This window comes from Lissotriton helveticus, chromosome 1_1, assembly GCF_964261635.1.
Source record: "Lissotriton helveticus chromosome 1_1, aLisHel1.1, whole genome shotgun sequence".
Lineage (NCBI taxonomy): Eukaryota > Metazoa > Chordata > Amphibia > Caudata > Salamandridae > Lissotriton > Lissotriton helveticus.
The window spans coordinates 240531623-240819980 of NC_136057.1; positions in this window are offsets into that span (position 1 = coordinate 240531623).

Sequence of the window (288358 nt, forward strand, 5' to 3'; positions counted from 1 at the left end):
TATGTTTAACTGTATAGAGTAGAAAATGGAAGTGTGATTGATTCTTTACAGGACTGACTAGGTGTGTGAGTAACTCCATGGATGAGTGGCAGAGTGTGAGTGTCTGTATAGGTGTATGAGTGCATATGATTGTGTTGTAAACATGAGTGATTGTATGTATGAATGATTGTATGGGTGAATGAGTGAATGTGTGTGTAGACGTAGGAATCAGTGAGTACGTATGTAGTAACTAGTATTGGTGTGTCAATGGTTTCAAAAATTATACTCTGTTTTTAACACTGGGTGAAACAGAGGTTATATTAAAATGTGAGGAGATGCATTGTATTGTCACATGAATGATATCATCAGTGATGTGATCATTGATGTCAAGTGAGATGTCATCAGTGATGTCATTTGAGATGTCATCAGTGATGTCATCAGTGATGTCACTGACCATGTCATGAATGATGTAATATGTGACATCATCAGCAGTGGATTGCGGGTGCGCAATATATAGTTAGTGCAACTAACTATATATGGAATTTCAATGGTTTTGTGTGAGTAAAATAAGGTTTTTTAAATGCTAATTCCTAACTATATATGGTCTATAACCTATGGTTTTTTCAGTGAATTTTCAAGGTTTTGTAAATGCTAATTCCTAACTATATATGGTCTATAACCTATGGTTTTTTCAGTGAATTTCAATGGTTTTTTAATAGCAAATATCATAAGCTGTCGAATGTCAAGTACGTGGTAAGAATTTTTTTTTTCGTGTTTATGCACACTGATCTGCTTTGATTGCTGCCCCCCACCCCTCATTTCTATTAGGAGTACTCTCTCTTTGCAGATAGTGAAGGGTAGTTAACGCAGCCCTTTCCCCCTTTGTAATCCGTCGTGCCTGCTTCTCTCTCCATTTGATTGATTGTTCTCTTTGGTTCATTCTCTATTTACAAACAAGCACAGAGTCGCAATACTCTGTTTAGTCTTTGCAGATAGCGAAAAATCGTGTAAAAAAACAAAAGGAATCGAGCAAAATCAGTAGGCCACTAATGGGATCTCTTTTGACCTCGCTAAAATAGAAACATTAGGAACAACCTGTTGAAAATAGCAATGCGTATGTATATAAGCGGCGTTCATTTGTGTTCACAGTACCCCTTGTTGATTGTTTCAATCGAGCATTGAATTGTTCGAAGTTAATTCTCTTAACGATCTTCTCTACCTGCAAACGAGGAAGAATAGGAATATTCTATCTCCCTTTGCAGATAGTGAAGGGTAGGTAACGCAAGCCTTTAACACGTCGTACCTATTTCATTCCTCATTGATTGATTGATTGTCCGAACATTGACTGTTTGGGAATTAGTTCTTTTTGGAGGTATTCCCTGTTTGCAAATAAACGTAGGAAAATCTTTGCAAGTAGTGAAAGGGTACGTAATGCGGACCGTTCTCCCCCGTTGTAATCTGTCATGCCTATCTACTCCCCACTGATTGATGCACCTTTTTCACCCGGACCATTTACTAGAGATACGTCATCTGGCCCGACCAGAGAGCACCCCTAGTGAAAAGGACATATGCAATAATAACGAAGTGATCACTGTATCCTGTTAACAGAAACTTTACCATGAAACAACCTAGAAAGAAAAAAATAGGAAAACGAAAATCAGTAGGCCACTGATGAACATGAACTTTTATTAAACAACGAACAAAGAAACGATAACATAACGTAATGATAAAACCTATTAATGTCCTAGAAACAAGAAAACGTTAAAATATGCCAGTGGTGAGAGACCAGAAAAACAGTAAGAGAAACCAAATCACCCCTCGCTGTCCCACCGCCTGCCACGCCAAAAAAATCGATAGACTAGGGAAAATGCAAGTCAGTAGAACATCCACCCCCACTCTGGAAACTTCCAAGGTGGGGCAGGGTTCCGGCTACGCCCAGCCGGGAGCAGCCCATATAAGGCAGGTCCTGCTGCCACGCCTCGGCCAGGAGATCCTAACGTAGGGTGTAGCCGGAGGAGAGGCCGAGACCAGCGGGACCCGGCCAGGGGATTGCCTTTACAACGCTGAACAGTTGCAGGGGGGGGGAATGTCTCCTCGACCCTCCCCTCTCTCTCCCAGTCCGGCCGCGGTGGCCCTTGAGAGTTGCAGGTAGTCCCGCCACATGCTCTTCCGGTCCGACCACCAACGGTCGGGGGGCCGAGGCCGACGGGATCCGGCTGCAGCCGATAAACCAAGAAACCCGTTCATGGGGCCAGAGCCAGGGGCGTCCGGCCGACATCCACCGGAAGCCCGGCCCGAAGACGGACGGGACACTTCTTTCTTTTATAATGGCTGCGACAACACTGGAGGGGGATGTCTTGCACATGCCTCCGACCCCCCCCTCGTCCTCATCGCCTGGTCCGGCCATAACAAATCTCAAGCGAGACGCCGTGGGGTGCACTGGGAGGGAGAGACGGTGCGAACAGGCCTCTCCCGCCTCCCCAGGTGGAGGCTTCCCAGCTGCACCCTCAGCGCTCCAGGCGGTGGCATCCTAACAACTACAGTGCTGCACAGTTTCGGAACGACCTAGATAACGGTTCTTCCACTGTGGCCATGCTGCAACGTCTCGCCCGGCAGGGTGGAGCCCGTCCGCTCATGTGACCCCGCGATCGCCGGTAGCTGCCGAACTCTCAAAATGGCGGTCGACCTGGCAAGAGCGGGCCCAACATAAAGAAATGGCCCGGTCACTGGTTGACTCCACCACCGTAGTCCTCCACGACCTTGAAGATTCTAGAGGAGCCGCGGGAGTCTCCGACCCCCGATGGGGAATGACTGCCATGATCGCCCGTGGAGTGACGAAACTGTATCCGCGGGACGTCGGCGCTCCCATGCTGGCGCCAGCCTCACTTTGAATTACTACAATCCTGCAGACCTTACTTCCGGTGAAAGCACAGTGTGACCCGGTAGGAAAAATTATTGCACCCCCTCCCCTTTTTGACTGATAGTTCAAACCACCGATCCTTTCCTTTGCCCTTTTAACGGAACTTTGGACTGCCTCCCCCTCTTTTACATTTTCTAGAGAAAACAAAACATTAACCACTACATTAGCATAGCAGTTGACACCAGAACTGTTTTCAAATTGAAAACCAACAACATCTTCAACAGAATCCTTTTTGTTTCTGCTGTGACCCTGCTACAGCACAGGCATTGTCCCCAGCAGTAATTCTGCAATGCCGGTAAGAATAGCTGTGGTGCCTACTGGACTCACTCACCCCCGTGGCGCCCCACGCCGTTTTTTGCTGGGCGGCAACTTACTAGACATCACTTTCGTGCCATCTAGATTTCAGCGCGTTCTGCTGCCTTGGAACTATTCGCACAACAGACCGCTACTGACAAGAATATTTCATTATTGGTGCTGTCAATTTCAATAAATCTATTGGATAATTAAAAAGAAATTGCCACGGTCTCTTCGTTGTTTAAATGTTTTTACTGTTTTTGTTTTGTTGTATATATTTATATGTTATTAAAGTTTTATATTCCTACTACTTTGTTGGAGTGCTATATATTTTTAATGTGACACATAATTGTAAAAACTTTGATGTACAAAGAGTCATTCCTGGAATCTTCCGCTTCAGGCTCGGTCCCCTCCCCAATCACAATACAGGATGGTTTTCAGATAGTAGGAACGCGTGTGCTGTGACGGATCACATCGGGTGTGGGCCTTGATCTACTATAACTCCTTTGAAGAGGGGTGATTCTTTACAGCTGGGGCCATAAACTACATCTGCAGGGCTAGCTGATAGCCTAGGACCGGCCTGGACATTCGGACACAGAGGAAGAGGAGTGTCAGAGGGTGCGGTAGTGAATAGGGCGAAAGGGAGGTGTCGGGCGGGCACAGAGTGTGATTCTCAGGGAAGAGCAGCGCAGATGGGGGAAGGTTTATTGCCCATGCATAAGACAGAGAGCGGTGGTGACCAGTGCCTGGGGGAGATGCTTACGAGGGTGAGGAGCCATGCTACGAATCGACAGCGTGCAGAGAGTGGGTCTGGTCAAGACATCTAAAATGGCTGCCGTGCACGACAAAAGTGTGGCATTTCAAAAAAGGCAAGATGGCGCAGACAATGTTTTTCAACACTTCCTCATTTCCTTCGAATCGAACGTTAACAGACGTTGGGGCATATTACCAAAGTTAAGCGATATTTATCGCTAACGATGCTTACCAACCAATTTTTTACCACTAAGCATCGTCAGAAATTATCGAAGATAAACCTTACTATTATCAAGGTTTATCGCAAATGCGATAATAAACGGCCGCAATGCATGAATATCGCTAAAAAGTCAGCGATATTCATGCATTACCGAGCTAATACTCTTAGCCATGTTATCCACCTCCCATTGGATAACATGGCTAAGAACTGCTCAGGGCAGGTGTTACTTTTTGGAGATATTCGCGCTTAGCGCGAATATCTCCAAAAGTTGGTAATAGGAGATAGATATCTTGCATGTTGTAATGCAAGTTATTGTGGTATATGGAACTCATACCATAATCTCTCAGGAAAGCAGAAACTGATCCTTTTGGGACCGCCTAAAAAGGCCTAGGGGGTGAGGAGTACTCTACTTTGCCCCCTTTTCACGTTCCGAACTATTTTATTTTACTCTCTTCTGTAATTACACAAAATACCAGCGATAAGATGCATCGGAGACACACAGTGAGAGAAAGGAGGCCGGAGATGAAGAAGACATGTCAAATACACATTGGAGATAATATAGTGGCAGAAGGGAAGTAAATATGAGTAAACTTACCATGTAACATAAAAATGTTGCACTCTATACTATAAGTCTCATTTTATACTACAATCACTTCGCTACAACCTCATAAATTAAAAATAAAAATAAATAATGTCTCAAACAATTTTTGATTTCTAAATATAAATTTATTCTTCAGAATTTTCTAAATTTGAAACAACTAGTAACATGTCCTCATCAGTAATTTCCTCTTCAATCATCTCATCTGGAATCTCCTCATTAAAAGTCTGCAATGATGATTCTTGTAACTCTATGGTCTCCAAACACTCGATAAATTCGCCATCAAGAGATTGATCAAAAAAATCATTCAAGTCATCTCCTCCTTCTGACAATATTTCATTATTGGTGCTGTCCATTTCAATCAATGTAGTGGAATCATTCAAGTCATCTCCTCGTGACAATATTTCATTATTGGTGCTCTCAATTTCAATCAATGTAGTGGAATCATTCAAGTCATCTCCTCCTTGTGACAATATTTCATTATTGGTGCTGTCCATTTCAATCAATCTAATGGAATCATACAAGCCATCTCCTCCTTGTGACAATATTTCATTATTGGTGCTCTCAATTTCAATCAATGTAGTGGAATCATTCAAGTCATCTCCTTGTGACAATATTTCATTCTTGGTGCTGTCCATTTCAATCAATCTAATGGAATCATACAAGTCATGTCCTCCTTGTGACAATATTTCATTATTGGTGCTCTCAATTTCAATCAATGTAGTGGACAATTCAAAAGAAATTGCCACGGTCTCTTCATTGTGAGCCATTTTATTTTGAAATTGCTTGCTGTAAATTGCAGAAAAAAATAATCACTTTCATTTATCGTTTTTAGTAATACATAATATAAAACTAACTTCATCAAGTATTTAGTATAACAGAAGGACTGCAAATAAATAACAGAAAACATTTTTCAAATTATCTTCAAGTGTACAACATAGTTCCCCTTACAAATTAACAACTCACCTTTTTAAAAGTAGCAGAAGTGTTAGTACTGTGTAAATCAAACACCAGAAATTCACCACCAAAAATTCCTCACAAATGTACCTCAGACAGTAGTATCACAAAATGGCTGTGGTTTCCTCTCATTTGACATATATACATAACCAATTAACTTTCATCACACACAAATACAAAACCAAAGTAACATTTTAATTGGTTCTAAATTTCAACACTTTCAAATGTGTTTTCCCCATGCAATTTTCCATAGGACATTTACATACGTCTACAGCCTGAATGGCTGAACGGAATTACACCAAACTTGGCAAAATGGTACATCAAACCTAAGAGGTCAGGAATGATCTACTATGCCCCCTTATGGTCATTTCCCCCTTCGCTTTGGCCTCCTCTTGTCTCTCAATCCTACCGAGGGACAAGATGGCGGCCGCTACGGACTGTTTGGAATGTTGACAGACGCCGGAGAACCAATCAGCTTCGCAAAGCTCCGTAACGCGAAAAGTACGCGAAGCGGAGCGCTGTTACAGATATATATCTTTTTTTCAACGTTAATTTCTCAAAATCCACTGGAGCACATATATTGAGACCTAGCAAAGGCACATCGGGCTACCAGTCCCTAATATTTTGCCAAGTTTCGTGCAAATCCATTCAGCCGTTCGATTATTATTATTTTGTTTTTTTTTTGCCCTGCGGGGCCCTTTTAAAACCTCCACATCAAACCTAGGGGGTCAGCGAGGATCTACTATGCCCCCTTATAGTTATTTCCCCCTTTGTTTTGACCTCCTCTTGTCTCTTGATCCTACCGAGAGACAAGATGGCGGCCGCTACGGACTGTTTGGAATGTTGACAGACGCCGGAGAACCAATCAGCTTCGCTTCACAAAGCTCCGTTGCGCGAAAAGTCCGCGAACCAGAGCGCTAACCGGTCCGCTGTTACAGATATATATCTTTTTTTAAACGTTAATTTCTCAAAATCCACTGGAGCACATATATTGAGACCTACAAAAGGCACATCGGGCTACCAGTCCCTACAATTTTGCCAAGTTTCGTGCAAATCCATTCAGCCGTTCGGGCTAAAAGTGAGGCCAACCGCCCTATGGAAAACTCAATGTTAAAAACACGTTTTGGGACCCCCCTTTTTTCTCGGCCCCCACTGGACGAACCCCCCCCAAATTTTCAAGGGCTGCTCAGAAACAAAATGTGCCATTTTCCTGAAAATTTCAGCCGATTCCGTCCACAAACGCCAAAGTTATTAGACATAGAATTTTCAAAAAACCCATAGAGAAAAAATCCTAACTATATATACCTACTGGCGACCGCCAGTAGGTAATATATATATCTATATATATATATATATATATATATAGATATATATATATATTCACTGAAAAAAACATGGGTTATAGACCATATATAGTTAGGAATTAGCATTTACAAAACCTTATTTTACTCACACAAAACCATTGAAATTCCATATATAGTTAGTTGCACTAACTATATATCGCGCACCCGCAATCCACTGCTGATCATGTCACATATTACATCATTCATGACATGGTCAGTGACATCACTGATGACATCACTGATGACATCTCAAATGACATCACTGATGACATCATCCAGTGACTGTGTGTTTCTGTAAAGTTTAAATATGTTTTACATATTGAAAAATGAGTAGATGTAGAAGTGTCTAAATAAAAAATTTAGTAGGTGCGTGACTGACTGTATGAGTGAGTGATTAAATGTGTCTCACCGAGGGCATGGGTTAGTGACTAAACTGTCTTAATTTGTGCATCATTATGTCTGTTGTTCTGTAAACTGCTGCATGTGTTGATCAGTAGCTATATGAGAAACTATATGGGTTATTGATTGATTGTCCAAGTATTTGTATGGGAGACTGAGTGTGTGTGTGGCTGGCTGGGAGATGTGTGACTCTGTGCAGATCAATGTGTTCTTGTATCAATGATTGTATAAGAGAGTAAGAATGTGTTAGTATATATTTGAAAATGTAAGGTACTCTATGTTTAACTGTATAGATTAGAAAATGGAAGTGTGATTGATTCTTTACAGGACTGACTAGGTGTGTGAGTAACTCCATGGATGAGTGGCAGAGTGTGAGGGTCTGTATATGTGTATGAGTGCATATGATAGTGTTGTAAAGATGAGTGATTGTATGTATGAATGATTGTATGGGTGAATGTGTGTGTAGACATAGGAATCAGTGAGTGCGTATGTAGTAACTAGTATTGGTGTGTCAATGGTTTAAAAAATTATATTCTGTATTTAACACTGGGTGTAACAGAGGTTATATTAAAGTGTGAGGAGATGCATTGTATTGTCACATGAATGATATCATAAGTGATGTGACCATTGATGTCAAATGAGATGTCATCAGTGATGTCATCAGTGATGTCATTTGAGATGTTATCAGTGATGTCATTTGAGATGTCATCAGTGATGTCATCAGTGATGTCATTTGAGATGTCATCAGTGATGTCATCAGTGTTGTCATTTGAGATGTCATCAGTGATGTCATCAGTGATGTCACTGACCATGTCATGAATGATGTAATATGTGACATGATCAGCAGTGGATTGCGGGTGCGCGATATATAGTTAGTGCAACTAACTATATATGGAATTTCAATGGTTTTGTGTGAGTAAAATAAGGTTTTGTAAATGCTAATTCCTAACTATATATGGTCTATAACCCATGGTTTTTTCAGTGAATTTTCAAGGTTTTGTAAATGCTAATTCCTAACTATATATGGTCTATAACCTATGGTTTTTTCAGTGAATTTCAATGGTTTTTTATTAGCAAATATCAAAAGCTTTAAAATGTCAAGTACGTGGTAGGTAAAAACATTTTCGTGTTTATGCACGCTGATGTGCTTTCAACGCTGCCCCCCCCCTCTTTTCTTTTAGGAGTATTCTCTCTTTGCAGATAGTGAAGGGTAGGTAACGCAGGCCTTTGCCCCCGTTGTAATCCGTCGTGCCTGCTTCCCTCTCCATTTGATTGATTGTTATCCAAGCATTTACTGTTTTGGAATTGGTTCTCTTTGGTTCATTCTCTATTTACAAACAAGCACAGAGTCGCAATACTCTGTTTAGTCTTTGCAGATAGTGAAAAATCATTAGAAAAAAAAAAAGGAATCAAGCAAAATCAGTAGGCCACTAATGGGATCTCTTTTTGACCTCGCTAAAATAGAAACATTAGGAACAACCCCTCATGAGAAATATGAAACTAGTGAGAGGAACCGAGCTCGACGCCATGATGGCTGCAAGACAGGTCGGCTCCGCCGCCCACCCCGCCCAAAATAACGACAAACCCTATGCAAATATTAAAAATATTTACAACACACCAGCAAAGTAACATGGTAAAACGTTTTATTAAATAACTATTTACATGGCAGCCTGCTGCAACATCGATCCAAATGCATGCCGCCTTTCCCGGGATTTCTCCCCGACTACTCTGCGGCCTACGAGATGGAGAGGCCGGGGCGTTGACTAGGCGGGGCCTCCGGCCGCAACCACAGCACCAACGATCGCTGCTGACGGAGGGGAGCCTTGCCGGTGAGACCACTGATCTAAAGAACCGCTGCCTGTGGTGCCTCCATGAGCCGCTTGACGGAGGCCCCCGAGGGGCGGTGTGGTGGCGCGGACTCGGAGGGGGCGCTTGGCTCCTGCCCCCTCCCCAAGTCTTGTTGCCCTGGTGTGGCCTGAGATCGCCCCCGACATAGGCGGCCGGCTCCCGGGGTCCGGCGGAACTTTTAGCCTTTTGGTAACTCTTCCATTCTGGACCTTGTCCCACAATCCGTTTGACCTGAAGACACGTCCTGCGGTGCCCTGGTCCGACCATCACATATACCTGCGCCAGGAGATGGCGTGGGGTGCCCTGGAAGGGAGAGGCGGCGCGAACGAGCCTCCCCCACCTCCCCAGGTGGAGGTTTCTCAGCTGCACCCCAGCGCTTCACTCGACGTAGGCGGCCGGCTCCCGGGGTCCGGTGGAACTTTTAGCCTTTTGGTGACTCTTCCATTCTGGACCTTGTCCCACAATCTGTTTGACCTGAAGACACGTCCTGCGGTGCCCTGGTCCGACTATCACATATACCTGCGCCAGGAGACGGTGTGGGGTGCACTGAAAGGGAGAGGCGGCGCGAACGAGCCTCCCCCACCTCCCCAGGTGGAGGTTTCTCAGCTGCACCCCAGCGCTTCACTCGTCAGCTGAGTTACGCCCACTCTTGCGGCACAGTGCCTCGCTCGGCCAGCTGAGTTGCGCCTGCTCTTGCTATTACAGCGTCTCACCCGCCATCCAGCTGAATTGCACCCACTCTTGCGGTACAGCGACAGGCGGCTGCCACGGAGCTCACGAAATGGCGGTCGCCTCCACAGACTTGGGCCTGGCCTGCAAGGATGGCTCTGGGCAACCCTGGAACTCAGACGCTTGACTGCTAGGGCATGGGCCCCATTCCCAAAAGCGTCCCCTCAGCCTTGAAGATTCTACAAGAGTCACCGGGGCCCCTGACTCCCGCAGACTTCCGGTGGGGAGCGACTGCCATGATTGCTCGTAGAATGGCCACGACGTAGCCACGGGGTGCTCTCATGCTGACGCCAGCTTCAGTCTGAAACATCCAGAAACACTGTAGTATTTCGTTGTCGCGTAATGCGTCATATGACGCGCCGCGTTAGCGCACCCGATGCGCGAAGCGAGGCGCGAAGCGCAGCTTCCCGGAAGCGATCCGGGGCACGGCGCGGAGCGCGTAACTTAAGCATAACAGGTCATGTGACTTGTTAATAAAAATTTTCATTGGTTCATTTCACTTTTGGTTTCCTAATGATGTAAGGCTAAAAATGTGACCTAAAGTGACCTAAAAATGACACTTTTCATTGGTTTAGAACTATTTTTTGTCCCAAATGATGAAAACCCCTCCTTGTTTCCTCACTCTGACTTTCATCTTTGTGAGAGGAAGACCTACAGTGCCTCGCTCGGCCACCTGAGTTACGCCCACTCTTGCGGCACAGTGCCTCGCTCGGCCAGCTGAGTTATGCCCACTCTTGCGGCACAGTGCCCCGCTCGGCCAGCTGAGTTACGCCCGCTCTTGCGGCACAGTGCCTCGCTCGGCCACCTGAGTTACGCCCACTCTTGCGGCACAGCGCCTCGCTTGGCCAGCTGAGTTACGCCCACTCTTGCGGCACAGTGCCTCGCTCGGCCACCTGAGTTACGCCCGCTCTTGCGGCACAGTGCCTCGCTCGGCCAGCTGAGTTACGCCCACTCTTGCGGCACAGTGCCTCGCTCGGCCAGCTGAGTTACGCCCGCTCTTGCGGCACAGTGCCTCACTCGGCCGGTTGAGTTTCGCTTACTCTTGTGGCTACAGCGTCTCACCCGCCATCCAGCTGAATTGCACCCACTCTTGTGGTACAGCGACAGGCGGCTGCCACAGAGCTCACGAAATGGCGGTCGCCTCCACAGACTTGGGCCTGGCCTGCAAGGATGGCTCTGGGCAACCCTGGAACTCGGACGCTTGACTGCTAGGGCATGGGCCCCATTCCCGAAAGCGTCCCCTCAGCCTTGAAGATTCTACAAGAGTCACCCGGGCCCCCGACTCCCGCAGGCTTCCGGTGGGGAGCGACTGCCATGATTGCTCGTGGAATAGCCACGACGTAGCCACGGAATGGTGGTGTTCTCATGCTGACGCCAGCTTCAGTCTGAAACATCCAGAAACACTGTAGACTACCAATTCAATCAGTTCCGGTGGAGCCCCAACGTGACCCGGTAGGGAAGAACTTGCCCTCCCCTCTTTGACTGATGGTTCTTGTTGCCTGTCCCTTCTGTTGTCATTTAACGGAACTTTTTGGACTACTCAAAGGGGTTCTGGTCCGACCGCTGCTTGGTGGAGACATTTTACTATATTCTGGACCTGCCCGGCCTCGCCCAAAATGACCAAACATCCCTCACTTCCAATTACAGCATACACTCCTTTATCAATATCTTCTTTGATGTTCCTCTTGAATATGTAATTTTGTAGAACCTCATACAGACAAACATTCTCGAGGTGACTGCTTCTATTTGGATAATATGTATCCCACATGTTGGCAACTCCTTGATGTGTACTGGTTGCTCAGCCTTGATATCACGAGATATGTATGCAGTTTTGGAGCACATGGCGGGCGGGGACGGGTACTGATTGAACATTTGGACATCCATATTGATATTAAGTTCTGATGTATTATTGATTACTGTACTATTAAAAATTTGAATTAATGTTACTCATGGTACTTGCCCGGAAATGTATATCTAGATAATTTCATTGTAACTGGTCCTGTCGTACTTTGATTATAAAATTAACGTCCACCGATTCCGCAACTGTTAGACACCTTAATTCCTGCAACCTAATGGCCCGCCCGTTACGTTTGTCTACAGTGTAAATGTCCCCTCATCATATACAATTCCAGTTTCCTCCGTGGCCGGCCCACGTGGTTGTAGGCCCGTATTTGTATACTGACATTTTTGCAATAAACAGTTTTCGAAGGAAGTATGGAATCAGCGTCATAACAATCGTCTAGGTTTGTTGGGTTTTTGAATAATGGCTGTTATTGCCAAACAATAGAAAACAGATAATGCAGACCCTTTGCCTGAATTTTGGATTGATTGAAATTTGTATCCATCACACCTGCCCTTTTTCCAGAATTGTTAGAAAATGGTCGACCGTAGCTTAAGGTATCTGCCGAATGTAAGGTGTGGTATTTTTTCCCATAAAATACGACTAATTGAGAAACAAATACACGAAGAGGGAACTCGAATTTAGAGACAAACAAAATGAAAATTTTTTTGCATCATAAGAAGGGGAGGATATGTTACACAGAAAAATAATGCGAAAGGGATAGCCAAGATCTGTTGTATCACACGTTCCTGCAGCTAGTCTGATACATGATAAGTAGAAGCTTTTTCGTGTTTGCGCGCGCTGACATGCTCTGAATGCTGTATCCCCTCCCCTTTCTTTTCTCCTCTGTAGGTTACATCGGAGTTCCGACTGAAGAATGGAGTGGACATGGACCGCACCGTGCTCCATGTAGGGAAAGACATAGACAAGCGCTGTGAGATATTGCATGGAGTGCAGACCATCACTGGGAGCGTGAAAGATTGTATGGTATGAATGTGCGCATGGGCCCTGATTTGTACGATTTGAATGAGTATGTGTGGCGCACGACTGGGTCAATAAAAGAATGCTTTTTGTATGACTGAGGCGGTGATCGAACGGTTAATGGAATGAGAAAAATAAGCCCGAACATGGTATCCGCATGTGAAGGACGAAAAACAATATAGCACTTTCCTTACTTAGGAACGACTCTCTCTGGAGCTAGTGAATGGGAGAGTAGCCTACACCAGAAACTTGAAGGGTTATTTCAGTACGACGAACCCGACCCCAACCGATATCCCAAATGTACACCCAAAATAATGCGCACCAGTAAGTCAATTTATGTGCTGACTAAATAAGAGAAGTTAGCTCGGCTCCGCCCCCCACCCCACCCAAAATAACGACAAACCCTATGCAAATATATTAAACATATACACAACACACCAGCAAAGTAACACAGTAAAACTTTTTATTAAATAACTATTTACATGGCAGCCTGCTGCAACATCGAACCAAATGCATGACGCTGTTCCTGTCGAGGTAGCATAGGTGGCGGCCTAGGGGTGGAGGACCGTTGTGCAAATAGCCCGGGGGCGACACCACGCGCAAAGGCCCGTCCCCGCGGTCAGCTGCAGCAGGGCGAGCCTTAGCGTTTCACTCCCCGGTCAGCTGCACCATGACTGCCATTGCGTTCCACTCGGTTGGATGGCCGGGGACCCGCTCCGGTGGCCGGGGTGAAGAGCGGCTGTTGCTGCGGAACGCTCAAAATGGCGGCCGACTCCCCGGATTTGGGCCTGGTCCACTAGAACGACTCTGGTCTACCCTGGAACTCGAATGGACTGTGGCAGAGCGTCCAAAATCCACAAAAAACACCACTGCCAACTCTTCAATAACTTCCATCACCCACCACCGCATTTCCAAAGGAACAGCATAGCAAGCTTTCGTGGCCTTTAGAGTTTTCGGAAGCAGTTTCCCAAGACCATCACTGCAGCCATTGCAATCCAACAGAGGAACTTTTCCCAGGATCGGCATATTAACAGGGCTGCTGGTGTAATCGGGGCTCTTGCAGCCATTCAACTTAGTTGAAGCTTTCACAATGACAAACCGCCCACTGAACTTCGTGCCATGACATTTACTTATAACATTCTGCTGGGTCTTCGCCGAACTGAAGTCTACAAATGCAAAGCATTTCATTCTGCTTGCCTGCTCGGACATGAGCCCCACTCTTGAAGACGTCCTCTCAGTTTTAAAGGTTCTACGAGAGTCGTTAGCCCTCGACTTCCCGCGGGCTTCCGATGGGGGCAACCGCCACTGTTGCTCGACTATCCCCCATGGATATACCGCTGCCACGGGTGTCCGCCGCCTTATCCACATCTGGTGCCGTGAGGGAGGCTGATTCAGTGCATCGGCGGAGGGATACGCCTGCTGTCCCGCTCTCCAGAAGTGGCCACAACATTGTCACAGGATGGTAGTGCTCTCATGCTGACGCCAGTTTTTGTCCGAATTACTAAGAGACACTGTAGACTGCCAACTTGATCAGCTCCGGTGGGACCTCAGCGTGACCCGGTAGGGAAGATTTTGCCTCCCTCGCCTTTGAGTCATGGTTCATGCTGCCTGTTCTTTCTGTTGGCGCTAACAAACTTTTTGAACTGCCAAAAGGGATTCTGGTCCTGCCGCTACTTATTGGAGACATTGAACTATACTCTGGACCTGCCTGGCCTTGACCAAAATGGCGCCAGTATGGGAGCGACTTGCAACTCCTTATGACGTTCTAGTTACTTAGCCTTGACGTTATGGGGGATGTATGCGGTCTTTCTGCACATGGCGTGCGGGGAAGGGTACTGACTGGGCATACGGACAACCCTATTGATGTCGATTTTTCATTATTGATTATTGTATTATTAAAGCTTCGAAGTAATGTTACCCATGATACTCGCCCATGGTGTGCGTATGGATGATTTTATTGTAACTGATCCTGTTATACTTTCAATTATAAAATCAACCTTCACTGATCCTGCAACCGTTTGTCACGTTTAGTTTTTTCAATTAAATGGCTCGCTTGTTACATACTCCTATACCCCTGGCTTTTGACCCTTTCCTACGCGCAGTCTGTACTACCGCCCTCGAGCGATCTATGTAATGAACAAACTACCATTGCCGAGACACAAGGGAATGCATCTCAGAGAGATAAGTCAAGTACGTGGTAGATAAAAACATTTTCGTGTTTATGCACGCTGATGTGCTTTGAACGCTGCCCCCCCCCCCCTCATCATTTAGATTACCACCGCCCATTGCACAAAAGCGTACCGGACGCTCCCAATGCAAAAAAAACGATTTTTTTTTTTTGTTGCCCCGCGGGGCCCTTTTAAAGCCTCCACATCAAACCTAGAGGGTGAGGGAGGATCTACTATGCCCCCTTATGGTCATTTTCCCCTTTGTTTTGGCCTCCTCTTGTCTCTCGATCCTACCGAGAGACAAGATGGGGGCCGCTCCGGACTGTTTAGAATGTTGACAGACACCGGAGAGCCAATCAGCTTCGCTTCGCGAAGACCGTTACGCGTCAAGTACGCGAACCGGAGCGCTACCCGGAGCTCTGTTACAGATATATATATTTTTTTGAACGTTAATTTATCAAAATCCACTGGAGCACATATATTGAGACCTAGCAAAGGCACATCGGGCTACCAGTCCCTACAATTTTGCCAAGTTTCGTGCAAATCCATTTAGCCGTTCGGGCTAAAAGTGAGGCCAACTGCCCTATGGAAAAATGAATAGGAAAAAGGCGTTTTGGGACCCCCCTTTTTTCTCGGCCCCCCCTTGACAAAACCCCCCCAAATTTTCATGGGCTGCTCAGAAACAAAATGTTCCATTTTCCTGAAAAGTTCAGCCAATTCCGTCAACAAACGCCAAAGTTATTAGACATAGAATTTTCAAAAATCCCATATAGAAATGCCTGAAAGGGTTTTGTTTTGATATATATATATATATATATATATATATATATAGCACCAAATCCAAGTTGCCTTGCATAGAGACGCCTGCACAGTTGGAAACAAAGCCATAGTTTATTGCAGGTAATATGCACAGCGCGTTTCAGAGCCGCACAACCAAAGCGCCAAACATGTTTTGGGCTCCACGCCCTTGTTCACTGGCTGCATGCACAAAGTCCCAGCAGCTGTGTGGACTCATAGCTTTAACCCCGCCCACGGTGGGACTTTCTCAAGCACAGTGGCATTCTGGGGTAAGTAGTCCGTAACTTCACCATAGTGGTTGCTGCCAAGTCTCAGTCCATAAAATTATACAATCCCGTAGTGGGTGTTGTGAGGAGAAACTACAGCAGTGCACATCAGTATCCATCCTGACAATACTGGCATTTCCAGCTCCTCCTGGTGCACTTGGTCATCAAGCACCAAAGGTACCGCTTCCTACGCGGCGGGGCATCTCTGCGGCGAGGCACGCCGCTTTAAACATCACCAAACCCAAGTTGCCTTGCATAGAGACGCCTGCACAGTTGGAAATAAAGCCATAGTTTATTGCAGGTAATATGCACAGCGCGTTTCAGAGCCGCACAACCAAAGCGCCAAACATGTTTCGGGCTCCACGCCCTTGTTCACTGGCTGCATGCACAAAGTCCCAGCAGCTGTGTGGACTCATAGCTTTAACCCCGCCCAAGGTGGGACTTTCTCAAGCACAGTGGCATTCTGGGGTAAGTAGTCCGTAACTTCACCATAGTGGTTGCTGCCAAGTCTCAGTCCATAACATTATACAATCCCGTAGTGGGTGTTGTGAGGAGAAACTACAGCAGTGCACATCAGTATCCATCCTGACAATACTGGCATTTCCAGCTCCTCCTGGTGCACTTGGTCATCAAGCACCAAAGGTACCGCTTCCTACGCGGCGGGGCATCTCTGCGGCGAGGCACGCCGCTTTAAACATCACCAAATCCAAGTTGCCTTGCATAGAGACGCCTGCACAGTTGGAAACAAAGCCATAGTTTATTGCAGGTAATATGCACAGCGCGTTTCAGAGCCGCACAACCAAAGCGCCAAACATGTTTTGGGCTCCACGCCCTTGTTCACTGGCTGCATGCACAAAGTCCCAGCAGCTGTGTGGACTCATAGCTTTAACCCCGCCCACGGTGGGACTTTCTCAAGCACAGTGGCATTCTGGGGTAAGTAGTCCGTAACTTCACCATAGTGGTTGCTGCCAAGTCTCAGTCCATAAAATTATACAATCCCGTAGTGGGTGTTGTGAGGAGAAACTACAGCAGTGCACATCAGTATCCATCCTGACAATACTGGCATTTCCAGCTCCTCCTGGTGCACTTGGTCATCAAGCACCAAAGGTACCGCTTCCTACGCGGCGGGGCATCTCTGCGGCGAGGCACGCCGCTTTAAACATCACCAAACCCAAGTTGCCTTGCATAGAGACGCCTGCACAGTTGGAAATAAAGCCATAGTTTATTGCAGGTAATATGCACAGCGCGTTTCAGAGCCGCACAACCAAAGCGCCAAACATGTTTCGGGCTCCACGCCCTTGTTCACTGGCTGCATGCACAAAGTCCCAGCAGCTGTGTGGACTCATAGCTTTAACCCCGCCCAAGGTGGGACTTTCTCAAGCACAGTGGCATTCTGGGGTAAGTAGTCCGTAACTTCACCATAGTGGTTGCTGCCAAGTCTCAGTCCATAACATTATACAATCCCGTAGTGGGTGTTGTGAGGAGAAACTACAGCAGTGCACATCAGTATCCATCCTGACAATACTGGCATTTCCAGCTCCTCCTGGTGCACTTGGTCATCAAGCACCAAAGGTACCGCTTCCTACGCGGCGGGGCATCTCTGCGGCGAGGCACGCCGCTTTAAACATCACCAAATCCAAGTTGCCTTGCATAGAGACGCCTGCACAGTTGGAAATAAAGCCATCGTTTATTGCAGGTAATATGCACAGCGCGTTTCAGAGCCGCACAACCAAAGCGCCAAACATGTTTCGGGCCCCACGCCCTTGTTCACTGGCTGCATGCACAAAGTCCCAGCAGCTGTGTGGACTCATAGCTTTAACCCCGCCCAAGGTGGGACTTTCTCAAGCACAGTGGCATTCTGGGGTAAGTAGTCCGTAACTTCACCATAGTGGTTGCTGCCAAGTCTCAGTCCATAAAATTATACAATCCCGTAGTGGGTGTTGTGAGGAGAAACTACAGCAGTGCACATCAGTATCCATCCTGACAATACTGGCATTTCCAGCTCCTCCTGGTGCACTTGGTCATCAAGCACCAAAGGTACCGCTTCCTACGCGGCGGGGCATCTCTGCGGCGAGGCACGTCGCTTTAAACATCACCAAATCCAAGTTGCCTTGCATAGAGACGCCTGCACAGTTGGAAATAAAGCCATAGTTTATTGCAGGTAATATGCACAGCGCGTTTCAGAGGCGCACAACCAAAGCGCCAAACATGTTTCGGGCTCCACGCCCTTGTTCACCGGCTGCATGCACAAAGTCCCAGCAGCTGTGTGGACTCATAGCTTTAACCCCGCCCAAGGTGGGACTTTCTCAAGCACAGGAATGACTGAAAGGGATTTGTTTTGATATATATATATATATATATATATATATATATATATATATATATATATATATATATATATATCAAAACAAAGCCCTTTTTGTTTTGTTTTGTTATATATATATATCAAAACAAAACCCTTTCAGGCATAGAGTGGCGCATAAATTATGCAAAAAAGAAGGAGAGAAAACTGGGTAGGTCTCAGTTTAGGTGGAAAGCAGCTCCTGTTAGAGCACTCTCAACACCAGCGACACTCTAGATCTGCTCACCTCAAATGTCTGTTTTTCTATCAAAGTTTTTAAGCATAGGATTAGCACAGTGCTATCCATGCTGAGATAGAAAATGACAAAGTATTTTGCCATTTAAACAGCAAAGTCTTTAAGCATAGGACTAGTACAGTGCAGTCCTTGCCGAGCTGTAAAATAACAAAAGCCATTTATCACTCCAGGCACAATATTACAGCTATGAGTTGGTAAAATACCAACTCAAGCCAACCTGAAATGAGTATAAGCAACCCCTGACACAGTGTTTCGCTCTAATTAGAGCTCTTCAGAGAGGTATAGTTTTGTCCAGACACAAGGGAGCACCCAGTATTAAGTCAAAACAAAACCCTTTCAGGCATAGAGTGACACATAAATTATGTAAAAAAGAAGGAGAGAACTCTGGGTAGGTCTCAGTTTAGGTGGAAAGCAGCTCCTGTTAGAGCACTCTCAACACCAGCGACACTCTAGATCTGCTCACCTCAAATGTCCGTTTTTCTATCAAAGTTTTTAAGCATAGGATGAGCACAGTGCTATCCATGCCGAGATAGAAAATGACAAAGCCTTTTGCCATTTAAACAGCAAAGTCTTTAAGCATAGGACTAGTACAGTGCAGTCCTTGCCGAGCTGTAAAATAACAAAAGCCATTTATCACTGCAGGCACAATATCACAGCTTTAAATTGGTAAATTACCAACTCAAGCCAACCTGAAATGAGCTAATCCTATGCTTAACACCTTCACTGCGGCGGCTATTCTGCCGCAGTGCTAACGAATTTGGGCGGCCGCACGGCGGCCGCATGCTCGTGACGGAGCCGCTCCGTCACGAGCCTCGGTTGAGCTGTGCTCGTGACGGAGCGGTTCCGTCACGGCCCGCCCCGCTCAATAGAACCCTCAGCGCAGGCGCGGAATTCGGGCCGCGCATGAGCGTTCTATCGAGCTGGGCGGGCCATGACGGAACCACTCCGTCACCAGCACAGCTCAACCGACGCTGGTGACGGAGCGGTTCCGTCACCAGCACCGAAGGGGTTAAAAACTTGAACTAAATATAACGGGGGAATTCCAATGGTTTTGTATGAGTGAAATGTCCAGCTAACTATAACATGTGTGAAACCAATGATTTTTTCAGTGAATTTCTAAGGTTTTCTAAACGCTAATTCCTAACTATAACGTGGCTAAAACCTATGGGCCCTCATTTATGAGAAATGACGCATCGCTGCGTGAAAGCAGCGATGCGTCACTGTGCGCTCAGTGCGCACTCCTTGCGAAATACCTGATGCGTCATATTTAATGTATGATGCATCATGTCGCAAGGAGTTACAGATACGTCAGTATTTCTGACGTATCAGTAAGCGCAAAAGTGACGCATTGCTGGAGTGTGTCGCAAAAGTGATGCAACTCCAGCAATGCTTCCTTTCACATGGGGCAAGCCCCATGTGAAAGGGCTTGCGTCAGTCTTACGCCTGCTGTGAGGCAGGCACAAGATTTTGACGCAACGGTGTCCTAGAAGTGACGCAGTGAAATCTCATAAATTTCACTGCGTCACTTCTACGACCCTTTCTTGCATCAATACGCCCCCTTTGCATACATTATACCTGGCGCAGGTATAATGTGGCGCAGGGGTTTACAAAGTGACGCATCTACCTAGATGCGTCACTTTGTAAATATGGCGCAAAAAGGCGCATTGTTTACGCCACTGGTGTGTCACAAAAAGTGACGCACCGGCGGCGTAAAAGTGACGCAAGGGCTCATAAATGAAGCCCATGGTTTTTTCAGTGAATTTCAAAGGATTTTTAAATGATAATTTCTAACTTTAAACTAACTGAAACGTATGATTTTTTCAGTGAATGTCAAAGGTTTGTTAAATGTCAATATCTAACTACAATATCCCTATAACCTATAGTGTTTCCTAAGTAAAATTTAAAAACATGTATATACTTTTTATAGTAAAACAAAACTTAACACTAGTGTACAGTAGTGTTTTTTTTACTTATAATTATACCTCCAGGTATTATGGTATTTATTGTTTGGACATTTCCATCTATATTTATCCATATTTAAAAAAAATATTTGTATTATATTTCGGATTTTGTAAAAAAATTAATCTGAAATTAGTATATTTCCACATTTATTTCACTGATAAATATGCATTCCTGGCTGAAAGACTGAATGTTTTCACTCATGATAAACTATACACAATCTTCATATTAAAATGTGCAACTTTTATTACACAAGGATATATATTGCTCTTTAAGGATATTTTCTAAAAGTTTTTTATTGTTTTGACCCTTTTACTTTTAGAACATACCTATAGCCCTACTACTCATCATTGACACCATTTACAAACGCTTAAAAAATAACCCAATTTCCGTATTCATGCACAGTTTAAAATAAATACAAAGAGGAAAATAAATACTTTTCTGTTTGTATTTGTCTGTAAACATTGAGCATGGGCGTAAAATCCATTCCGTTCGTGGAATTTGCGGATTTTCTGCAATTTCGCGGTCCGCGAATCTCGCGAAATTGCAGAAAAATCCGCGAAATCGCGTTCGGTACGGATTTTCAAAAACTGAAGTACATGAAGCACTTACAGGGTTACAGCAGGTGCTCAAGTTGAAGCTAATTTCTTTATAACCATTTACTAAATGGTTACAAAGAAATTAACTTCAACTTGGTCACCTGCTGTAACCCTGTAGGTGCTTCCTGAGAGGCGCCTCCAGAGTTGTTGCCTACTTGCAGCTATTCTCTGACCCTGCTCTGACCCTCGAAGCAGGGTCAGAGAATAGTTACAAGTATGGCACAATGCCCCAGGCTGTCACAAAAATTAAACCACAACAGGAAGCACTTACAGATAAGGAAGCAGGTGCCGGACTTGAAGCTCAAATTCAGTAACACATTAACCAGACCCTGGTTGAGGCTGGGCAGGTGTGCTTTCTCCCCATAATCTACAGTGGTGAACCAGAGGGTGCTGTGATGAACCAGAAGGTGCAGTTGTGAACCAGAGGGTGGCAGTGGTGAACCAGAGGGTGGCAGTGGTTAACCAGAGGGTGCTGTGATGAACCAGAGGGTGGCAGTTATGAACCAGAGGGTGACAGTGATGAACCAGAGAGTGGCAGTGGTGGTCCAGAGGGTGGCCATGATGAACCAGAGGGTGCTAGTGGTGAACCAGAGGGTGCTGTGATGAACCGGAGGGGGGCAGTGATGTACCTGAGGGTGACAGTGATGAACCAGAGGGTGGCAGTGGTGAACCAGAGGGTGGCAGTGATTAACTAGAGGGTGGCAGTGGTGAACCAGAGGGTGGCAGTGATGAACCAGAGGGTAGCAGTGATGAACCAGAGGATGGCACTGCTAAACTGCCCGAGAGCCCTGTGGGTGTGAGCCCCTGCGCTGCTGAGCTGCCCAGGGGTTGTGAGCCCACACGCTACTGAACTGCCCTGGGCCCAGTGGGTGTGAGCCCCTGTGCTGCTGAACTGCCCCGGAGCCCTCTCAGTGTGAAAATCATTTGTGCTCAATTGCCTGGGAGCCCTCTGGGTGTGAGCACACATTATTTATTTATTTATATATTTAAAGAGTTTTATATAGCGCTGCTGGACCCAGGAGTATCAGAGCGCTTTACATAGTGATGAAACATGAACAGAGCAAGTACATATTGAGTAATATACATAATTAGAAATGAGCAGGAGAAATAAAAAGAAAAGAAAATGTACAAAGTGGTAGGTTAGAGAAAGAGGTCAGTAGAGCAGAGTAGAGGCGGTGCAGGGGGAGTTGAAGATAATGCTAAGGAAGAGGGTGAGGAGGGGGGCGGGTGAGATGAAGGGGGGAAAATGTTGGGAGACAGAGGGAGGGTGATAGAAGGGTGATGAGGGAGTTCAAGATCAATGAGAAAAATTAAGAGCCCCAGTATTTATTGAGGAGAAGAGCTTTGAGTCTCTTTTTGAAGAGAGGATAGGAGGATTTGCATCGAAGGTCTTTGGGTAGTGCATCCCAGATAGTAGGTGCATTACCAGAGAATGGACGAGATTGGGTCTTTTTGTATTTCAGTTTGGGAGGGATAAGGACAAGGGAATTTGTACTTCTCTGTGATCCAGTGCTCCCTGCTTTTTGTAGTTTGCTTGACAGGTAAGAGGGCGTGTCTTGGTGAATAGCTTTATGGGTAATGCATGCAATCTTGTAGGTGGAGCGACATTCGATATGGAGCCAGTTCAGGTTTTTGAGAACATGGGAAATGTGGTTGAACTTGCGACAGTCAGAAATAAGTTGAGCGGCTATGTTGAGGACAGATTTAATGGTGCCAGGTGGATTTTGGGGGTGCCTGCCAGAGTGGCGTTTCCATAGTCAATCTTGGATAGGACAAGGGATTGTACGACGATTTTGAAGTCATCTGCTGGAATGAATGGTTTCACTTTTTTAAGAAGGTGTAGGGTGGAGAGAGCGCTTCTTGCTGTATTTTTGATGTGGGGGATGAGAGTAAGGTTCTGATTAATGCTGATGCCCAGGGATTTGACCGTATTGGAGGTGGAGAGCGCGCAATTAAGGGCTGTGATGTCTTTAGTCCAGAGTTTAATGGGAAGGGAGTTGAGTTTTGGGGTGAAAAGGCTAATTTCGTTTTTTTTAGGGTTGAGTTTGAGATGATTAAGCCGGAACCAGGCTTGGACTTTCAACAGTGGCATTGAGGTGCAGGATGTCATTGTTGGTTTTAATCTTGTAGTATAGTTGGGTATAATCTGCATGAAGGTGGTAGCTGATTTTTGCTTGTTTGAGAATGAGAGTGAGGGGTTCCATGAAGAGGTTGAAAAGGGTTGGAGAGAGGATAGACCCTTGGGGGACTCCAAGAGCAACCGGTTGAGGTTTAGAAAGGCAGTGACTGAGTTTAATTTGTTGGGATCTGTTATGGAGGAAGGAGGTGAACCATTGGAATACAATGTCTTTAAAACCAAAGCAAACTTTTAGTGTGTTCAACAGGGTGGGATGGTGTACCGTATCAAATGCCGCCGAGAGATCCAGGAGGATTAGTAGGGAGGATTTGCCCTTATCAAGAGAGCAATGAATGTCATCAGTAATATTGAGCATGGCTGTTTCTGTGCTGCATCTCTTTCTAAACCCAGATTGGAAGATATCAAGTAGGTTGAAGGAGGAGACATGGCTGTCTAGCTGTGACAGAACACATTTTTCAAGGGCTTTAGAGAGGAAGGGAAGGTTGGAGATAGGACGCAGATTGTTCAGATCATTAGGGTCGGCAGTTGGGTTTTTAAGAATGGGGGAGATTTGACCTAGTTGAAGGGAGGCAGGAACGCAGCCAGAAGAAAGAGAGGAGTTAATGATAGCGGTCCAGATTGGGGCAATGGAGTATCTGAGTTCATGAACTACGTGGGCGGGGAGGGGGTCTTTAGAATGTGAAGACGGTTTAAGTTTGGAGATGATGTTGATGATAGTGGTTTCGGAGGTTGGGTTAAATACACTCCATGAAGCGTTATTTTTAGGAAGGGAAAGGGTAGAGGAGGCATCCTGCAGGGTGAGAGAAGGGAGGGGTTGGATGGGATCAGGGTGCGTGGGGTCGGAGGAAATAAGTGAATAGGGAGAGCCGAGGAATGAGAGTTGGATGGGGGAGGTTGATAGGTGAGATGAAAGAGGGAGGAGGTGAACTGGGTATATTAGGTAAGGTGGGTTGGGTGGAGGGAGGTTGAAGAGAGAGAGGAGGGGAAGAGAAGGATAGTTCAATGGAGTTGACTTTGTTCGAAAAGAAACTGGCAATTTCTTCGCATCTATCGACAGAGGCTGCAAGTTTAGGAGGGCCGGAGGAGGTTTGTTTTTTAACAATGTTAAACAGCTCTCTGGGACTGTTTCTGGCCTGGTCAAGTTGAGACCGGAGGAAGGTGGCTTTTTCATTAAAGATATGTTTTTTGTAAGGTGTTTGATTGGATCTCAGTAGGGCAAGGTTTTCAGAGGAGGGGTGATTCCTCCATGCGCGTTCTGATTGTCTGAGGGTCCGTCTTTCATTATTTAGCTCAGCGTTGAACCAGGACTTTGGAGGGATTTTTTTTGTTTTTTTAATTTAATGGGGGCGTCAAGAATGGAATTGTTATAATGATCAGTGAGATCATTGGTGCTAAGAGAGGGGGGAGTAGGCGAGTTTTAATTGCCGATTCCAATTCATCAGGTGGGATGAGGTGAAGGTTACGAGTCTGTCGGTTTCATGGGAAGAGTGCTGATAGGGGTGAGGGAGTGGGGGGGGCAGTTCAGGGTGAAGAGGATGAGGTGGTGATCAGACCAATCAACAGGTGTTATATTCGAGAGAGAGGCCATATCCTTGTTTGTCAGTATAGCATCTAGGGTGGCACCTTTGATGTGAGTGGGGGCTAGGCAGAGTTGGGTCAGGTTAGTGATGTCAAGAGTTTCATTAAAAAGGCAGAACGAAGGGTCATCTTTTTTTGTTCCAATGGATGTTGTAGTCACCCAGGAAGAGATTTTTGGGGTGAGAGATTGAAGCTTGAATAATAAGATCAGTCATCTCTTCAGTGAAGGGGAGGCAATTTCCTGGGGGGTGGTAGATGGTGTGCACCCGAGTGGTTGGAAAGCCAGGATAAGAGAGGTTGGCGCAGAGGTATTCAAAAGACGAAGGGTCTTGGAGTAGGACATGGGATATTTCGAGTTTCTCCTTAAAGATAAGAGCAAGGCCTCCTCCTGGATGTTTGATTCTGTCCTTCCTGATAATAGAAAATCCTGGAGGGATAAGAAGGTCGAGGATAGGGGTGGAGTGGGTGGTGAGCCAGGTTTCAGTAAGAAAGGCGATGTCAATGTTTTCACTGAGAATGGTTTCGGAAATCTCAGTTGGGTGGCAGGAGGCGGATCTACAGTTTATCAACATGCAGCGAAGGGGAGAGGAGACCGGAGGAGGGGAGGGTCGACAGCGGGCGATAGATCTAAGTAGTTGGGGGGGTCTAGGAGATGTCGGTTGCGGGGGGAGTCTGTTCGTGTTTAAGAGAACAGGTATTGTGGATGAGCAGGAGATGGTAGGCGAGGATGGATAAGGGGAGTCAGGGGAGTTAATAAGAGAGTTGGTTCCCAAGATAAAGTTGCAAGTATCACAATGAGGCGGAGAGGAAGTGTTACAGTTGCTGGGTGGGGTGCTTAAGGGGTAATCGTTATGCTTAGCACAGGTTGTGAATTTACAGGAGAGGAGAGGGGTGTCGGTAAAGGTCAATACAACAGGAGGTCTGTTAGGGGGTGATTTGAGAAGAGTGTCATCTTGTGTCGGGACGGTGTGATTAGACATCATAGAGGTGTGGTCAGAAACAGACGGGTGAGTTTTAAGGAGGAGAGAGATATCAGTTCTGAGTGAGGAGATTTCTAAGACGAGGGAGGAAAGTAAAAGTTTGACTTTAAGGAGTGATTGGGATGGAATTGAGGGGTAAAGTGTATTGGATAAATTAAAGAGATTGGTATAGTATGGGTTATTAGGGTGGGGAAAGCATGGGGCGGAAGGGGGGGAAAGCCTGGAGGGGGGGTGGAATATGGTGGGATGGTCGAGCATTAATAGGGGTAGGGGATGTATCTGAAGTAGGCGTACAGGGGGAGTTCAATTTACTATGGTTCTTAATGGAGGAGGTGGGTATATCGGAGGTCGGCATAAGATGACCAGTTTTTAGATGACCAATAGGTGAGTGAGGTGGAAGGTCAGTAAGGGGTGGAGCACATGGGGAAAGTGGGAAGAAGGGGGTGACAGAGGAGGGTTCATGGTGGGCGTCGATGGAGGAGGAGGTAGGGTAGTGAGGGAGGGCTTTGGGGTGGGGGATAGGAGATGAGGCGCATCAAAGGGTGGGGGAGAGTGGGGGTTAGTTGGAGGGAGGGCGTTAAGGGAGAGTGAAGTATTAGAAAAGGGGGTTGAAAGAGGGTAGTTAGATGAAACTGGAGGAGTAGATGCGGCGTTGGATAAGGTTGAGGATGTGGGGGGAATGGTTGAGAGGAGATCGTCAGGTGGAGCGTGAGTGGATGTGCATAGGAAGTGAGGGGTTTGGGAGAGAGCCTGAGTAGGCGTGGTGGTATTAGTGGATATCGGTAAGCTCGGGGGAGTAAGGGGTCAGTCGGGGGCAGGGGGTAGGGTAGAGGAGAGAGCATTGTTAGGGAAGGGGGGTAAGAGGTTGTCAGTAGGCGACACTGGGGGTGTGATTGAGGTGTTGGAGAGAGAGGAGGTAGCGGGTGTAATAATCGGGAGGATATCGACAAGTGGTGAGTGAATGGCCACGAATTGTAAATTAGAGTTTAGGTAGGAGGTCTGAGAGTGTGTGGAGGAATCAGGAGGTAAAGGTGATTTAGGAGAAGTCAGGGGGTGGAGGGGGGCAGGAGCTGAGGGTGGATAAAGGAGGAAAAGTACATTGGAGGGCTGGGAGACCCTCGAAGATGGTGAGAAAGTTAGGGGTTGGACGACAATCGGGATTGGGAGATGTTAGGGGATAGGAGAACAGGGTTATCATAGAAGTTCGGTGGTGGTTGAGGGATGTCAACATGCCTGGGGGCGGGGGAGAGTGTGCTGGGGGAAGGGATCGAGGTGGGAGGAGAGGTGGGGGATTGTTATTTGAGATATTGATGGGGACGTGGGAGGTCGGGAGTTGTTGGGAGGGATCGATGAGGTTGGGTGTAGGGGAGGGGGATGGCATATCAGGAGTAGGAGAGAGGGGGGAGGGAGTGATGATGGGAGAGGAAGGGGCTGTCAGTTGGGTGGGGATGGGAGATATGGGGGCCGGGACAGATTGTGAGAGGGATTGTGATAGAGAGTTGAAGTAGAGCTCAAAGATGAGTAGGTGTTTTTCAGAGGATTGGATAAGAATGTTTCCGGATTTAAAGATGGAGATATCGATATCGCCCCGAGAGGAAGGTGAGGTAGACGTGGAGAGTTTTACACCGTAGGGGATATTTCGGGAATTGGTGATATGGAGGTGACGGAGAAAGAGGCTTTTCCATTTAGAAGTGTGTTTTGTTGTAGAAGATGTAGTTGGTGATGGTGGAGGAGTTAAGGGTATAATGATGGTCTGCAAATAGGGTTTCAGGGTGAAAACAGAGAAGTTTGTGTTTGAGGGTTTTCTTACCGTGTTTGGAGAGATGAGGGGGGTAGAGGATAGACCAAGAGTGCAGGCCGGTTTTAGAAATGGGTGAGGGTGAAACAGCTTGAGGGGCACGCGAGGAGGCATGATTAGGAGTATAGGTAGAGGAAGTAGGAGCAGATAAGTTTGACCAAATAATTGCTGTTGTGTGGGAGTGGGGGTGAGTGGGGGTTAGATCTAGGCAGATTCAGACAGTAGCAAGAGGTTAGTCCAGAGCAGGATAAAACAGTAAGAGTAGTGGGTACCTGCCGACTGCAGGACACAAGTGTGGAGGGTCACGGAAGACCGAAAAAAATACATGAAAACATAATCAAAGTAAAAATGAGCTACCACACGGGAGCATGATAAAGCTTCATCAGATTAGAAGTCAACCGTGAGAGAAGGGGATAAAGCAGGGCAGCGTATGAGGGAGGTGTGTGCAAAACAGTCGGAGCAGGGAAGACAGTATGGAGTGGAGGGAGGGGCTAGGGTGGGGGGTGGTGGTGGGGGAACCTTGATATAGCAAGAAAAGGGATATAAAGGGATATAAAGGGATATGTAAAATTAAGCATGAAGAAACAGAAAATAATTCTTAAAGATACTAGAATCCATAGTGCAGGATAACATCTTGGCTAAAGTAAAGGATATAAAAGTGGTATGAAGTGCAAAATAACAATTCTAGCAGTAATAATCCGATAAATAAAACTGAATTAAGGTGATTACATGAGGAAATACAAGTTGATCAGATAGCTATAGAAGACAGAGTGTGCAGCATAGTCCAAGGAGGAATACAGTGTGAATACAAAAGTCATATATAATCAATAGCAAAGGTTTCAAAAGGAGCACTCTTTTTGCAAAATAACATCATGGCTGAAGTGAGGGATATGTAAATGGCATGAGGTGCAAATAACAATTCTAGCAGCAGTAATCCAAATAATAACACAGAAATTAAGTGTAACATGAGGAATAACGAGCTAATCAGATAGATATAAGAAACAGAAAGTGCAATATAATCAAAAGAGGAGTACTATAAGAATATACAAGTTATAAAAAGTAGATAGCAACAATTTCGAAGGAGCACTCCTTTCGGAATGACTGGGTAAGCTCACTGGAGGTTTCACTTCAAAGATGGATGCCAAATTTAGTCCTATCTCAATGTCAGTTCCTTAGCAAGGTCGGGGAAAGAGTCCTATCTCTATGACCATTTCAAAGTGAGGCATGAGGAAACAACCAAAACAAAAAACAACAAAATGGAGGCTCTGAGGGCAGTCACCTTGATTAGTGAAGAGCGAGGGGGGTTATGACCTCAGTAGGTGCTATCTTAGGGTCGGGCACCGGAGGGTTTTATGGAAAAAGAAATGATCCAGGCGAAGCAGCTCATTTCTTCCATAACGCTGGTTCAGCCCATATATGAGTGACAAATAAATAAATAAATAAATAACAAGCAGTATCACCCTGGCAAGTACAGCGCAGGTGGGGGGGAGGGCTGAGGCGACAGGCTCAGAAGTGTGTCGTCAATTCGGGATTCCCAGCAGCTTCCATTCCTGTGAACTCACACCGAGCACCGCGCTTCAGGCACCCAATCGGATGAATATACAAATAAATAAAATAAAGAAAGAAAGAGTAGAATCACCCTGGCAAGCCCAGCACAGGGGGGGGTTGGTCCGTGGTAACAGGCTCAGAAGTGCGATCTCGGGACTCCCAGGATACTCACGCCAAGCACCGTGTCCCAGGCATCCCATAGGTTCCGTTCACGGTCGGAACTCCCATGTTCACAGCATAACCCGCCAGATTCAAAAATGTTTCTTCTAATTTATTTCCCTCGGTCTTTAGAACTCTGGATGCTTCCCTTTTCACAGCAGTAGCATATTCATTCCGAGGCAGTGAGAGGTCGTGGGGTGACTCGGTGATGCACCCACTGTCGGCTGAGAACGCGATGTCCAAGCTCCTTTTCACCCGTCTCGCCGTTTCAGCCTGGTGATGTTCCAGCGTGCGGCCAGCGGGGGGCGGGTAGCATAAACCGCGGAGGAGCCGCGGCAGGGCGAGGAAGGCAATCCTGTGGGTATGTCCCCATCTACGTGTCCTATGTTGGCATCTAGAACTGTGCCAGGTAGGAGGTCAAGGAGTTGTGGTCTGGAAGAAGCCGTCCGGAGCGACGACGTCCTGAAGCGCTCGACTGCGGAACGGCAATCGTCGAAGGTCCTGGAGAGGCAGACCTAGGGAGCGGCAATCGACTCTAGCAGGCCGGGATAGTCAGAAACATAGGTCGATACTGAATCCCGAAGAAATCACGAGTGTCCGCAGCTTATCTGGAGGTATTGTGCTAAGTGTACCCCTGCCCCCAGTACATATATACCCATACTGCACAGCACCATTATGCTCTTGCACCATGAAGTCTGGTGCCTGGATGCTCCTGATCCGTGTAGGTGGTACCACCGTCTGGTGCAGTCAAAATGTAAAGTCATAACTTGCTACACAGCACCAATAAACACGTGTCCCCCCTGGCACCGGTATGCGCATGTACCAGGCGTGGAGCACCCGCATGCCACTGCACCCTACTGCCCAGTGCCAGCATATGACTGTACAGGGCAGTTTAGTATCAGATGGGACATTGTCCAGCAGCAGCAGCCGCATGGGCCTGAACCCACTGAGCAGGATCAGAATGGCTTTGTACCAACAAACGCAGCAGATCTATCTTGGACATCTGAAGGATTCTGGGGTCCTGTTCCAAACATATTTTTGCATCCATGAGTTTCCCGAGCGCCATCCCTATGTAGCTCCTGTGACCAGGAGGCTGCTTTCTCCTCATCTGCTGCTCTTCTCGGTCTCTGACCCTTTATAAACAAGATGCATGTGAACTCGCATAGAAGCCCCGCCCGTTTGGCCCCATCCACCACACACTAGCGCTATGAAACGTCTTCCCGCCCATCCCCACTATAATGTCCAGCTCACTCAAGTGACCTCGGCGCCTTTTGGCACGCTGGCAAAGTTACAGGCACACGTGGTCACATATTTGTGCCAATGGCACAAAAGTCCCCGAGATCGCGGGAAAATTGGCGAACTCGCAGACTTTTTTTTGCAATTTCGCACGAATTTGCGTACCGCGAATTAGCAAATTTCGCCTATACTTAGTAAACATCAGTAAAAACATAAATCAAGCAGCCCTACTTATAATTTAAGAATATTTTTAACTTAATTAGCAGTAATTAACATATAAGTGTGGTAAAAGTATGACACAGCACCTATAATACCTGACTTTCAACAACACCGTTCACAGTTCGATTCAATAGTCCATCACCATCTAAGCCCACAACTATCCCACTGTAAGTAATACCTTGCTTAATCTTCCCAATGCCCCAAGCGCCAGCACACCTTTCCGAGGGTAGGTTTATGATTTACAAATGCTAGCATTTTTTAAATTAAGATGCATAATAATAACAATTATTAATCCTTTTTTTCTTCTAATGTTAACAATGTTTTTTTATCTCTTCTACTTAGATGTTTTTAATCATGAAAATGCAAAGAACACAGTTTACCAAGTAACACTTTTTAAACTCTCCAACGTATGTAGATAATAATATCTTATATGTGTTACTATCGAAATCGAAACCTTTACAGCTTCACAGTTTGTAACTTTTCCCAACAAGTACAGAAGTAAAACAGTTAAAACGTGAGCACGTGTAAACTGCAAAAGATGCCATCTAAATAGGCGGAGCCACATCTTCCTTCCGTAGACTACTAAACAACCAAAAACTATATAAACCACACCTACTGTGCAATTAGTTTTGTTTTCGGGAGTTTTTTCTGAGTCGCCAGTCTGTGTTGCAGGTCCCGTTTTCTAGCATCGGGTTCTCTTTTTGCGTCAACAAACATATTCTGGAGGTGTACGTTTTTCAATATGGCATAGTCATAGTACATAGTTATAATTTGTGGCTATTGTCAATATTTAAACATTTATATCTAGAAGAAAATGTTATTGCATGGTTTTCGCTTTTTCTCTGTAACGTCAGCAGCTTTTTTTTAGAAACAGATAGAAACAGATAGATTACAACAAACATTGCTGCTTTTCTGGCTCCTTTCAGCTTATATATTGTGACTTTTTAGGTCTCGCGACCTATCGATGCGCGCATGCGCATCGAGCGGAGCGAGAATTCAAGTGGCGAAAACATCATGAAACCACCAGCTTCATTTGAACCACGTGTTCAAACATGAACGCGCATCAGCCTCCCTCCATTTGCCGCACAGCACATCAAAGGGCTTCGCCCAGCGTGCGCTCTGCGGCTTCTCCTCCCCTAATTAGTCATTTTCGCCGCTCCCCTGCCCGCCGTCTCGCATTTCTCCTCCCCCTCCCCTTCTCTGCCTTCCTTTCCCGGCGCATGCATTTAGCTTGTCTTTAAATAAAAAAAATGAACAACTGGTGGTTTCTCATTTAAAAGCATCACAAAAAGTGCAAAGATTTCCCTCCCTTCTACACTATTTATAGCGTCATGGGAGAGTGTAAATAAATGACAGCATATACGTTGACTGTGCCTGAATTTGTAACATAATACAGCTGTTTGAGATAATCGGCAATTGTTTCCCTTACAAACACTAACGTGACATCACTTTGTCTTTGCTTAGGAATGGACATTGACGCCCCACTGCCCCATCCCCACTTACCATGACATCCTAGTCATATACTGTAACGAGCGTCTCTGCGGATATAACTGCTGCAAGAGGGGACCTCTCCCCCACGTGGGACAGAGAGTGCTCTGCTGAGGGCATCCCTTACACCGCCATGACACCTGGTGGTACCGGCGAGGCGCCTGCCAATCTACTGCCTCTTGCTATGGACAGCAGGGAACGCATCAGCACGTTATACAACTGATAACACATTACTTTAACATACACTAACGTACATGAAAAGGATGCAATATTATGTACATAGGCTTGCTCAAAGCATGAATGCGCTGTTCAGTACACACAGTGCAGTGCAGTAAATAATGGGCACATTATGCAGCGTGTTTCTTCTATATGCAGGATTGTACAGCACAGTCCGGTGTGTGCACCTTGCCATGAGTGTATGCACCTCACGGGACACACGCACACAACGGCGTGGAACAGAAGGCGTGACCAGGCATGGTAAGGGCACACAGCAGAATGTCCAAAAAGCTTGGTTACTCTGCGATATTTCATAAACTATTTTTAATATTGACTTTCCTCAGCATTGGAATTGCTTTCTTTAGTGGGAGACTGTTTCGAACGACACTGCGTTCACTGCGACACAAGGCCACTAATTGCCGCTGCAGTTCCATGCACGTCTTGCGGCTGGCACTGGCAGGCAGAGAACACCGACGCCTTGCTGCTGGTTTAAAGTAGGGTATTTCCCGCCTCCAAAATACTGTTCTATCACTCTCGATATATTAATATATTATATATCTAACTCCATTCGAACGGAACAACAAACATGTATTGAGAGTGGCTTTAAAAAACAAGCATTGGCATAGCCAATAGGTCTCGCTTGTGGGACCTTATAAGTATTTAGTTACAAGGATATTGTGCTGCAAAACAAAATACTTATAAGGTTCCACAAGCGAGACCTATTGGCTATGCCAATGCTTGTTATATTATAATATTGACACTGTACTTCGCTTGAGAGGTGTTGGTGAGCCGTTGACGCAAAACCTAAACATTAACAATCAACGTCACCATCTTCCAGTTATATCGTGTTTTCCCCTAGAGATCATATATTGCTAATATGTATATTATAACATTAACAGGTATGGAGTTCATGATCCGTCGTCACAAAGAGTAACAATATGTAAGCAACGTTACCGGCTTCCAGTTTTCAGTCTGTTTCGCCCTTGTGATCATGTGCTGTGAGAATATATACATACATACATATTAAAATTCTCACTGTCATGATCTCTGAGGAGTTTATGACCCGTCGCCACGAAGAAGTTCAGTAAATAATTACCGCTCGAAAGTATTTCATTATGGATGTTCTCTTAAATAGATGACTTTATTTTCCTTTTCTTTTTACTCTAACAATGGTATCAATCGTTATATTATAATAGATTGTCCTATTGCTACAGAAAAGAAATGGGAGATTTTTCAGCGCCATCTGTAATATAACTTTCAAATATTAAAAAGTACTTGATCAGATATTTTTTTCAAGCAACATATTTTACGAAACTGCTTTTCAAAAAAATATAGCTATCAAGCATACTTTGTTACTTTAAATAATTAATAAACCCTACATTTCTGAATGTTATTTTCTAATTTCTATTCTTATTTGCGGTTCCTATTCACCTTCTACCTAAAGAATATATAGGACCTGTACTGTGTATTATAAGAGTACCATCCTATATATTCTTTAGTGAGTATGTGATTTGTTAGCGGAACAGTCTGCAACCTCTAAGCACTACGAAAGCACGTTCCTGAATTGTACAGAATACAAATTTGAAATATAATAATGCATACATTTCTGTGTAATATGAAGTCACTTGTATTTTCTTGTTCTCTTGATCTCAGATAATGTAGTGCGGAAGTGTTTGTTGTAGCACTTCTATTCTACTTTATCTAAAAGTAACTGATGCCCTCTTACATCATCAAGAATGTGGGGCAACACTTTTACAAACTGGAGCAGAAAAAAGAAGGCTAAAGCTCGCTTAACTGATATTTTTTTAAATTCCATTTTTAATTGTCACCACTTTCATATAAACAGCGACAGTTTCTGAAAACGCTTTTTTGTATTTGCTTAATAAAAACTGTTTCAAACCTAGACTGATTTTTTTGCTGCACAACCACACCTCCCCATCAGGAAAGTAAACACCACATTATAAGTAAATAGTATGCCTAAGAAGTATGTCACCCACAAACTTTATTAAAAAAATTGCGCAAGACACTGTCATTTTTCCGCCGTGATTTATACGCCACACGGCAATTATGTAAATGGCCCTTGAAACATATAAAAACAATTTTTTCCCTCATAATCCCTCTCCACCACCTTATGGGCACTGTACAGAGTTAATAGTGTTCCTAACCTGCCCTCTACTACTTTCTTTTCCCATACTCCTTTGGAAATGCTTCACAATATCACTGACAACAGTGAACCGTTCCCACCCAATAAGGAGCAAACTTGTGCTCGGAACACTTTAGCCAATAAAATGTCCATGTTGTTCCGCACAGGAGGAAGGAATGACTGCCAAAACTTATACTTTTAATACTTCACAGCCAATGAACATTAAGCTTCGTAAAGTCCTGCTTGGAGCACGTTACCCTAATACTCCCCGAACAGGAAGGTATCGTTAACAACACTTTTCCACTGACTTCTTCTACGACTAACGGTTCCTATGAAAAAAAAATTCAATCTTCAGCACAGTAACTATTTCAATTAGCAACATATTGTGGTGAACTTCTAAAGTCTGTGCTCACGCGAGTGTGTTCCATGAACTGTTACTATGGGAACAGGCAGAAGGCTATTTGAGAGTAGCGTTGAAAGGTACTGGTTGTACAAAAACCGTTATATTTACCCTGGATCCTCTACAAGACAGAAAGGAAAGCAAATCTAAAACAAAACATTGTGTTCCACATTTACAACCTCCTTGCGCCACTTGCGCGTCCACGCCCCCCCTACAAAATTAAAAGTGTGTGAACCTCAAACCCCGGGAACAACCACCCCCCGGAGATTTCTGTATTGTGTGACAGGGGCTCGGTGGCCCTCCGCCTGGTACCCTCGAGAGCCCTGGAGACCACCACACCCAGAGCTGGTTCCTGCAGTGTCCCGGGGTGCCTACCCCCGGGATACTGCTGTTTGCTATGATAGGGCGGAAATCTTGCGGCTCCCGCCCTCCCATAGCAAACTTAGTTTGAACTTTGAAAGACACAGCAGTGAAATCTGTTCTCACTTTCAAAATCCAAACAAGATTGCATTTCCACATGCAACTTAGCATCTCCCCATGTGTAAAAGCAATGCCGGCTCCAGAAGGACACGAGGAGTCAACGGGACCGTGGGGGCATTGTACGCTCCGTCTTTTTGATAGATAGGGTCACGTGTGTAGTGACGGATGCGCTGGATGGGTGTGGTGTGGGTGTATACCAGCCATGAGGGACTGTGTGTGCCAATCTGACAACTAGACCTGGAACTAAGAAATCACTACAATGGAAATCTGGGCCATATACTGTTGTTGTGTTTTCCTGATAACGGAAGCACAGTGGGCTGTACCAACGTATTCAGTCTCGATTAATTTACACCTCCCCCCGGGGCTTTTAAATGTTGGGAAGGGGGCCGCGCAGCTCCGGGACACTGCAGAAGCTGGTCTTGGGGCGTGGCAGTCTCCAGGGTCTTCGAGGGCTCTAGACATAGGGTCACGCAGTCTGCCACACACAATACACTAAAAAGAAGAGAAAGTGATGGGACATGATTTCTGACGTGTTTAGGCTTCAGAGCCTGGATAATCATTAAATGGGGTCTTGCAGTGAAGTGCGTACTTATTCTCGTAGAAGCCTTTCGGGGTCTTGAGAAAGCAAGTAATCTTTAATAATTGCCTCTCGCTGCGTGTACATGCAAACATATCTGATTTGCTCGTATGTTAAAAACTGAAACTTTCAACATCTCTTTTTGATTGGTTGTGAAGCATTGTAAGAAGACTATTCACCTGTGAGGATTTCCAGGTGCTGGGGGAGTATGTGGGGGGGATTTGTGCAACGTTCATCATTCGAAAAGGCAAGTGTTATGGCTCTTCCTGAATGCTTTTAGTGAGAGGGTTCATCTCATGCTGAGGGGGAGCTCTTTCCATGTCTTGGCCATGATGTACGGGAAGGGTTTGCCTCTTGTCTGGTTATCTCATTACAGAGGATTTTGGCCAAGGCCTGGTCAGAGGAGTGGGCCCCACTCTGGGCCACCCATTATAAACAAAAACATTCCCCCCAGGATTTGGCCCCCACGAGGGCTAACTAACATTAAAGCGGGCTTCAAGTTTTTTTCTTCTTTCTCACAGCATAAGCGTACCTTACGCGTATACCGCAACTTTAAAAAAAAAAACGTTTTTTGCCTAGGGGGTCCTTGTGGGACCCCCTGAGCGGGCCTACGGGGTCAGGGTGTTTCTACCCTGCCCCTTTGCGTGTTTTTCGTCTTTCTTTTGCTGCTGTCTTGTGCCTCGGTTCTACCGAGGCACAAGATGACTGCCAACACTTCCTGGTTTGGAGTGTTGACAGACAGTTGACAGCCAATTAGCATGCAGCTCGTGCTCGTAATGGTACGCACACTATCCTCGGACAGTACTCGTACAGTACTTCGTCTATAGATATATCTATGATTTTGCTTTAGATTTTCTCATAAACTACTGAATGGATTTACACCATTTAACAAAAAGCGTAATCTGCGTACCAAAACTTAACCTTTTTGGCAAATTTGGTATAATTCCGTTCAGCAGTTCGGGCTGTAGCCTGTCTTAAAGGTCCCTATGGAAAATTGCATGGAGAAAACAGGTTTTGGGACCCCCTTTTTTTCGGCCCCGGCTTCACATATCACCCCGAAACTTTCAAGGAAGGAGCGGAGCAGACCATTGGCAGAACGGGAAATAATTCCCCTTGAATACTGGGGTTCACTGGGGGCCAAGTAGCCCACCAGGAACCTCCAGTATGCGCCAGGGGGCTGCCTTGCAGAGAGGTGTAAAGAGGCCACGCCCCTTTTTGAAAAAAGAAAATAAATGATTGGTTGTTGGACAACATTCTACACAGAAAACTAGAGTGCAATTTTCTGTTTTTTAAAAGCCTGATTTTTATTGGTTAACAAAAAGTGATAGAAAAGAACGTTACATAAGATAAGCTGGTACATTGAAAAGTCAAGCACACTTGCTGTTTTGATTTGCAACATTATCCGATGAACTTTTGACCTGTGTGCTCAGTTAATTGTTCCATGAAGTGTTTCTATGGTAACAGGCAGAAGGCAGAATGTGGGTAGGGTTGAAAGTTTTGTCAGTTGCAAAGGGTTCAAGTGTTCAAGCAATAGAAATGTGTGTTTGCTTTTGAATTATTGTGGGAATACATGTGATTTGTTATTTAAATGTATATGTGTGTAGATTGAGTGTGTAGATTTAGAGGAAAAGTTTTCTATTTGCCATAGGACTTCCTGAACCCCTAGGCCTGCCCTGGGGGTCCCATAAGGGCCCCCAAGGCGAAATGTATTTATTTTTTAAATTGCGGGATGCGCGTACGGTATGCGTATCAAGTGAATAAAAAAAAACGAAGGTCACTTTTGTGGTAATTAGCCCCTGGGGGGCCCAAGTCCTGGGGGCAAAGTGTTTATTGTAGTGGGGGGCCAGAGGGGCCCCCCAGCCCCGGGGACCACCACCCCCTGGGGCTTTCACATTATGTATGCAGGGGGGCTCACGGCCCCACCGCAGCCCCGGGGACCGCCACCTCCCCAGGGCACTACATTTTTAAATTTGGGGGGTCCGTGATGGACCCCCCAGCCCCGGGGACCACCACCCCCTGGGGCTTTTAAATGTTGTGAGGGGGCCGAGTGGCCCCCTTCTGGAGCCTTTTGGTGGCCCTGTGGACCGCCACCCCCCCAGGGCCGGCTCCTGTGGTGTCCCGCAGGTACAAACCCCCAGAACACTGCCGCTTGCAATGACAGGGCGGTAGCCTCGCGGCTCCCACCCTGTCAATGCAAACTGATTTACTATTTGGAAGAGAGAGCAGGTTAACCTGCTATCTCTTCCAAATGGGAAAGCAGATTGCTTTTCCACAGGGGGAGTAGCATGTTAGCTGCTCTCCCTGACGAAAAGAAGTATCGGCTCCCGAAGGACGCAGGGAGCCGGCTGGGACCGTGGGTGCATTGGAGCTCCACCCACGGTCCCCAACGTTTTATATGAACCCCGGGAGATGGGGTCCCCGGGGTTAATACAAATTAGTGATAGGGGTTATTTATTTTTTTACGGTAAAATTAGGGTACGCGTACCAAGTGCGGCTGTACCACATATGCTAAGAGGTTTGTACCTAAGCAAGAAAAAAAAAGAAAAAATAGATATTTTTCTGATATCTATCAAGCTTATCTCATTGTGTCACTTTTTTGATGTTATGTTGGTGCCAATAATGCAGCACATTGCTTATGTATTTGCAAAATGAGTCAGGATTGTATAGTAAAATGCAGCAGTAATATATAGAGAATGTGTTTAGTCACCTTACCGTTTCTAGACTAGTAAATGTTTTTTGGTAAAATGCAAGGTCTAATATGTTTAGTCTAGAATCACAATATGCGTCTGTGTGCTTTTCAGAATTATTCTGAGAGAAGCTTTTTTGTACATTTTGTGTTTGCAGACATATAAGTGCTTAAAAACATATCCTTGTATCAAGTTTTGAACGAATATGAAACCAGTTATTGCTTCTGTATTTACAAAATGACTCATGGTTGTACAACAAAATGCAGTATTTATATTTCTGGAATGTGTGTAGTCATATTAGCCTTTCAAGAGTAATCAATAGTGTTGCTTGTCTAGAATCAGATTTGTGTTTCAAATCTACAATTTACCAGTCAGTATGCATACACTGCTGCATACACTCTGGGGCAGATTGTTGTTCTATTGTGTCACTTTTTTGATGTAATGTTGGTGCCAATAATGCAGCAGATTGCTTATGTGTTTGCAAACTGAGTCAGGATTCTATAGTAAAATGCAGCAGTCATATATATAGAATGTGTTTAGTCAGCTTACCGTTTCTAGACTAGTAAATGTGTTTTTGTAAAATGCAAGGTTTCATACTTTTTTGTCTAGAATCACATTGTGAGTCTGTGTGCATTTAGGAATCATTCTGAGAGAAGCATTTTTGCAATATGCAAGTAGTAGTGTAACCAAATTCACAATTGTGTTTCAGGGCTACATTTCCCCAGTCAGTATCTATGCAGTCCATGTATAAGAAATACTGTTATTCAATAGAATCACAGTGAGTCAGTGTGCATTTGAGAAACTTGAGAGAGAATGTTTTGTTTGGTTGATGTGTTTGCAGAAATATAAGTACATGTACTGTTGCAGTGAGCCAGTCTTTAAGGCGTGCAGTGCTTGAAACTCTTATGCACTATGCAAGTAGTAGTGTAACCATCTTCACATTTTTGTTTCAGGGCTACATTTCCCCAGTCAGTATCTATACACTCCATTTATAAGAAATACTGTTATTTGTCTAGAATCACACTATGAATCAGTGTCCATTTGGGAAAATTGAGAGAGAATGATTTGGTTGGTTGCTGTGTTTGCAGACATATAACTACATGTACTGTTGCAGTGAGCCAGGCTTTAGGGCAGGCAGTGCTTGAAACTGTTATGTACTATGCAAGTAGTAGTTTAATCGCCATCACACTTGTGTTTCAGGCCTACATTTCCCCAGTCCGTATCTATACACTCCATTTATAAGAAATACTGCTATTTGTCTAGAATCACACTGTGAGTCAGTTTTGTTGACCCATTCAGCACAACGTGCTTATCCATTCACTGTACTAGAACTCAAGCACTTATAGATTCAGTCAGGGACTGTGCTTGCAGAACTGTAATCATTCAGTCAGTACCCAAGTACTCATGCAGCAAAGTAGGCATGAACTGCTTCAAACCGCTATGCACAATGCTTGTAGTCTATTATCTACCTGCACACTTGTCTTTTATACCTTGAATTCCCTAGTCTGTATCCTTACATTTCCACCAAGCAGTATATCACTGCTGTTGCAATGTTGTACTGACCCATTCAGCAGGTTGTTCAAACCGTTCACTGCACTAAAGCTTAAGCACTTATAAATGCAGTCAGGCACTGTCCTTTCAGAACTGTTATCATTCAGTCAGTACCCAAGTACTCATACAGTGAAGTAGGCTTTAGGCAATGAACTGCTTCAAACCGCTATGCACTATGATTGTAGTTTTCTATATACCTGCACACTTGTCTTTTATACATCCAATTCCCTAGTCTGTATCCTTACATTTCCACCAAGCCCTCTGTCACTGCTGTTGCACTGTTGTAGTGACCCATTTAGCAGTTTGTTCTAATTCATTCACTACACTAAAATGCAAGCACTTATAAATTCAGTCAGGCACTGTCCTTGCAGAACTGTAATCATTCAGTCAGTACTCAAGTACTCATGCAGCGAAGTAGGCCTTAGGGCATAAACTGCTTCAAAGCGCTATGCACTATGCTTGTAGTCTTGTATCTACCTGCACACTTGTCTTTTATGCCTTTAATTCCCTAGTCTGTATCCTCACACTTCTACCAAGCAGTCTGTCACTGCTGTTGCACTGTTGCAGTGACCCATTCAGCAGTTTGTTCTAATCCATTCACTGCACTAAAACTCAAGCACTTATGAATTCAGTCAGGCACTGTCCTTGCAGAACTGTAATCATTAAGTAGGTACCCAAGTATTCATGCAGCGAAGTAGGGATTAGGGCATGAACTGCTTCAAACCGCTATGCACTATGCTTGTAGTGTTGTATTTACCTGCATACTTGTCTTTCATACTTTCAATTCCCTAGTCTGTATCCTTTCACTTCCACAAAGCAGCCTGTCACTGCTGTTGCACTGTTGTAATGACCCATTCAGCAGCTTGTTCTAATCCATTCACTGCACTAAAACGGAAGGACTTATAAATTCAGTCAGGCACTGTCCTTGCAGAACTGTAATCATTCAGTCAGTACCCAAGTACTCATGCAGCGAAGTAGGCCTTAGGGCATGAACTGCTTCAAACCGATGTGCACTATGCTTGTAGTCTTCGATCTACCTGCACACTTGTCTTTTATACCTTCAATTTCATAGTTTATATCCTTACACTTCCACCAAACAGTCTGTCACTGCTGTTGCACTGTTGTAGTGACCCATTCAGCAGTTTTTTCTAATCCATTCACTGCACTAAAACGGAAGCACTTATAAATTCAGTCAGGCACTGTGCTTGCAGAACTGTAATCATTCAGTCAGTACCCAAGTACTCATGCAGCGAAGTAGGCCTTAGGGCATGAACTGCTTCAAACCGCTATGCACTATGCTTGCAGTCTTCTATCTACCTGCACACGTGTCTATTATAACTTCAATTGGCTAGTCTGTATCCTTACATTTCCACCAAGCAGTCTGTCACTGCTGTTGCACTGTTGGAGTGACCCATTCAGTAGTTTTTTCTAATCCTGTCACTGCACTAAAACATAAGCACTTATACATTCAGTCAGTCACTGTCCTTGCTGGACTGTAATCATTCAGTCAGTACCTAAGTATTCATGCAGCAAAGTAGGCCTTAGGGCATGAACTGCTTCAAACCACTATGCACTATGCTTGTTGTTTTCTATCCACCTGCACACTTGTCTTTTTTACCTTCAATTCCCTAATCTATATCCTTCCACTTCCACCAAGCAGTCTGTCACTGCTGTTGCTCTGTTGTAGTGACCCATTCAGCAGTTTGTTCTAATCCATTCATTGCACTAAAACTCAAGCCCTTATAAATTCAGTCAGGCACTGTCTTTTCAGAACTGTAATCATTCAGTTAGTACCTAGGTAGTCTTGCAGCGAAGTAGCCCTTAGGACATGAACTGTTTCAAAGCGCTATGCACTATGTTTGTAGTTTTCTATCTACCTGCACACTTGTGTTTTATACCTTCAATTCCCTAGTCTGTATTCTAACTCTTCAACCAAGCAGTCTGTCACTGTTGTTGCACTGTTGTGGTGACCCATTCAGCAGTTTGTTGTAATCCATTCATTGCACTAAAACTCAAGCACTTATAAATTCAGTCAGGCACTGTCCTTGCAGAACTGTAATCATTGAGTTAGTACCCAAGTACTCATGCACCAAAGTAGGCCTCAGGGCATGAACTGCTTCAAACCGCTGGGCACTTTGCTTGTAGTCTTCTATCTACCTGCACACTTGTCTTTTATACCTTCAGTTCCCTAGTCTGTATCCTTCGACTTCCACCAAGTAGTCTGTCACTGCTGTTGCACTGTTGTAGTGACCCATTCAGTAGTTTGTTCTAATCCAATCATTGCACTAAAACTCAAGCACTTATAAATTCAGTCAGGCACTGTCCTTGCAGAACTGTAATCATTCAGTCAGTACTCAAGTACTCATGCAGTGAAGTAGACCTTAGGGCATGAACTGCTTCAAACCGCTATGTACTGTGCTTGTAGTCTTCTATCTACCTGCAAACTTGTCTTTTATACCTTCAATTCCCTCGTCTGTATCCTTACACTTCCACCAAGCACTCTGTCACTGCTGTTACACTATTGTAGTGACCCATTCAGCAGTATGTACTAATCTATTTACTGCACTAAAACTCAAGCACTTACATATTCACTTAGACAGTTTCTTTACAGTACTCTGATCGTTCAGTCAGTAACCAAAGACTCATGCAGCGAAGTAGGCCTTAAAGCATGCACTGCTTCAAACCCCAATGCACTATCTGTATCCTTACACTTCCTCCAAAAACTCTGTCATGTCAAGTGTGTTAATACCGTTAACTATTATTTTGTTGGGCTCTTCCATTTTATCGTTGCACAATATTTGGAGTTATATTTCCCTTTATAGACTTTGTAAACATTTAATCTGCCCCTGAGTTGAGAGAGGAGCGCTGCATCCTGGGAGAAAGAACCTATGCGAGTTGCAAGTGCGAGCTGCAAGATGCGAGCCGGAGCCGGTGGAGCCGGAAGAAGGGCAGCAGCGGCTCTGACCGGAGACCAGCAGTGGCGAGAGGCTGTGGGGGCAAAGTGGAGCAAAGTGAGACATCCCTCCCTCCCTCCCACCACCGGCCATCACCGCATGCAGTTCATCAGAATGGGAGTGTCAGCACGGCAGTAAGCGGAAGGAGGGAGTGAAACGGGCCCAGCAGAAGAGACAGTAAACTGAGCTGGTGAACCGACGGAGGTGGAGGCAAGTGGAGCGGACCGGAACAGAGGTGAGCAGGCCAAGAGCATGTGTGTCAACCCAGTCCCGCAGAACTCCCACCCCCCTCCCGCGGGTCCCCCGCAGTGGCGGCAGCACCAGTAGTGGCATTGGTATCGGCTCCCTCCCACGCTGGGATAGACCGCCGGAGGGATACGTAAGAGAGCTGTAAGTAGTGTGTGGTAAGCCCGGATGCTAAATTCCAGCATTACCTCGTCCAAGCTGCCAGCCGCTAGCCACCAGCTGCCAGGCTTCCTCTACCACCGCTACAGCAACGGGCTGAGAGAAAGAGGCTGTATCTAAATGGTAGTATCTCAATAATCAATCAACTAACTACTGGTAACTTAGGTCTGATGTCAGCGGTAATTCTATAATCGCATAAGATACCGCTAGCTTGGGAGGGGGGAACTTGGCGCTAGGTTCGGTGTTGCATGAGCGGCGCACCGGCGTACTGGCGCTTTGGAGCTTAACCTCCCTTGCTGTGTTGACTGGAATTGGACAAGGGTTTATCTCCTCTAACGTTGGACCAAAAGTAGGGAGCAGCAGGGGTCAGCAGATTAAGTGCACGGCTGGCCACGATCCACCAGGTAATACCTCTGTGGCATAAACAGGAGGACTCAAATAACAACTAGGACAATCTCTAAGTGAATCTTCTACACTGTAATGGCCTATAAAAAATTAAGATCAAGAGCCATATTCATGAAAAGAATGGGAACAGAAGAGGCAATTAGAAAGAGCACCAGTAAGACAACAAGAGCCAGAAAGTCTGTAGCAAGCCCTGGAATTAAAAAGTATTTAGCAAAACTAAACCTAGATGATCAGGGGCAACTACAAAAGACCATCAGATAATTCAAAACAAAAAAAGGGAATAATGAGGCTGGAAAGGATTAATCAAGCCATCAATCAAACCCAAATCCAAAAATCAAAGATCACCAGAGGTCGCCCAAAAAAGTATTTTAATAGACCTGGAAGAGTCAATACAGATCTCTTCTGTATTGGAATCAATAACACCGGAATCATCCAAAATACCACAATCTCAAGAATACAACATCACCTGTCCAGATATTAACATCAAAGATCATATATTTCATACGGGACCCCAAAAGGAGACGCAGAATATTCAGAATAGTACCCCACAAAAAGCATTTGATCTAGAGCGATTCCTTGAAAAATCACCGGATCTTTCTCTTCTTAAAAATACAGGACTATCAAATCATTACACCCCAGTATCCAAATCTCTGTTTTCTCTGCAAAGCATCCTGGAATCAGTTCCCACTCATTTAGGGAATATTTTGGACAATTCTGACCAAATACTCGATACCCAACTAGGAATGCTAAAATATCTAGTAGAGAAAAAAAGGAAGAAAGAGCCATTAAAATCTACATCAAAAGTAGGAGTCTGTGGTAAATGTAATTGGGAAAACTCTCCCATTTCAAAAGTGGAAATAATAAAAGCCCAATTCTGGGAATGCCCCCTTAAGCAGTTCAATCACAAATGCCCGCATGTCCTGCCCCTCTTTCCCTTCCTCCACCCCAAGAAGTCTAATATTGTTGCGTCTCTGTCTATTCTCGAACTCTTCGAGTTTCCACATCATATCTGTAGTAGTTTTTTCGTTCTCTGATCTAGTTTCTTGAAGTTTTACCACTGCATCTTCTACTTTGCTTGTTCTCTCCTCTACTTCAGTGACTCGTCCAGCCACTTCAGCGTATAGTTTGTTTACTTTTCTTAATGCCCCTTGTATCTTTTTATTAGCCTGTTTTGCCCTACAGCTCTCAGCTCTAGCTTCACTCTGTATCTGTTTCAAAGTAGTAAAGAGAAGATCGAAATTAGAATTAGAGTTGGAATTAGAGCCAGGACCTAAGCTCACATTAGGAATTACCCCTGCTGCCCCTGTCTCCAATTGCAACAAATCTCCAGCACCCTCATGATATACCTGGGAAGTGGCTGAATAATCCCAGTCCAACTTTTTTACGACTTCCGTCTGCTTGGGGTTCAGAGTAGTCCTGGCTCTACTATGTCTACTTTTCAACTTTGTAACCCGGCGATTCGTTCCTTTCCTCTGAACCGTGCCCAGCTCCAACTCTTCTTCGAAGTCTGATTCCTGACCCTCTCTTGAGGATGAGTTAAGCTCGACTTCCATATCCGTATCCGTGTCCGCATCCGTTTCAGTCTCTCCACTTGACGCCATCTCTGATTCCTCCCCCTCCTCATCCCCCTGCTCACTGTCCTGCTCCTCACCATCATTCCCAGTGAAAAAACATTAGTCACTAGGTGAACAGATAGGTAGCGTGGAAGCTATTGTGAGAACATTATTCTGTGAGGCGGGGGTGGGGGGGGGCTTGTACGAGCCTGGGATGCACATCACACTCACTACTCCCAATAATAATAATATCACTCTGCCCCTCTCAATTGAGTGCTCTAGGAACAGTGCATTCAACTTGCTCTATTAATGCATCAGTAGGGATCAGTGTCTTGTTGCCCCTTATGGTATCACTATCATTAATACTGGTTTGAGGTTGAAATTGTGGTATCTTATCACCATTCTGAGCACCATCTTTGACCACATCCACCTCCCCCGCCTCCATATTAGCAGACTTGCGTATTCCCAGGGGGAGCTCACCCCCTCAGCAGTCTCTTGGGACTTATCGTCGCTTGTCTTAATCAAGTCATAAGTACCCGCTGTCTCTATTCCCTTAAAGACGCTCTGAAGAGAATCTCTAGGTTGCATTTGTGTACAGGAGGCCGCGGCGTCAATCTCTCTTACTGTGCAGGGCTCCCCAACAGCACGCCTCACAGCCTCCGTGCCGGGAGTGTCAGCGCCGCATCCATCGATCTCTTCTACTCCAGTCTGCATCTCTTGCTCTGTGCACCACTCTGGAGCCTGCGCAGCAGCCGCTGGCTGATTACCTGTTCCGTCGCAGCTTTCTCCAATAACCTCAGTAAAAGCGGCCGCCTCTGTAACTTCATTCGGCAGGGAGACTGCGGCTTAGAAGGCAACTCCTGAGTCAGATCCTAAGGTAACGAGTGTTTCCGCATTGACCCGGCAGCCTCATCTCCCCTTAGTACGGCAGGTTTCACAGAAAAGGACTCGAGCACGGTAGGCTGACGGAGAGTTGTTTCTTTTGCACCAACTGCTCGCTCCGTCAGGTCTTTTTTGTAGGACATGTCTTCTTTTTTAGTATGTCTTTTTCCTTTGAGGCTTTTTTAGAAGAGTTCTCTTCTATTCCCTTTTGTGCTCCCTTGCGGGCTATACCTCGATGTCTGTTTTTCCCACTTAAATTAGATGCGGGGATGCCCCCGCTGCTGGAATCATCTTCAGGAAGAGCAGTTTTCTCCCATGGCTCATCCGAGCCCTTAGTTGATTTCTGATTTTTTGGTGGTGCCATTCTCCTCCATGCACTACTCCAGGTCGAAAATCCACAGTTAAGAGTCTTCCAGATAATAGATAATCCGCGTAAGAGATGCGATGGTTTAAGGTGTAAGAATACGCCCAGCATACCAAATACCTAGCTCTCCATATCGAGCCGTTATACCCCTTTTTTTTCTTCTTCCTCTTTATTCAGCCAAGCTGCAAGTTTCTCGCCTTTCAAGGTCTCAAAAGTCTCAAAAGTCCTAATGAGGGTAGTACAACAAGCGGATCAATTCATGTAGAGAGGAGGATGGAGGCGACTGCTCCCTACGACCTCACGGCGGCCATCTTGCCTCCAAAAAAAGTGGGACTGGGGAAATGAAATCCAACGGGCACACAGGTTTCCACTGACGCAGAGGAAAGGAAATGGACCCAATAGCCCACGCGCAATTTTGATCTTTGTGGGGAACTACCTATTAAGAGAAGAGACAATGAGTAAAGCAAAACCCCAAGCAAAGCGCACATATAAGGGAATAACCTTTTTTGCCCGCCCCGACTTCTGCCATGCTACGGTAGAAAGAAGGTGGCGTATGCGCCAATTAATTACCCCTTTTCAAAATGAAGGCTGTGAAGCCTACTTAATGTTTCCCTCTAGGCTGAAGATTGGTCGTAATGGTCAGTTTAGAATCTTCTACTCAGAGATTATGGCTCAGGAGTACCTTGATTCTCTTAGGGGGAATAAAGGAGGAAACAGTCAAGCAGTTTCAATAAGACAGTCAGTAAATAAAAAATAGTTTTGCAACAAGAGCAGGTTTCTTAGGAAACAATAGGTAATGAAGGATGAATGAGAAATAAGGTCTTGGACGAGAGTTACTTAGTAGAGGGGATGATATATTGGGAAAGAGAGGAGGAGGGGGGGCTACCCAAGGACCCTGGCTGTCAGACATAGGTCAGGATTGACCTATTTGCCAGTATGGGGGAGGGCAAATGTGGGTGGGGGGTCAGGGGAGGGGGAGGGAAGGAGGGGGTACAGAGCACTTATTAAATAAAGAGTTTCAGGAAGGAATGGATCAGACAATGAGGAGATTAAATAGAGCAGACAGAAGTTTATGGATAGATAGCAATCCAGATTATGTAGTTAAGAAAAAGATTACAAAACTAGTTTGGGTGTTAAGTTAGTAACATGGAGTGTTTGTGGCCCCAATGACCGGCAAAAAAGACAAAGGATTTCTGTTGTATTAAAACAAATGAATGCAGATTTTATCTTATTACAGGAAACGCATATAATGGCCTCACAAGAATATCTTTTGGAACAGCTAGGATTTCATGTATTAATATGTTCAAAGCAAGGTGCTAAAAATAGAGGGGTCGCTATCCTAGCAAAGAGTAATAACGTGATTACTAGGAAAAAATTGGGGGACCAATGGGGGAGGTGGGCTTTAGTTGAATGTTATCTGGAAGGTGTATGGACCACTATTTGTGTCATATACGGATCTACGGAAGATGATCCGGAAATTTTTGAATTTTTGGACACAGAGCTAGCATCGTGGGCCCCTAATGTGATTATTGCTGGAGATTTTAATATCAATGGATCAGAAGGGCTTGGGGCTGGTTCATTTGGGAAATACAAGGGCAGGAAAAAAAGGGTATATCGGGCATTGCTCAGCTTGGTAATGAATAATGGGCTTACAGATGTGTGGGGGAAAACTAGGTCAAATGAGAAATGATTTACTTATTATTCACACCCACACCGAATATGTGTAAGGCTAGACTACTTCTACATCTCCTCGGCATTATTATCTAGAGCCTCTATTGATAGATTACCACGTATACTTAGTGATCACAACCCGCTTATGTTAACTTTAATATTACCTACTGAGAGAAGGAAAGAAAGGACATGGACTTTCGAAAGGGCATTATTACAAGATGACAAATATATTTCTCATATGAGTAAATGGATTAAAGAATTCTTTGAGATTAATGGAGGTAGCTCGACAGTAGGGATGGTCTGGGACGCTTTTAAGGCGGGGGTACGGGGTGAGACACTAAGCTATAGTAGCTTTAAGTGCAAGCAGGAGCAACTTGGAGGTAGGGAAATGTTCAATGCAATTTTGGAAGCCGAGGAAGAATTACATCAATGCGTGTTGACTGGGGCTGGACTGGAAAATGCACTAAATAAACTTTTAAGAATAAAAATGAAGGCAGAAGAAGATATTGCCGCAAGGGCAGCTAGAATTTTCACTGTTAAAAGAGAAATTTGCTATGAATTCAGTGAAAGAATCGGGCGCACATTGGCCATTCGCACAAGCCAAAAAATGGCTCTGGGAGTAGTAAGGGAAATCAGAGACAATATTGGAACACTGTGTACAGACTCTGAAGAAATACAAGAAGTATTTAGGAATTTTTATGAGGCACTTTATGATGATAGGCAGACTAGTGATGCTGGGGAAATAAACGATTATTTAAATGAAATTATGCTTGACAGTTTGATGGAAAAGGAGGCAGAAAGGTTGGAAGCCCCAGTAGATTTGGAAGAAGTAAAAAAAGCTATTACGTATCTCCCTTCAGGGAAAGCCGCTGGTCCAGATCAATTACCAATGGAATTTTATAAGGCTTTTTGGGATGTGCTGGCAACAGAAATGACTTTAGTTATGAAAACTGCGCAGATGGGTGTATCCATACCTGGTAGCTAGGGGGGTGCCGAAATTGTTATAATATTAAAAAAGGGGAAACCCGCTACTGAACCAGGGTCGTATAGACCAATTACTTTAATGAACGCGAATACGAACATTTACTCAAAAGTCTTGGCTATAAGATTTGCCAAAGTAATAAGAAATTTAGTCTTGGATAATCAACATGGTTTTATACCAGGTAGGGGTACTACCCATCATGTGCGTAAAGTAATTACTTTGTTTGATGCATTAGAGGTTGCAGGGGACCCAATGGCTGTTATGTTATTGGATGCTGAGAAAGCTTTCGATCGGGTCTCCTGGGACTATCTCTGGCAGGTTTTACATAAAACAGGGTTTAGAACAGGATATATAAAAGCAATCCAAACATTATACATTGCCCCAGAAGCTTCTATTAGGGTTAACTCAGGTTCGACCCGTCCCTTTAAGGTTAGGCGAGGAACCAGGCAGGGCTGCCCTTGCTCACCGCTTTTGTTCGCGATGTATATGGACCCCTTGATCCGTAAAATAGACCTGAACTAAAGAATTACTCCAGTATATACACGTATGGGCCAATGTAAGATACTCGCATATGCTGATGATGTGGCAGTAATCACAACGGACCCCACGGAGGCGATAAGGGTGGTAGAGATGGAGGCTGAAAGGTTCGGGAAAATTTCAGGATACGCATTAAACGTCGCTAAGACACAGATAATTAAAAAAAAACAAGTAGAATGTTTCGATGACCGCGTAGTTTCTTCAGGAGTGTATTTGGGTGTGGTTATTACGGCTAATTTGGACATACTAGTGGAAAAAAACATCACACCAATTATAGCTAAAGTAAAGAAAGATCTTGATAGGCTTGATAACCTGCATTTGACAATGGTGGGTTGTACAAATATTATAAAAATGTTGATTTTGCCAAAATTTGTATATATATTTAGAAGTATCTCACTGTTATTTGACGCTAAATGGTTCAAGAGCTGTGAACAAATAATTAATAGGTTCCTATGGGCAAAGGGGAAAACTAGGAGAGCCTTGCGCTATATGACACTTCCTCGAGAAAGGGGAGGATGGTCTGTCCCAGATCTTAAATTTTATTACTGGGCAGCTGCCTTCCAGGATATGGCTGGTCTGCTAGGAGGAGCAGAGGTGGAAGGGCAAGATAAATTAGGGACGTTAGCTATATACGGTTTGGTCATGGGAGCACAAGCACAAAATATTCTTTTGAAGTTTACAGAACCTAGTTATTTTAAAAGGACTAGATTTAAGACATTGCAAGCTGCATATAGGATATGGAAAGCGTTTGCTAAGAGATCAGGACTAGGGAAATATAATTTTTATACAAGAATGAATAATAACCCTACTTTCCCAGCTGAGATATTTAAGCACCCAGTTTTTGATGAATGGGGGAGGAAGGGAATAATTATTATAGGTAATATGTTTGGTCCACAAGGTCTACTACAATTCTCAGAACTACAGGCTAAATATGATTTGGATACGAGACATTTTTTTAAATATTTACAAATTAGAAGTTTTCTCATCATGAAAAGGGGGGGTCCCGTTGGATTTTGTAAGAACCCAATTATGGAAATTATCCAGAGGGGTGTAGACTGCACGATTAAAAGAATATATTTTGAACTTGTAAAATCCAAACAAGATGATATGGAAAAATGGGCAGAGAAGTGGGCAAGTAATATAGAACACGGGGACGAAACATTTTGCCAGTCACTAGAGCTGGGACAACAAACTCTCTGTTCAGCCTCGTTACAGGCACAACATTATAAAACCCTATATCATTTGTATTATACACCTGCAAAATTAGCACAATGGGGGGGGACTGTAGGTACTACATGTTTTAGATGCGGAAGCCCGATGGCAGATCTATCGCACATCTTTGCCTCATGCCCACATCTACAAACAACTAAAACGGACATTGGGAATTTTTTAAGTATTGTTTTAGGAAGAGAGATATTACTAACTCCATCATTAATACTTTTGGGAGTAAGCAACGAAGATGTACAAGCAGACGGTAAAAAGTTTATTTTTGTGGCTATGGCAGTCTGGAGATTAATTATAGCTACGGCATGGTTGGAACCTTTGCCACCAACTTACTCACAATGGCTGGGTAGATTATTATCAATATACAATTTAGAAACTGCAATATACGCTAGAAGGGGGAAAAAGGGAAAAAAACTGGGAAACCAGATTTGGGAACCTATTACACTATGGAAGGATGGAGTTTTTGGTTAGAATATTCGAGAGGTACTGAATGGTTCAGGTCCCTCCTCTTTTATATTTTGGTTTTGTCTGTTTGTCTAATGAAGGTATATGTATTGTATTGGCTTGTAGTAGTTGAGAATGAATTGTTGATTTGTTTACTTGTTTGTATAAAAATAAGTGCTCTGTACATGTAAATATAAGGGAAAATCTCAATAAAAAATATAAAAAAAAAAAAAAGGAAATAATAAAAGCTCTTCCCCATTGAAGAAAGAAACTGCAACCCAAACCGGAAGGAAATTATCTAAGGAATCCAAGGACAAACAGGATTATAACCAGACATATTCACTCTGAAACCTTTCAAGGAGGAAACCAAACCAGAGAAACATCAACGGCCGGTAGCATACTATCCAATCTTTACAAAAAGCAAACCCAAAATGACTTTGAGTAGTCCCGTAATACAACATTTTAAAACAACTGCTGAGTCTGAGCTTTCTAATAAAGCCACACAGGGCCCAGAAAATACAAATAGCAAAAGAAAACAAAAGAAGACTAAACTGAAAAAGAGAAAGGTGTTAGGAAGAATTGAGAAAAAGAAAGCCCGTAAAGCAAGATTCCAAAACAATCCCCCTTCACCAATCGGACTACTAGCTAAAGAGGAAAGTGGAGAAATGACCAAGACCCCGAAGGCAAAAGAGCAGAAGTCGCCAGTGAAAATCTAAAGAGACAATTCTAACCAACCTAACAATCTTAATACAAAAGCAACACATTTCTCAGTAGTAGGTCATGGACCTACGACCCCGGCATTAAGAGAGATCCCAAAAAGAACTTTTACTATCCAGGAAAAGTACCCGCAAATAGAGGAGATCAGGCCTACTCATCTGGAAATCATAGAATTATTCCCTTCAGGTGAAGCTCCACTAAATCGCGACCGAATCATCAGTTTGCTTCAAAAGATTCAGCCGTTGCAATCCTTAGCAAGAAACTAAATACATTTTGTTACGTTCCCGGTAAAAACTAAAACAACAACAGCGATTGTAGAATTCTGGTCTCCAGTGATACCAGGAATTATACTAAAGGAGAGTGAGACTCTTCACAAATATGGCTATGATTTGACTCCAGTATTAAACCATCAAGTCCAAAAGCTACAAATAAAAGAAGATCCTCTTAAAGCGCAGCGATGGAATCAAACCTCTAACACCATGAACAGCCCCCCAGACCAGAACGCAGAAAACATATTTGTTTCCATAAGGAATGACGAAAGAAAAATATGGAGTAAAAATACTACAAACAGGGAAACAACAAAGAGGCATTACTCATGGGCTTGGATCTCCGAGACCCTGAACAGCAACAAACAAATCAAGGATAACAAATCTTCCGTTTAGCATAGGCTTGATGATCTCCTCTTGGAATATGGCAGGGAAAACTCAAGAAAAGATGGCTGAAATAACAAAAAATTGTCCAGCAATAGTGGCCCTGCAAGAAACCTGGTCTACATTAAAGTTCGATCAAGAAAATTACTTTGTATATGATATCCCCGCAGAGCAGGTTGATCGGGGACATGGGAAAGGTGGGATAACGATCTTGCTTAATGAAGATTATAAATGGGCCCAAGAAATAATCCCAACTAACTCAAAGAATCATCAATGTATTAAGATTTAGTTTGGGATAAATACTCTGGAAGCGCTAAAAGATCTACTAATCTATAATGTTTATATCCCCCCTGGAGCAAAAATGGATGTACTTGCTATAGAAATCCTAGAAGACATCGAAAATACAGTAGAAAAACAAGGCTATCCATTGCTTTTTATTATGGGGGACTTCAATGGGAAAATATCAAATGAGATAATTCTAAAATGGGCAAACTGGCACAAAGAAGAGGCTCTGGGATTCTCCATTCCAGTATTTCCTAAAGAAAACAAGAGGACAAAAGAGGAAAAATCCTAGTAGCATCACTCCCAATGTTAAGGAGAATAATATTAAATGGCAATGTAGAAGGAGACATTCCCGCCACAAATACAAGACAAGGAAATTGCAGTTCCTCACTCCTGGACTACATGATCTGTAGCTTTGATTTGTTTGGAACAGTTTTACAACTCAAAACTAATTTTGTTCATGGTAGTGACCATGCCATTCTACAAGCAAATATCGAGTGGAAGACACAACATTCCTCGTCAGGTCACATTATGTATAGTCATAGCACAGTTTTGGTAAATTAGGCTCAAAGACGGATTCATTGGAATTCAGCTACACTCAATAAAATTATCACCATAATCGATTCAACGCAATTATTGCAAGTAATTCACTCCACAAACCCAATAACAAACTTCGAAATGGTAATTAAAAAGTTAATACAAAAACTACAGGAAAAGCTGATTCAATCAAGAACAACAAAGATTAAAAAAAAAAGCCAAAGTTAGATACTAATACAAAACAATTAAATAAATCAATAAGATCACAGTTTCTGGAAAATTCAGTATCTAAACAGCTAGAAATTAAAAAAATTAAAAACCAACGAGAAAAAGAAAAAAATAAGAGAATAACTCAGGATGAAAACTGGGTAGATATGCAGATTGCAGTCAAACAAAATAACCACCGTGCCTATTGGAATATAATTGCAAAAGAAACGGGCACGAAAAAAGCATTACAAGCTATCCCGGTGCCTCCGACTGAATGTGAATTATACCTTAGCAATTTATATAAAGTAAATACTAATTCAGAAATGATTTATAATTTTGCTAGAAATCCAGAAATAAAATTCTCAAATATCGGAGCATTTAGTCATTTGCGAATTGAACTACTTATAAAAAAGGCGAGAACGACAGGAGCAATTGGTCCTTACCAAATCCCGATCAAGGTCCTCTAATGCAACTCCGAAGAATGGAGCAAAATGTGATCTCCCCTTTTTAACCATATTTTTACCACTGGGGAAATCCCCAAATCATGGAATGGGAGCATTGTAATACCTATACACAAAAAGGGTACAAGGCTGCATCCTGGCAACTACAGGCAGATAGCCCTTTTAGATGCAACAGAAAAGATTTTCACAGCTGCAGTATTAGACCATCTTAAGGACTGGGCCTTTTCATTTGGACTAATCCCCCCTATATCAGGCGGGATTCAGACCAAAGCACTCGGTCATCGACAATATCGCTGTGTTGCAAACTATCTTAGATAAATACGTGGCTATAAAATCCCAGGTTGTGTATGCTGCTTTTATCGACTTTACCACCGCATTCGATAGAGTGGGCAGAGGAACACTCTGGAGAAAACTCAGCAAAATGGGCATCCCGGACCAATTACTTCATATATTAACATCACTACATTCCGATACTTGGTGTCAGGTTCAGATGGGGAGGGAAAAGGGTCTAACTAGCCCTATCCTAACTCAAAATGGCCTTAGGCAAGGATGCTTTCTTGCTCTCCTACTGTTTCCCTTTACCTCAGCGATATGCCTGAATGCTTTAAACAGATATGCAACTTTCCACCCAAAATTGCCTTCCACAAAATTCACACCATGATGTATGCAGACGGAGGGCCCGATTCACAGAATGAACTTAAGACTCAATCCTAAACTTACTACTATTTTGGTATTCACAGAATGCACTTACTACTTTTGGCATTCACAGAATGAACTTACTACTTTTGGTATTCACAGAAGTTAGGATTTTGTCTTAAATTTGTCTTAAGACAAACTTAAGACAGACTTAAGACAGACTTGAGACAAAATCCTAACTTCTGTGAATACCAAAAGTAGTAATTTCATTGTGTGAATGCCAAAAGTAGTAAGTGCATTCTGTGAATACAAAAATAGTAGTAAGTTTAGGATTGAGTCTTAAGGTCATTCTGTGAATCGGGCCCGATGTAATTTTTTTTGACCTAACACCATTTGGTCTGCAAAGAAGCCTCCAAGCACTTCACAACTATACGGAGGAAAACTATTTAATACCGAACATCGCGAAAACAAAAATAGTTCTGTTTTCAGGAAGAAAACAGAGTACCAAATTTAACTGGTCTCTAGGGGAAAAATAGTGGAAGTGGTAAATGAATATACCTATTTAGGTTGAATATTCACCAGACGTTACAAAATAGGCTCCATACTCAGAATCTGATCCGTAAATCTGATGTTCATGTGGGGGCACTTTCACGGCTATATGTTGCATCTGGACAAAGACACTTCTCTTCTCTGCTTCAGGTATACAGCGCTAAGATTCCACCAGTGCTGTCATATGCTCTCGAATATATACCAATAAACCAATGGAGCTTTCTAGACCTAAAAGAAGGGAAGATTCTACGGAAACTAACAAAACTATCTCAGGCTGTACCGGTACAAGCTCTCCGCCTCAAGTTCTCTTTAATAAGCTCCGATGCTAGAGGAATCGCCAATATCATCAGGTGGGCATACAACCTCCTCCATGCGGAAGAAGGAACGATTCGATCTCTGCTTAATATAGAAACATTTGAAAATGAATCGTCGAAATATGCATTCTCAAGGAATATTCTAACTGCTTTCAAGTTATGCGATGTTAATATTATTTTGCCACAATCATTGCCACAATCATGGACACCTGCTCAGCTGAAGCTCTTCTTAAAACACTACACTCCTAGACTCAGTTTCGACCTTGACTCCCAGCACTGTACTAAATTGCCTCTATATAAAAATGTTGCAGAATCTATAGTTTTTAAGAAAACACAGCAGTATATTAATTTCAATTTAAAGCATGGGGTAAGGAGATTAATTGTGCGGTTCCGATTTGGGATACTTCCTGTAAAAACAGTTACATATAGGTGGCAGCAAAAAGAAAATCCAAGCACTATCTGTAATCTGTGTAATGGGGAGAGCAGGACTTGGAACATTTGTTGTTCACTTGCCCAAACGAGACTGTGGTAAAGGCAAGAAAAAGGTTTTTACAACCAATTTATATCAAATGTAGAATTAACTCTGTACAGGAATTGATCATACTATGTAAGGCTCCGCCAAACGAGTTTGTCTGCTACAATTTTTACAAATTCTTAAAACCCTTTTTAACTTTGGATTAGAATGAAAAACCTATCTTTTAACAAAACAGTTTTACATTGTATATTATGCATGGAACATTTGTGGCTCTCAGTTGAGTACCAAATCAAAAAAAACTTGAAACTTGAAACTGTCACTGCTGTTGCACTGTTGTAGTGACCCATTCAGCAGTATATGCTAATCCATTCACTGCACTTTAACGCAAGAACTGATAAATTCAGTCAGGCACTGTCTTTGCAGAAGTGTAATCATTGAGTCAGTACCCAAGTACTCATGCACCAACACCAAAGTAGGCCTCAGGGCATGAACTGCTTCAAACCGCTGGGCACTATGCTTGTAGTCTTCTATCTACCTGCACACTTGTCTTTTATACCTTCAGTTCCTTAGTCTGTATCCTTCGACTTCCACCAAGCAGTCGGTCACTGCTGTTGCACTGTTGTAGTGACCCATGCAGCAGTTTGTTCTAATCCAATCATTGCACTAAAACTCAAGCACTTATAAATTCAATCAGGCACTGTCCTTGCAGAATTGAAATCATTCAGTCAGTACTCAAGTACTCATGCAGCGAAGTAGGCCTTAGGGCATGAACTGCTTCAAACCGCTATGTACTATGCTTGTAGTCTTCTATCTACCTACAAACTTGTCTTTGATACCTTCAATTCCCTAGTCTGTATCCTTACACTTCCACCAAGCACTCTGTCACTGCTGTTACACTGTTGTAGTGACCCATTCAGCAGTATGTACTAATCTATTTACTGCACTAAAACTCAAGCACTTACATATTCACTTAGACATTCTCTTTACAGTACTCTGATCATTCAGTCAGTAACCAAATACTCATGCAGCGAAGTAGGCCTTAATGCATGCACTGCTTCAAACCCCTATGCACTATCTGTATCCTTACACTTCCTCCAAAAACTCTGTCACTGCTGTTGCACTATTGACCTGACCTGACTTTGTCAGAGCCGGTCGCTCCACCCGCCGCGTGGCTCCTCCTGAGTGTGCCGGTTCCCCCTGCTGCTGCCGCCTGTTCGCCGCTGCCCCCAGGGCTCAGGCGCACCTTGGTTGTGTTTTTTCTGCTGTTGTGCCTAAGTTTGTTTTAATTGTCTGACCGTTGTGCCCCTGTATCTCTCAGATTTTTGTGCTTCTCTGACTGCCTGTTTCCCGCTGGTTTTCCCCCGCTCACCCGCTCCCTGCCGCTGCTGCCCCGTGGCCTGCCCCCTTTTTTCTTCTGTACCCTCTCCCCCTCCTATTCGCCACCCCGCTCCCGAGTCCACGCGTACGCGCAGTGGTCACACGCAGTGGGCGCGCTGTTTGCACGCCGAAGGCGGGCCAAAGGCAAGCCCGTCTACGCCCGTCCACGCCTGGACCGCGCCCAGTGCCAGAACCCCTGGCCCTCGTTGATGCCAGTGCACCTGACGAACTTACGATGCCGCCACCCTCCACGCACTCAACGCCGGCCAGAACCCCGCCTGCTACCGAGCCACCCCGAAACGCACCCACGGACCCTTCACCTGCCAAGCCTGCCAATTCAACTGCCTCCGAACCTGCACCACACCCGCCACGCCGAGTCCCAGCAACAACCACATCAAGTGCATCCTGCTCAACACCCGCTCTCTCCACAGGCACCTCGTCGAACTCTGGAACCTCCTCGACTCCACATCACCAGACGTCCCCTTACTCACAGAAACATGGATGAACGCCTCCTCAGCCCCCGACATCGCCAAACCCATCCCGGAGGGCACAAGATCACCCAGAGGGACCGCGTCAACCAAACCGTAGGAGGCATCGCCATCGTCCACAGAAACACCATCCGCATCACGACCAACTCCGTCGACACCCTCACCGCCCCCGAGCACCTCCACTTCCAGATACACACCGACCCCAAGACCACCCTCAGAGGCACCCTCATCTACAGACCCCCGGACCACGCACACAATTCAACGAAGCCATCGCTGACTTCGTCAGGCCACACGCCCTCACCTCCACAGACTACATCCTCCTAGGGGACCTCAACTTCCACCTGGAGAACAACAATGACAGCAACACCGCCACCCTGCTGGACAACCTCGCCAACCTCGAACTCAAGCAACTGGTGAACACCTCCACCCACTACGCCGGCCACACGCTCAACTCCATCTTCTCCTCCAGCAAGCACATCTCCTTTAGCCACTCAACCGAACTACACTGGACAGACCACAGATGCGTCCACTTCAGCTTCAGGAGAACCATGACCCACCACCACCCGCAACAGGTTACCCACAGAAGCTGGAGTAAGATCACCGCCGACCAGCTCACCACTGCCCTCAGCCAGAGCCCGCCCACCAACACGATGGACCCCAACGAAGCAGCCTGCAACCTCACACAGTGGCTCACCAACTTCTCCGATGAACTCGCACCACTGAAGAGTCCTCCCAGCAGACCCGGCAGCAGGAAAGCCTCGTGGTTTACTAACGAACTCAAAAACTCCAAAAAAAACTGCCGCGCCCTCGAGAAAGCCTGGCGCCATGACCAGACAGCAGAACACATGACCGCCCTCAAGAACACCACCAGCTGATCCGCACCACCAAGAAGACAACATTCAAAGAACGTCTGGACAACAACACCCACAACAGCAAGGAACTCTTAAGCATCGTTAAAGAGCTCTCCAACCCCAGCGCCTGCAACAACAACATCACACCCTCGCAAGACCTCTGCGACTCACTTACCTCATACTTCCACCGCAAGATCGCCAATATACACAACAGCTTCGACGCACAGACCTCGGACTCAACCACCGAACCAACGCCCCCCACCACCACCCTCCGCACCTGGCCCCGGTCAGCACTGAAGACACCATCAGCATGATGAACACCATCCACTCCGGCTCCTCTACTGACCCTTGCCCACACCACATCTTCAAATAAGCAGACTCCATCAGCGCACCCCAACTCCGGAACATCATCAACAGCTCCTTCGCATCCGCCACCTTCCCGGAGAGTTGGAAACATGCTGAACTGAGCACCCTCCTGAAGAAACCCACCGCGGACCCCACGGACCTCAAAGACTTCCGCCCCATCTCGCTCCTAACCTTCCGGGCCAAAGTCGTCGAGAAGACCATCAACAGACAACTCTCCGCCTTCCTCGAGACCAACGGATCCCTCGACCCCTCACAGTCCAGGTTCCAAGCAAACCACAGCACCGAGACCGCCCTCATCGCAGTCACCGACAACATCAGGTCTCTGCTCGACAATGGAGAAACTGCTGCCCTCATCCTCCTGGACCTCTCAGCAGCCTTCGACACTGTATGCCACTGCATAAGTCGCAATACATACTGCACCCTGATACAGCGCCTCAGCAACACCGGAATCCAAGGAGCAGCCCTGGAGTGGATCACCTCCCCCCTTCCGATCCACGGCCACCGAAGTCATCTGCGGCGTTCCGCAAGGAGCCTCACTCAGCCCCACCCTCTTCAACGTCTACGTGAGCCCTCTCGCAGCCATCGCATGCCAACACAACCTCAACATCATCTCCTACGCAGACGAAACCCAGCTGATCCTCTCCCTCACCAAGGACCCCGCCACTGCCACAGCCAACCTCCACGAAGGAATGAAAGACGTCGCGGAATGGATGAAGCTCAGCCGTCTGAAACTGAACTCAGACAAGACGGAGGTCCTCATCCTCGGACCATCTCCCTCCGCCTGGGACAACTCCTGGTGGCCCCCTGCCCTGGGCACCGCACCGAAGCCAACAGACCACGCACGCAACCTGGGCTTCATCCTGGACTCATCCCTCATGATGACCAAGCAAGTCAACGCCATCTCATTATCCTGCTTCAACACCCTGCGCATGCTCTGAAAGATCTTCCGGTGGATCCCCACCGAAACCAGGAAGACGGTCACCCAGGCCCTCGTCACCAGCCGTCAGGACTACGCCACAGTCACATCTCGGCCCACCTGAAAGACCTGCACTGGCTCCCCGTCAACAAGAGGATCACGTTCAGACTCCTCAGCCACACACACAAGGCTCTCCACGACACAGGCCAGAAGTACCTCAACAGCCGACTCACATTCTACACACCCACCAGCCAGCTCTGTTCCGCCAGCCTCGCCCTCGCCTCTATCCCACGAATCCGCAAATCCACCGTCGTCGGAAGATCCTTCTCCTACCTGGCAGCCAAGACATGGAACTCCCTCCCCACCCACCTTCGGCTGACCCTGGACCATCTCTCCTTCAGGAAACAACTCAAGACCTGGTTGTTCGAGCAGTAGCGACCCCCCCCCCCTCAGCGCCTTGAGACCCTGACGGGTGAGTAGTGCGCTATACAAATTCTATTGATTGATTGATTGATTGACTATTGTAGTGACCCATTCAGCAGTATATGCTAATCGATTCACTGCACTTAAACGCAACAACTGTTAAATTCCGTCAGGCACTGTTCTTGCAGAACTGTAATAATTCAGTCAGTACCCAAGTACTCATGTAGCGAAGTACATCTTAGGGTATGTACTGCTTAAAAAATACTCTGATGCACTATGGGGCATATTATCAAGCTCCTTATTGTCACGTTATCTGCACTTTACTGCCAATAAGGCAGCGAAATTTGCATCAACCTATTATCAAGGCAGCGTTAAGTCAATTAACGTGTCTTAAATTAACGTTAATTGACTTAACATTGCCTTGGTAATAGGGCCCCTTTCACGATAAACTCATTGTGAAAGGGGGCGTGCAGTGGGTGTTGCAGAGGGCGGTCCACCGCAACACCAATTCACTTTGACGCTGCCACCTATTATCAAGAGAGGCGATAATAGGTGGCAGCACCGAATTTAAGAACAGGTAAGACCTGTTCTTAAGGTGGCGAAATGAAGAGAAATGCTTCATTTCTCCTCGTTTTTGCTTTTTCCATGTGTGCTGCCTTTGCTACATTAGAAATTGATGTTGATGCTTATTCACAGTAAGGACATATTTACAATTACATTCCTAAATGTCATACTATTAAATACCATACCCCCTGTCCTACTCAGAGATGACTTATGAATATTTAAATGGAAGATTTCGATCTCTCAAAAAGGATTATCCATACAGGGCAAATTAACAGTTTTCAAACTGTAAGAGCCAGGCCAGACATGGCATGTTATGTTATGTTATATAGTTGCTTGTAAAATTAGGATTTTTCTCAACTTTACTAGTACTAAATTGATAAAAATCCTAATTTTAAGCCTTTCGGTATTCACAGCAGGCATTTAGGAGTGCAGAAGTTAGGAGTCCTAACTTTACTACTACTAAATTGAGAAAAATCCTCATTTTAAGACTTTTGGTATTCACAGAAGGCATTTAGGAATCCTAAAGTTAGGAGTCCTAACTTTACTACTACTAAATTGAGAAAAATCCTCATTTTAAGACTTTCGGTATTCACAGAAGGCATTTAAGAGTCCTAAAGTTAGGACTCCTAACTTCTGTGAATAGCGAAATGAGTAAGTGCCTTCTGTGAATACCAAAATAGTAGTAAGTTTAGGATTTTGTCTTAAGTTAGTTCTGTGAATCGGGCCCACTGTTCCTAGCACTTAGGCCAAAGACTGAAAAGAAAAGTAATAAAATACGGCCTGTTGAAATCAGCACTTTGAGGGAACAGGACCTGTTTGCAGTGTGCCCCCACGTTTTTCTCCCATTTTGACTACTAGATGCTGGTTGTCTGACTCCGATTGAGACCTGGGCTCTGTTAACCAGACACAAGGCCTGTTCTCTGATTAAAAGTACATGGTAATTAGGTAATAATACAATTGATACTGACAGCCTACCTGTAAGTATGTAGTATATGGTAGGGCATGTAGGTCTAGAGACCCAGTAGACTTAATGCACTTAGGTGAGCACTACTGTGGTGCTTGCAGTCCTTTAAAAGGCAGCCCTGCCTTGCAGGCTGCTTTTAAAAGAAAATTATATGCAGATTCAACTTTGGAAATAAAGGTAATTCCAAAGTCTCAAATTAGCTTATTTTCACATATGTCACCCCTAAGGTGTCCCCTAGGTGACCCAGAGATAAGGTGCCTTGTAACTATAAGCAGGAACATTATAAAATAATGATAAGCCCTGGTGAGGAAATACTGGCATTTTTTTTTTTTTGCCAGTGTAGAAAACTAGCTCAATAGGCTAACAGGGAATATTTTACTTAAATATAAATATTGACAGGAGCGAGCTAGAAATGTCTTTTAAAGACTCAAATTGATAGTTATGATATATCCAACAACGTGCCACAGTTAGAGTTAGGGTGCACTATAATTATAAGGTTGGACATATACTTTTAAGTTTTACATGTCCTTGTAGTGACAAATTACTAAGCTTCTAAATTCCCTGTCTCTACTGGATAACATTGGGTTGTATTACTACATGGGCAGGGATTTTTGTTATGTTATGTTTTCACTGCTGCATACATACTTTACTAGGTTGCACTATAATTATAAGGGATCACTGAAACAATATCGATGACACAAATATAGAACTACCAAACTATCTAGTAAAAAATATAGATGCAAAAATATCGAATTCCTATCTCCAAACAGTTAAGAACAAAAATATCGAATCAAAAATGTCATTGTAAAAAATATAGTTAGTCAAAATATCGATTTTTTTTAAATGCTTTAAAGTAATAAAAAATTAATGAAATAATAAATATAATATAACTTAAACATACTTAAAATGCTTAAAGAACCTTAAAATGAATAAATAATTAATGTAAGGTAAAAAAAAATAACATACACATTGGTTTGTTAATACATATATACGTATATGAACGTAATATTAATATCAAAAGGTTCAAAGGTTCAAAATAAGCTTTATTCGATATTTAACAAAGAAATATCATATAAGCGTACATTATTATACAGTGTTTTTAAAAACAAGATGAAAGAAAAAAAAAGGAAACACATAAAATTCCAATGTAAAATTAAAAGGTAGATTGGGAAACAATTAGAAGCAGCATTTAAAAACAACAATTGTTATGACCGATATCAGTCTATAGATTTCCAACACCCGCTGTTATGGTGATTCGATGCTCGGGGACAAGGGTAAAAGTCATACAGGTCCCAGATACGGATGGAGCCATCGCCACGTTTGGGCTGGGTAGATCGCAAGTAGGGGGCAATGTTCCTATGTTTAAACTTAACCAAGATCAAGTCCCCTGGAACATTTTTGGGCAGAAGACCAAGCCACCCCACCCTTCTTACGCTCAGTATCCCACCGTCTAGCGCTGAAGGTAATGGTCTATTATTTTGGAGCCAAAAGATGGCTTTGTTCAGTAGGTCCTGATGCAGTTCGCGTTTTCCTGGTCTGAGTGCGGGGACCCCAGAGAGAACAGTGATGTATGGAGCTGCTTCAGGAGATAAAACAATGCAATGCTTTCTTTTTAGTGCGATCACAGGAGCTCTATGTGGGGGGTGATCGAGATTGAGAGTATCATTGGGACCACTTTGGATAGGTGGTATGACAGGGGAGTCACAAGTTTGCAGTATCGTGGGGGCATTGATCATAGTATTGATGGGAGTAGGGCTTATGTAGTTAACAGGGTTTCCGATTTGTGGGTGTGACCGGACAATAGTTTTCTCGATCCTGCACAGTCTGTCCCCCAAGTCATTTATTTTGACTACCAGTGGTGATAGAGCAGTGTATATCAGTCGCTCGATTTGGGCCAGTAGGGTCGATTGTAGAGGGGATAGAGTCTCAGCCTTATCCGATGGTAATGAGGCAGGGATCAGGCCAGATACAGAGGGGCTACAGTTGTTAAATGGAGAGAGAGTTATGTTGGGGGTTGCCTGGGGATTACAAATAACTTGAGCAGTGTCTCTAGTCACTATTGGAGTGATTGGTGCATCCGGGATATAGTTTGTGCCACAGAGGGCATTCAGCTCTTCCCAGATGGACATTGTAATTTGAAGATAAAGTCCTGGTGGCAGAGGTAGACAACTCCAAGGGATAGGATATGAGATAAAACCTGGCTTTACCTTCTCCAGATGATGATGCCCAGTGTAGTGGCCCGTCCCGTCCTCCTCGTGCCTCGGAGGGCCACAGAGGGCCCGCCCTTTGCCCGGGCTTAGCCCCGGGCGCAGTCCCGCGCGCGGTCCCGCGACGCGGGGGCTCGCGCTGGTCTTATGCGCACCTCCGGGGGCGGGACAGGATGCGCGCCCTCCTTGGCGCAAGTACTGCTGGGGGAGGTAGTCCCGAAACTCCGCCTCGCCGCAATGGCCGGGAGGCGGCAGGCAAACGGAGGCAGCAGGTCAGCAGAAGAGCCCGGTGGACGTCGGGGCCCAAGGAATGCCCTCCCAGACCTCTCAGGTCAGTGGATACAGTAAGTCCCCCGCTCCCCCGGGGCTCGCGCTGGTCTTATGTGCACCTCCGGGGGCGGGACAGGATGCGCGCCTGTGATACAGAATATCACAGCGCCCTCCTTGGCGCAAGTACTGCTGGGGGATGTAGTCCCGAAACTCCGCCTCGCCGCAATGGCCGGGAGGCGGCAGGCAAACGGAGGCAGCAGGTCAGCAGAAGAGCCCGGTGGACGTCGGGGCCCAAGGAATGCCCTCCCAGACCTCTCAGGTCAGTGGATACAGTAAGTAATATTAATATAAAATATACAATATTTTTACCGTAGGATAGCGGAAAGGGTAAAAGTTATTATTCCCACTCGAATGAGTGTAACAGTAGGGAAAGCGTTGGATAGCGGGAGGGTAAAATTACTATTCCCACTCCAGAGAGTGCAACAGTAGGGAAAGCGTTGGATAGCGTAGGGGTAAAAATTACTATTCCCACTCCAGAGAGTGCAACAGTAGGGAAAGCGTTGGATAGCGGGAGGGCACAAAACACTATTCCCACTCCAGAGAAAGCAACAGTAGGGAAAGCGTTGGATAGCGTAGGGGTAAATATTACTATTACCACTCCAGAGAGTGCAACAGTAGGGAAAGTGTTGGATAGCGTAGGGGTAAACATTACTATTCCCATTCCAGAGAGTGCAACAGTAGGGAAAGTGTTGGATAGCGGGAGGATAAAAATTACTATTCCCACTCCAGTGAGTGCAACAGTAGGGAAAGTGTTGGATAGCATAGGGGTAAAAATTACTATACCTACTCCAGAGAGTGCAACAGTAGAGAAAGCGTTGGATAGCGTATGAGTAAAAATTATTATTCCCACTCTAGAGAGTGCAACAGTAGGGAAAGTGTTGGATAGCGTAGGGGTAAAAATGACTATCCCACTCCAGAGAGTGCAACAGTAGGGAAGGCGTTGGATAGTGGGAGGGTAGAAATTACTATTCACACTCCAGTGAGTACAACAGTAGAGAAAGCGTTGGATAGCGTATGGGTAACAATTACTATTCCCTCTCCAGTGAGTGCAACAGTAGGGAAAGCATTGGATAGCGTAGGGGTAAAAATTACCATTCCAACTCCAGAGAGTGTAATAGTAGGGAAAGCGTTGGATAGCATATCGGTAAAAATTACTATTCCCACTCCAGGGAGTGCAACAGTAGAGAAAGAGTTGGATAGCGTAGGGGTAAAAATTACTATTCCCACTCCAGAGAGTGCAACAGTAGGGAAAGCGTTGGATAGCGTAAGGGTAAAAATTACTATCCCCCCCTCCAGAGAGTGCAACAGTAGGGAAAGCGTTGGATAACGTAGGGGTAAAAATGACTATTCTCACTCCAGTGAGTGCAACAGTAGGGAAAGCATTGGATAGCGTAGGGGGTAACAATTACTATTCTCACTCCAGAGAGTGCAACAGTATGGAAAGCGTTGGATAGCATAGAGGTAAAAATTTCTATCCCCTCTCCAGTGAGTGCAACAGTAGGGAAAGCGTTGGATTGCGAAGGGGTAAGGATTACTATTCCCACTCCAGTGAGTGCAACAGTAGGGAACGCATTGGATAGCGTAGGGGTAAAAATTACTATTCCCACTCCAAAGAGTGCAACAGTAGGGAAAACGTTGGATAGCGTAGGGGTAAAAATTACTATTCCCACTCCAAAGAGTGCAACAGTAGGGAAAACGTTGGATAGCGTAGGGGTAAAAAGTTACTATTCCCACTCCAGTGAGTGCAACAATAGGGAAAGTAAATACTTCATATATTAATTAAAAAAATATATATATTAATACCAATTACAAATTAATAAAAAATAGTTACCAATTTAATATAAGATAATCATTAATCAATAAAAAATACAAATACAGATTATTTATTAAAAATCATTACCTATTAATTTAAATTAATTACCAAATTACAATTAATTTATTAGCAATTGAAAAATAATTAAGAATTAATTAAAGATAAATACCAATACATACATTTTAAAACGTAATTAATTACAATTAAATTACTTCCCACCCTATTCCCCTAACCCACAATCCACTACAGTAAATAAATTAATAAAATTAACATAATTATCAATAAATCAATTAATAACAATTATTACCAATTATAATTTAATTAATTACCAATTACAAATTAATTAACAATTAATTCTAGATAAATACCAATAAATAAATTAAAACATTTAATCAATTATAAGTAAATTACTTACCACCCTTTTTGCCTATAAACCCACAACCCGCTACAGAAAATAAATTAATAAAATTAACATAATTATCAATTAATCAATTAATAAAAATTAATTACCAATTATACTTTAATTAATTACCAATTAAAAATTAATTAGCAATTAATTCTAGATAAATACCAATAAATAAATTAAAACATTTAATCAATTATAAGTAAATTACTTCCCACCCTATTCCCCTATAAACCCACAACCCGCTGCAGAAAATAAATTAATAAAATTAAGATGATTATCAATTAATCAATTAATAAAAATTCATTACCAATGATAATTTAATTAATTGCCAATTAAAAGTTAATTAAATATTAATTCAAGATAAATGCCAATAAATATATTTAAACATTTAATCATTTATAATTAAATTACTTCCCAACCTATTCCCCTAAAAACCCACAGCCCACTACAGAATTAAATTACACAAAAATGTAATTACCATAAAATTCCTTGCTTAAAATAAATTATAAAATAAATATACACTTACACTAACATAAAAAACACTTTAAAAAAATTCATATTATTAAAAAATTTATATATTTAACATCTATATTATATACTTCGATATTTTGATTTTCTATATTTATGTAAATCGATATTAACTTACTTACCTCAAATTCAATATTTTTGTTGTCTATATTCTGTCCATTCGATATTTTGTCCATTACATTCGATATTTTTGTTGTTTATATTCTGTCCATTCGATATTTTGTCCATTCTATATTTTTAGTTCGATATTAATGAAATTCTATATTTTTAACTCGATATTTTGACTGTATACCCATAAGGTTGGACATCTACTTTTCAGTTTTACATGTCCTTGTAGTGACAAACTAATAAACTTCTAAATTCCCTGCCCTAACAGGTTAACAATGGGTTGCATTATTACATGGGCATGGATGTTTCTTGTTTGTGTTTTCACTGCTGCATAAATACTTTGCACACTCTCTAAGAAAAGTCTGACTGTTTTTTGAGCCAAGCTACCAAGGGTTGAGCAAAGGTTAATTTAAAAACCTTTTGTGGTTCACCCTGCCATGGATTGTGGCTTTTACTTGACAAGGGCTCACAACCCAGTCAACCAGCAACTCAATTTCTCGCAAGACCCTAGGACCCTCTGAGACTTAGTGCAATGCCGCAGGGTGATTACGACATGCTCGATCGACCATCCATGGCCCATCCAGGTGAACCATTCTCATACAAGGCACATCTAGAAAAGGAGAAAATATTTAAGTACCTGTTTACATAGATTGACGATGTTCTTGGGAACAAGAAATTACAATCAATATTCTCCCTAAATGAAAACGGCATGACACACTATTAAACAGTTCTAGATTTTCTAAATACCAAGAGATCAGACATTGCTCTGGAGCCAGAGACCCACCTAACAGCATATAACGGTGGCAAGCTTAGGGGAGCATGGGTTAGAAAAGTAATCCATGCATGTGCATTACAAAGTGCAACACTTCCCTGACACAACCCATTAAGTCATAGGAAGAAAAGTGATATTGATCTTTATATCCTGACCAGATACAATGATTCGCACCTAATCGGACAACATAGGCAGATATATATTTGCTAAACTGAAAATATAAGACAGACACATCATCATGAGATAAATATATGCACCAGTGAATGACAAAACATACTTTCTCTCAACATTTCTTGACATCTCTCTTCATTTGATAAGATCAAGATCATGATAGATTGAGACTGGTATCTCATAATTGAAGCAACTCTTGGTACTGTTGTATGACGTTGCAACTCACGGCTTCACCATGCAAGCCTTCACCATGCAATCTTTACTACATACATAGCTTTGTCAGGCACATTTTTTCAAAGCATTCCCTTACCATGAACATAGATAGAAATGCCTTAAATGAACCATTGCCACTCATACCATTACCACTCAGACCTTCACCACAGAAACTTTTACAACACAATGAATTTTTTTATTGAATATTTTTTATGCATTAAAAAATGTATACGATGCACATCTCCAAGCATCAAAAGTCACACAACACATCACAAATCAATTCAATTTTTTGCAACCCTACACACATTTTTCAAAATAAATAGTACTATGCAGCACAACACAAAACCCCACAACAGTATGTAAAATTTTGTAAACATCGGTATAAATTAATGCAACGGAGTGCATATGATCTCAAAACTTCAGAAATATTTCCTAAAATAAATATAAATAAAGGTAAAACATCAAAACATGGCACAAACATTTGGTGAAGAAGTCAAACAAAATGTACATTTAAGTAATCCAATTTTATTTCATTTCTTCATAAGCAGTAACACTGTTCCCAACCAAGAGGGCTGACAAATACTGAGAAGAAGGTCAAAAACACATCATATTTTACCATAAAAATAATTATATTTTCAGTTTGCTTAATAAACACAATTGAGCTCTCAACAGTTATTATATTGTAATTTACCCAGGGAAGGTGCAGGACAGAGGCTGATTGACAAATGTATTATTCTAACTCTGTCAAGGACAGTGGCCCGGGGACAAGTTTACAATTTAAATTCCGTCAAGTACTAACCTTAGGGAAGGTGCTGGGCAGTGGCTGGGGGGCAAATTCACTATTCTAAATCCACCAAGTACTTACTTCAGGGAAGGTGGTGTGCAGTGGTTGGGGCAGATTTACTTTACTAACTCCAAGTACGTGGCTCAGGGAAGGTGATGCACAATGGCTTGGGGTGAAGGAGGGTGCTGGACAGCGGCTGGGTAGCAAATATAGTATTCTAACTCCGCCAAGTACTTACCTCAGGGAAGGTGTTGGACATGGGCTGGGGTCCAAAATTACTATTCTAACTCCAACATCTACTTACCACAGGGAAGGTGCTGGGCAGTGCCTGAGGGGCAAATTTTCTATTTTGGCTCCGCTAAGTACTTACCTTAGGAAAGATTCCAGACAGTGACTTGGGGAGAAAAAGTACTATTATAACTCCGCTAAGTGCCTATCTCCAGGAAAGTACCTAACTTTGAAAAGAGTGTATGTTTGACTTTCTTTATTATAATATTAACGCAAACAACAGAACTTATAAGAAAGACTGCAAACAATTATCGAGCAACAATAAAAGAAAATCACCAACACAAAAGTAAGTAATTCAAAAGACAGTAGTAAGCACAGAGACTTCAGAAAGGCATAAAAAGAAGAACATATTTTAAAACGTTCTTCCTAAAATTAGATACACAACAAAGAAACAAAGACCACAGCAGGCCTGAAAACTTCTGACAATCCAAAAATACCATCTAGAAATCCCTGAGTACAAACGAACAAATTTACAGGTAAAGTTCTTAGCCTGAAAAATAAATGTACAATAATAACAACTTTCTTTTAATAGGTCAGAAAAAAATTAATTTCCTCTCTTTCAACATTGTATTTTAACAAGTTTTTCTCAACAGGTTTCATCACTTACACTCGTGATTTTTTTCTTAGTATGACCAATCACAAAGAAGAAAAAAACAATCAACCTAAATACATTAAACTCGTATATTTGTATTTCTGTTTCTTTGCAAATCATCAAAATAATTGGAAAAGACAAGGCAAGCCAGCTACATAAAATTGAAACGTGGAAATGGACTATTAAAGTATGGTGGCTACATTCATTGTAAGAAGAGATTAAATGAAGCCAGGAGTTATTGGAGATGTGTTGAATATTTTTCATCCCATTGCAAAGGCAAAGCGGTTACAGTTGGTGACACAGTGGAGCAAACCACAGGGTATAACTACTATTCCTCTATAATGAAGACTGAAGTTAGGAAAATGATTCAGCAAATAAAGAAACTGTCGGCCACCTTCAATGAACCCTGTGGCTTAGTTTTGAGGAAGGTAGCCTAGAACATCCCCATGCACATTTCCAGTAGTATACCCTCAGTCTCAAATTTAAGAAGAATGGTTCAAAAACAGTTGAGCAATCTCCAAAGAGCATCTCCTCAAACCTGCTCTGACATTAACATGGCCCCTAAAATTACTGATTCTATTATTAATGAACATGTTCTGCTCTATGATAATGAGAACCCTCTAAAATGAATACTTAACTTTAGTACAGTACGTAACTCAGTAACACTGGAGAATAGTGAAATTTGGATGATGGATGCCTCGTGGTGGCCCTCCGAGCTGCCCCCTCTACCCACCCCTTGGTGTTTATGTCAAAAACCTCTAGATCAACCTAGATACCAATCTCACCATGAGTAAACATATCAACACCATCTCTTCGTGCTTCTTCATCCTGCGAATGCTACACAAGATTTTAAAACAGATCCCGAAGAACACAAGATGGTCGGTCACCCAAGCTCTAATCGCAAGCAGACTTGACCACAGAAACCCCCTTTATGCCAGAATCCCTGCCTACATCCTTTTTCGACTGAAAACCACCCAGAACCCTGCTGCAAGACTCATCTTGGACCTCCCATGAAACGCCCATATCTCCCTGCACCTCAACGCCACCACTGACCCCCAGTCCAAGAAAGCCTTATAGGGCAAGAAGGGCGCGAATACTAGAAGGTTTTCACTTCAAACAAGATGTACTAAAACAGCGTGGAATGAAGTAGGATAACGGAACAAGCAACGGGGTGTGCAGAAGATTGTGTAATATTCCTCTGTATAAGATGTGTCATTATCGGCCGGTCACATATTTTACTTGTTTACCCTTGTGCAGTTTTCATCACATCCAAAGTTGCATTGGAGGATATACCTCAAGTGCTAATGTGGCATAAGACGCTGCCGGGTCGCATTCCTGCTGCAGAGTCATGCATTGAAAGTGCGGCTGACGACATCATTAACGCTCAGCACCTTCTAATCTGGGGCCCATCCGGCAATGCAGTGCTTTTGCTTTTCATGCATGAATGTTAATGTGGCCTTCAATGTCCGGGTCCGGACTGAGCACAAATACCAGCCCTGGTAATTCTATCGGAACGGGCTCGAGGAGGGGGTAGGGCGGGGTGCTAATCTGTAGCACTGCTGCTGCTTTCGGTACAGGGGGCGGATATTGCAGCACTGCAGTAAAAAAAACGGCCCCCACCGCTCCAAAACTAGCCCCCAGTGAAAGAGCCGATGCCCGTTACGGTGAGCAAACCTCAGATATCGGCCTCTGACAGACCTTTCATAAGAGGTAACATACGCTCGTGTAATAAATTGTTCTCTCTAATACAGCGTGTGTTTCCTTTTCTTTTCTATTTTTTCATGGATTATGCTCCCTACCTTCTCAAATGTTGGTCTTTGATTTAAATTGTACTTTATTCAAAACATGCAGTAAAAGCCATGACGAGATTATTCAAATAGTATATGCACTTCAAACTGATTCCAGAATTTATCAGATTGCTCAAAACGATTATTGAGAACATAAAATGCATTCGGTGGGTCCTTTAAAAACAAATGTTTAGCCCACAATTTGGAAAATCTTTGTGTTTCCGGCTGCTGACAATTAGGGCAGTCGCCTTTATATTCATTAGAAAACGTCATCATGCGGCTATGGCATTATGGCTCCGTTTAGAAAAAAAATATTGACCATCCGATGTCAGTGCTTGAACTTGGGATACCAAGGGTGAACGCTGAGTTTTCATTTTAGTCTATTACATTCTGGGATTTGCATTGGTGGCTGACAACCTCTGAAACGCATCAATTGGGCATGAGCTTTCGTATGGCAGTGGTATTTTAAAGACACTGCCTGCCCAGAAGTGGATGTCGTCTTTTCTGTTTGTATGATTAAAAAAACTGCTACTCTCACACAGCCTCTGCTCAGCACGAGGGCATCCTATGGGTCTATATACGTGCAGTATCCTTGTCCACAGACGCACTCAGAACACCCAAAAAACACACATGAAGTACCTGCGCACATGTAGGCCACCCCGCCCTTTGCTTATACACGCAGAGCACGCTGTCAATTTATGTGCACATACAACCGCCCACTCTGCGAACTGACACACATTTCAGCTCCTGAAAGGAACACAAAGAACTTGCCACACACATCACGCTAATCGCTCACACATACGCCCCAGCCTCCAAACAAACATACACATAGGCATCACACACCACATATGCACTTGCATACACGATGACCCTAATACAACTTACACGCAGGCATACTCACCCACTGCTAACTAAAAAAAAAGCATCACCCACACAGAACATCGGTACACGGAGGGTCCACAAAGTACAATGCGACCGCACGCACACACAAAACTATACATGCCACATGGAGATAACCCGCACAATACAAACACACAAAGTACCATTCGCACTTAAAATACAAACGCAAAACACTTACTATCGCACTCTATAAAACAAACACATACACCACAGCATCCTCTGAACACACAGAGCTGTGATGTTCTTCGGTGCACACACGCACTGCAAAGATGACACGGCGCTGAGGTGACAGTGTCACTCCGATGTTTTCCGAACCGCCTGCATCGAATGCCAATTATGCTTTTCAAGGTCACATCCGCCATTCCGGTGCTGCGGGGCCGAGAAGGCTGATGTCGCAAGGCCTTTTCATCGCTGAACTTCCCACTTATGAACAATTCCCAACGCGGCATCTCTTTCTCCTTCCCAAATAGATGGAAAACAGTGAGAGACACACCACGCAGGGTCTACGCACCAGCCTTCCTCGCCCCCCCCCCCAACACTGCCCTCTTTATTCATGCACAATGTCACCACTCTTTTTCCACAGGAAGAAAGACTAAATCATAGAGACAAGGAGACTATTGGGTGAACCTCCAGTGTGCGGCGGCAAACTACGCTCCGCCGCCCGATGGCGGAGTTCTGTTAAACCACACATTCCAAGCGGAACTCCGAGCTGCAGAAACTCCGTGAACTCCGCAGGCGGGGCGGAGTATACCGCTCACACTTACAACTAGCACCGGAAGTTGCTTCACCGTCTTAACCTGGACGCTTCCACCCACTGTAGTCTTCATCTAGTATTGTCAAGGAATCATATTCAAGGAACTAATCATATAAGCAGAAATGTTGAGGTCAGTGGTTGAGGTTGATGCGTCGAGCAACCAATGGTGAGGCCTCTAGGCTTTAGGCAACCAATCACCTAACCTGGGGCTTTGCTGGTGCAGCAGAGAGTCGAGTGTCTGCTGACAAACACCCTACGTCCACCGCCCAATCAAAATATAAACATGCTTTCTTTGCGGCAGCAGCACTACTAATGTAACACGTGCAGATATGCATAGCTTTGTCCTGCACTACTGCATGATGTGTACCTGCCTGCACAACCCCTCACCTCCAAAAGGTTCAGCTTTGATCGCTGCAACTTCACATGCAGCCAAGGCCACACTGTACGACACAGGATCTCAGGTGAAACATGGGGCACAGGACACTTCCAAATGAAAGAAAAGGGCACAAATATCCCCCTTTACTTCCTTTCCCAGGAATTAGCATTAGTTCTCTTTCATGGCACTGCTGGTGCATGGCATTGCTTGAAACGTGCGTTTGAGTTCGATTGTTTATAGTCTATTGAAGTCATCAGGGATGCAGTCCCCTGTGTATGGGGAGATGAAATATATCAGTGGAGATTCATATGAACTTGTAAACAGGCACAGGTATTCCTCTGAGGACTGATATCACACTGAGGGATTAATTAGCAGTTGTAAAACAAAGGATGATTTGATAATTCCAATAGCTATTAAGATCTCTTCTAAGGTACATAGGCTTAATTTCACAAAGGCACACACAGACAAACATTTACAAATGCTATAGATTTGACCTTGACCAACTGACTCTCCAAGCCCAAGACATTGGCAAAAACATTTTAGCAAAAGGGCGCCACCCATTTAATCCCCCTGGATTTTTCACATTTGACAACTTCATTTTTTTGACTTATACTGTATCAGTCTTGCTATGCGAGTCTCACTAATGGTAAATAGACTGAGGCAAAAATCAAGATGGGGGCTAATGGACTACTTGTCCTGTGTCACCAAGGTCTTAGTTAATGTGGGAGACCATTGTTGTAAAAAACCCTCATATACGGACACAGGCTGTTAAAGTTTGCAGGGATTTGTTAGCATGAGCTGAAAGCCATTTTGTATTTTGGCAGCCATTTTAGGTTGCCATGTGCTCGCCATGTGCTGTTTCCCTCTTCAGAGCCTTGCACATGCTCAGAGAGGCCTAGCTAGTAGAATGCACCTGCTCCTAGTATGAAACTGTAAGGCTATTTTTGCTGCTGTATGGATAAGTAACTCTCCTCCCACTTTGTTGAGCAAGCAGATCTTGTATGCCCATATTAGTAATTTTGCATGCTTACATGTGCCAGGACCTCCCCTTGGTCTTATGCTGACTATGTAACCCTAAGCATATAAAAGGCCCCTGTTTTCTGTACTCCTTAGACTGCCTCATTCAGTTGCTAAGGCTTCTGTGTGATGTAGTCTCCCTCATTTGAGGTTATTAAAGATGTTACTTTTATATTTCAGCTTCTGTGCCAATTTCTTCTTTGTTGGTTTAAAAGGGCCAAGGTATCAGTGAGACCCCTGAGAAGGTTTCTATTTTCTACAAATGGCGCTCCAACGTGGACCTCATCAGATAAGTGGCTATCTAAGGGAGTGATCTTGTCATGAGACAGAAATCTACTGAGAGGGACAGGGCAGGATTCTACTAAGGAGGTACCCTGTGGACGGAGATTCTGGGGAATCTCTGTCTCTGCAGCCCAGTATATTTCTGATCTTCCTGTATTTGATCCTCCCCCTGTTTACCGCTCCTGACTGAGAACCTTTTTGGCATGAGTGTTCTAAAAACGACCGTTAGGTCATTCAGAACTTGGCAGTTAGAATTTCGACACCAAGTGACTGGTAAGGGTTGTTTTGATGCAACACTTGCTGTTGGTTTTTGATGCCTGGGATTGGTAAGGTAGTTTAGTAACACTAACTGTGGCTTTGGATTTGTATGATTGGCCAATATTTGTATAAATTGCAATTTATGTAGGCAGGTAATGAGGAGACTTTTCCCTGTTTTGAATTGATTTGAACGGCACACAGTACAAGAACTTATCAACTACGCTGATGACACGCAGCTGATTCTGTCCTTGGAGGGAAATGATTCTACCTCCCTGGAGGAATTCCACAACTGCATGCGAGCCACTGTGGAATGCCTGAAAGCCAATTCGCTGCAATTTAAAACAGGGAAGACCGAGGTGTTATACTGCCCTCGTCCCAGGATACAATCTTCTCTACCTAGTAACTTCTGGCCAAGGGACTTTTCTACACTGGTCCAGCCTGTGAAGGTGGTCCGGAACCTGTGTGTAATATTCAGCAGCAATCTCTCCCTGGAGGTGCAGGTCTCAAAGGTGGCAGCTAGCTGTATGACCATCGTCCGCCTCCTGAGAAAAATCTTGCCCCTGTTACCGCCCACTGCTCGGATAGAGGTGGTGCGCTGCACCGTGCTTAGTAGGTTAGACTACTGCAACGCCTTGCTGCTAGAGTCCCCAAGTTACCTTATGGATAGGCTTCAGAGACTCCAGTCTGCAGCTGCTAAACTAGCCTTAGGGTGGTCTACGAGATCCTCCTCCTCAGGGGCTTTGGCTCAGCTGTACTGGCTCCCAGTGAGGCAGAGGGTGATTTTTAAGTCCCTATGTCTGACCTTTAAATTTAAAGCGCGTCACGGTTTCGGCCCGGCATGTCTACAAAGGAAGTTCTCTTGGCATGTGCCAGCCCGTAACCTACGCTCCTCCTCGGCCAGGGTGGCGACCGTACCGAGGTTCAGGAGATCCAGAGCAGGAGGAAGTTCGTTCAGTGTGGCTGCGGCCAAGCTCTGGAACTCTTTGCCCATTGAACTTAGGCAGGTCAACAGCCTTCTTGCCTTTAGAAGGCAGTTAAAAACCTGGCTTTTTCCCCTCCCTCCCTAATCCTCAGCCTGTTAATAGCTCTCCTCCTTTCTTCCTCGAGTCTGCTAGCGCCAGGATGCCTCTCGAGGTGATAGTGTGCTTTATAAGTGAAATCAATAAATAAATAAATAAATAAGAGTACCTTAAGTACTACTTTGGTTATAATACTGGATATTCTGCACTATTTTTGGCATGCCTGTTTCAAGCACACATCGAAGAATTTTTTGCTTTTTGGAGGTACCATAGTGAGATGTGAAGTGAATTAGCCGGCTCCCCTGAGGAAATACCTAAATAGGTTTAGGTATAAAAACATATTTCTTCCTTCGTGATTCTTTATTCCCATGGAATTAAATATGACAATATTACGAACAAGGATCCTTTTCTGCACACTTTTATGAATGAAGATATACAGAGCGATGTTTTGGTGTTCTGCCAGCTAAAGCTAGTGAATTGAGTGTATTTTGGCTACTTGAAAATGAAACAGTCTGTTTGGCTGTTTTGTGCAGTCTTTTGGAATACTATTGAGAAACTCTTCTTGTAAATATGACTTACAACTAGTATTTACAAATGGTTTGGTTTAAGTAGAGTCTGTGAGATGTCCTTTGTTTCCGTCCTAAGTGTTGATCTGTGGGTTAAATGTGTGTTTAAATGTCTATGTGGTTCGTCATTTCACATTAGTGGTACTTCTGTGAGTAAATAGCGATTGCTCTCTTTGTGAAATAATGGCTAGCCTTAAGCGCGCTGTATTATGTTTTCTGAGTGTATGACCCCTCCTGTATATGTCTGGAATGAGCTCAATGTGTTTGTTTGTGTTTTCATGCTGTCATCAGTCTGTTATGCAAAATGTCCTTTAATTAATATTAAATAAAAATAATAAAAATCCTGAAATGAACCATATGATATGCTAAATAACTACATGTTGCTATTAAATTGATAAGAGTAAGCAACTATGCACATGTACAAACTGCTAATGCTTAAAAGATCAAATTAGAATATACATTGAATAGGAATAAAATAGGCCTAAAAAAAACGAAATTGTGTGTTTTGCAATAAATAAACAATTATAAAATGTTACAACATTTTCCTTAGATACAGTGTATTAGATATTAACAGGCAAACACATCATCTGAGTAAATTGGATGTTGCTGAACTAAACACACATTATAGAACTTGAAATGCCTCAGTTTTAAATAGACTGTCACCATGCTTACATTTCAACACTAAAAGAAGCTTTCCAACAGCTGTGTTTTAACTGCCGCTGAAAAAGAGCTGTCGCTTTGATTGTAGGCCACGGAGAGACAGGAATGTTGACTCAGCTAGGATTTTTTCAGTGCAAACATGGTGTAAAACCCTACATTTCAGACTGCTGTTTTAAAATGTTACAAAAATCAGGTACATTATTTTGGATAACAGGAAAACATTTAAAGTACGGATTTCCTTTCTTAAACCCTTTTTACATAAGCACATTTGTGGTTCTGATGTAAAATAATGACTGTTCTTTTAAAAAATGGCGCAGAAAGTTTCATGTTTCAAGTTAGGCTTCTGTGCTTAGGCTTAAGAATGAATATGTTTAAATATGATAGGCAAAGGAATGGAGCTTACTTTTCACATGTGGAGTTATCAAAATGATTGGTTTTATTAATAAAAAATGTATTATTATGGGGAAAAAATATAAAAAAAACAAGTGGTTTTAAAATAGTTTTTTAGTCTTTATAAAACTTAATATTCATACTGGTACCTCCTAGCATCAACATTTAATTTAAGTTGTGTTGTACCACATAATGAGGAAATTTGCATATGAAATATCACTCTGCCCAGGCATAATAAACTCATTTTTATAGGGGTATATATGATATATTTCTAATTTCTCACTCCTGGGCTATCTAGAGAACACGCTGGGGATTCCTATTATGCAAACACATTATAGGATATTTATTTTTAAGTGCCCCAAATATCAAAGTCGAAATTGGGCAAAATTCATTAATTTAAAAAGCAATTCTGCCATTCAGAGCAGATTTTAAACTGCCTTAGGCTTCAGTAAATGCATACATTTAGGTATAATACAAACCGCTGTCTTCTATATTGTTAGACAAGTATACTGCACACTGCTTATAATTGAAAATATGTATAAAACCAGCAGAAGTTATTCTATTAACTCTAAACTGACAAACAGGTAAATGGGGCTGCTTTCTAGCTTTCTGTCTTCAGGGTGATTTTGAATAGGGAAAGCTGCATGGAACATTTGCACACAGAATAGGACAGCTGGGAAGAGTTAAAAGTCAGTTCTATATTTAGACGCTTGGCAGGGCTCCCAGAGCAAGGTCTGCTATGACATTTTGACATCTGAAACTTTTTGAAAGACAAGATGGCAGCGCAGGGAAAGAAGGAGGAGTTGTGCTTATTTTTTGTTGGCAAAAGCAAGTTTTTATGCACTCATATGAATATACCACAATACAATTGTATATGTGAGCTTGGCCATACATACAGCACTAATGCTTTTAGTTTGGTGCTTACTAGGGCTGAGCCAATGGGATTTAGTTTGACTTCATTTGCCCTTATATTACAACTAGTATACTTACTAAAGGGATTTGAGGTTGGGTATTCATGTGTACTATTTACCTCCTATATCTTTGTTTATGCCCAGTTTTGCTTTGCTTGAGGTGGCCCCTTTTGAAACAAGGGTTGCTTCAGAGATCCTAACATCAGGCCTCTGAATCCTGGTCCCAAAGTGAACGCAAGTTTGCTCCTTTGTCTGTTGATCAAGAGATACCTGAGCACACTGGATGCAATGTGTGGCCCCAATAAATAAGCAGTGTGCCAGCAGAGCAATACAGGAGTTAGGGAAGGACTTGAGTTTAGGGTACAGGTGCATTATCTCTGGTGCCTGTTAGATTGAAGTGAAGAAAACTGGTGCACTGCCTGAGAAACTGGACAGGATCACTGAGAGCATTTGCCTTGGTGGGTGACTGCCCTATCCTGAAAGAAGAGACTTTTCCCTCGAAACTGGGCTTTGATTCTTGAGTTGCGAGTTGTGCAACTCTACCGTGGAAACAACAAGAGCCTGCCTGTGAGGCTCAAACGGACACAGGGAGAAGACTCCCCTCTGGTTGATTGTACAGCAGCTTCAATTTCCCCAAGGACTTCTTCTTTTTGTCAATAATATACCCCTTTAGTCATCCCATTTTTGAGGAGGAGCAGCCCTTTGCAGCTCTTAGTCCTATTTCTTATGGCCCTGGTGGTCCTCCTGGTCCCTTGGAGCCAGGATTGTTTTTGTAATAATCTGTTTAGTTGCTTTAATATTTGCATTATTTATATTTATTATGCACGAAAAACATTTTTCTGAGCAATTGAAAAATGTGACTTTGCCCTTTCCTTGACTGTATTAAATTGATGTTCTAGCCCTCATAAAAGGAAAATGGACAAGTAGCCCTGAAAATGTTTTTACTAGACGGTTTTAGGATTTGCTTAGGGTTGTGAAAAATGATAATTCTGTTTGTAATAGTGGTCATTACTCTCTCCTACTGTATGTTAATTATGACGCGATGCTCCGTTCTCTTTGTATTCCTGCTTATAGCTCATGTATACCCGCTAAATGACATGTTTAGAATGGAAAATGCCCACCTAGCAATAAATTAGGATATTGATAAATTTATGAAAATGAATGTGCAAATATTTTCTGTGTTCCTACTGGATCATAGGAATGTCTTCAGCTCATGCTAAAAGGACCATCTGTTAAAGTTTGCAGGGATTTGTTACCATGAGCTGAAAGCCATTTTGTATTTTGGCAGCCATTTTTGCTAGCCATGTGCTCGCCATGTGCTGTTTCCCTCTTCAGAGCCTTGCACATGCTCAGAGAGGCCTGCTAGTAGAATGCACCTGCTCCTAGTATGGAACTGTCAGGCTATTTTTGCTGCTGTATAGAGAAGTAACTCTCCTCCCACTTTGTTGAGCAAGCAGATCTTGTATGCCCATATTAGTCATTTTGCATGATTACATGTGCCAGGACCTCCCCTTGGTCTTATGCTGACTATGTAACCCTAAGCATATAGGCCCCTGTTTTCTGTACTCCTTAGACTGCCTCATTCAGTTGCTAAGGCTTCTGTGTGATATAGTCTCCCTCATTTGATGTTATTAAAGATGCTACTTTTATACTTCAGCTTCTGTGCCAATTTCTTCTTTGTTGGTTTAAAAGGACCAAGGTATCAGTGAGACCCCTGAGAAGGTCTCTATTTTCTACAGGGCGGTATCTCCGCCTTAGTGTACTGTAACAGCATGATCATTGGGTCTTTTCCTTTGTTTAGTAAAGTGAAAGAGAGGGGGGGATATTGTGCTTACCACCCTTGTAGTTTAAGTTCAGAACTATGGTATTTGTACCTCCGATCTTGGTGTATGCTGCTACATCGGGGCACCAGCAAGACGGAAAAACCTGTTACGGTACTCTGTAAGAACAACTTGTTCTGGCTCTGGTTGTGGCTCCCGGGGGTACAGATACCATAGATCTGACCTTAAACTGCAAGGGTCGTGAGTACAATATCCCCCCTCTCTTTCACTGTAAGAGCCACGAAAGAGCTCTTAACCTACTGGTCCTGACGAAAGCCTCTAGAGGTCCCAAGAGGCTGAAACATATTGGGTCTATACACGCACAACTTTGTTTTTAAGTTTCCCACATCATAGATATCAGGAATAAAGTACACAAGACTTGGTGTTAGGAATTTTATTTCACATTTTTTAGCACAAGCATGCCCTCTTTTAATCATGGCCACTACTGTCAATCTAGTTGGTCTTCCTCCATGCAGAGGTCAGCATAATGAACAAAGGAAAAGACTCAATGATCATACTGTTACGTACACTAAGGCGGAGAATCAACATATACCGCCCAACGCCTGTGTCTGTATATGAGGGTTTTTTACAACAATGGTCTCCCACATTAACTAAGACCCTGGTGACACAGGACAAGTGGTCCATTCTCCCCCCAATCTTGATTTTTTGGTCTCGCCTCCACAGCGCGCATGCGCTGAGAGGAAAGAGACCTTCAGCCATCGGTAGAGCTTTCTAGTCAAAAACGTGCACACGTTGCATTGCTTCCAATGGCAACGCGTGCACGTCTGGCTATTCACTTGCGGGAGCGAGCAGCTGGGGCCAAATGTTATCAATTATCGGGGCGCCAGCGCCTTGCTCCCGCAAGGGAATCACAACGGCCCCCTCCTTTCTCCCCCCTGCTGCCATCGAAGGCGGCGCGCGCTTGTTGCAATAGAGTTTGACTTGGTCGAAGTAGAGCTGATGTCCTTCCGTGAAAGTTAGGCGAAAGAAAGGCAGATTGAAATATTCAGAGCCCTTCATTCTGTAAGATTTGAGTATGACAAATGACAATCAAACTTGAATGAAACAGTCACTCGAAACAAGCCCCTTGTAAGCTGAAAGCTTTCAGTGCAAAACTGAACAAAATTATCTTTTGCACTTGAAAGCAAAGAAAACGGAGTTCCCCAGTTCTACAAGGAATATGTCACATTTTTAATTTTGCTGCAAGTCAAGGACTTTATGGAGACTGGCAGGGACCAAAACACCTCAGAGATTGCTGTTTGTTCCGGTTGAGTTTCTATTGTTACTTCACAATCTGCGCACTGCCTAGACTTTCTGACTAAAGTTCTCTCATAATTACCACTACTATTGAGTTGGGTGTCTGTCAATAGAGTCATAAAGGGGAATGGCCTGCTTGTCCAGCTGGCAAATTAACTATGCCAAAACGTGTCACATTGTGTAAGGATTCACTGTCAGTAATAACACGCGTGAGGTGATGCAGGCAAGAGTTACAATATGCAAAGGACATATTTTTATTCTCACTGAAAAGTGGCATTCTAACAAAGATATGAAATCACAATTTTGTCAAGTGTGTTGAATACACATATCCTTCATATATCCTTTTAAAGAACATAGCGCATTTTAATTAAAATCACCTGCACGGATACATACGACTTAAAATAAATCATGATGTGATATTTCTTTGAAATATTCACAAAAAGCCTCAAAATATTTTGCTAAAAAGATATGATCTCCTTGAGGAGTTTGGCCTTGACATAATGCGACGGTCAAGGAAAACGGAGTGCCCCAGCTTTCCAAGGAATACGTTACATTTCATTTTGCTGTGAGTCAAGGACTTTATGGAGATTGGTAGGGACCGAAACACCTCAGAGATTGCTGTTTGTTCCGGTTGAATTGCCATTGTCACTCCAGCTCTCCAAGGAATATGTTACATTTTATTTTGCTGCGAGTCAAGGACTTTATGGAGACTGGTAGGGACCGAAACACCTCAGAGAATGATGTTTGTCCTGATTGAATTGCCATTGTCACTTCACAATCTGCGCGCTGCCTGGACTTTCTGACTAACGTTCTCTCATAATTACCACAACTATTGAGTTGGGTGTCTGTCAATATAGTTGTAAGAACTGGGGGTCTCTAGTTGGCAGAGGTAGGTACCACTGTCCAAATAGGGACCCTTGCTTCTAGTCAGGGTAAGGAGGAAACCCTCTGAGATAACCCCTGCTCACCCTCTAAGTAGCTTGGCACGAGCAGTCAAGGCGAATCAGAAGGCAATGTGTAAAGTATTTGTACCAACACTCACAGTAACACAGTGAAAACACCACAAACTGATTCCACTACAGTTTAGAAAAATAAAGGTATTTAATCTAAACTACGCAAGACCAAAACAACAAAAATCCAACATGGACAGTTCAAGAATGTGGTTTCAAAAGAGTTCTTAAGGTTGCGATAAAATAATCCACAGATGCGTGAAAAGTTCACAGTTGCCTCTTGTTGAGCCAACAGTACCTTTAAATGCGACAAAGTTCCAAAAGAAGAAGCTGGTGCGGTAGAAAACAAGCGATGCGTTGCTCCTGAGACCCTGGGGAAGTGTTTGCGACAGCCCCGCTGCAGCAGCAGCCGGGTTGCGACAAATCTGGTCTGTATGGGGAGGAAGGCCACTTGTATGGATTCTGGTGTGTAGGTTCCATAGGAAGTTTGTTCTCGCAAAGGCACGATGCAACGATCTTTGGAGTTGCGACGATCTACGGGGCGACGATGCGCGGACCAGCGGTGATCTTCTCTCTCGCAGCTCCTCAATGCGATGGCTTTGGCGAAGACACTCGCAGCGACGTGATGCGGTCCACAAGCAGGCGGGGCGGCCATCTCACCCAGCGTCGACAGGCTCTGCGACGACACTCGCAGTGATGTTAGACTTCCCGCACCAATCGGGTGCGTCCCGCAAATGAAGGATGTGACGGCTCTGACAGCGGCAACAGGCGCTGCGCCAATCTCGGCCTTCGTAGCGGCGGGAATTTCCTCGCTCTGTCGGGGATGCGCTCTGCAGCGAGCGATGCGACAACTTTTCTGTAGCAACGTCTTTAAAGCTTAGTTTCCAGCTTCCCAGTACAGGTACAATTCCAGAGGCACCACACATGGGCCACACACTCCAGGAAGGACAGAACTCTTCCAGTAGAGCTCAGGGGAAGCTGGGGGTGAAGTCCTATTGTTCCTGGGACTTCAAAACAGGGAGACAGCTCTTCTCAGGCCCTTGGAGATTCCTTCAAGCAAGGGGACACAGCACAAAGCAAAGTCCTTCCTCTCTCCTTGGCAGCAAAGCAACAGCAGGGCAATCCAGCAGAGCAACAGCTGGACAATCTGCCTTCTTCAATTTCAGCTTTCTCCTTGGCAGAGGTTCCCTCTTGAGTCCAGGATGATCTAATTTTCTGTTGACAGGGGTCCTCTACTTATACCCCTAAAAGTCTTTGTTCTCTTTGTGCAAGTGGGCCCTGAGCCCGGTCTGAACCAGTTCTGGGTGTTTCATGAGCACTTTGTTTACATGGCTTCTCCTTTCCTTTCAGAGTGAGGGGCAGGGTCGTCAGCCGCCCAGCAGGAGGTGGAGCCAGCATTGTGGAAGGCAGGCATAGCCCTATTCAGGCCCAGGTGATATATCGTCCCACCACTCAAATTGCAAATGCAGTCATTCAGCATAGGGCTGACTCAGCCAGCCTACTGGGGAATCCCCAGCCCCGGTCACTCTCAAATCAGACAGTCAATACACAAACAGGCCAAGGCACACAGGAAGGTCAGACAAGAGAACAGCAACTTTCTAAAAGTGCTGTTCTCAAACACTGGATTAAAAAACAACCTTTCCTAAAAGATGTGTTACTAAATTCTGAGTTCATGGATGCTAGACTTTTATGTCCTATCTTGTTCCTATGGGAAGATATGCTGGTAGCCACTGTAGCCAGCATCCCCCATGTTAGCCTATGGAGCAAGATAGCGTTACGATTGTGAAAATCGAAAATGAGTGTAATTCACTACCAGAGCATGTCACCTGCACCAGTACATGCTCTACCTTTCACATACACTGCACCCTGCCCAGGGGGGTACCTTGGGCCTTCCATAGGGGTGACCAATGTGCACAAAAAGGGAAGGGTTAGGCCTGGTCAGTGGGGACCCTGACCAGGAGGACATGGCAGTTCACAGACTGTAAACAGGAACTGCGGTGGCAGACCTCAGACACCATTTTGGGGCTACTCATGTGGGTGGCACAATAAGTGCTGCAGGCCCACTAGTAGCATTTGTCATCACCAGCCCTGGCACGCTCGGTGCACTTTACTAGGGACTTCTTGGTGATACAAATATGCCAATCATGTATATCCAATCATCATAACAATTTACGCAGGGAGCACTTACACTCTGACACTGATCAACAGTGGCAGAGTGTCCAAAGCATCTAAACCAGCAATAAAAAAAATCGGGCATAGCATCAAAAATACAGGAGGTAGAGGCCAAAAAGACAGGGGAAACCACACCAAAGATGCCAGGTCTAACAATAGTCATAAAGGGGAACGTCCATCTTGTCCAGCTGGCAAATTAACTATGCCGAAACATGTCACATTGTGTTAGGATTCACTGTCAGTAATAACGGGGAATACGCATGAATTGATGCAGGCGAGAGTTACAATATGCAAAGCACATATTTTTATTCTCACTGAAAAGTGGCATTCTAACAAAGGTATGAAATCACAATTTTGTCAAGTGTGTTGAATACACATATCCTTCATAACTCCGACTTAAAATTAATCATGATCTGATATTTCTTTGAAATATTCACAAAAAGCCTCAATATATTTTGCTAAAAAGATATGACCTCCTTTGCAGAGTTTGGCCTTGACATATTGCGACGGTCGCATGTCATTCTCTGTTCCCGCTCCCCCCTGGGAGTCAGCGTACTGTGTCAAATGCCAGTTTCTGGTGTGTGGCGACCATGCTCTAATTTTTCTGTTTCACTAGATCAAGTGCTGCCATTTACTGACATTCTTGGAATATTGCCACCTGTATGTCAGATGTAAGCAGCAGTAGCCTCGGCGCAGAGATAATATTACGCTGGAAGCAGGCAGCTCGCCAGACAGGAGATAATTGAGCAGCCCGAGCTGGACTGGATAAAGTAAATGGAAGTATAAGAAAAGGTCACATGTTGCATATTTTGTACAGTTTATTTTTAATCAATATTTAAATAAATGTTTTGCCTTCAGACCATGTGTGCATTAGAATAACATATGCACTGATTTACAAAGCTCCTCAGATGCAACCAAGGCACTGTTTCCTTCACAGAAGGGAAAATGTGGAAATGCAGATGTTCTAACCAAGAATAATCTAATATCTTACAAAATCTATGTGAAATGCTACTCCAATACAACACAGAAAAGCTGTAGTGCCACATTTTAATGTGATGAGATTGACAAAAAAAACAAAGGATGCTTCTAAATCTGTTCACCTTGCGAATATCCTCTTAGGATATTCGGACATCGGACATCGGAGGCTTGGCAGCCATCATCCTCCTAGACCTAAGTGCAGCCATCGATACTGTTAACCATCAACTGCTTATTTCCAGGGCGGGAGAAGCAGGGGTATCGGGGACTGCACTGGACTGGCTGAAGTCCTTTTTAGAGGACCAATCGTTCAGGGTCTATGAGGGCGAAATTATATCGAAAAGCTGGCCATTGAGATGTGGGGTACCACAGGGCTCGTCCCTGAGCCCCACACTCTTCAACATTTATATGAGCCCGCTGGCTAAAATAGTGGAACCCTTTGGAATTCGAATTATCACATACGCAGACGATACCCAATTGATCGTCTCCCTGAACCAACCAGGAAATAGCCCAGACACCCTAGCAAACTGTATGAGAACAATTGCTTCCTGGATGGAAAGCTCCTTTCTACAACTGAACGGAACTAAGACGGAACTGATGTTCCTGGGTAAACCACTCCTGATGGGGGTTTCTACCCTCTGACCAAATTGTCTAGGCAAAGCTCCAACCCCTGAAGACAAAATCAAATCCCTCGGTGTCTGGCTAGACAATAAACTCAGTATGAAAGTCCAAGCATAGAAAGTCGCAGGATGTTGTGTTGGACTAATGAAGATGATGCGAAAAGTCCTCCCACTGCTTTCGTGGGAGTCCAATAAACTAGTAGTCCAGGCCCTGATACTTTCGCGCCTGGATTACGCGAATGTTCTATATGCGGGCTCACCCCAGTCTACAATAAGGAGCCTTCAGGCGGTACAAAATTGTGCAGCTAGGCTTCTTATGGACATACCTCGGAGAGAATCCGCCAGAAATGCCATATCCACCTTACACTGGCTACCAGTGGCAGAGAGGATCCAGTTCAAAACCCTCTGTGTGACCCACAAAATCCTGAACGCAAAATGCTCCCCTATACTTCCAGGTGCCATCCTCCCCTACTTACCTAATAGATCCCTGCGCTCTGAAAAAAAACGCCTAGCAACAATTCCCAAAATCCAGAAAACTAGAAGCGGAGGACAACGATTCTCCTATGTGGCCTCGAAAGGGTGGAATACCCTGCCGGACCATATTAGACTGATAGACGACCATCTGGTCTTCCGCAAGCGTTTAGAAACACTGCTATTTCCATCACGCTAAACAGAGCACTCACAGCAAATAGTCCACAGCGCTGGGAGGCCTCCGGGTAGCCATGCGCTCTACAAATATTTTTTACAATTTACAATTTACAATTACAATTTAGGATAGCAGCTTTTTGTACAACATTATAGCCATTCCTGCCCTATAATGTTTTGAAACATAAATACATTTAATTCTCTGCAGTAATCCCAAAGCTACTCAATGTTCATTTTTTAAGTCTCTCTTCAACCTTAATATGGGTGTTTTGAAACAAATGCTCCTTCAACTTTTTGGAGGAGCCCAAGGATTACGCGCAAAAGGCTTCAACCCCCCCTCCAGAGCCCCCCACCCCCTCTGTCATGTGTAGTAACCCAGGCTTAGACAGCTTCCTGGGCACACACACAGCCGCACCGAGTACTTTCACAGGTCTTTAAAAGATCATTTGGCTGTTAATGAGGCTTTGTTGTTCTTTCACCCCTTCTTACAGTCCCCGCAGCTCTACTCTGCCTTTGCTCCGTAAGAATTTGCCCTCCTCCGTAATTTTTTCTTAGCTAATCCCCCACTGGTTTGGAGTGATCAAAGTATGAATCCATGTCCGTTTTGAAACTCCTTGTGGCCTTAATTTGGAATAGACTTTGCGGATTACTTTTATTTTACCAGTCCCACACTTCTTGCCTGGTGTATGGTGTATTATTGAAAATAGGTCTGATCTTGTGTCTTCCACTGAAGAAATACTTTACCTGTCAAAATCTTCCACAAGCCTTTTTCACCTCAATGCTGAGCCTTTTTTTTGGCTATTTTGGGGGACATTGTGCTTAGGGCTCCATAACTTTTTTTACACAAAAGTAATCAACAAAAAATGTGTACCCTTTTTTCACAAAATCATGGAGATTCTTAAGATACTCAGGGTTTGTTGATTACCTTGATGGGGATTGGGAAAGTAGCCAAAATACATATCAACATTTTTACTTTGCTTGGAAGAATAGTCAAGCGTTTGCAATGCAATTGGTCTCGCATTTGCGGGAGTTTAAGCCTATTGGGATTGTAAATGACAATTCCTTTTATTTATCTGTTTTCAAAACCAACACATAGATAAAAGATTTATCATTTACAATGCCAATAGCTCAAAGTCTTTGCGAGACCTATTGCATTGCAAATGCTTGTTGTACTAGCCATTGGAAGCCGAATGATCACAGCTTCTCTTTCCCCCCTTCATTTATGTTTTCAAATAGACTGAGGTCCAGATGTGTCAAGCCTTTTTGCATTCGCAAATGGGCAGATTCACAGAATCTGTGCGTTTATGAACGCAAAAATTGCTTTTCTGATGTAGCAGACAGAAGTTTGCAATTCAGTAACCTGTTACTAAATTGCAAAATGGGTTTCCGATTCGATATTAGGAAGGGTCGTGTTTAGGGCATTCCTTCCTAATACCGAATTGCATCGGTATGTATGAATGTTTTGTGACCGCATTTGCAGTCTAAAAACATTTGCATTTTACCACCTACTTCGAGTCGGTGGTAACGCATTTGAAAATTGGAAGGGGTCTCCGAGGGACCCCTTCCCCTTTGTGAATGTTTGTAAAACCATTTGAGAGTAGGCAGTGATCCCACGGACCACTGCCTGCTCTTAAAAAATGAAAAGAAAACTTTTCATTTTTCGTTTGGTAAAGCATATCTTTTTCTGTTGAGGCAAATGGGTTTCCTTACAAAAAAAAGATTGCTTTATTTAAAAGCAATCACAGATATCGTGGCCTTCTGATATCAGCAGGCCAACATCCCCATGATTTTTGCAATTCCTAGGGGGTCGCAAATTGCAACCTACCTCAATAATATTCAAGAGTTAGGTCAATTGCGACCCCCTACGAATCGCAAAAGGTGTACTATACACCTTTATACATTGCATTTTGCGATTCCCTAATTTCAAATCCTTCGGAATCGCAATTAGGAAATTGCACAATGCTATCATGATACATCTGGCCCTGAGAGTGCTAACCGCCAGGGTCCACCTATTAAGATAAGGGCACTGTTATGCAGCTAGGGTAATAGGCTTCGAGCTAGTTACATATGAACACATGAGAATACCAATGTGTGCACATGTGTGCTGCACTTGTGAGACTACCATCCTGTGCAGCCCAGTACCAGGTATTTCATATTAAAGGCAAATTTGTCCTGAAGTACAGTTTTTCACTTAAGTCTACTGGGTCCAGTGATGTACTAAAGTAGAGGTAAACATGCACTCTAGAGTTTAAGTCCTAACATCATATAGACAATCATTAGGGTGCTTTAAGAATTGTCATACTTCCATGCACAGATATATAATTAAATTCCAGGCGTGTGCCCCTTTACTGTGCCAAGTTAATTACTCTGCTCTCCAGCATGAGCATCAATGATCTCCGTACACAATTGAACCTTTAGACAGTGCTCAACCCAGGGGAAAAGAAGGGGTGGAGAGGAAATCTTTGCTAATTACCTTGTCAAACCACACCTGGGCTGGGACAACCCAGGTCTACAGAAACAAAGGAGTGGGCTTGCCTTTGAAGTTTTGATGGGAAAGGATCAGACAGCTGTGTCTGGTAGGAGCAGAGCTGAGGCTGGTAGAGAAGCTCTTTCTACAGACAACTTGTATCTGCCATACCGGATTGTTCCACAATGCTGTGCAGGTGGGGTTATATGGCACCCTAGTGCCACATCAACTCAGTGGTGCCTGCCTTTTAGAATCCCTCACTTAAAAACCCCAGGGAAGAGACAGATGAGAAAACACTGTTTTGGAAAGTAGTTTATTGGTAATGATAACTAGAGGCTTACCACGGGTAATAGGGCCACAAACACAATTAAAGGATCACTTAGGGGCTCAACAAATTAGGCCTTTGCTCAACCCCTGGTAGCTGGCAATGAACAGGCAGGTTTAACTTAGGAGACAGGTGTCTAAAGCATTCAAAAACAACAATTTATTACTTAAGTAAGACAAAATACACAATAAAATACAACACTGATTTATAAAAATAGGTAATATTTCTATTAACAAATAGACGCCAGATATAAATTATTTTTTAAACCTAATTATATCAACACCTGTTACACTTACTCCTGAGTCGGTAATCCTGGGGGGTTTTATCACAATGTCCATCACAAGATTATGTATAACCTCTCATTGGATTAGTACTGATGCTCCTACCTTTACCAACTGGAGATCAAGGCAACGTGGTTTATACAATTTAGAACTTTCTGTTTACAAAAGGCGTGGCCTAAAGAAACAAATTTGGGGCAAAAAAATGTGGTCCCAGATCAGTTAATTGGCTAGAAGCGATTGTATCGATTTAGATTTTTATTCTTTAAAACTATGCATTTTTTTCTTTTCCTTTCTGGGATGTATAATCTTCCTTTTTCTTCTTTTTGATTTACATTTCTGATCTGTTTGTTTTTGTTATAGGAGATGTACATAATGTCTAATTTCTGCATGTGCATAAAATTAAATAAACAAAAATAAAAAAGAGACAAATAGACGCCAAATAGACAAAAACCCAAAGCGGAGCACTGGAGAAATGAATTTAAAAAAAAGGAACAAACATTTTCTGGTCCTTAATGACCAATTGCGCCAACTTGGGACATCTGTTTGGTCTTGATTGGGACAAAGTCAAAGTTTGAGGCTGACAGCAATAGAGCCTAGGCCGGATCTACTAGGTGGAAGGCCTTGGATTTTCTCTCAGCGTCAAGCAAGGCTCCTCTTCAGGCCAGGATCAGAGTCCAAGATGGAGGCTTGGCTAAGTGCAAGGCCCAAGTCAAATCCTGGAAGTCTTGTTAATGGCAGGAGTTCAAGACCTTTCAGCGGGATGAATCAGAAATCCAGGCCGGGTCGTGGTAGAAAGTTGGCTTTCGTTGATGGATTGGTCACCAGATTGAGCTTTTTAAAAAATGTTGCTCCAGACTTATGGAACATCTTCCTGAAGTTCCATCTTGTGGGATCAAAGTGTACAAAACACCAATTCAAGGGTCTAGAAGCTCCTAGCTAGTCCTTGGGATGTTGCATCTGTAGGTCCCACAAGGCAGCTGGCCATATCCATAAAGGTCTACTGGACACACTCTGAGATGGTGACTTCTTGGGGAAGAGGATGAAGGTGGGCTCTGTTAACCTGTAGCTTTCAGGGTGTCCAATCCTTAATCCTTCTGAAGACAGGATCAAGCCAGTTGTAGCAGAGTGCAGTCCTTTGGGTGCCGACCAGGGTTCCAGCAGGTCAGCCTTCCTGTCCTTGTTGTTTCAAGCAGTATATCAGAGTTGCTTGGCAACTCTTCCATAATTGTTCAGTGTTCCTGGATGTCAAGCAGGGTGGCACCTCTGACCAATGGGATGCCACACTCAGGTATGACCACATCCTCCAAAGTATTGTCCCAGAAAACACTTTCATTGCAAATCAAAATAGAGAAACTGCCTCCTGGAGGTTTAGATCTGGTTATATCAACCCAGTTGTGTGGCTAAGATTCTCTAACACTCTCTTTCCAGCCCCTTCACTCATATAATGAGAGGGGCTCTTGTCTGGCTGGGGATGCATTATTTGGAGGTGAGCCAGTGTTGTCCTAATGTGTCATTCTCCCTTTGAAGACCAGTCTAGCTACTCCACCACTATCCTGCATTTGGCTTCTGCAGCTGCAGTTCTCCCCCATAAGAAATCCTTTGTCTCCCTAGTAGGCCACTGCACACCTCATTAAGACATTTAGACACCTTGGCTCAGCCTGGCAAAGACTGGCAAATCAGGAGAGGGCAGCTGGAAGGCTAGATTTTGGCTTACTGAAAAGAAAGTTCTGCACATTTATTTTTGTAATAGTTATTACACATCTAAAAATGGCAAGTTGTTTGAGTTATCATAACCAGCATTTGGAGTCTTTGAATGACATTTCTAGCTTGTCCTGACAATATCTATAATATCTATAATTAAATATTCACATGTTAGCCAATGGAGCTATCTCTTCACACATGGCTCAAAGCCTACTTTGGCAACATCCAGTTCACCATGGATCAGAGCAAGACAGACATTTCCTTCCTTGATCTGAAAATAGGATAAGAACATGACAAAATCTGTTTATCACTATATAGAAAACCCAGGGAGAGGAAGACCATATTGCACTACACCAGTAGCCATCCAAGAAATCTGAAGGATCATTTACCATTTGGGCAATTCTTGCATTTTAACAGAAATTATATCAATAGAAATAACTACTTTAAAGAGACAGATATGCAATAGATTGATTGAGAGGGGCAAGCCCAAACAACTGGTCAGGCGAGCCAGGAGGCAAATATGGTACAACCACTGAGAGGATCATTTAGAACCCCAAACTAGGGACAACACCTTACACAGGATGGTCTTTGTCACTACATTGAATCCAGCAAGTACCAAAGTAAAGAAGATTGTGAGAAAACATTGGGGCCTTGTGCAGGAGCACCACACCCAAAAAGAAACACCTTTATTTTCTTTCAAATGGGGTAAGAACCTGAAAGACTAGAGCCATACTTCCCCAACCATCCAGAACCAAACTGAATACCCTTTGGGGACTCCCTGAGGTAGTAGGCCACTTTAAATGTAGCCAATATGTAGTGTGTAAATTCGGTTCTCTGTTGTCCATTGTTTAGTAAAATAAATGTTTCTATTTGTGGATGTTTTCAATAGCAAGCCATGCTAGGCTGACCATATTATCTTAATGTTTAAGCATTGATTAATACTTGTTTTGAAAGCAATTTGTAGACTAGCATATAGTCTTTAGTAAGAAATGCTATTGTATTCATGGAATTTTTTATTGGTTAGGCTGACAATATCATCTTAACGGTTACGTATGCTAACTTAATTGAGCATATATGAGTACTTATTTTGAAAGCAAATCAAAGACTGGTGTTTAGAAATTTTCTTGACTGGAGGACTAATTGCCCCAATCAAGTGGTTTGTGGCAGAAACATACTTTTTCAGTCACTACAATTTAGAGATTAATGCACACTCTAATTGATTATTTAATGGAATTTGCTTGCTTACTTGTAGGTGTCTCCAATAAACTTTTGTGTCCTAATGATAAACCAATTTTAAATAAGCTAAGCACAGGGTCAAGCCGTCACCAAAGATAACATATGTGGACTGTTTTTAAATAAAATGATGGTGGATATCGAAACCCGCTTAGCGGGTGTTGATCTCTAACACTGTATTATCCCTATCAGCCACAAGTATATATTTCTATACATAGCACATATGCACTTTCTGCGCTCATAATCACTTTCACTGCGCACCCTTTCTGGAGCACCTTGTGTTTTTTAGAGCAAATAGAAGTTTTGCTTCACATTGTAATGAATCGAAGGTTCCTTAAACCAGAGAAGTAACACATTAAATAAATATACAACTTTGAGTTATTTGTGTTAGATGTGTTTGTACTCCCTTCTTGACACTTTGCCATGGAATTCAAGGGTTACACTTCCCCCATAGGGACCACCTTTTTGTTATAAATTATCCAGCCTAGATCCCTGGCTTACTGGGTTGCCCCTTCTGCTTCAGAAGCCTTTAAAATGACAGCAGGCAACACCTTAGTGCACACTTAAGTCCATTAAGTCTACTGAACCTCTACACCTGCATGCCCTTTTATATACTAGGTACTTACAGCTAGGTTGTCAGCCACTTACATCCTCGAAAGAAAGAACTAGAACAGTGACAACATAACAAGAATATAAGTCATGAGCAACAACAGAGCTGCCTCTTTTAAATGCAACAAAGCAATGGAGAGAGTTGGAAGATCGAGGTGCAACTTGGACTAGAGAGCGATGAAAAAGGTGGAATTCAGAAGAAGGAAACAAAGAGAAATCCAGGAGACGATCTGTTAGGTTGAGTTATCTGAAAAGAAGAGTGTAAAATTAAAAGGTTGAAAGAACCTTGCATTAAAGATAAAATACTTAATGTAAACATGAACAAAAATCAACGGTATATGAGTGCAAATAGTAAACAACATAAGAATAAATACTCCGTCCAAGGGAGGGACGGGAGGGACGGGAGCGATAATGTTAGCCTCTGTGTCTTTAATAAAATCCAGATTCTCTGGTCATGTTATTAGGAGAATCGCAATTTCCTTACAAGACAGGAGGCTACATTATGCATGTTGATAGCCTTGAAGAACAACATCGGACATGTGTTCAATAGGTTTACAATAGTGACGACCAAAAGTGGAGGCATAATACCAATCATGATAGTTCTATAGCTGAGGCCTTAATCAAATTGTTTAAGAAGGAAGTTAACGATGTCAACAATAGGTGCTTAGAAATGTTTTTCCCATTAAATATGAAACACCTAAGAAGTTCTGTGTGGTTCCTTCAGGACCACGTCGCAAAATTAATTTTAAAATGGATAAGAAACCTCTTAGAAAGGGGCACTCGTAACATCCTTAGATGAATGCTCGAGACCTACTACTGAGGATATAAGCTGCTACAACCCCAATATGGACCCTGAACTCATTAAATTCCTATTCAAACTTGGACATGATCCAAGAAAAGGGATAGAAAAATCCCTGAAAGGGTACCAAGACCATCTTCTCGACGTACTTGGAACATTACCCAGAATCCTAGATTCCGCAGAACACCAATCTCATCGGGATGGAGCCAAAGAGCATTAATTCTACTGGGTAATGCCAAGATTAGCATCAATGCAGAAAGACAAAGAGTCATTTTGACTAAAATAAATCCAAAACTAACTGACAAGGCGGATAAAGAACGTTTGCAAAACCCAAAATGTTTACTCTCTGGAGTAGACCTCATTAAATCCTTGGGGAAAGACGTCTCGACTTTCACCGCCCTGGACCAGGCACAGCAAAATATTCGTAGAGTTTTCAATCTTAACATTTTATGGCGCCCCAGAAGACGGGTCCTCTCTTTTGGCAGCTTCAATCAAAGGCCATTTCCAAGATCCCGTGGTTTTGGAAGAGGGTATCAGCAGTACAACGTGCCTCGATTCTACCCCCAGAGAATTAGAGGCCAACGCATCAGAGGATTTCGATCCTGTGGAACCTTCATCTCAAACAACCCTGCAAGTGATAACTCTCTCCCCTCTCCCTTCTTCTTTCCCCCAAAAAGTGGATGGCAGACTCAAATACATCCTTCACAATTGTAGATTTATCACTAAAGATACTTGGTTCTTAAGCACTGTCAATCGGTTTATGATAGATTTGACTCACATACCTTTACAAAGTTCTTTCCCAAGAGACATGCCTCTCTCTCCAGAGCAACAAAAAATAATAGAGGAGGAGATCTCCTCTATATTTCAGAAAGGAGACATAACAGAGGTCCCATTAGAAACTTTAAGATTCATAGGCACACTCTTTCTTGTAAAAAAGAAAGACAATCGTTGAAGACCTGTCATAAACTTAGGAGAACTAAACCAATATTTGGTTTACAGACACTTCAAGAAGGTGGGCATCAACATCTTTAGGGATTTTCCTCTAAAGGGAGACTGGCTAGTCAAACTAGACCTAAAGTATGCTTACTTCACCATTCCTATGGCTGAATCACACCACCCCGTTCTTCAATTTGTCTGGAAAAATCCTCTTTACCAATTTCAGGCTCTCCCCTTCGGACTCACCTCTGCCCCTTGGCTGGTACGGAGATCAAATCTGTCTGGATCAAGAAGCCAAATCAGAACTAGCCTGGTGGCTCGAGAACCTAGACGCTTGGAACGGAAAAGCAATCTTTGGTTAAAAACTATAGTTTGTTTTAGAATCAGTTGCAAGCCTTCATGGCTGGGGAGCTTGCCTTCTCAATCAGAACACTGGTGGTATCTGGTCACAAGAGGAGTCATCTAACCACATAAATTATTATGAACTAACAGCTGGGCTTTAGGTCCTCATGAGCGCACCAAATCTTCGAACCTCTCGAATCTAGCAAAGACACTTTGGATGTTCTGTCTGGAACATAAGACCACTCTCAAACCGGAATACCTTCTGGGCAAATCGAACATCTCTGCAGACTGGAACTCAAGATCCCTGTTAGATCACAGCAATTGGAAACTGAATGTTTCTGTGTTCAATACCCTAAAAAAGAATTGGGGCTCTCTAGAGATAGACATATTTATGAGCAGACTAACCTTTCAACTGGGGAACATCTTCAGCTGGATGCCCGACCCAGGTGCTCTAGCACTCAACGCCTTACTACAATCTTGGAAATGAGCCAAGGTGTACGCATTCCCTCCCTTTGCCATGATTCAGAGAGTTCTTCAGATAGTGAGACAGGATCAGTGCTTCCTTGTCCTAATAACTCCCTTTTGGCCATCCCCCACCACTCTAGAACAAGCTTGCAACCCCCTTCTTAATTCCTACCCTAGAGAATCTTCTTGCAGACTTAGACGGAGGAGTTCACCCCCTAATTCAGAACAGGAGTTTAACCCTTCTTGCACGGAGACTGTCAGGAGATCCAATGAAATCTCAGGCCTTTCAGTGACAGCTGCTACTCTCCTCAGAGAGTCTTGGGCTCCAGGCACTTACTACAGATATAACAACATATGGAGAATCTGGGTACGTTGGTGCCTGGAAAGGAACCTGGATTTCTTGGAAGCACCTATTGTTGACATTGTTAACTTCCTTATTAAACAATTTGATGAAGGCCTCAGCTATAGAACTATCAATTGCTATAGATAGGCTATTCCTGCTGGTCAAGTCCTTGTCAATGGTAAAACGGTAGGTAAAAATGTCATTGTTTTTAGAGTGATGAAAAACATTCACTTAAGATGATCTCCTAAACCTAAATATGAAAGCCTTTGGGATGTCAAACTAATCCTTGATCTTTTCAATAACTGGCCTGTTAATACTCTTCTCAATAAAACAAACAAAAAAAACCCTTTCCATTAAGCTTGCTACTCCACTATGCCTAATCTCATGCAGAAGGGTCTCTAATGTCAAAGCCCTGGAAATTACGAATAGATCTTTTAACATGTTCGGAGTCAAATTTGAGAATTATAGAAGAACAAAGACTATGACTCAATCTCTTACTCACGTTTTGATTTATGTCCAAAACTTTGAGTTGTGGACTGCATGAGAGAGTATGATCACAGAATGTTTGCTCTTCGGCCTCAGGATGTTAACCAATTAGAAAAATCACAAAATTTCTCAGGCAATGGCCTGAGGAGGGAACAAGAGGCCGTAGGGTACTGGAAGACGGTCAGCCTCCAATCTAATCTAGTAAACACAGTAGAGACCGTTCCAGAGTAAGACCAAATCATAAAAAGTGAGGTGCCCGAGGATGGTTGGGCATCTCACGAAAAGTGATGGACTGGCATCACACTCCACCCGGAGTCATTCTTCATCATCTGCCAGTCCTCGCCCTCCAAAAACCGCGTTTGATGGAGGACGGGCATGCACCTGGAGACAGGGATGCACTTCTAAGTGAGTGGGGGCCCAGGAAAAGAAAATGAATTAAAAAGCCATCACAGTACCCCCATGAATCCTTTATTCAAAAGGGAGACTGTGTGGAATTAAAATCAGAAGTGCAGTGAATAAGGATATTATCTTCCCATCACCACTGTGTTTTGGACAGGCTGGGAGAAAGGGCCGTTCTTCCGGCCGTGGCTTCTACCGGCCCTTCTCATCCTCGAGAGGCAGAGGACCTTCAGGCAGAGGTTTCTACTCTTCCAACCACCAGTTCTACCCACAGAGAGGAAGAGGTTCCCTTAACAGAGGTTTCTTCTCCCATGGATCTTCCAACAGCAACCCTCCAAGTAAGTCTTTCTCTCTCTCCCTCCCCTCCAAAGGTCGGGGGAAGACTCAAACACTTTTACCTTGTCTGGAAATCTTTGACTCAAGACCCGTGGGTTCTCAAAACAGTTCAGGGTTTCAAAATAGATTTCGTAGATCTCCCCTATCAAACGCATACACTCAAGCCTTTGGCTTTTTCTGTGGAACATCAGGAGATTGTCAAGGAGGAAATCTCCTCTATGCTCCAAAAAGGCGCCATTATCGAAGTAACATGGTCCCTGAAGAGGTATGTCAGCACTCTCTTCTTAGTCCAAAAGAAGGGAAAAGGGTGGAGACCAGTTATCAACCTTCGAGAAGTAAACAAATACGTAGTGTACAGACACTTCAATATGGAGGGCATTCACCTCCTCAGAGATCTTCTACCTCAAGGAGACTGGCTGGTCAATTTGGATCTAAAAGTCGCCTATTTTGCCATCCCTATGGCAGAATAACACCAGCCCTTCCTTCAATTCATCTGGGACAATCACCTCTTTCAATTTCAAGCCCTCCCATTCGGGCTCTCGTCCGCCCCCTGGTGTTTCACCAAGATCATGAGATCTATTGTCTCTCTCTTGAGAAAAAGGGGGATTCGTCTAATTATCTATCTAGACGATATCCTCATTATGTCCCAATTTCACTCTCAACTCTTGGACGATCTCAAGACCGCGATGAATTTCATAGAGAGTCTCGGTTTCATAATAAACCGGGTAAAATCCATTCTTACCCCCTCCAAATCTCTAGAGTTCCTCGGGTTCACCGTAGACACCTAAAAAAGTCTCCTTCTTCTTCCAAACAAGAAGATTGTCATGGTTTGGAAAGAGATATGGTTTGTTCCAATATAGCAATCCCTTACTCTTCGAGAATTGGCCAGACTTCTGGGCTTACTCTCTTCCTCCATTTAGGCCATCTTTCCAGAACCCCTCAACTATCATTCCCTTCGAAGAGTGAAAGCCAAAGCCCTCAGATCTGGTCTTTGGTATGGAGACCCTAAATCATCAAGCCAGGTCGGAACTCTCCCGGTGGCTGGACAATTTGGATAAATACCTCCGCTTCGGACCAGACACGACCGGTGTCCTGGTCGAGGAAACGGGCGCCCCAACCGTGAAGGCTGGCCCCTGACTCCAAGATGAAATCCGGGTTCGAACCGAAGATGGCTCTTCCATTCCATGCATCCAAATGTAGCCTCCTGTCTTGTAATGAAATCAAACCTAATTACCATATACTTTTAATCAGAGCACAGGCCCGGTGTCTGGTTAGCAGAGCCCATGGTGCAGTCAGAGTCAGAAAAGCAGCATCTAGAAGTCCAAATGGCGGCAAAAAGGGGAGGGACACTTCAAACAGGACCTTATTCCCCGCACACTGGACCTGGAAATGACAAATGAACAGACCTGATAGCAATGGTGGTGAAAGGATGCCCAGCTGGAAGAAGAATCCACCTGGAGCCTTGCAAGGATAGACTTTGACTATATCTAACCCTCAGGACTAGGATGGGTCTATCAGGGACCAATGGTTCTGCACATCATTATGCCCCTGAGGAACTTCTAGGGAAATTGATCTGCTGGAGGACCCTGGGCATGTGTTGGATCTGCATTGGGCCTCTTTCTCAAGATTACATTTGGCCCGAGGAAACTATACCCTGGGGACCAGTGCAAAAAGGCATCACCTTGAGAGCTCAGATAGCCCCTACCAAACCTGCTTGCAGGAAGACCAGAGTTTCTGGGTACAAGCCTGGATTTGAAGGAGATAATCGATAGCAGCACCGCCCCTCTCACGTCAAATATCCATGGAAGCAGGAGTGTGGACAGTGGGAGATGAAGGAGGTAATTTTTACATTGTACATGTGATGCGCTTGAAAAACAAAAGATAAAAAGACAAAGGCATGCGGGCCAATTTTGGTAAATTAAAGAGAAGATGAAGCTGCTTCGAAGATATGTACCAATTTAGCAAATGAGTGCCAAATAATCCTGTGGGACAGCGACACAGGTCCACATTTTGTGGGATGTGGTGCTCCAAGAAGGGAAATTGCAGCAGACATTTTGTTTAGTGATTATCTGGGGAGGAGACAGGAGAGCAGCAGCCCCTGAGATTCCTTTAAATATTAACCCTATGTATCCCAGTGGATTCAATCCCTGACTCAGGGAGAGGCCTGCCTAATTTTGATACTAATTTTGCTCTTTACCTCTGATGTTGGGGTCCTCTATTGTTTGGTCTTATGAATACAGTAGGAGTCTTGAATAAATAAGAGACTTTATAACACACGGTTTTGAAATATCGTGCTTTGTTACTAATTATGATGGATCTCATACAATTTTGACACACAGTACCTTTTCTATGGACTAATGGTTATATACACATGCATGCAGATCCTTTGTAAAGTAAATACCACACTGAGGGATTTTTTGGAATCAATTTCACGTAGGCACATCATACAGAAAAGCCTTTAAAAATGCTATAGACTTTTACTTTGACCAACCAACTCTCCAAGGCTTGGGTAAAGGGTAAACATCTCTATGATCATTTTCTGGGAGGATGCTGGCTTAGCACATTATATTTGCATACACATTTATTTATGTTTAGTTGCAACATTTCCTTGATTTTATTCATCTGTGAGGGTGTTGTTCATGTTAGAGGGAGAGAGGGTTGGTCAACATGAAGATAGTCAATGACCCCTGAGAGTAATTAAAGTTAATTGTCCTACAAATTAATATGTTAAGCAGCATTCTTCAATGGTTAAGGCAATAATATGAATCTATGTATCCCAAACAGAGTTAATTGTCACAGATACTATATGCACTAGATGTCCTAGGCAAGAATTGTCAAAACATACGTTTAGGAGGTGTGCACATGTCAAATTTGCAGGCTAGGCTCTGAATTGGAAATTCAACTTTGTACAGTGCTCAATCGAAACTGAGCTTTAGCGGCCCCAATCAATAGTCACTTTAATTACTACACATAGTGATCCGCATACCAGCTTTGTTCGCTTCAATCAGTAATAAGCACATAACCCTCCCTTTAATGACCCAACATCAATTGCCTCAAACTGTAATCAACATTCATTTCTCAAGTTAGTAATCAACATTGATGGCTCAGCATAGGAGACAGTTATGATTGACCCCTCAAAGCAATGAGTGCTAATGGTTATTTTCATTAACAAACATTAATGGACCACACAGTATTACTAATTATTAATGGATTCACTGAGTACGGTTTTGTAGCCTGCTCTTAACTGTGGCAGTAAAGTTACAGTCTAAATGCCTAAGTTGTTGTAGAGAGTCAGCTTTTCAGCAAGCATACTCTTCCATTGATAAGTGACCCTGAGAATTCTGGAATGAGGAGGATGACTCAGCCTAGAATACTCATGAATGGGTCTCATGAGTGTTCATACATGGTAGGGGCCCAGACACAGGAATCAAAGGAAAAGAGAATGTCAGTGGAAGAAATTTTCTTAACAGTGGTGTGACAGTATGTGTCCCAGAGAATGAAGAACAATCCACATTATTTTTATTTAAATTTCAGTAGAAGAAAGGAGAGCCCATCCAACAGCCTACAGGGTTCCTGGCTCCAGATGCCCGATCAATAAAATGGCCAGAGATCTAGAACCAGCATTATGGGCTGACCAAGAGGACAAACACACAATACACAAATGCCATGCATAATGTAGGAAACAATTAGTTGAAATCACACAAAATACAACTTTGAGATAGATACAATACCTCCTTCCTTAATAAAATGAAAAAAACTAATTTGTTACAGCGAGCTTAAGGTTGCCTTGGTCAGCCGATGTGCTGGTGGTACCCCAGTGCTTCAGGACCTTCCTACTGCATCTGGCTCACAACGTGCCTTTGGCAGGACATTTGGGGTGGGATACGACCTTTAACAGGCTTGCCACCCACTTCTTTTGAACCGAAATGCAAACATAGTCACACGGATACTGCAGGTCTTCCCAAACTTGCCAGGCAAGTGGTAAGAGTTGGGGGAAGTGTGAGGCTCCTCTCCAACCTTTCCTTGTTTTTGGAATCCCTTTCCAAAGGGTTGGGATGGACATTTTGTGGCCACTGGATCCCGAGACAGCCATGGGCAACAGATACAGCCAGGTCTTGATGGACCATGCCACCCGAAACCCAGAGACAATCCCTCTCAGAACAACAACAGCGCTACTGGTGGGTCAGGCATTGATGGCAATCTTTTCCATGAGCATTTTGCCAGAGAGGTAGCTTCTGAGCATGGGACCAATTTCATATCCAAGTATATGACATCCCTGTGGAAGAAGTATGGTGTAACGGTTCGGTGGAAAGGTTCAACTAAACCTTAAAGGGCACGATCAAGTATCTAACAGAACCCATTGGGGTACAAGTGGGACGTCCTCTTACCATGCCTTCTCTTTGCATACAAGGAGGTACCACAGATGTCCTTAGGGTTCAGTCCCTTTAAGCATCTTCATGGGCACCCTGTGAGAGGAACTCTCAGTTTGGTCAAGGAAGGCTGGGAGACAGCTCCCAGAAAAACTCCCCAGGATGTATTTAGATACATTCTGGCCATCAGGAACAACCAAAACTGCCGGCTTTAGAAAACGTGCTCAGGCTAACCTGTAAGCAAGACAGGAGAAAATAAAACGCTGGTACGACCAGCATACCACTCTGGCAGAGTTTCAGCATAGCCAGAAAGTGTGGGTCATGGCCCAGGTGGAACCTTGTGCCTTGCTGGATGAATTGACTGGGCCATTTGAGGTGTTGGAGTGCAAAAGTGATGTAACCTACCTGCTGAATTTACAGACTCCCAGGAACACTTTGAGTGTTCTCCATGTGAACCGCCTCAAGCCTCATTTTATGAGGGTTCTGAAGTAAGCATGCCATTGGCGACAGATGATAGGGTGGAAGACGAAAGTGAACCTCTCCCTGAACCCCTGTCTACCAAGGAGCATGAGGAGGAAGGTATGATCCTCTCCTCTACACTGACCCCAGAGCAGCAGGTGTTGACTGGACTGGAGGACTTTAGTGCCACCTACCTGGATGACATTGCAATGTTCAGTTCCAGCTGGGAAGAACATTTACAGCACCTCTGAAAAGTGGTAAAGGCTCTGCAGAGGGCAAGCCTCATGGTCAAGACCAATAAGTGCCATATCTGGCAGGGCTCTGTGGTGTACTTGGGTCACCAGATAAGAAGCAGCCAGGTGGCACCCCTACAGCCCAAGATGACACAAATTCTGGCTTGGGAACCCCCCAAGACACAGACAAAGTTGAGAGCCTTTTTAGGTCTCACCAGTTACTACAGGAGATTTGTTACGGGCTATGGCAGCATTGTTACCCCCTTGGCCGAGTTGACTTCCAGGAAGCAGCCCAGGAAGGTGATCTGGACTGAGGCCTGCCAGAAAGCATTTGATGCCCTGAAGGCAGCCATGGGCACGCCGCCCATGCTCAAGGAACCCGACCTTTCCACGGAATTCATAGTGCAGGTTGATGTTTTAGAGCATGGTGTGGGAGTGGTGCTCTCACAAATGAACTATGAGGGCCTAGACCAGCCTGTGGTTTTCCTTAGCAGGAGACTACTCCCAAGGGAACATAGTTGGAGTGCCCTACAGAGAAAAGCTTTTCCTGTGGTCTGGTCACTGAAGAAGCTAAGACCGTACCTGTTTGGACTTATTTTGGAGTTCAGATAGACCACAGGCCCCTCAGATGGTTAATGCTAATGAGGGGTGAGAATCCAAAACTATTGCGGTGGTCCAGCTCCCTACAGGGAATTGACTTTACAGTAGAACACTGCCCTGGAACAGAACACGCCAACAATGATGGCCTTCCAGGTTCTTCCACCTTTGTGAAGATAAAGACATGTGTTAGACCGGGCATCTTTTGGCATGTTTCCCCAGTCTTTTTACTTTCTGCCCTCCCAGGTTTTTACTCTGTTTTTGCTGGTTTAGTGTCTTTGCACACTTTCTCACTGCTGTTCAGTGTTAAAGTGCAAGTGCTCCTTTTGTAAACTGTATTTTGGATTGGTGTTTCCATGATTGGCTTACAAAGTACAGTGCACTGAGAGTGCCAGGGCCTGTAAATGAAATGCTACTAGAGGGCCTGCAGCACTGATTGTGCCACACACAGAAGTAGTCCTATAAAGATATCTCAGACCTGCCACTGCAGAGTCTGTATGTTGTTTGTAACTGCCATGTGAAACTGGCACGTGCACCCACATGCCAGACCCTAACCTACCCTTTTCTTACATGTAAGAGTCCCCTAAGGTAGGCCCAAGGTGCCCCTGTGTGCAGAATGCTGTGTATTTTATAGGTAGGACATGTTCTCGTGTGCATGACATATCCTGGTAGTGAAATACTATGTATTTCGTTGTTCATTTTGGTAAGACTATCTGTCTCTTAGGATAGGACAGGAGTTTGTTTGGAACATCTTATAAACCTAATTTCCCATTAGGACAAGATAGCAAAATGGATTACAGTTTGCCTGGACTCAGAATATAAAGATGTATCTTTTAGTAAGGATGATTTTTATATTCGGGCTTGAAAATACCACTTTAGGAAAATAAGTACTTTCTTGTTTAGCGTAAGGGTAAGGACGGTGCACCAGGCACACAGTCAGAGAGCTTCAAGTATATCCAAAATGTCCTTTATTCCATAAGTTAATTTTTGTAAAATGAACGACAGCCAACGAGTTTCATTCTTTCGAACTTCGTCAGGGCTAGAAGGAACATAAAAATAAGAATAAATAACACTAAATACAAGGACGTGACATACATACTGACATAAATAAACATATTACATTTATAAAGTCATAAATCTTAACAAGAGCCTTCATGGCAATAACAGAAAAACAAAAATATTTATACAAATACGAAAAATATCATTAGCAAGAACAGCCAGCTTGATGGAAATATCACACTTACATATTTGGTCCTAAAAGGAGAAGGCTGGAGAATGCAAGGTGATAGAAAAGGGGAAACAGAATTAACAAAAAGACCCAAACAAAAATTAGAGAAAAAAAGGCCTACAGCTATTCGGTCAATACCTTTAGAGATTGACCAGATTTAAATTGGTCATAAAAATTGTTAAATTATGCATCAGTTCACCAAAAGAAAAGTAACACTAATCACATCGTCAGCCACTAGGCACCACCACATAGTACCAGTTGTGTACCTCAAACAAGCAAAAAACAAATACATCCATATCTCACCTTTATATTAGCGAGACGATCAGATCATGCAGCGGATCCCTGCAGATAAAAGTGTAAAATGGAACAACGTATTAATTCCCAGATCCTGTGAAATGTAGCAATCTACCATGACGGTACAAAAGGGGGTGGTGATGGACGGAGCATCTGAGCCAATCAAACACTCCCACCCAGTCAAAAGATCTGGGTTTTATCCATCACCGTTCTTTAGCCCACTCTTCCACCCCAGTTCAGACATGGCTATATGCAATTTAGTATGACCCTGTGCCTCATGGGAACAGTCCAGCCCGAACTGCCAAGCCATGTCTTCCCTGGACCGGAAACAAGCTTCCGAGGACCGGTTTCTGGCATTCCAGCCGTCTTCAGCCCGGCTTGCTTGAATCCAGTGGCAAAGTGAGCAGGGGACTCACGTCTCAGCATACCCTGCCACACTTATGGCGGCCAAAAGCGGTACAAAAGGGGGTGGTGATGGACGGAGCATCTGAACCAATCAAACACTCACACCCAGTCAAAAGATCTGGGTTTGACCCACCACCGTTCTTTAGCCCACTCTGCCATCCCAGTTCAGACATGGTTATATGCAAATCAGTCTGACCCTGTGCCTCATGGGAAAAGTCCAGCCCGAACTGCCAGCCATGCCTTCCCTGGACCGGAAACAAGCTACTGAGGACCGGTTTCTGGCATTAAAGCCGTCTTCAGCCCGGCTTGCTTGAATCCAGTGGAAAAGTGAGCAAGGGACTCACGTCTGAGCATACCCTGCCACACTTATGGCGGCCAAAGCGGTACAAAAGGGGGTGATGATGGACAGAGCATCTGAGCCAATCAAACACTCCCACCCAGTCAAAAGATCTGGGTTTGATCCATCACCGTTCTTTAGCCCACTCTGCCACCTCAGTACAGACATGGCTATATGCAAATCAGTATGACCCTGTGCCTCATGGGAACAGTCCAGCCCGAACTGCCAAGCCATGTCTTCCCTTGACCGGAAACAAGCTTCCAAGGATCGGTTTCTGGCATTCCAGCCGTCTTCAGCCCGGCTTGCTTGAATCCAGTGGCAAAGTGAGCAAGGGACTCACGTCTGAGCATACCCTGCCACACTTATGGCGGACAAAGCGGTACAAAAGGGGGTTCAGATGCTCCGTCCATCACCACCCCCTTTTGTACCGCTTTTGGCCGCCATAAGTGTGGCAGGGTATGCTCAGACGTGAGTCCCTTGCTCATAAGTGACATCCATAATGACAATTACGTGTTCCGCGCGCTCCCCACCCGCGCCATATTTAAGTGGAATAGTTTACATATATTAAAAGAAGAGGTTGCAACAATATCATAAAGTATAACCACCAGGTACATTATTAAACACCCGGTAAGTTACAAATTTCTTATAACAGTCTCGTATTCAAAATACCAATTTAAATACCAAATAAAAGTCAGCGCTATTTGCTATATATATGAGAACAGTTCGACGTAATACTGCCAATCATGTGTTCCGCAAGCTCCCCATCCGCGCCATGTTTGAGTAGAGTAGCTTGCATTGTTTGATATCTAAGGGGAACAGTATCATTAAGTTAAAGCACCAGAAAAACAGATGAACACCTGATAAATAGCGAGTTCCATATGAAGGTCTCACGTTCAAGAAATACCAGTTTGATTTATAATCAGCGCCTTTTAATATATGTATATAGACTGCTAGTGCGTATTATATCCTGTATTTAAGGACATTTTCATATATTAGGACACCACCGGCCGGGGCCGTGATAATGACATATTTTATAAACAAAAGAAAAACGCTGCATCAGAAATAGTATGTTCTAAATCAAAACGTGATTGCAGGTACGGGTTCACCGTCACTCCTGTGACTCCGATGTTAGAATGTAAAATCTTAAATGGCTATACTGAAAGGTGGGTTAGGATCATGCATTGCATCAGAAACCAACCATGGGTAAAAAGCGGGGAAATATCATAGCCCACAGCAATGTATTCGTGGGGCAAAGAAAAGAAAGAAGTAACAAGGGAAAGAAAAAAGTAATAAGAAGAAGGTAAAGAAAAATGAGACAAGAACAAAAAAAATACATTTGGACATATATATACAACCAACATATATAAGAAATATAAATATAAAGACAAACATATATACAAAGCATCACATTATTTATAACAAAGGAGACCAATTAGATGTTCAAATCACATAGATTCATCTAAACCAATGATCCGATATTCCTGGCAAGCATAACAGAAGTATGAATCCCATATTGGAAAGTATATATTTTGTGCTTTATTCAGAATTAACATTAACAATGAGTCAAATTAATTATCTAGTCATAGAAAGTAGTGCATCTCCCTATCCGTCTTTTGTCCTAGGCTAGTCGCCCTCAGGTGACAAATCCACCTCGAATCATTCTGTCTTAGTAGCAATTCTCTATTGCCACCACTGATTGGCAACAGGACATGATCAATGGTGTGGAACCAGAAAGAAAGATCTTCTGGATGTTCCTTGATATAGTGATTTGCTGTTGGATACCTGTCATTTTTGGTTCGAATGGCTCGTCTATGTTCGTGTATCCTTAGCTTCATGCAACGGATGGTACTGCCAACATATATGTACCACATTTGCAACCCAGAATATATACCAAGTGGGTAGTGTTACAATTCACAAAATAGCCTATTTTATTTCTCTTCGGTGTGTTGTAACTAAATTCCAGGATTTTATTCTTGCCTAGGAGACAGATGTTACATATCCCGCAAGTAAAAAAGCCTTTCAGCTTTGGTGGTAACCAGGTCTGTGTTGCTTTTGGAGTCATCACGTAACTGGGACAAATGGTGTTCCGTAGAGCTACCCCTCTTCTATACGTGATCTGTGGTCTGTTTTCAACTGAGTCCTTCAATCCCGGGACTTCAGTCAACAGGTGCCAGTGTTTACAGAAGATATTAAAAATAGCCCCACTATGTGATGTATACTGGGTTATGAACCTAACTTTCTTACTCTTTGTGTCTCTAGTCGGTTTATCCTGCAGTGTAGCCTCCCTGCTCACATTAATCATCCTGAGTTCCGCTTTTTCCAAAACTTCTTGTCCATATTGTTGTAAAAATATAGTTAGTCAAAATATCCATTTTTTTTAATGACTTAAAAGTAATTAAAAATTATTGAAATAATAAATATAATTAACTGAATCATACTTAAAATACTTAAATAACCTTAAAATTAATAAATAATTAATGTAAGTAAAAAAAATACAATGTGATTTTTTAATACATATATGTATGAACGTAATATTAATAAAAAATATACAATATTTTTACCGTAGGATAGCAGAAAGGGTAAAATTTACTATTACCGCTCCAGATAGTGCAACAGTAGGGATAGCGTTGAATAGCGTAGGGGTAAAAATTACTATTCCAACTCCAGAGAGTGCAACAGTAGGGAAAGCGTTGGATAGTGGGCGGGTATAAATAACTATTCCCACTCCAGGGAGTGCAACAGTAGGGAAAGCGTTGGATAACGTAGGGGTAAAAATTACTATTCCCACCCCAGATAGTGCAACAGTAGGGAAAGCGTTGGATAGCGTAGGGGTAAAAATTACTATTCCCACTCCAGAGAGTGCAACAGTAGGGAAAGCGTTGGATAGCGTAGGGGTAAAAATTACTTTTCCCACTCCAGAGAGTGCAACAGTAGGGAAAGCGTTGGATTAGTGGGAGGGTAAACATTACTATTCCCACTCCAGTGAGTGCAACAGTAGGGAAAGCGTTGGATAGCATAGGGGTAAAAATTACTATTCCCACTCCAGAGAGTGCAACAGTAGGGAAAGCGTTGGATAGCGTAGGGGTACAAGTTACTATTCTCACTCCAGAGAGGGCAACAGTAGGGAAAGCATTGGATAGCGTAGAGGTGAAAGTTACTATTCCCACTCCAGTGAGTGCAACAGTAGAGAAAGCGTTGGATAGCGTAGGGGTAAAAATTACTATTCCCACTCCAGAGACTGCAACAGTAGGGAAAGCGTTGGATAGCGTAGGGGTAAAAATTACTATTCCCACTCCAGAGAGTGCAAAAGTAGGGAAAGTGTTAGATAGCGTAGGGGTAAAAATTACTATTCCAACTCCAATGAGTGCAACAGTAGGGAAAACGTTGGATAGCGTAGGACTAAAAAATACTATTCCCACTCCAGAGAGTGCAACAGTAGGAAAAGCGTTGGATAGCATAGGGACAAAAATTACTATTCCCACTCCAGTGAGTGCAACAGTAGGGAAAGCGTTGGATAGCGCAGGGGTAAAAATTACTATGCTCACTCCAGAGAGTGCAATAGAAGGGAAAGCATTGGATAGCGTAGGGTAAGGTAATCTCGAGCACTGACAACATCCTACCCCACTTGCTGCTAAAATTCAAGTGCACTTTGCACTTTACATTTTAATTTGTTTTAAATCTGCTTTATTGAAATCGTCTGGCTGTGTGTAAATGTTTTAACTGTGGGAATTGAATTTGGAGGGAGGAGAATTGAATTGGTCTTCTTGGAGCTCTAGGACCACTAGCCGCCATTTTACTCACTTCGGCGCGGTCTAGTGGTTGAAGCTGGCCCCTTCAAAACGGGACGCGGCGCGAGCTCCTTAGTTTAAGATAATCTCGAGCAAAAATGAAAATTTTACAAGAGTTAGATCCTTGCAGAGTGAGAGAAAAAACAGGTGTGCAAGGGCATTCACTGGCTTGTCTTTCAAGAAAAGTATGTCAGAGTGTTTTTCACCATTTTAGGATGTTAGCAGTGCATCATAATAAAGTGAGGAAATTAGTGAGAAGGTTGTACTATGCAAAAAGTCCAGCACTTAAACTAAAACAGTTAAACAGCGCTCTTTTGCATGAAACTGAATTAGATGTCAAAAACATTTGTGATGAAATTGAGTTTTGTTACTTTGGTGAAAAAGAGGTTAGTGCAGAAATTGATACAGTAATGGAACGTAATGTAGAAGAGAATGTAGAGATTTTAAGTACTGAAAAATTTGAAAATGAAATTATAAAGTTTAAGGTCAATTCAAGTGAAAGGCCTAATTTTTCTTGTGTTTGTTGTCGACGGACTCATTATAAGCATCAGACTAGATTAGTTGATTTATATGTAAAAAGCGAAAAGATAAATAATAATGAGTGCAAGGATTTTGCAACTTATTTGTTGGTTGAAAATTGTTTTGATTTGGGCTCTGATCAACGTATTTGTACATATTGCTATAATAAATTAAATTAAAAAAAATGCCTGCTAGAGCTGTTCATAATAATCTGGAGTTTGTAGACATTCCTTCTGAATTGATGGATTTAAATACCTATGAGTCTATTCTGATTCAATGTGTGCATCCTTTTCAGGCTATTGTTCGCATGGAGCCTAAGACATGGAAACTGCCTCCTTCAGATTTACAGAGAGGATTAAAGAGAAGAGTTGTTTATTTGCCTCTAGATTTTAAGAAAAATATTGATACCATTGGTGTTGTAAAAGTAGAAGAGGAACCTCTGGTTATTCTAGTTAATGGTGTTCCGACAAAAAGTAAGAAAATCTGGCAAGAATTAGTGGATGTTAGGAAAGTCAAGAAGGCAATGTTGTATCTGGTAAAAAATAATCAGTACTATAAAAATGTGTATGTGGGAGATGAGGAAACAACTGTACAAGACAACACTGATGTTTCTGCTGGACAAATAGAAAAAGTTAATGTCTCTAGAAGTGAAGAAATTTACGAACATTATAGTGTTCATCCATTGCATTCCAAAGAAGTAATGGGGAATGCTATTGACTTGTTTCAGATGAAAAAAGCCGAAAGAAAGTCCCATTAGTGTATGGGAAGAAAGTTTAGAAGCTCGTTGTTTCCCCCAATTGTTTCCCACAGGTCAAGGTGGACGATATGACGACCGACCTGTTCAAATTCCTGCATCTGAATACCGGACTTCAAGATTATATGCAGAAGATCCAAGGTTTCGTCAATGCATTCCATATTTGTTCCATCTACTGTTTGAGAGTGACTTGTCTGGACTTTCCTATGCAGTAAACCATATACTGAAAAGTGGAGCACATCTACAAAATGTTTCGGCAAGGGATTTTATGGATAAAGTGAAACTGCAAGACAGTGTTTTTGAATCTCAGCTAATTAATCTCATGGCATGTCAGCGTGGTACTAACAAGTATTGGTACCGTCGTCATGGGGAATTGAAATGTATGCTAAGAAACTTAGGAACTCCTACATGGTTCCTCACTCTTAGCTGTGCTGAGTATGCTTGGCAAGACTTACTTGAATTTCTACGAGAGGCAAATAAAAACATTGAAAATATTGAATTCAAGACACCTGGAGAACTGTGCTCTTTGGATCCAGTTAATGTATGCAAAAAACAAAAAAAATCCTCTGCTTGGAGAGGTGTTGGATTGCTTTTGGAGAAAGGAGTATCAAGCAAGAAAGCACATGAAAAGCACATTGAAAAGAGTCTAAGCAAGAAATTATACAGTTACAGTCTAAAGATGTTGTCGCATCGAGAAATTGGAGCGTATGAATGTTCTGATCGGTTGTCATCAGCAATTCTATATGCCAAATCTAGAACCATTATTTGGGTGAGTCTAGGTCTTTCTGCAACACGAAACCGAGTTTTCAAATCTGTACAAGAAATTGAGTATTCGGCGGAGAAAGAACCAGAGAGTACAGATATTTTGAAGACAAACATGTTGGATACATACTATCCAAATAGAAGTACTCACCTTGAGAACGCTTGTCTCTATGAAGTTCTGCAAACCTACATTTTTAAATGGAACGTCACAGAAGACATCAATAAAGGTGTATATGCTGTAATTGGATGTGAAGGCTGTTTAGTAAAACAAAGAAAAGGCCATTTGATTAATCATCGAAAATTGAGTAGTGATTCTCCAGACAAAAGAGAATTTTATTACTTAGCACTTTTACAACTCTTTAAACCTTGGAGTAAAAAAGAGGAACTACTTGGAGATTTTCTTACTTATAAAGATTCGTTCAATGCAACCAAAGATACCATAGAATGTCCTGTTTTTTCAAGTTATCTGCAAATGTTGAACGAGGAAATACAGCAAGAAGCTACAATTGCAGCAGAGATTGCTAGAGACAGTTCTCAAGACAGTCAGAGTTCTGCTTCATTGAGTCAGGATCCACCAGGAGGACCAATTATACAAAATGAAGCTGCCAATGCCATGGATGTAGTTGAAAGAGCCATGGAACAAGCTCAGGAGGATGGAGTTGATTTAGAAGATTTGGAAAAAGAACTAAACGTTCAGCAGAGACAAATATATGACCAAGTCACAGAACAAATTGAGCATGGTTTATCACATGAGAAAAAAGAGTGCTCATGTACTTCATTTGTGCCTATCCGACTATATGTCAGTGGAGAAGCAGGAACTGGGAAAAGTTTCCTGATTAAAGTGATTGCAACATATTTGCAGAAAACAACGGAATCATCGCTCTCTTGTGTTGTTACTGCTCCAACTGGGTTGGCAGCACACAACATTAAAGGAATTACTTTACACCGCTTATTGATGCTGTCAGTGGAGCATGATAACAAATTACAATACCACACGCTATCTGGAGAAGCTTGTTGTGAAGTTTCAAGAGTACTGAAGAAAATGAAACTTCTTATCATTGATGAAGTAAGCATGGTATCAAATGTAATGCTTGCTTTTGTGCATTTAAGAATGCAAGAAATTCTTAAAACAGACTATGATGTGTTATTTGGAGGAAAACCCATCATTGTTTTTGGAGATTTACTGCAACTAACTCCAGTGAAAGGACAGCAGTGTTTAAAATGCTTACGCATGAAGATACCAGGAAGTGTTTAGGAAGCATTGGAAATGTTAACATATGGCTACATTTCAAATAGGCACAACTGCTTCAAAATATGCGACAGGCAAAGGATGAAGATTATAAAAAATATTCTACAAGATGTAAGAATTGGAAAACTAACTGAGCATGGCAAAGAAGCGTTACATGCACGATTAATTTCAAATTTGTTTCCAAAGGAAAATATTCTTCCAGAGAATATTTTTAAGAAAATTCCTGTAAACAAGTCTGTCATATGCTTGATGCCAACTCTGCAAGAATGTTCAATCTTCAACACCAAAATGTTAAAGTTGGAAAATCAAGACATTGTGAAACGGGAAGCTATTGATAAAATAGAACATGAAGGAGCCACTATTATTTTGTCAGAAATTGGATTCTTTAGAGAAAACAATATCCAAAACTGTTGGTATGGAAAAGACTCTGTATGCATCTTTAAATTGTCGTATAATTTTACGACGTAATTTACATGTGGAAAGAGGTTTAGTAAATGGAGCAATGGGTCATGTTGTAGATTTTGTGAATTACCAAAATAGAGATGGAATTGAAATTATAAAAATTAAATTTGATGGTATTGAAGAAGTACAACAAATCACTCGTTCTGCTCGCTTTTTGCTAGTGAAAGATTTATATGTCCGCAGAAAACAGTTTCCTGTTTCTTTAGCATATGCAGTAACTATTCATAAATCTCAAGGTTTAAGTGTTGATACTGCTTTAGTGAATATTGCAAATTCTGTGTTCAAGGAGGGCATGGCATATGTTGCTTTATCTCGAATGAGAACTTTATCTGGATTGTACTTGATTGATTTTGATGAGACAAAGATTAATGCAGATCTAAATTGTGTAAAAGAGTATAATAGGTTAAGAAGAGAGTATGCTCCAAATTTACCTCAATATCCTCTGTTTAAAAAGCGTGTGGTAGGCCGAAAAAGAAGAAATGAAAAAAATTGTAGTAAAGTTGTAGCAAAAAGAAAAAAAAAATAGATGAACCAGTAATTGTAAGCAGAAAGGAAATGGATTCAGTTAAAGATGTTGTTGGATTTCAGTTTGAAAATAGTTCTGGTGTCAACTGCTATGCTAATGTAGTGGTTAATGTTGTTTTCTTTCTCCAAACTGTAAAAGAACAGATTGCTGAAAATCGTGATCAAACACTTTGTTGTTAATTAAATTCTGTGTTTGGGAAATGTAGCAGTGATAGAACAAAAATACAAAGTGTTTCTGAAATTCGAAAGGTTTTAGACATATGTTCTGGTCTAAATCAATTTTCACAGAATATTCAGCAAGATTGTCAGGAATTTCAAATGTATATGCTTGTTGTTTTACAAGATGAAGGAGTAAATGTAGAAAATCTTTTTGGCCTTTCTTATAAATGGCAACATGAATGTGACAATTGCTGCTTTTCAAGTAGTACTACAGTAGATACTGAAAGATTTATATATTTGACTTTACCAGACTGCAAATCAGTGTCTTTTAATAATCTAGTTAGAGCAGCAAATCAAAACATGGTGTGTAGTTAATGTAATTCTGAAATGCTATCAACTTTATTTTTAATAAATGTAAATGTAAATGTAAATGTAGTATACTTGTAAAGCGCACAGCTGCCCCAGCAACGGGGCGTCCCGGCGCTGTATAACTCTGGGGAACCCGTCCTGGCTTTCCCTGTGGGATGGTCCCTGCTGGGAGTCCCCAAGGTGGAGCCAGGCATCCCCGGAATTGGTGGGGCCGTTGTGGAGATTAGGCAAGCTAATGCCCAGAGTTGCCGAGTGTGATCCCTGATTAGAGTAAGCACCGGAGCGAGAATTATCGAGTCCGCTGACCAAGGTCCACAACCCTGCCGCGTCGGGAATCGAACCCTGGTCCCGGGCCGACTTCTGCTCTCGGGTCTGCCGCCTCTAACCAGTGAGCCACACTACTCCACTAAGATATGGACAGTATGTTATGTTAATGTTCCAACGATGTAGACCTGATGGGACTAAATTGACTACATTAATTAAAAATGTTGTGGCTTCTCAATTATCAATTTCAGGAAGAACCTTTACAACTGCAGCAATTATTTACCATGATGGTCCTTCAACAACATCAGGACATTACACAGCTTATTTAAAATATCAAAAAGGTTGGCAGCTCTGTAATGATACTCAGTTGACTTTCAAACAACGTTTGCCTTCTGACTTACTAAATTCTTACCTGGTGTTCTTACAACCGAAATTTTAGGGAAGGTAATTGACCTATGAAGATTGCAGCAGTTAATATAACTTAGTTTACTCTTTAAAATTACTTTCTGAATGAGAGTGATGAAGGTAATAAAAAACATGTAGTTCTCATTGAGATAGTATATGTTTATTATATAAAGTGTGCTGTGAGTATTATAGGAATTATTTATTAAATGTAAACTAGAGATGGAAGTAAAACTCTTGTTTCATAACGTGAAAGATGTTGGAGCTTTTCTTTCGGAAAGTCAGGTAAATGAGACATTACGAAAACAGTGGACTAATTTTCATAAAAAAGGACTTTCCATATACTATTTGGCCTCGTGGAAAAGTGGATGGATCAAAAGTGAGTTTAGATATGGTTTTTAAAAAATTACATTATTTAAGTGATTATTTTATGTTTTTTTTAAACACAATCATTTTGATTGTGTTTTTTTTGCCCACTGTTATATGATGAGTACTTTTGAAGTCACTGTTTTAAGTGAAATTCAATATATTCTGAGAACAGCAAAAATAAACCATTTAACATGTTGTTGAAATTATTTTGTATTTTGTATTATTAAATATATAATATGACCCCGTTCTCTTATACTCACTTACCTATTTCCACCCTCTATCACTTCTCTTAACTTACCCTCACTTGCCTTTTTTGACTATCCCTCACCTCCCTTCCTTTATTCCATTTTCCACACTTATTCTCATTAACCACTCCTTCACGGCTCATTACCTCTCTCCATCCACCGATTTCTAGCTGTCAGTCACTCTACTTCACTCCCCTTCCCTTTGTTTCTTTTCTTTATTCCCTCAATAATGTTCCTTCTCTAATTCACCTTATTACACTTCACTCACTTCTTTTCTCACTTCCTATATCCTCTCACATTCTCACTCCCTTTCCATCACATCCTGTAACTTAGCTTCAGTCTCTGGATCCTCTCAATCTATCACTCCTCTTCCGTCATGCTTACTCCCTAAAAATGACCCACACTCCCTTCCTTACCTTGCTTTACTCTCTTACTCAGTTCCTTTGTGTCACTCTTTCCTTTACTAGCTGTATATTCTCACTCCTTTACTACGTTTGTCTCAAGCTCACTTGCTTTTATTCTCTCTTTATTTTTCCTTTTTCATCAACCTTCCTGCATTTCACTCACCCTCACTTACCCTTGTTAATCTCCTACTTTGTCTCTTGTATTGTAAAATATATATTATAAATATTGTAACTTATTTTGTTTTGTCTTTCACAGATATAAATTTAAATGAAAATATCAATCTAAATTGATATTACTTATAAGGTAAGTTTGATGTAGAATATTTATTTTCTCTATACTATTTTCCTTAACCTCACTACTCTTCTCTGATGCTCCCACACCTCTGTTCCCTTATTGCGTTTACCTCACTTATTCTGAATCCCCACGTTTACTCCCCTTTTCCTCACTCCTCTCTCACACTCACCTTCTTTCAGACCTTTTCCTTTACTTTCCTTCCTCTCTCTTCCTTTCCTTCATTCCTTTACTCTTTTCCCTTCCCTTACTCTCCTTACTCCATTTCACTAACTCCTTCTCTTACTCCCTCTGTCCTTTTACTTCTACACTCCCCTTACATCATTCTCTCCCTCTGTTTAGTCTCTCACTCCTCTTCTGTCGAGATCACTCCCTATAACTTAGTTATAGTCACACGCTCTCCTTTTTTGATACATTCTCTTTTACTTACCTTCCTCTCTTTTTCCATCCTTTGCTTTTTCATTCTTTTACTTTCTTTTACTCTTCTTACTCCACTTCAATAACTCCTTTTCTCAAATCCGCTGTCTTCTAATTTATTCACTCCACTTTTCTCAGTCTTTTTCTATTACCCTCAAATAATTTCCAGCAATGCATCCTTTCACATTGGGGCAAGTCTCATGTGAAAGTACCTGCATCAGTCTTACGCCTGCTGTGAGGCAGATGCAAGATTTTGACACAACAGTGTCCTAAAAGTGACGCAGTGAAATCTTATAGATTTCACTGTGTTACTTCTATGAATTTTACTTGCGTCAACTTTGCATACATTACATCTGACGCAGGTATAATGTGGCGCAGGGGTTTACAAAGTGACGTATCTACCTAGATGCGTCACTTTGTAAATATAACTCAACAAGGTGCAATTTTTACACCACTGGTGCGTCACAAAAAGTGACGCACCGGCGGTGTAAAAGTGACATATGGCCTCATAAATGAGGCCCTCAAGCGCACCACAGGGAAAAACAGTGTAAAAATGTTTAGAAAAAAAATAATTTCCAGCAATGCATCCTTTCACATGGGGCAATCTCATGACCTTACCTTATGTAATGTGAGAGATGTTAACATTGTGAGGGTCTACCTTATAAACACACAGCTATGTCAAAGATTGTGTACACAGCTTGTAAATATACACCCAAACAAGAATATGAAATGCCGTGAGAGATCTTATAACTATGAGAGTCTACCTTATAAACACACAGCTATGTCAAAGATTGCTTTGTCTGCCTGCATATTTACAAGCTGCGTGCACAATCTTTGACATAGCTGTGTGTTTATGCATCTCCTCACCATTTCATATGGTTTTCTATCTGCTATTCCTATCCCTCTCCAGACATTCACTCCTTCGACCCATGCTACAGGTTGCACAATGTGCTTAAAAAAATGACCATATTTACAACTCCAATGAAACCATTACACAATTTCTAAACCAGCATTGAATCCAAGCATAAAAAACAATTTATAAAGAAGTCTACCTTATAAATACACAGCTATGTCAAAGATTGCGCACGCAGCTTGTAAATATGTCTCTCTTTTTTTTGTATATTCTATCTCAATTTATGCCATTTAAAAAAATAATTTCCAAAAATGCATCCTATCACATAGGGCAAAACCTAAGTGAAAGGGCCTGCGTCAGTCTTACACCTGCTGTGAGGCAGGTGCAAAATTTTGACAAAAAAGCGTCCTAAAAGTGACGCAGTGAAATCTCATAGATTTTACTGCGTCATTTTACAACCCTTCTTTGCGTCAATATGCCCCCTTTGCATACATTACACCTGATGCACATATAATATGGCACAGGGCTTTACAAAGTGACTGTAACGGATTAGGGAAAAGTACTACGAGGGAATGGTGGAGCCCTTGCCCCGCTGAATGTGCATCTCCACCTTATTCACAGACTAATGAGTGGGAGGACGGACTGAGCGGACCGAACGACGAGGGAGAAGAGAGCGGTTCCTTTAAATGGGCGTTTGCATCAGAGAAGGAAGACCCGGCCCCGAAGGACGTCAGAGGAACCGTATTGGGTAAAAGCCAGGAAGTACTCTACACGGCGTGTGTAATCACCCCGGAGGAGAAGGCGGAAGGAGGTGGAACGGAGACGAGCGAATGAAGCGGAGAAGGAGAAGAAGACGGAGTGTACCCGAAGGAACAACGCGGAGAGGACGGAGGGTCCGAGACCAGAGGAGAACCAGGAGGCCAACGACCCCGTGAACCGCCGTGCCACACTCCCGAGGGAGGAGTGTGGCTGTCACAGGTACGGCGGCGTTGGGCAGCCTGGGTGGGGAGACGAAGTGCTCGAGAGTAGCAGTGTATATGTCCCTGTTTGTCTCTTCCCTCTGTGGTTACCCTACCCTTCCGCTTCCTTTCCCCTCCTCTGTTCCTCACTTCAAAACCCCTATGTTCACGGAGCACTGTATATAGCGTAAGCAAGTGTCACTGGGTACGCCCTCACATTCCCCGGTCCCCCTGGTGCACCTCTCATAGAGGACTTTGACCTAACGGCCTCCCTCTTTGTTGGTCTCTTACATGGTACGGAGTCGGCTGTGTCTGGTGTAAGGATCCCCCAGACCTCAGTGAGAGACAGAAGAAGACCATCGCCACGGACCAAAGCACCTTTGCCCGAGAGAGACTGACCTTAAGAAACAGAAAGACGTTTATGTCAAGACCTCAGAGAACCTTAAAAATAAAACCATCCTTGAATCCCATACCTGGTGTCACGGTCGTACCTACTCCCACGCCCACAGTGACGCATCTACCTAGATGCGTCACTTTGTAAATATAACTCAACAAGGTGCAACTTTTACAGCCTCTCGTGCCAGAGCCCTGACACTCTTCCGGGCATAGTTCTGGGGGTGCCTCCTCTCGACGTGGTGAATCATAGTTGGATTACCAAAATTGTACTTCATTCTGGGGTCTCCTTTACAAAATATAGTATGGCAGATATTGCATTCCATCTTTGGAGCATTACATTTCACTGTATTCTGAAAATAAAAAAAATGGCGGTGATAGTGTACATTAGAGAGAGACGGTGAGAGAAAGAAGGCATGAGATGAAGAAGAGATGTGAAATGCACATTGGAGAAAATATAGTGGGAGAAGGGAAGTAACTGTGAGTAAACCTACTATGTAATACAGAAAAGTTGCACTCTATACTATAAGTCTCACTTTATACCACAATCATTTCACTACTATCTCATAAATTTCAAGTACAATAACAGAAAAATGTCTCAAACAATTTATAATTTATAAATATAAATGTATTCTTCAGAATTTTCATAATTTAGAAGTACTTCTAGCATTATTTGATCAGGAATCTCCTCATCACAACTCTTCATAAATAACTCCTGGAACTCAACATCGTCCAAACATTCCATTAATTGAGCATCCAAAGTCTCATCATTGAAATCCTCCATTCCATCTTCTCTCAAAAGAAGGTCTTTTTCATGGATAGTGTTATCCACAGGATCATTTAAGACCTCAATCAAACTCTCCTCAACAAAGGTTGCAGACATTTCAAAATTATTATTAACGGTGTCCTCATTGATATTCATATTCTTTTCAAATTTCTTGCTGTAAATAGCAGGAAAAAAAAACTTTAATTTATTGTTTTTAGTAATAGATAATATTAAACTAGCTTTATCAAGTATTAAATTCCCCTTACAATTAATAACTCACCTTATAGAAAGGAGTAGAAGAGATAATACTGTGTAAATTTAACACCAGAAATAGAACACCAAATATTCCTCACAAATGTACCTCAAAGAGTACTATCACAAAATGGCTGTGTTTACCTCTCATTAGAGAACCGTTTCCTTAGTAGAAAACCAATAAAACTTCATCACACACAAATTCAAAACCAAAGAAACATTTTAATTGGTTGTAAATTTCAAAAGCTAATTGGCTCTTGGGTGTCTGTAAACATTCTAAATGGTCTGCTTATCCGCCATCTTGTGACTCTGAGGAACAGAGACACAAGAGGTGAAAAATAAACGGGGAAATAATTAAAAAGGGGCAGAATAGACACCCTCTGACCCCCTAGGTTTTCTGAGGGGGGCTTAGAAGGACCCTGAAGGGCAAAAAAACTTGTTTTTTTTGTTGTTGCAATATTCGCGGGGTAAGCGCTGGCTGCGCTCACCGGTGCACTCTCCGGTACGCGCACCCTGAGCGCACCACAGGGAAAAACAGTGTAAAAAAATAGAGTAAAAAAATAATGTAGACTGTTTAGAGGAAAGTGATGCATTGCTGGAATGTGTCACAAAAATGATGCAACTCCAGCGATGCATTCTTTCACATAGGGCCAGTCTTATGTGAAAGGGCCTGCATCAGTCTTACGGCTGCTGTTAAGCAGGCGCAAGATTTGGACGCAAAAGCGTCATAAAAGTGACGCAGTGATATCTCTTAGATGTCACTGTGTCACTACTACGACCTTTCCTTATGAGCAGAACACTTTGTTCCCAATAGCAAAAAAACTTATCGCAATATCTGCATTTAATAACGCCTTTATTAAAAGCAGGCTGGATGTTGGGAATCTGCTCTTGTGATTGCTCCCTCCCTGATGCAGTTTGTCCTCCGGTTGAATTAGAGGCCCCATCACTGGGAGCCTCTCGTGCCAGAGCCCTGACACTTTCCCGGGCAAAATTCTGGGGGTGCCTCCTCTCCACATGGCGAATCATTGTGGAGTTACCAAAAGAATATTTCTTAGTGGGGGGCCCACGTGACAGGACAGTGTGAAAAATCCTGCACTCCACTTTGGGAGCATTTACTTTCTTCTGGTCATCAGGAATAGAAAAAAACTTCCAAATAAAGTGTTCTTTTACTTTCGGCTGAGGAGCCTCTTCATCAAGAAATTCATTGGAGTCATATTCACTGCTGGATGGTCTGGCAGCCATGATAATCCAAGATTTTATTCCCACAAAGATCCGACAGCAAAAAGGCAGGTCTTGCAGTCACAAAAGTGAAAGAAGAAAAGAAGGAAATGGGTAGGGATTTCATTCTTTGTAAAAAAAACTGTTAGCAACCAATGAAAAGAGTTATTTTAAGGTCACATGACTTGAGGCGCTTACGCTGCGCACACCGGAGCGCTTCCGGGGGCACTCAAGCGGCGCGAACGTAGGCGCTTCCGGGGGCGCTTACGCGGCGCGCCTGAGTGACGTTTTGATAGCTTTACGGAAATGCAAAATCATTTTCATTTCGTAAATCAAAAATACTGCTTTTATAATTATGATACTAAATGTCTTCCATTATTATTTTCTTTTCATGCATTTTTTTTTACAAACGCTGAAATAGCGCTCTCGGTGCGCTCTCGGGAGAGCTTACCGGTGCGCGCACCCTGAGCGCACCAGGAATTTTTTTTAACAAAAATATATATACATTGAACAAATATATATTTTTTTTCAATAAATATAATTAATAGTTATAAAAACAGCTGATTAAAAAAAATAGTAGGTTACAAAGTCAATATACAAAGGAATTACTATTAAAAATCTATAAAATTCACTGAAAAAACCATAGGTTTCACAAACATTATAGTTAGGAATTATGTTTTAAAAAACCTTTGAAATTCACAAAAAAAAACATAGGTTTCACAAACATTATAGTTAGGAATTATGTTTAAAAAACCTTTGAAATTCACAAAAAAAACCATATGTTTCACAAACGTTATAGTTAGGAATTAGCATTTAAAAAACCTTTGAAATTCACTGAAAAAACCATAGGTTTGACACTCGTTATAGTTAGGAATTAGCATTTAAAAAACCTTTGAAATTCACTGAAAAAACCATAGGTTTGACACTCGTTATAGTTAGGAATTAGCATTTAAAAAACCTTGGAAATTCACTGAAAAAACCATAGGTTTCACACCAGTTATAGTTAGCTGAACATTTTACTCATACAAAACCATTGAAATTCCCACGTTATAGTTATTTGGACTCACTATAACTCGCGCGCCCGCAATCCACTGCTGATGAGGTCACATATTACATCATTCATGACATGGTCAGTGACATAACTGATGACATCACTGATGACATCTCAAATGACATCACTGATGACATCACTGATGAGATCTCAAATGACATCACTGATGACATCACTGATGACATCTCAAATGAGATGTCATCAGTGATGTCACTAACCAAATCATGAATGATGTAATATGTGATGTCATCAGCAGTGCATTAGCTCAACTAACTATAAGAGCCAAATTTAATCTGGTTTTGTATGAGCAAAATATCAAAATAACTATAACATCCCTGAACCTATGTTTTGTTTTTTGTGAAATTCTAAGGTGTTTTAAATGCTAATTTCTAACTATAGCGTCCCTGAAACCCATGTTTTTTCAGTGAATTTCAAAGTTTTTCTAAAATGCTAATTCATAACTATAGCATCCCTGAAACCTTTGTTTTTTGTCAGTGAATTACATAAATCCATGCATACTTCTGTACTGAAAAAATGACTGTAACAGACTCTTAATTCAGCCATGATTAAAATTTAGTTTGCACTGTTCAAAATATTGAAGCATGGTAGTATTAAATGTTATCTGTGTTTATTTTTTGTATTCTGAACCATAGTTTATTCATATGTCTTGTATGTCTTGTATTCAGAATCATAGCAAGTGTGACACGTTTCAGTCATGAGGATGCAAATGAGACACTTTGGCGGTTAACAGTTTTCAACCTCTACCAATGTGTGCACATGTCAAACAGTTAACACATGTGAGAATGCAAATGAAAAGCTTTAGCGGTTAACAGTTTTCAACCTTTCTCAACATGTGCACGTGTCAAACAGTCAAAACGTGAGCACATGATAATTGAAAAACGTGATATCTAGATGCGTGGGGCAGCACGTTGCTTCCATTGACTAATTAGTAACCAAAGACTATACAAACCCCACACCCGCCCTTTCAGAATCTCTTACTTTAATTTTTGCGACTCATTTACCTTTCTCCAGTCTGCGATACGCTTCCCTTCTCTAGCATTGGATTCTTCTTTTACGACAACAAAAGAGATTACAGACTGTTAAGTTGTTCGATTAAGGTATAGTAGATATGTATGAAACGTGACTATTTATCCAAATGATGAAATTAAACATTGTAATTGCTTCTTGTGCACTAGGACACAAGTAACTAAAAGTATTTCTTGAAAGAATAATTTTTAGAAAAAAGTTTTATTATACCTGGATACCAAGATATCAAAACTTCAGGTATTTGTACACAAGATGCTAAAAAGTTCAATGTGGTTTGATATTCACTTGTTACATTATTTGTTAATTTGCATTTATATCAAACGCCACCAATTCCTGTTCACAATGAGACAAAATTCAGAAGACACAGTTCACTTGCGAAACCCTACATGTCCGAGTCCCTGTGAAGAGAAACTTTGCCGTAATAAGACGTTCGATATAATTTCCTCATTTCTAGTTTTCTCTCTTCTTGTCCCTATTCTCCTGCTCCCCTGGTGTGAAATAGTGTGGCTGTGTATATTATAATATTGTCACCCTGTTGTACTTCAGAGGGGTTGGGGTCTATCGACGCCAGGAATAAATAATCTGGAATACAGGTTACTGGCCCTCATAATATACTGCCTTACAGTTTCTAACAGTCACACTGTATTGCCAAATAGTACTTTAAAAAATGATGTCTGCATACATAGTGCCTCACTGAATGCCTTGAGAAACCCTACATTCCCAAGTGCCTCAGAAGAGAAACATTCACGCAGTAAGACACTTGATGACATTTCATCACTTTTTTTCCTTCTCGTTCCTATTCTACTTCTCCCCTGACATGATATAGTATGGTCGTGTATATTCTACTACTGCCATTCTGTTTTACGTCGAAAGGGTTCGGGGCCTGTCGCCGCCAGGACTGAACAATCTGCAATACAGGTTAGTGGCCATCATAACATACTAAGCAAAACCAAAGGAAATGATGGACGGAGCGTTGACAATACAATCACTCACCCCCAGTCAACTGATCTGGGTTTAATCCATCACCATTCTTTAGCCCACTCTGCCACCCCAGTTCAGACATGGCCATATGCAAATCAGTCTGACCCTGTGCCTCATGGGAACAGTCCAGCCCGAACTGCCAAGCCATGTCTTCCCTGGACCGGAAACAAGCTTCCCAGGACCGGTTTCTGGCATTGCAGCCGTCCTCAGCTGGGCTTGTTTGAATCCAGTGGCAAAGTGAGCAAGGGACTCACGTCTGAGCATACCCTGCCAACTTATGGCGAACAAAGCAAAACCAAAGGCAGCCGTCCTCAGCTGGGCTTGCTTGAATCCACTGGCAAAGTGAGCAAGGGACTGAGCTAAAGAACGGTGATGGATTAAACCCAGATCAGTTGACTGGGGGTGAGTGTTTGTATTGTCAACGCTCCTTCCATCATCACCTTTGGTTCATCATGATTCATAACATACTGCCTCACAGTTTCTATGAGTCACAGTACATTGTCAGAATAATTGGAGAAATACTTCCATTGCACATCACTGAATGGATACGTTCATAGATAGTACTTGAAAAAACTAATCTCTACATACATAGGGGCATATTATCACGGAAATGGCGTTAGCCTTCTTGGCTTAACTCCTCTTTCCGCCACTTCGGAAACGCAAGGCTCCACCATATTAACAAGGATATGGTGCAGCCTTGCATTTTCCCTGTGATGGCTCTAACTTTCACAACTTAGAGCCAATGCTGGCACCCTTGCACCAGAGTGCAAGTGTATCTGCGAGCAGGGAGGTTTGTTTATGTAGAGGAAGGTGTCCTTTCCTGCTGATAAAACAAACCTAAAATGCCAGTTTGTAACTTACGTGTGTGCTTCTTCATGCAGCACACATGTAAGTTACAGAACAGCATTTTGAAAAAAGGTTTGTTTATGTACAGGAAGAGACACCTTCCTGTACATAAACAAACCATGTCATTTTGCATTTACATGGATAAAGCAAAAACGAGGAGAAATAAAGCATTTCTCCTCCTTTCCACAAATTAAGAGCAGGGTTTTTCTGGACTTAATTTTGGCGCTGCCTCCCATTAACACTGCCCTTGTTAATAGGGGCAGGGTCAAAATCAATGGGTGTTGTGGTGAAATGCTAAACACAGCGTGAAAGGGGGCCTTATTAACAAGGCAGCGTTACGCGAAGGTAGAGGCTTAACACTGCCTTGTTAATAAGGCGAAGGCCCTACCGCCAGCTCAACGTCACTGAAAGTGACGTTCTGGTGGTGATAGGGGCTTCTTAATATCTTCCATAGTGCCTCAGTGAATGGTTCAGTGCGAAAGTATTCTCTTGCTCATTCCATAACTGCTAAGTAATCCATGATTGATTTAATTTGTGTGGTAGTAGTGCATACTTGATTCTATGACTGCATCACTAGTGCCTAAGTAACTATATCAGTAAAAAGATAATACCTACCTGTTCACAACACGGCATTGAAACTGCCCGAGTAAAAAGATGATTTCGAGACTAATTTCTGGGTCATTGTGGGAGTGCATAGGTAGTACCTGAGTGAATCGATGAGTGCTTTCATACTGCCACATTGATTAGCAAAAATACAAACGGGAGGATTGGATAATTCTGTTGGAAAGTTCTGATTAATTGATATCGTATAGCACAGCCTCCATTATTAAATAAAACATTACCTTGTTTATACATTTAACTACCTTGAAACTACTTTTATTCATGAATTGGATTCCTTGGTTTTGTATTTTGCTGTAATAATCAATATAAGTACATTTTCGTAACAGAGAACCACACTTTGTTCCATTCAATATTCTTTAGTTTGTACACAAGTTCAATTAAATGGAAATTCGACTTTCCTGCCTTTAATTTATACTGTTTTTTAAACAAACTCCAGTAGCTGCTGTTAATCCCACGCTCAGTGTTCTTTTCAAAAGCAATTATCTTATTCAAAATAACCGCAAGTGCTGTGACCTACAAGGGACACCTTCCTGTAAATAAACAAACTATGGCTTTTTCCATTTTCCATGTGTGCTGCACAAGGCAGCACACATGGAAAATGCAAAAAAAGGAGAAATAAAGCATTTCTCCTCGTATCACCAACTTAAGACCAGGGTTTTCCTGGTCTTAAGTATAGCGTTAGCTCCTATTTATGCTGCCCTTGTGTACAGGGAGCAGCGTAAATATCAATGGGTGTTGCGGTGGAACGCCCAACACAACATCCACTGCACGCCCCTTTCACACTAAACACAGCGTGAAAGGGGGCCTATTCACAAGACAGCGTTAAGACATGCAAGGGTGCCACCTTCGGCGGTACGTTGTGAAACTTAGCACCATCGCAGGGGGAAACGCAAGGCTACACCATATCCTTGTTAATATGGTGCAGTCTTTCGTTTCCCAAGTGGCACAGAGAGGCGTTAAGCCAAGAAGGCTAACGCCTCTCTCCGCCACTTCATAATATTCCCTTGTGTGCAGCTTTTTTATATAGCACAGAAATCGATTATGACTTTCTCTCTGCACGTCGGATGCCCCCAGCAGCCCAGTGATGATAAACGCAATGGGCATCTGTTACCTTCCTTTTACAAACGACAACAGACAAAAACATTGCAGAGAGGGGAGAAAGGGGGGGGCTCAAGGGACGTGTCATTCCCAGTCTCTCTATCTCCCGCCCCTGTGATGTATGCAGGTTCAGCACAAGCACAAAGCTTGACAATACCTTAACTTATATTCACATGTGCTTCACAAGTGTGCACAACCCAATGTACAAAGTGTGCAAACATTTAATTTTTTTCAACTCACTGAAGTTGATGAAGCATGTCCGTGTTAAAGCCCCCCCCCAGTATTTTCCCACAAACTTCAAGCTGCAGAAGGCCCTTTCTTCTACATTACCATGGCGGTTTTGGACCCAAATTCATCACTGAACCTAAGACACAAGACTGTGTAACCCTTGCAACATCACACATCATTTCACAAAAACGCTTAAATATATACGTCTCACTTCAACAGTACCTTCCCAAACACTCATACGAAGTACCATCAACACTAATCCCTTTACCACCATGTATTTCACTTCATCTGTCTTTTCATTCTTCACTACTCAGCAACTACAAACAGTATTGACTCCATCCAAATGTAAAGCAGAAACCCTTTACAAATCACAGTTGAGAGTGTCCCCATATCACTAAAACCATGCATAAATGGAGCTGTATCTTTTTGTAGTAGCACATACTTGAAGGAGACATACACATAGATATATACCACTGCTACTTAATTATGGAATCTTCTGATGCATGAAACATGTAAATATACATATAGAAAGGGACATGTCATTCTTAGCCTCTTGATCTGCTGGCCTTCTAATGTCTCCACATTCTGCACAGCCAGGGACTGTGACAGTTGCCTACACTTATGTACAAATATAGCTCACTAGTGTCAAAAGTTAGAGCACAACATCTGCACGCAACATTTCTTTTTTTTTTATTTCCTTCAAGTTAATTACCCTAACCCTCCCACTATTTTTCGACAAGTAACAACGTGCAAATGTGCAACATTTTCTGCATGTTGCCCAAATCCATTTTGGAAATCAAATTAACCCTGTACCTCACTTTCAAAACCATAGATTCCTTCAAAATTGACAAATCACACTTATTTATCTTCGAAAACTCCTAAATATATATGGGGTACTTCTTCAGCAACTAATCACGCTCTATGCACATTTTGTAACAAATGTGAAACACCACACTTCAATAATACTATGTTTCTTACCAAATAAAAAAAAAACTAACTTAAAATTATTGTCTCAAACAAATAAATGCTACTACACAATATATAACTTCTAACTCTAACACAAATCGCCCCCAATCTTTCACGACAGGAGCTAACCTGAATGAACAATTAGTTTTGAAAATGTCATGAAGATTAGTCAAACGGCTCCAGTTGTTAGCAAAACCAAAAACGCTTTTCCTATGGAAACTAGGTTCTAACAATAACTACCTACTGGCAATCGCCAGTAGGTAACATATATTCAATGAAAAAACCATAGGTTTCAGGGACGTTATAGTTAGAAATTAGCATTTAAAAAACCTTTGAAATTCACAGAAAAAACCATAGGTTTAATGGACCTTATAGTTAGAAATGAGCATTTAAAAAACTTTTGAAATTCACTGAAAAAACCACAGGTTTCTGGGACGTTATAGTTAGAAACTTGAATTTAAAAAACTAAATCATCCGTTCTGACACTTATGCACCGTATCGTTCTTCAATATACCTTGACATATATATATATATATATATATATATATATATATATATATGTCAAGGTATTAACGTGCACTCTTACTCGTGACCATGGAGAAAATAAAAACACACGCTGGAAAGGAGAAAGTGGTTGGACATCGTTTTTCGTTTTACTGGTATCAACGATGGTTTGGATAATTAGGGGCTCGCGACCTCGTCTGAGTCCCCACTAACAAGCGGCTGGGGTTTCTGCACGAAAATGTTGGTGGCAATATATATATATATGATGGTGGCAATATATATATATATATATATATATATATATATATATATATATATATATGGAATTTTTTTTAAGAAGGTGTAGCCCCCCTTCTTTTTTTAATTTTTGGGCCCTGGGGACCCATCCCCCAGGGCCTGCCCCCAATTATTTTTTTTAATAAAAAAACATTGAAAATGGGCCGCGTGGCCTCCCTCCGGAGGTCATAATCTGCACCGGGACCCCATTCCCCGGGGCATTGGCCTTTTTTCAAAAAAAATATTTGGAGGGGGGCTGCCTTGTCCCCCTCCTGTGGCCACTTATCGCCCTGGGGACCCCATCCCCCGGGGCCTGGCCTATTCTACTTAAAATATATATATATAAAAAAACCATCACTCCTGAGGCGGAAAGCCGGGAGGAAGGTCGCCAGAAAGTGTTCTTTTAAGAAAGTGTATTGATTTTAATAATACCTGTTGTTCGATTGTTTAGACCTGTGTCCACCGCTAATTTCCTGACGCTGCCATCAGGGGCGAGGCCGCTAGCCACGCCCACTTGAGGCCACGCCCCCGCCCACAAGCTTTAACAGTGCTGACGGCAATTGCTCGGTAAAATCATCACTCCTGAGGCGGAAAGCCGGGAGGAAGGTCGCCAGAAAGTGTTCTTTTAAGAAAGTGTATTGATTTTAATAATACCTGTTGTTCGATTGTTTAGACCTGTGTCCACCGCTAAATTCCTGACGCCGCCATCAGCGGCAAGGCCGCTAGCCACGCCCACTTGAGGCCACGCCCCCGCCCACAAGCTTTATCAGCGCTGACGGCAAGCGCTCGGTAAAATCATCACTCCTGAGGTGGAAAGCCGGGAGGAAGGTCGCCAGAAAGTGTTCTTTTAAGAAAGTGTATTGATTTTAATAATACCTGTTGTTCGATTGTTTAGACCTGTGTCCACCGCTAATTTCCTGACGCCGCCATCAGCGGCGAGGCCGCTACCCACACCCACGTGAGGCCACGCCCCCCATCTCTTTTCCTTATTTACAACAAGGGGTGGTGATGGACAGAGTCTCTGAATTAAGTAGAGTACTCTCACCCAGTCAAGAGATCAGGGCTAGATCCAACACCGTTTTTTAGCTCATTGCACCATCCCAGTTTCAGAACCTGGCTGTATGCAAATTAGTCTGTCCCTGGCCCAGTGCATCATGGGAACAGGGCAGACCAGACTACAAAAGCCAATTCTTACACTGGGAAGGAAACAAGCTTCCGGGGACCGGTTTCTGGCATTTCAGCCGTCTTCGGCCCGGCTTGCTTGAATCCTGATGGTGCAATGAGCAAGGGACTCACATCTGAGTATACCCTTCCACGCTTAGGGTGGACAAAATTATTTACAACAAGGGGTGGTGATGGACAGAGTCTCTGAATTAAGCAGAGTACTCTCACCCAGTCAAGAGATCAGGGCTAGATCCAACACCGTTTTTTAGCTCATTGCACCATCCCAGTTTCAGAACCTGGCTGTATGCAAATTAGTCTGTCCCTGGCCCAGTGCATCATGGGAACAGGGCAGGGCAGACCAGACTACAAAAGCCAATTCTTACACTGGGAAGGAAACAAGCTTCCGGGGACCGGTTTCTGGCATTTCAGCCGTCTTCGGCCCGGCTTGCTTGAATCCTGATGGTGCAATGAGCAAGGGACTCACATCTGAGTATACCCTTCCACGATTAGGGTGGACAAAATTATTTACAACAAGGGGTGGTGATGGACAGAGTCTCTGAATTAAGCAGAGTACTCTCACCCAGTCAAGAGATCAGGGCTAGATCCAACACCGTTTTTTAGCTCATTGCACCATCCCAGTTTCAGAACCTGGCTGTATGCAAATTAGTCTGTCCCTGGCCCAGTGCATCATGGGAACAGGGCAGACCTGACTACAAAAGCCAATTCTTACACTGGGAAGGAAACAAGCTTCCGGGGACCGGTTTCTGGCATTTCAGCTGTCTTCGGCCCGGCTTGCTTGAATCCTGATGGTGCAATGAGCAAGGGACTCACATCTGAGTATACCCTTCCACGCTTAGGGTGGACAAAATTATTTACAACAAGGGGTGGTGATGGACAGAGTCTCTGAATTAAGCAGAGTACTCTCACCCAGTCAAGAGATCAGGGCTAGATCCAACACCGTTTTTTAGCTCATTGCACCATCCCAGTTTCAGAACCTGGCTGTATGCAAATTAGTCTGTCCCTGGCCCAGTGCATCATGGGAACAGGGCAGACCAGACTACAAAAGCCAATTCTTACACTGGGAAGGAAACAAGCTTCCGGGGACCGGTTTCTGTCCCTCACCACCCCTTGTTGTAAATATTTTTGTCCACCCTAAGCGTGGAAGGGTATACTCAGTCCCTTGCTCATTGCACCATCAGGATTCAAGCAAGCCGGGCCGAAGACGGCTGTAATGCCAGAAACCGGTCCCCGGAAGCCTGTTTCCTTCCCAGTGTAAGAATTGGCTTTTGTAGTTTGGTTTGCCCTGTTCCCATCATGCACTGGGACAGGAACAGACTAATTTGCATACAGCCAGGTTCTGAAACTGGGATGGTGCAATGAGCTAAAAAACGGTGTTGGATCTAGCCCTGATCTTTTGACTGGGTGAGAGTATTCTGCTTAATTCAGAGACTCTGTCCCTCACCACCCCTTGTTGTAAATATTTTTGTCCACCCTAAGCGTGGAAGGGTATACTCAGACATGAGTCCCTTGCTCATTGCACCATCAGGATTCAAGCAAGCCGGGCCGAAGATGGCTGTAATGCCAGAAACCGGTCCCCGGAAGCTTGTTTCCTTCCCAGTGTAAGAATTGGCTGTTGTAGTTTGGTTTGCCCTGTTCCCATCATGCACTGGGACAGGAACAGACTAATTTGCATACAGCCAGGTTCTGAAACTGGGATGGTGCAATGAGCTAAAAAACGGTGTTGGATCTAGCCCTGATCTTTTGACTGGGTGAGAGTATTCTGCTTAATTCAGAGACTCTGTCCCTCACCACCCCTTGTTGTAAATATTTTTGTCCACCCTAAGCGTGGAAGGGTATAATCAGACATGAGTCCCTTGCTCATTGCACCATCAGGATTCAAGCAAGCCGGGCGGAAGACGGCTGTAATGCCAGAAACCGGTCCCCGGAAGCTTGTTTCCTTCCCAGTGTAAGAATTGGCTTTTGTAGTTTGGTTTGCCCTGTTCCCATCATGCACTGGGACAGGAACAGACTAATTTGCATACAGCCAGGTTCTGAAACTGGGATGGTGCAATGAGCTAAAAAACGGTGTTGGATCTAGCCCTGATCTTTTGACTGGGTGAGAGTATTCTGCTTAATTCAGAGACTCTGTCCCTCACCACCCCTTGTTGTAAATATTTTTGTCCACCCTAAGCGTGGAAGGGTATACTCAGACATGAGTCCCTTGCTCATTGCACCATCAGGATTCAAGCAAGCCGGGCCGAAGACGGCTGTAATGCCAGAAACCGGTCCCCGGAAGCTTGTTTCCTTCCCAGTGTAAGAATTGGCTTTTGTAGTTTGGTTTGCCCTGTTCCCATCATGCACTGGGACAGGAACAGACTAATTTGCATACAGCCAGGTTCTGAAACTGGGATGGTGCAATGAGCTAAAAAACGGTGTTGGATCTAGCCCTGATCTTTTGACTGGGTGAGAGTATTCTGCTTAATTCAGAGACTCTGTCCCTCACCACCCCTTGTTGTAAATATTTTTGTCCACCCTAAGCGTGGAAGGGTATACTCAGACATGAGTCCCTTGCTCATTGCACCATCAGGATTCAAGCAAGCTGGGCCGAAGACGGCTGTAATGCCAGAAACCGGTCCCCGGAAGCTTGTTTCCTTCCCAGTGTAAGAATTGGCTTTTGTAGTTTGGTTTGCCCTGTTCCCATCATGCACTGGGACAGGAACAGACTAATTTGCATAAAGCCAGGTTCTGAAACTGGGATGGTGCAATGAGCTAAAAAACGGTGTTGGATCTAGCCCTGATCTTTTGACTGGGTGAGAGTATTCTGCTTAATTCAGAGACTCTGTCCCTCACCACCCCCTTGTTGTAAATATTTTTGTCCACCCTAAGCGTGGAAGGGTATACTCAGACATGAGTCCCTTGCTCATTGCACCATCAGGATTCAAGCATGCCGGGCCGAAGACGGCTGTAATGCCAGAAACCGGTCCCCGGAAGCTTGTTGCCTTCCCAGTGTAAGAATTGGCTTTTGTAGTTTGGTTTGCCCTGTTCCCATCATGCACTGGGACAGGAACAGACTAATTTGCATACAGCCAGGTTCTGAAACTGGGATGGTGCAATGAGCTAAAAAACGGTATTGGATCTAGCCCTGATCTTTTGACTGGGTGAGAGTATTCTGCTTAATTCAGAGACTCTGTCCCTCACCACCCCTTGTTGTAAATATTTTTGTCCACCCTAAGCTTGGAAGGGTATACTCAGACATGAGTCCCTTGCTCATTGCACCATCAGGATTCAAGCAAGCCGGGCCGAAGACGGCTGTAATGCCAGAAACCGGTCCCCGGAAGCTTGTTTCCTTCCCAGTGTAAGAATTGGCTTTTGTAGTTTGGTTTGCCCTGTTCCCATCATGCACTGGGACAGGAACAGACTAATTTGCATACAGCCAGGTTCTGAAACTGGGATGGTGCAATGAGCTAAAAAACAGTGTTGGATCTAGCCCTGATCTTTTGACTGGGTGAGAGTAGTCTGCTTAATTCAGAGACTCTGTCCTTCACCACCCCTTGTTGTAAATATTTTTGTCCACCCTAAGCGTGGAAGGGTATACTCAGACATGAGTCCCTTGCTCATTGCACCATCAGGATTCAAGCAAGCCGGGCCAAAGACGGCTGTAATGCCAGAAACCGGTCCCCGGAAGCTTGTTTCCTTCCCAGTGTAAGAATTGGCTTTTGTAGTTTGGTTTGCCCTGCTCCCATCATGCACTGGGACAGGAACAGACTAATTTGCATACAGCCAGGTTCTGAAACTGGGATGGTGCAATGAGCTAAAAAACGGTGTTGGATCTAGCCCTGATCTTTTGACTGGGTGAGAGTATTCTGCTTAATTCAGAGACTCTGTCCCTCACCACCCCTTGTTGTAAGTATATATACCCCATCTCTTTTCCGGCACACATATATAAATGTGCAACCCAAGGAAGCGCAGCGGACGAGCGCAGCGGGCACGCCGTTTGCGCGCCGAAGTCGCGCCTAAGGCAAGCCCGTCTGCGCCCGTCCGCGACAGGCCGGGACTAGGGACTACGGCCCCTGGCCCTTTACCGTCAGGGCCATCTTACATCTATTCTAGGGATGTCCTCTTTAGACTCATGCCATCCCAATACGCCCACTGCACTATCCTGAACCCGCACAGTGCCCCTTGTACTTGCCAGACTTGCCCGCTCCACCTCACCTCCCTTCCCTCTATAACCAACATAGCCACCTCTAATTTCCCTCCCGTATGTCCCAAACCTACAGTTGCAGACCAGACCCAAACCAGGATGCTGATCAGCCTTAACTGCAGATCACTAAGTAAACACAAGAGAGAAATTTTTGATCTTCTTGTCTCGGTGAAACCTGCAGCTCACTTTCTCACAGAGACATGGCTAAAAGATCACTCTGGCCCAGATATTGCTGCCGCTCTCCCTGACAACTACACTTACGTGGGGTAAAATAGACCTAAGAAAGAAGGTGGAGGTATAGCTATAATCTATAACAGATTGTACTCCTGCAAATGGGAAGACTCTGCAATACCTAACTGTGAAGCTGGACTGTTTAAGCTCTCGCTCTCTCCCAACTTCACTCTCTCCGGCCTACTCATTTACCGCCCCACAGGCCCAGCGAACGCTTGGGCAGCCTCCCTCCCTGAGTATATAGCACCGCTAATTGAGATCTCAACACATTTTTCCATCATCGGCGACCTCAATCTGCACCTGAATGACCCCTCATGTACTACAAGTAGCAATTTCTTACAGGATCTGGCTGCCTTAAACATTTATTTACATAACTCTGGCCCCACGCACAAAGCAGGAAACCTTCTGGACCCCTTCCTCTCCAATCTGGAGGCCGTTGATTGCAAGGCTCCATCACCTATTGTATGGTCTGACCATTACATGGTGATCTTTTTTTATCAAACTAGGTCAGCAAAATAACTCCCCCTCTAACTCCGCAGAACCTAGACTGTCCAGAAATTGGAATAAATTGGACTTAAACAAATTCAACACCTATCTCGAAAATACTAGACCTCAAAGGGAAGACACACGCACAGCAACGTCTGCCGCCATAAACATCTGGCTTACACAGGCCGCGGATGCATGCCTACCTTTATGCACGCAATCGCACAATTATCATCATCCACCGGCACCCCGGTTCACTGAAGCCTTAAAAAAAGAAAAAACTATTTGCAAAAACCTGGAGCGCAAATGGTGCATAAATTATGACTCGTGTTCTAAACAAAGCTATAAAGCTGCCTTAATAAAGTATCATTCCCTATGTAAAGCTGCCAAAGCTGAATATGTTAATCACACTATCCTTGAAGCAAAAAATCGCCCAAAAACACTCTTCAAGGTAGTGCAAAAACTCTCAGGAGCACTATGCCAGCCCAAAGCTCCCTGTCTTAACACATCTCAATGTAATTCACTGGCTGAATTCTTCATCGCCAAAATTGATACTATCTACGCCAATTTCGGGATCTCATCTCCCTCCCCTCCTTTATCCAGCCCACCGGTCCCACTCCCAAATTTTGAGCAAGAGACACCAGAGGACAACAGTCCCATTCACTCCCTGTCGACCCCTTCCACCCCACTCATGCCCCCCTGTGACTCTAGGCTCACATTTGATACCTGTCCTCCGATCGCTCAGTTGATCAACACATGGGATCCACTCAATATTGAGACCCTCTCTGATATTATCAGTAAAATTAAATCTGGTTCCCCACTGGAACCCATTCCCCCCAAAATTCTAAAAAGGCTGGATGACACCTCCCTAGAACTCATTATGGAGCTTTTGAACTCCTCTCTAAGAGAAGCTACTGTACCCTCCGCATGGAAGCATGCGATGATAATGCCTCTATTGAAAAAGGCTAATGCCGATCCCAGCGTTTTACCAATTTCCGTCCCATCTCGCTTATCCCAGTATTTTCAAAAATCTTGGAAAAGCATATTAACTCTCAACTTTCCACCTATGTTGAGCTAAGGGAAATCCTACATCCATCACAGTCAGGCTTCAGATCCGGTTTTTCAATGGAATCTACCTTGTTAGGAGTCTCAGAAAACATCCGCTCTCGAGTCGACAGGGGGGAAACCGTGGCACTCATCCTGCTGGATTTGAGTGCCGCATTCGATACGGTTTCCCATCCCATCCTTGTCAATGCCCTCCGATCATCGGGCATCACCGGCTCAGCTCTCAACTGGCTCATTGACTTCTTATCCAACCGTACCTTCCAAGTTTTCTCATCCTCATCTGTCTCCCAAACCTTCACATCTGCGTATGGAGTCCCACAAGGTTCCATCTTGAGCCCCTTGCTCTTCAACTTATACATCAGACCTCTGGCGTCCATTGCGGAGCAAGCTGGGCTCACAATCTACTCCTACGCAGATGATACCCAGATCATCTATTCACTTTCCTCGGACTCTCATGCCCCTTCATCTGCCCTCTGCTCAGGACTGAGCAGCATTGCAACCTGGATGCTGGACAACAAACTCCAACTGAACGGAGGAAAAACAGAACTCCTTCTGTTTGGTCACAACACAACTCTATGGGGACCCCAACACTGGCCCGATCAAATGGGCACTCCACCCCTTCCTTCTAAATCTGCTCGCAACTTAGGCGTGATCATTGTCGATCAGCTATCCATGAAAAGCCATGTGATCAAAACTTCCTCCACTTGCATCACAATTATCAAATGGCTGTGTAAGATCATCTGGATGCTGCCTGCGGATACCCAGAAAACTGTTGTCCAGGCTCTAATTACTTCTAGACTGGACTACAGTAACATCCTTCTCCTGGGCGCCAGTAAAGAGGTAACACGAAAACTTCAAACTGTCCATAATATGGCAGCACGACTGCTCTGCAAACTACCCAACACGTCCCCCACCTCTAATTCCCTCCGCACGTTACACTGGCTCCGCATTGAAAATCGTACGAAATTCAAAGCTCTCTGCATTATGCACAAAATAAGCAATGGCCTGGCCCCTCCATATATTACATCCTTGGTTCATCACCACTGCCCACCCCGTACTTTGCGTTCATTTAACCAACACCTTTTTTCAGTGCCTAGAATCAGAAAGGCCAGAATGGGAGGCCGTTCTTTCTCCTGGCTAGCCCCTTCACTCTGAAACTCCCTCCCCCTTCAATTACGAAAAGAACCCAATTACCTCAGATTTCGCAAACAAGTGAAACATTGGCTATTTAACATGTAAGCTTCCTTCCCTCTGTCCTTCCCTCTCCTTTTGTTGATTTTAGCACCGGGAAACCTACGGGTAGCTGAGCGCTTTACAAATTTAAATATAATAATAATAATAATATATATATATATATATATATATATATATATATATATAAGGTATGTGGTGCTCTTAAATCGAAATACGCAGCAACAGCAACAGCAATCACCGTCGATCCAAACAAGAGCAGCGAGACCCAAAGAAAGTGCAAATAGTCTTTTTATTGAGTGCTAGCCCAGCACCAGTCCGCCATCGTTGATACCAGTAAAATGAAAAACGATGTCCAACCACTTTCTCCTTTCCAGCGTGTGTTTTTATTTTCTCCATGGTCACGAGTAAGAGTGCACGTTAATACCTTGACATATATATATATATATATATATATATATATATATTCACTGAAAAAACCATAGGTTATAGACCATATATAGTTAGGAATTAGCATTTAAAAAACCTTATTTTACTCACACAAAACCATTGAAATTCCATATATAGTTAGTTGTACTAACTATATATCGCGCACCCGCAATCCACTGCTGATGATGTCACATATTACATCATTCATGACATGGTCAGTGACATCACTGATGACATCACTGATGACATCTCAAATGACATCACTGATGACATCACTGATGACATCTCAAATGACATCACTGATGACATCACTGATGACATCTCAAATGACATCACTGATGACATCACTGATGACATCTCATTTGACATTACTGATCACATCACTGATGACATCATTCATGTGATAATACGATGAACCTCTTCAGACTCTAATATAACCTTAGATACACTCAGTGTAAACAGACACTCATAGACTGTCACTCATCCATGGAGTTACTCAGACACTTAGTCAGTCATGCAAAGAATCAATCACACCTCCATTTCCTCAACTATACAGTTATACACACCTTACTTATTCAAACATATACTAAAACATATTTACTCACTTATACAATCCTGGATACAAGTTCACAATGATCCATACAGCCACTCACACATTCACTGGCTCTTATGCACAGTTATTTATATATGTCAACTCTCACATGTACTGTATTTTACATATGTACTTACTTTAACATGTAGCACTGAGATATCCATTCACTCACCAATACACTCATGCACACAGTCAACCGCCCATACAGCTGTTTCCACATGCACTTTTGAACCCATACATCTAGTCAATCAACTGCTCACACATCTATGCAAAGAGTCATACACCTCCCAGCCACCCACACACACACTCAGTCTCCCATACAAATGCTTGGGCAACCAATCAATAACCCATACAGTTAATCATATAGCTACTGATCAACACATGCAGCAGTTTACAGAACAACAGACATAATGATGCACAAATTAAGACAGTTTAGTCACTAACCCATGCACTCAGTGAGACACATTTAATCAGTCACTCATACAGTCAGTCATGCCCCTACTAAATCCTTCATCAAGACACTTATACATCCACTCATTCTTCAATATGTAAGACATATTTTAACTTTACAGAATTATACAGTCACTGAATGTAGTCATCAGTGATGTCATCAGTGATGTCATTTGAGATGTCATCAGTGATGTCATCAGTGAAGTCATTTGAGATGTCATCAGTGATGTCATCAGTGATGTCACTGACCATGTCATGAATGATGTAATATGTGACATCATCAGCAGTGAATTGCGGGTGCGCGATATATAGTTAGTACAACTAACTATATATGGAATTTCAATGGTTTTGTGTGAGTAAAATAAGGTTTTTTAAATGCTAATTCCTAACTATATATGGTCTATAACCTATGGTTTTTTCAGTGAATTTTCAAGGTTTTGTAAATGCTAATTCCTAACTATATATGGTCTATAACCTATGGTTTTTTCAGTGAATTTCATTGGTTTTTTAAAAGCTAATATCTGTAGCTGTAAAATGTATTCTTCTTTAAATCCAAAAATATATTTTATATGTTTATTAATCATTTTTTTTTAATACTTTTTTTTTGTTCGCTCCCGGTTCGCGAACCGGGAAGCTTCCCGTTAGCTCATCTTGATGCCGCGACCCAGTCCGCGAACCGGTAAACGTTCCGTTAGCGCAACTGCCGCGTTAGAAATCAACATCGTGATGCGTCGCTGCGTTAGCGCACCCGGAAGTGCTCCGGTACGCGAACTGAGACGCGAAGCGCAGCTCCCCGGAAGCGATCCACGGCGCGTCGCGAAAGCGCGACGTATCGCATTGCCGCATAATGCGTCTTATGATGCGCCACGTTAGCGCACCCGGAAGCGCTCCGGAGCGCGAACCGAGGCGCGAAGCGCAGCGAACCGGAAGCGATCCGGGGCGCGTTCCGCAGCGCGTAACTTAAGCGTAAGAGGTCATGTGACTTGTTGATAAAACTTTTCATTGGTTCATTTCACTTTTGGTTTCATAATGATGTAAGGCTAGGTCAGGTGACCTAAAAATAACACTTTTCATTGGTTTAGAAATATTGTTTTTCCCAAATGATGAAAACCCCTCCTTCTTTCCTCACTCTGACTTTCATCTTTGTGAGAGGAAGACCATTTTTGAGAGTTGAGCAATGGCTTCAATAGTTGCTTCAGCTGGTGCACCCCCACCACCACCTCCACCTCCTCATGGGAAGAGAGGACCACCTCCCCAGTTTATCAGCCAGACAGAGGAGGAAGAGGATGAACTAGAGGAAGAGGAGACCGAAGGACCACAGTTCTTACAGGAGTTGCCCCGGGTTTCACGTCGGAAAGCCAGCTTTATTTGGCAGTTTTTTTCACTCCCTCGAGGGCAAAAAAAAGTAAATGCTAGGTATGTCACCTGCCTGATTTGTAAAGACCGGTTATCTAGAGGCACTGATAAAAAATATAGCTACGGAAACCATACAATGCATCGTCACATGACCAGGTGGCATCCACTGAACTACAGCCAGGCGGAGATACGTGACATGCAAGATAACCCAACAACAACTCCTGTGGCCAGGTCAACATCACTAATATCATTGACAGCAGCAGAGGCACGGGAAACCGTGCCAAACATTCAGGAGAACTTTGCTCATATCAAACATACCTGTATGTATTGCGGTGCATTGCTGTCATGTGGTAACATGAGCATTAATTTAATCAACCTAGCTATTAACAATCACAATTGCCCTAACCGCCCCAGACAGTAATTTTTTTTTTTGATCCTGTTGAGCCCTTTTCAATGCCTGTTTTTTGTTGTTTCCCCTCCATCAAAAAAAAAAAAAAAACATAAAAATGTTCAAAAAATACAAAAAAAAGAAAAAATGTTCAGAAAAATAAAAAAAAAATATAAAACAACAAAAACATTAAAAAAAAAAGTTCTTTTCAGAACTACCTCCCCTTACAAAAACAAATTGCTAGAATGTTTAGCACTCTGGCAAGCTCTTTTTTTTTTAGTTCGCTTCCCCGTTCGCTTCCCGGTTCGCGAACCGGGAGCGAACCAAAAAAATAAAAAAAAATAAAAAAAGAAGAGTAAGTATAAGGGAAGTAAACAGAGAGTAATGTTAAAAGAAAGACAGCTATAGGGAGTAATCCAGAGATACTGTTTAATAGATCTATTTACCGAAGAAAAGATGGAAGAGGGTATAATTGTGAAAAACAAAATAGATAAGGAAGTGAAAGAAAAAAAAGAGAGTAGAACAATAACAAAGAAGAGTTTCTTGGAGAATGTGAGTGAATGTTCAAAATAAGATTAAAACATGTGGAATAACAGAGAGAAAAAACAGAAAACAGAAAAGAAAAAATAACAGAAAAGATTAATTGAAACAGCAAAGAAATGTAAATAACATAGAACCATATCATCAACATAGGCAATAAAAGTTTTGCAGCTTTTATCAGCAGAAATGTGTCGCTAAAGCCGCTTTTGCGGCGGAAAACTGCCGCTAAAACCACTTTTGCAACAGTTTTCTTCCAATAAAAACAGCAATAATTTTATTGGCTATGTTGATAATATGCCCCTTAGTGTGCTTGAACTACAGAGAGAAAGCATAATGAACAAGTAGTGAAAGAGTGATCAGTCAAAGACACTAAGAGTAATAGAGACGGAGTGAGTGAACAAGAGTGAGGAACTATGAGAAAAGAGGGACTGACAAAAGGAGTGGAAGGAGTAGAGTAAGTAGGTAATAGAGAAAGGAATCAGGGAAGTAGCAAAGGCAGGAAACTGAGGGTTAAAGAAATGAAGCTGTCGAACTACTAGTAGGTGAATGTGATAGAAATGTAACGAAAAGAGTACAAAACATTTACCTTATAATTGTCGTTAACTTACTCACTTTTTGTTTTTATACTTTCAATCTGTGAAAGAGAGAACAAACATTTGAAAAATATTAAAACATGTATTTAAAAATTAGAAAAGACAAGGGAAAAGATTGAAGGAGAAACAGAGTTTCTTTTCCTCATTTCACAATCACATCACTTGTGTTGCTTTTGTTTAGGTATCTCATAGTGCAGATGGAGTCTAGCATATCAAAGAGTACATAGAAGTTGAGCAAAATATACAACAATTTTGACATTTACAGAAGACTTAGCTTCTTATCTTGTTGGAGATGAAGTCAGGCCTGTCTTGCAACATGGTGCATCTTTTGCATCACTGCTGCATCGGTTTCATGTGGCACGGGTTTTTTACAGCATGACACATCTGCCTAGATGCATCAATTTGTAATTTTGTCGCCTCATAGCAAATCTTTTGAACCGCCGCTGCATCACAAAAGTGACGCACAGTGGCGCAAAAGAGGCATACACCTATCATAAATCTGTCCCTAACATTTGAAATGATTGATTCAGGATGACGATAAGGTGTGGCCTATCCAGAGGTTTGTTTAAGGTGAGGCCTACTCAGGGTTTTAGATGAAATTTACGCTTGTTGAAGAGTACAGAGGAGATAATACATGTGAAGACCTACCAATGAAGTAAGTCATGTCCACTTCACTCTTGAACAAAGGCCAGACCTCTTCTGTGTCCATGGACAGACCTAAACTTCATCTGCACAATGTCATTCGTAAACTTAGGAAACACAGGTGATGTAATTGAAAAATGTGGAGTTTCTTTTCCTCATTTCACAATTACATCACCTGTGTTGCCTTTGCTTAGGTATCTCATAGTGCACATGTAGTGCAGCATATTAAACAGTACCCAGAAGTGCAGCACTGCATGGAACAACTTTGACACTTACAAAAGCTTCAGCTTCTGCATGCCCCCTACACAGTGCTAATTATATACATTTTAAACTAATGGTATCTTGCTGGAGATGAACTGAAACCTATCTTGCAACATGGTGCATCTTTTACACAAAAGTGACCCACAATGGAGCAAAAGAGGCGCACGGCCACCATAAATCTGACCCTAACATTTTAAATGATTGTTTTAAGATGCCAATAAGGTGTAACCTATCCACAGATTTGTTTCAGGTAAGTCCTACTCAGAGTTGCAGATGAAATTTAGGTTTGTTGAAGAATACAGAGGAGAAAATACATGTGCAGGCCTACCAACCAAGTGTGTCATGTCCACTGCACTCTTGAACAAATGTCAGACCTCCTCTGTCTCCAGGAACAGGCCTAAACCTCATCTACACAATGTGATGTGTAATGTTAGGAAACACAGGTAATATAATTGAAAAACGTGCAATTTTTTTTGCTCATTCCACAATCATATCACCTGTGTTTCCTTTGCTTAGGTATCTCATTGTGGAAATGTAGTCTATCATATGAAAGACTACGTAGAATATGAGCACTGTATGCAACAACTTTGACACTTACAGAAGCCTCTCCTTCTCCATGCCTCCTACACAGTTCTAAATGTACATCATAAATGCAAACAGTACAGAATTAATTATACATGTTAAATGGTTTATTTTTGCTGTTCTCAGAATGTATCAAATTTCACTAAAAACAGTGACTTGAAGGTATTCATCATATAACAGCGGGGAAAAAAAAACACAATCAAAATGATTGTGTTTAAAAAACCCATACAACATAACAAATCAGAATTCAGAACTCCTTAAAGTTAACTTACTTTCCATGACGTCGAAGGATGTCCTATGAACAGCTTACACTCTGTTGTGCTGTTATTACTTTCAGACCGCCACTTTCTGAAAGAAAACCTCCATCGTTTTGAAAAACATGTTACGTACAATAAATGACTTCTTGCTCTCTACCACACGTTTCCACAAGGCCAAATCATGTCAGAGCCATTTATAACTCTTAGAATTCTTGTAAGCCAATCCCGTCATGTTGTATTTCCGCAACTTTCACAATAAAAATGTTGAAGATCATTTTCACAATCCTGGACTAGTAATATCTTCCCCTTCTTGCTCAGTCATGTTCTACATTTCCTATGACACTGATACTGCTTACTATGAAGCAGACTAACACTATCTCTATGACTACTACAATTATTTAATTCTCTACATCACTTTTAATCACAAAGCAATATAAAACAGTAGACAGCATTGCAGACTTACATTCCCTCTACTCCATGTTTTGATTGGCTGCTTCAATTAGCTTATAAAAAGAAACAGTTTTTTTGAACTCATTCAAAGTGCACTTATTTCTCCATGACGTCCAGTGTTATGGTAAGAAGTTATGTCTCTGTACTACACTTATCCTCAAGGCCAAATCGTGTAGGAGCCATTAGAACTTCTTGAAATTCCTCAGAGCACATCCCGAGATTCTTTCCCTAAAATTTTGGTTTTAAAAACACCAGGTAAGAGTTTTTAAGGTCATACGGCAATTTTTTTTTGAAAATTGAAACAGAATCATTGCAGAATGACCAGCCATTTCTAGACTTTAAATAAGCTGTGTAATGTCCTGATGATATTGAAGGACCGTCATGATATATAATTGCTGCAGTTACAAAAGTCCTTCCTGATATTGACAACTGTGAAGCCACAACATTTTTAATTAAAGTTGTCAATTTTGTTCCATCAGGCCTACATCGTTGGAACATTAAAATAACATACTGGCCATATGTTCGTATAAATAATGTGGACATCATTTCAGATTTACATTGGCTACACTCCATGTTGTGATCAGCTGCTTTTACTAGTTTATTAAAAGAGACTGATTTACTGTCTGGCAAAGTTAAATATATAAATCTTTCTGAGTCTACACTAGTAGTACTTGATACCCTACAGTTCTCGCAGTCATGCTGCCATTGATAAGAAAGCCCAAACCGGTGATCTACATCTACACCTTCAGCATGCAATACATCAAGCATATACATTAAAAACTCCTGACAATCTTGCTGAATATTTTGAGAGAATTGTGTTTGGCCTGAACATCTGTCTAACAGATTTCGAATTTCAGACACACTTTCTATTTTTGTTCTATCAGTGCTACATTTCTCTAACACAGAATTTAACAAACTGCAAAATCTTTGATCAGAATTGACCACAATCTCTTCTTTTACATTTTCTAGAGAAAACAAAACATTAACCACTACATTAGCATAGCAGTTGACACCAGAACTGTTTTCAAATTGAAAACCAACAACATCTTCAACAGAATCCTTTTTGTTTCTGCTTATAATTTCAGGTTCATCGACTTTTCGTCTTTTTGCTACAACCTCCCCAGTATTGGTCACATTTCTTCGTTTCCGCCTACCACACGTTTCTCAAACAAAGGATATTGAGGCAAATGTGGCGCATACTCTCTTCTTAACCTATTGTATTCCTTAACACAATCTAGATCCGCACAAATGTTTGTGACATCACACTCAATCAAGTACAATCCCGATAAAGTTCTAACTCGTGACAATGCCACATATGCCATACCCTCCTTGAACACAGAACTGCCAATATTCACCAATGCACTGTCTACACTTAAACCTTGCGATTTATGGATTGTGACCGCATATGCCAAGCAAACAGGAAACTGCTTACGGCGAACATATAAGTCTTTCACAAGCAAAAATCTAGCAGAACAACGACCAATTAGCTGTACTTCCTCAATGCCATCAAATTTAATTTTTAAAAATTCAATTCCATCTCTATTTCTGTATTTTACAAAATCAACAACATTACCCATTGATCCATTTACCAGACCTCTTTCAACATGTAAATTCCTTCTTAAAATTATACGGCAGTTCAAGCACACATTCAGAGTCTTTTCAAAACCTGCAGTTTTAGATATAGTCTTCTCTAATGAATCCAATTTTGTTTTCAAATTCTCAGACAAAATAATTGTTGATCCCATATGCTCTACTCTGTCAATAGCTTCCAGTTTCACAATCTGTTGCTTTTCTAAATGCAACATTTTGTTGTTGAATTTGGCACATTCTGCAAGAGTTGGCATCAAACATATTCCAGATTTCTTCTCAGTAATTTTCTGAAAAATATTCTCAGGCACAACATCTTGTTCTGGATATAAATTTGACAGTAATCGTGCATGTAAAGCTTCTTTCCCATGCTCGGTCACTTTTCCAATTCTAACATCTTGTAGAATAGTCTTGTAAACTTCATCCTTCGCCTGACGCATATTTTCATGCAGTTCAGCATAATTGAAGTTTAACCATATATTGACGTTGCCAATGCTCCCTAGGCACTTCCTGGTATCTTCATGCGTGAGCATTTTGAACACAGGTTGCCCTTTCACTGGTGTCAGCTGCAGGAGATCTCCGAAAACAATGATGTGTTTGCCACCAAATAACACATCATACTCTGTTTTGAGAACTTCTTGCATTCTCAAATGCACAAAGGCAAGCATGACATTGGAAACCATGCTTACTTCGTCAATGATAAGAAGTTTCATTTTCCTCAAGATTCTTGAAACTTCACAACAAGCATCTCCAGATAGCTTGTGATATTATAATTTGTTGTCATGCTCCACTGGCAGCATCAGTAAACGATGTAAAGTAATCCCTTTAATGTTATGTGCTGCCAGTCCAGTTGGAGCGGTGACAACACAAGACAGCGATGACTCTGTCCTTTCCTGCAAATAACATGAAATTGCTTTAATAAGGAAACTTTTTCCAGTTCCCGCTTCTCCACTCACGTACAGTCGGACAGGCTTCAACGACGTACATGAGCACTCTTTCTTGCCATGACTTAATCCATGATCAATTTGCATGGTAACTTCGTCATATATTTTCCTCTGCTCAACGTTGAGTTGTCTTTCCAACTCTTCTAAGTTAACCGCATCCTCCTGAGCATGTGCCATGGCTCTTCCCACTTCATTCATAGCAGTAGCAGCTTCATTTTCGATAACAGGTCCTCCTAGTGGATCCTGACTCAATGAAGCAGAACTCTGACTGTCCTGAGAACTGTCTCTGGATATCTCGGCTGCAATCGTTGCTTCCTGCTCAATTTCCGCATTCAACATTTCTACATATTTGGGAAAAGCAGGACATTCTATGGTCTCCTTGGCAGCATTGAAAGAGTCTTCATAACAGAGGAAATCTCCAAGCAGTTCCTCTTCTGCACGCCAAGGCTTGAAAAGTTGCAAAAGTGCTAAATAGAAAAACTCCTTTTTTTCAGGAGATTCGCCACTCAATTTTCGATGGTTTACCAAGTGGCATTTTCTTTGCTTGACCAGACATCCCTCACTTCCTATTACAGCATACACTCCTTTCTCAGTATCTTCTTTGATGTTCCTCTTGAATATGTAATTTTGAAGAACCTCATACAGACAAACATACTCGAGGTGACTGCTTCGATTTGGATAATATGTATCCAACATGTTGGTCTTCAAAATGTCGGTACTGTTTGGCTCCTTTTCCGCCAAATACTCAATTTACCGCACAGGTTTCAGAACTCGATTACGCGTTGCAGCAAGACCAAGACTCGCCCAAACGATACTCCTGGACTTGGCATAGAGACTTGCTGAAGACAACCGGTCAGAACATTCGTAAGCTCCGATTTCTCGATGCGACAACATCTTCAGACTGAAACTGTACAACTTCTTGCTGATGCTCTTTTCATGGGAAATGTCCTCCCACATATCCTTCAATTCTGTCTTCTCTTTTTTGGTGATGTAAGATGTCACATACCGAGCCACAGCCATACAGTTATCAGCCACAAACTGTATATCCATGTTAGCATTCCACATGGACAAAATCACCGGGTTGTAGTCGTTGATGTACTTAGACTCTTCGTTCCTCTTCAAATTGTATGTGTTTTAGGTGATTTCTTCATCACATTATGTCGCAGCGAAGACATCAAACTGTTTACTCTTCCTTTAGAAATCACCGGTCGTGGAAAGCCGAAACGACATTTGGTGTAGAACTTGTCCTTGTTTCGGAATTTACGACGACAGTACTTTCCACATCGATGGCTTTGGAAACGTAGAACTTTTTCTCTTAGGCTTTTCTTCTCCTTTGCGTTTGGAACAGCACACATAGAATACTGTTGTATGAAACTCATCACTGAGTCTTCTGGATCCGTTTCAAATTTAGGTGCATCCTTGATCCACAGCAACATATGTATATGAGGAGCACCTCTTGCTTGGTACTCCTTTCTCCAGAAGAAATCCAACACCTCTCCAAGAGGTGGATTCTTCTTATTCATGATGAAAGACATCATAGCTTCAAATCTTTGATTGAAGTACCTGCATACATTGACTGGATCCAAAGAGCATAGTTCTCCGGGTGTCTTGAATTCGATGTTTTCGATGTTTCCATTTGCCTCTCGTAGAAATTCAAGTAAGTCTTCCCAGCCATACTCCGCACAGCTCAGAGTGAGGAACCATGTGGGAGTTCCTAAGTTCCTCAGCATACATTTTAAATCACCATGACGACGGTACCAGTACTCATTAGTAACACGCTGACACGCCACGAGATTAATCAGGTGAGAATCCAAAATACTGTCCTGGACATTGACTTTATCCATAAAGTCACTTGCCGAGATGTTTTGCATGTGTATACCACTTTTCAAGATGTGGTTCACTGCATATGACAGTCCAGACAGATCGCTTTCAAACAGGAGATGAAACAAATAGGAAATGCATTGTCGAAACCTAGCATCTCCTGCATACAATCGCAAAGTCCGGTATTCAGAAGCAGGAATTTGATGAGGTCGCTCATCATATCTTCCTCCCTGACCTGTTGGAAAAAGCTGTGGGAAACACCGAGCTTCCAAACTTTCCTCCCAAACACTAATGGGACTCCCTTTGGCTTGTTTCATTTGAAACAACTCAATAGCATTCCCCATGACTTCCTTGGAATGCAAAGGATGAACACTATAATGTTTATATATTTCTTCACTAGTAGAGGGTTCTACTTTCTCAATTTGACCAGCACACAAATCGCTATCCTCTTCCTCACTTACTTCCTCTTCTGCAACATATATATTCTTATAGTATTTATTATTTTTTTTCAAATACAATGTTGCCTTTTTAACTTTCCTAACATCCACTAAATCTTGCCATATTTTCTTATTCTTTGTCGGAACCCCATTAACTAAGATAACCAGAGGTTCCTCTTCCACTTTTTCTACTCCAATTGTGTTAATGTTTTTCTTCAAATCTAGAGGCAAATAAACAACTCTTCCCTTTAATCCTCTATGTAAATCTGATGGAGGCAATTTCCCTGTCTTTGGCTCCATTCTTACAATAGCCTGAAAGGGATGGATACTTTGAATCAAAATAGATTCATAAGTATTTAAATCCTTCAATTCAGAAGGAATCTCAACCAATTCCAGATTATTATGAACTGCTTTAGCAGGCATCTGGTTTTGATTTAATTTGTTACAACAATAAGTACACACACGTTGATCCAATCCCAAATCAAAACAATTTTCTACCATCAAGTATGTTGTGAAATCCTTCCATTCACTATTATTTTCCCTTTCACTTTTTGCATATAAATCCACTAACTTAGTCTGATTCTTATAATAAGTGCGTCGACAACACACACAAGTGAAATTTGGCCTCTCACTTGATTTCACCTGAAACGTCGCAATTTCCCTCTGGAAATTATCTGTACTGGAAACCTGTACACTATCTTCCACATTACCCGCTTCTTCTTGGTCAATTTCAACATTCTCCTCTTTACTTCCAAAGTAACAAAACTCAATTTCTTCACATATATTCTTCACATCTATTTCAGAACCATGCAAAAGAGCAGCGCATAATTGTTTAAGCATAATTGCTGGACTCTTAGCATAATACAACATTCTAACTAATTTCCTCACTTTATTATGATGCACTGCTAGCATCCTGAAATGATGAAAAACACTCTGGCATACTCTCCTGGAAAGACAAGCCAGTGAATGACCATGCAAACCTGTCACTTCTCTCACTCTGCAAGGATCTAATTCTTGCAACAACTTCATTTTCTGCTTCAAACTTTTCTTATTAAATGACCGTACAAAATCACAAAGCAAATTGATGGAATCCTGTCGCACACAGCAAATACTACTACACTTCCAGGTATACACAGGACGCTTAGGACGTCTTCCTAAAACCTCATTACCTAACACCTCTTCTGCCTCTGTTGTCACAAGTTTTTCTTTTTCAACTGGACAACCATCTTTCACTTCATAAGATCGACCACTGGTGTCAACTGCATGCACCAAATCATTATCCTGGAAATAACTCTCCTCATTAAAAAATGCCTCACAGCTTGAACTATGCATCCATTCTCCAGAAAAAACTTCACAAAAATTACTACGATTAACTATTCTCTTCCATCTACTATTTCTTTTGAAATCATAAATTGCCTTGTTTAGCTTCCTAATTCTATTGATTATCAAAATAAATAACTTACGTTTAATTTCAAATGCCTGATCAATAACTTTCTCAACTATTTTTTTTCTCTTATAAAAAACCACTTTCTGTTGACCTTTCTTAATATTTTTTAACAAATTGCCAATTATCCTGTTGCGGAACATTCGTTTACGAATGTCCCTAAACTGTTGTTTCATTCTACTATCATGCACAGAGTTATCTCTTGCTCTAGCAGTAACATTTTTCATTGGCCTTTCCTTTCCGTTTGAATTGCTTCTCTTTTTCCGGACTGAAACATTTTCTGTAGTAATATTTTTTTTACTACAGATATTTCTTATGAATGTTTTTGTACTCTTACCCGGTGCTTTCTTGGTGACTTGACAAATCTTTTTGTTAGAGGACTGCTGCTTTTTTTCATTGACCTGCTGTCTTTGACGTTTTGCAGCCTTTCTCAGTCTTTCTTTGGTTGGCATGCTGAAATCTTGAAATGATGTGCAGTTGAATCTGTGGTAAAATATAATAAAAAATGTTATTAACCACTATTACCAAACAGTAAATCAATAACAGTCATCAAAAACTTAACACACTACTTGACATTTTTACATAGAAGATGTTTTAGTGCTTGGCAAATATATAATACACAAACAGCAGAAAATAAATGGAATTTATATTCATTTTACCTCTACTATTTTATATGTGATTCTGATCTAATTTTATGAGCATATTTTTATATTTTATTGAAGACACTAGACATAACCTGTTTTTAAAGGTGTTTTTAATTTTAAATCAAACGGTTTACATTTTTACTTTTTATTTATTATACATTTTTAAAATAAATGTTTATAGTTCCATAGGCTCAAGCACGTCAGCTTCCCATCCTATGTCATACAATTCTGACAAATCTGCATCCTCATCACGTTCTTCTTCATCCTCAGGATTTAAATCATCCAAGGGATCAACATCCAAGGATGTTTCAATTAAGAGTTCAATGATGAGGTCGAAATCAACTGATTGCTGATTGTCGCTCATGTTGATGTTGTCTTTATCTTTAAAGAAAGATAACAACAATGAGATGTTGCAGAGTAAGAGACAAATCTCAGAGATTATAATAGTAAAATTGTTTAACAAGAGTAACATTTTGCAGCTATTATTTAGCCATGTCCAGCGATGCTGAGGAGGTGAAGCCTATGTCCAATTTTTCAGTGAACAGGACTCATCTCTTCTAAACCTTGGATAAGCCTCACCGACTCTCTGTCCCCTGCACATACTTAAATGTAAAGGGGCAGATTTATGTTAACTGGCACATCCCCAGGGATGCACCAGTTAACGTGCACCGCTGCTCTGCCACCCATGGTGTGCCGCATTTACAATCAGATAGGACAAAGCAGCGTCAAAACCCTGCGCCTGCTTGAAGCATGCATAGTTCTTGACGCAGCATTGTGGAGATGGGGCACCCCTGAGCCTTGCTGGAGCTGCATCGCACTTGCGATACAACTCCAGTAATGCGCCACCTTTACGGCACAGATGCGTCACGCATCTGTGCTGTTTTTGCCCCATGGTGCGCCGCATTGTAAATGCAGCACACCATGGGTGGCGGAACAGCGGCGCAGGATGACTGGCACATCCCTGGTGATGCGCCAGTCATCATAAATCTATCCCTAAGCTTCTTATCTTGTTAGAGATGAACCGCCTCCTGTATCATCAAACTATTTTGCATTTCCTAAATAGCGAATTTTAAGGAATAAATAGCGATTCTTTACCATTCCTAATTTGCGATGAGCAAATTGCTAATTGCAAATTACCCATTCATTTCCATGGGCCAGGAGGCCCATAGGAATGAAGGTGCAATTTGCGATTAGCAATTAGCTCATCGCAAATTAGGAATTTTTCCAAGGGTGCAGGGGTGTCTCAAGAACACCCTGCTGCACCCCTGAAAATAAATTTGGGGGCATATGGCGCACATACATGCCCTAAGGGCATGTATGGGCGTCATATGGCACCTTTTGTTTTTTGGAAAAAAAGCTTTTTGAAAAGAATTTGCAAATTACCACCAACTAGAAGTTGGTGGTAATTTGCAAATCCTTAATGGCATTTTTTGCATATTTTTTGTTTGATACATTTCATTTAAGGAATCGCAAAGTTTGCAAATGCTTCAGTGCAATCGCAAAATAAGGAATAACAAATTTTGCTATTCCTTATTTTGCATCAAACTTCTTTGATACATACCATTTGTCTAATTAGCATTCGCAAAGGCCGAAATTCGCAGAATTTCGGCCTTGGCGAATGCTAATTAGCTTGATACATATGGCCCCAAGTGAGGCCTGTCTTGCAACATGGTGCATCTTTTGCATCACTGCTGCATCGGTTTCATGTGGCACGTTTTTTTTACAGCATGACACATCTGCCTAAATGCATCAATTTGTAATTTTGTCGCCTCATAGCAAATCTTTTGCACCGCCGCTGCATCAGAAAAGTGACGCACAGTGGCGCAAAAGAGGCATACACCTATCATAAATCTGTCCCTAGCATTTTAAATGATTAATTCAGGATGACGATAAGGTGTGGCCTATCCAGAGGTTTGTTTAAGGTGAGGCCTACTCAGGGTTGCAGATCAAAGTTACGTTTGTTGAAGAATACAGAGGAGATAATACATGTAAAGGCCTACCAATGAAGTAAGTGATGTCCACCTCATTGCGCCAGTCATCATAAATCTATCCCTAAGCTTCTTATCTTGTTAGAGATAAACCGCCATATGTATCATCAAACTATTTTGCATTTCCTAAATAGCGAATTTTAAGGAATAAATAGCGATTCTTTAACATTCCTAATTTGCGATGAGCAAATTGCTAATGGCAAATTACCCATTCATTTCCATGGGCCAGGAGGCCCATAGCAATGAAGGTGCAATTTGCGATTAGCAATTAGCTCATCGCAAATTAGGAATTTTTCCAAGGTTGCAGGGGTGTCTCAAGAACACCCTGCTGCACCCCTGAAAAAGAAATTTGGGGGCATATGGCGCACATAAATTTTAAAAACATTCCTTTACCTCAAAAACGATTTTCAAGTCATAATTTGAAAACACTGCCCACGGGGAAATGACTTAAAATGTCCTTAAGACACATGAAAGTGTTTTTTTAAAGCCTTTGCAACTTTTTTGGGTCACTTTTAACATGGCTATGTAACTCAAACAGTCAAAATCTAAATTTACCATGCACAGGTGGGAGCATATTTACAAGGAATTTGCTCCACGGGGAAAGGTCTTTTAATTTAATATGGGAAAAATAACATCAGAGACACTGAAATGCCTTATAAAGAAGCATACACCATTATGTCCTTGTCATATATTTTAAAACCATTCCTTTTCCCCAAAAACGATTTTCAAGTCATATTTTGAAAACACTCCACATGGGGAAATGACTTGAAATGTCCTTAAGACACATGAAAGTGTTTTTTTAAAGCATTTGCAACTTTTTTGGGTCACTTTTAACATGGCTATGTAACTCAAACAGTCATATTCTAAATTTACCATGCACAGGTGGGAGCATATTTACAAGGAATTTGCTCCACGGGGAAAGGTCTTTTAATTTAATATGGGAAAAATAACATCAGAGACACTGAAATGCCTTATAAAGAAGCATACACCATTATGTCCTTGTCATATATTTTAAAACCATTCCTTTTCCCCAAAAACGATTTTCAAGTCATATTTTGAAAACACTCCACATGGGGAAATGACTTAAAATGTCCTTAAGACACATGAAAGCGTTTTTTGATTGCCTTTGCAGCATGTTTGGGTCACTTTTAACATGGCTATGTAACGCAAACATTCAAAATCTAAATTTGCCATGCACAGGTGGGAGCATATTTACAAGCAATTTGCTCCAGGTAAAGGTCTTACATTAAAATGGGAAAAATAACATCAGAGACACTCAATTGCCTTATAAAGAAGCATACACCATTATGTCCTTGTCATAAATTTTAAAACCATTCCTTTTCCCCAAAAACGATTTTCAAATCATAATTTGAAAACACTCCACATGGGGAAATGACTTAAAATGTCCTTAAGACACATGAAAGTGTTTTTTTAAAGCCTTTGCAACTTTTTTGGGTCACTTTTAACATGGCTATGTAACGCAAACATTCAAAATCTAAATTTGCCATGCACAGGTGGGAGCATATTTACAAGGAATTTGCTCCACGGGGAAAGGTCTTTTAATTTAATATGGGAAAAATAACATCAGAGACACTCAATTGCCTTATAAAGAAGCATACACCATTATGTCCTTGTCATAAATTTTAAAACCATTCCTTTTCCCCAAAAACGATTTTCAAATCATAATTTGAAAACACTCCACATGGGGCAATGACTTAAAATGTCCTTAAGACACATGAAAGCGTTTTTTGATTGCCTTTGCAGCATGTTTGGGTCACTTTTAACATGGCTATGTAACGCAAACATTCAAAATCTAAATTTGCCATGCACAGGTGGGAGCATATTTACAAGCAATTTGCTCCACAGGGAAATGTCTTACATTAAAATGGGAAAAATAACATCAGAGACACCCAATTGCTTTATAAAGAAGCATACACCATTATGTCCTTGTCATAAATTTTAAAACCATTCCTTTTCCTCAAAAACGATTTTCAAGTCATCATTTGAAAACACTCCACAGCTCCTATGCACAAAAAAACCCTGTCAGTACTAATACTTCACATTTTCTCCAATTACAATTTCTCAAAGAAACACAATCTATTTGTAAAACACTTGAGACAAAGCAACATTTGAAAAACACAACTTTCTTCATAATTTTCTCCTTAAAGCACACTATTCTCTATCTAAAGTAAAGAAATCTTTTCTCACCTTAGCAAATACTTTATGAGTTTCAAAACAGTCTCAGAAACACACCAATTTGTCTTCAGCAGAGCAAAAGGTATGCACTCTAGAGTCTGCAGCTATCAAAAGCACAGAAATGCTGTAATTCTTCACACATATCTCTCATGTCACCCAATCAAAACTCTTCCCTCACTTTTTTCAAATCAAAACCCTTCCCCCCTCTGCCCTCTCTGCTTTTTTTTGCATAGCAACCACCTCTTGGAAGACCTCTGGTGTTTGCAAGTTCACACAACAATGTTTCAATTGAACTCTGAACTCTCAGTGCACCTGCATATCCAGTGCATTCTTTCATTTAATGATTTTTTCTTGACCACTCAAAATACATCTTTCAAAGAACTCATCCATGCACCCTAACTTTCTGTTTCCAGCAATCAAAATCCACCAATCACTGTTACTGCTTCATTAACACAGAAACTCCACAGTTTTTTTCATTTTAAACTCTTATTTTTTCAACTGCCATTTCATTGCCACACTTCATCTGACTGCAGGAGAACCTTCTCCACCATGTTTTCTGTCTGGATTGTTGGACATAGTTACATCTATTGGGCTCAGAGGTATGCTGAGAACAGAAATTTACCTAACCTCAATTTACAAGATGTGGAAATTAAGTGGTTTGGCCACAGAGGATTAAAATGTCACCAATTGATACCATTGGTGAAAACCTTTATGCATTTGCCAAAACCTGACCTGTTAATTGTGCACTGTGGAGGTAATGATTTGGGCACTTTGACTGGGGTAGGTCTGGAAATGCTTTTAAAGGACACCTTTGAGCAATTAATGGCACTTTTTCCTCAGACTGCCTTGGTATATTCAAATATATGCCAAAGACAGAAATGGAGGTGGTCAAACCAATTTTGTCCACAAATTGAGAAGTCGAGGAAGCATGTAAACAAATCTGTTTCAGCTTACATGAGAGGCCATGGAATGGGCTCCATGTACAACAATAACTTGCGTTACTACATGCAAGATATCTACAGAGGAGATGGAGTTCACTTCTCAGATGAGGGCAACAGAGTTTTCATTTTGAATTTAAGACTTTGCATTGGTACCTACTTATAAGTACCTAAATGTACCATAAACCCAAAAGCTCTTCTCAGAGCTACCCTACATCTGATCACTCACAATTATTATTTTACTCTAACTTTTTTCACTAATTTTCAACAAAGTACGCTCCCCGGGGCGCTACCCGGTACGCGAACCGGAAGCTAACCGCGTGAAATTTAAAAAAAAAATGTTTTTTTTCGCACATATAAGCCTCCTCAGCCACCCTCAGAAAACCTAGGGGGTCAAGATAAGTCTACCGTGCCCCCTTCTACCCATTCTGAACATTATTTGCCCTCCATCTTGTATCTTAAGTCGACCGAAACACAAAATGGTGGACTCCCGTAACGCTTAAGGTTCGCGTACCGGGGCGCTCGCCAGTTCGCGTACCGGTGCGCTCCCCGGGAAGCGCACCATCAAAAGAGGTGGGAAAGTAATTTACAGAAAAACGACTGGAGACACTCTCACCAAATATAGATTAGCTCATACTACATACCAATCCCTACCATTTTCACAAATTTGGTTGGAATTCCATTTAGCCATTTAGCCTGTAGACCTCTCTAAATACCCTGAGGTAAATTACTTCACAAAACACATCTGAAGTGTTGGAATTGACAACCAATTAAAATGTTACTTTCATTTTCTACTTTTTTTACCTGACATTTGATTGGTTATGTACCTGAATATATATAAAAAAAGAGAGAGAAACACAGCCATTTTGACTACTACTTCCTGAAGTACATTGCAAGTGCATTTTCACTGACAACTTAAACTTGTTTTTAATAGGTAAGATGTTATTTTATAAATTTGAAAGGAGAACTATGTTATGCACTTTAAATTAATTTGGGAAAACATTTTCAGATAGTTATATACTGTCCCTCTGTAAGAGTTAGACATTGAGAAAGGCTTGTTTATTATAATTATGGATTGATTTAGGTTTCTGTGCTATAATTATGAATTTACTTAGACTTCTTCACAGGCACTTTTTAATAGTACTACTTCACGCCTGAAACCATACAGTGCCCATAGATTACTTCTCTGTTGTAAACTCACAAGTACCTGTCTGAACTTAAAGCCAACAGTGCCCTATCTCTACTGATATATTTATTTTTTATTGAAATTACAGCAAGAAAATGGAAGGAGAGCAGATTATTTCCTTCAAAATTGTTCTGGAGAACAACACAGAAAAAGTTATTGAGGACAATGATGACTCAGATTTCATGGATGAATCACGGGACCATGAATTAGTTCAATGTGTAGATGCAGTAGATTTGCTGATTGAAAATGAGGAAATTTCCGACAATTTGTTGTTAAATGTTCTGTTAAATTTGGAAAAAGAATCACAAAAATAAAATTATTTAATAATCAAAAATTGTTCGAGACTTTAATCATTTTTATATGTAATTCATAAACTAGTACCTAATTGATTATAATGTAAAGTCAGACTTATAGTATACTGTGCAACTTTTTAATGTTACATAGTAATTTTGCTCATAGTTACTTCCTTTCTCCAACTATATTATCTCCAATGTGTATTTAACAACTCTTTTTCATCTCCTGCCTCCATGTTCTTTCTGCTTTCCTGACAGACTATGATATGGATTCCATATTCCACAATAACTTCTGAAACAACATGCAAGATATCTACAAAGGAGACGGTGTATATTAATTTTTTGACTCTGCATTGGTACCTACATATTGCTACTTAAATAAAAAAAAAAAAAAAAAAAACAACAAAACGAACAATCAATAAACATATTATTATTATTATTATTGGGCATTTGTAAAGCGCCTGGTGACGCCACTGGCGTGTCCCCGCGCTGTGATAAGTGAGTGGTCGCCCCCCCCCCACTGAAGACTACCTGCTGAAAAGGTGAGTTTTAAGCTTTTTCCTAAACAGGATTTCCGATGGTTCAAGTCGCAGTTCTGGGGGAAGGGCATTCCAACATCTGGGGGCAAGATGTCTAAAAGATCTTCCTCCCATACGTGCCTTTCTTACTCTGGGTACCCTTAGTAGTCCCGCCTGAGAGGACCGTAGGTTGCGAGTGGGCTCGTAATGGGTCACCAGACTCTGAAGCGGTTCCGGGGCTTTACCGCTCAGGATGCGATGACATGTGGAGAGGGCCTTGAACTCAACCCTCTTCTCCATAGGAAGCCAATGGAGGGCTTGAAGAGCAGGTTTGGAGGGTGACCTCCTGGGGAGTCTGAGCACCAGCCGCGCCGCGGCATTTTGAAGCACTTGGAGGCGGCCCATGACCTTGCTCGTGGCCCCCAGATACAGCAGGTTCCCATAATCAAGTCGCGAGGTGACTAGGGCGTGCACCAGCGTCCTTCGAGCAGAAATGGGAAGCAGGTCTAGGACTTTCCTTAAGGCTCTTAGGACACCAAAACACCCCCCCGCCACCCGGCTGATCTGGGGACCAAAGGCAAGGTCTTTATCCAGCCACACGCCAAGGTTCCTGGCCTCTTGGCAAGGAACGGGGACCTCGCCCAGGCAGGGTGGCCACCACGCCGACGACCAAGCAGAAGGCCCACCCCCCACCACGAGCACCTCAGTCTTGCTACCGTTCAGCTTTAAACAGTTTGCGGACATCCAGGCTGCAAGATCTTGCATGCAGTTCCTGAAGATGCCCGCTGCGAGACCGGGTGCACGCGATAGGGAGACGACCAACTGCGTGTCGTCGGCGTAGGACACCAGGCGAAGGCCGTGGCCCTCCACAATGGCCGCTAGGGGGGAGACGTAGATATTAAATAGGGTTGGGCTCAGGGACGAGCCCTGAGGCACGCCCTGGCCCAACTCAATCTCCCTCGAATAACATTCACCCAGCCTGACCTGGAAACACCTGTCCGACAGGAAGGACCTGATCCAGCCAAGCGCAGCGCCTATAACCCCACCTTCATTCAGACACTGTAGCAAGGTGGAATGTGCTACAGTGTCGAATGCTGCGCTTAGATCGAGCAGGATCAAAGCCATAGTCTGGCCCTCGTCCACACCCTGTCGCAGTGCTTCAACCGCCACAAGAAGTGCCGATTCCGTCGAGTGACGGGGGCGGAAGCCAAATTGCGAGTTGTGGAGTAGCGAAGTCTCCTCCACGAACTGCATGAGTTGTACGTTGGCTATTTTTTCCGCCACTTTAGCCATGTAGGGCAGGAGGGAGATGGGGCGGAGGTTGTCAAATTTTTCAACATTTACATTGGCTTTTTTTTGCAGGGGGAGTACGATTGCTTGCTTCCAAGCTTTGGGGACACTCTGGGATTTGAATGAGGTATCTATTAAGTGGCGGACATAGGGTTCGAGTACTTGCAGGCTACCCTTAAGTCGACTGGGAGTCGTCGGGTCTCTTGGGGAACCAGATTTTATTGACCCGCAAATACGGATTAGGTCTTCAGTTGGAGGGGTGACAAAGGAGGTAAGCTGTCGTTCTCCTTTGGTTTTACTGCCCTCCCCAAGTAGAAGACTGTTGTTGTTATTTGCCCGCTGAGGAAAGGAGTTGTAGATGTTATTAACCTTGTTAGCAAAGAACTCTGCAATACGGTCGCAGCCCTCCGTAGTGCATAGTTTCGCGAGCCACACAGCGGGCTTCCCTACTGCAATGGTTTTATAGATTGAGAAGAGTTCCTTGGTGGACTGTTCAGCTTCTTCAATCTTGGTGCAGAAATACAGTGATTTGCCCTTTCGTAACAGCTTATGATAGTTACGCCTGCATTCTATGTACTCTGCTTTGGCTGGGGTGGAATAGGCAATCCTCCATTGCCTTTCGGCCCGTTTGCATGCAGCTTTAGCCACCCGCATGTCCTCAGTGAACCAGGGAGCTGATCTCTGAGCTCGGCCCCCCGTTTTGGCCGCCCCAAGTGGAGCCACCAGGTCCAGGGCCTCCGTAATACGTTGGTCTAGGTTGGAATTGATATCTTCCACGCCCACACCACCGGGATGTCCTTTCACGGTAAGTGCCTGATTGAAACGAGCTTGGGAGAACGCCGCTCATCTCCGCCTAGGATGTTTGTCGGCAGGAGGGTCGGTCAGGCAAGGTCCCTGAGTCCCAATGGCGAATGGGATAAGGTGGTGGTCCGACCATGGGATGGGGACTGGGGTCTGAGCTTCCACTTGATTCCAATTTGCGAAAACCGGATCAAGGAGGTGGCCCATTTTGTGGGTAGGGTGTTGTACCTTCTGTACAAACAGCAAGCTAGCCATCGTACGACAAAGATCATTAGCTACCTTGTCCGTAGAGGTGTCCAGGTGTAAATTTAGATCCCCCAGGACTAGGTATTTGTCCGTGCTTAATGCAGCTTCAGTGACGTCCTCCACTAGCTTCTCAGTAAAGGCTGTAGAAGGGCCAGGCGGGCGATAAATCAAAAGGCCTTTTAAGGTGGAGTTGCCATTTATCGTGATCGAGAAGGCACCAGCTTCACTACCCTCAATGTTCGTGCGTACAAGCTGGCATTGGTAATCTAGTTTGGCCACTATGGCTATGCCCCCCCTCTCCCTTTGATTCTATCTAATCTTTGTAGACAGTAGCCCTCTGGGATGGCTTCAATGATTTCTGGCATGGAATCTTGATCTAACCATGTTTCCGTGAGGAAAAGTAGATCCCATTGCTTCCCGCTAAGGAGGTCATAGATATCGAGGCAATGCTTCCGTAGAGAGCGTACGTTCAGCAGGCCACATATCAGGGAGTGTCGGGCACTGATTTTAGCTTCCCCTGTATCGAAGGCGAAACTGCAGTAGTTGCAGCCCACGTCATTACCTGCCTCCATGCTGTGTAAGCAGGGACCCTTATGCTCATGGCGGAGGAGAAGAAGATCCTCTCGACTCCAGCTGATATGAACTGCAGGAGGGGCAGGGGGTCTGGCCCTGGGCCGCAATCGGCCGCGGACGGGCGCAGACGGGCTTAACTCAGGCGCAACTCTGGCGCGCCTTCGTCGCGCCCGCTGCGCTCGTCTGCTGCGCTGCCTGCAACACATCCGCCTTATATCCCCCCCAGCGTCCCAACAGCTAGAGCGCTTCAGGTAACTTCCGGTAGTGTCTGGCTCGGACCCTCCACGCCCTCTGCTCGAACGGTGCTAGTCACCGGCGTCAGAACGAGGCGGGAGGGAGGGGCGAGTCCAGCACTCCGTTGCTAGGTGGCGGATGTTGTTAGTCAGCTTAAAGGAGCACTGCCGAGCAGACTGCAGAAAGCGGAGCAAACACGCAGTGCAAGAGGCTTGTACGCGCTGGCTCACCGCAATGCCAGGTGAGGAGAAATGAAGTTTTTAAATTTAAAAGTATAAAAGGAGCTCACACGCCAAATCAGCATACAGCATACAGGTAGTAGTCACCCATACACTGGAAGCGCTTCAGTAAAAAAGCGGTAGGGACACTGCCACTGCCCACTTACCACGCGAGGATTCAGGATCCTGTGCCTTATATCCCCCCCAGCGTCCCAACAGCTAGAGCGCTTCAGGTAACTTCCGGTAGTGTCTGGCTCGGACCCTCCACGCCCTCTGCTCGAACGGTGCTAGTCACCGGCGTCAGAACGAGGCGGGAGGGAGGGGCGAGTCCAGCACTCCGTTGCTAGGTGGCGAATGTTGTTAGTCAGCTTAAAGGAGCACTGCCGAGCAGACTGCAGAAAGCGGAGCAAACACGCAGTGCAAGAGGCTTGTACGCGCTGGCTCACCGCAATGCCAGGTGAGGAGAAATGAAGTTTTTAAATTTAAAAGTATAAAAGGAGCTCACACGCCAAATCAGCATACAGCATACAGGTAGTAGTCACCCATACACTGGAAGCGCTTCAGTAAAAAAGCGGTAGGGACACTGCCACTGCCCACTTACCACGCGAGGATTCAGGATCCTGTGCCTTATATCCCCCCCAGCGTCCCAACAGCTAGAGCGCTTCAGGTAACTTCCGGTAGTGTCTGGCTCGGACCCTCCACGCCATCTGCTCGAACGGTGCTAGTCACCGGCGTCAGAACGAGGCGGGAGGGAGGGGCGAGTCCAGCACTCCGTTGCTAGGTGGCGGATGTTGTTATTCAGCTTAAAGGAGCACTGCCGAGCAGACTGCTGAAAGCGGAGCAAACACGCAGTGCAAGAGGCTTGTACGCGCTGGCTCACCGCAATGCCAGGTGAGGAGAAATGAAGTTTTTAAATTTAAAAGTATAAAAGGAGCTCACACGCCAAATCAGCATACAGCATACAGGTAGTAGTCACCCATACACTGGAAGCGCTTCAGTAAAAAAGCGGTAGGGACACTGCCACTGCCCACTTACCACGCGAGGATTCAGGATCCTGTGCCTTATATCCCCCCCAGCATCCCAACAGCTAGAGCGCTTCAGGTAACTTCCGGTAGTGTCTGGCTCGGACCCTCCACGCCCTCTGCTCGAACGGTGCTAGTCACCGGCGTCAGAACGAGGCGGGAGGGAGGGGCGAGTCCAGCACTCCGTTGCTAGGTGGCGGATGTTGTTAGTCAGCTTAAAGGAGCACTGCCGAGCAGACTGCAGAAAGCGGAGCAAACACGCAGTGCAAGAGGCTTGTACGCGCTGGCTCACCGCAATGCCAGGTGAGGAGAAATGAAGTTTTTAAATTTAAAAGTATAAAAGGAGCTCACACGCCAAATCAGCATACAGCATCCAGGTAGTAGTCACCCATACACTGGAAGCGCTTCAGTAAAAAAGCCCTGCGGGGCCCTTTTAAAGCCTCCACATCAAACCTAGGGGGGTCAGGGAGGATCTACTATGCCCCCTTATGGTCATTTCCCCCTTTGTTTTGGCCTCCTCTTGTCTCTCGATCCTACCGAGAGACAAGATGGCGGCCGCTCCGGACTGTTTAGAATGTTGACAGACACCGGAGAGCCAATCAGCTTCGCTTCGCGAAGTTCCGTTACGCGTAAAGTACGCGAACCGGAGCGCTGCCCAGAGCGCGCTTACAGATATATATCTTTTTTTAAACGTTAATTTCTCAAAATCCACTGTGGCCAAACCACTTAATTTCCACATCTTGTAAATTGAGGTTAGGTAAATTTCTGTTCTCAGCATACCTCTGAGCCCAATAGATGTAACTATGTCCAACAATCCAGACAGAAAACATGGTGAGAGAAGGTTCTCCTGCAGTCAGATGAAGTGTGGCAATGAAATGGCAGTTGAAAAAATAAGAGTGTAAAATGAAAAAAACTGTGGAGTTTCTGTGTTAATGAAGCAGTAAGAGTGATTGGTGGATTTTGATTGCTGAAAACAGAAAGTTAGGGTGCATGGATGAGTTCTTTGAAAGATGTATTTTGAGTGGTCAAGAAAAAATCATTAAATGAAAGAATGCACTGGATATGCAGGTGCACTGAGAGTTCAGAGTTCAATTGCAACATTGTTGTGTGAACTTGCAAACACCAGAGGTCTTCCAAGAGGTGGTTGCTATGCAAAAAAAGCAGAGAGGGCAGAGGGGGGGGGGAAGGGTTTTGATTTGAAAAAAAGTGAGGGAAGAGTTTTGATTGGGTGACATGAGAGATCTATGTGAAGAATTACAGCATTTCTGTGCTTTTGATAGCTGCAGACTCTGGAGTGCATACCTTTTGCACTGCTGAAGACAAATTGGTGTGTTTCTGAGACTGTTTTGAAACTCAAAGTATTTGCTAAGGTGAGAAAAGATTTCTTTAATTTAGATAGAGAATAGTGTGCTTTAAGGAGAAAATTATGAAGAAAGTTGTGTTTTTCAAATGTTGCTTTGTCTCAAGTGTTTTACAAATAGATTTTGTTTCTTTGAGAAATTGTAATTGGAGAAAATGTGAAGTATTAGTACTGACAGGGTTTTTATGTGCATAGGATCTGTGGAGTGTTTTCAAATTATGACTTGTAAATCGTTTTTGAGGAAAAGGAATGGTTTTAATATTTATGACAAGGACATAATGGTGTATGCTTCTTTATAAGGCAATTGAGTGTCTCTGATGTTATTTTTCCCATTTTAATGTAAGACCTTTCCCTGTGGAGCAAATTGCTTGTAAATATGCTCCCACCTGTGCATGGCAAATTTAGATTTTGAATGTTTGCGTTACATAGCCATGTTAAAAGTGACCCAAACATGCTGCAAAGGCAATCAAAAAACGCTTTCATGTGTCTTAAGGACATTTTAAGTCATTTCCCCATGTGGAGTGTTTTTAAATTATGACTTGAAAATCGTTTTTGGGGAAAAGGAATGCTTTTAAAATTTATGACAAGGACATAATGGTGTATGCTTCTTTATAAGGCATTTCAGTGTCTCTGATGTTATTTTTCCAATATTAAATTAAAAGACCTTTCCCCGTGGAGCAAATTCCTTGTAAATATGCTCCCACCTGTGCATGGTAAATTTAGATTTTGACTGTTTGAGTTACATAGCCATGTTAAAAGTGACCCAAAAAAGTTGCAAAGGCTTTAAAAAAACTCTTTCATGTGTCTTGAGGACATTTTAAGTCATTTCCCCGTGGGCAGTGTTTTCAAATTATGAGTTGAAAATCGTTTTTGAGGTAAAGGAATGTTTTTAAAATTTATGTGCGCCATATGCCCCCAAATTTCTTTTTCAGGGGTGCAGCAGGGTGTTCTTGAGACACCCCTGCACCCTCGGAAAAATTCCTAATTTGCGATGAGCTAATTGCTAATCGCAAATTGCACCTTCATTCCTATGGGCCTCCTGCTCCATGGAAATGAATGGGTAATTTGCAATTAGCAATTTGCTCATCGCAAATTAGGAATGGTAAAGAATCGCTATTTATTCCTTAAAGTTCGCTATTTAGGAAATGCAAAAAACTTTGATGATACATATGGCGGTTCATCTCTAACAAGATAAGAAGCTTAGGGATAGATTTATGATGACTGGCGCATCACCAGGGATGTGCCAGTCATCCTGCGCCGCTGTTCCGCCACCCATGGTGTGCTGCATTTACAATGCGGCGCACCATGGGGCAAAAACAGCACAGATGCGTGACGCATCTGTGCCGTAAAGGTGGCGCATTGCTGGAGTTGTATCGCAAGTGTGATGAAGCTCCAGCAAGGCTCAGGGGTGCCCCTGTCGCAGGGTTTCTGTTCTCACACAGAACTGTGCACAGAGGATTGGAACCTCGGCGAATTAGGGTGCCCCAAAACTCACCTTAGTACCCAAAAACCCCTTACCAAGCTAGCTACAGTGTCACATTGGATATAACAAACTCCCAATGTTTAGACAATCCAGAACATGAACTTACAGTACCTCAGGATACGTGGAACTCATGAACACTCGGTCGTTATATATTCATTACAAACCAGAACATGGAGTTAAGAAGAACACATGTGCATTTGAAATGTTTATTTACTAATGCCGTCTTCTCAGGCGTAGTATCTTAGATAATACAAGTACACATATTATCAGTAGCAAAATTACCAGCATAGTTACTAGTACATAAAAAGCAAATGGTGACAGCATGTTAACATGCTGTAAATGAATAAGAGTTAGCAACACTTATATCTCACCCTCCCTAATACACATATTATATTATTTGCTAAGAAGGTCTCTTTGGGTTGGTTTAGGGCGGGCCCATACCTTAGTGTCCTAGATTTGAAGGAATCACATCAGCATACACCAGCTCTCTCTTCATGTGAACCGCATCAAGTGTTGTGTATGTGTGTTCGGCAAAGCAATATAAAACCCGCCTCATGCCCAGAATTGGCAGAAGCTGCACTTATGTTATGACTATGAAGTCGTGGAGATCAGACCTCATAACAATTCTGTATCGTGTTGTTCTTGAAACTTCAGCACTCCCTGTACAGACATAGTTTAACAAGCAAAGCAGATAGTAGAGCAATAACATATTATTCTCATGTAAACCACGATGAACTACTAGGTTGAAAGCTAAAGCAACAACTAAGTGTCGTGTGCAGAAGTTGCAAAAAAGGAAAAATGGCGTTTAAACCGGTAATGAGCCCATGCTAACTTAACACGGTGTAAAGATATCCAGGATCTACATGACACCCCCCCATGATCCGGAAACGAACTGAATAAGATAATAGAAGTGCCATCTCATGAGAGCAGATTGCAACTTTATATGTGCACGGTCCGCAAGGTAAAACATTAAAAACTAGCAAAATGTAATGCTAAAAAAAAATAAAACAGCCAACTACTTTATCGAGGCTTAAGCCAATAGGCAAGCTAAATAATAAAAACTTGACAAATAAGTCAATGAAGTGTCAATGAAATGCTAGTACTCAGCATGTCAAACATGAAAAAGGTCTATGACATAACTGTGTATGCAAAATAAGCTGCAACAGCCTCCAATAGGAAGTCACCGTCTTCATCCGAAAACAGTTCAGCCATCCAACTTACAAGCGGAAAAGAACATACGTGCTCTCCCAGCACCGGATCCTCTATCACCATCAGAGGACAGCTCGGTGGGTTTTCAAGAAAGCTCTGTTCCAAGAAAGATTGTGCTGCCGCCAGTAAATTCCAGGGACCAATTAGTCCATGCATCAATGCCACAGCCATAATCCTTTTGCCAGGACAAACCAACTCGTGAGTAATGATAGGACTCATCAGCTGATTAAAGTCGACGTCAGGAGAAACCGGTCCGCAGAGACACAAATCAATGGCCCAATCGAAATCACAGGTCAGGCAGTGAAATACAGGCTGGACACAGGTGAAGTAGGAGAATCGAAAAGATAATCCATATGCCGTGCTTAATATCGCCAACGGCATTGTGCCATAATTTTCAAGCATGCGATTGCGGAACAGCGTCAGCAGCTGCAGGGCGGGACCTTGCACAGGAAGGACATCCATATTTAAAAATGTAAAAAACCACAAGAGCGCCCGCTGCTAATGCAAGTAAAACTGGGAATCCACCAAACAAAGTGGAAAAAATAGAATGAAAGAAAGCAGGGATGACTCCAAAGATTTTCTCAAATGAAGTCACGAGACTACTGCTAACAACTTTAAAAAAATGCGCCAGGCCCTTTGTGGAGGACGCGTTAAAGATAGTCCGAACCATCTCGCTGAAATGCAAAGGCGAATCAGTATTTAAAAGGGCCTGCACCTCTGTACGGGTGTTCGCTATGTGAAGCACAAAAGTTTCACGGGCCGAACTCAAGGCCACCTCTCTCTGAGACAAAAGAGCCCTTATTCTTGCCATGCCGTTGAAATCTGCTCCCAAGGTTGGTATTTGTGGCCAAATTGAAAACTCCCTATGTTCATGTGTGGGAGGAAATAGAACATTTCTGCAGCAAATAACCCGTTCACTTACTGTTACGATAAAAGGAATACTTCTAATTAACCCACAACAATCTTCATTATTGAGCATCAAATAACTACCATTTTCCAACAACTTGAACGTGGGGATGATAGCAGGATCTGGCGTGCCTTGCAACACGCAAGCCATATTTGGTCGGTCTTTGTTGCATGAACCGTGTAACTGTATGTGCCTACACATTAGTGAATGATCTGGCGTCTCAGTGCATTCCTCTCCATTCAGATAAACTTCTTGATCATCTTTGAAACATCTGTATGTGTATGGAAGCGACCAGACCTCATGAAGAAAACCACTACCTAAAGGTTCATAACGACCTATTGGTACATATTTCATACAATTTGAAAACTTATATAAAGCAAAAGGCAGCGTTACTAAACCGTGGATAAGCCACGTTGCAGCATTGGCCTCTGCCACTGAAAAAGGCAAAGATTCTAACCTTTCAATATGTAACATAGAAAAGGAAGCATCACGCATTGACAGCAAGTGTTGTTTGTCAGTCAAATTGAATGGGGCAAATAAAGAAGAAACGTTCATGTATCCCCAGGGAACTTTACCATTTTTCAGAGTTTGAAGGGTCCAAGCAAATTGCATGATTGATCTTAATTGATTCTGACCATGGTATAACACTGACACTTCATCATGCACAATATCGACAACTGACGACACAATGTCATCTAGTGTGTAAATTCTAGATGAAAGAACGCTAATACTATTGTCAACAACTGCAAGCACTTTTTCAAGATTCGCTTGATCAATAGCCCTAAGGCGTGTAGCAGCCTCAATCTGAGTCAGTTTCCAAATTTCATTGTAAGCTGCATATATCCACCTTTTCGACCTGCCACTAGCCGGGCCTTTAATGAAATCATTCAAATCCACGTCTGCATTCAGTTTAGAAAGGTGACTTTTAACTGCAAGTAAAGTTGAATGCTTCAGCCAATTCTGACACAATTTTCCTACAGAGTAAGTCGTGACAGTGTGGACCAAGTCAAACCGAGGATCAGATCTAACATTTTTAAAACCTTCTGTTAAACCCAAAAATCGATTCTGGCAAGAATCTGAACTACGTTGCCAAAGCAGCCAACCTTTTGGATTTATACTGGAAATGTTAAAGGAAGAATTACGGAGTAGGGCCTGTAAATCACTAATGGACAACCGAGTAAAATTACTCCAACCATCATATTCCTCTAACTCCGGGATAGTAGGGGTGTTTAATTTTTTAGAAGTAGCCAATCCAAAGCATGTGGTCTGGGAAATTGTTTAATTCAGAAACAACATATGATTCGGGATGAGACATGCACGGTGCAAAGCCTCAGTGCCTTGTACCTGCCAGGTTTGTGAACCCCAAACTGATGAAGATCCTGGATATCTTTACACCGTGTTAAGTTAGTATGGGCTCATTACCGGTTTAAACGCCATTTTTCCTTTTTTGCAACTTCTGCACACGACACTTAGTTGTTGCTTTAGCTTTCAGCCTACCTGCGTCAAGACCTATGCCTGCTTCAAGCAGGCGCAGGGTTTTGATGCAGCTTTGTCCTATCTGATTGTAAATGCGGCACACCATGGGTGGCAGAGCAGCGGTGCACGTTAACTGGTGCATCCCTGGGGATGTGCTAGTTAACATCAATCTGCCCCTTTACATTTAAGTATGTGCAGGGGACACAGAGTCGGTGAGGCTTATCCAAGGTTAAGAAGAGATGAGTCCTGTTCACTGAAAAATTGGACATAGGCTTCACCTCCTCAGCATCGCTGGACATGGCTAAATAATAGCTGCAAAATGTTACTCTTGTTAAACAATTTTACTATTATAATCTCTGAGATTTGTCTCTTACTCTGGAACATCTCATTGTTGTTATCTTTCTTTAAAGATAAAGACAACATCAACATGAGCGACAATCAGCAATCAGTTGATTTCGACCTCATCATTGAACTCGTAATTGAAACATCAGTGGATGTTGATCCCTTGGATGATTTAAATCCTGAGGATGAAGAAGAACGTGATGAGGATGCAGATTTGTCAGAATTGTATGACATAGGATGGGAAGCTGACGTGCTTGAGCCTATGGAACTATAAACATTTATTTAAAAAATGTATAATAAATAAAAAGTAAAAATGTAAACCGTTTAATTTAAAAATAAAGACACCTTCAAAAACAGGTTATGTGTAGTGTCTTCAATAAAATATTAAAATATGCTCATAAAATTAGATCAGATTCACATATAAAACAGCACAGGTAAAATGAATATAAATTCCATTTCTTTTCTGCTATTTCTGTATTCTAAATTTGCCAAGCACTAAAAAATCTTCTATGTAAAAATGTTAAGTAGTGTGTTACGTTTTTGATGACTGTTATTGATTTACTGTTGGGTAATAGTGGTTAATAACATTTTTTATTATATTTTACCACAGATTCAACTGCAGATCATTTCAAGATTTCAGCATGCCAACCAAAGAAAGACTGAGAAAGGCTGCAAAACGTCAAAGACAGCAGGTCAATGAAAAAAAGCAGCAGTCCTCTAACAAAAATATTTGTCAAGTCACCAAGAAAGCACCGGGTAAGAGTACAAAAACATTCATAAGAAATATCTGTAGTAAAAAAAATATTACTACAGAAAATGTTTCAGTCCAGAAAAGGAGAAGCAATTCAAACGGAAAGGAAAGGCCAATGAAAAATGTTACTGCTAGAGCAAGAGATAACTCTGTGCATGATAGTAGAAGGAAACAACAGTTTAGGGACATTCGTAAACGAATGTTCCGCAACAGGATAATTGGCAATTTGTTAAAAAATATTAAGAAAGGTCAACAGAAAGTGGTTTTTTATAAGAGAAAAAAAATAGTTGAGAAAGTTATTGATCAGGCATTTGAAATTAAACGTAAGTTATTTATTTTGATAATCAATAGAATTAGGAAGCTAAACAAGGCAATTTATGATTTCAAAAGAAATAGTAGATGGAAGAGAATAGTTAATCGTAGTAATTTTTGTGAAGTTTTTTCTGGAGAATGGATGCATAGTTCAAGCTCTGAGGCATTTTTTAATGAGGAGAGTTATTTCCAGGATAATGATTTGGTGCATGCAGTTGACACCAGTGGTCGAGCTTATGAAGTGAAAGATGGTTGTCCAGTTGAAAAAGAAAAACTTGTGACAACAGAGATAGAAGAGGTGTTAGGTAATGAGGTTTTAGGAAGACGTCCTAAGGGTCCTGTGTACACCTGGAAGTGTAGTAGTATTTGCAGTGTACGACAGGATTCCATCAATTTGCTTTGTGATTTTATACGGTCATTTAATAAGAAAAGTTTGAAGCAGAAAATGAAGTTGTTGCAAGAATTAGATCCTTGCAGAGTGAGAGAAGTGACAGGTTTGCATGGTCATTCACTGGCTTGTCTTTCCAGGAGAGTATGCCAGAGTGTTTTTCATCATTTCAGGATGCTAGCAGTGCATCATAATAAAGTGAGGAAATTAGTTAGAATGTTGTATTATGCTAAGAGTCCAGCAATTATGCTTAAACAATTATGCGCTGCTCTTTTGCATGGTTCTGAAATAGATGTGAAGAATACATGTGAAGAAATTGAGTTTTGTTACTTTGGAAGTAAAGAGGAGAATGTTGAAATTGACCAAGAAGAAGAGAGTAATGTGGAAGATAGTGTACAGGTTTCAAGTACAGATAATTTCCAGAGGGAAATTGCGACGTTTGAGGTGAAATCAAGTGAGAGGCCAAATTTCACTTGTGTGTGTTGTCGACGCACTTATTATAAGAATCAGACTAAGTTAGTGGATTTATATGCAAAAAGTGAAAGGGAAAATAATAGTGAATGGAAGGATTTTACAACATACTTGATGGTAGAAAATTGTTTTGATTTGGGATTGGATCAACGTGTGTGTACTTATTGTTGTAACAAATTAAATCAAAACCAGATGCCTGCTAGAGCAGTTCATAATAATCTGGAATTGGTTGAGATTCCTTCTGAATTGAAGGATTTAAATACTTATGAATCTATTTTGATTCAAAGTATCCATCCCTTTCAGGCTATTGTAAGAATGGAGCCAAAGACAGGGAAATTGCCTCCATCAGATTTACAGAGAGGATTAAAGGGAAGAGTTGTTTATTTGCCTCTAGATTTGAAGAAAAACATTAACACAATTGGAGTAGAAAAAGTGGAAGAGGAACCTCTGGTTATCTTAGTTAATGGGGTTCCGACAAAGAATAAGAAAATATGGCAAGATTTAGTGGATGTTAGGAAAGTCAAAAAGGCAACATTGTATTTGAAAAAAAATAATAAATACTATAAAAATGTATATGTTGCAGAAGAGGAAGTAAGTGTGGAAGAGGATAGCGATTTGTGTGCTGGTCAAATTGAGAAAGTAGAACCCTGTACTAGTGAAGAAATATATGAACATTATAGTGTTCATCCTTTGCATTCCAAGGAAGTCATGGGAAATGCTATTGAGTTGTTTCAAATGAAACAAGCCAAAGGGAGTCCCATTAGTGTTTGGGAGGAAAGTTTGGAAGCTCGGTGTTTCCCACAGCTTTTTCCAACAGGTCGGGGAGGAAGATATGATGAGCGACCTCATCAAATTCCTGCTTCTGAATACGGGACTTTGCGATTGTATGCAGGAGATGCTAGGTTTCGACAATGCATTCCCTATTTGTTTCATCTCCTGTTTGAAAGCGATCTGTCTGGACTGTCATATGCAGTGAACCACATCTTGAAAAGTGGTATACACATGCAAAACATCTCGGCAAGTGACTTTATGGATAAAGTCAATGTCCAAGACAGTATTTTGGATTCTCACCTGATTAATCTCATGGCGTGTCAGTGTGGTACTAATGAGTACTGGTACCGTCGTCATGGTGATTTAAAATGTGTGCTGAGGAACTTAGGAACTCCCACATGGTTCCTCACTCTGAGCTGTGCCGAGTATGGCTGGGAAGACTTACTTGAATTTCTACGAGAGGCAAATGCAAACATCGAAAACAGCGAATTCAAGACACCCGGAGAACTGTGCTCTTTGGATCCAGTCAATGTATGCAGGTACTTCAATCATAGATTTGAAGCTATGATGTCTTTCATCATGAATAAGAAGAATCCACCTCTTGGAGAGGTGTTGGATTTCTTCTGGAGAAAGGAGTACCAAGCAAGAGGTGCTCCTCATATACATATGCTGCTGTGGATCAAGGATGCACCTAAATTTGGAACGGATCCAGAAGACTCAGTGATGAGTTTCATACAACAGTATTCTACGTGTGCTGTTCCAAACGCAAAGGAGAAGAAAAGCCTAAGAGAAAAAGTTCTACGTTTCCAAAGCCATCGATGTGGAAAGTACTGTCGTCGTAAATTCCGAAACAAGGACAAGTTCTACACCAAATGTCGTTTCGGCTTTCCACGACCGGTGATTTCTAAAGGAAGAGTAAACAGTTTGATGTCTTCGCTGCGACATAATGTGATGAAGAAATCACCTAAAAACACATACAATTTGAAGAGGAACGAAGAGTCCAAGTACATCAATGACTACAACCCGGTGATTTTGTCCATGTGGAATGCTAACATGGATATACAGTTTGTGGCTGATAACTGTATGGCTGTGGCTCGGTATGTGAAATCTTACATCACCAAAAAAGAGAAGACAGAATTGAAGGATATGTGGGAGGACATTTCCCATGAAAAGAGCCTCAGCAAGAAGTTGTACAGTTTCAGTCTGAAGATGTTGTCGCATCGAGAAATCGGAGCTTACGAATGCTCTGACCGGTTGTCTTCAGCAAGTCTCTATGCCAAGTCCAGAAGTATCGTTTAGGCGAGTCTTGGTCTTGCTGCAACGCGTAATCGAGTTCTGAAACCTGTGCGGGAAATTGAGTATTTGGCGGAAAAGGAGCCAAACAGTACCGACATTTTGAAAACCAACATGTTAGATACATATTATCCAAATCGAAGCAAACACCTCGACAATGTTTGTCTGTATGAGGTTCTTCAAATTTACATATTCAAGAGGAACATCAAAGAAGATACTGAGAAAGGAGTGTATGCTGTAATAGGAAGTGAGGGATGTCTGGTCAAGCAAAGAAAATGCCACTTGGTAAACCATCGAAAATTGAGTGGCGAATCTCCAGAAAAAAAGGAGTTTTTCTATTTAGCACTTTTGCAACTTTTCAAGCCTTGGCGTGCAGAAGAGGAACTGCTTGGAGATTTCCTCTGTTACGAAGACTCTTTCAATGCTGCCAAGGAGACCATAGAATGTCCTGCTTTTCCCAAATATGCTGAATGCGGAAATTGAGCAGGAAGCAACGATTGCAGCCGAGATTGCCAGAGACAGTTCTCAGGACAGTCAGAGTTCTGCTTCATTGAGTCAGGATCCACTAGGAGGACCTGTTATCGAAAATGAAGCTGCCACTGCTATGAATGAAGTGGAAAGAGCCATGGCACATGCTCAGGAGGATGCGGTTAACTTAGAAGAGTTGGAAAGACAACTCAACGTTGAGCAGAGGAACATATATGACGAAGTTACCATGCAAATTGATCATGGATTAAGTCATGACAAGAAAGAGTGTTCATGTACGTCGTTGAAGCCTGTCCGACTGTACGTGAGTGGAGAAGTGGGAACTGGAAAAAGTTTCCTTATTAAAGCAATTTCATGCTATTTGCAGGAAAGGACAGAGTCATCGCTGTCTTGTGTTGTCACCGCTCCAACTGGACTGGCAGCACATAACATTAAAGGGATTACTTTACATCGTTTACTGATGCTGCCAGTGGAGCATGACAACAAATTACAATATCACAAGCTATCTGGAGATGCTTGTTTTGAAGTTTCAAGAATCTTGAGGAAAATGAAACTTCTTATCATTGACGAAGTAAGCATGGTTTCCAATGTCATGCTTGCGTTTGTGCATTTGAGAATGCAAGAAGTTCTCAAAACAGAGTATGATGTGTTATTTGGTGGCAAACACATCATTGTTTTCGGAGATCTTCTGCAGCTGACACCAGTGAAAGGGCAACCTGTGTTCAAAATGCTCACGCATGAAGATACCAGGAAGTGCCTAGGGAGCATTGGCAACGTCAATATATGGTTAAACTTCAATTATGCTGAACTGCATGAAAATATGCGTCAGGCGAAGGATGAAGTTTACAAGAGTATTCTACAAGATGTTAGAATTGGAAAAGTGACCGAGCATGGGAAAGAAGCTTTACATGCACGATTACTGTCAAATTTATATCCAGAACAAGATGTTGTGCCTGAGAATATTTTTCAGAAAATTACTGAGAAGAAATCTGGAATATGTTTGATGCCAACTCTTGCAGAATGTGCCAAATTCAACAACAAAATGTTGCATTTGGAAAAGCAGGAGATTGTGAAACTAGAAGCTATTGACAGAGTAGAGCATATGGGATCAACAATTATTTTGTCTGAGAATTTGAAATCAAAATTGGATTCATTAGAGAAGACTATATCTAAAACTGCAGGTTTTGAAAAGACTCTGAATGTGTGCTTGAACTGCCGTATAATTTTAAGAAGGAATTTACATGTTGAAAGAGGTCTGGTAAATGGATCAATGGGTAATGTTGTTGATTTTGTGAAATACAGAAATAGAGATGGAATTGAATTTTTAAAAATTAAATTTGATGGCATTGAGGAAGTACAGGTAATTGGTCGTTGCTCTGCTAGATTTTTGCTTGTAAAAGACTTATATGTTCGCCGTAAGCAGTTTCCTGTTTGCTTGGCATATGCGGTGACAATCCATAAATCGCAAGGTTTAAGTGTAGACAGTGCATTGGTGAATATTGGCAGTTCTGTGTTCAAGGAGGGTATGGCATATGTGGCATTGTCACGAGTTAGAACTTTATCGGGATTGTACTTGATTGAGTGTGATGTCACAAACATTTGTGCGGATCTAGATTGTGTTAAGGAATACAATAGGTTGAGAAGAGAGTATGCGCCACATTTGCCTCAATATCCTTTGTTTGAGAAACGTGTGGTAGGCCGGAAACGAAGAAATGTGACAAATACTAGGGAGGTTGCAGCAAAAAGACGAAAAGTCGATGAACCTGAAATTATAAGCAGAAACAAAAAGGATTCTGTTGAAGATATTGTTGGTTTTCAATTTGAAAACAGTTCTGGTGTCAACTGCTATGCTAATGTAGTGGTTAATGTTTTGTTTTCTCTAGAAAATGTAAAAGAAGAGATTGTGGTCAATTCTGATCAACGATTTTGCAGTTTGTTAAATTCTGTGTTAGAGAAATGTAGCACAGATAGAACAAAAATAGAAAGTGTGTCTGAAATTCGAAATCTGTTAGACAGATGTTCAGGCCAAACACAATTCTCTCAAAATATTCAGCAAGATTGTCAGGAGTTTTTAATGTATATACTTGATGTATTGCATGCTGAAGGTGTAGATGTAGATCACCTGTTTGGGCTTTCATATCAATGGCAGCATGACTGCGAGAACTGTAGGGTATCAAGTACTACTAGTGTAGACTCAGAAAGATTTATATATTTAACTTTGCCAGACAGTAAATCGGTCTCTTTTAATAAACTAGTAAAAGCAGCTGATCACAACATGGAGTGTAGCCAATGTAAATCTGAAATGATGTCCACATTATTTATACGAACATATGGCCAGTATGTTATTTTAATGTTCCAACGATGTAGGCCTGATGGAACAAAATTGACAACTTTAATTAAAAATTTTGTGGCTTCACAGTTGTCAATATCAGGAAGGACTTTTGTAACTGCAGCAATTATATATCATGACGGTCCTTCAATAACATCAGGACATTACACAGCTTATTTAAAGTCTAGAAACGGCTGGTCATTCTGCAATGATTCTGTTTTAATTTTCAAAAAAAAATTGCCGTATGACCTTAAAAACTCTTACCTGGTGTTTTTAAAACCAAAATTTTAGGGAAAGAATCTCGGGATGTGCTCTGAGGAATTTCAAGAAGTTCTAATGGCTCCTACACGATTTGGCCTTGAGGATAAGTGTAGTACAGAGACATAACTTCTTACCATAACACTGGACGTCATGTTGAAATAACTGCACTTTGAATGAATTCAGAAAAACTGTTTCTTTTTATAAGCAAATTCAAGCAGCCAATCAAAACATGGAGTAGAGGGAATGTAAGTCTGCAATGCTGTCTACTGTTTTATATTGCTTTGTGATTAAAAGTGATGTAGAGAATTTAATAATTGTAGTAGTCATAGAGATAGTGTAAGTCTGCTTCATAGTAAGCAGTATCAGTGTCATAGGAAATGTAGAACATGAGTGAGCAAGAAAGGTAAGATATTAGTAATCCAGGATTGTGAAAATGATCTTCAACATTTTAATTCTGAAAGTTGCGGAAATACAACATGACGGGATTGGCTTACAAGAATTCCAAGAGTTATAAATGGCTCTGACACGATTTGGCCTTGTGGAAACGTGTGGTAGAGAGCGAGAAGTCATTTATTGTATGTAACATGTTTTTGAAAACGATGGAGGTTTTCTTTCAGAAAGTGGCGGGTTGAAAGTAATAACAGCACAACAGAGTGTAAGCTGTTCATAGGACATCCTTCGCCGTCATGGAAAGTAAGTTAACTTTAAGGAGTTCTGAATTCTGATTTGTTATGTTGTATGGGTTTTTTAAACACAATCATTTTGATTGTGTTTTTTTTCCCCACTGTTATATGATGAATACCTTCAAGTCACTGTTTTTAGTGAAATTTGATACATTCTGAGAACAGCAAAAATAAACCATTTAACATGTATAATTAATTCTGTTCTGTTTGCATTTATGATGTACATGTAGAACTGTGTAGGAGGCATGGAGAAGGTGAGGCTTCTGTAAGTGTCAAAGTTGTTGCATACAGTGCTCATATTCTACGTAGTCTTTCATATGATAGACTACATTTCCACAATGAGATACCTAAGCAAAGGAAACACAGGTGATATGATTGTGGAATGAGCAAAAAAAATTGCACGTTTTTCAATTATATTACCTGTGTTTCCTAACATTACACATCACATTGTGTAGATGAGGTTTAGGCCTGTTCCTGGAGACAGAGGAGGTCTGACATTTGTTCAAGAGTGCAGTGGACATGACACACTTGGTTGGTAGGCCTGCACATGTATTTTCTTCTCTGTATTCTTCAACAAACCTAACTTTCATCTGCAACTCTGAGTAGGACTTACCTGAAACAAATCTGTGAATAGGTTACACCTTATCGGCATCTTGAAACAATGATTTAAAATGTTAGGGTCAGATTTATGATGACCGTGCGCTTCATTTGCTCCGCTTTGGGTCACTTTTGTGTAAAAGATGCACCATGTTGCAAGATAGGTTTCAGTTCATCTCCAGCAAGATACCATCACTTTGAAATGTATATAATTAGCACTGTGTAGGGGACATGCAGAAGCTGAAGCTTTTCTAAGTGTCAAAATTGTTGTATACACTGCTCAACTTCTGTGTACTGTTTGATATGCTAGACTCCATCTGCACTATGAGATACCTAAGCAAAGGCAACACAGGTGATGTGATTGTGAAATGAGGAAAATAAACTCCACATTTTTCAATTACATCACCTGTGTTTCCTAAGTTTACGAATGACATTTTGCAGATGAAGTTTAGGTCTGTCCACGGACACAGAAGAGGTCTGGCCTTTGTTCAAGAGTGAAGTGGACATGACTTACTTCATTAGTAGGCCTTCACATGTATTATCTCCTCTGTATTCTTCAACAAGTGTAAATTTGATCTGCAACCCTGAGTAGGCCTCACCTTAAACAAACCTCTGGATAGGCCACACCTTATTGTCATCCTGAATCAATTATTTAACATGTTAGGGACAGATTTATGATAGGTGTATGCCTCTTTTGCGCCACTGTGCGTCACTTTTGTGACGCAGTCGCGGTTGAAAAGATTTGCTATGTGGCGACAAAATTATAAAATGATGCATCTAGGCAGATGTGTCATGCTGTAAAAAAACAATGCCACATGAAACCGATGCAGCAGTCATGCAAAAGATGCACAATGTTGCAAGATAGGACTCACTTCATCTGCATCAAGATACTGTTAGTTTAAAATGTATATTTTTAGGACTGTGTAGGGGCATGGAGAAGCAGAGGCTTCTGTAAGTGTCAAAGTTCTTGAAAAACTATTTGTCCTTCAATCTTTTCCCTTGTCTTTTCTAATTTATTAAAAACATGTTTTAATATTTTTCAAATGTTTGTTCTCTCTTTCACAGATTGAAAGTATAAAAAGAACAAATGACTAACTTAACGACAATTATAAGGTAAATGTTTTGTACTCTTTTCGTTATATTTCTATCACATTTAACTTCTATTAGTTCCACTGCTTCATTTCTTTAAGCATCACTTTCCTGCCTTTGCTACTTCCCTCATTCCTTTCTCTATTACTTAATTACTCTACTCCTTCACTATTTTTCTTAGTCCCTCTCTTCTCATACTTCTTCACTCTTGGTCACTCACTCTGTCTCTATTACTTTCACTGTTTCTGACTGATCTAAATTTTTTTTTTTAAAAAGAACAGTAAGTATAAGGGAAGGAAACAGACAGTTATGTTAAAAGAAAGACAGCTATAGGGAGTAAACTAGGGATACTGTTACCCGCAATCCTCTGCTGATGATGTCACTGACCATGTCATGAATGATGTAATATGTGACATCATCAGCAGTGGATTACGGGTAACAGTATCTCTAGTTTACTCCCCTATAGCTGTCTTTCTTTTAACATAACTGTCTGTTTCCTTCCCTTATACTTACTGTTCTTTTTTTAAAAAAAAATTTTTTGGTTCGCTCCCGGTTCGCGTACCGGCGAGCGAACTGGGAAGCGAACCAAGAGAAATAGAGGTTGGCAGAGTTCCAAATATTCTACCAATTTTTTTATAATGGGGAGGTAGTTCTGAAAAGAACTTTTTTTTTATTGTTTTTGTTGTTTTATATTTTTTTTATTATTTTTCTGAACATTTTTTTACTTTTTTTGAATTTTTCTCAACGGTTTTATATTTTTTTTGGTTTTTTTTTGGGGGGTAACGAAAACGATTCATTGTAAAGGGCTCAACAGGAGCAACAAAAAAAAAAGAATTTATTGTTTGGGGCGTTTCGGACAAACATGAGCATGATTGTCAATAGCTCTGTTGATCAGAGTGATGCTACTTTCTCTGTAGCAAATGAATCCATTGCAAAGTACGCAGACTTGTTTTACTTCCCCGAATCTCATTTGTATATTTGGCACCATCTCCCTGCCCTCTGGTCCCGTCACTTCCGGTACAACAGATCTTCTGGCCATAATAGGGGGATTATCTTGTTCGTTACGTAACTGTGCAGCACTGTAGTTGTTAGGATGCCACCTAGTCATATGGCGATGCATTGTGTAGTTTCCGTAACTGTATTTCTTCTCGGTCCCTCTGGACAGTCTATCTTGACATATAAGGCAAGTTACGTATCTTGCATTTACTTTTTTCTGGCCTTTGGGAAATTTAAAAAATTGCCAAATAAAATTTTCTTTCAGGTGAAACCTCCTGGGCTCCTCAGGCAAAAACTGCCTCTCTTCCTGCTCTTCCTCCTCTTCCTCTTCTTCCTCTTCTTGCTGAATTATAACTTCAGCAGGTGGTCCTCTCTTCCTTGGATGTGGTGGAGGTGGTGGGGAAGCACCAGCTGAAGCTACTAAAGAAGCCATTGCTCACTGGTAACAAAGGGTCTTTCTCTCACAAAGATGAAAGTCAGAGTGAGGAAAGAAGGAGGGGTTTTCATCATTTGGGAAAAACAATAGTTCTCAACCAATGAAAAGTGTTAATTTTAGATTACATGACCTAGTCTTACATCATTAGGAAACCAAAAGTGAAATGAACCAATGAAAAGTGTTATTACCAAGTCACATGACCTGCTGTGTTTACGTTACGCGCTTTGCGCCGCCTCCCGGTTTGCTTCCGGGAACCTGCGCTTCGCGTACCAGTTCGCTTCCGGGTACGCTAACGTAGCACGTCATATGACGTATCACGCGACAACGCGAAACGTCATGCGGACGCGACACGTCACGATGTTGTTTTCTAACGCGGCAGTTGCGCTAAAGGAACGTTTACCGGTTCGCGGACTATTTCGCGGCATCAAGGTGAGCTAACGGGAAGCTTCCCGATTCGCGAAGCGGGAGCGAAGAAAAAAATATATAAAAAAAAAAAATTATTAATAAACATATAAAATATATTTTTGGATTTAAAGAAGAATACATTTTACAGCTACAGATATTAGCTTTTAAAAAACCAATGACATTCACTGAAAAAACCATAGGTTATAGACCATATATAGTTAGGAATTAGCATTTACAAAACCTTGAAAATTCACTGAAAAAACCATAGGTTATAGACTATATAGTTAGGAATTAGCATTTACAAAACCTTATTTTACTCACACAAAACCATTGAAATTCCATATATAGTTAGTTGCACTAACTATATATCGCGCACCCGCAATCCACTGCTGATGATGTCACATATTACATCATTCATGACATGGTCAGTGACATCACTGATGACGTACTGCAATGAAAAATGAATGATAGACTTTTCAAATGCTGTATGTTAATTGATTGTTGGTTTTGTTGATTATTTTTTATTTTCTTTATTTTTTAAGCATTTTTTTTAATTGTGATTGTGTTTCATAATTTATTAAACTTTCTAACATTTCATTGTCAGAAATTTCATAATTATCATTGAATATACATTGTAGTCTCTGAGGGTGTAAAATGTCCTCATTTTCAAGGAGGTTATCTACTGCTTGTACACATTGCAGTAGTTCTTTGTCTAAAGTTTCATCAAAAAATTCAATATCATTTTCATCATTGATTTCTTGGCTGCTCTCTTGCAGGACAATTTGAAATTCAACTTTCTGTTCGCCTTCCATTTTGCCTGAAATTTAGATTAAAAAAATATATATTAGTAGAGATAGGGCACTGTTGGGATTAATTTTGGGCAGTGTATAGTATCAGAGTGGAAGTAGGAATATAAAAAAGTGTATGTGATTTAACGTAAGTAAATTCATAATTATACAAGAGAAGCCTAACTCCATCCATAACTATAACAGAGAAGTCTATCTAAATCTATAACTACTACAGAGGGATAGTATATAACTATCAGAAAAAGTTTACCATATTAACTTATAGTGCACAATATACTTCAGTTTTAAAAATAAAAACTTACCTTTAGAAAGAAGTTGAAGGAATTAGTGAAAATCCTATTGAAATGTACACCAAGAAGTAGTAGTCAAAATGGCTGTGTTTTCTTCTCTTCCTTTATATATATTCAGGTATATAACCAATCAAATGTCAGGTAAAAAAAGTAGAAAATGAAAGTAACATTTTAATTGGTTGTCAATTCCAACACTTCAGATGTGTTTTGTGAAGTAATTTACCTCACGGTATTTAGAGAGGTCTACAGGCTAAATGGCTAAATGGAATTCCAATCAAATTTGTGAAAATGGTAGGGATTGGTATGTAGTATGAGCTAGTCTATATTTGGTGAAATTGTCTCCAGTGGCTTTTCTGTGAACTACTTTCCCACCTTTTTTGATGGTGCGCTTCCCAGGGAGCGACCCAGTACGCGAACCGTTGAGCGCCCCGGTTCGCGAACCTTAAGCGTAACGGGAGTCCACCATTTTGTGTTTCGGTCGAATTAAGATACAAGATGGAGGGCAAATAATGTTCAGAATGGGTAGAAGGGGGCATGGTAGACTTATCTTGACCCCCTAGGTTTTGTGAGGGTGGCTGAGGAGGCCCATATGTGCGGAAAAAAAACATTTTTTTTTAAAATTTCGCGAGGTTAACTCCCGGTTCGCGTACCGGGTAGCGCCCCAGGGAGCGTACTTTGTTGAAAATTAGTGAAAAATGTTAGAGTAAAATAATAATTGTGAGTGATCAGATGTAGGGTAGCTCTGAGAAGAGCTTTTGGGTTTATGGTACATTTAGGTACTTATAAGTAGGTACCAATGCACATTCTTAAATTCAGAGTGAAAATTCTGTTGCCCTCATCTGAGAAGTGAACTCCATCTCCTCTGTAGATATCTCGCATGTAGTAACGCAAGTTATTGTTGTACAGGGAGCCCATTCCATGGTCTCTCATGTAAGCTGAAACAGATTTGTTTACATGCTTCCTCGATTTCTCAATTTGTGGACAAAATTGGTTTGACCACCTCCATTTCTGTCTTTGGCATATATTTGAATATACCAAGGCAGTCTGAGGAAAAAGTGCCATTAATTGCTCAAAGGTGTCCTTTAAAAGCATTTCCAGACCTACACCAGTCAAAGTGCCCAAGTCATTACCTCCACAGTGCACAATTAACAGGTCAGGTTTGGGCAAATGCATAAAGGTTTTCACCAATGGTATCAATTGGTGACATTTTAATCCTCTGTGGCCAAACCACTTAATTTCCACATCTTGTAAATTGAGGTTAGGTAAATTCCTGTTTTCAGTGTACCTTTGAGCCCAGTGAATATAACTATGTCCAACAATCCAGACAGAAAACATGGTGAGAGAAGGTTCTCCTGCAGTCAGATGAAGTGTGGCAATGAAATGGCAGTTGAAAAAATGAGAGTTTAAAATGAAAAAAACTGTGGAGTTTCTGTGTTCATGAAGCAGTAACAGTGATTGGTGGATTTTGATTGCTGAAAACAGAAAGTTAGGGTGCACGGATGAGTTATTTGAAAGATGTATTTTGAATGGTCAATAAAAAATCATTAAATGAAAGAATGCACTGGATATGCAGGTGCACTGAGAGTTCAGAGTTCAATTGCAACATTGTTGTGTGAACTTGCAAACACCAGAAGTCTTCCAAGAGGTGGTTGCCATGCAGAAAAGGCAGAAAGGGTAGAGGGGGGAAGGGTTTTCATTTGAAAAAAAGTGAGGGAAGAGTTTTGATTGGGTGACATGAGAGATATGTGTGAAGAATTACAGCATTTCTGTGCTTTTGATAGCTGCAGACTCTGGAGTGCATACCTTTTGCTCTGCTGAAGACAAATTGGTGTGTTTCTGAGACTGTTTTCAAACTCAAAGTATTTGCTAAGGTGAGAAAATATTTCTTTAATTTAGATAGAGAATAGTGTGCTTTAAGGAGAAAATTATGAATTATGTGGCGCAAATTGCTTGTAAATATGCTCCCACCTGTGCAAGGAAAATTTAGATTTTTAATGTTTGTGTTACATAGCCATGTTAAAAGTGATACAAACATGCTGCAAAGGCAATTAAAAAACGCTTTTATGTGTCTTAAGGACATTTTAAGTAATTTTCCCATGTGCAGTGTTTTGAAATTATGATTTGAAAATCGTTTTTGGGGAAAAGGAATTGTTTTTAAATTTATGACAAGGACATAATGGTGTATGCTTCTTTATAAGGCAATTGACTGTCCCTGATGTTATTTTTCCCATTTTAATGTAAGACCTTTCTCTGTGGCGCAAATTGCTTGTAAATATGCTCCCACCTGTGCATGGCAAATTTAGATTTTAAATGTTTGTGTTACATAGCCATGTTAAAAGTGACCCAACCATGCTGGAAAGGCAATAAAAAAACACTTTCATGTGTCTTAAGGACATTTTAAGTAATTTCCCTGTGGGCAGTGTTTTCAAATTATGAATTGAAAATCGTTTTTGAGGTAAAGGAATGTTGTTAAAATTTATGTGCGCCATATGCCCCCAAATTTCTTTTTCAGGGGTGCAGCAGGGTGTTATTGAGACACCCCTACACCTTTGGAAAAATTCCTAATTTGCGATGAGCTAATTGCTAATTGCAAATTGCACCTTCTTTCATATGGGCATCCTGGCGCATGGAAATGAATGGGTAATTTGCAATTAGCAATTTGCTCATCGCAAATTTGGAATGGTAAAGAATCGCTATTTATTCCTTAAAATTCGCTATTTTGGAAATGCAAAATAGTTATATGATACATATGGCGGTTGATGTCTAACAAGATAAGAAGCTTAGGGATACATTTATGATGACTGGCGCAATGAAGTGGACATCACTTACTTCATTGGTAGAGCTTTACATGTATTATGTCCTCTGTATTCTTCATTAAGCGTAACTTTAATCTGCAATCCTGAGTAGGCCTCACCTTAAACAAACCTCTGGATAGGCCACATCTTATCGTCATCCTGAATTAATCATTTAAAATGCTAGGGACAGATTTATGATAGGTGTATGCCTCTTTTGCGCCACTTACAAAACACTGTCCATGGGGAAATTACTTAAAATGTCCTTAAGACACATGAATGTGTTTTTTTAAAGCGTTTGCAATTTTTTTGGGTCACTTTTAACATGGCTATGTGACTCAAACAGTCAAAATCTAAATTCGCCATGCACAGGTGGGAGCATATTTACAAGGAATGTGCTCCATGGGGAAAGGTCTTATAATGTAATATGGGAAAAATGACATCAGAGACACTGAAATGCCTTATAGAGAAGCATACACCATTATGTCCTTGTCATAAATTTGCAAACCATTACTTTTCCCCAAAAACGATTTTCAAATCATAATTTGAAAACACTGCACATGTGGAAATGACTTAAAATGTCCTTAATTCAAAATTTGCTATTCCTTATTTTGCGATTGCACTGAAGGATTTGCAAATTTTGCGATTCCTTAAATGCAATGTATCAAACAAAAAATATGTAAAAAATGGCATTAAGGATTTGGAAACTACCACCAACTTCTAGTTTGTGGTAATTTGCGAATTCTTTTCAAAAAGCATTTTTTTCCAAAAAACAAAAGGTGCCATATGACGCCAATACATGTCCTTAGGGCATGTATGTGTGCCATATGCCCCCAAATTTCTTTTTCAGGGGTGCAGCAGGGTGTTCTTGAGATACCCCTGCACCCTTGAAAAAATTCCTATTTTGTGATGAGGTAATTGCTAATCGCAAATTGCAACCTTCATTCCTATGAGCCTCCTAGCCCATGGAAATGAATGGGTAATTTGCAATTAGCAATTTGCTCATTGCAAATTAGGAATGGTAAAGAATTGCTATTTATTCCTTAAAATTCGCTATTTAGGAAATGCAAAATAGTTTGATGGTACATATGGTGGTTCATCTGTAACAAGATAAGAAGCTTAGGGATACATTTATGATGACTGGCAAAATAAAGTGCAAATCACTTACTTCATTGGTAGGCCTTTACATGTATTATCTCCTCTGTATTCTTCATCAAGCGTAACTTTAATCTGCAATCCTGAGTAGGCCTCACCTTAAACAAACCTCTGGATAGGCCACACCTTATCGTCATCCTGGATTAATCATTTAAAATGCTAGGGACAGATTTATGATAGGTGTATGCCTCTTTTGCGCCACTGTGTGTCACTTTTATGATGCAGCGGCGGTGCAAAAGATTTGCTATGAGGCGACAAAATTACAAATTGATGCTTTTAAGCAGATATGTCATGGTGTAAAAAAAACGTACCACATGAAACCGATGCAGCAGTGATGCAAAAGATGCACTATGTTGCAAGACAGGCCTCACTTGGGGCCATATGTATCAAGCTAATTAGCATTCGCAAAGATCAAAATTCTGCGAATTTCGGCCTTTGCGAATGCTAATTAGACAAATGGTATGTATCAAACAAGTTTGATGCAAAATAAGGAATAGCAAAATTTGCTATTCCTTATTTTGCGATTGCACTGAAGGATTTGCAAATTTTGCGATTACTTAAATGCAATGTATCAAACAAAAAATATGTAAAAAAATGACATTAAGGATTTGGAAACTACCACCAACTTCTAGTTGGTGGTAATTTGTGAATTCTTTTCAAAAAGCTTTTTTTCCAAAAAACAAAAGGTGCCATATGACGCCCATACATGCCCTTAGGGCATGTATGGGCGCCATATGCCCCCAAATTTCTTTTTCAGGGGGTGCAGCAGGGTGTTCTTGAGATACCCCTGCACCCTTGAAAAAATTCCTATTTTGTGATGAGGTAATTGCTAATCGCAAATTGCAACCTTCATTCCTATGAGCCTCCTAGCCCATGGAAATGAATGGGTAATTTGCAATTAGCAAATTGCTCATTGCAAATTAGGAATGGTAAAGAATTGCTATTTATTCCTTAAAATTCACTATTTAGGAAATGCAAAATAGTTTGATGGTACATATGGTGGTTCATCTGTAACAAGATAAGAAGCTTAGGGATATATTTATGATGACTGGCGAAATAAAGTGCAAATCACTTACTTCATTGGTAGGCCTTTACATGTATTATCTCCTCTGTATTCTTCATCAAGCGTAACTTTAATCTGCAATCCTGAGTAGGCCTCACCTTAAACAAACCTTTGGGTAGGCCACACCTTATCGTCATCCTGGATTAATCATTTAAAATGCTAGGGACAGATTTATGATAGGTGTATGCCTCTTTTGCGCCACTGTGCGTCACTTTTATGATGCAGCGGCGGTGCAAAAGATTTGCTATGAGGCGACAAAATTACAAATTGATGCTTTTAGGCAGATATGTCATGGTGTAAAAAAAACTTACCACATGAAACCGATGCAGCAGTGATGCAAAAGATGCACCATGTTGCAAGACAGGCCTCACTTGGGGCCATATGTATCAAGCTAATTAGCATTCGCAAAGATCAAAATTCTGCGAATTTCGGCCTTTGCGAATGCTAATTAGACAAATGGTATGTATCAAACAAGTTTGATGCAAAATAAGGAATAGCAAAATTTGCTATTCCTTATTTTGCGATTGCACTGAAGGATTTGCAAATTTTGCGATTACTTAAATGCAATGTATCAAACAAAAAATATGTAAAAAAATGACATTAAGGATTTGGAAACTACCACCAACTTCTAGTTGGTGGTAATTTGTGAATTCTTTTCAAAAAGCTTTTTTTTCCAAAAAACAAAAGGTGCCATATGACGCCCATACATGCCCTTAGGGCATGTATGTGCGCCATATGCCCCCAAATTTCTTTTTCAGGGGGTGCAGCAGGGTGTTCTTGAGACACCCCTGCACCCTTGGAAAAATTCCTATTTTGTGATGAGCTAATTGCTAATCGCAAATTGCACCTTCATTCCTATGAGCCTCCTAGCCCATGGAAATGAATGGGTAATTTGCAATTAGCAAATTGCTCATTGCAAATTAGGAATGGTAAAGAATTGCTATTTATTCCTTAAAATTCGCTATTTAGGAAATGCAAAATAGTTTGATGGTACATATGGTGGTTCATCTGTAACAAGATAAGAAGCTTAGGGATATATTTATGATGACTGGCGAAATAAAGTGCAAATCACTTACTTCATTGGTAGGCCTTTACATGTATTATCTCCTCTGTATTCTTCATCAAGCGTAACTTTAATCTGCAATCCTGAGTAGGCCTCACCTTAAACAAACCTTTGGGTAGGCCACACCTTATCGTCATCCTGGATTAATCATTTAAAATGCTAGGGACAGATTTATGATAGGTGTATGCCTCTTTTGCGCCACTGTGCGTCACTTTTATGATGCAGCGGCGGTGCAAAAGATTTGCTATGAGGCGACAAAATTACAAATTGATGCATTTAGGCAGATATGTCATGGTGTAAAAAAAACGTACCACATGAAACCGATGCAGCAGTGATGCAAAAGATGCACCATGTTGCAAGACAGGCCTCACTTGGGGCCATATGTATCAAGCTAATTAACATTCGCAAAGATCAAAATTCTGCGAATTTCGGCCTTTGCGAATGTTAATTAGACAAATGGTATGTATCAAACAAGTTTGATGCAAAATAAGGAGTAGCACAATTTGCTATTCCTTATTTTGCGATTGCACTGAAGGATTTGCAAATTTTGCGATTACTTAAATGCAATGTATCAAATAAAAAATATGTAAAAAATGACATTAAGGATTTGGAAACTATTGTGGTAAATTGGTGGTAATTTGTGAATTCTTTTCAAAAAGCTTTTTTTCAAAAAAACAAAAGGTCCCATATGACGCCAACACATGCCATTAGGGCATGTATGTGTGCCATATGCCCCCAAATTTCTTTTTCAGGGGTGCAGCAGGGTGTTCTTGAGACACCCCTGCACCCTTGAAAAAATTCCTAATTTGTGATGAGCAAATTGCTAATTGCAAATTAAACCTTCATTCCTATGAGGCTCCTAGCCCATGGAAATGAATGGGTAACTTGCAATTAGCAATTTGCTCATTGCAAATTAGGAATGGTAAAGAATTGCTATTTATTCCTTAAAATTCGCTATTTAGGAAATGCAAAATAGTTTGATGGTACATATGGCGGTTCATCTGTAACAAGATAAGAAGCTTAGGGATAGATTTATGATGACTGGTGCATCACCAGAGATGTGTCAGTCATCCTGCGCCGCTGTTCCGCCACCCATGGTGTGCTGCATTTACAATGCGGGGCATCATGGGGCAAAAATGGCACAGATGCGTGATGTATCTGTGCTGTAAAGGTAGTGATTGCTGGAGTTGTATCGCAAGTGCGATGCAGCTCAAGCAAGGCTCAGGGGTGCCCCATCTCCACAATGTTGCGTCAAGACCTATGCCTGCTTAAAGCAGGCGCAGGGTTTTGACGCAGCTTTCTCCTATCTGATTGTAAATACGGCACACCATGGGTGGCAGAGCAGCGGTGCACGTTAACTGGTGCATGCCTGGGGATGTGCCATTTAACATAAATCTGCCCCTTTACATTTAAGTATGTGCAGGACACACAGAGTCGGTGAGGCTTATCCAAGGTTAAGAAGAGATGAGTCCTGTTCACTGAAAAATTAGACATAGTCTTCACCTGATCAGCATTGCTGGACATGGCTAAATAATAGCTGCAAAATATTACTCTTGTTAAACAATTTTACTATTATAATCTCTGAGATTTGTCTCTTACTCTGCAACATCTCATTGTTGTTATCTTTCTTTAAAGATAAAGACAACATCAACATGAGTGACAATCTGCAATCAGTTGATTTTGACCTCATCATTGAACTTGTAATTGAAACATCAGTGGATGTTGATCCATTGGATGATTTAAATCCTGAGGATGAAGAAGAGCGTGATGAGGATGCAGATTTGTCCGAATTATATGACATAGGGTGGGAAGCTGACCTGCTTGAGCCTATGGAAATATAAACATTTATTTTTAAAATGTATAATTAATAAAAAGTAAAAATGTAAACTGTTTAATTTAAAAATAAAGACACCTTCAAAAACAGGTTATGTGTAGTGTCTTCAATAAAATATTAAAATATGCTCATAAAATTAGATCAGATTCACATATATAATAGCACAGGTAACATAAATATAAATGTCATTTCTTTTCTGCTATTTCTGTATTGTAAATTTGCCAAGGACTAAAAAATCTTCTATTTAAAATGTCAAGTAGTGTGTTAAGTTTTTGATCATTGTTATTGATTTACTGTTTGGTAATAATGGTTAATAACATTTTTTATTATATTTTACCACAGATTCAACTGCAGATCATTTCAAGATTTCATCATGCCAACAATAGAAAGACAGAGAAAGGCTGCAAAACGTCAAAGACAGCAGGTGAAACAAAATAAGCAGCAGTCCTCTAACAAAAAGATTTGTCAAGTCACGAAGAAAGCACCGTGTAAGAGCACAAAATATTTCATAAGAAATATGTGTAGTAAAAAAAATATTACTACAGAAAATGTTTCAGTCCATAAAAAGAGAAGCAAATCAAATGGAAAGGAAAGGCCAATCAAAAATGTTACTGCTAGAGCAAGAGATAACTCTGTGCATGATAGTAGAAGGAAACAACAGTTTAGGGACATTCGTAAACGAATGTTCCGCAACTGGATAATTGGCAATTTGTTAAAAAATATTAAGAAAGGTCAACAGAAACTGGTTTTTTATAAGAGAAAAAAAAAAGTTGAGAAAGTTATTGATCAGGCATTTGAAATTAAACGTAAGTTATTTATTTTGATAATCAATAGAATTAGGAAGCTAAACAAGGCAATTTATGATTTCAAAAGAAATAGTTAATCGTAGTAATTTTTGTGAAGTTTTTTCTGGAGAATGGATGCATAGTTCAAGCTGTGAGGCATTTTTTAATGAGGAGAGTTATTTCCAGGATAATGATTTGGTGCATGCAGTTGACACCAGTGGTCGTGCTTATGAAGTGAAAGATGGTTGTCCAGTTGAAAAAGAAAAACTTGTGACAACAGAGACAGAAGAGGTGTTAGGTAATGAAGTTTTAGGAAGACGTGCTAAGGGTCCTGTGTACACCTGGAAGTGTAGTAGTATTTGCAGTGTGCGACAGGATTCCATCAATTTGCTTTGTGATTTTGTACGGTCATTTAATAAGAAAAGTTTGAAGCAGAAAATGAGGTTGTTGCAAGAATTAGATCCTTGCAGAGTGAGAGAAGTGACAGGTTTGCATGGTCATTCACTGGCTTGTCTTTCCAGGAGAGTATGCCAGAGTGTTTTTCATCATTTCAGGATGCTAGCAGTGCATCATAATAAAGTGAGGAAATTAGTTAGAATGTTGTATTATGCTAAGAGTCCAGCAATTATGCTTAAACAATTATGCGCTGCTCTTTTGCATGGTTCTGAAATAGATGTGAAGAACATATGTGAAGAAATTGAGTTTTGTTACTTTGGAAGTAAAGAGGAGAATGTTGAAATTGACCAAGAAGAAGCGGGTAATGTGGAAGATAGTGTACAGGTTTCCAGTACAGATAATTTCCAGAGGGAAATTGCGACGTTTCAGGTGAAATCAAGTGAGAGGCCTAATTTCACTTGTGTGTGTTGTCGACGCACTTATTATAAGAATCAGACTAAGTTAGTGGATTTATATGCAAAAAGTGAAAGGGAAAATAATAGTGAATGGAAGGATTTTGCAACATACTTGATGGTAGAAAATTGTTTTGATTTGGGATTCGATCAACGTGTGTGTACTTATTGTTGCTGCAAATTAAATCAAAACCAGATGCCTGCTAGAGCAGTTCATAATAATCTGGAATTGGTTGAGATTCCTTCTGAATTGAAGGATTTAAATACTTATGAATCTATTTTGATTCAAAGTATCCATCCCTTTCAGGCTATTGTAAGAATGGAGCCAAAGACAGGGAAATTGCCTCCATCAGATTTACAGAGAGGATTAAAGGGAAGAGTTGTTTATTTGCCTCTAGATTTGAAGAAAAACATTAACACAATTGGAGTAGAAAAAGTGGAAGAGGAACCTCTGGTTATCTTAGTTAATGGGGTTCCGACAAAGAATAAGAAAATATGGCAAGATTTAGTAGATGTTAGGAAAGTTAAAAAGGCAACATTGTATTTGAAAAAAAATAATAAATACTATAAGAATGTATATGTTGCAGAAGAGGAAGTAAGTGAGGAAGAGGATAGCGATTTGTGTGCTGGTCAAATTGAGAAAGTAGAACCCTCTACTAGTGAAGAAATATATGAACATTATAGTGTTCATCCTTTGCATTCCAAGGAAGTCATGGGGAATGCTATTGAGTTGTTTCAAATGAAACAAGCCAAAGGGAGTCCCATTAGTGTTTGGGAGGAAAGTTTGGAAGCTCGGTGTTTCCCACAGCTTTTTCCAACAGGTCAGGGAGGAAGATATGATGAGCGACCTCATCAAATTCCTGCTTCTGAATACCGGACTTTGCGATTGTATGCAGGAGATGCTAGGTTTCGACAATGCATTCCCTATTTGTTTCATCTCCTGTTTGAAAGCGATCTGTCTGGACTGTCATATGCAGTGAACCACATCTTGAAAAGTGGTATACACATGCAAAACATCTCGGCAAGTGACTTTATGGATAAAGTCAATGTCCAAGACTGTATTTTGGATTCTCACCTGATTAATCTCATGGCGTGTCAGCGTGGTACTAATGAGTACTGGTACCGTCGTCATGGTGATTTAAAATGTATGCTGAGGAACTTAGGTACTCCCACATGGTTCCTCACTCTGAGCTGTGCCGAGTATGGCTGGGAAGACTTACTTGAATTTCTACGAGAGGCAAATGCTAACGTAGATAACATCGAATTCAAGACACCCGGAGAACTGTGCTCTTTGGATCCAGTCAATGTATGTAGGTACTTCAATCATAGATTTGAAGCTATGATGTCTTTCATCATGAATAAGAAGAATCCACCTCTTGGAGAGGTGTTGGATTTCTTCTGGAGAAAGGAGTACCAAGCAAGAGGTGCTCCTCATATACATATGTTGCTGTGGATCAAGGATGCACCTAAATTTGGAACGGATCCAGAAGACTCAGTGATGAGTTTCATCCAACAGTATTCTACGTGTGCTGTTCCAAACGCAAAGGAGAAGAAAAGCCTAAGAGAAAAAGTTCTGCGTTTCCAAAGCCATCGATGTGGAAAGTACTGCCGTCGTAAATTCCGAAACAAGGACAATTTCTACACCAAATGTCGTTTCGGCTTTCCACGTCCGGTGATTTCTAAAGGAAGAGTAAACAGTTTGATGTCTTCGCTGCGACATAATGTCATGAAGAAATCACCTAAAAACACATACAATTTGAAGAGGAACGAAGAGTCCAAGTACATCAACGACTACAACCCGGTGATTTTGTCCATGTGGAATGCTAACATGGATATACAGTTTGTGGCTGATAACTGTATGGCTGTGGCTCGGTATGTGACGTCTTACATCACCAAAAAAGAGAAGACAGAATTGAAGGATATGTGGGAGGACATTTCCCATGAAAAGAGCCTCAGCAAGAAGTTGTACAGTTTCAGTCTGAAGATGTTGTCGCATCGAGAAATTGGAGCTTACGAATGCTCTGACCGGTTGTCTTCAGCAACTCTCTATGCCAAGTCCAGGAGTATCGTTTGGGCGAGTCTTGGTCTTGCTGCAACGCGTAATCGAGTTCTGAAACCTGTGCGGGAAATTGAGTATTTGGCGGAAAAGGAGCCAAACAGTACCGACATTTTGAAGACCAACATGTTGGATACATATTATCCAAATAGAAGCAGTCACCTCGACAATGTTTGTCTGTATGAGGTTCTTCAAAATTACATATTCAAGAGGAACATCAAAGAAGATACTGAGAAAGGAGTGTATGCTGTAATAGGAAGTGAGGGATGTCTGGTCAAGCAAAGAAAATGCCACTTGGTAAACCATCGAAAATTGAGTGGCGAATCTCCTGAAAAAAAGGAGTTTTTCTATTTAGCACTTTTGCAACTTTTCAAGCCTTGGCGTGCAGAAGAGGAACTGCTTGGAGATTTCCTCTGTTACGAAGACTCTTTCAATGCCGCCAAGGAGACCATAGAATGTCCTGCTTTTCCCAAATATGTAGAAATGTTGAATGCGGAAATTGAGCAGGAAGCAACGATTGCAGCCGAGATTGCCAGAGACAGTTCTCAGGACAGTCAGAGTTCTGCTTCATTGAGTCAGGATCCACTAGGAGGACCTGTTATCGAAAATGAAGCTGCCACTGCCATGAATGAAGTGGAAAGAGCCATGGCACATGCTCAGGAGGATGCGGTTAACTTAGAAGAGTTGGAAAGACAACTCAACGTTGAGCAGAGGAAAATATATGACGAAGTTACCATGCAAATTGATCATGGATTAAGTCATGACAAGAAAGAGTGCTCATGTACGTCGTTGAAGCCTGTCCGACTGTACGTGAGAGGAGAAGCGGGAACTGGAAAAAGTTTCCTCATTAAAGCAATTTCATGCTATTTGCAGGAAAGGACAGAGTCATCGCTGTCTTGTGTTGTCACCGCTCCAACTGGACTGGCAGCACATAACATTAAAGGGATTACTTTACATCGTTTACTGATGCTGCCAGTGGAGCATGACAACAAATTACAATATCACAAGCTATCTGGAGATGCTTGTTTTGAAGTTTCAAGAATCTTGAGGAAAATGAAACTTCATATCATTGACGAAGTAAGCATGGTTTCCAATGTCATGCTTGCCTTTGTGCATTTGAGAATGCAAGAAGTTCTCAAAACAGAGTATGATGTGTTATTTGGTGGCAAACACATCATTGTTTTCGGAGATCTTCTGCAGCTGACACCAGTGAAAGGGCAACCTGTGTTCAAAATGCTCACGCATGAAGATACCAGGAAGTGCCTAGGCAGCATTGGCAATGTCAATATATGGTTAAACTTCAATTATGCTGAACTGCATGAAAATATGCGTCAGGCGAAGGATGAAGTTTACAAGACTATTCTACAAGATGTTAGAATTGGAAAAGTGACCGAGCATGGGAAAGCAGCTTCACATGCACGTTTACTTTCAAATTTATATCCAGAACAAGATGTTGTGCCTGAGAATATTTTTCAGAAAATTACTGATAAGAAATCTGGAATATGTTTGATGCCAACTCTTGCAGAATGTGCCAAATTCAACAACAAAATGTTGCATTTAGAAAAGCAAGAGATTGTGAAACTGGAAGCTATTGACAGAGTAGAGCATATGGGATCAACAATTATTTTGTCTGAGAATCTGAAAACAAAATTGGATTCATTAGAGAAGAGTATATCTAAAACTGCAGGTTTTGAAAAGACTCTGAATGTGTGCTTGAACTGCCGTATAATTTTAAGAAGGAATTTACATGTTGAAAGAGGTCTGGTAAATGGATCAATGGGTAATGTTGTTGATTTTGTAAAATACAGAAATAGAGATGGAATTGAATTTTTAAAAATTAAATTTGATGGCATTGAGGAAGTACAGCTAATTGGTCGTTGCTCTGCTAGATTTTTGCTTGTAAAAGACTTATATGTTCGCCGTAAGCAGTTTCCTGTTTGCTTGGCATATGCGGTGACAATCCATAAATCGCAAGGTTTAAGTGTAGACTGTGCATTGGTGAATATTGGCAGTTCTGTGTTCAAGGAGGGTATGGCATATGTGGCATTGTCACGAGTTAGAACTTTATCGGGATTGTACTTGATTGAGTGTGATGTCACAAACATTTGTGCGGATCTGTTAAGGAATACAATAGGTTAAGAAGAGAGTATGCGTCACATTTGCCTCAGTATCCTTTGTTTGAGAAACGTGTGGTAGGCCGGAAACGAAGAAATGTGACCAATACTGGGGAGGTTGTAGCAAAAAGACGAAAAGTTGATGAACCTAAAATTACAAGCAGAAACAAAAAGGATTCTGTTGAAGATGTTGTTGGTTTTCAATTTGAAAACAGTTCTGGTGTCAACTGCTATGCTAATGTAGTGGTTAATGTTTTGTTTTCTCTAGAAAATGTAAAAGAAGAGATTGTGGTCAATTCTGATCAAAGATTTTGCAGTTTGTTAAATTCTGTGTTAGAGAAATGTAGCACTGATAGAAGAAACATAGAAAGTGTGTCTGAAATTCGAAATCTGTTAGACAGATGTTCAGGCCAAACACAATTCTCTCAAAATATTCAGCAAGATTGTCAGGAGTTTTTAATGTATATGCTTGATGTATTGCATGCTGAAGGTGTAGATGTAGATCACCTGTTTGGGCTTTCTTATCAATGGCAGCATGACTGCGAGAACTGTAGGGTATCAAGTACTACTAGTGTAGACTCAGAAAGATTTATATATTTAACTTTGCCAGACAGTAAATCAGTCTCCTTTAATAAGCTAGTAAAAGCAGCTGATCACAACATGGAGTGTAGCCAATGTAAATCTGAAATGATGTCCACATTATTTATACGAACATATGGCCAGTATGTCATTTTAATGTTCCAACGATGTAGGCCTGATGGAACAAAATTGACAACTTTAATTAAAAATTTTGTGGCTTCACAGTTGTCAATATCAGGAAGGACTTTTGTAACTGCAGCAATTATATATCATGACGGCCCTTCAATAACATCAGGACATTACACAGCTTATTTAAAGTCTAGAAATGGCTGGTCATTCTGCAACGATTCTGTTTTAATTTTCAAAAAAAAATTGCCGTATGACCTTAAAAACTCTTACCTGGTGTTTTTAAAACCAAAATTTTAGGGAAATAATCTTGGGATGTGCTCTGTGGAATTTCAAGAAGTTCTAATGGCTCCTACACAATTTGGCCTTGAGGATAAGTGTAGTTCAGAGACATAAGTTCTAACCCTAAGACTGGACGTCATGGAGAAATAAGTGCACTTTGAATGAGTTCAGAAAAACTATTTCTTTTTATAAGCTAATTGAAGCAGCCAATCAAAACATAGAGTAGAGGGAATGTAAGTCTGCAATGCTGTCTACTGTTTTACATTGCTTTGTGATTGAAAGTGATGTAGAGAATTAAATAATTGTAGTAGTCATAGAGTTAGTGTAAGTCTGCTTCATAGTAAGCAGTATCAGTGTCATAGGAAATGTAGAACATGACTGAGCAAGAAGGGGAAGATATTACTATTCCAGGATTGTGAAAATGATCTTCAACATTTTAATTCTGAAAGTTGCGGAAATGCCAAATGACGGGATTGGCTTACAAGAAATCCAAGAGTTATAAATGGGTCTGACAAGATTTGGCCTTGTGGAAACTTGTGGTAGAGAGCAAGAAGTCATTTATTGCATGTAACATGTTTTTAAAAACGATGGAGATTTTCTTTCAGAAAGTGGCGGGCTGAAAGTAATAACAGCACAAAAGAGTGTAAGCTGTTCATAGGACATCCTTTGACGTCATGGAAAGTAAGTTAACTTTAAGGAGTTCTGAATTCTGATTTCTTATGTTGTATGGGTTTTTTAAACACAATCATTTTGATTGTGTTTTTTTTTCCCCGCTGTTATATGATGAATACCTTCAAGTCACTGTTTTTAGTGAATTTTGATACATTCTGAGAACAGCAAAAATAAACCATTTAACATGTATAATTAATTCTGTACTGTTTGCATTTATGATGTATATGTAGAACTGTGTAGGAGGCATGGAGAAGGTGAGGCTTCTGTAAGTGTTAAAGTTGTTGCATGCAGTGCTGCACTTCTGCGTATTCTTTCATATGCTAGACTACATCTGCACAATGAGATACCTAAGCAAAGGAAACACAAGTGATGTGATTGTGAAATGAGCAAAATAAATTGCACGTATTTCAATTACATCACCTGTGTTTCCTATCATTACGAATCACATTGTGCAGATCAAGTTTAGGTCTGTCCAGGGAAACATAGGAGGTTTGGACTTTGTTCAAGAGTGCAGTGGACATGACTCACTTCATTGGTAGACCTTCACATGTATTATGTCCTCTATTCTCTTCAACAACTCGAAATTTCATCTGCAACCCTGAGTAGGCCTCACCTCAAACAAACCTCTGGATAGGACACATCTTATTGGCATCCTGAAGCAATTATTTAAAATTTTAGTGTCTTGCGACACTTTTCTGAGACAACAGCAATGCAAAAGATGCACCATGTTTTAAGATAGGCCTCACTTCATCTGCATCAAGATACTGTTAGTTTAAAATGTATATCTTTAGGACTGTGTAGGGGGCCTGGAGAAGCAGAAGCTTCTGTAAGTGTCAAAGTTGTTGAAAAACTGTTTGTCCTTCAATCTTTTCCCTTGTCTTTTGTAATTTTTAAATACATGTTTTAATATTTTTGAAATGTTTGTTCTCTCTTTCACAGATTGAAAGTATAAAAACAAAAAGTGAGTAATTTAACGACAATTATAAGGTAAATGCTTTGTACTCTTTTTGTTACATTTCTATCACATTCACCTACTATTAGTTCCACTGCTTCATTTCTTTAACCCTCAGTTTCCTGCCTTTGCTACTTCCCTCATTCCTTTCTCTATTACCTACTTACTCAACTCCTTCCACTCTTTTTCTCAGTCCCTCTCTTCTCATAGTTCCTCACTCTTGTTCACGCACTCCGTCTCTATTACTCTTAGTGTCTTTGACTGATCACTCTATCACTACTTGTTCATAATGCTTTCTCTGTGTAGTTGAAGCACACTAAGGGGCATATTATGAATACAGCCAATAAAATTATTGCTCTTTTTATTGGCAGAAAACTGGTGCAAAAGTGGTTTTAGCGGCAGTTTTCTGCCACAAAAGCAGCTTTAGCGACACATTTCTGCCAATAAAAGCTGCAAAACTTTTATTGCCTATGTTGATGATATGGCTCTATGTTACTTACATTTCTTTGCTGTTTCAATTAATCTTTTTCTGTTATTTTTTGTTTTCTGTTTTATATTTTTTCTCTCTGTTATTCCTCATGTTTTAATCTTATTTTGAACATTCACTCACATTCTCCAAGAAACTCTTCTTTGTTAATGTTATACTCTCTTTTTTTTTCTTTCACTTCGTTATCTATTTTGTTTTTCACAATTATACCCTCTTCCGTCTTTTCTTCGGTAAATAGATCTATTAAACAGTATCTCTTCTTTACTCCCTATAGCTGTCTTTCTTTTAACATCACTCTCTGTTTACTTTCCTTATACTTACTCTTTTTTTTTTTTTTTTTTTTTTTGGGTTAGCTCCCGGTCCGCGTACCGGGAAGCTAACCCGGGAGCGAACCAAAAGAAATAGAGCTTGCCAGAGTGCTAAACATTCTAGCAATTTTTTTTGAAAGGGAAGGTAGTTCTGAAAAGAACTTTTTTTTTTATATTTTTGTTGTTTTATATTTTTTTTTATTTTTTGAAATTTTTTTGTTTTTTTTGTATTTTTTGAACGATTTTATATTTTTTTTGTTTTTTTTTGGGGGGGGGAAACAACAAAAAACAGGCGTTGAAAAGGGCTCAACAGGAGCAAAAAAAAATTACTGGGGGCGGTTAGGGCAATCATGGTGTTCATATGCCAGGTTTATAGCGTTTATGCTCATGTTGCCACATGCTAACAATGCCCGACAGTGCATACAAGAGTGTATCATGTGGCCAAAATGTTCTTGTATATTTGGCACTGTTTCCCGTGCCTCTTCTGGTGTTAATGAAATTGGTAATCTTGGTCTGGCCACAGGAGTTGGTCTTGGATTGTCCTGCATATCCCTTATTTCCGCCCGGCTGTAATTTAGTGGATGCTTCCTTGTCATGTGCCTGTGCATTGTGTGATTTCCATAACTATATTTCTTGTCCGTCCCTCTTGATAATTGTTCTTTGCATATGCGGCAGGTGACATACCTCGCATTGACTTTTTTTTGGCCACGAGGGATCGAATAAAACTGCCAGATGAAACTGGCTTTCTTTCTGGAAACCCGGGGCACCTCTTCTAAGAACTGTGGTTCTTCTCCCTCCTCATCCATTTCTTCATCTTCCTCCTCAGTGTTGGTAATGACCTGGGGAGGTGGTCCTCTCTTCCCATGAGGAGGTGGAGGTGGTGGTGGGGGTCTACCAGCTGAAGCTACCAATGAAGCCATTTCTCATATAGTAGTAAAGGTCTTCCTCTCACAATGATGAAAGTCAGAGTGAGGAAAGAAGGAGGGGTTTTCATCATTTGGGAAAAACAATACTTCTCAACCAATGAAAAGTGTTATTTTTAGGTCACCTGACCTAGCCTTACATCATTATGAAACCAAAAGTGAAATGAACCAATGAAAAGTGTTATTAACAAGTCACATGACCTGTTATGCTTACGTTACGCGCTCCGGTCCGCGCCCCGGATAGCTTCCGGGTCGCTGCGCTTCGCGCCTCGGTCCGCGCCCCGGGGCACTTCCGGGTGCGCTAACGTGGTACGTCACAAGACGCATTACGCGGCAACGCGATACGTCGCGCTTTCGCGATGCGCCGCGGATCGCTTCCGGGGAGCTGCGTTTCGCGCCTCGGTCCGCGCCCCGGGGCACTTCCGGGTGCGCTAACGCAGTACGTCATAAGACGCATTACGCGGCAACGCGATACCGTCACTATGTTGATTTCTTACCGGTTCGCGGACCGGGTCGCGGCATTAAATTGAGCTAACGGGAAGCTTCCCGGTTCGCGGACCGGGAGCGAAACGAAAAAAATATTTTTAAAAAATTATTAATAAACATATAAAATATATTTTTGGATTTAAAGAAGAATACATTTTACAGCTATAGATATTAGCTTTTAAAAAACCAATGAAATTCACTGAAAAAACCATAGGTTATAGACCATATATAGTTAGGAATTAGCATTTAAAAAACCTTATTTTACTCACACAAAACCATTGAAATTCCATATATAGTTAGTTGTACTAACTATATATCGCGCACCCGCAATCCACTGCTGATCATGTCACATATTACATCATTCATGACATGGTCAGTGACATCACTGATGACATCACTGATGACATCTCAAATGACATCACTGATGACATCACTGATGACATCTCAAATGACATCACTGATGACATCACTGATGACAACATCCAGTGACTGTATGTTTCTGTAAAGGTAAAATATGTCTTACATATTGAAGAATGAGTGGATGTATAAGTGTCTGAACAAAGGATTTAGTAGGTGCATGACTGACTGTATGAGTGAGTGATTAAATGTGTCTCACTGAGTGCATGGGTTAGTGACTAAACTGTCTTAATTTGTGCATCATTATGTCTGTTGTTCTGTAAACTGCTGCATGTGTTGATCAGTAGCTATATGATTAACTATATGGGTCATTGATTGGTTGCCCAAGTAATTGTATGGGAGACTGAGAGTGTTTATGGGTGGCTGGGAGGTGTATGACTCTCTGCATAGATGTGTGAGCAGTTGATTCACTAGGTGTATGGGTTCAAAAGTGCATGTGGAAACATCTGTATGGGCGGTTGACTGTGTGCATGAGTGCATTGGTGAGTGAATGGATATCTCAGTGCTACATGTCAAAGTAAGTACATATGTAAAACACAGTACATGTGAGAGTTGACATATATAAATAACTGTGCATAAGAGCCAGTGAATGTGTGAGTGGCTGTATGGATCATTGTGAACTTGTATCCAGGATTGTATAAGTGAGTAAATATGTGTTAGTATATGTTTCAATAAGTAAGGTGTGTATAACTGTATAGTTGAGGAAATGGAGGTGTGATTGATTCTTTGCATGACTGACTAGGTGTGTGAGTAACTCCATGGATGAGTGACAGTCTGTGAGTGTCTGTTTTCACTGAGTGTATATAAGGTTATATTAGAGTCTGAAGAGGTTCATCGTATTATCACATGAATGATGTCATCAGTGATGTGATCAGTAATGTCAAATGAGATGTCATCAGTGATGTCATCAGTGATGTCATTTGAGATGTCATCAGTGATGTCATCAGTGATGTCACTGACCATGTCATGAATGATGTAATATGTGACATGATCAGCAGTGGATTGCGGGTGCGCGATATATAGTTAGTACAACTAACTATATATGGAATTTCAATGGTTTTGTGTGAGTAAAATAAGGTTTTTTAAATGCTAATTCCTAACTATATATGGTCTATAACCTATGGTTTTTTCAGTGAATATATATATATATATATATTTATATATATATATATATATATTACCTACTGGCTGTCTCCAGTAGGTAGTTATAGTTAGGATTGTTTTCCATAGGAAATCCGCAACATTCTATTGGGAATAACTTTGGCGCCGAATGAGGGATCTGCCTGTAATTTACCTTAACTTTGCCTCGCTGCGCTCCGCTCCTTCCTTGAAAGTTTCGGGGGGATCCATCAAGCTGGGGCAGAGAGAAAAGGGGGGTCCCAAAACGTGTTTTCCCCATGTTAATTTCCATAGGGCGGTTGGACTCACTTTTAGCCCGAACGGCTGAATGGATTTCCACCAAACTTGGCAAAATTGTAGGGACTGGTACCCCGATGTGCCTTTGCTATGTCTCAAGATATATGCTCCAGTGGTTTTTACGAAAAATTTACTTTGAAAAAATATATATTGGGCTACATTGGGGTATATATATGTTAGAGCCCAAATGTAGCCCAATGTAGCCCAATGTAGCCCAATGTAGCCCAAAGATGGCCGCCAGAGACAAAAAAAAACTAATGTAGCCCAAATATCAGCCAGATGTAGCCCAACTATAGCCCAATGACAGAATGTCCCAGAGTGTTCTAAAGAACAACTAGAGCGCTAACAGTCTTACTTATGACAAAAGTATGGCACACCTGAAGTCATCTTGATTGGAATAAAGTGTTAACACTTAAAACATTTAATTTGCAAAGGAACAAAATGAGGGGGTTCATTTTGCCATAGAAATTATGATTAGTGCTGAAGAAAGAAAAATTAGGGCACATTTTGAGTGACTTCTCAAATCCTCTTATATTTCATTAAAAAAATTCTGACATGCAGTCTCCCAAGATGGCCACCAGAGACAAAAGAGCCCAAATGTAGCCCAATTATCAGCCAGATGTAGGCCAACTATAGCCCAATGACAGAATGTCCCAGAGTGTTCTAAAGAACAACTAGAACGCTAACAGTCTTACTTATGACAAAAGTATGGCACACCTGAAGTCATCTTGATTGGAATAAAGTGGTAACACTTAATACATTTAATTTGAAAAGGAACAAAATGAGGGGTTTCATTTTGCCATAGAAATTTTATATATATATATATATATATATATATTCACTGAAAAAACCATAGGTTTCAAACCAGTTATAGTTAGGAATTAGCATTTAAAAAACCTATTAAATTCACTGAAAAAACCATAGGTTTCGCACCAGTTATAGTTAGGTGGAAATGTTACTCACATAAAACCATTGAAATTCCCACGTTATAGTTAGTTGGACTCACTATAACTTGCGCGTGCAATGCACTGCTGATGACGTCACATATTACATCACTCATGACATGGTCAGTGACATCACTCATGACATCACTGATGACATCTCAAATGACATCACTGGGGCCGCTGGGGGCTGTGAGCCCCCCGCCAATACTTTTTTAAGCCCCCAGGGGTGGCAGTCCCCGGGCTGGGGGGGCTGACAGCCCCCAACAAAGAACTAGAAGCCCCGGGGGTGGCGGTCCCCGGGGCCAGGGGGGCCTAAAAGCCCCCTCAATGAATATTAAGAAGCTCGAGGGTGTGGCAGTCCTCGGGCTGGGGGGCCTGAGAGCCCCCCAATGAATATTAAGAAGCCCTGGGGGGTGGCGGTCCCCGGGGATGGAGGGCCTCTGTGCCCCCACACAATTGAAATACGCCCGGGGGTGGCGGTCCCTGGGGCTGAGGGGGAATGGAAGCCCCCGCACATAATTAAATAAAGCCCTGGGGTGGCGGTCCTCGGTGCTGGGGGGCTCCTTTATGCCCCCCTTTACATAACTATTGCCCCTGAGATTTGACCCTCCGGGGGCCAATACCCAAAGAAACACGTGAGCCCACGCTTTATTTTTTATTTTTTTATCGGCAAGATCTGCGCATCCTGCCGATTTTTAAAAAATAAATATTAATTTTTTGGTCTTGGGGGTCCTTGTGGGACCCTCTGAGCAGGCCTAGGGGGTCAGGATGTTTCTACCCTGCCCCCTTTTTGCGTTTTTCGCGTTTCTTTTGCTGATTTCTTGTGCCTCGTTTCTACCGAGGCACAAGATGGCTGCCAACACTTCCTGATTTGAAGTGTTGACAGCCAATTAGAATACAGCTTGTGCAAGGCAGGGTGCGCTTAGGATGCACGGATCCTGCATGGCCATAGATATATATGTACTTTTAAATGTGACTTTCTCAGGGACTACTGAACGGATTTACACCATTTAAGCAAAAGGCACGAGTCTGAACTAAGGACTACCTCTTTGCCAAATTTGGTGTAATTCCGTTCAGCAGTTCGGGCTGTGCTGCAGCCCGAACTACTGGTCCCTATGGAAAATTGCATGGGGAAAACACTGTTTCGGATCCCCTTTTTTCTCGGCCCCCGCATCCAGAGACTTTCAGGATAGGGGCGGACACGGGCTTGCCATTAGTTTTGAAAATTTTGCAAAGATTCATCAACCACTGCCAAAGTTATTCCAAATAGAATGTTGCGGATTTCCTATGGAAAACTAGGTCCTAACTATAACTACCTACTGGCAACCACCAGTAGGTAATATATGTATATGAAGATCAAAAATGTGCTCCTGCACCTTTGTAAGGGCTCACCACGGCTCCCCCAGACCATCCCGCCTTTTTTTTGCTCCCGGATGACTTCACAACCTCCCTCCAGTTTAATTAAAAGGTCCGACGCGTTTTGGGGCAGCAACGCCCCTTCCTCATGGACATTACCACAGAAGCATACACGGCTCACCTTTGTAATTCAAATGCAATTTATTTGATTGGATCCACCCTTAGTGGGTGTGGGTTACAAGGTTATGTCGCCAGGGTTGCTGGTAACTGTAGTCCTGGAGGTGAGTATAATATTTGCCTTAAGTAGGTAGTGTGCCTCAGTGCGCTTTGTGTCATCCTTGTTTCAATCCTTTAGTAGGAAGTGCACAGGGGCCACTTATGGGCCCCCCCAGTTGATGGCTGCATCGTGTGACAGGCACCTTGAGATACTTGCCACGCAGTGCAGGGGCGAACATATTCTCGAATTTCTCTATGGGAGCTTGTGCTACGGATGGTGTATGTCTGCAGCAGAAGCTCCCATTGGGAAAGGGGAGTATGAGACCGCACCATGTGCAGTCGCATTGCAATGCTGTGGTTGGGCCGCTGTCCGGAGGTCAGTCTCAATTCTGCAATGTTGAAATGAGTCCCCACAACATCAAAATATTGCCCTTGGTGAGCAACCCATATTAAGTAACCAGTAAAACATATTTCATACCTGTCATTAAAGCATGTGTGGGCAGTTTCAAACTGAGATTTTGATGTGACAAACAAAAATGAAGTCCCTAACTTTCCATTTCAATACATATAATTCTTCCCTACTGTAGGCCCAGAGATGCCCAGTGGGCAGGGTGCAGTGCATTTTAAAAGTTGGACATGCACTTCTATGTTTTACATGTCCTGGTGGTTCATTGTTTTCTACTGCAATGCCCACCTCTCCCGTAGGATAACATTGAGTTATCTTATTGCATTTTATAAGTGATAACTATCAACTGGGAACAGCTAGATAGTCTATATTTGGTATGTAAATATTTGTAAGGAAAAGCCCTCTTTAATGGTAAAGTCAGATTTTTGGTCACAATTCTGAAAATGCCTTTTTTAGAAAGTTAATTTACAACAAGGGGTGGTGATGGACAGAGTCTCTGAATTAAGCAGAGTACTCTCACCCAGTCAAGAGATCAGGGCTAGATCCAACACCGTTTTTTAGCTCATTGCACCATCCCAGTTTCAGAACCTGGCTGTATGCAAATTAGTCTGTCCCTGGCCCAGTGCATCATGGGAACAGGGCAGACCAGCCTACAAAAGCCAATTCTTACACTGGGAAGGAAACAAGCTTCCGGGGACCGGTTTCTGCCATTTCAGGCGTCTTCGGCCCGGCTTGCTTGAATCCTGATGGTGCAATGAGCAAGGGACTCACATCTGAGTATACCCTTCCACGCTTAGGGTGGACAAAATAATTTACAACAAGGGGTGGTGATGGACAGAGTCTCTGAATTAAGCAGAGTACTCTCACCCAGTCAAGAGATCAGGGCTAGATCCAACACCGTTTTTTAGCTCATTGCACCATCCCAGTTTCAGAACCTGGCTGTATGCAAATTAGTCTGTCCCTGGCCCAGTGCATCATGGGAACAGGGCAGACCAGCCTACAAAAGCCAATTCTTACACTGGGAAGGAAACAAGCTTCCGGGGACCGGTTTCTGCCATTTCAGGCGTCTTCGGCCCGGCTTGCTTGAATCCTGATGGTGCAATGAGCAAGGGACTCACATCTGAGTATACCCTTCCACGCTTAGGGTGGACAAAATAATTTACAACAAGGGGTGGTGATGGACAGAGTCTCTGAATTAAGCAGAGTACTCTCACCCAGTCAAGAGATCAGGGCTAGATCCAACACCGAAGAGGCTGAAATGCCAGAAACCGGTCCCCGGTAGCTTGTCTCCTTTCTGGTGAAGAATTGGCTTGGTAGTTTGGTCTGCCCTGTTCCCATGATGCACTGGGCCAGGGACAGACTAATTTGCATATAGCCAGGTTCTGAGCAGGGATGGGGCAGTGAGATAAATAACGGTGATGGATCAAGCCCTGATCTTTGGACTGGGTAAGAGTGGTCTGCTTAATTCAGACACTCTGTTCATCACCATCCCCTTTTCTGTATCGTTTTTGGCCACTATAGGTGTGGCAGGGTATACTCAGACATGAGTCCCTTTCTCACTGCTCCATCAGGATTCAAGCAAGCCGGGCCGAAGAGGCTGAAATGCCAGAAACCGGTCCCCGGTAGCTTGTCTCCTTTCTGGTGAAGAATTGGCTTGGTAGTTTGGTCTGCCCTGTTCCCATGATGCACTGGGCCAGGGACAGACTAATTTGCATATAGCCAGGTTCTGAGCTGGGATGGGGCAGTGAGATAAATAACGGTGATGGATCAAGCCCTGATCTTTGGACTGGGTAAGAGTGGTCTGCTTAATTCAGACACTCTGTTCATCACCATCCCCTTTTCTGTATCGTTTTTGGCCACTATAGGTGTGGCAGGGTATACTCAGACATGAGTCCCTTTCTCACTGCTCCATCAGGATTCAAGCAAGCCGGGCCGAAGAGGCTGAAATGCCAGAAACCGGTCCCCGGTAGCTTGTCTCCTTTCTGGTGAAGAATTGGCTTGGTAGTTTGGTCTGCCCTGTTCCCATGATGCACTGGGCCAGGGACAGACTAATTTGCATATAGCCAGGTTCTGAGCTGGGATGGGGCAGTGAGATAAATAACGGTGATGGATCAAGCCCTGATCTTTGGACTGGGTAAGAGTGGTCTGCTTAATTCAGACACTCTGTTCATCACCATCCCCTTTTCTGTATCGTTTTTGGCCACTATAGGTGTGGCAGGGTATACTCAGACATGAGTCCCTTTCTCACTGCTCCATCAGGATTCAAGCAAGCCGGGCCGAAGAGGCTGAAATGCCAGAAACCGGTCCCCGGTAGCTTGTCTCCTTTCTGGTGAAGAATTGGCTTGGTAGTTTGGTCTGCCCTGTTCCCATGATGCACTGGGCCAGGGACAGACTAATTTGCATATAGCCAGGTTCTGAGCTGGGATGGGGCAGTGAGATAAATAACGGTGATGGATCAAGCCCTGATCTTTGGACTGGGTAAGAGTGGTCTGCTTAATTCAGACACTCTGTTCATCACCATCCCCTTTTCTGTATCGTTTTTGGCCACTATAGGTGTGGCAGGGTATACTCAGACATGAGTCCCTTTCTCACTGCTCCATCAGGATTCAAGCAAGCCGGGCCGAAGAGGCTGAAATGCCAGAAACCGGTCCCCGGTAGCTTGTCTCCTTTCTGGTGAAGAATTGGCTTGGTAGTTTGGTCTGCCCTGTTCCCATGATGCACTGGGCCAGGGACAGACTAATTTGCATATAGCCAGGTTCTGAGCTGGGATGGGGCAGTGAGATAAATAACGGTGATGGATCAAGCCCTGATCTTTGGACTGGGTAAGAGTGGTCTGCTTAATTCAGACACTCTGTTCATCACCATCCCCTTTTCTGTATCGTTTTTGGCCACTATAGGTGTGGCAGGGTATACTCAGACATGAGTCCCTTTCTCACTGCTCCATCAGGATTCAAGCAATCCGGGCCGAAGAGGCTGAAATGCCAGAAACCGGTCCCCGGTAGCTTGTCTCCTTTCTGGTGAAGAATTGGCTTGGTAGTTTGGTCTGCCCTGTTCCCATGATGCACTGGGCCAAGGACAGACTAATTTGCATATAGCCAGGTTCTGAGCTGGGATGGGGCAGTGAGATAAATAACGGTGATGGATCAAGCCCTGATCTTTGGACTGGGTAAGAGTGGTCTGCTTAATTCAGACACTCTGTTCATCACCATCCCCTTTTCTGTATCGTTTTTGGCCACTATAGGTGTGGCAGGGTATACTCAGACATGAGTCCCTTTCTCACTGCTCCATCAGGATTCAAGCAAGCCGGGCCGAAGAGGCTGAAATGCCAGAAACCGGTCCCCGGTAGCTTGTCTCCTTTCTGGTGAAGAATTGGCTTGGTAGTTTGGTCTGCCCTGTTCCCATGATGCACTGGGCCAGGGACAGACTAATTTGCATATAGCCAGGTTCTGAGCTGGGATGGGGCAGTGAGATAAATAACGGTGATGGATCAAGCCCTGATCTTTGGACTGGGTAAGAGTGGTCTGCTTAATTCAGACACTCTGTTCATCACCATCCCCTTTTCTGTATCGTTTTTGGCCACTATAGGTGTGGCAGGGTATACTCAGACATGAGTCCCTTTCTCACTGCTCCATCAGGATTCAAGCAATCCGGGCCGAAGAGGCTGAAATGCCAGAAACCGGTCCCCGGTAGCTTGTCTCCTTTCTGGTGAAGAATTGGCTTGGTAGTTTGGTCTGCCCTGTTCCCATGATGCACTGGGCCAGGGACAGACTAATTTGCATATAGCCAGGTTCTGAGCTGGGATGGGGCAGTGAGATAAATAACGGTGATGGATCAAGCCCTGATCTTTGGACTGGGTAAGAGTGGTCTGCTTAATTCAGACACTCTGTTCATCACCATCCCCTTTTCTGTATCGTTTTTGGCCACTATAGGTGTGGCAGGGTATACTCAGACATGAGTCCCTTTCTCACTGCTCCATCAGGATTCAAGCAAGCCGGGCCGAAGAGGCTGAAATGCCAGAAACCGGTCCCCGGTAGCTTGTCTCCTTTCTGGTGAAGAATTGGCTTGGTAGTTTGGTCTGCCCTGTTCCCATGATGCACTGGGCCAGGGACAGACTAATTTGCATATAGCCAGGTTCTGAGCTGGGATGGGGCAGTGAGATAAATAACGGTGATGGATCAAGCCCTGATCTTTGGACTGGGTAAGAGTGGTCTGCTTAATTCAGACACTCTGTTCATCACCATCCCCTTTTCTGTATCGTTTTTTAGAAAGTTGGCATGTTCTCTACCCAACCATTGGTTGTCACCTACCTGTATCCTGGGTCACAAAACTAGGTGTAGTTAGCAGTTGTTTTTTGTAAATTTCTCCCAGACAGTAAGACAAAGAGAAGCTAAGTGGTAGCAGGATAGCTCACTCTTAGGGTGAGTAGCTGTCATCTACCACACTTGCACATCACAAATGCACTGCTTGGGCACTCTTACAAAGGGATTGATACTATTGATTGTGATGCCAGACAATCTGGGGCCATGGCAAGGAGGCTGGATATTCTTAGGACCTCTGGGGAGTGGAAACCTCTAGAGGCTTCACCTACTTCAAATGGGCACCAAGTAAGAATATTATACCTCAGACCCTAACACTTCAGCACACAGCTGGACCCGTGGAAGAATTAGAATAAGGACCACTGTGCTGCTCTTCTGCAAGAAGGACTGCCACCATACTGCCCTCCTGATCTGACCTGCTGCCCTCTTGTCTGAGTGAAGGACTGGACTGGCATAGTTAGTTGGTCTCCTGATTAGAAGCCTCAGGGACAAAACAGGCTTCCTCCATCTTCTACCCAGCACCTCTACTAAGCCAGCTGTGAGTCCTACCCTCCCATGTGGTGCCACCCTAGCCCGGTACCCCTGGAAGTGGGCCTGGAGATGCTCTAGCAGCTCCAAATGTGTTTCCAGCAGAGCCAATGCATTATAGCTAACCCTGGGCGTAGTGTGCGGAGTGGGGCTCCGCGGAGCTACGCGAAGTGGGCGCAAAACTACGCCCACCCGCGCACTCCGCGTAGCCCCACTACGCGCCGCCCGTCTCCCTCCCGCCCTCCCTAAATATTTAAATAAAAGGATAGAAAGCTTTTAAAAACACTTACCTTGTCCGCCGCGTCCACGGGGCTCCCTCTCGCCGTCCCTGGATTCGCGCCGCCGCCATTTCAGATACTAATGCGCATGAGCGGGTGCCCGCGCATTTCTCATGAGAAGGGAGGCGGGTGGCGGCCGGCTACGCACCGTCTGCGGAGCGCGCGTAGTGCCACCTGGCTACGCCCGCTACGCAAAATGCGTAGGAGACGGCACTACGCGCACTCCGTGCACTCCGTGCACGGAGCGTAGCTGGCCGCCCACCCTTAATCATAGCCAACGTTCTATGCATTTCCAGCTCAGAGCTTCTGTGCAAATCAAATCACCTCACTAAACTCCACATTGGGGCCACTGCTTGGTTCATCTGCAGTGCTGGTCTTCTAATCATGCCATTCAGGAGCTGCTGCTGACTGACGCATCCTTGATGCTTTGTGTCCCCGATCCTTTTGGCATTTTAACACTCTTCTCTGGGCAAACCGAGGGCCGATTTAGGGCTCAGCTCGGTTGCAGGCAGCTTCCCCGGGGGCACCGACTTCGGCCGCCATCTTTGGGCGAAGGGCTGGGTTAGCGCACTAGTGTTCGGGCGAGTGGCGGCCCGGGCGCTATAAAGTCAAGCAAGAAGACAGCGCGACTTGCACTAGAACACAGAGCTCCTGAGGCGGATAGCCGGGAGTTAGGATCTTCACACATTGCACTTGCTCTCCCCTGCTAAGAGGCAGTGAGGATTTTAAAATTACGTATTTCTTGTGTGGTTTATTTTAACTCACTTGTACATGCTTTTGTGTCCCCGATCCTTTGGCATTTTAACACTCTTCCCTGGGCAAACCGAGGGCTGATTTTGGGCTCAGCTCGGTTGCAGGCAGCTTCCCCGGGGGCTTCGACTTCGGCCGCCATCTTTGGGCGAAGGGCTGGGTTAGCGCACTAGTGTTCGGGCGAGTGGCGGCCCGGGCGCTATAAAGTGAAGCAAGAAGACAGCGCGACTTGCACTAGAACACAGAGCTCCTGAGGCAGGTAGCCGGGAGTTAGGATCTTCACACATTGCACTTGCTCTCCCCTGCTAAGAGGCAGTGAGGATTTTAAAATTACGTATTTTTTGTGTGTTTTATTTTAACTCACTTGTACCTGCTTTTGTGTCCCCGATCCTATGGGCATTTTAACACTCTTCCCGATTTAGGGCTCAGCTCGGTTGCAGGCAGCTTCCCCGGGGGCGCCGACTTCGGCCGCCATGTTTGGGCGAAGGGCTGGGTTAGCGCACTAGTGTTCGGGCGAGTGGCGGCCCGGGCACTACAAAATGAACGTCATTTCCCGTCTGCGCCGATGGCGCGCTGGAGGCGCGCCAGAGGCAAGCCCGTCTGGGCCCGTCCGGGCCAGACCGGGCCTAGGGCCAGTTATTTTGCCCGTGGCCACTACACAACAGATATCATATTCTAGGGAAGATCTTATTAGGCTACAAGATAAGGGAGGCTTATTATGTCGCCAGTTTGAGAGTTTTGATAAACAATACAGGCGGTGCAAGCTTTGTCCTAATCCCAACTTAGCGAGGGAAACTGGCGAGCAGGTTCATAGGGATCTCGGTATGGCACTCCTGAATTGCAGGTCCCTACCGAAGCACGCCGTAGAGATCAACCTAATGATTCAAGATGGTAATCTCGATGTATTGTTTTTAACTGAGACGTGGCTATCCCCAAATTCTGAGTTCGATATCGCTGCTGCCATTCCGGATGGATTTCTTATTCAGTGTCAACATAGATAACAAGGGAAAGGAGGTGGACTTGCTATAGTCTACAAAGACAAACTCACTTGCAGAATCGAAGACTGCGATATATCAGACTCAGAAAGCGTCCGCTTCAGTATTCAAATAACCCCAAACAATTCTCTCTCAGGACTTCTTATTTACCGCCCGCCGGGCTGCATAAGACAGTTTATAGGATCTTTACTGGACACTACTTTAGCTGCAGCTGCTTCATCATCTAATTTTATGATTCTAGGAGATTTGAAACTTCATTTTGATGACCCGAATGATTAAGTTGCCACAGACCTTTGCTCTGACCTTAAATCGTTCGAGCTGAATCTCATAAATAAAGAGGCAACTCACGTTAAAGGTCACCTTCTAGACCCAATATTTTCAAATAGTAGTCAGCTTAATCCTAGCCCCCCACTTCTTGTTCCCTGGTCCGATCATTTCCTAATACCATTCTCCAGGAAAACCTGCACAGATGCGCGACCTGTATCAATACCTCACACTCTAGAGAGGGCTTGGCCCAAGCTATCCCTGGAAAGGCTGACTCTTACACTTGAACAAACTGCCCCTTCAACAGAGCCAGATCCATTGGTGGCAGATATAAGCTTTCGTAATTGGCTGAACAACTCCCTGGATGCGGTACTACCTCTTAAAAAAGTAACAAAGAAAAGTAGTACTTTTAAATCACCGTGGTACACTTCAGAGCTTAGAGATCTCAGAAAAATTTGCAAAAAACTGGAACGCAGATGGAGGAAAGACTGGGCTGTTAATAACAAAGCGGCCTACCGATCTGCCCTGAGACTCTATAAAATCTCTCTGAAAAAAGCTCAGGTGGCTTTTTTTGAAAATAAAATTAATTGTTTATCCAATTCCTCAAGTGAAATTTTAAAATAGTTAAACAACTACTTAAGGTTCCTTCTCCAGTAAGTACCCAGGAATGCACAGAAATAAGATGTAACCAGCTAGCGGATTTCTTTGATTCCAAGATACAAAGAAACCTTGACAGTCTACCTCAGAATGTCTCTACTCCTGATGGTGACACTCACCTGGCGCCTACTTTTGGCCCCTTGTTGGACTCCTTTAGTTGTACTACCAGGAAAGACTTCTGTAAGGCTCTATCTTCCTTGAAAAGTGACTCCCCGTCTGATCCTGCGCCCATGTATATCCTTAAGCGGATTACAGACACCATTGCCCCATTAGCAACAGAGCTGCTAAACGCCTCATTTACCTGCGGGGTTGTGCCACCTATTTGGAAACAGGCCATGGTCAAAACCCTCCTAAAAAAAATGGGGCTTGATCCTTCGGACCTGGCCAATTTCCGCCCGATCTCGCTGCTACCCAGCCTTAGCAAAATTGCCAAAAAAATGGTTAACCAGCAGCTTTCTGGGTTTCTTGAAAACAATAAGCTGCTGAGTAATTCCCAAACGGGTTTTCGCCGGGGCAGGGCACTGATATTGCCCTGATAGTGGTGGCGGAAGAGGCAAGGTGTATCTTAGATTCAGGAGGATCCGCAGTCGTGATCCTCCTGGATCTAAGTGCAGCATTTGATTCGGTGGACCATGAAATCTTAACACACCGTCTCGTGAGACTGGGCGTAGCAGGAATGGCCTTGCAATGGCTTACATCCTTTCTGAATAATCGATCATTTCAGATCTGGGAAGGCGGTGCTCTGTCCAAATCTACCCCCCTCCAGTGTGGAGTCCCTCAGGGCTCTTCTTTGAGCCCTACTCTGTTCAACGTATATATGGCCCCACTGGAGGAGGTGGTGGCTCCTTTTGGGATCAAAACAGTCACCTATGCGGACGACACTCAACTAGTCGTCTCGCTAACCCAACACGAGGGATGTTTGGACAATCTTTCTGTCTGCCTTGCCGGAATATTCTCCTGGATGACCAGTCCGCGGCTCAAAATAAATGGAGCAAAAACGGAGATCATGCTCCTGGGCCACCACTTTACATCCCTACCCAAATCCACCTGGCCCTCCTGTTTGGGTGAGTTGACCGCACCTAAAGACAAAATTAAAAGCTTAGGGGTGTGGTTTGAGCCCGACCTAACCTTTAGGACGCAAGCACAGAAAATCGCAAGCATTTGTTTTGGCCTACTCCGAGCTGTGCAGAAAGTTCTTCCACTTCTGCCTCCCCAGTCCAGGAAATTACTAAGCCAGGGGCTAATACTGTCCAGACTGGATTATAGTAACGCCCTGTTTTTAGCAGCTCCTGAAGCCACCATCAATATCCTTCAACGGGTGCAGAACGCAGCAGCCAGGTTGCTTACGGGTGCCTCAAGAAGATCTTTGGCCAGACCGGTCTTGAGAGCACTTCACTGGCTGCCCATACGCAAAAGAATCATCTTTATATCGCTATGTATCACCCATAAGGCTCTCCAGGGCAAAGGACCCCCGGTCCTCAGGAGCTTGATCTGCCCCTATAAGTCTTCCCAGGCTCTCCGGTCGGACTTCGGAAACCTGGCCAAGGTTCCCAGAGTTAGGAAGGTGCGCACAGGGGGACGCCGTTTTTCGGTAAATGCGGCAAAGACTTGGAATTCCCTCCCTAGCCGGATCCGTACCGAACCTTGCTATCTCAAGTTTCTTAAAACATTTCTTTTTCCCAAGGACCCCTAAGTAACGGTACCCTCTTCAGTTTGCTCTTTGTTCTTTTCTGTTAGCGCTGGGACGCTCTTGGGCAGCCATGCGCTTTATAAATCAAATTTCATTTCATTTCATTTCATGCAGTCCTTTGCATTGCAAGCCCTTCATCTACAGCATCCTCGATGACGATGCAGGACTCCACATCACAAGCCTCACAGCTTTTCGAGGACCACCAGTGAGTGGCGTATTATGAAGCAGGATATTGCATTGAAAACTCCTCACCTACTGCATCCTCGACAATGACACAGGGCCTTTCAATGCAGCTTTACACTTCCTCGGAATAGCTGCTGAGCGACAAATTCTATCACTGGAATTCTCAATGCTTTGCTACCAGAATTTAAGGTACATATGTTCTGCAGGCCTAACTAAGTCCCATTAGCCATCCCACGCACCATTTTGGTCGTCCTGAACTTGCAGCTTTATTCCGGTCTGGGGTGACCAGATGAACACAGTTGCCGCTTTGTGGTAATGGTGCTATTTTCAGTTAAATATTTAAAATCGTTTATCTGTGGATCTACTGATTAGAGTTTTATCATGTTGGCTTTAAATTATTTATTAAACTACACTCTATTTTTCTGTATTGGTATGTAATTTTCTTTGTGTTTGTTTTCACTTTATAAATGTTTGCAGCGCTCAGTACAATCTTTACATATTGCCTTTGCATTAAGCCACACTACATTTGTGTCAAGCTACCAAAGGGTTAAGTCCATACAAATTCAGGGTTTGCTTGTGGCTTCACCCTGACAAAGAAAGGGGTTCCTGCTTGAGTAGATTTTCACTCCTCTCATCCAGCAACCCAATTTCTTACAGTTGTTAAATGATATAGTTAAAGACTTACTAGGAATCTATGACGTTATTCTCTAGCCTTTTCCCCTGCAGGGAATCATAACGCGGTCGTTATAACGACTGCCTTGTGATTCTGCATACCACAACTCCGCAAGTCAGAAGAACGACTTGCGGAGGGGGCGCTGTATGTTGGAATAGTATAATTTACTATTCCAATTACAGTCTGTGCGAACACTAGGGAAGGTGTTGGATTTTAAACCCAACACCCCCTACCAATGAGTCGGAACAACGACTTGCGGAGTAATGGTATGCGGAATCACAACACGGTCATTGTAACGACCGCGTAGTGATTCCCTGTGTTGTAAAAGTTTCGGGGTTAACGTTGGTTACCCTTACCAGTCTCTGCTATTAGTTGTTCTCCATGGCAAGTCCACATTTCCGCACACTCGTTTAAGTAGAATAGATGGTGGTAGCAGGTGAGAGATAACAAAGAATCTTTAAAAATTGATATGACATAATATGAAATTCATATTATATGCAGAGAGATTACTAATTTGAGTATATGGTTTGTATATTTACTACAAAATTATAAGAAATATTCACTCAAATCAGTGTTGACGGAAGGAAAATCAAGACAAGCATAACTGGTTGTTTCATTAACTGTAGCATTACATACCTATTTATGGGATGCATTTGGACATGGTCCCTATTTGTCACTAGGGGTGTGAGGAAAATGAACCTAATTTTCTTTAGCATAATTATGTGAAATGTAAGGATGATTCCGTGCAATTACATAAAGTTCCTCGTATCAACTTTTGACTCATGGATTGATTTTGTGTGAATTTCTTTTTTTTAAAACACAAGTCCCTGAACAACAGCTGCTCACTTTGTTTGACTGCTCATGCTAAATAATTTTTCTATGATGGTTTGGGATAATTATGCACATATCATGTAAAAAGCTTAAAAAAAATTACGCAATTTACGCAAATTATGCCAATGTAATTTCAATTTTGCCTGGTCCTTATTGATACCCTGCCATAGTAGATAGTACCCCTTTAGTTGATTGCAATGAACTTGGAGCTGTTTTAAAAAAGAATGCCTTTAAGCTAATGGTAATTATTAACTGTTAAGTCGGGGTGGGTTAACCTGAGCATGAGTGAGCAGTTTGATGTGTGCCCATTTCTAGGAGGCAGAGAGTGACATGAGTGTGGACTAGAAATATAGTAGCAACATGGCAAAGTATCTTTTCTGGTATTCCATGTGACTCTCTGGAGGACGCATTATATGTATTAGGACAGGTTGTAGACTGTATTTATTTTGCAATCATGTAAAGTGTTCTTCGGGTCTAGCTAGCACTATATAAAACTTATAAATAAATAAATAAATAAATAAATAATATGCTTTCAGGGTTATTCTTGGCAAGGTCAGGTGAATGATGTCTCTCTATTTTATTCCTCTCTCAGTTTTCCATAGCAGAGGTGGAGAGAACTGCTTTTGCTGCTCTTCATCTGGCAGTTTGCCCTCGCTTTAAACTTTGCCGAATGGGTGGCCGCTCTTACCAGGTGCTTGCTGCGGGGTTGTGGAATTCGCTCCCGGTGCACATCCGAGCTTTGAATGATCTGCTCACCTTCAGGCGTGCCATCAAAACTTTCTTGTTTCCTGCTTCTGAGTAGTTGTCCCTTTTTTTTCTTTCCTATTCCTTTTCTGTGTTATGTTATAGTACCTGTCTAAAGCGCCAGGACGCCCCTTTGCTGGGTCAGCTGCGCGCTATAAAATTAATATTAACATAACATAACATAACATAACAAACGCCTCTTATATGCACATGATAAAAGCTATGCCTGAGTGGCAGCAGTGGTCCCTTGTTAGCATCTGATTTTTTTTGTGAAAAGGTTTAGGCACAGTTTTCACATGGCAAACACATGTCCACTTTTGCAATATTTAGGGGATGACAGTACACTTAATAACCAATCAGGATTAAAATACATTTTGGGCACACTTTGTGAGTTAGTCCTCAGCTTCCAGACGCCACCAGTAGAGTTCTGGGAAATTCCAGGTGGAGCTGGACAACTGGGCTCTCCTATGTTGAAGATTACTTGCATCTTTTGTGTTCCTAGAGCTTAGCAGGAAACTAGCCAGCTAGCTCTTGGAGACCACTCTTCTGTCATGGGTTCAAGTGGGAGCAGGCCAAGTCATTGAGCTTTCTCTACACTGGTAAAACAGCAGGCCTGTACTTCTTCTGAGTTCCAGTCATTTGGTTCAGCAGGTGCAGTACTTCTTCTGTTTTCCACTGGTCAGCACTGTTCTGAGGAAGGTAGTGAGGGATGCCACTATTATGCCTAGTTCTAGCCTGTGGGTGGAAGTGACTCCCCAAGCAAGAAGAACAACATTTCCTGGTCCAACCCTACCCTTTCTTACATAGCGTCCTGGAGGATTGGCTGTTAAAAATTGTCACCATGCATTTCTCTGCCCATATCCAAGATCTCACAACCCTTTCTCCCTGGGTCAGTGCCCTGAGCACATCTCTCAGGTATGGCTAGGATCCCCCTGCAAAACCAGTTCTGGTATAGGTTTTCCCCCATTGGAATTAAGAAGTGACAGGGCTGCCCCTTTGAAGTTTGTACAGTTTCTGGCCACATTCCCAGACTGTCCAGTCAGGAGGGCACACCTCTTTCCAGCCAAGGCCCTTTTGTACCCTTTCCTCAGGGCAATTTATAGTTCCCAGCAGGCTGTCGGGTGGCATTTTGGGATTATTTCAGAGAGGGCATGTAGAGGCAGTAGGCAGGAAAATGCCATTGTTCTTAAAATGATTCAGAAAAGGGGGTGGTGATGAACAGAGTGTCTGAATTAAGCAGACCACTCTTACCCAGTCCAAAGATCAGGGCTTGATCCATCACCGTTATTTAGCTCACTGCCCCATCCCAGCTCAGAACCTGGCTATATGCAAATTAGTCTGTCCCTGGCCCAGTGCATCATGGGAAAAGGGCAGACCAAACTACCAAGCCAATTCTTCACCAGAAAGGAGACAAGCTACCGGGAACGGGTTTCTGGCATTTCAGCCTCGTCGGCCCGGCTTGCTTAAATCCTGATGGAGCAGTGAGCAAGGGACTCATGTCTGAGTATACCCTGCCACACCTATAGTGGCCAAAAACGATTTTGTCCACCATAAGCGTGGAAGGGTATACTCAGATGTGAGTCCCTTGCTCATTGCACCATCAGGATTCAAGCAAGCCGGGCCGACGACGCCTGAAATGGCAGAAACCGGTCCCCGGAAGCTTGTTTCCTTCCCAGTACAAGAATTGGCTTGGTAGTTTGGTTTGCCCTGTTCCCATCATGCACTGGGACAGGAACAGACTAATTTGCATATAGCCAAGTTCTGAGCTGGGATGGTGCAGTGAGCTAAAAAACGGTGATGGATCAAGCCCTGATCTTTGGACTGGGTAAGAGTGGTCTGCTTAATTCAGGCACTCTGTTCATCTCCACCCCCTTTTCTGAATCATTTTGTCCACCATAAGCGTGGAAGGGTATACTCAGATGTGAGTCCCTTGCTCATTGCACCATCAGGATTCAAGCAAGCCGGGCCGACGACGCCTGAAATGGCAGAAACCGGTCCCCGGAAGCTTGTTTCCTTCCAAGTACAAGAATTGGCTTGGTAGTTTGGTTTGCCCTGTTCCCATCATGCACTGGGACAGGAACAGACTAATTTGCATATAGCCAAGTTCTGAGCTGGGATGGTGCAGTGAGCTAAAAAACGGTGATGGATCAAGCCCTGATCTTTGGACTGGGTAAGAGTGGTCTGCTTAATTCAGGCACTCTGTTCATCTCCACCCCCTTTTCTGAATCATTTTGTCCACCATAAGCGTGGAAGGGTATACTCAGATGTGAGTCCCTTGCTCATTGCACCATCAGGATTCAAGCAAGCCGGGCCGACGATGCCTGAAATGGCAGAAACCGGTCCCCGGAGGCTTGTTTCCTTCCCAGTACAAGAATTGGCTTGGTACTTTGGTTTGCCCTGTTCCCATCACGCACTGGGACAGGAACAGACTAATTTGCATATAGCCAAGTTCTGAGCTGGGATGGTGCAGTGAGCTAAAAAACGGTGATGGATCAAGCCCTGATCTTTGGACTGGGTAAGGGTGGTCTGCTTAATTCAGGCACTCTGTTCATCTCCATCCCCTTTTCTGAATCATTTTGTCCACCATAAGCGTGGAAGGGTATACTCAGATGTGAGTCCCTTGCTCATTGCACCATCAGGATTCAAGCAAGCCGGGCCGACGACACCTGAAATGGCAGAAACCGGTCCCCGGAAGCTTGTTTCCTTCCCAGTACAAGAATTGGCTTGGTAGTTTGGTTTGCCCTGTTCCCATCATGCACTGGGACAGGAACAGACTAATTTGCATATAGCCAAGTTCTGAGCTGGGATGGTGCAGTGAGCTAAAAAACGGTGATGGATCAAGCCCTGATCTTTGGACTGGGTAAGAGTGGTCTGCTTAATTCAGGCACTCTGTTCATCTCCACCCCCTTTTCTGAATCATTTTGTCCACCATAAGCGTGGAAGGGTATACTCAGATGTGAGTCCCTTGCTCATTGCACCATCAGGATTCAAGCAAGCCGGGCCGACGACGCCTGAAATGGCAGAAACCGGTCCCCGGAAGCTTGTTTCCTTCCCAGTACAAGAATTGGCTTGGTAGTTTGGTTTGCCCTGTTCCCATCATGCACTGGGACAGGAACAGACTAATTTGCATATAGCCAAGTTCTGAGCTGGGATGGTGCAGTGAGCTAAAAAACGGTGATGGATCAAGCCCTGATCTTTGGACTGGGTAAGAGTGGTCTGCTTAATTCAGGCACTCTGTTCATCTCCACCCCCTTTTCTGAATCATTTTGTCCACCATAAGCGTGGAAGGGTATACTCAGATGTGAGTCCCTTGCTCATTGCACCATCAGGATTCAAGCAAGCCGGGCCGACGACGGCTGAAATGGCAGAAACCGGTCCCCGGAAGCTTGTTTCCTTCCCAGTACAAGAATTGGCTTGGTAGTTTGGTTTGCCCTGTTCCCATCATGCACTGGGACAGGAACAGACTAATTTGCATATAGCCAAGTTCTGAGCTGGGATGGTGCAGTGAGCTAAAAAACGGTGATGGATCAAGCCCTGATCTTTGGACTGGGTAAGAGTGGTCTGCTTAATTCAGGCACTCTGTTCATCTCCACCCCCTTTTCTGAATCATTTTGTCCACCATAAGCGTGGAAGGGTATACTCAGATGTGAGTCCCTTGCTCATTGCACCATCAGGATTCAAGCAAGCCGGGCCGACGACGCCTGAAATGGCAGAAACCGGTCCCCGGAAGCTTGTTTCCTTCCCAGTACAAGAATTGGCTTGGTAGTTTGGTTTGCCCTGTTCCCATCATGCACTGGGACAGGAACAGACTAATTTGCATATAGCCAAGTTCTGAGCTGGGATGGTGCAGTGAGCTAAAAAACGGTGATGGATCAAGCCCTGATCTTTGGACTGGGTAAGAGTGGTCTGCTTAATTCAGGCACTCTGTTCATCTCCACCCCCTTTTCTGAATCATTTTGTCCACCATAAGCGTGGAAGGGTATACTCAGATGTGAGTCCCTTGCTCATTGCACCATCAGGATTCAAGCAAGCCGGGGCCGATGACGCCTGAAATGGCAGAAACCGGTCCCCGGAAGCTTGTTTCCTTCCCAGTACAAGAATTGGCTTGGTAGTTTGGTTTGCCCTGTTCCCATCATGCACTGGGACAGGAACAGACTAATTTGCATATAGCCAAGTTCTGAGCTGGGATGGTGCAGTGAGCTAAAAAACGGTGATGGATCAAGCCCTGATCTTTGGACTGGGTAAGAGTGGTCTGCTTAATTCAGGCACTCTGTTCATCTCCACCCCCTTTTCTGAATCATTTTGTCCACCATAAGCGTGGAAGGGTATACTCAGATGTGAGTCCCTTGCTCATTGCACCATCAGGATTCAAGCAAGCCGGGCCGACGACGCCTGAAATGGCAGAAACCGGTCCCCGGAAGCTTGTTTCCTTCCCAGTACAAGAATTGGCTTGGTAGTTTGGTTTGCCCTGTTCCCATCATGCACTGGGACAGGAACAGACTAATTTGCATATAGCCAAGTTCTGAGCTGGGATGGTGCAGTGAGCTAAAAAACGGTGATGGATCAAGCCCTGATCTTTGGACTGGGTAAGAGTGGTCTGCTTAATTCAGGCACTCTGTTCATCTCCACCCCCTTTTCTGAGTCATTTTGTCCACCATAAGCGTGGAAGGGTATACTCAGATGTGAGTCCCTTGCTCATTGCACCATCAGGATTCAAGCAAGCCGTGCCGACGACGCCTGAAATGGCAGAAACCGGTCCCCGGAAGCTTGTTTCCTTCCCAGTACAAGAATTGGCTTGGTAGTTTGGTTTGCCCTGTTCCCATCATGCACTGGGACAGGAACAGACTAATTTGCATATAGCCAAGTTCTGAGCTGGGATGGTGCAGTGAGCTAAAAAACGGTGATGGATCAAGCCCTGATCTTTGGACTGGGTAAGAGTGGTCTGCTTAATTCAGGCACTCTGTTCATCTCCACCCCCTTTTCTGAATCATTGTTCTGAAAATGGCATTTTCAAAAAAGTAATTTCAAATCTGACTTTTCCATCAGATTGGATTTAAAGTTCCTAATATTTTGAGTCCTGGAATCAGGGCTCTAGCTATTCTAAAACAAATGTTATCTATATATATAAAAACGAAAGTATGTCTGTCTGTCTGTCTGTCTGTTTGTCCTTTATGCATTACTACACCATTCATCCGATCGCCATGAAACTTTGGGAAGTTGTTGAGTACACTCCCGCGAAGGTTTCTGGCAAAACAATTTCTTTAATATCAGCCCCCCAGGGCCCCTGATAATTTTTCGAATACTGATGTACGCACAAGACGGAAAAACAAAACATTGTGTATCCACAAGCCCTCGAATAAATAAATAGAATTAAAACAGCATTCATCCGATCGCCAGGAAACTTTGAGAAGTTGTTGAATACACTCCCGTGAAGGTTTCTGGCATAACATTTTTTAAAATATCGGCCCCCCAGGGCCCTCATAATCTTTCGAATACTGATGTACGCACCAGACGGAAAAACAACAAATCGTGTATCCACAAGCACTCGAATAAATAAATAGAATGAAAACACCATTCATTTGATCGCCATGAAACTTTGGGAAGTTGTTGAGTACACTACCGCAAAGGTTTCTGGCATAAAATCTTTTTAAATATCGGCCCCCCCAGGGCCCCTGATAATTTTTCGAATACTGATGTACGCACAAGACGGAAAAACAAAAAATCGTGTATCCACAAGCACTCGAATAAATAAATAGAATTAAAACAGCATTCATCCGATCGCCAGGAAACTTTGAGAAGTTGTTGAATACACTCCCATGAAAGTTTCTGGCATATTTCTTTTTTAAATATCGGCACCCCAGGGCCCTCATAATCTTTCGAATGCTGATGTACGCATCAGAGGGAAAAAGAAAAAAAATGTGTATCCACAAGCACTCGAAATAATAAATAGAAAAAAACACTACACCTTGTAATGTTTTCCGTATTAAAATGAAGACGTTTCAATAAAAATGACACAATGTAGATTGAATGTTATCATAACGAGTTTCCTTGAATTTCCTTTCTTCGGAGATCGCAGCAACGCGCAACGGGTAAGCTAGTACATTATAAGGTGATCTAATTTTACACAGTGCTTTTCTAATGGGGGAGACAGCCTTGCCAAATTGGAAATGACTGTGGAGATTTTTGACTAGAATATGTAAAACTTAAGAACACATGCCCTGTTTTACGATTTAAAACTGTACACTCTGCCCTACGAGCACTTAGGGACTACCTTAGTGTTGATTTAACAGTATTTCCATTTATCCATCTTCACAGGAAGTGACATCACTGCCTTTAAATCAAGAAGCCAAGCAAGAGGAATCATTTCAATCAACCATCTGCACAGGAAGTGATATCACTTCTCTCCCCTCTCAGAACCTACTTAACGGCTGCCACAACATATACGTGCATTAGACATGCTCAGCGAATGCGCTGCTGGTGCACCAAAGGCAAGCCCATCTCTGACCTCACAATGCCCAGCACCAGGAACCATAGCCTTTATCTTCCTACAGTTACCAATACTGCAAAACTCTGTGCCTCATCTCTGGCATCTGCTCCAAATGCTACTGCCTTACTACTCTACAAAACACTAGGGAAGCCTTCTCCAATACTTCCCACAAGTGTTCGTGCACTTACCCACACTAACACTATTGGCACTGACTGCCCCTAACAATCGACTAACTCACGTTCACACAGCTCTGCAACCACTGACACAAGTCTCTATACCTGCTCACTCATCAGACATGCTGCAGAGGTCTGGGATCTGCTTCATGGCAATGCCCCTGACCTACCTTTCCTCACACAAACCTGGCTGAACCTTGCATTGGTACCTGACATCACCACAGTCACTCTCAGACCTACAAGATTGCGAAGCTAGACAGACTTCATAAACATGCATGGCAAATCTCTATTATCCACAAGAACACCATCATGTGGTCCTCATTTCCAGACATGTCATACTCTAACATGGAATATCTGTCATTTAAGCTCTACGTCAAAGCCAACTTCACCCTAAATGGCACTCTCACCAACAGACCACCGGGACCATGCTGCAACTTCACCAACACTATCAGGGACTTCTTCGTCTCAATCTCCCTCAATGCTACCAGTTTTACCCTCTGCATAGAACTGAATATCTTCCTGGAAAACCATGTCAACCTCATCACATGAGCACTCATTAAAGACCTTGAAAGCCTGGCCCGCACCCAACAAATAAAGGGACATACCCATGTTGCCAGACACCTCCTCAAACCTATTTCACCAACGTCAGCAACATTTGAGTTGATAGGCCCACACCAGTCCCTGGAAAGACCATACTCTCATCAAGTTCAATATCCAAGTCCCTGTTCAATGTACTTGCACCACAGCTGGTCCAGTCCAAAGAAATGGGAACAGCCCCACTGACAGAAAAACTGTTCTCAACACCCACAGAACCCGAACACAGCAACAAACTCCCCAATACCATAAATACATTAAACAATAGAATCACCTTCTGCACTGACTCTCTAGCCCTCCTTAAAGTCAGTATTATAGCAAGACCCATTCATCAGTAGACACCTCACTGGATACCTACATGACCATATACTTCTAAACACCACTCAGTTTCAGACCCAATCACAGAACAGAAACTGCCCTCATACCCTGGACGGAGGAAACATGGCTTCCCAAATCCTCCTGGACATACTGTGCCTCTCAGCAGCATTTGACACAGTCACCCACCCCACACACGTCCAGTGGCTATACAACATTGGAATAAAAGGACACACACTCTTATGGATATGCTCCTTTGTGGCACTCTGTACCTCAGATGAAAGTGACCACATCTGTGTCATCCTGCAAGTATCCACTCTGAGCCTGACTTTCTTAAATGCATTTATGTTATCTCTAGCCAGCATCATCCGTTCTCACAGTATCAACATCCTCTCTTACGCTGATGACACAGAACTCTTCTCTCTCATAGGGGCAAGATGTCCAGTACCAGAATCAAGTTCAGTGCCTGCATGACTGAAATCACCCAGTGGATAGAAACCAACTGTATAAAGCTGAATACCAACAAGATTAAAATGGTAATCTTCGAGACTAGCACATCTACGTGTCTAACAGAGCTAAGACCAACACACCCCTCACCACCCATACCAAAGACCTCAGGATCACGGTTGACAGGAATACAACATTACCTCCCAAGGCAATGCTGTCTCCACCTCATACCATCATACCCATAAAATGCTGAGGAAGATTTTCAGATGGCTCCCAATCAGCATTCAGAAAACTCTCACGCATGCCCAGGTCACAGACAAGCTGGCCTACGAGAACACCCACTTTGCCAAGAGCAATACAAAAATCAACAGAAGATTGCAGACCATTCAAAACTTGGCAGGCAGAATTGCTATCAACCTCCCATGCCACACTCACATCCCACACCTACAGGAGCAACACTGGCTCTTCATTCACAAATTAGCACAATCCAAACTCCTCTTCCACACATTCAAGGTACTACATAACATTGGCACAGCACACCTCCAATATCGCATCTGCTTTCTGAAACCTCCCAGACACCTCAGCTTCTCCTAACTTCTACTTATACAAATCCCACAAAAAACAGACCCACCAGTCAAGCCTTCTTCAACAGTGCTCCCAAAGCATCAGCAACCTGCCTCACTCATTGAATTGTTCAAGAAGCTGAAGACCTGGCTTTTCTAGTTGTCCCATAACACCCTAGGTTTGGCTAGGTAACACCTGCTCAACACCATGATACCCTTCTGGGATACCTTTCTGGGTGATAGGGTATTCACACAATCTCCATAACATAACATAATGTAACATAAAGTAACGTAAATATAACATAACATAGCATAACATAACATTTAAAGGAAGATTTCGGCTCGGCAAAAGGTGAATTTTGCCAGGTCAAATTTTCATTTAAAAGACTGGAATTCTAGGGTGCAGTGGCAGGCCTAGAGTCATGTTTTCACTTTGCCACTTTCATGGTGGCACAGTAGGTGCTGCAGTCCACTAGTGACATTGAACTTACATGCCCCGAGTACACTGTGTACCATGTAGTAGGACTTATATGTACGTTTAATACCCCATTTAGGGATTAGCAAATGCTGCATATTTTTAGGGAAAGACACACAGGTGAAACTGCCAAGCCAGGTCCTCTCTGCACCAAAAACAAGCATCCTGGGACCGGTTTCGGATCATCACCCCTTATCAGCCATCCTAGCATGAATCCAGTGTCATAGTGAGCCCAAGATCCACGTCTGGGCATACCTTGCACTGTTAAAGCGAAAAAGGAAATAACTCTTATGAAATGAGGAGGGCTTTCTATCTTTCTTATCTTTTTCTCTCTCATCGTGCATGATCAGGAATACTGGCGTGAACGTTTCGGAGCTTAGGCGGGGTGTATATAAAGTGGCCAACTGCAGGCATTCATTGCTTGGTTTAGCTTCTGGTCCTGGTACCCGGAAGGACTTCACTGACGGTCTCCAGCTCAGTGTAGTCATCCAGTTTGTGCTCCTCTACTTGGGATTTCCACTTCTGGATTACAGGTTGTGCTGTCCTGGGACTTTGTCCTAGTCCATTTTCCTTACTCTCCTGCTTGACATCACCATTTATGTAAATTGTGTGTCTACCTTTGAATGGGAATAAGGGAGAAAGTACGCGGCTGCATGTCTGTTTTATTTTTTTCCCCTTTCACTTCCTGGACTATTGTGACATTTCGAGGTCGTTATAGAATGCCTATAGGGTGTTATTCACAACGAGTTCTGATAAACGGATACAAACTCTCCTTTCTTTTATTGGTATCCTGGTTTTGTGGTGTGGATTTTATTGATGTCTGTGCCAGACTTTTTTTTCCCCCTTGGATAAAAATCCTTTGCTTTATGAAGGTGTTGCTCATGGGGAATAAGGATAGACACGCTGGAGTTAGGATTTCAGAAACTTGCTAAACTCCTGTGATATACAAGCTTCGTGGACATCAAATTCATTTAAAATAAAGAACACATCCTTTGCTCTCAATATCAAAGAGCCAGTTCATGCCTGCGCTAAGTTGTGCCTGATCATGTATGTGAATGAGTAATTAGTGTTTGATTCTAATCTGTATTTCTGCCTTTTGTTTCTCTCAGGGTAGATGGTCATTTTCCCCACCATTAACAACTGGAAAGGAGAGCTGTGCTAGAGTGAAATCCCCTTGTGTTATCCTTGCTTGCCCCCACCTTCTCCCGGTGTCTGTGGCAGCCATCTTCTTGTATATTAATTGGTGGTGGGTGCCAGGGCAGGGGTAGCGGTTTGGGAATATCTTTGATCCTGCAGTATTGGGCAATATCAGCGTGATGCCTGGACAACAACGCACAGATGATGGATGGAATGCAGAGCAAATCAAACATTCACCCCCAGTGAATGTTTGATTTGCTCTGCCTTCCATACATCATCTGTGTGTCTTTTGGTTCTCGCCCTAAGTGCACTGGGTATGCCTAGACGTGGGCCCGGGGCCTACTGGTGAAACTGGATTCAAGCTAGCCTGGTGATGAGGAGAGTTAGCTCGAAACCGGTCCCAGGATGCTTGTTTCCAGTCCAGGGAGGACCTGACTTGGCAGTTCGGGCTGGGCTGTTCCCATGAGGTACATGGTCAAGACTGATTTGCATATAGCTGGGTCGAAACTGGGGTGGCAATGTGAAAAAAGAACTATGGGCCCGATTCACAGAATGAACTTAAGACTCAATCCTAAATTAACTACTATTTTGGTATTCACAGAATGCACTTACTACTTTTGGCATTCACAGAATGAACTTACTACTTTTCGTATTCACAGAAGTTAGGATTTTGTCTTAAGTCTGTCTTAAGTCTGTCTTAAGTTTGTCTTAAGACAAACTTAAGACAAAATCCTAACTTCTGTGAATACCAATAGTAGTAAGTTTAGGATTGAGTCTTAAGTTCATTCTGTGAATCGGGCCCTATGGGTTTAACCCATATCTCTGAACTTCAATGTTTGATTTGCTCTGCATTCCGTCCATCATCTGTGTGTCTTTTGCATATTTTTATGGGGCACATATTCTTGGCCTTGGACCTTTTCTCATACCTGGCGATATAGCTGAATTTCTTGACCTATGTAAAGCAAACAACTAGACATAACATAATAATACCACAAACCATAACATGGTGATTCACAAAAAAGCAGTCTAAACAGAACTGAATTCAAATACTGTAGAACAACAAAATAAACTTACATTTCAATAATGCAGTATAAAAGGCAGCAGCACAAAAAACAAATCACACCCCAGCATAATAAAATACCACACATACAATGTGAACACATTTACTTGCCACACATTACCACCTTCAGAATCCCGATTACATAACAGAGTGGTAAAAGGTGTTTAGCACCAGTCCAAAAATCTTTTGTGATCAGACTCCACACATCATATAAATTACCATTCACAGTTCAAATTACTTTATTTGTGTTGTTCTATGAGCATGCATTAGCTAACATGAATATATGCAAGTTATTACAGTGAATGAGAAAATAAACTTATGAACAATAGACCATCACCATACTGTGGATTTTCTCGCAGGTTAATTGTGTGGGTGAGTTAGTGCTGGCTGTAAGTGATTTGGGCTCAAGTTTTCTCACAATTCACAAAATGCAGCACAACAAGTGAAGTTACTGTACTGACTTGCATTCAGTGACAGAGAAAGACCAGAGCATGTGTTCATAGATATGCACAGTTCTTCTCTCTCCCAGCGTCAATTGGGCTGCCAAGCGAAAACAGAGGCAGCTCTCTCCATCTGACCCGGCGCCTATGTACATCCTTAAACAAATTGCAGATACCATTGCCCCCCTTGCAACAGAGCTGTTAACTCCTCATTCACCAATGGGGTGGTCCCACCCAGCTGGAAACAGGCCAGAATTAAGACACTCCTAAAGAAACCGGGGCTTGATACAGCCGACCTATCCAATTTTCGCCCGATCTCTTTGTTACCTGGTCTGGGCAAAATTGCTGAAAAAATCGGTAACCAACAGCTCTCAGGGTTCTTGGAAAGCAACAGGCTGCTGAGCGACTCTCAAACAGGTTTTCGCCCGGCACAGGGCACAGACACAGCCCTCATAGTGGTGGCAGAGGAGGCAAGGTGCATCTTAGATTCAGGAGGATCGGCAGTCCTGATCCTCCTGGATCTGAGCGCTGCGTTTGATACGGTGGACCATGAAATATTAGTCCACCGTCTCGCTAGACTGGGCATTGCAGGGTCAGCCCTGAGATGGCTTGAATCCTTTTTGAATAAACGATCATTTAGGATCTGGGAAACTGGCGTCATGTCCAAATCTACTCCCCTCCAGTGTGGAGTTCCCCAGGGCTCGTCTTTGAGCCCTACCTTGTTTAACGTTTATATGGCCCCACTGGAGGAGGTGGTAGCCCCTTTCGGGATTAAATCCGTCACCTACGCAGACGACACCCAATTAGTCGTCTCGTTGACGCAACAAGAGGGATGTCCGGATAACCTTTCGGCCTGCCTTACCGGAATCTTCTCTTGGATGACCGGCTCAAAGCTCAAATTGAACGGAGCTAAAACTGAGATCATGATCCTGGGCAACCAATTTACATCTCTGACCAAAGCTTTTTGGCCGCCCTGTATGGGCGAGCTGCCTCTGCCAAAAGAGAAAATCAAAAGCCTAAGGGTTTTGGTTTGAGCCCCAACTAACCTTTAGGACGCATGCCCAGAAAGTCGCTGGCGTGTGCTTCGGCCTGCTTCGGGCAGTGCGGAAAGTTCTCCCTCTCCTGCCTTTTCAGTCCAGGAAACTACTAATCCAGGGATTAATTGTATCCAGACTGGATTATAGCAACGCCCTACTCCTGGCAGCTCCGGAAGCCACCATTAATATCCTACAGCAGGTGCAGAACGCTGCAGCCAGGATGCTTGCGGGGGCTCCAAGAAAAGCGTTGGCCAAACCATTGCTGAGAGCTCTCCACTGGCTTCCAGTTCGTGAGCGAATCGCCTTCAAATCTTCATGTATTGCCCATAAGACACTCCAAGGCAAAGGTCCTCCGGCTTCTAGGAGTTGATTCGTCCCTATAGACCCTCTCGGGCCCTCCGGTCGGATTTCGAAAATCTTGCCATAGTCCCTAGAGTGAGGAAGGTCCGCATAGGAGGCCGCCGCTGTACTGTAAATGTGGCAAAAAACTGGAACGTTCTCCCAAGGCATATTCGGACTGAACCCTGCTATCTTAAGTTTCGAAAGTCCCTTAAAACTTTTGTTTTCCCTAAGACCCCCTAAGTACCGGTTCCTTTTGAGTCTTTCTGTTATCGGTTATTTATTTATTTATTTATTTTAATAATTTGTAAAGCGCGGCGTCTACTCGTAGGTGTCTTGGCGCTGTAACTCGTCTTATTGTCTCAGTCAGAACATTGTCAAGTTTTAAAAAAGTATGCTGAGGGCAAAAATTATTGGTCGAACAACCAGGTCTTCAAGAGCTTTCTGAATTGCCATAGTGACGATGTCGACCTTATCACCATCGGCAAAGTGTTCCAGAGTTTGGCCGCGGTGTTGGTAAAACATCTATCTCCCCAAGTGACCGTCCTGGTCCGGAACACTGTTAGTTGGTACAAATGTTCGGATCTAAGGGATCTCCTAGGATGATATATGGTGAGCCTCTGTCTGAGGAACACCGGGCCAAGACCTTGTAATGCCTTAAAAGTAAGGCATAAAGTTTTGAATTTAATCCGATTTCTCACTGTGAGCCAGTGATAACTCCTTATTACATGCTTAACGGATTTGAATTTAGGGGTGCCTGATAGCTGCCTTGCTGCTGCATTCTGAATGAGTTGTAGTTTGGCCACCACCTTAGATTGAGCATTCACAAATAAACCGTTGCAGTAATCAAGTGATGATAGTATCAAGGCACTGACCACAGTTTTCTTCGCACTGTCTGGGAGAAATGGTATAATTTTTCTGAGGAGTCTAAGTTTATGAAATGCCGTCGAAGTTATCTGATTTGCATGATTGGTGAAGTTCAGCTTTTCGTCAAAAATTATCCCTAGGTTCCTAACCTTTTGAACCGGGTTCGGTGTAGATCCTAATGACGAAGGCCACCAAACCGAAGACCACAAAGGAGATAATTTTCCAAAGATGATTACTTCAGTCTTCTCAGAATTTAGACGTAGGCAGTTTCCTGCCATCCACTCCTTAATTGCCAGCATGCCTTTCTGAAATTGAGCTGCCACCTCTTCCCCATCGTTCTTGATGGCCAACACCAGCTGGGTGTCATCGGCATATGTGGTGTGGCTCATCTGGTAGCTTTTAATAACCCTGGCAAAGTCCGACACATAGATATTAAAAAGTGTCGGACTTAGAGATGAGCCTTGGGGAACACCACATGGAAGAGCAAGATCCCAGGTTAGGTAGCACTGGGACGCTCTAGGGCAGCCATGCGCTTTACAAATCAAATTTCATTTCATTTCATTTCACTTTGTGGAAATAGTTCAACGGTGCCAGTGTTATGGTCAGTGGGGTATTTTTCTTGTTTGTATGTGTCCTTATTGTTTCCTCTGCATCAATTGAGTACATTTTGACAACTACTCTGCAGTTCATTGTATCATGGCCATCTGGTTAATTAGGTATGTGAATATGTGTAGACCAAATTAACTTCATTCCAGGTTTACTTGCGCAACTTTTGATGAAACCCTCTTTGGAATTTGCTCCTTGAACATCCTCAATTTGTTTTTTTCCTTCAGACTTGCCTAAGATGCATACTTCAGGGACTCGTCCCTGAGGGACCATCGTACACTATAATAGCCAGCACAGATATCATCAGCTGAGTCAGGAGCCGCATGAGCTCGAATGTTTTCCCACCAGTATCCAGACCCGTCGATCTGTAATGAGGTGCGTGTGTGTCCAATGTGCTGGTGCATCCATTAGGTAAGCAGGAATAACAGTCAGGGATGGGAGAAACACATTGCTTTTCTATTGTGCAGGTACAATTTCCACAGCTGAGAAAAATGTGTTTGGTATTGTACAATTCCGTAAAGAAATGTTAGTCCAAGAGTTTCATCACTATTGATTAATGCTGTCCCGTCCTCTGTCTTAGCTGCAAGTTGACCGCCCAAAGGAAAAGTGTATATAAGAATGTGTTATAAGGTTTGTACTGATAATGTGAACATGTAATTAATGATTGCTGATCAAATATAGGTATGTCACAAATGAATGAAATCAGGGCAATCTAATGTCATTTTGTTTCAGCACCCTCTAATCAAAATACATTTAAAAATATGTTTATGGACTGAGCTGCTATTCTATTGAGTAAAAGAAAAACGTGGACCAATATAATGCAATCGGTTGAACCATATTTGAGCTGGTGTAATCAATCGCTTCTGCATTCAAAATAAAATTATTTAAAGTAATGAAGTTAGGATTAAAGGATTGAGTCAACAGTGGTCTACCGGGGACAAAGCTCAAGTTACTTAGACCTATGGATCCACATTTACAAACTCAAAAGTGATGCTACCCTGCAGAAAATATTATTGTTGGATTTACTTTCCAGTGAAAAATGTGTTTAGAACTAGAAGTTGCCTGAAAGTAATGTAAATGAGTGCAAAGCACTGTTATCTGGTCTGACAGCTAGATAGGTCAACCTTAAATCTGGGGAACTGGGTTCGAGGCCCGGCAACAACACTGAACATCCGGCGTTTCTGGGCAAATGAAAAGGGGGGCCATGGGCCCCCCCACCCGCATGGCGGTGCGGCGGCCCCCCTCTCTTCCTGCTTCCCGGTGGCGGGGCGTGACCTCCCGGCGTCCAGTGATGACGCGGGGGTGTGCGCCTCACCACCGATTGGCTGGCACCCGACCGTGACCCAGAAGGCGAAGGAAGACTTCCGGGTCAGGGGGGGCGGGCTGCTGAAGGGGCGGGTGGAGGGGGCCCCGCGCCCCAGGAATAAAGGCGGGGGGAGCCCTCGGATGGCCCTTGTTGCCCGGACGCTCCCCCACACTGGTCGTGCCCCGCACTCGGGGCTGCCTGATTTTTCATTTTCTTTGTTCCCCTGCAGGTCCGCGGTTCCACTTCGGGAGGCGGCAGGCGGTGTCGAGCGGCGGTGTACAGACGAAGGCTTCCTTCGTCAGGACGAGTCGTGGATTCAGAAGGCAGTGGATAGGCGTTGGAAAGGGGGAGCGAAGCAGTGGGTGCTTGGCCCGATCGCGTGTTGATAGCAAGGTAAGACCGCAGCGCTTGTGATCGGCTGGGGGATCCGGCGGTGTTAGAAAGGGATATGAGGTGCTCCGCCAGCTGGATTCCCGACTTTGGGTGCTAAAAAAGAGGGGGAAGCGGAGTTTGAGCTTCGGGGATGCATCCTTTCACTGTGAGTCTGGGCAAATCACTTATTCCCCCTGCGTTGGATTGTCTCCGTGTATAAGTAACAGGTGCTCATGTAAAGCGCTCCAATACCTGAGATAACGAGTGGGAAGCGAAGCAGGGTCGACCAGGGCAGCGGGGGGAAGGGAGACCAATAGGAAAATACAAGCTTTAGGGGCATTGGCTTAGTATTATTATCAAATGTTTGGAGAACATTGTTTTGTTTTTTAAGTGAAGGGTGTTTGTAATTCTGCTTAACTCAGTGAGTTGCACAGTGTGTATCTAAGCTGCTGAAGGATCCTGGGGGGCTGTGTTTGGTGGATATATCACTAGAGTGTCTAATATACATCACAGCGGGGTGGTTCTTGTGAATTTATAAACAGGGTGTTCAGTATCTAAGGGCCTTTGGGAGCATCGTAGTGCTCGCACCTACACGAGCACGGCATCTTCGAGTTGCTTCTAGGCGCTTTGTCAGCTAGCATCACAAATTGAGCAAGGGACCTGTTTCTTCGAATGTCAATTCGTCAAAGCATATTATTAACGTGCCTTTCATTTTAGGTGACACAAGTACGGGGTCTTTTGCAGTTGCTGGCGCGCGGGTTCTGGACGTTGGACGAACGCAGGGTGGTGTCCGGTCTCCGTGGCGGGTAAGGGGAGTTCGGGGGTCTTGCATTTCATTGCTTCTGGTGGCCGCCGGGTGAGTTTACATTAGAGTTCACTCACCCCGGTCAATCAGGCAAGCCGGTGAGTTGCGGTCATAGTTGCATGGTGCTTACAGCCCCTGGTACATCCTCCATCTTTGACCAGGTACAAGTGTACACGTGCACTAGGGTGCGTCAATTAGGAGTGTAGTTACGTTTGGCGGCAATATGCCAGGGGCAAGGGGTGGAAAGAGGTCACCAATGGAGGTGATGATGCAGGCCATGATGCGTAGAATGACCGCCATGGATAAGAGGTTGGGGAAGGTGGATGAGTTGGGAGAAAGGATGGACCGCATTAATGAACGGCTTGATTGCCCGTCGGGGCCACTAGTTAGGCCCAAGCGTCACATCACACCCCCTTTACCAAGGGGGTATTTCGCCACCTCGCCTAAGAGGGGCAAGGCCAAGAAATCTAGGAACGTTTCTTCCGCTCCCACGCTCCCCTCAGATCCTCCCATCCCCGCGCCGTCATTGCCTCCACAGGCCCCGGCCGTGCCCCCGGTAACCCCGCTTGTGGCACCGCCCCCGGGTGCCCCCCTGGTTCCCGCACAGGTGGTACCAGTGCCAGCACTTGTTGCACCCCCCACGCCAGTAGTACCAGTACCAGCCCCGATGGTGCCATCATCCCCGCCAACTAGTCCACCAGTGCCTTTAGCCGTACCGACGGGTGGGGTGGGTGTGCCTGCTGTAGTGCCAGCTTTGAGTGCCCCAGTCCCCCCTGAGCTGGAAGCCCAGTTGGCCGCAGTGTTGCCTTGGTTACAGAAGGGAGGCGCATCAGATCATTCCGCGGAGGCGGCAAAATTATTGGAAAAGATTAGAGCAGCGACTGCTGCAGATAGCGCTGAAGGGCCCTCTGTTTCTCCCCTTACAGGTTCTAATGCCGCCCAGCTGAACGGAAACGGAGTTATACCGGCCCAAGTGTCCGGAAATGGTAAGGAGGTGGCTCTGCCTCTCTTGGGTGATGGCTCAATGCCGTCCGGGAGGGAAGATTTAGCGCAACATGTTTCCCAGACTGTAAAAGAGATGATTTGGGCGGGAAAGTATATATATATTTTCTCCCTGTTGCTGGATAATAGGGAGATGGAACATGCCAAGGCACTGAAGGAATGGATGCACCCTAGTGAATGGAGGGCGCAATGTTCTAGATTCAGGGTAGAGGAGACTTTGCTTAATTGGTTCAGGGCCTTCTCAGTCTTTATGGCGGTCACGGCCGAACGCCTTCCTAATGTACAGGCAGCAATGGCTTGCTACCAGAGCAGGATTGCGGGGTGGAGTGAGCAGTACCCTGGGGATGCATGGAAAGAGTACGATGTGAATTTTAGGAATTTCAAGGAGTTTGATTCATCATTGACATGGGACAGGGTTGACTCAATGTCCTGGCATAAACAGTTCTCAGGGAATACATGCACGACCCAGTCCACCAGTACGGTCAAGGTGTTCTCTGCCAGACCCCAGCAGCCCTTTCGGCCAGCGCAGGGGAATGACTTCCCGGGAAAGAGTAAGGGGGGGAGATAGGAGGGGGGTGTGCTGGAATTTCAATAAACGAACTTGCTCGAGACCGGCTGGCACGTGTAGATTTAGACATGCCTGCGGAATTTGCGGTCACCCATCCCACCCAGAAACAACTTGCAGGTCCAAAAATGGGAATCAAGGTCAGAGAGGGAGAAGGAAACCAGAATAGACGTCCTAGCGATGATACCATGGTTGAACAGATACCCGGATCACACAGCGGCTACCCTACTTTAGGAGGGGTTCTCCCAAGGTTTTAGGATCCCGGCTGGGGGGTACGCGGGCAGTGCACATTGTAAAAAACAGTTGTCAGTGAAACATAATCCTGCAGTAGTGGCTGCCAAGATTAAGAAGGAACTGTCTCTTGGCCCTGTCCCTGTCCCTAACTTTGTGTGCTCACCGCTGGGCGTCGTACCCAAGAAAGAGAAGGGCGAGTTCAGACTGATTCACAACCTTTCAGCGCCAAGAGGAGGCTCATTGAATTATTCAATTGATGATGCTATATGCAGTGTGAGATACGCTTCATTTGACCAGGCGGTGGAACTGCTGCGGGGACTAGGGCCAGGGGCATTGATGGCAAAGTCAGACATTGAATCTGCTTTCCGTCTCCTCCCAGTCCATCCTTTGGATCACCACCTCCTGAGTTACACTTTTGAGGGCAAATTTTACAAGGACAAATGCATGCCAATGGGTTGTTCCATATCATGTGCATATTTTGAGACTTTTAGCTCTTTCCTAGAATGGGTCATGAGGCAGGCAACAGGCCATCAGCAGGTCGTGCATTACCTGGACGATTTCCTCTGTCTTGGGGCAGCGGGCACTCGAGAGTGTGCTTGGGCATTGCAGGAATTTTGCGTGCTCATGCGGGCATTTGGGGTCCCGCTGGCGCCGGGGAAGACGGTTGGCCCGTCCACGTGTTTAGAATTCCTTGGCATCGAAATAGACTCGGTGGAAGGGTGTTTCAGGTTGCCCAGGGACAAAGTTTCTAAGTTTAGGGCAGCGCTTCAGCAATGCTTACTCAAAGACAAGGTCTCCCTGCAACAATTACAGGAGGTGGTGGGGCAACTGAATTTCGCATTGCGGGTCATCCCCATGGAGCGCCCTTTCTCACGCTCCATTGCCCAAGCCATGAAAGGACTACAGGAGAAACACCACCGCACTAGGTTGTCATGTGAGGTTCACCAGGATATGCGGATATGGTTGGCATTCCTGGAGACCTTCAATGGCAGGGTGGTGTGGTCCGGCCCCCCCCCACATCAGCGGAGTTGGGTTTGTGGACAGACGCTGCTGGTAGTGTGGGTTTTGGCGCCATCCTGGGGACCAAATGGGTCGCGCAAAGGTGGCCCGAGGAATGGAGGTCCTGGGGTTTGACCACCAACATCAGCTTCCTGGAATTGTTCCCAATATGGGTAGCACTGATGATCTGGCCAGAACACCTATGTAATCAATCAGTAGTGTTTTGGTCTGACAACATGAGTGTGGTGTAATGCATAAAGCAGCAGGCTGCACGCTGTCCATTCATACTGCGCCTGGTGAAGGAGATTGTGCTGCAGTGCTTAAGGTGGAACGTAGTTTTCAGAGCCAAACATGTGCCAGGCGTCCTCAATAATGCAGCTGATGCCCTTTCTCACTCTAAAATGCAGTTATTCAGGGAACAGCTTCCTGCAGCAGACCATTGGCCAGTGCATTTCCCGGCAGCACTCTGGCGGATTGGTGCCCCAGATTACAGGACCTCGTGGTAGCTAACCTAGCCCCCAGGACCAAGACAGCATACGAAGGGGCGTTCTTGTCTTACCGTACATTCCTGGGGCGCGATTGGGAGTTTAGGTGGGCACAGGTGGACAGCTTTGCGACTTACCTAGAACAGATGCACAAGGAAGGGCGCTCAGCGGCATTGGCGAGCAGACATAGGGCTCCGATTTCCTTCTTTGCGCAGGCCAAGGGCGTGAGGGACCCCACTAACACTTTTCTAGTACGCAAAGCCTTGAGGGGTTGGCATGCAGGGACACTCTGTAGATTCAAGAAAACCAATAGGGCTAGTGCGATTAGCAGCCTTATTGTCAGCACTGCATGAGGTCTGTAGTTCAACATGGGAAGTACTGTTGTTCAAAGCCGCGTTCGCATTGGCGTTCTACGGGGCGAGTTGGTAGCAGCTTCTAAAGGAGACAAACAGGGCGGCCTTTACTGTGCCTGCGTCAAGATAAGGGAGGATACAATGTGGGTAACAATTTAAAGATCTAAAACAGATCAGGAGGCATGGGGGGATACCATAGTGCTCCACCGGCCTCGGGCCAATCCTTGCTGCTCGGTATCGCACGTAGGGGTATTTAGCAGGCAGCGGGAAGGGACGGCGGGGGTTGCACTATTGAGTCACGCCGATAGGACACCATTGACCAGGTATCAGTTTAGGAGAGTCTTGGATTTGGCGTTCAGGAAGGCAGGCTTGGACCCCAAGGAATTTGGTACCCACTCCTTTAGAATTGGGGCAGCAACTGAAGCAGTGAGTAGGGGACTCCCTGCTGAGAATGTTAAGAGAATTAGGAGATAGTCTACTGACTGTTACAAGCGATATGTACGGATTGACATGTTGTAACCTACCAGGGGACTCACGCCGGGTGTTTTCTCGTTTTTTGCAGTTTCTCAAACCTGTCACGCGGGGGAGGAACTTGCCGCGGGGCGTCAAGGAATTACAACAGCTCAACACAAGCGACAAAAGGAGCAATGGACATTGGTGACTTGGATTGTGGGCCACTATTATGTGAGGCGCGCTGAAAATGTCTTTCTTTCAGGTGACAGTAAGAAAAGGGCTGAGCAAAAGGGGTTTTCAGTCTCCTTCTTTGGGAGGGGGCGTTTATGTCTCAGTCAGTTCAGAGATTATTTTCAGAAAATCCTATCGCAGCAACCCGCCCCCCGTCAGTAGTGATACTTCACCTGGGGGAGAATGATCTGGCCAAACTAGGTAGGTGCATCCTCATCGAGGAAATCATCTCCACTGCGGGGTGGGTGGCCAAGACATGCCCGGGTTGCACGGTAGTTTGGTCTCAACTTATACCTTGGTGGCAGTGGCGAGGGGGGGACTCGGTTAAGGCGTTGAATCACTCGGTAAAGAGGATCAACACGCAATAGGACAAATTGTTTCGAGCCCCCCGGGTGCAGACGATCCCTCATGGGTGTATTTGGGGGGAACATTTCTACTTGCGGGATGGTGTACATTTGACAGAGGCAGGTAATGTCCTGTGGGCCAAGAATATACTGGCATGGTTAGAAGTTTTGTGAGGGGAGTATGACCTTTCTAGAGTAGGAAGGGGGGAGGCCAGATCGTCGGGTAACAATGCTGGCCTGTGGCGGTAAGGTCATGACCGGTGAGCAACAATTTTAAGGTCTGGGGGGGCGGCATCATCCTCGGAGGTGCCCGCCCAGGGGGGGCAGGGGCCAATGGCCCTAGAACTTCAGGGGCAGGATGGGTGAGTCACGCTTCCCTTAGGCCGGTAGCCACCCCGCGAGTACTCATGATGTCAGCGAATGGCGCAGAGTAAGGGCCCTCCTTTAGTGGGTAAATGGAGTTCACGGCGTGGACCGAGTAATTAACGGGCTCGGCTGCGCATGCGCACCTATGGGGAGGCGCAGCTAGTGGGACCTGACACCAGTTAGCGACCTTGCCATATGGCCAGAAATGTTAGTATGCAAAATTAAGATGAGGATGTTAGATTCGGTTAGGAAACAATCTGTATTAGAATGTTGTTAAGGTTAGCCTCTCATACCTGTTGACAATATTGTATCTAATATCCTGTTAATTTTGCATAGGAAATGTTGATATTTTATATTACAATTTTATTGTTTTTTATATCTTAATAAATACGGCCGGGGGGGTCTTCGGATCCCCCGCCTGCCAAAGACAATTATGTTTCATGTCTGTGTTCGGGGTTGGTGTGGGTCCATTGGGAGGGGGCGGTAGCCGTCACTGACCATGTCACGTAATCTCTCCCTCCCTAACAAAAAATGAATGTGTCCTTGTGTAACGGAACTGGTGCTCATGTAAAGCACTCTGATAGCTTTGGGTCAAATTTGCGCTATATAAAACTCCGAGAAAAAGGGGCATTCCATGGGTAGTACATAGCAATCCAATGCACCCATACATAGTATTTTGATGCAAACCCATATCTACTACTAATAGTGATAGGGTTGAGCAGCAGAACATAATGCCATTTTGAAACAGGTGTTAAAAAGGAGAAATGCTTTTTACTTTCCATGTGTGCAAACATCCGAAGTGGAAAAAGTTTAATAGTTAGTGTAAGCATTGGGGGCCCGATTCACAGATAACTTAAGATAAAATCCTAAACCTACTACTTTTGGTATTGACAGAAGTTAGGATTTTGTCTTAAGTTTGTCTTAAGACAGACTTGCTAGGATGTTGTTTTAAGTCTGTCTTAAGTCTGTCTTAAAACAAACTTAAGACAAAACCCTAACTTCTGTGAATACCAAAAGTAGTACGTTTAGGATTTTGTCTTAAGTTAGTTCTGTGAATCGGGCCCAGTATTTTGTATTGGAAGGATGCCCTTCCAGTGCGAAACCTATTCTAGACTCAAGCTGACAACCTTGCACTATGGAGCAAATGTGTGTGTGTTTGTATGTGTGTGTGTGGCGCTCAGCAGGCTGACTGTGTGCTAGTGCTTGAGAGAGACCAGGGCGAGATCAGGGCATCTCTGTGGATATGGCACTTTCCTGCACTCTACCTGTCACTCAATGTACCCGGCAACTTTGGGTGCTGCGCTGCATTTTGTGACCGTTTGGTAAAGCTAGGCCTTGGTGACCATTTTGGAAGCTGGCTTTAGCACATATGTGCAATGCTTTGAGCATTTATGAATATCCATAAAACACTAGAAGTGTATTAGTAGCTGATCGTCGTAAGGTTTAAAAGCATCACAGTATATTGTTCTTTTAGAAAGTGAATTCAAGAATCGTAGCACAAAAGGAATACAATTTGTGCACGACATGAATAAAAAGAAAGCAGGTGGTAACAGTGACAGCAATTTTCATTTTGTAAAGGAAATACGTTCTTTGCTTTACATATATTTGTGTTTTAATGTTTTGATTTTCTTTTTCAGTAAATTAAGGTTAGTTGTTAAAACAATTTTGCTGTCTAAAAAAACGAATTTGCAGAGCATGGAAAATACACAAAAACATCAATACAATTACTTCATAAAACTTGTGGCAACTATATGAGTACCACAATAAGCAGAATTTCAGCATCCTTCTTTGGAACCTTGTAATGATTGGAAACATGGATTTACACAGCAGCAGGCACTGAAGGAAGCGTGCGGTAGAGCCAAAGCACACTGAAGGGCACCCCTGGGCCAGATTTATCATGGTATTACTTTGTCCTTGCAGCACAACTGGTTTTGCAAGGGAAATACAATATTTAAGTTAGATTGACCAAGCAACTGGTATATATGGCACATTCTTGCCCTCTCCTGTTCACTCTGTGCTTTGCATCAGGTGGTCTTGCTGTGTTGCATGAATTATTGATGAATATGGCCCACAATACATCTTCTATTGGCTGCATGGTAGGGCACATAAACGCCTTCTCTAGACATAGAGCATGTAAGCTAACGCCTATTGTTTCACTGTTTTGAGGGCATCAAAGACCCACAATTATGTAGCTATTTTGAGCCTGGCCTTTCCTTTTCTAATGTCTTCTCATGTGTACTGCTGATGTCACATCTCAGTGAGAGACGTATATGATTAGGGTAGATTCTGATAGGTGATTCAGTTGTAGCTAGCTTAGTTGTACGTAATCTTGGAGTTCTTTTCCCACCTCCATTCTCCACTATTATGTTTGGAGCTAAAGATTTTGGAACAGGTCAATAGAAAGGTAGGATTTTCAGATTAGCATATGCATTTTGTAAAAGGAGGAAGATCATGACATGTTTTAAGGGACAAGAACTGAGTCACAGAGAAAGAAAACATTGATCAGATAAGAGGTTCTTCTATGATAAATGAAGAGAATTATTTGAGACAAGTGGAGCAAGAGGGGGCCTTAGGAGATTTGGAGACATTTGTTTTGATGACTTGTTTACATACTTCAACAGTATTAAATGGAGTGAAGGGGGCAGGAGAATGTAATCAGGGTAGGTAAGATAGGGTTAAAGGTTCACTTTCGAGGAGTTCATAATAGGTTCACTACTTTTTGACACCTTGGCCTTACACACTGTGATGATATTGTAGCAGGGTTACTAGGGCTAGTGCAGGCGAGTTTCTAAAACATCTGGCTTAAAGATTGTGGTAGATTATAAATATCTAAATTATGCAATATTTAGTGGTAGAAGCTGTTGAGTATTCTTGGCTTTGGTTCGCAAATGAAGGGCGAATCGCAGGAATTCATCTTTGAAAGTTGGGTAACTACCATGAGGATGTGGACAAGGACTATGATGAAAGAACCACCAGGGCTGATAAGAACACAATGTGGACATTAATGAGAACGGATTTCAAGGAGAGTTATTAGCTGATCCCAATTGCATGCCATTTGGGGCATATTACCAACGTTAAGCGATATTTATCGCTAACGATGCTTAGCAACGAATTTTTTAACGCTAAGCATCGTCAGAAATTATCGCAGATAAACCTTGCTATTATCAAGGTTTATCGCAAATTCGATAAAAAACGGCCGCAATGCATGAATATCGCTGAAAAGTCAGCGATATTCATGCATTACCGAGCTAATGCTCTTAGCCATGTTATCCACCTCCCATTGGATAACATGGCTAAGAACTGCTCAGGGCAGGTGTTAGTTTTTGGAGATATTCGCGCTTAGCGCGAATATCTCCAAAAGTTGGTAATAGGAGATAGCGATGTTAGCGATTGTTTCCAGTCGCTAACATCTTGGCACGCCCACTTTGCATGTCATTAGTGATAAATATCACTGACATGCAAAGTGGGGCCCAAGATGGTCGCTATCTCCTACTAGCTGTCGCTAACTGATTGACTTAACTTGATAATATGCCCCAAGGTGTCAAGAAGGGAATAGAAGTAACACAAAGTAAAACAGTCTATACGCTGCCTGTTAATGTCTCACCCTGCCAAAAACACTTGCCATAATAGCAAATAATACAACAATGAGGCACTAAAGATGAACCATGATGTGCAAGCCAACGCGAGTGCCAGGTCACTTCCATTAGTCTTCTTAGTAATTCCACTTTGAATGGAAAGCAGAAGTGCCAGCCAACCAGAGAACATTATCAAAACACATCCTGTGTGCTTTCGTTTCTTCTCATGTATTTGCTTCTTTTCTTTATTTTTTGATGTCCCCATACCAAGTTCTCCCTCTGAATGTGTGCATATGTTTGTTCTGATAAGTAGATTATCAGCATGTGTCTCTGCGTATCATTTAATTAGCGAAATTGGGTGCATTACATTGTGTCTCCTTCCCATTTATATGATGTCTAAGACGTTGTTCCTTTTTCGTGATTGTTGTTTTACATTCAATCTGTATTCTTGGCTATTTTTTGTGAATAATCATGTTAGATGTTTTAAAAGGGGTGCAAAAATTTAACCATATCCTCTTGAAAAACTAACCACCTTCACCATGTCACAACACACCCACAGCCAGACGTCTTCCAATCTGAAGGGGGAGAAGAGCTTTACAAAAGGAAAAAGACGAACAGACTTTCTCCATCAGCACACCTGTGATCAATGTAAGGCACATCTCTTTAAATGGCACTGCATTGTATAACCTTAGAAATCCCCTTGTGCTTTACTTATTTCAGCAATGTTCTCCCCTCAATTCTGTCATGGATCTTAAGTTGCAGTTTCGACCTCTGACTTTACAGAACACTCTGTTGCCCTTGGCTTGGTTTGGTTTGTGCTCTGTCAGTACTTGTTACCCCCGCCTTTTTGCTTTTTTTCACAATGTACAAATGATTTTGTTGCACTGTCTCACATTTTTAATTGTACAGTTTAGAGTATTTTGGTGTCATTGTACTTATTCTGTTTTACTTTGAGGTTTGTCAATGTCTCTTTTTTGTTCCTGGGCCTAGTCTGTCTCCAATTTCTTTATTAACAGAAGTCATTGTCCCAGCACTGCCAGTCAGCACTACCAGAGAATCTCCATTTTAGAGCTGATTCAAGCCAAGTGAAGGAATCTGGCACTCAGCCTTGAGACCCAGACCACCCGTGTGCTTTCCACTCTAGGCTGATTGAAGCCCCCTATTGGTATCCATCATATTTACAGCTCATGTCAGTGCACTGTCTCACATTTTTAATTGTACAGTTTAGAGTATTTTGGTGTCATTGTACTTATTCTGTTTTACTTTGAGGTTTGTCAATGTCATTAAAACCATTCTAAAATGGTGCCCGCTACTTCTCTCTTTTTAGGTCTCGGCCTAGAGACGCGCGAAGCGCGTTCTCGGCAGAGAACTATTGTAATCATGTCAGCCGCCAAAGCCGACAAAAGGAGACAAGAGCTGGGCACGCGCCCAGCAATCCTAATGGGAGAGGGAGCGACAAGTGCTGGCCACGCGCGGATTCAGTCACGCGCACGCTCACGGCGCCAGCGTCCCCGCCGCGCGCCGATCACTGCTCTCTTCCTGGCTGGCATCGAGAAGTTTCGCAAGGCAGTGAGGGCACTGAGAGGTAGGTGCTTGTTCAGAATGTTATGTCCTCTAATTGCATGGACTTGAGTGAGTGATGAGTGCAGAGTGGTGAGTGCAGAGTGGTGAGTGCAGAGTAGTGAGTGCAGAGTAGTGAGTGCAGAGTAGTGAGTGCAGAGTGGTGAGTGCAGAGTGGTGAGTGCAGAGTGGTGAGTGCTGAGTAGTGAGTAGTGAGTGCAGAGTAGTGAGTGCAAAGTGCAGAGTAGTGAGTGGTGAGTGCAGAGTGGTGAGTGCAGAGTGGTGAGTGCAGAGTGGTGAGTGCAGAGTAGTGAGTGCAGACTAGTGAGTAGTGAGTGGTGAGTGGTGAGTGGTGAGTGGTGAGTGCAGAGTGGTGAGTGCAGAGTGGTGAGTGCAGAGTGGTGAGTAGTGAGTAGTGAGTGCAGAGTAGTGAGTAGTGAGTAGTGAGTGCAGAGTAGTGAGTAGTGAGTAGTGAGTGCAGAGTAGTGAGCGCAGAGTAGTGAGTAGTGAGTGCAGAGTAGTGAGTAGTGAGTGCAGAGTAGTGAGTAGTGAGTGCAGAGTAGTGAGTAGTGAATAGTGAGTGCAGAGTAGTGAGTAGTGAGTAGTGAGTGCAGAGTAGTGAGTAGTGAGTGCAGAGTAGTGAGTAGTGAGTGCAGAGTAGTGAGTAGTGAGTGCAGAGTAGTGAGTAGTGAATAGTGAGTGCAGAGTAGTGAGTAGTGAGTAGTGAGTGCAGAGTAGTGAGTAGTGAGTGCAGAGTAGTAGTGCAGAGTAGTGAGTAGTGAGTGCAGAGTAGTGAGTGCAGAGTAGTGAGTGCAGAGTAGTGAGTAGTGAGTGCAGAGTAGTGAGTAGTGAGTAGTGAGTGAAGAGTAGTGAGTGCAGAGTAGTGAGTGCAGAGTAGTGAGTGCAGAGTAGTGAGTAGTGAATAGTGAGTGCAGAGTAGTGAGTAGTGAGTAGTGAGTGCAGAGTAGTGAGTAGTGAGTGCAGAGTAGTGAGTGCAGAGTAGTGCATTCATTAACCACTCCTTCACGGCTCATTACCTCTCTCCATCCACCGATTTCTAGCTGTCAGTCACTCTACTTCACTCCCCTTCCCTGTGTTTCTTTTCTTTATTCCCTCAATAATGTTCCTTCTCTAATTCACCTTATTACACTTCACTCACGTCTTTTCTCACTTCCTATATCCTCTCACATCCTCACTCCCTTTCCATCACATCCTGTCTCTTAGCTTCAGTCTCAGGATCCTCACAATCTATCACTCCTCTTCCGTCATGTTTACTCCCGAAAAATGACCCACACTCTCTTCCTTACCTTGCTTTACTCTCTTACTCAGTTCCTTTGTGTCACTCTTTCCTTTACTAGCTGTATATTCTCACTCCTTTACTACGTTTGTCTGAAGCTCACTTGCTTTTATTCTCTCTTTATTTTTCCTTTTTCATCAACCTTCCTGCATTTCACTCACCCTCACTTACCCTTGTTAATCTCCTACTTTGTCTCTTGTATTGTAAAATACATATTATAAATATTGTAACTTATTTTGTTTTGTCTTTCACAGATATAAATTTAAATGAAAATATCAAACTAAATTGATATTACTTATAAGGTAAGTTTGATGTAGAATATTCATTTTCTCTATACTATTTTCCTTAACCTCACTACTCTTCTCTGATGCTCCCACACCTCTGTTCCCCTATTGCGTTTACCTCACTTATTCTGAATCCCCACGTTTACTCCCCTTTTCCTCACTCCTCTCTTACACTCACCTTCTTTCAGACCTTTTCCTTTACTTTCTTTCCTCTCTCTTCCTTTCCTTCATTCCTTTACTCTTTTCCCTTCCCTTACTCTCCTTACTCCATTTCACTAACTCGTTCTCTTACTCCCTCTGTCCTCTTACTTCTACACTCCCCTTACATCATTCTTTCCCTCTGTTTAGTCTCTCACTCCTCTTCTGTCGAGATCACTCCCTATACCTTAGTTATAGTCACACGCTCTCCTTTTTTGATACATTCTCTTTTACTTACCTTCCTCTCTTTTTCCATCCTTTGCTTTTTCATTCTTTTCCTTTCTTTTACTCTTCTTACTCCACTTCAATAACTCCTTTTCTCAAATCCTCTGTCTTCTAATTTATTCACTCCACTTTTCTCAGTATTTTTCTATTACCCTCAAATAATTTCCAGCAATGCATCCTTTCACATTGGGGCAAGTCTCATGTGAAAGTACCTGCATCAGTCTTACGCCTGCTGTGAGGCAGATGCAAGATTTTGACACAACAGTGTCCTAAAAGTGACGCAGTGAAATCTTATAGATTTCACTGTGTTACTTCTATGAATTTTACTTGCGTCAATACGCCCCCTTTGCATACATTACATCTGACGCAGGTATAATGTGGCGCAGGGGTTTACAAAGTGACGTATCTACCTAGATGCGTCACTTTGTAAATGTAACTCAACAAGGTGCAATTTTTACACCACTGGTGCGTCACAAAAAGTGACGCACCGGCGGTGTAAAAGTGACATATGGCTTCATAAATGAGGCCCTCAAGCGCACCACAGGAAAAAACAGTGTAAAATTTTTTAGAAAAAAAATTATTTCCAGCAATGCATCCTTTCACATGGGGCAATCCCATGACCTTACCTTATGTAATGTGAGAGATGTTAACATTGTGCGGGTCTACCTTATAAACACACAGCTATGTCAAAGATTGTGTACACAGCTTGTAAATATACACCCAAACAAGAATATGAAATGCCGTGAGAGATCTTATAACTATGAGAGTCTACCTTATAAACACACAGCTATGTCAAAGATTGCTTTGTCTGCCTGCATATTTACAAGCTGCGTGCACAATCTTTGACATAGCTGTGTGTTTATGCATCTCCTCACCATTTCATATGGTTTTCTATCTGCTATTCCTATCCCTCTCCAGACATTCACTCCTTCGACCAATGCTACAGGTTGCACAATGTGCTTAAAAAAAATTACCATATTTACAACTCCAATGAAACCATTACACAATTTCTAAATGAGCATTGAATCCAAGCATAAAAAACAATTTATAAAGAAGTCTACCTTATAAATACACAGCTATGTCAAAGATTGCGCACGCAGCTTGTAAATATGTCTCTCTTTTTTTTGTACATTCTATCTCAATTTATGCCATTTAAAAAAATAATTTCCAAAAATGCATCTTTTCACATAGGGCAAGCCCTAAGTGAAAGGGCCTGCGTCAGTCTTACACCTGCTGTGAGGCAGGTGCAAAATGTTGACAAAAAAGCATCCTAAAAGTGACGCAGTGAAATCTCATAGATTTCACTGCGTCATTTTACAACCCTTCTTTGCGTCAATATGCCCCCTTTGCATACATTACACCTGACGCACATATAATATGGCACAGGGCTTTACAAAGTGACTGTAACGGAGTAGGGAAAAGTACTACGAGGGAATGATGGAGCCATTGCCCCGCTGAATGTGCATCTCCACCTTATTCACAGACTAATGAGTGGGAGGACGGACTGAGCGGACCGAACGACGAGGGAGAAGAGAGCGGTTCCTTTAAATGGGCGTTTGCATCAGAGAAGGAAGACCCGGCCCCTAAGGACGTCAGAGGAACCGGATTGGGTAAAAGCCAGGAAGTACTCTACACGGCGTGTGTAATCACCCCGGAGGAGAAGGAGGAAGGAGGTGGAACGGAGACGAGCGAATGAAGCGGAGAAGGAGAAGAAGACGGAGTGTACCCGAAGGAACAACGCGGAGAGGTCGGAGGGTCCGAGACCAGAGGAGAACCAGGAGGCCAACGACCCCGTGAACCGCCGTGCCACACTCCCGAGGGAGGATTTGGCTGTCACAGGTACGGCGGCGTTGGGCAGCCTGGGTGGGGAGACGGAGTGCTCGAGAGTAGCAGTGTATATGTCCCTGTTTGTCTCTTCCCTCTGTGGTTACCCTACCCTTCCGCTTCCTTTCCCCTCCTCTGTTCCTCACTTCAAAACCCCTATGTTCACGGAGCACTGTATATAGCGTAAGCAAGTGTCACTGGGTTCGCCCTCACATTCCCCGGTCCCCCTGGTGCACCTCTCATAGAGGACTTTGACCTAACGGCCTCCCTCTTTGTTGGTCTCTTACATGGTACGGAGTCGGCTGTGTCCGGTGTAAGGAACCCCAGACCTCAGTGAGAGACAGAAGAAGACCATCGCCACGGACCAAAGCACCTTTGCCCGAGAGAGACTGACCTTAAGAAACAGAAAGACGTTTATGTCAAAACCTCAGAGAACCTTAAAAATAAAACCATCCTTGAATCCCATACCTGGTGTCACGGTCGTCCCTACTCCCACGCCCACAGTGACGCATCTACCTAGATGCGTCACTTTGTAAATATAACTCAACAAGGTGCAACTTTTACAGCCTCTCGTGCCAGAGCCCTGACACTCTTCCGGGCATAGTTCTGGGGGTACCTCCTCTTGACGTGGCGAATCATAGTTGGATTACCAAAATTGTACTTCATTCTGGGGTCTCCTTTACAAAATATAGTATGGCAGATATTGCATTCCATCTTTGGAGCATTACATTTCACTGTATTCTGAAAATAAAAAAAATGGCGGCGATAGTGTACATTAGAGAGAGACAGTGAGAGAAAGAAGGCATGAGATGAAGAAGAGATGTGAAATGCACATTGGAGAAAATATAGTGGGAGAAGGGAAGTAACTGTGAGTAAACTTACTATGTAATACAGAAAAGTTGCACTCTGTACTATAAGTCTCACTTTATACCACAATCATTTCACTACTATCTCATAAATTTCAAGTACAAAAACTGAAAAATGTCTCAAACAATTTATAATTTATAAATATAAATGTATTCTTCAGAATTTTCATAATTTAGAAGTACTTCTAGCATTATTTGATCAGGAATCTCCTCATCACAACTCTTCATAAATAACTCCTGGAACTCAACATCGTCCAAACATTCCATTAATTGAGCATCCAAAGTCTCATCATTGAAATCCTCCATTCCATCTTCTCTCAAAAGAAGGTCTTCTTCATGGATAGTGTTATCCACAGGATCATTTAAGACCTCAATCAAACTCTCCTCAACAAAGGTTGCAGAAATTTCAAAATTAATATTAACGGTGTCCTCATTGATATTCATATTCTTTTCAAATTTCTTGCTGTAAATAGCAGGAAAAAAAATCACTTTCATTTATTGTTTTTAGTAATAGATAATATTAAACTAGCTTTATCAAGTATTAAATTCCCCTTACAAATTAATAACTCACCTTTTAAAAAGGAGTAGAAGAGATAATACTGTGTAAATTTCACACCAGAAATAGAACACCAAATATTCCTCACAAATGTACCTCAAAGAGTACTATCACAAAATGGATGTGTTTACCTCTCATTAGAGAACCATTTCATTAGTAGAAAACCAATGAAACTTCATCACACACAAATTCAAAACCAAAGAAACATTTTAATTGGTTGTAAATTTAAAAAGCTAATTGGCTCTTGGGTGTCTGTAAACATTCTAAATGGTCTGCTTATCCGCCATCTTGTGACTCTGAGGAACAGAGACACAAGAGGTGAAAAATAAATGGGGAAATAATTAAAAAGGGGCAGAATAGACACCCTCTGACCCCCTAGGTTTTCTGAGGGGGGCTTAGAAGGACCCTGAAGGGCAAAAAAACGTGTTTTTTTGTTGTTGCAATATTCGCGGGGTAAGCGCTGGCTGCGCTCACCGGTGCGCTCTCCGGTACGCGCACCCTGAGCGCACCACAGGGAAAAACAGTGTAAAAAAATAGAGTAAAAAAATAATGTAGACTGTTTAGAGGAAAGTGATGCATTGCTGGAATGTGTCACAAAAATGATGCAACTCCAGCGATGCATTCTTTCACATAGGGCCAGTCTTATGTGAAAGGGCCTGCATCAGTCTTACGGCTGCTGTTAAGCAGGCGCAAGATTTGGACGCAAGAGCGTCATAAAAGTGACGCAGTGATTATCTCTTAGATATCACTGTGTCACTACTACGACCCTTCCTTAAGTCAATACACACCCTTTGCATACATTACAGCTGGCGCAGGTATAATGTGGCGCAGGGGTTTACAAAGTGACGCATCTACCTAGATGCGTCACTTTGTAAATATGACTCAACAAGTTGTATTTTTTACAGTACTGGTGCGTCACAAAAAGTGACGAATCGGTGGCGTAAAAGTGACGCATAGCCTCATAAATGAGGCCTTCTGTCTTCTACTCATGCGTGATATTTAATTTATGACGTGTTATGTCGCAAGTAGTTACAGATACGTCAGTATTTCTGACATATCTGCAAACGCAAAAGTGATGCATTGCTGGAGTGTATGATAAAAGTGACACAACTCCAGCAATGCATCCTTTCACATGGGGCCAGCCCCATGTGGAAGGGCTTGCATCAGTCTTACACCTGCTGTGAGGCAGGCGCAATATTTTGACACAATGGCGTACTAAAAGTGACGCAGTGAAATGTCATAGATTTCACTGCGTCACCTCTACGACCCTTCCTTGCGTCAATACGCCCCTTTTGAATACATTACACCTGACGTAGGTATAATGTGGCGCAGGGGTTTACAAAGTGACACATCTACCTAGATGCATCACTTTGTAAATATGACTCAACAAGGTGCATTTTTTACAGCACTGGTGCGTCACAAAAAGTGACGCACCGGTGGCATAAAAGTAACTCATGGCCTCATAAATGAGGCCTTCAGTCTTCTACTCATGTGTCATATTTAATTTATGACGCATTATGTCAGAAGTACTTACAGATACATCAGTATTTCTGACGTATCTGTAAGCGCAAAAGTGATGCATTGCTGGAGTGTGTCACAAAAGTGACACAACTCCAGCAATGCATATTTTCACATGGGGCAAGTCCCATGTGAAAGGGCCTGTATCAGTCTTATTCCTGCTGTGAGACAGGTGCAAGATTTTGACACAACGGCGTCCTAAAAGTGACGTAGTGAAATCTTTTAGATTTCACTGCGTCATCTCTACGACCCTTTCTTGCGTCAATACGCCCTTTTTGCATACATCTCCAGCAATGCATCCTTCCATATGGGGCCAGGACCATGTTAAAGGACCTGCGTCAGTGTTACGCCTGCTGTGAGGCAGGTGCAAAAATGAGGCCTTCAGTCTTCTACTCTTATTTTTTCTTTCACTTTCTCTGTTTCTTCACTGCCTTAATTACCTGGTCTCACACTTACTTGTCTTTATCCAGTCTGTATCTCTAGTCTTTCCAAAACATCACTGCTCTTTTCTTACCCTTCCACACCCCCGTTCCTTTACTACATTTTCTTCACATATCCACATTCCCCATGTTCACTCTCCTTCTCCTCACTCTCCTTCCCCACACTCACCTTCTTTCAGTCCCCCTACTTCACTTCCCTTCTCCTCTCGTCCCTTTCTGTGCTTTCTCACTCATTTTCTTCTTGTTTATCAATGCACTCCACTTCACTTACTCTTTTTCATTTTTTTAAGAACACAGCTCTTTGATGAGAATTGGAGGTAGTTCTGAAAAGAACTTTTTTCTTCTTTTTTTCTTTTATTAGAACAAAAACAAAAACAGGGAATGGGAAACTGCTCAACAGGAGCAAAAAAAACAAAACAAAATTAGGGCTGGGAACGGCAGCGATAGTTCTCCAATGCTCAAACCATGAGCAGAACACTTTGTTCCCAATAGCAAAAAAACTTATCGCAATATCTGCATTTAATAACGCCTTTATTAAAAGCAGGCTGGATGTTGGGAATCTGCTCTTGTGATTGCTCCCTCCCTGATGCAGTTTGTCCTCAGGTTGAAGTAGAGGCCCCATCACTGGGAGCCTCTCGTGCCAGAGCCCTGACACTTTCCCGGGCAAAATTCTGGGGGTGCCTCCTCTCCACATGGCGAATCATTGTTGAGTTACCAAAAGAATATTTCTTAGTGGGGGGCCCCTGTGACAGGACAGTGGGAAAAATCCTGCACTCCACTTTGGGAGCATTTACTTTCTTCTGGTCATCAGGAATAGAAAAAAACTTCCAAATAAAGTGTTCTTTTACTTTCAGCTGAGGAGCCTCTTCATCAAGAAATTCATTGGAGTCATATTCACTGCTGAATGGTCTGGCAGCCATGATAATCCAAGATTTTATTCCCACAAAGATCCGACAGCAAAAAGGCAGGTCTTGCAGTCACAAACGTGAAAGAAGAAGTGAAGGAAATGGGTTGGGATTTCATTCTTTGTAAAAAAAACTGTTAGCAACCAATGAAAAGAGTTATTTTAAGGTCACATGACTTGACGCGCTTACGCTGCGCACACCGGAGCGCTTCCGGGGGCGCTCAAGCGGCACGAACGTAGGCGCTTCCGGGGGAGCTTACGCGGCGCGCCTGAGTGATGTTTTGATAGCTTTACGGAAATGCAAAATCATTTCCATTTCGTAAATCAAAAAGACTGCTTTTATAAGTATGATACTAAATGTCTTCCATTATTATTTTCTTTTCATGCATTTTTTTTTACGAACGCTGAAATAGCGCTCTAGGTGCGCTCTCGGGAGAGCTTACCGATGCGCGCACCCTGAGCGCACCAGGAAAATTTTTTAACAAAAATATATATACATTGAACAAATATATATTTTTTTTCAATAAATATAATAATAGTTATAAAAACAGCTGATTAAAAAAAATAGTAGGTTACAAAGTCAATATACAAAGGAATTACTATTGAAAAAACTATGAAATTCACTGAAAAAACCATAGGTTTCACAAACATTATAGTTAGGAATTATGTTTTAAAAAACCTTTGAAATTCACAAAAAAAAACATAGGTTTCACAAACATTATAGTTGGGAATTATGTTTTAAAAAACCTTTGAAATTCACTAAAAAAACCATAGGTTTCACAAACGTTATAGTTAGGAATTAGCATTTAAAAAACCTTTGAAATTCACTGAAAAAACCATAGGTTTGACACTCGTTATAGTTAGGAATTAGCATTTAAAAAACCTTTGAAATTCACTGAAAAAACCATAGGTTTGACACTTGTTATAGTTAGGAATTAGCATTTAAAAAACCTTTGAAATTCACTGAAAAAACCATAGGTTTGACACTCGTTATAGTTAGGAATTAGCATTTAAAAAACCTTGGAAATTCACTGAAAAAACCATAGGTTTCACACCAGTTATAGTTAGCTGAACATTTTACTCATACAAAACCATTGAAATTCCCATGTTATAGTTAGTTGGACTCACTATAACTTGCGCGCCCGCAATCCAATGCTGATGAGGTCACATATTACATCATTCATGACATGGTCAGTGACATCACTGATGACATCACTGATGACATCTCAAATGACATACCTGATGACATCACTGATGAGATCTCAAATGACATCACTGATGACATCACTGATGACATCTCAAAAGAGATGTCATCAGTGATGTCACTAACCAAATCATGAATGATGTAATATGTGATGTCATCAGCAGTGCATTAGCTCAACTAACTATAAGAGCCAAATGTATCTGGTTTTGTATGAGCAAAATATCAAAATAACTATAACGTCCCTGAACCTATGTTTTTTTTGGTGAAATTCTAAGGTGTTTTAAATGCTAATTTCTAACTATAGCGTCCCTGAAACCCATGTTTTTTCAGTGAATTTCAAAGTTTTTCTAAAATGCTAATTTATAACTATAGCATTCCTGAAACCTATGTTTTTTTGTCAGTGAATTACATAAATCCATGCATACTTCTGTACTGAAAAAATGACTGTAACAGACTCTTAATTCAGCCATGATTAAAATTTAGTTTGCACTGTTCAAAATATTGAAACATGGTAGTATTAAATGTTATCTGTGTTTATTTTTTGTATTCTGAACCATAGTTTATTCATATGTCTTGTATGTCTTGTATTCAGAATCATAGCAAGTGTGACACGTTTTCAGTCATGAGGATGCAAATGAGACACTTTGGCGGTTAACAGTTTTCAACCTCTACCAATGTGTGCACATGTCAAACCGTTAACACATGTGAGAATGCAAATGAAAAGCTTTAGCGGTTCACATTTTTCAACCTGTTTCAACATGTGCACGTGTCAAACAGTCAAAACGTGAGCACATGACAATTGAAAAACGTGATATCTAGATGCGTGGGGCAGCACGTTGCTTCCATTGACTAATTAGTAACCAAAGACTATACAAACCACACCCGCCCTTTCAGAATCTCTTACTTTAATTTTTGCGACTCATTTACCTTTCTCCAGTCTGCGATACGCTTCCCTTCTCTAGCATTGGATTCTTCTTTTACGACAACAAAAGAGATTACAGACTGTTAAGTTGTTCGATTAAGGTATAGTAGATATGTATGAAACGTGACTATTTATCCGAATGATGAAATTAACCATTGTAATTGCTTCTTGTGCACTAGGACACAAGTAACTAAAAGTATTTCTTGAAGGAAAAATTTTTAGAAAAAAGTTTTATTATACCTGGATACCAACACTTATCAAGATATCAAAACTTCAGGTATTTGTACACAAGATGCTAAAAAGTTCAATGTGGTTTGATATTCACTTGTTACATTATTTGTTAATTTGCATTTATATCAAACGCCACCAATTCCTGTTCACAATGAGACAAAATTTAGAAGACACAGTTCACTTGCGAAACCCTACATTTACGAGTCCCTGTGAAGAGAAACTTTGACGTAATAAGACGTTTGATATAATTTCCTCATTTCTAGTTTTCTCTCTTCTCGTCCCTATTCTCCTGCTCCCCTGGTGTGAAATAGTGTGGCTGTGTATATTATAATATTGTCACCCTGTTGTACTTCAGAGGGGTTGGCGTCTATCGGCGCCAGGACTAAATAATCTGGAATACAGGTTACTGGCCCTCATAATATACTGCCTTACAGTTTCTAACAGTCACACTGTATTGCCAAATAGTACTTTAAAAAATGATGTCTGCATACATAGTGCCTCACTGAATGCCTTGAGAAACCCTACATTCCCAAGTGCCTGAGAAGAGAAACATTCACACAGTAAGACACTTGATGACATTTCATCACTTGTCTTTTTTTCCTTCTCGTTCCTATTCTACTTCTCCCCTGACATGATATAGTATGGTCGTGTATATTCTACTACTGCCATTCTGTTTTACGTCGAAAGGGTTGGGGGCCTGTCGCCGCCAGGACTGAACAATCTGCAATACAGGTTAGTGGCCATCATAACATACTAAGCAAAACCTAAGGAAATGATGGACGGAGCGTTGACAATACAATCACTCACCCCCAGTCAACTGATCTGGGTTTAATCCATCACCATTCTTTAGCCCACTCTGCCACCCCAGTTCAGACATGGCCATATGCAAATGAGTCTGACCCTGTGCCTCATCGGAACAGTCCAGCCCGAACTGCCAAGCCATGTCTTCCCTGGACCGGAAACAAGCTTCCCAGGACCGGTTTCTGGCATTGCAGCCGTCCTCAGCTGGGCTTGCTTGAATCCAGTGGCAAAGTGAGCAAGGGACTCACGTCTGAGCATACCCTGCCAACTTATGGCGAACAAAGCAAAACAAAAAGCAGCCGTCCTCAGCTGGGCTTGCTTGAATCCAGTGGCAAAGTGAGCAAGGGACTGAGCTAAAGAACGGTGATGGATTAAACCCAGATCAGTTGACTGGGGGTGAGTGTTTGTATTGTCAACGCTCCTTCCATCATCACCTTTGGTTCATCATAACATACTGCCTCACAGTTTCTATGAGTCACAGTACATTGTCAGAATAATTGGAGAAATACTTCCATTGCACATCACTGAATGGATATGTTCATAGATAGTACTTGAAAAAACTAATCTCTACATACATAGGGGCATATTATCACGGAAATGGCGTTAGCCTTCTTGGCTTAACTCCTCTCTCCGCCACTTCGGAAACGCAAGGCTCCACCATATTAACAAGGATATGGTGCAGCCTTGCATTTTCCCTGTGATGGCTGTAACTTTCACAATGCTGGCACCTTGCACCAGAGTGCAAGGGTATGCAAGGGTATCTGCGAGCAGGGAGGTTTGTTTATGTAGAGGAAGGTGTCCTTTCCTGCTCATAAAACAAACCTAAAATGCCAGTTTGTAACTTACGTGTGTGCTTCTTCATGCAGCACACATGTAAGTTACAGAACAGCATTTTGAAAAAAGGTTTGTTTATGTACAGGAAGGGACACCTTCCTGTACATAAACAAACCATGTCATTTTGCATTTACATGGATAAAGCAAAAACGAGGAGAAATAAAGCATTTCTCTTCCTTTCGACAAATTAAGAGCAGGGTTTTTCTGGACTTAATTTTGGCGCTGCCTCCTATTAACACTGCCCTTGTTAATAGGGGCAGGGTCAAAATCAATGGGTGTTGTGGTGAAATGCTAAACACAGCGTGAAAGGGGGCCTTATTAACAAGGCAGCGTTACGCAAAGGTAGAGGCTTAACACTGCCTTGTTAATAAGGCGAAGGCCCTACCGCCAGCTCAACGTCACTGAAAGTGACGTTCTGGTGGTGATAGGGGCTTCTTAATATCTTCCATAGTGCCTCAGTGAATGGTTCAGTGCGAAAGTATTCTCTTGCTCATTCCATAACTGCTAAGTAATCCATGATTGATTTAATTTGTGTGGTAGTAGTGCGTACTTGATTCTATGACTGCATCACTAGTGCCTAAGCAACTATATCAGTAAAAAGATAATACCTACCTGTTTACAACACTGCATTGAAACTGCCCGAGTAAAATGATGATTTCGAGACTAATTTCTGGGTCATTGTGGGAGTGCATAGGTAGTACCTGAGTGAATCGATGAGTGCTTTCATACTGCCACATTGATTAGCAAAAATACAAACGGGAGGATTGGATAATTCTGTTGGAAAGTTCTGATTAATTGATATCGTATAGCACAGCCTCCATTATTAAATAAAACATTACCCCGTTTATACATTTAACTACCTTGAAACTACTTTTATTCATGAATTGGATTCCTTGGTTTTGTATTTTGCTGTAATAATCAATATAAGTTAATTTTCGTAACAGAGAACCACACTTTGTTCCATTCAATATTCTTTAGTTTGTACACAAGTTCAATTAAATGGAAATTCGACTTTCCTGCCTCTAATTTATACTGTTTTTTAAACAAACTCCAGTAGCTGCTGTTAATCCCACGCTCAGTGTTCTTTTCAAAAGCAATTATCTTATTCAAAATAACCGGAAGTGCTGTGACCTACAAGGGACACCTTCCTGTAAATAAACAAACTATGGCATTTTCCATTTTCCATGTGTGCTGCACAAGGCAGCACACATGGAAAATGCAAAAAGAGGAGAAATAAAGCATTTCTCCTCGTATCACACCTTAAGACCAGGGTTTTCCTGGTCTTAAGTATGGCGTTAGCTCCTATTTATGCTGCCCTTGTGTACAGGGAGCAGCGTAAATATCAATGGGTGTTGCGGTGGAACGCCCAACACAACATCCACTGCACGCCCCTTTCACACTAAACACAGCGTGAAAGGGGGCCTATTCACAAGATAGCGTTAAGACATGCAAGGGTGCCACCTTCGGCGGTATGTTGTGAAACTTAGCACCATCGCAGGGGGAAACGCAAGGCTACACCATATCCTTGTTAATATGGTGCGGTCTTGCGTTTCCCAAGTGGCACAGAGAGGCGTTAAGCCAAGAAGGCTAACGCCTCTCTCCGCCACTTCCTTCATAATATTCCCTTGTGTGCAGCTTTTTTATATAGCAAAGAAATCGATTATGACTTTCTCTCTGCACGTCGGATGCCCCCAGCAGCCCAGGGATGATAAACGCAATGGGCATCTGTTACCTTCCTTTTACAAACGACAACAGACAAAAACATTGCAGAGAGGGAGGAAAGGGGGGGGCTCAAGGGACGTGTCATTCCCAGTCTCTCTATTTCCCGCCCCTGTGATGTATGCAGGTTCAGCACAAGCACGAAGCTTGACAATACCTTAACTTATATTCACATGTGCTTCACAAGTGTGCACAACCCGATGCACAAAGTGTGCAAACATTTAATTTTTTTCATCTCACTGAAGTTGATGAAGCATGTCCGTGTTAAAGCCCCCCCCAGTATTTTCCCACAAACTTCAAGCTGCAGAAGGCCCTTTCTTCTACATTACCATGGCGGTTTTGGACCCAAATTCATCACTGAACCTAAGACACAAGACTGTGTAACCCTTGCAACATCACACACTCTCACAAAAACACTTAAATATATACGTCTCACTTCAACAGTACCTTCCCAAACACTCATACGAAGTACCATCAACACTAATCCCTTTACCACCATGTATTTCACCTCATCTGTCTTTTCATTCTTCACTACTCAGCAACTATAAACAGTATTGACTCCATCCAAATGTAAAGCAGAAACCCTTTACAAATCACAGTTGAGAGTGTCCCCATATCACTAAAACCATGCATAAATGGAGCTGTATCTTTTTGTAGTAGCACATACTTGAAGGAGACATACACATAGATATATACCACTGCTACTTAATTATGGAATCTTCCGATGCATGAAACATGTAAAGATACATATAGAAAGGGACATGTCATTCTTAGCCTCTTGATCTGCTGGCCTTCTAATGTCTCCACATTCTGCACAGCCAGGGACTGTGACAGTTGCCTACACTTATGTACAAATATAGCTCACTAGTGTCAAAAGTTAGAGCACAACGTCTGCACGCAACATTTCTTTTTTTTAATTTCCTTCAAGTTAATAACCCTAACCCCCCCACTATTTTTCGACAAGTAACAACGTGCAAATGTGCAACATTTTCTGCATGTTGCCCAAATCCATTTTGGAAATCAAATTAACCCTGTACCTCACTTTCAAAACCATAGATTCCTTCAAACATGACAAACCACACTTATTTATCTTCGAAAACTCCTAAATATATACGGGGTACTTCTTCAGCAACTAATCACGCTCTATGCACATTTTGTAACAAATGTGAAACACCACACTTCAATAATACTATGTTTCTTACCAAATAAAAAAAATCTAACTTAAAATTATTGTCTCAAACAAATAAATGCTACTACACAATATATAATACACCTTATTAATTTCTAACTCTAACACAAATCGCCCCCAATCTTTCACGACAGGAGCTAACCTGAATGAACAATTAGTTTTGAAAATGTCATGAAGATTAGTCAAACGGCTCCTGTCATTAGCAAAACCAAAAACGCTTTTCCTATGGAAACTAACAATAACTACCTACTGGCAATCGCCAGTAGGTAACATATATTCAATGAAAAAACCATAGGTTTCAGGGACGTTATAGTTAGAAATTAGCATTTAAAAAACCTTTGAAATTCACTGAAAAAAATTACAGGTTTTAGCGACATTATAGTTATAAATTAGCTCTTAAAAAACCTTTGAAATTCACAGAAAAAACCATAGGTTTAATGGACCTTATAGTTAGAAATGAGCATTTAAAATACTTTTGAAATTCACTGAAAAAAAACACAGGTTTCTGGGACGTTATAGTTAGAAACTTGAATTTAAAAAACTAAATCATCCGTTCTGACACTTATGCACCGTATCGTTCTTCAATATACCTAAGACATATATATATATATATATATATATATATATATATATATATTACCTACTGGCGGTCGCCAGTAGGTATATATAGTTAGGATTTTTTTCCTATGGGATTTTTGAAAATTCTATGTCGAATAACTTTGGCGTTTGAGGACGGAATTGGCTGTAATTTTCAGGAAAATGAAACATTTTGTTTCTGAGCAGCCCCTGAAAATTTGGGGGGGTTTCGTCAAGGGGGGGTCGAGAAAAAAGGGGGGTCCCAAAACGCGTTTTTCCCATGCAATTTTCCATAGGGCGGTTGGACTCACTTTTAGCTCGAACGGCTGAATGGATTTCCACGAAACTTGGCAAAATTGTAGGGACTGGTAGCCCGATGTGCCTTTGCTAGGTCTCAATATATGCGGTCCAGTGGATTTTGAGAAATTAAGGTTAAAAAAAATATATATATCTGTAACAGCGCTCCGGGCAGTGCCCCGGTTCGCGTACCTGACGCGTAACGGAACTTCGCGAAGCGAAGCTGATTGGCTCTCCGGTGTCTGTCAACATTCTAAACAGTCCGGAGTGGCCACCATCTTGTCTCTCGGTAGGATCGAGAGACAAGAGGAGGCCAAAACAAAGGGGTAAATGACCATAAGGGGGCATAGCAGATCCTCCCTGACCCCCTAGGTTTGATGTGGAGGCTTTAAAAGGGCCCCGCGGGGGGGGAAAAAAAATCTTTTTTTTTGCGTGGGGAGCGCCCGGTACGCGCACCGGGAAGCGGTCTGGGGAGCGTACTATAAGGAAAAAAGAATGATAGACTTTTCAAATATTGTATGTTTATTGATTGTTCATTTTGTTGTTTTTTTTTGTGCTTTTTTTTATTAAATATAAATTTATTTTTGTGATTCTTTTTCCAAATTTAACAGAACATTTAACAACACATTGTCGGAAATGTCCTCATTTTCAATTAGCGAATCTACTGCATCTACACATTGAACTAATTCATGGTCCCGTGATTCATCCATGAAATCTGAGTCATCACTTTTTCTGTGTTGTTCTCCAGAACAATTTTGAAGGAAATAATCTGCTCTCCTTCCATTTTCTTGCTGTAATTTGCATAAAAAATAAATATATCAGTAGAGATAGGGCACTGTTGGGTTTAAGTTCAGACAGGTACTTGTGAGTTTATAACAGAGAAGTAATCTATGGGTACTGTATGGTTTCAGGCGTGAAGTAGTACTATTAAAAAGTGCCTGTGAAGAAGCCTAAGTAAATTCATAATTATACCACAGAAACCTAAATCAATCCATAATTATAATAAACAAGCCTTTCTCAATCTCTAACTCTTACAGAGGGACAGTATATAACTATCTGAAAATGTTTTCCCAAATTAATTTAAAGTGCATGACATAGTTCTCCTTTCAAATTTACAAAATAACATCTTACCTTTTAAAAACAAGTTTAAGTTGTCAGTGAAAATGCTCTTGCAATGTACGTCAGGAAGTAGTAGTCAAAATGGCTGTGTTTCTCTCTCTTTCTTTATATATATTCAGGTACATAACCAATCAAATGTCAGGTAAAAAAAGTAGAAAATGAAAGTAACATTTTAATTGGTTGTAAATTCCAACATTTCAAATGTGTTTTGTGAAGTAATTTACCTCAGGGTATTTAGAGAGGTCTACAGGCTAAATGGCTAAATGGAATTCCAACCAAATTTGTGAAAATGGTAGGGATTGGTATGTAGTATGAGCTAATCTATATTTGGTGAAAGTGTCTCCAGTAGTTTTTCTGTAAATTACTTTCCCACCTTTTTAAAGCGAGCGCTTCCCAGTGCGCGCCCCGGTACGCGAACCGGCAGCGTTACGGGAGTCCTCCATTTTGTTTTTCGGTAGAATTGAGATACAAGATGGAGGGCAAATAATGTTCAGAATGGGTAGAAGGGGGCAAGGTAGACGTATCCCGACCCCCTAGGTTTTCTGAGGGTGGCTGAGGAGGCCCATATGTGCGAAAAAAAAAAAAACTTTTTTAAAAAATTTCACGCGGTTAGCGTCCGGTGCGCGTACCGGGTAGCGCTCCGGAAAGCGTAAATTGTGAAAATTAGTAAAAAAAAAAGTTACATTTAAAATTTGTTTATAGTGATCATAGTTAGGGTAGCTCTGAGAAGAGCTTTTGGGTCTGTGGTAGATTTAGGTACTTATAAGTAGGTACCAATACATAGTCTTAAATTCAGGATGAAAACTCTGTTCCCCTCATCTGAGAAGTGAACTCCATCTTCTCTGTAGATATCTTGCATGTAGTAACGCAAGTTATTGTTGTAGATGGAGCCCATTCCATGGTCTCTCATGTAAGCTGAAACAGACTTATTTACATGCTTCCTCGATTTCTTAATTTGTGGAGAAAATTGCTTGGACCACCTCCATTTCTGTCTTTGGCATATATTTGAATATACCAAGGCAGTTTGAGGAAAAAGTGCCATCAATTGTTCAAAGGTGTCCTTTAAAAGCATTTCCAGACCTACCCCAGTCAAAGTGCCCAAATCATTTCCTCCACAGTGCTCAATTAACAGGTCAGGTTTTGGCAAATATAAAAAGGTTTTCACCAATAGTATCAATTGGTGACATCTTAATCCTCTGTGGCCAATCCAGTTGATTTCCACATTTTGTAAATTGAGGTTGTGTAAATTTCTGTTATCAGCATACCTTTGAGCCCAATGGATGTAACTATGTCCAACAATCCAGACAGAAAACATAGTGAGAGGAGGTTCTGCTACAGTCAGATGAAGTGTGGTAATGAAATGGCAGTTGAAACAGTAGGAGTATGTAATGAAAAAAAACTGTGGAGTTTCTGTGCTAATGAATCAGTAGCAGTGATTGGTGGATTTTGATAGCTGGAAACAGAAAGTTAGGGTGCATGGATGAGTTATTTGAAAGATGTAATTTGAATGGTCAAGAAAAAATCATTTTATGAAAGATTGCACTGGATACGCAGGTGTACTGAGAGTTCAGAGTTCAATTGAAACATTGTTGTGTGAAGTTGCAAACATGAGAGGTCTTTCCGGAGGTGGTTGCTATGGAAAAAAGGCAGAAAGGGCAGAGGGGGGAAGGGTGTTGATTTGAAAAAAGTGAGGGAAGAGTTTTGATTGGGTGACATGAGAGATATGTGTGATGAATTACAGCATTTCTGTGCCATTGTTGGTTGCAGCCTCTGGAGTGCATACCCTTTGTTCTGCTGAAGACAAATTGGTGTGTGTCTGAGACTGTTTTGAAACTCAAAAAGTATTTACTAAGGTAAGAAAAGATTCATTTAATTTAAATAGAGAATAGTATGCTTTAAGGAGAAAATTATGAAGAAAGTTGTGTATTTAAAATGTTGCTTTGTGTCAAGTGTTTTACAAATAGATTTTGTTTCTTTGAGTTACATAGCCATGTTACATAGCCATGTTAAAAGTGACGCAAAAATGGTGCTAGGGCCTTAAAAATACGTTTTCATGTGTGTTAGGGCATTTTAAGTCACTTCCCCATGAATGTGGGTAAATAATTGCTTTACTTGATGTTTTTAAAAACGTTTTTTGAAATCAATTAGGTTTCTTGATATGTACTGCTAGAGTTTCATAGGTTGCTTGGGGCATATTTACAAGTCCTTTGAGTCACTTTGATGTTATTTTCCCCATTTTAATTTAGGTCATTTCCCCGTGGTGCAAGGTCCTTGTAAATACGCCCCCATGTGTGCATGGCAAATTTAAATTTTGTTTCTTTGAGTTACATAGCCATGTTAAAAGTGACGCAAAAATGGTGCAAGGGCCTTACAAATACGCTTTCATGTGTGTTAGGGCATTTTAAGTGACTTCCCCATGAATGTGGTTGAATAATTGTTTTACTTGATGTGTTTAAAAACGTTTTTTGAAGTCAATTAGGTTTCTTGATATGTACTGCTAGAGTTTCATAGGCTGTTTGGGGCATATTTAGAAGGCCTTTGAGTCACGTTGACGTTATTTGCCCCATTTTAATTTAAGTAATTTCCCTGTGGTGCAAGGTCCTTGTAAATACGACCCCATGTGTGCTTGGTAAATTTAAGTACTGACAGGGTGTGCTTCTACATAGGACATGTGTTGTGTTTTCAAATTATGACCAGAAAATCGTTTAAAAAAAACAAAAAAAAACCTTTTCACATTTATGAGAAGGTCATAATGTTTTTTTGAAGTCAATCAGGTTTCACAATATGTACTGCTAGAGTTTCATAGTCACTATGATGATAATGATATACATATAGATCTGTGTAGGAGGCATGGAGAAACTGAGGCTTCTGTAAGTGTCAAGGGAGGTGAGTAATGTACATTGGTCTGTTGCATGAAGTCCTCATCTTCAGCGTACTCTTGGATATGCTAGACTACATCTGCACAATGAGATAACTAAGCTGAGGAAAGACAGGTAATGTGATTGTGAATTGAGCAAAAATATTTGCACGTTTTTCAATTACATCACCTGTGTTTCTTAACATTACGAATCACATTGTGCAGATGAGGTTTAGGCCTGTCCAGGGAGATAGAGGAGGTCTGGCCTTTGTTCAAGAGTGCAGTGGACATGACTCACTTCATTGGTAGGCCTGCACATGTATTATCTCCTCTGTACTCTTCAATAAGCCTAAATTTCATCTGCAACCCTGAGTAGGCCTCACCTCAAACAAACCTCTGGATAGGCCACACCTTATCATCATCTTGAATCAATCATTCAAAATGTTAGGGACAGATTTATGGTGGCCGTGCGCCTCTTTTGTGCCGCTGTTGTGTCACTTTTGTGACGCAGCAGTGATGCAAAAGATGCACCATGTTGCAAGATTGGCCTCACTTCATCTGCAACAAGATACCGTCAGTTTAAACTGTATATATTTAGGACTGTGTAGGGGGCATGGAGAAGCTGAGGCTTCTGTAAGTGTCAAAGTTGTTGCATACAGTGCTCACCTTCTGCGTACTCTTTCATATGCTAGACTACTTCTGCACAATGAGATACCTAAGCAAAGGAAACACAAGTGATGTGATTGTGGAATGAGCAAACAAAATTGCACGTTTTTCAATTACATTACTTGTGTTTCCTAACATTACGAATCACATTGTGTAGATGCCTCACTTAGTCTGTATCTGACACTCTTTCCTTCACTTCCTCTGTCTCCTCTCTCCCTCACTCTGTTTTCCTTATTCACCCTTTCCTTATATAGTTTACCTTACTCACTTTCTTTTACTAGCTTACACAACTTCAATTTAGTGTTCTCTTCTATCCTTCTTTTCTGTCACTGAAAGTATCTTACTTTTTTTTCTCTTAGTAATTTACTCTATTTCATTTTCTTTTTGTCTCTGACTGTCTATCACCGTTTCTTTCTCTTTTTTTCTGCATGTTTATCTCTAACTTTATTTCTTTGTAAAATTGGATGATTGTCAATCTTTTCCCTTGTCTTTTCTAATTTTTAAATACATGTTTTAATATTTTTCAAATTTTTGTTGTTTCTTTCACAGATTGAAAGTATAAAAATAACAAGTGACTAAGTTAACGACAATTATAAGGTAAGTGTTTTGTACTCTTTTCGTTACATTTCTATCACATTTAACTTCTATTAGTTCCACTGCTTCATTTCTTTAACCGTCAGTTTCCTGCCTTTGCTACTTCCCTCAATCCTTTTTCTATTACTTACTTACTCTACTCCTTCCACTCCTTTTCTCAGTCCCTCTGTTCTCATAGTTCCTCACTCCTGTTCACTCACTCCGTCTCTATTACTCTCACTATCTCTGACTCATCACTCTTTCACTACTTGTTCATTATGCTTTCTCCCTGTAGTTCAAACACACTAAGGGGCATATTATCAACACAGGCAATAAAATTATCACTGCTTTTATCGGCAGAAAACTGCAGCAAAAGCAGCTTTAGCGGCAGTTTTCTTCCGCAAAAGCGGCTTTAGCGGCAGTTTTCTGCCGATAAAAGCAGCGATAATTTTATCGCCTGTGTTGATAATATTCCCCTATGTTATTTACATTTCTTTGCTGTTTTAATCATTCCTTTATGTCACTTCTTCTTTTCTGCTTTCAGTTTTGTCTTTCTGTTATTCCACATGTTTTAACCTTAGTCACTGTCATACATCTTGTTTTATTCCTATTTACTTTTGCTCACTGTTTTCTTAACACTTTCCCTCAGGGTTGTTCTTTTAGTCCGGTTCTATGCCTACCTCTCATTCCACATCCTTTACTGTTTTTCTTCTTAATTTAAACATTCACTCACATTCTCTAAGAAACTCTTGTTTATTATTCTTCTACTCTCCTTTTTTTCTTTCACTTCCTTATCTATTTTGTTTTTCACAATTATACCCTCTTACATCTTTTCTTCGGTAAATAGATCTATTAAACAGTATCTCTGTGTTACTCCCTCTAGCTGTCTTTCTTTTAATATTACTCTCTGTTTCCTTCCCTTATACTTTCTTTTCTTTTAAAAAAATTTTCTGGTTCACTACCGGTTCGCGTACCGGCGCGCGAACCGGGAAGCGAATCAAAAGAAATAGAGGTTGCCAGAGTGCTAAACATTTTAGCAATTTTTTATAAAGGGGAGGTAGTTCTGAAAAGAACTTTTTTTAAATTATTTTTGTTGTTTTATGTATTTTTTTTTTTTTCTGAACATTTTTTTACTTTTTTTGTATTTTTTGAACGGTTTTATATTTTTTTTGTTTTTTTTTGGGGGGGAGAAACGAAAATGATTCATTATAAAGGGCTCAACAGGAGCAACAAAAAAAATATATAATTTATTGTCTGGGGCGTTTTGGACAATTATGATTGTCAATAGCAACATTGATTAAATTTATGCTACTCTCCCTGTAGCAAATCAATTGTCCGCAATGAATGCATACATGTTTCACTTCCCCAAACTTCAGTTGAATATTTGGGACCGTCTCCCTCACCTCTGGTCCCGTGAGTGCCTCTTGATGTGATGTACTGGCCACAGGACGGGGGTTATCCTGCAGGTCACGTACCTGTGCAGCACTATAATTGATAGGGTGCCACCTGTCCATATGGCGATGCATGGTATAATTGCCATAACTATATTTTTTATCTGTCCCTCTGGACAGATCTTTTTTGCAAATAAGGCAAGTTACATACCGGGCATTCACTTTTTTTTGGCCCCGGGGATATTTGAAAAATTGCCAAATGAAACTCTCTATGACACGGGACCTCCTAGGCTCTTCAGGCAAAAACTCTCTCTCCTCCTCTTCCTCTTCTTCCTCTTCTTCCTCCTCTTGCTGAACGATAACCTGAGGAGGTGGTCCTCTCTTCCTATGAGGTGGTGGTGGTGGTGGGGGTGCACCAGCTGCAGCTACAACACTTGCCATTGCTAAGTAATGAAAAAAGGTCTTCCTCTCACAAAGATGAAAGTCAGAGTGAGGAAACAAGGAGGGGTTTTCATCATTTGGGAAAAAAAATAGTTCTAAACCAATGAAAAGTGTTATTTTTAGGTCACATGACTTAGCCTTACATCATTAAGAAACCAAAAGTGAAATGAACCAATGAAAAGTGTTATTAACAAGTCACATGACCTGTTATGCTTACGTTACGCGCTCCGCTCCGCGCCCCGGATCGCTTCCGGGAAGCTGCGATTCGCGTACCGGAGCGCTTCCGGGTGCGCTAACGCGGCGCGTCATATGACGCATTACGCGACAACGCGATACGTCGCGCTTACGCGACGCGTCACAATGTTGTTTTCTAACGCGGCAGTTGCGCAAACGGAATGTTTACCGGTTCGCGGACCGAGTCGCGGCAACAAATTGAGCTAACGGGGAGCTACCCGGTTCGCGGACCGGGAGCGAAACAAAAAAAATAATTAAAAAAAATACATAAAAAAATTCTATTAATAACATATAAAATATATTTTTCGATTTAATGAAGAATATTTTTTTTAAATCTTTTGATATTTGCTATTAAAAAACCATTGAAATTCACTGAAAAAACCATAGGTTATAGACCATATATAGTTAGGAATTAGCATTTACAAAACCTTATTTTACTCACACAAAACCATTGAAATTTGCATATATAGTTAGCTGCACTAACTATATATCGCGCACCCGCAATCCACTGCTGATCATGTCACATATTACATCATTCATGACATGGTCAGTGACATCACTGATGACATCACTGATGACATCTCAAATGACATCACTGATGACATAACTGATAACTACATCCAGTGACTGGATTTTTCTGTAAAATTAAAATATGTCTTACATATTGAAGAATGAGTGGATGTATAAGTGTCTGGATAAAGAATTTAGTAGGTGCATGACTGACTGTATGAGTGAGTGATTAAATGTGTCTCACTGAGTGCATGGGTTAGTGACTAAACTGTCTTAATTTGTGCATCATTATGTCCATTGTTCTGAAAACTGCTGCATGTGTTGTTCAGTAGCTATATGAGTAACTATATGGGTTATTGATTGGTTGCCCAAGTATTTGTATGGGAGACTGAGTGTGTGTGTGGGTGGCTGGGAGGTGTATGACTCTGTGCATAGATGTGTGAGCAGTTGATTGACTAGATATATGGGTTCAAAAGTGCATGTGGAAACAGCTGTATGGGCGGTTGACTGTGTGCATCAGTGTATTGGTGAGTGAATGGATATCTCAGTGCTACATGTCAAAGTAAGTACATATGTAAAACACAGTACATGTGAGACTTGACATATATAAATAACTGTGCATAAGAGCCAGTGAATGTGTGAGTGGCTGTATGGATCATTGTGAACTTGTTTCCAGAATTGTATAAGAGAGTAAATATGTTTTAGTATATGTTTGAATAAGTAAGGTGTGTATAACTGTATAGTTGAGAAAATGGAGGTGTGATTGATTTTTTTTGCATGACTGACTAGGTGTGTGTGTAACTTCATAGATGAGTGACAATCTGTGAGTCTGTGTTTACACTGAGTATATCTAAGGTTATATTGGAGTCTGAAGAGGTTCATCGTATTATCACATGAATGATGTCATCAGTGATGTGATCAGTAATGTCAAATGAGATGTCATCAGTGATGTAATCAGTGATGTCATTTGAGATGTCATCAGTGATGTCATCAATGATGTCATTTGAGATGTCATCAGTGATGTCATCAGTGATGTCTCTGACCATGTCATGAATGATGTAATATGTGACATGATCAGCAGTGGATTGCGGGTGCGCGATATATAGTTAGTGCAGCTAACTATATATGCGAATTTCAATGGTTTTGTGTGAGTAAAATAAGGTTTTGTAAATGCTAATTCCTAACTATATATGGTCTATAACCTATGGTTTTTTCAGTGAATTTTCAAGGTTTTGTAAATGCTAATTCCTAACTATATATGGTCTATAACCTATGTTTTTTTCAGTGAATATATATATATATATATATATATATATATATATATATGTCAAGGTATTAACGTGCACTCTTACTCGTGACCATGGAGAAAATAAAAACACACGCTGGAAAGGAGAAAGTGGTTGGACATCGTTTTTCATTTTACTGGTATCAACGATGGTTTGGATAATTAGGGGCTCGCGACCTCGTCTGAGTCCCCACTAACAAGCGGCTGGGGTTTCTGCACGAAAATGTTGGTGGCAATATATATATATATGATGGTGGCAATATATATATATATATATATATATATATATATGGAATTTTTTTTTAAGAAGGTGTAGCCCCCCTTCTTTTTTTAATTTTTGGGCCCTGGGGACCCATCCCCCAGGGCCTGCCCCCAATTATTTTTTTAATAAAAAAACATTGAAAATGGGCCGCGTGGCCTCCCTCCGGAGGTCATAATCCGCACCGGGACCCCATTCCCCGGGGCATTGGCCTTTTTTCAAAAAAAATATTTGGAGGGGGCTGCCAGGTCCCCCTCCTGTGGCCACTTATCGCCCTGGGGACCCCATCCCCCGGGGCCTGGCCTATTCTACTTAAAATATATATATATAAAAAATCATCACTCCTGAGGCGGAAAGCGGGGAGGAAGGTCGCCAGAAAGTGTTCTTTTAAGAAAGTGTATTGATTTTAATAATACCTGTTGTTCGATTGTTTAGACCTGTGTCCACCGCTAATTTCCTGACGCCGCCATCAGCGGCGAGGCCGCTAGCCACGCCTACTTGAGGCCACGCCCCCCACCCACAAGCTTTATCAGCGCTGACGGCAAGCGCTCTTTAAAATCATCACTCATGAGGCGGAAAGCCTGGAGGAAGGTCGCCAGAAAGTGTTCTTTTAAGAAAGTGTATTTATTTTAATAATACCTGTTGTTCGGTTGTTTAGACCTGTGTCCACCGCTAATTTCCGGACGCCGCCATCAGCGGCGAGGCTGCTAGCCACGCCCACTTGAGGCCACGCCCCCCGCCCACAAGCTTTATCAGCGCTGACGGCAAGCGCTCGGTAAAATCATCACTCCTGAGGCGGAAAGCCGGGAGGAAGGTCGCCAGAAAGTGTTCTTTTAAGAAAGTATATTGATTTTAATAATACCTGTTGTTCGATTGTTTAGACCTGTGTCCACCGCTAATTTCCTGACGCCGCCATCAGCGGCGAGGCCGCTAGCCACGCCCACTTTAGGCCACGCCCCCATCTCTTTTCCGGCCCACATATATAAATGTGCAACACTAGGAAGCGCAGCGGACGAGCGCAGCGGGCACGCCGTTTGCGCGCCGAAGTCGCGCCTAAGGCAAGCCCGTCTGCGCCCGTCCGCGACAGGCTGGGACTAGGGACTACGGCCCCTGGCCCTTTACCGTCAGGGCCATCTTACATCTATTCTAGGGATGTCCTCTTTAGACTCATGCCATCCCAATACGCCCACTGCACTATCCTGAACCCGCACAGTGCCCCTTGTACTTGCCAGACTTGCCCGCTCCACCTCACCTCCCTTCCCTCTATAACCAACATAGCCACCTCTAATTTCCCTCCCGTATGTCCCAAACCTACAGTTGCAGACCAGACCCAAACCAGGATGCTGATCAGCCTTAACTGCAGATCACTAGGCAAACACAAGAGAGAAATTTGTGATCTACTTGTCTCGGAGAAACCCGCAGCTCTCTTTCTCACAGAGAGATGGCTAAAAGATCACTCTGGCCCAGATATTGCTGCTGCTCTCCCTGACAACTACACTTACGTGGGGAAAAATAGACCTAAGAAAGAAGGTGGAGGTATAGCTATAATCTAATCTCATTTACCGCCCCCCAGGCCCAGCGAACGCTTGGGCAGCCTCCCTCCCTGAGTATATAGCACCGCTAATTCAGATCTCAACAAATTTTTCCATCATCGGCGACCTCAATCTGCACCTGAATGACCCCTCATGTACTACGAGTAGCAATTTCTTACAGGATCTGGCTGCCTTAAACATTTATTTACATAACTCTGGCCCCACGCACAAAGCAGGAAACCTTCTGGACCCCATCCTCTCCAATCTGGAGGCCATTGATTGCAAGGCTCCATCACCTGTTGTATGGTCTGACCATTACATGGTGACCTTTTTTTATCAAACTAGGTCAGCAAAATAACTCCCCCTCTAACTCCGCAGAACCTAGACTGTCCAGAAATTGGAATAAATTGGACTTAAACAAATTCAACACCTATCTCGAAAATACTAGACCTCAAAGGGAAGACACAAGTACAGCAACGTCTGCTGCCATAAACATCTGGCTTACACAGGCCGCGGATGCATGCCTACCTTTATGCACGCAATCGCACAATTATCATCATCCACCGGCACCCTGGTTCACTGAAGCCTTAAAAAAAGAAAAAACTATTTGCAAAAACCTGGAGCGCAAATGGTGCATAAATTATGACTCGTGTTCTAAACAAAGCTATAAAGCTGCCTTAATAAAGTATCATTCCCTATGTAAAGCTGCCAAAGCTGAATATGTTAATCACACTATCCTTGAAGCAAAAAATCGCCCAAAAACACTCTTCAAGGTAGTGCAAAAACTCTCAGGAGCACTATGCCAGCCCAAAGCTCCCTGTCTTAACACATCTCAATGTAATTGTCGGGCGATCAACAGGCTCCAGGCAGAAACCGGCTCCTCAGAAGAGTAGACAGTGCCCCCCTCTGTTCCTACGACACAACACCCCCTGCGGTTTACAAACACACACAGGACGGGCGGTGACGCCAGAAAAGAGAGAGACCTAAAACCCTTAGGTCTCCTGGTATGAAGACTGGGTACTTAGACAAGGTACGTAATAGGAAGCTGCAGCCTGCAGGGGAGAGAAGAAAACAGACATACAACAGACTGCTTAGTACACTACCTTATGATAACAAGGACAACTAATATACGTTCTTTCAGTAATGAGTGTGCTGCAAGGCTCTTACCTGCCCAACGTGCGTAACGCACCCAAAAGGTATCCACAAACAATAATAACATACGAACCAAAAAAAGGGAGGGTGGATACTTAGGTCTCTCTTTTCCAGGGAAAGAATCCACGGAAGAAATGAAGAGTTCAAACACAGTCACTATCGCTTCCCAACAAGTAGAGTCCAAAAAGAAAAATGTCTTTCAGGGTAGTGATACTTCTCACTGAGTCAGCAAGGGAAAACAAAACACTACTATGGAGCCGCTCTCAGGCGTTTCCCACCGAGAAAGCAGCAGATGGACGCTAACACTCGGCGTCCTTCAATCCAGAAAGGAAAAACAAAATCCTTCGGCAAAAGTCCTGTCGGGCAACGGACATGCCGAGAAACCCCTGCGGATACTCCAGTATCGGGTAAGAGGTATCAGGGACACAGCGGAGGCTTACAGGTCTGGGTGCCGGACAGGAACGCCAAAACCGGTGATCCTCAATCAGCGGTAAAGGAAGGGAGGTAAACAAATCCGGTGTGCCCTGCGGCGAGGGGTGCTTGCACAGTGCCGGGAGGAGGGAAGTTGAATGGTAGGTCGCAAAAGCCAGCGCGGCCGCGCGAGGCTTCTGCTGCAGAGTCGAGGAAAAGGAACACGAACCAGTTCAATGGTGCAGGAACTGCAACAAGGATCCAAGGGTCGGGATTCAGGCAGGATTCCAGTTGAAAACCAAGCACCGTCGATAGGGGAATGGAGACATAAGAACCTCCCCATCGGCATCTGATTGGTGCATGAGGATCATAGTCTTCTGCAGAGCGCCTCAAGGCATTCTGGGACTTGTAGTCCCTGTTTAGGCAAAAATCACCTAACAACACACTCAGTACATGCCCTAAGGACTCTGGGTCCTAACAGTAATTCACTGGCTGAATTCTTCACCGCCAAAATTGATACTATCTACGCCAATTTCGGGATCTCATCTCCCTCCCCTCCTTTATCCAGCCCACCGGTCCCACTCCCAAATTTTGAGCAAGAGACACCAGAGGACAACAGTCCCATTCAATCCCTGTCGACCCCTTCCACTCCACCCATGCCCCCCTGTGACTCTAGGCTCACATTTGATACCTGTCCTCCGATCGCTCAGTTGATCGACACATGGGATCCACTCAATATTGAGACCCTCTCTGATATTATCAGTAAAATTAAATCTGGTTCACCACTGGACCCCATTCCCCCCAAATACTAAAAAGGCTGGATGACGTCTCCCTAGAACTCATTATGGAGCTTTTGAACTCCTCTCTAAGTGAAGCTACTGTACCCTCCGCATGGAAGCATGCGATGATAATGCCTCTATTGAAAAAGGCTAATGCCGATCCCAGCGTTTTAGCCAATTTCCGTCCCATCTCGCTTATCCCAGTATTTTCAAAAATCTTGGAAAAGCATATTAACTCTCAACTTTCCACCTATGTTGAGCTAAGGGAAATCCTACATCCATCACAGTCAGGCTTCAGATCCGGTTTTTCAACGGAATCTACCTTGTTAGGAGTCTCAGAAAACATCCGCTCTCGAGTCGACAGGGGGGAAACCGTGGCACTCATCCTGCTGGATTTGAGTGCCGCATTCAATACGGATTCCCATCCCATCCTTGTCAATGCCCTCCGATCATCGGGCATCACCGGCTCAGCTCTCAACTGGCTCATTGACTTCTTATCCAACCGTACCTTCCAAGTTTTCTCATCCTCATCTGTCTCCCAAACCTTCACATCTGCGTATGGAGTCCCACAAGGTTCCATCTTGAGCCCCTTGCTCTTCAACTTATACATCAGACCTCTGGCGTCCATTGCGGAGCAAGCTGGGCTCACAATCTACTCCTACGCAGATGATACCCAGATCATCTATTCACTTTCCTCGGACTCTCATGCCCCTTCATCTGCCCTCTGCTCAGGACTGAGCAGCATTGCAACCTGGATGCTGGACAACAAACTCCAACTGAACGGAGGAAAAACAGAACTCCTTCTGTTTGGTCACAACACAACTCTATGGGGACCCCAACACTGGCCCGATCAAATGGGCACTCCACCCATTCCTTCTAAATCCGCTCGCAACTTAGGCGAGATCATTGACGATCAGCTATCCATGAAAAGCCATGTGATCAAAACTTCCTCCACTTGCATCACAATTATCAAATGGCTGCGTAAGATCATCTGGATGCTGCCTGCGGATACCCAGAAAACTGTTGTCCAGGCTCTAATTACTTCTAGACTGGACTACAGTAACATCCTTCTCCTGGGAGCCAGTAAAGAGGTAACACGAAAACTTCAAACTGTCCAGAATATGGCAGCACGACTGCTCTGCAAACTACCCAACACGTCCCCCACCTCTAATTCCCTCCGCAGGTTACACTGGCTCCGCATTGAAAATCGTACGAAATTCAAAGCTCTCTGCATTATGCACAAAATAAACAATGGCCTGGCCCCTCCATATCTTACATCCTTGGTTCATCACCACTGTCCCCCCCGTACTTTGCGTTCATCTAACCAACACCTTTTTTCAGTGCCTAGAATCAGAAAGGCTAGAATGGGAGGCCGTTCTTTCTCCTGGCTAGCCCCTTCACTCTGGAACTCCCTCCCCCTTCAATTAGGAAAAGAACCCAATTACCTCAGATTTCGCAAACAAGTGAAACATTGGCTATTTAACATGTAAGCTTCCTTCCCTCTCCTTTTGTTGATTTTAGCGCCGGGAAACCTACGGGTAGCTGAGCGCTTTACAAATTTAAATATAATAATAATATATATATATATATATTACCTACTGGCGGTCGCCAGTAGGTATATATAGTTATGATTTTTTCTCTATGGGTTTTTTGAAAATTCTATGTCTAATAACTTTGGCGTTTGTGGACGGAATTGGCTGAAATTTTCAGGAAAATGGCACATTTTATTTCTGAGCAGCCCTTGAAAATTTGGGGGGGGTTCGTCCAGTGGGGGCCGAGAAAAAAGGGGGGTCCCAAAACGTGTTTTTAACATTGAGTTTTCCATAGGGCGGTTGGCCTCACTTTTAGCCCGAACGGCTGAATGGATTTGCACGAAACTTGGCAAAATTGTAGGGACTGGTAGCCCGATGTGCCTTTTGTAGGTCTCAATATATGTGCTCCAGTGGATTTTGAGAAATTAACGTTTAAAAAAAGATATATATCTGTAACAGCGGACCGGGCAGCGGCCCAGGACGCGTACTTTTCGCGCAACGGAGCTTTGTGAAGCGAAGCTGATTGGTTCTCTGGCGTCTGTCAACATTCCAAACAGTCCGTAGCGGCCGCCATCTTGTCTCTCAGTAGGATCGAGAGACAAGAGGAGGCCAAAGCGAAGGGGCAAATGACCATAAGGGGGAATAGTAGATCCTCGCTGACCCCCTAGGTTTGATGTGGAGGTTTTAAAAGGGCCCCGCGGGGCAAAAAAAAAAAATAATAATAATAATCGAACGGCTGAATGGATTTGCACGAAACTTGGCAAAATTGTAGGGACTGGTAGCCCGATGTGCCTTTGCTAGGTCTCAATATATGTGCTCCAGTGGATTTTGAGAAATTAACGTTCAAAAAAAGATATATATCTGTAACAGCGCTCCGCCTCGCGTAACGGAGGTTTGCGAAGCGGATTGGTCATTCTGTCACTGGGCTATAGTTGGGCTACATCTGGCTGATATTTGGGCTACATTTGTTTTTTTGTGTGTCTGGCGGCCATCTTTGGGCTACATTGGGCTACATTGGGCTTCATTGGGCTACATTGGGCTACATTTGGGCTCCAACATATATATAGGCCAATGTAGCCGAATATATATTTTTTAAAGTTAATTTTCGTAAAAACCACTGGAGCATATATCTTGAGACATAGCAAAGGCACATCGGGCTACCAGTCCCTACAATTTTGCCAAGTTTCGTGCAAATCCATTCAGCCGTTCGAGCTAAAAGTGAGTCCAACCGCCCTATGGAAATGAAGGAAATGAATGGGTAATTTGTAATTAGCAAATAGCTAATCGCAAACTAGGAATGGTAAAGAATCGCTATTTATTCCTTAAAGTTCGCTATTTAGGAAATGCAAAAAACTTTGATGATACATATGGCGGTTCATCTCTAACAAGATAAGAAGCATAGGGATACATTTATGATGACTGGCGCATCACCAGGGATGTGTTAGTCATTCTGTGCCGCTGTTCCGTCACCTATGGTGTGCTGCATTTACAATGCGGCGCATCATGGGGCAAAAACAGCACAGATGCGTGATGTATCTGTGCCGTAAAGGTGGCGCATTGCTGGAGTTGTATCGCAAGTGTGATGAAGCTCCAGCAAGGGTCGGGGGTGCCCCTGTCGCAGGGTTTCTGTTCTCACACAGAACTGTGGACAGAGGATTGGAACCTCGGCGAATTAGGGTGTCCCAAAACTCACGTTAGTAATCAAAAACTCCTTAGCAAGCTAGGTACAGTGTCACATTGGATATAACAAACTCTCAATGTTTAGACAATCCAGAATATGAACTTATAGTACCTCAGGATACGTGGAACTCATGAACAGTCGGTCGTTATATATTTCTTAGAAACCAGAACATGGAGTTAAGAAGAACACATGTGTATTTGAAATGTTTATTTACTAATGCCGTCTTCTGAGGCGTAGTATCTTAGATTATACAAGTACACATATTATCAGTAGCAAAATTACCAGCATAGTCAGTAGTACATAAAAAGCGAATGGTGACAGTATGTTAACATGCTGTAAATGAATAAGAGTTAGCAACACTTATAAGCAGCCGCGGGCCGTGGAGGGAGTTACGGTGAGGCAGGGAGGCGGGGAGGGGGAGAAGCAGGGTGGAGAATACAAGTACACATATTATCAGTAGCAAAATTACCAGCATAGTTACTAGTACATAAAAAGCGAATGGTGACAGTATGTTAACATGCTGTAAATGAATAAGAGTTAGCAACACTTATAAGCAGCCGCGGGCCGTGGAGGGAGTTACGGTGGGGCAGGGAGGCGGGGAGGGGGAGGGGCAAGGTAGAGAGGGCTCCACCCTGCTTCTCCCCCTCCCCGCCTCCCTGCCTCACCGTAACTCCCTCCACGGCCCGCGGCTGCTTATATCTCACCCTCCCTAATACACATATTATATTATTTGCTAAGAAGGTCTCTTTGTGTTGGTTTAGGGCGTGCCCATACTTTAGTGTCTTAGATTTGAAGGAATCACATCAGCATACACCAGCTCTCTCTTCATGTGAACCGCATCAACTGTTGTGTATGTGTGTTCGGCAAAGCAATATAAAACCCGCCTCATGCCCAGAATTGGCAGAAGTTGCACTTATGTTATGAGTATGAAGTCGTGGAGATCAGACCTCATAACAATTCTGTATCGTGTTGTTCTTGAAACTTTAGCACTCGCTGTACAGATATAGTTTAACAAGCAAAGCAGATAGTAGAGCAATAACATATTATTCTCATGTAAACCACGATGAACTACTAGGTGGAAAGCTAAAGCAACAACTAAGTGTCGTGTGCAGAAGTTGCAAAAAAGGAAAAATGGCGTTTAAACCGGTAATGAGCCCATGCTAACTTAACACGGTGTAAAGATATCCAGGACCTAGATGACACCTCCCCATGATCCGGAAACGAACTGAATAAGATAATAGAAGTGCCATCTCATGAGAGTAGATTGCAAGTTTATATGTGGACGGTCCGCAAGGTAAAGCATTAAAAACTAGGAAAATTTAATGCTAAAGAAAAATAAAACAGCCAAGTACTTTATCGAGTCTTAAGCCAATAGGCAAGGTAAATATTAAAAACTTGACAAATAAGTCAATGAATTGTCAATGAAATGCTAGTACTCAGCATATCAAACATGAAAAAGGTCTATGACATAACTGTGTATGCAAAATAAGCTGCAACAGCCTCCAATAGGAAGTCACCGTCTTCATCCGAAAACAGTTCAGCCATCCAATTTAAAAGCGGAAAAGAACATACGTGCTCTCCCAGCACCGGATCCTCTATCACCATCAGAGGACAGCTCGGTGGGTTTTCAAGAAAGCTCTGTTCCAAGAAAGACTGTGCTGCCGCGAGTAAATTCCAGGGACCAAGTAGTCCATGCATCAATGCCACAGCCATAATCCTTTCGCCAGGACAAACCAACTCGTGAGTAATGATAGGAGTCATCAGCTGATTAAAGTCGACGTCAGGAGAAACCGGTCCGCAGAGACACAAATCAATGGCCCAATCGAAATCACAGGTCAGGCAGTGAAATACAGGCTGGACACAGGTGAAGTAGGAGAATCGAAAAGATAATCCATATGCCGTGCTTAATATCGCCAACGGCATTGTGCCATAATATTCTAGCATGCGATTGCGGAACAGTGTCAGCATCTGCAGGGTGGGAGGTTGCATAGGAGGGACATCCATATTTAAAAATGTAAAAAAGCACAAGAGCGTCCGCTGGTAATGCAAGTAAAAATGCCAATCCACGAAGCAGAGTGGAGAAAATATAATGAAAGGAAGCAGGGATGACTCCAAAGATTTTCTCAAATGAAGTCACGAGACCACTGGTAACAACTTTAAAAAAGTGCGCCAGGGCCTTTGTGGAGGATGCGTTAAAGATAGTCGGAACCATCTTGCTGAAATTGAAAGGCAAATCTTAATTGAAAAGGGTCTGCACCTCTGTACGGGTGTTCGCTATGTGAAGCACGAAAGATTCACGGGCCGAACTCAAGGCCACCTCTCTCTGAGACAAAAGAGCTCTTATTCTTGCCATGCCGTTGAAATGTGCTCCCAAGGTTGGTATTTGTGGCCAGATTGAAAACTCCCTATACGCCCACTGCACTATCCAGAACCCGCACAGTGCCCCTTGTACTTGCCAGACTTGCCCGCTCCACCTCACCTCCCTTCCCTCTATAACCAACATAGCCACCTCTAATTTCCCTCCCGTATGTCCCAAACCTACAGTTGCAGACCAGACCCAAACCAGGATGCTGATCAGCCTTAACTGCAGATCACTAGGCAAACACAAGAGAGAAATTTGTGATCTACTTGTCTCGGAGAAACCCGCAGCTCTCTTTCTCACAGAGAGATGGCTAAAAGATCACTCTGGCCCAGATATTGCTGCCGCTCTCCCTGACAACTACACTTACGTGGGGAAAAATAGACCTAAGAAAGAAGGTGGAGGTATAGCTATAATCTAATCTCATTTACCGCCCCCCAGGCCCAGCGAACGCTTGGGCAGCCTCCCTCCCTGAGTATATAGCACCGCTAATTCAGATCTCAACAAATTTTTCCATCATCGGCGACCTCAATCTGCACCTGAATGACCCCTCATGTACTACGAGTAGCAATTTCTTACAGGATCTGGCTGCCTTAAACATTTATTTACATAACTCTGGCCCCACGCACAAAGCAGGAAACCTTCTGGACCCCATCCTCTCCAATCTGGAGGCCATTGATTGCAAGGCTCCATCACCTGTTGTATGGTCTGACCATTACATGGTGACCTTTTTTTATCAATCTAGGTCAGCAAAATAACTCCCCCTCTAACTCTGCAGAACCTAGACTGTCCAGAAATTGGAATAAATTGGACTTAAACAAATTCAACACCTATCTCGAAAATACTAGACCTCAAAGGGAAGACACAAGTACAGCAACGTCTGCTGCCATAAACATCTGGCTTACACAGGCCGCGGATGCATGCCTACCTTTATGCACGCAATCGCACAATTATCATCATCCACCGGCACCCTGGTTCACTGAAGCCTTAAAAAAAGAAAAAACTATTTGCAAAAACCTGGAGCGCAAATGGCGCATAAATTATGACTCGTGTTCTAAACAAAGCTATAAAGCTGCCTTAATAAAGTATCATTCCCTATGTAAAGCTGCCAAAGCTGAATATGTTAATCACACTATCCTTGAAGCAAAAAATCGCCCAAAAACACTCTTCAAGGTAGTGCAAAAACTCTCAGGAGCACTATGCCAGCCCAAAGCTCCCTGTCTTAACACATCTCAATGTAATTGTCGGGCGATCAACAGGCTCCAGGCAGAAACCGGCTCCTCAGAAGAGTAGACAGTGCCCCCCTCTGTTCCTACGACACAACACCCCCTGCGGTTTACAAACACACACAGGACGGGCGGTGACGCCAGAAAAGAGAGAGACCTAAAACCCTTAGGTCTCCTGGTATGAAGACTGGGTACTTAGACAAGGTACGTAATAGGAAGCTGCAGCCTGCAGGGGAGAGAAGAAAACAGACATACAACAGACTGCTTAGTACACTACCTTATGATAACAAGGACAACTAATATACGTTCTTTCAGTAATGAGTGTGCTGCAAGGCTCTTACCTGCCCAACGTGCGTAACGCACCCAAAAGGTATCCACAAACAATAATAACATACGAACCAAAAAAAGGGAGGGTGGATACTTAGGTCTCTCTTTTCCAGGGAAAGAATCCACGGAAGAAATGAAGAGTTCAAACACAGTCACTATCGCTTCCCAACAAGTAGAGTCCAAAAAGAAAAATGTCTTTCAGGGTAGTGATACTTCTCACTGAGTCAGCAAGGGAAAACAAAACACTACTATGGAGCCGCTCTCAGGCGTTTCCCACCGAGAAAGCAGCAGATGGACGCTAACACTCGGCGTCCTTCAATCCAGAAAGGAAAAACAAAATCCTTCGGCAAAAGTCCTGTCGGGCAACGGACACGCCGAGAAACCCCTGCGGATACTCCAGTATCGGGTAAGAGGTATCAGGGACACAGCGGAGGCTTACAGGTCTGGGTGCCGGACAGGAACGCCAAAACCGGTGATCCTCAATCAGCGGGAAAGGAAGGGAGGTAAACAAATCCGGTGTGCCCTGCGGCGAGGGGTGCTTGCACAGTGCCGGGAGGAGGGAAGTTGAATGGTAGGTCGCAAAAGCCAGCGCGGCCGCGCGAGGCTTCTGCTGCAGAGTCGAGGAAAAGGAACACGAACCAGTTCAATGGTGCAGGAACTGCAACAAGGATCCAAGGGTCGGGATTCAGGCAGGATTCCAGTTGAAAACCAAGCACCGTCGATAGGGGAATGGAGACATAAGAACCTCCCCATCGGCATCTGATTGGTGCATGAGGATCATAGTCTTCTGCAGAGCGCCTCAAGGCATTCTGGGACTTGTAGTCCCTGTTTAGGCAAAAATCACCTAACAACACACTCAGTACATGCCCTAAGGACTCTGGGTCCTAACAGTAATTCACTGGCTGAATTCTTCACCGCCAAAATTGATACTATCTACGCCAATTTCGGGATCTCATCTCCCTCCCCTCCTTTATCCAGCCCACCGGTCCCACTCCCAAATTTTGAGCAAGAGACACCAGAGGACAACAGTCCCATTCAATCCCTGTCGACCCCTTCCACTCCACCCATGCCCCCCTGTGACTCTAGGCTCACATTTGATACCTGTCCTCCGATCGCTCAGTTGATCGACACATGGGATCCACTCAATATTGAGACCCTCTCTGATATTATCAGTAAAATTAAATCTGGTTCACCACTGGACCCCATTCCCCCCAAATACTAAAAAGGCTGGATGACGTCTCCCTAGAACTCATTATGGAGCTTTTGAACTCCTCTCTAAGTGAAGCTACTGTACCCTCCGCATGGAAGCATGCGATGATAATGCCTCTATTGAAAAAGGCTAATGCCGATCCCAGCGTTTTAGCCAATTTCCGTCCCATCTCGCTTATCCCAGTATTTTCAAAAATCTTGGAAAAGCATATTAACTCTCAACTTTCCACCTATGTTGAGCTAAGGGAAATCCTACATCCATCACAGTCAGGCTTCAGATCCGGTTTTTCAACGGAATCTACCTTGTTAGGAGTCTCAGAAAACATCCGCTCTCGAGTCGACAGGGGGGAAACCGTGGCACTCATCCTGCTGGATTTGAGTGCCGCATTCGATACGGATTCCCATCCCATCCTTGTCAATGCCCTCCGATCATCGGGCATCACCGGCTCAGCTCTCAACTGGCTCATTGACTTCTTATCCAACCGTACCTTCCAAGTTTTCTCATCCTCATCTGTCTCCCAAACCTTCACATCTGCGTATGGAGTCCCACAAGGTTCCATCTTGAGCCCCTTGCTCTTCAACTTATACATCAGACCTCTGGCGTCCATTGCGGAGCAAGCTGGGCTCACAATCTACTCCTACGCAGATGATACCCAGATCATCTATTCACTTTCCTCGGACTCTCATGCCCCTTCATCTGCCCTCTGCTCAGGACTGAGCAGCATTGCAACCTGGATGCTGGACAACAAACTCCAACTGAACGGAGGAAAAACAGAACTCCTTCTGTTTGGTCACAACACAACTCTATGGGGACCCCAACACTGGCCCGATCAAATGGGCACTCCACCCATTCCTTCTAAATCCGCTCGCAACTTAGGCGAGATCATTGACGATCAGCTATCCATGAAAAGCCATGTGATCAAAACTCCCTCCACTTGCATCACAATTATCAAATGGCTGCGTAAGATCATCTGGATGCTGCCTGCGGATACCCAGAAAACTGTTGTCCAGGCTCTAATTACTTCTAGACTGGACTACAGTAACATCCTTCTCCTGGGAGCCAGTAAAGAGGTAACACGAAAACTTCAAACTGTCCAGAATATGGCAGCACGACTGCTCTGCAAACTACCCAACACGTCCCCCACCTCTAATTCCCTCCGCAGGTTACACTGGCTCCGCATTGAAAATCGTACGAAATTCAAAGCTCTCTGCATTATGCACAAAATAAACAATGGCCTGGCCCCTCCATATCTTACATCCTTGGTTCATCACCACTGTCCCCCCCGTACTTTGCGTTCATCTAACCAACACCTTTTTTCAGTGCCTAGAATCAGAAAGGCTAGAATGGGAGGCCGTTCTTTCTCCTGGCTAGCCCCTTCACTCTGGAACTCCCTCCCCCTTCAATTAGGAAAAGAACCCAATTACCTCAGATTTCGCAAACAAGTGAAACATTGGCTATTTAACATGTAAGCTTCCTTCCCTCTCCTTTTGTTGATTTTAGCGCCGGGAAACCTACGGGTAGCTGAGCGCTTTACAAATTTAAATATAATAATAATATATATATATATATATATTACCTACTGGCGGTCGCCAGTAGGTATATATAGTTATGATTTTTTCTCTATGGGTTTTTTGAAAATTCTATGTCTAATAACTTTGGCGTTTGTGGACGGAATTGGCTGAAATTTTCAGGAAAATTGCACATTTTGTTTCTGAGCAGCCCTTGAAAATTTGGGGGGGGGTTCGTCAAGTGGGGGCCGAGAAAAAAGGGGGGTCCCAAAACGTGTTTTTAACATTGAGTTTTCCATAGGGCGGTTGGCCTCACTTTTAGCCCGAACGGCTGAATGGATTTGCACGAAACTTGGCAAAATTGTAGGGACTGGTAGCCCGATGTGCCTTTTGTAGGTCTCAATATATGTGCTCCAGTGGATTTTGAGAAATTAACGTTTAAAAAAAGATATATATCTGTAACAGCGGACCGGGCAGCGGCCCAGGACGCGTACTTTTCGCGCAACGGAGCTTTGTGAAGCGAAGCTGATTGGTTCTCTGGCGTCTGTCAACATTCCAAACAGTCCGTAGCGGCCGCCATCTTGTCTCTCAGTAGGATCGAGAGACAAGAGGAGGCCAAAGCGAAGGGGCAAATGACCATAAGGGGGAATAGTAGATCCTCGCTGACCCCCTAGGTTTGATGTGGAGGTTTTAAAAGGGCCCCGCGGGGCAAAAAAAAAAAATAATAATAATAATCGAACGGCTGAATGGATTTGCACGAAACTTGGCAAAATTGTAGGGACTGGTAGCCCGATGTGCCTTTGCTAGGTCTCAATATATGTGCTCCAGTGGATTTTGAGAAATTAACGTTCAAAAAAAGATATATATCTGTAACAGCGCTCCGCCTCGCGTAACGGAGGTTTGCGAAGCGGATTGGTCATTCTGTCACTGGGCTATAGTTGGGCTACATCTGGCTGATATTTGGGCTACATTTGTTTTTTTGTGTGTCTGGCGGCCATCTTTGGGCTACATTGGGCTACATTGGGCTTCATTGGGCTACATTGGGCTACATTTGGGCTCCAACATATATATAGGCCAATGTAGCCCAATATATATTTTTTAAAGTTAATTTTCGTAAAAACCACTGGAGCATATATCTTGAGACATAGCAAAGGCACATCGGGCTACCAGTCCCTACAATTTTGCCAAGTTTCGTGCAAATCCATTCAGCCGTTCGAGCTAAAAGTGAGTCCAACCGCCCTATGGAAATGAAGGAAATGAATGGGTAATTTGTAATTAGCAAATAGCTAATCGCAAACTAGGAATGGTAAAGAATCGCTATTTATTCCTTAAAGTTCGCTATTTAGGAAATGCAAAAAACTTTGATGATACATATGGCGGTTCATCTCTAACAAGATAAGAAGCATAGGGATACATTTATGATGACTGGCGCATCACCAGGGATGTGTTAGTCATTCTGTGCCGCTGTTCCGTCACCTATGGTGTGCTGCATTTACAATGCGGCGCATCATGGGGCAAAAACAGCACAGATGCGTGATGTATCTGTGCCGTAAAGGTGGCGCATTGCTGGAGTTGTATCGCAAGTGTGATGAAGCTCCAGCAAGGGTCGGGGGTGCCCCTGTCGCAGGATTTCTGTTCTCACACAGAACTGTGGACAGAGGATTGGAACCTCGGCGAATTAGGGTGTCCCAAAACTCACGTTAGTAATCAAAAACTCCTTAGCAAGCTAGGTACAGTGTCACATTGGATATAACAAACTCTCAATGTTTAGACAATCCAGAATATGAACTTATAGTACCTCAGGATACGTGGAACTCATGAACAGTCGGTCGTTATATATTTCTTAGAAACCAGAACATGGAGTTAAGAAGAACACATGTGTATTTGAAATGTTTATTTACGAATGCCGTCTTCTGAGGCGTAGTATCTTAGATTATACAAGTACACATATTATCAGTAGCAAAATTACCAGCATAGTCAGTAGTACATAAAAAGCGAATGGTGACAGTATGTTAACATGCTGTAAATGAATAAGAGTTAGCAACACTTATAAGCAGCCGCGGGCCGTGGAGGGAGTTACGGTGAGGCAGGGAGGCGGGGAGGGGGAGAAGCAGGGTGGAGAATACAAGTACACATATTATCAGTAGCAAAATTACCAGCATAGTTACTAGTACATAAAAAGCGAATGGTGACAGTATGTTAACATGCTGTAAATGAATAAGAGTTAGCAACACTTATAAGCAGCCGCGGGCCGTGGAGGGAGTTACGGTGGGGCAGGGAGGCGGGGAGGGGGAGGGGCAAGGTAGAGAGGGCTCCACCCTGCTTCTCCCCCTCCCCGCCTCCCTGCCTCACCGTAACTCCCTCCACGGCCCGCGGCTGCTTATATCTCACCCTCCCTAATACACATATTATATTATTTGCTAAGAAGGTCTCTTTGTGTTGGTTTAGGGCGTGCCCATACTTTAGTGTCTTAGATTTGAAGGAATCACATCAGCATACACCAGCTCTCTCTTCATGTGAACCGCATCAACTGTTGTGTATGTGTGTTCGGCAAAGCAATATAAAACCCGCCTCATGCCCAGAATTGGCAGAAGTTGCACTTATGTTATGAGTATGAAGTCGTGGAGATCAGACCTCATAACAATTCTGTATCGTGTTGTTCTTGAAACTTTAGCACTCGCTGTACAGATATAGTTTAACAAGCAAAGCAGATAGTAGAGCAATAACATATTATTCTCATGTAAACCACGATGAACTACTAGGTGGAAAGCTAAAGCAACAACTAAGTGTCGTGTGCAGAAGTTGCAAAAAAGGAAAAATGGCGTTTAAACCGGTAATGAGCCCATGCTAACTTAACACGGTGTAAAGATATCCAGGACCTAGATGACACCTCCCCATGATCCGGAAACGAACTGAATAAGATAATAGAAGTGCCATCTCATGAGAGTAGATTGCAAGTTTATATGTGGACGGTCCGCAAGGTCAAGCATTAAAAACTAGGAAAATTTAATGCTAAAGAAAAATAAAACAGCCAAGTACTTTATCGAGTCTTAAGCCAATAGGCAAGGTAAATAATAAAAACTTGACAAATAAGTCAATGAATTGTCAATGAAATGCTAGTACTCAGCATATCAAACATGAAAAAGGTCTATGACATAACTGTGTATGCAAAATAAGCTGCAACAGCCTCCAATAGGAAGTCACCGTCTTCATCCGAAAACAGTTCAGCCATCCAATTTAAAAGCGGAAAAGAACATACGTGCTCTCCCAGCACCGGATCCTCTATCACCATCAGAGGACAGCTCGGTGGGTTTTCAAGAAAGCTCTGTTCCAAGAAAGACTGTGCTGCCGCCAGTAAATTCCAGGGACCAAGTAGTCCATGCATCAATGCCACAGCCATAATCCTTTCGCCAGGACAAACCAACTCGTGAGTAATGATAGGAGTCATCAGCTGATTAAAGTCGACGTCAGGAGAAACCGGTCCGCAGAGACACAAATCAATGGCCCAATCGAAATCACAGGTCAGGCAGTGAAATACAGGCTGGACACAGGTGAAGTAGGAGAATCGAAAAGATAATCCATATGCCGTGCTTAATATCGCCAACGGCATTGTGCCATAATATTCTAGCATGCGATTGCGGAACAGTGTCAGCATCTGCAGGGTGGGAGGTTGCATAGGAGGGACATCCATATTTAAAAATGTAAAAAAGCACAAGAGCGTCCGCTGGTAATGCAAGTAAAAATGCCAATCCACGAAGCAGAGTGGAGAAAATATAATGAAAGGAAGCAGGGATGACTCCAAAGATTTTCTCAAATGAAGTCACGAGACCACTGGTAACAACTTTAAAAAAGTGCGCCAGGGCCTTTGTGGAGGATGCGTTAAAGATAGTCGGAACCATCTTGCTGAAATTGAAAGGCAAATCTTAATTGAAAAGGGTCTGCACCTCTGTACGGGTGTTCGCTATGTGAAGCACGAAAGATTCACGGGCCGATCTCAAGGCCACCTCTCTCTGAGACAAAAGAGCTCTTATTCTTGCCATGCCGTTGAAATGTGCTCCCAAGGTTGGTATTTGTGGCCAGATTGAAAACTCCCTATGTTCATGTGTGGGAGGAAATAGAACATTTCTGCAGCAAATAACCCGTTCACTTACTGTTACGATAAAAGGAATACTTTTAATTAACTCAGAACAATCTTCATTATTGAGCATCAAATAACTACCATTTTCCAACAACTTGAACGTGGGGATGATAGCAGGAACTGGCGTGCCTTGCAACACGCAAGCCATATTTGGTCGGTGTTTGTTGCATGAACCGTGTAACTGTATGTGCCTACACATTAGTGAATGATCTGGCGTCTCAGTGCATTCCTCTCCATTCAGATAAACTTCTTGATCATCTTTGAAACATCTGTATGTGTATGGAAGCGACCAGACCTCATGAAGAAAAGCACTACCTAAAGGTTCATAACGACCTATTGGTATATATTTCATACAATTTGAAAACTTATATAAAGCAAAAGGCAGCGTTATTAAACCGTGGATAAGGCACGTTGCCAAAAAACCCGCAATCCTCTGCTGATGATGTCACTGAGCATGTCATGAATGATGTAATATGTGACATCATCAGCAGTGGATTACGGGTAATAGTATCTCTAGTTTACTCCCCTATAGCTGTCTTTCTTTTAACATAAGTGTCTGTTTCCTTCCCTTATACTTACTGTTTTTGGTTTGCTTCCGGTTCGCGTACCG